At 35.6% G+C, this 232,500-nt stretch overlaps 7 protein-coding genes across 10 annotated transcripts; 2 read left to right on the top strand and 5 right to left on the bottom strand.

Annotated features, from left to right (window-relative positions):
- Window positions 1–49,651: 49,651 nt before the first annotated feature.
- On the top strand, window positions 49,652–100,761 carry LOC142345807 (uncharacterized). 3 transcript variants are annotated; one of them, XM_075398180.1, is made up of 17 exons: window positions 49,652–49,976; window positions 53,791–54,113; window positions 60,830–61,259; window positions 62,339–62,452; window positions 67,620–67,754; window positions 70,139–70,369; window positions 70,767–71,090; window positions 84,220–84,477; window positions 84,717–85,004; window positions 89,755–90,027; window positions 96,198–96,440; window positions 96,846–97,055; window positions 97,486–97,656; window positions 98,309–98,416; window positions 98,977–99,201; window positions 99,762–99,917; window positions 100,362–100,761. In XM_075398180.1, the coding sequence occupies exons 2-17, from the start codon at window positions 53,937–53,939 to the stop codon at window positions 100,637–100,639; spliced, it is 3,621 nt and encodes a 1,206-aa protein (XP_075254295.1). In that variant the 5' UTR covers window positions 49,652–49,976; window positions 53,791–53,936; the 3' UTR covers window positions 100,640–100,761. The 3 variants fall into 3 exon arrangements, with proteins under 3 accessions (XP_075254295.1, XP_075254293.1, XP_075254294.1); XM_075398178.1 differs by lacking the exon at window positions 49,652–49,976 and adding an exon at window positions 50,244–50,653; XM_075398179.1 differs by lacking the exon at window positions 49,652–49,976 and adding an exon at window positions 50,244–50,653 and having other exon boundaries at window positions 89,755–90,018.
- On the bottom strand, window positions 73,359–81,189 carry LOC142345808 (uncharacterized). The gene is made up of 4 exons (XM_075398181.1): window positions 81,065–81,189; window positions 80,314–80,494; window positions 76,772–76,951; window positions 73,359–73,810 (listed from the first exon to the last, which is right to left on the bottom strand). The coding sequence occupies exons 1-4, from the start codon at window positions 81,124–81,126 to the stop codon at window positions 73,508–73,510; spliced, it is 726 nt and encodes a 241-aa protein (XP_075254296.1). The 5' UTR covers window positions 81,127–81,189; the 3' UTR covers window positions 73,359–73,507.
- A 2,342-nt stretch (window positions 100,762–103,103) lies between the features above and the next one.
- On the bottom strand, window positions 103,104–114,471 carry LOC142345413 (cleavage stimulation factor subunit 2-like). The gene is made up of 3 exons (XM_075397461.1): window positions 113,969–114,471; window positions 103,837–104,560; window positions 103,104–103,528 (listed from the first exon to the last, which is right to left on the bottom strand). The coding sequence occupies exons 1-3, from the start codon at window positions 114,179–114,181 to the stop codon at window positions 103,218–103,220; spliced, it is 1,248 nt and encodes a 415-aa protein (XP_075253576.1). The 5' UTR covers window positions 114,182–114,471; the 3' UTR covers window positions 103,104–103,217.
- A 165-nt stretch (window positions 114,472–114,636) lies between these two features.
- LOC142345415 (uncharacterized) lies at window positions 114,637–175,467 on the top strand. The gene is made up of 4 exons (XM_075397464.1): window positions 114,637–115,272; window positions 164,076–164,489; window positions 170,949–171,046; window positions 175,124–175,467. Exons 1-4 carry the CDS (start codon window positions 115,104–115,106, stop codon window positions 175,310–175,312), a joined length of 870 nt encoding a protein of 289 aa, XP_075253579.1. The 5' UTR covers window positions 114,637–115,103; the 3' UTR covers window positions 175,313–175,467.
- Window positions 154,091–163,664, bottom strand: LOC142345414 (protein FAM50A-like). 2 transcript variants are annotated; one of them, XM_075397462.1, is made up of 9 exons: window positions 163,532–163,664; window positions 158,188–158,272; window positions 157,777–157,870; window positions 156,974–157,193; window positions 156,507–156,635; window positions 156,343–156,425; window positions 156,121–156,175; window positions 155,840–156,049; window positions 154,091–154,548 (listed from the first exon to the last, which is right to left on the bottom strand). In XM_075397462.1, the coding sequence occupies exons 1-9, from the start codon at window positions 163,640–163,642 to the stop codon at window positions 154,366–154,368; spliced, it is 1,170 nt and encodes a 389-aa protein (XP_075253577.1). In that variant the 5' UTR covers window positions 163,643–163,664; the 3' UTR covers window positions 154,091–154,365. The 2 variants fall into 2 exon arrangements, with proteins under 2 accessions (XP_075253577.1, XP_075253578.1); XM_075397463.1 differs by lacking the exon at window positions 163,532–163,664 and having other exon boundaries at window positions 158,192–158,272.
- A 7,292-nt stretch (window positions 175,468–182,759) lies between the features above and the next one.
- On the bottom strand, window positions 182,760–185,229 carry LOC142345416 (NADP-dependent malic enzyme-like). Its single transcript, XM_075397465.1, has 2 exons — window positions 184,190–185,229; window positions 182,760–183,899 (listed from the first exon to the last, which is right to left on the bottom strand). Exons 1-2 carry the CDS (start codon window positions 185,100–185,102, stop codon window positions 183,031–183,033), a joined length of 1,782 nt encoding a protein of 593 aa, XP_075253580.1. The 5' UTR covers window positions 185,103–185,229; the 3' UTR covers window positions 182,760–183,030.
- A 7,156-nt stretch (window positions 185,230–192,385) lies between these two features.
- LOC142345417 (calcium release-activated calcium channel protein 1-like) lies at window positions 192,386–197,747 on the bottom strand. The gene is made up of 2 exons (XM_075397466.1): window positions 197,405–197,747; window positions 192,386–193,342 (listed from the first exon to the last, which is right to left on the bottom strand). Exons 1-2 carry the CDS (start codon window positions 197,703–197,705, stop codon window positions 192,870–192,872), a joined length of 774 nt encoding a protein of 257 aa, XP_075253581.1. The 5' UTR covers window positions 197,706–197,747; the 3' UTR covers window positions 192,386–192,869.
- Between the last annotated feature and the right edge of the window lie 34,753 nt (window positions 197,748–232,500).

Below are 232,500 nucleotides of genomic sequence, written 5' to 3' on the forward strand. Positions count from 1 at the left end.
AATAAATGTTCATGTAGAAGACGATGCTAAATCAAGGTCGAGGTTTTGACGATATGCACTACTTGGTCAGAAATGCAGTTTTTTTCTAATATATTGACAAATATTCACTCCAAAAATGATAAGAATTTAGTGGTGAATTAAAGTTTTGAGAGAATTTACTCTGACAAATAAACCGCAAAAAATCATATGAAGTGATGAGGGGACGTACTAAAAAGTTAACCTGAAAAACCTCACCAAAATAATTTTGTATTAAGATGTAATTTGAATGCTATTACGCGAAAGTTACAATTAATAAGGACAATGACGTGATTTCTAGGAACGTGGCCAGGAAAAAATATAACAGAATGGTAGGTTGTAGTTGAGATTGTGTAGATTCTTTGTATGATATCTTGCATGATATACTCCATCAAATGTATACATTCAAATGTATACTCCATAAAATAATAAGATTAGAGAATGTGATAACAAATTTAGTCAGGGAACTCTCTGAAAATTATAACGGACGACTCTTCTGAGACAAATGCGTAGCACAAAATGATCCGACATATGTCTCAAGTTTGTGAAATTTTTTTTATTTCTAAACATCTTTGTAAAACTCAAACTGAAACAATTTTTTGAAGCAACGATGATTGCAACATTCTTTAATATGAATTTCATGAAAAATCACAACCCTCAATCCTATATGATTTTAACAGATATTAAATCACATAAATTTTCATTTGTTGAGAAACATAAAGCAGTCTTCAGAAAAATCAAGTTTAACAGGCGCAATCAGTAGCAAAGAATTTATCTCAAACAAACACAGACAGTTGTTTGCAAAATCAGAAAAGCGAACAGTTTGCACGCCAGAAGTTGTAAACAAATATTTTTTTTATCTTACCTAAATTATATCTCATTGAAAAAACGCCCCCTTGATGGAATATCTACCAAACAGGTAGACTGGAGATCCCGATGTAATTGTTTCTCAAAAACTATCAACGAACATCAAGCACTCAAAAATTAATGGTTGATAGTGTCAAGTTTTCTCTTTAAGGTAAGAACGCTTTTTGAAGTTATTTTCATTTGATTTGTCCTATTTTTAGGCAATTTAGAAATATAAAAATTTTAAATCAAACATAACAGACGTTTTTTCTCTTCAATATTTACGTAGGTAATAAAAAAATAGTAAGAATTTACAGTTTTTTGCAACTTTCCTGAAAAAAATGATGAAGTATTTTTGCCTTTTGACACTAGGTTGATTATTTATTTTGTTTATCCAATAGAAATCAAGTTATTTGGACAATTTACGTCCTAACTTGAACAAACGTGAGTTGAAAAAATGGTTGCAAAGCTGGAAAAGATAATGTTTTTCATTTTTTTTTTCACAAAGTAAATCACTTTTTACTTTTACAAATTCCCCATAAATGAACAGTTGGTCTGCTCATAGTTTTACAGAACTGTTGGAGTTTTACAGAGCTGGTTGATTTACTTTTGACAAGCATGTTGCATCAATAAAGAAAACAATGACCAATTTCCACCTAAAAACATTGCCTATTTTTAATATTTGAAGTGAAAACATAAAAAGGCCTCCTGTAAAAATATAAAGGCATCCTGTTGAGTGTTCTGTTCGCATGATTTTGAAGGTTCCTTATAGAAACAATTCTTTTAATTTTCTGTCGTAATGATGTTTAAATTAAAAGATTCTCAGAATGTGGAAAAATTACCGTGCACATAACCAATTTACGCAAAACTTTGCTAAAAACGATTCCCTTGTTTTCAAAAGTTTTTGATCTGAGATTCTTATTTTCTTTGATAGCGAAATAGAAAGTGTCAATTTCTTTACGTCTTTTTTCATTTGCATTTTTTTGTTTGAAAAATTGATCAACTGGGCGTCAAGGGAAACTAAAATTCTATAGTCACTTGAAGCATAAGGAGCAAACAACAGAGTATAGAAAAAGAAACGGAAAACAAAATTCCATTTCTTACAAAATGGTATTTTTTGTTCTAGTATCAACTATTGCATTTTGGGTCAATTCTTTAATACTTCGATCATGTCATCTGTCAAATAAAAACTGAGAGGTGGCATTGAGGTTTAGTGTAGAATATAAATATATAAACTAATTTCTGTAAAAACGAAATTCAAAAAATTTCACTTTCTTATCTGAAAAAAGTTGAAACTATGTTTCCATTCGTTTGCAAATGATTAAAACGGGCTCTGATATAGAAGTTCTAATTTTTCTGCGAAATACTTTGTTCAGGAGACCAAATAAACTACCAAAGGGGTGCAATAAAATCTTCAACATTTTGGTTTCTCTTCCTTTTTCTCTCGAAAATTTGATTTCTTTAGTTTTTCTGTACATATGGAGTATCGCGTTGGCTCCTTTGGGTAGAATTGAGTCGGCAAATCAAATAAGATAAACTAATTGGAAGCCGATAAATTTTGAAAAATTCGTTCACATTTTCAAAGGAAAAAGGAAATCTAAAAATTTTTCTCTTGAAAGTTGCATTCTGAGTGGTTTTTTTGATTGCTTTATTTATTTTATTAGAAAGTAATCTATGATTTTTGTTTAAAAGATTTTGTGCTAGGCTAAATGTTAGGAGGTGTTCTATGATACTCCTAAGATTCAGTAATGAACTGAGTGAAAAATATCGTTGTCGAAAAAAAACAAGAGATCTCTGTAGCTGGAATAGTGCGATCTGACATAAGAAAAATAATTTAAAAATTAAACGGACAATTTTTCTTTGGTCAAAAAATTAAATTTCTGTTTTCAGTTAGGCAGTTTAAGCTTTGAATAAATTAAAAAAGGAGTCGACTGCTTGAAAAAGAACTGAAAGTCATTCCTTGTTGCAAAACCGGCCACAATTTTTGTAGCACACAATTCTGCAACTCGTTGATTATTTGACCAGTCCCTTACATGAAAAATCGATTATATCATAAAGTCAGCATGCTCTATTGTCGTTGGATCAAACAGCGAAAAAATATCTTTAAACGTTTGACAGAATGATGCGATGAAAACAATGAAGGCCTGAAATGCTCTGGAAAGTACGTCTTGCTTGTTGCTTTTGTTCACACTGCTATTGTACTTTTGTCAACTATATACAGAAATGATCAGTAAAAGAATCCCCTCAAAAACCAACAAAAGGAGTACCAAAGACGATTACGCACTAAAAATTAATCAAAATGAGCCTAAAAGCAAATTAGGCGAAAACAAATTAAAAATCACTGCCGGAGAACTTAATGCTTAATTTTCCTGTTATACTCACCGCAGTCACCTGCAGAAACTGTTACGGTGCTGATGTTAAAAAAAAATTTTCTAACAAATTGCTCTCTATTAATTACCTGCTTATCGCTCCAAAAATTTCGAAGAAAATGTAGGGAATATTACTGCTGGCCGAATATTTTTTCTTCAGACAAAATCGGGAACTTTTCTGCAAATTCTAGAAAGACAAAAGTGGTACCACTATAAAACTTATTAACTGTAGAATGGTGAATTTGAATACAAAAGTAATAATAGAAAAAATAAAAAAAATAACTCTCTCTCTCTCTCTCTTTCTTTCTTTCTTTCTTTCTCTTCGCATGCACACACCACCACAAAAATGAGAACAGTTCCCTCAATTTCTTTTTAAAACAGAAAGCGTTTTTTAAGGCTTGTCTCTGTTCCTGTGTATTTTGTTGGTTTGTAGATGTGTTGAGGTACAGTCTTTGCGAGTTATTGGTGATTGATAACCTGAACTGGATAATTGAGAAATTGGATTAAGTTTCTCCAAAATTTTGGCACTGATTCTGCTTCTGAAATAATAGGCCAACTTAACGTTATTGAATCATAGAGGTGAGCAATCTAGAAAAAAATATATAAAAACCCCAACGCATCATAAAACCTCACATGAACCAACATACTAAATCTAACAAAATTAAAGTACAATGCAATTGAGAAATCGGATTTTTATGACTTTCTATGCTACGTTTCGAAGATTCATGTTTACGCATTTTTTTAATGAAAATGTTTCTTCCAATTGGGGTAAAAGATGAAAACCCCCAAGAAATTAAATTGTGATTGAACTCCGAGGAAAACTTTGTTAGTACTTTAGTGATTAAAACCTTGTTAGTTAATTTCTAGTTAAAATGTCAGTTTTTCAATTTTTGAAGCTCAAAATTGTGCGGTTTTGTTTGAATTTGTTAAATTTTTGTTCACAAAAAATGATGGTTGACATAGACATATTTTGTTCAAATTTATCTTTGTGGATTTTAGCTTGAGATCTAAGTATTGTTAATAACAGCTTGATTAAAAAGCTGTTAAATGTAACGCCGTTCGAAATTTTTTTGTTGTTTGCTAATCTTGAATTATGAATTAGCTTCCAATTGGGGTAAAAGATGAAAACCCCCAAGAAATTAAATTGTGATTGAACTCCGAGGAAAAATTTGTTAGTACTTTAGTGATTAAAACCTTGTTAGTTAATTTCTAGTTAAAATGTCAGTTTTTCAATTTTTGAAGCTCAAAATTGTGCGGTTTTGTTTGAATTTGTTAAATTTTTGTTCACAAAAAATGATGGTTGACATAGACATATTTTGTTCAAATTTATCTTTGTGGATTTTAGCTTGAGATCTAAGTATTGTTAATAACAGCTTGATTAAAAAGCTGTTAAATGTAACGCCGTTCGAAATTTTTTTGTTGTTTGCTAATCTTGAATTATGAATTAGCTTTGCAGAAGGTTAACGACAAAACTTAAGAAACAATTTTTTATTGAAAGAAATCTTGTTTTCTTTTAATCTCGGAGAACATAAACCACTGTAAGTAAATTAGTTTCTGAAAAATATGATAAAAAATAATAAGAGAAAAATTAAACAAAAAGGTCTAAAGTTTTTTCGAATTTCCGACATAGAATAAAAATTAAAGAAGATCAAAATGAAGATTAATATTTCGGTCTTGGTAGAAATGAAAGATTTCAAAATGGCAATCACGTATAATTCCGCAACCAATATTCATAAGGCCCTCAAGTTTTGTGAAAAATAAATGAAGACATACAATACAAAAAATTTTGAAAATTGAGACCGTTGGTATTGCATTAGTTAGCTTATCTTAATACCATGTAAATAAATAAATAAGTGAAGAACAAAAAAAAACAGTTGAAAAAATAGCAAAACGTCCATTTTAGGACGAGAACTTTGTTGAATTTGATCAAACTCAAAATAAAAAGTACAAAAACTTAAATGTGCGCTGAGATGCTCATTTAACGAGAGCAAGCATTATCAAGCGAAGAGAACCACTCAAACTCTGATAATTCCCAATGAAAAAGATTACAAGGCATCTGAGACCACTTTATGGAAGAAAATCACAGTTTAGTGACAAGCAAAGCAAGTGCTTGAAAAACTCTTTAAAAATTTTTCCGACTGAAGCATTGTTATTTATGCCAATCTTACAATTCCCTTCTGTTGATTTCAACTTTTGAGTTAATGGCTTCCCAGGTCTAGACCTCGACTTATGAAAAGACAATGCTCGACCAAAATGTGTTATGAAAAGACCATACTCGACTCATTTGAGCTATGAAAAGACTAGCTCGACTTTAAGGACATGCTGGACTTTAGCTCGACTCAAATTGTTCATAAAAGACTTTTGCTGGACCCAAAATTTTCCCAAAAGACTTTAGCTCGACCCAAAGTTAAGGCTGGACTTAAGCTCGACCCAATGTTGCTAAAAAGACAATTGCTGGTTTTCAGAACCACAAAAACAATCACAAAACTCAACTTCTTACACTTTAAGATATTGTTGAAGATAATTGGGAGTTTCTTCAGTTCCTAAATCCAAAAAGGAACGGCTGTTGTCATGAAAATTTTATTTTTATGTTTCTATAAGATTCTAAGTTCACATGTCTGCGCTTTTCAATTAAACAAACAAGCCCAACAAAACTTATACTTTTTACAGCAGAAATTTAGAGCAAAACACTTTTTATTGTTTTCTCAGAATAGTATTACAATTTTTGCCCCTTTTGATTGCGTTAGAAAACCACCCCCAAGAATATCTGACTCGTCATTGACTTAAAAAAAATATAAAAATATGCAGGTGTTTCTCTCTTTGCTAGTGTTATAGCAACAATTGATCCTATATGGCGTGATTACCTCTGGAAATAAGATTCTAAGTTCTCCTCTATAAGATTCTAAGTTCACATGTCTGCGCTTTTCAATTAAACAAACAAGCCCAACAAAACTTATACTTTTTACAGCAGAAATTTAGAGCAAAACACTTTTTATCGTTTTCTCAGAATAGTATTACAATTTTTGCCCCTTTTGATTGCGTTAGAAAACCACCCCCAAGAATATCTGACTCGTCATTGACTTAAAAAAATATGCAGGTGTTTCTCTCTTTGCTAGTGTTATAGCAACAATTGATCCTATATGGCGTGATTACCTCTGGAAATATTATAACACAATAATTTATTAAGAACTCTTTACTTCAGATTAGCTGAAAAGTCGGAGAGTTCCATGTTGAGATTGTTACAGATAAAGAAAATTTTCAGACAAGGGCAGAGTTTTTTCTCACTTTACCAATATTTCCCAAAATGTTCATATAAAACGACAGCTTTCAAATTCAGTTTTTAAAAGAAGAAATTACACAATAAAGTTAAGACACGGCCGTCCTATTTTTGATTAAATCATATAGTTATTGACCGGTCAACTATAAAAGTGTCAAACAACACTAGGCCAATTAGATTTGAACTGTTATATAACCAGTGTTGTTTTATTCATACTTCACAAGTTACATGAAAAACAAATAATTTTTAAAATAATTCTAAGTTCACATGTCTGCGCTTTTCAATTAAACAAACAAGCCCAAAAAAACTTATACTTTTTACAGCAGAAATTTAGAGCAAAACACTTTTTATCGTTTTCTCAGAATAGTATTACAATTTTTGCCCCTTTTGATTGCGTTAGAAAACCACCCCCAAGAATATCTGACTCGTCATTGACTTAAAAAAATATGCAGGTGTTTCTCTCTTTGCTAGTGTTATAGCAACAATTGATCCTATATGGCGTGATTACCTCTGGAAATATTATAACACAATAATTTATTAAGAACTCTTTACTTCAGATTAGCTGAAAAGTCGGAGAGTTCCATGTTGAGATTGTTATAGATAAAGAAAATTTTCAGAGAATGGCAGAGTTTTTTCTCACTTTACCAATATTTCCCAAAAAATAATTATATAAAAAGACAGTTTACAGATTTAGTTTATAAAAGAAGTAATTACACAATAAAGTTAAGACACGGCCGTTCTATTTTTGATTAAATCAAATAGTTTTTGACCGGTCAACTATAAAAGTGTCAAACAACACTAAGCCAATTAGATTTGAACTGTTATATAACCAGTATTGTTCTATTCATACTTTAAAAGTTACATGAAAAACAAATAATTTTTAAAATAATTCCTACTTCACAGTCATAAGACATTTACATTTCAAAATCATGTGTTTATGTGTTTGCAAATGAATATGCGTTTTGCTTTACTTGATTAGAGGTGTTAATTACTGACAGTATACTGTTACTAGCTTTACTAACATTAAAAACAACAAAAAAACTATTAAACATTACTTAAAAATACTAATTTTGTTGTGTACAATTTATTTGCGGTGGTTATAGTGCAACAAGACGAGGTACTAAAGAGACAGCTGAAGGTTTTTTCAGATTTTTTTGTGCAATACGACTGCCATATTGACGCGAATTTTATTGTTTCAAAATTGATGTTCTAATCTTTTTTTCAAAATGGGGAATAGATGTTCCAGGTCGGCTTTTTTTTCCAGTCAACTTCTCACTTTTTGTTTACAAAACGTTGAGGAAAAAATTAAATTATATTAAAATATTTGCTCGAAAAATTGTCTTTAAAGTATACAAACCTAAGTTTCATGCGTTCATAAAAATCATTTTAAAAACAAACCAAAGAGTAAATTTCTTAATAAATTTAGGTAAGCTTGGAAAAATTAAGCAAAAAAGAAAACAAAGTTTGTTTTACATTTTGGGTGTTCTTTTCCCTCTTCTTAGTACACAAATTAGGCTTTCCTCGTTTTGTGTATCAGGAGAATTATCAATTCAAAGAAGACAAAAACACTGCATAATACATGAGATTCGAAAAAACAGAAGACAAGATTTTATAGAAAAGGAAAAGAAAAAAATTATATTCAATTTATTATTTCTTTAGAATCTTAAAAGTCTAATTAAACAACTGGGACACATCTTATGAGCAAAAAAATAGAGTAAAAACTTTTTCTGGAGAATAAAAAAAATAAATTGAAAAATGTCATAAGGCACTTTGAATTCTTCTCTTGCTTATGTATTGTGGCAGTGGCAAGTATTGGAACATCATTTTTATATGTTTTGAAAATGAAAAGGAAAACAGATTTTTTTCATGGACATAATTAGATAAAAATCTCAGTTGGACCAACGGTAAAGACAAAACCCTACTCCCATATTTCATTTGAAAAATGGTTTGATTTAAAATTCACGGAATTAACCAAACATGGGATACTTTTAGGACAAGAAAAAACAAAAAACAACCTGTTCTGAGAAAGAAGGAAAAACCCTTCTCCTTTGCAAATCTATATTCTGTTACTGCTACCTAATGCTTCATTGAATGAATATAGTTGCTTAAGGGCTTCCGGTTGACCTCATATTTTCATCAACAATAAATACTTTTAAAAAAAAACTTGAAATGATTAAGAGCCTTTTTTAATTAAAACAAAAAATTAAAAAATGTCAGTAAAAAACATCTGGAAATCAAGTAACTATAATTTTAATGTCTTTTTTGCAACAATTGAGGCTATACCTTGCATCCTTTCTGCAATGTAAGCCAGCAACATTTAAAATCTTAAGCCAGCAACATTTAACATCCTTAATTAAGATTGAATTCAACTTTGACAGCTGTACTGATCTTATTTAAGTGTTTGCTACATATTTGCTTAACTTATGCAACATATTTACTCGTGGTTACAAATACGAACAGACTATCCCAGCCATTAGCAAGATTAACTCAAACTATAAACAAAGGAAAAAAAACTTCCCCGTGTTGCTCACAATTATGGTTTCTTAGCAATCATAAAGGTCATATATGATTCTTAATAACCATACAAAGTCATATATGATTTTCATGAAATTTTGACATTCGTACCTATATCATTTGAAAAACTAACTGATGCTTAAAAATAGAGCAAGCCAGCAAGTCCTGCCATACTTTCAGCCGGAAAGTGAACAATCAAACAAACGGCGCCTAACTTTTCATCTTAGTAATCGTACTAAGTCATATATGGTCTTATGGAATGTTGGCAACAATACTAAGATCTTTTTGATGCCTCTTAAAAAAGGAAGAAGACAAATGTGTTTGTATTTTTGAAGCAGTAAAGCAAACGAATCAAAACGTAATCTAAGCCGGATTGTAAAGAAGCCACCATTCATATTGTTATCAGAGGTGAAAAAAGACAGAAAAGCTCCTAGAGAATTATGAATTGTTGGGCAAGAATAATTTTCTTAATAGAAAAAAAACAACTCAAAGAAAAATTTTATATGCTTATTCAACATTTTACAGAAAGTTATTGTTTACGGTTTACGCTTTTAATAAACAATTAATTTGATAAAAATCATACGAAGTCATATATGAAAAATAGATACCTTTTTAAGATCATACTTAGATATAGTCTATGATTTGTACAGTATCATGCATGATCTTAGTATGATTACTTTGAAGTGGCGACTCGGTGTAACAATTTTTTGTTTACTTAATCCATTTTCGATAGAGCGCGCTAATTATACAGCGCCTTCTATCTATAGACAGGACATTTTTCAACACTTTTTGGATAATAATAGCATACATACTATATAAATTTAAGGTAAATTTACCTGAAGAAATACCTTGAATTACCAGAACTAACTGAACACTTCTGTCAGATTTATTTTCTCGGCCTTTTGTGGCATTATCACAACCATACAGATGAGATCTAATTAAAATCAACCTGCCAGGTCAAACAAACTTACAATACTAAGCAAGGCCGTACTACGGCCCTATAAGTGTCAGAAAAAACCATACTACGGCCTAATTAAGTCTTGTAGGGCGCCATACCCCTGTGGTACTATGATTTCTAAGGTGCGATACTAAGGTTGTACTAAGATTATTAAGGTACTGTACGAAGGCATTACCAAGATTTGTAAGGTATCTTAGGGAAACTAAAAGCTGCATATGTGTCGGAAATGTCTTCAGTCAAGTCAATAAACCGATGAATTTCCATCCTCCCTACTCATCAGGTCTGGCTACGGCGGAGTTACAAACAAGCAACCACAGGAGAAATTAGCAGAATCGCCATATGAAGCTAATAAACAACATGGCTAAACAGCTTTCAAAAAAGAACATTGTAAAATGTCAAAATTAAAGTTTGAGCTTGAAACAAGCGTCTTAAAGCGGTGTTCTCAAACACCAATCCTTCTACTGAAGTTTGTATAGGTCATCATCCGTACTGGAAAATTTTACAAATTTTCTGCTCACTCTGTATTAATATCCTTAAATTGATATTCGAATTTTTAGAACACTTTGACAAACTGATAAGAAGTGTCATTTTTCAAGATTAGAGTTGCAAGTGCCAATGGAAACGAGTGACACTAAGCTAATTTAGTTCAAATTGGCTTAAATTGGCTTATGTGTCAGCCATCATAATTAGAAAATGTTGAATCAGCTATCTTGATCTCAGAAATTTAGTTTCTACCCTCTTCTAATGTAAGAACACCTTATAAAATATACCAAGCTATTGGCTCGAAATAAGCACAACACAACCTATGAGAAGATAAGAAATAAGTTCTTAAGACGTCTCCGATCACTGGAGCATTTATTCAAGCCTCTCTGATTCTAATCAAAAGTGAACCTTTATCTAAGCTCAGCTAGTCTTTTGCACTTCACAAGTATAAGGTTCCGCACTAAAATTCTCTAATATTACCCCTCATGAAACAGTGACACCTTCTTAGAAGAGACGGAAATAAAAACATTCGGAAAATAGGCATAATAAATGCGCTGTTTTCCTTGTTTCCGTGATAGAATTAGTGATATACAAAGTAACACCGCTATCAAAAAAGATACTATCAATCTACAATTAGGAACTAATGAAGGCCTCGTGCAGCAATTCGCTATGTTGATATTGGTGAGTTTGCGCAAGATTTTGATGACAGCTCTAATGCCTTGATAAACACGTCAGAAGCAAGTACAAAGCAAGCAGAACAAAATATACACAATTTCAATTACCACTCTACTGAAACACATAATTTTCATCCGAGAGATAGAGTGAATTTTTTTTCAAATTCATCGTATTACTTTAAGTTTCTCGCTCAATCAAATGAAACTAGTCAAACCTAAAAGAAAGAATGGTTTATTTAGCTTATGAGGGTCGAAACAATGAACGAAAAAAAACTTCATTTAATATTTCGTCTTTTTTATTGTTTTGAAAATTTGCTAAACAGTTTTGGACCCACTTTTGTCTTTTACGATTCCAAAGTGTTTTTTTTTCAGCCAAAAATTTTTGTAACCAACGTTAGTGCAAATTTTTGAAAAGATGAATCGCTCGTGTATCTAACTATTGTTTTTGGGTAATAATTCCAAAAATCAAACCCAATTAACCGGCGCTTAAAATTATTATACCCCAAATTTTAATATAATTAATGGCTTTTATGCAACACAATTGAAAATCTCAGTGTTTCACTGGCGTTCTGCGGTATATAGCTTTGTGAATTAAATATAACTTGATATTTGTTTTTTTTTCAACTAGAGAAACCTTTTGTCTGTGTTTGTTGTACATCATTTATGCTTCGAGAAGCTCTTTTCAGGACAAGGTGCCCGTACACATGCATCTGCCAGACGGAATTGGGTCGTGGAGAGTGGTTTCCAGATGATCGAGGCCAAAAACCTGCAATTGGCCAGACTCAGCAAAGCACCTTGATCCAAACTGAACATTGCGTTAGTCCAAACAGAGTCATGGCCAGAGTGTCGGCTAAACCGACCAGATCCAAGACAAGATGATTTTGATCAGACAGAACCATAGCCAGTCACTGATGTAGACCCACCTTTTTTTCATAAAAGGCCCCGTGTACTATATCTGCTATAAGTTATAGCAGCCGCAAAACTAGTAGTTTAGCTTCCAAATGTGTAATGTGTTGTATTGTGCCCTGACTGACTTTTGTTCCGGTGGAGATACACTGTTCTCAAATCTCCTGAACTTGAATTGAAATCAATTGTTGTCGTATATTAGCGTTCGAAAAGGTTTTAGACCGGATCGTATCTTTGACAGCAGAATCTCACCCAATTTTAGAAAGCTTACTTACAAGTGGCCATTAAAAATCTTGTTTACGCTCAAATTGTTGCTGCTGCCTTGTGTTTGTTCCAGTTTTCACCATTTTTATCTAATTCATTGTAACTGACTGAAATTGGACTGACGTAAGGAAGCAACTAATCATCAACAGTTGAAGCAACTAATCATCAAGCACCAATTTCTTTATTTTAGACATCTAGTAGTTCCTGCTGTAGCTTTGCATTGAATATTTTCTGCTAAGCTCAACTTCAAATTCTAATTTGTTCCAATTCAGTTCTGCTTCAACCATTTCTCCCTCAAAGTTTTCTCTTGTTTTCCTTAATTCATGATCTTTGTGAAAACTTTGATGTCTCCTTGCAATTCGGGAATGCTTTGATTAAAGAAAGATTGATGTAGTTGATTCAACGCTGAGATTTTGTAAGAAAAACCAAAGCGTCTTTTCTGGAAACACTAAAAAAACTACCAGCAGTGGAGCGTCAATTGAAAAATTATAATCAAATTTATAATCAATTGTAATGCAAAGTTGAAAAAAGTAAAGTTCTCTTGACTATATTTTTAAAATGTAATATATAAAATGCAGAGATATATCGTTTTAAATAAGAAAAATGTTTTAAATTTAATTTAAATTAAACTTTTCAAAAGATTTATATATTTCAATTTAGAACCACCTGACTGCCAATGGTCAAACTTGTTGGACCGGCGGCGGAACAGCAGTCGTTATTGGAAATATCGTGACTAGAAGCTTGCCTAACCTGATGATTGTCACTCGAAGATAACTCAAGGTTTTGTACATTTTACCAGCTGCTGTTTTTACTCAGTAAACATTTTATCAAATGAAGGTCAGTCAAATTTTATTTGATAAATGCAATGATTTTTCATTAGTGGTGCCTAGAATACCCAAATGATAGACCTTTTTGTGAAGTTTTGCAGTTTGGAAAGGTTATTAAAAACGCTAGAAGGTGGAAAGTGTTTTCACATGGCAAATTGCACTATTTGTTTACAAATTTAACAATTGTATTAACTGTAATAGCCTGGACCATTTAAGTATAAGCTCCACGTAAGTCAAACCAACATCGAAATTTAAAGCACTTATACTTATGCATTAATATGATGCAGTATCACGGAGAAATTTTCGAAAACTGTTGTCCACTTTTCTCAATTTTTTGTTTTCTCGAGAATGATTCTATTCTTATTTGTTCTAAAAACCGAGTTAAACTAAACATCAAAGTTCTTTTAAAATTTTATTTCTGATGCGTTGAAGTTGAGGTTAACAACAGAGGGAAGTGAAATGAAAGATAGCAATTTGTATTTGTTTTAAACACTGCAGCTTCTTATAGCAATGGTCACTTTTGTACCGAGCGAGAACTTTTTGAGCGTCCTATGAAAAGTGAATTGTTCTATCAATTGTGTTCTAGGTAATATTTTTAATTGTTTTTGTCAATTATACGTTTTGGCTCCATCTATCGGGAACGATACAAAAGTCCGAAAGATCAATCATTATAATAAATTAAATATCACAAACTGGTTTCGTGTGATGATATCCAAGCACAGAAAAGAACTTAGAAAATATCTCAGAGCTTAAAAACTTAACTTATGTTAATAAAATCAGAAAGAAAACAAACTTACTAGATTTTAAAAGACAACTGCAGCTAAGATATTAGAAAATGAATGTGAATCAGTTCTGAACTCTATGTTTATCAAATATTGATATTTAACAACTAATAATGAATGGTAAAAGCAAATTTGTGAATGATCTCAAGTGAAATAAGTTATTGCTTGTAATTATGAAATGACACCCAATCACAAGCAAGATACTTTAACCTTTTGACAGATGTAAACTGTAAATATTATATTTATATTTCATATTATATATATATATATATATATATATATATATATATAAATATATATATATATATATATATATATGTATATATATATATATATATATGTATATATATATATATATATATATATATGTATATATATATATATATATATATACACGATTGATTGTTGTTAAAATATTCACTCTTCTCTTCTCTTCACTTTTGAATCTCCTAAAATTAAATTATCTCATTCTCTCTAACATGTTTTGAGGTTAAACAGTTTCAATCTCGAACTTGTCAAAACCCGTCCTGCATCATCGGATGTTCCGCTACCGTGTCCTTAATCTTGCTAATAGGTTATGGGCACAGCCATCAGACCGTTGATACGCCACTAGCATTTTTGCTTGAAATAGTGGTGTCAGTGTTGTCAGCTTTTGCTCTTCTGGATTGATGAGAGTTTTAAGATCGCGAATTTGAGATTTCCCTATTATGTAAAAACTAAATCAGAAATTTTGATAGAAAATTTGAAGTTTAATTTACATAATTGAACCAACAAAAAATAGTTCGAAGATGATGACATATACTGTGTTAGCAGAAGACTATTCAACATGGAGTACCTGGTTCCTTGTCTTTGCACAATCTAAGGACCTCTTCAAAAAGCTCACAGACACAGAGCTAACGGCCAGGCCAGCACTTGTGAGGGAGTATTTCAATGATGAGCGAATGCGAAAATACGAGGGACAGACTCAAACCAGAGCTAAAGCTGTACAAGAGAATAAAAGCCGCAAAAACCAGATTTAGTGTTATCTGGCAAAGACACTAGACGCCAGCAGCCTCAAGCTGATTCGGCATGACTGTTTGAACAGCAAGGCTCTCAATGATGGCCAAAAAGCCTGGCAGCTTCTCCAGCAACGGTTTAGAAGCGACGAGACAACCACAGTTATAAACTTAATGAAGCAGTTGGCCAAACGAAAACTTCGGCAGGAAAAAACCTTACAAAAGTACGTCATCAGAGCGCAAGAATTGGTCACCTGCTTGCATCATGCTGGCGAGGAATTTTCTGAGACGCTGTTTAATGAAAAGTTTTTGAACGGTCTTCCACATCAATAAGAGCGTTTAGCGGTGCAGGAGAGCTACAGGCCTACAACAAATTTTGCAGAACGGAGGAAAAATCTCACCAACTTCGGAGAGAGCCACAGACAGAGAGATGATGTAGAGTATTATCAGCACGTTGTCATGTCGGCAAAGAATGCTTCTCATCAAATTGATATACACTCTTCGTTCAAATCACATTCCAGGAAGAATTTATCTAAGCCTAGTAGTTCCAAAAGATTTAGATTGTGTTTTGCATGTAGCAAAACAGATATTTTAGCAGCTAGTTGTTCCGAGAAAAACAACTGTGTTTGTAGTATATGCAAGGCGAAAAGCCATCTAAAAAAACCCTCATAAAGGCTTAGCATCTAGTTAAAGCGCTGAAAACTCAATTGAAGTTTCAAAAACTGATTTAGTATTAGATTCAGGCAGCATTGAGATGGTTATAGATGAAACGTAACGCAAAAATTATCAAAAACTAGAAACCAAAGTTAACAATCCATAAAGAGGGAAACCAAAAATTGCCGGAATAGGAGATGTAGACGTGGAAACACAAGACACTAAAAGTATGCTACATAAATTGACTTTTTAAAAACTCTGCATGTACCAGAGTAAAAAATGAACTTAATTTCAGCTTCATGTTTAATTCAAAGGCAACACATTTTATTTCACATAAAAGATTAGTCAGTGTTAATTCTCAGAAGCAAAAAAAATTTAGACTGATAAGAAGTGGCAAATTGTTCTTCTTACCATACAGAGAAGAAAACAAGCACCAATTTTCAAACTTAACGGAGGCACGTCTCTAACTAAATTTTGGCAGAAAAAACATGGACATTAGAACATTAGAGATGTAGCAATTACAACAGATGAAGTTTCCAAAGCTGCAGATTTTCGAGAAATTAGCACATTAGAAAAAATTTTGAAAAAACCTGTTCCAAAAGTGAGTGATAACAAAGCAACTCAAAAGCAGAAAAAATTTTCTCTGATATTATTCGACGAGTGAGTCCATCAAGTTTAGGTTTCAACGGATGTGCAATTAGTTTCATAAATGAACTCAGTGGCTACGCATTAGCAAAGATTACGAAATACAAAACGCAAGAAATGTAAGCTTTCAAAAGGTATGTTGAACAATATGGCCGACCAAAAACATTGCGAACTAATGATAGTACAGAACAGAAAACAAAAAACGTTTAGAAAATGTTGCATAAGCAAAAAAAGCTCGTGATTTACAGTTCCCGAAATACCAGAGGATGCAAAAAACCTTCTAATAGATTCAAAATTGCCAAAACGTTTTTAGGGTTCGAGCTAAAGATACAACTTGTTATGCTAGAATTTTAGTTGACAGAGGCAAAAATACAAAATCGGTCTCCGAAAAAATTTTTGGTAGAAAGTAAAGAAGCGACCATCTAAAATTATTTGGTTGTGTAGCTTATTCAAAATATCGTGATGCCAATAAAAAATCAGAGTTTGATCCAAAAGCTACAATGTGTCTGTTCATTGGTTACTCTGATAACACAACAGCCTATTTGTTGCAAAACATAAAAACTAGTCTCATTTTTACGTCTAGAAACGTTATGTTCAATCAAAAACAATCAACCAGATTTTCAAAATGAAGCAAAAAAATTCAAAGACAGCTTTCTATATCTAGACTTGGACGAATTATTAGAAGAAAATCAGGATACAAGCAACTCAAAATAGTTAACTAACAGGATGACAAAACTGAAACAGACAGTTTTCAGGAAAGTGAAAACAATACAAGATATGAAGTTGAACAAAAAGTTAATCTGGAGAGACCAAATTCAAACGTCGAAACCAAAAACAAAAAATATTGTACAGTTTAATATAAAAGTGGCAGTAAAAAATATAGAAAGAATGCTTTCCAAAATTTCAGTATCTGTTAAAAAGGTACAACACAAAAAAAGTAAAGGCACCATCAAGACTGCAAATGATAGGTAAAATAGGTCAAATAGCAGTTCCATCAGAAGACCGAAAGTCTATACAACTTTGGTCAGAGTAAGATGAAATGAAAAGATTGGAAAAGGAAGCAGCACAGGATAGAGAACTTAAGCGAAGTAATAGGCTTAGAGCACCTCCGGAACGCTTTGGTAAAAGCTATTCTCATGCTGTTCGAAGAACAATAACAAAAAATTTCATCTAGCCTGAAAATTTCAAAAACGCTATCAATTCAGAACAAAAAGACAAATGGCTTGACGCAATGAAAGCAGAGAAAAAAAAACTTAAATGAAAGAGAATCTAAAGAACTAGTTCCAAAAAAAAGACAAAAATGTTTTTCTCGGCCAAAAGGTTGACAAAATTGAACATGATTCAAACGGAAATATTGATAAGTTTAAAGCTCGTTATGTAGCAAAAGCCATCAAACAAATTGAGGGAATTGAATATTTGGATAAAAAAATTCTACTAGCTTTATCAGCTATCGAAAACATCTTTTGAAACCAAATGGATGAAAAAGCATCTTATTTGCATCCTAGCATAGATTTAAAAGTCTATCTACAGCAACCAAAATGTTTTGAAAAGTTAGACAGCAAGGGCAGTAAGTTAGTTTTTATGCTTAAGAAATCAAAAAATGGTCTGACGCAAGCAGCCAAAAATTGGTATCAGGAGCTTTCAAATTTTCTAATTCAGCAAGGTTTTGAGAGAAGTAAACCCAATTATTGTTTTTTTCCAAAACACAAAGAAGATTGAAAATTGTTTGTTTTAACCTGGGTTAATGACTTAGTCGAAGCAGGAAATAATCAAGCAAGGATCAATAAATTGAAAAGTTCACTAGAATCAAAGTTTCAAACGGAAGTCAGAGTAAACCTTGAATGGTTGTCTGGAATGCAAATTCTGAAAACAATCAAAGAAATAAATTTAGGTCAATAAAAGTAAACTCAGAACAATTTAAAACGTGCAATGTGCAAGAATGCAAACCAAGCAAAATAAAAGCAGAAAATAACTTAAGTTTTGAATTAGCTCAAGAAGATTCAGTCAGAGTAGATTTAAATGAGTTTAGAAGACTAGTAGGTTCCTTACTTTACCTAGTTGGGCAAACTAATTTGCAAACTCAAGTTCTGGCGTAGATTACACAGTAAACTTGGTACTCCTGCACTTTATAGAAGCTGATTTTTATGTGAAGGCAGCTGTAAACACAATTAGTGAGCAGAGTCCAACCATTTTTCAGAGTTAAGAACAAATTGAACCGCTTGATGATCTATCAACTTGGAGGTACCAAGAGTGGGGAGAAGAAGTTGCTATTTGTTTGAAAAACTAGCGCTGAGTTAGATTTCAGGGGAAAATTTTTTGAGAAAATTTAAGCTCTTTCGTTAGATTTCACGGTATTTTTTCGTTCGGATATGAAACTTACACTTATTTGCTCTCAATTTCAAAGATACAGACAATGAAATGGTCGTCGGCAGCAAAAACTGTTCTTAAACTGGAATTTGAAAAATGAAAATTGATTTTCACCGCAAAATATGTTTGACGGAAGCGAGTTCTGCAACCAATTGCGCGGCAGATAAATTGCAGTATTCTTAAAACATCAAATCGCAAAAATTTAGCGGCAAAAGAATTAAAAATTCAAAATTTGTGAAGGGCTCTTACGGCCAAACGTAACTGCTTTTCACATTTATTTGATCCTATTTTTCATTTTAAGGCTTTTAATTGCTTTGTGAAAACCACTTTCACAAAATTTAAGCGCTTTCCGCATTGAACGGAAGTCGGAACCGGAAAGCGCTAGCCACTTTCTTTGTAAGTAGTTTTTTTCGATACCAGTAGACGCTCGTTATGATTAAAGCACTTTTTTGGGTCACCTCTGGCGTGCTCTCTTATCCAGTTCACAAAACCATGCATCTTCGAAGGAGTGTTGACTGAAAAGTCGGAGAATCCATTGGCGCGTCTGTAGCAACTGCTAATCATTCTTGCCAATCCTCTGTTCATGACTTTCCTGGTGCTGAAATTTCTCGATTGATGCAATTGGAACACACAAAACCTGCTAGAAATGTTATCTCCCAACGCATTCTGCGATGATGGCATACTTCGACCACCCTTACGGTCGTCAACTGACACGTGTTGTGTATAGGAGCTTCATACAGCTGGACAGCCTCTCCAAAAATCTCTATCAACGAGTTTGAAGTCAACTGTTTCACTCAGAGCACTTGTCACTTTGACATATATTGCGTAAAACTCCATAATTGTTCACCCAATCAAGTCAGCAAGCAACGCCATTGTTCGCTGAACGGTTATGCCCCATTTCCAGAACCCAACCGGAACCCAACAATTTGGTGCACTTTAGTGGCAGTATTAAACTTATGCATGTGCTTCCAAATGCTACATAATCTGTCTTCGCCGCCTCATTTCTAATAACCCTCGACCACAAATTATCGGTCAATGGATGATTCGTCAGTTTAGTTTTAAGCATTCTTATGCTAAGTGTTTCATGTTTCAATCCCTATTTTTTAAATCAAGTTGAAAACAGACGTATCGCTGACCTTAAAATTGAATTCATCCTGAATATAGTCGAGAAGCAACCCCGTATTTTTTAATTGTTATCAAACTTTATCAAGCCCGATTGGGAAGAGTTCTTGCGTCCCGGTCCAGGCAGTTATTTTCCTTCAACTGGATCAATACAATAATAGAATACAGTAGATAAGCTGTCAATTTTGTTCTCTTCTTCAAAAAATGACTTTAATTTTGTGAATTTCATACATATTTTACCCCGGGTGGAGTCAAACCACTCCTGTTATGGTTTTGACTTCGAAACATTTTGCTAATTTTTTTCTTTGTGCTCTCGCTGTCTTTCCAATAGGCCAAGTCGGGCGTGACATGAAAACTGCCTACACCAAAACAACGTAACGCTCCGCCAATTCCTAAATGTGTGGTGCAATTTTGATCTCCTGTTAAGATTAGGTTCATGTTTTTCCGCATTGTGCCACAGTGGTCCACAATTATCTGTATCCAAATCCGTAATCCTGATCACCTCTGGTTTTATATCCCCAATTCTATCGAAAAACAAATATATGGCCTTATAGAAAAAAAGAGACTGGGTGTCAGCATCCCTTAGTTTGAGAAGCAGCAACCCTTGTTCTGCGATCAATGAAAAATTACTGAGCAGGTGAGATTCCCGCTACTGTGAACAACCAAAAACCTTTGTAGTCGGTCTCAAAAAATCTCGCTCAGCCTTCTCCTACGCTACTATGGCTGGAAATATGAGGTTAAGACTAACGAATATTCTTTAGAGCATGGTGAAATTTGATCTGCTCATTGTCTGGATGGTTGTACCTCGCGAGCTCTATTTTCTTTGTTGCTTTCCCCAGTTGAAATTTTACCGAAAAAAAACATAAGAATTGATAGTTTTTGATCGGTATTTTTAGGGAAAAATTTTCAAAGCCCTTATGTTTTTTTGTTCGCTTTGAACGGTTTTGATCGCTTTTTTGTTCGCCTTGAACGGTTTTGATCGTTTTTTTGACATAGGAAGTGCTCGTTTTTGAGCGGTATAATAAGGAGAGGGCCGTTTTTGATCGTTTTTAAATAGTAGGAAATCATCGTTTCTGAGCTAATTAGTTAAAACAGAAAATGATTCATTGTCAGTAACAATGAAAAAAATGTATCGACCTCTTGTATCATATCTGAGGTTGGCCATCAAAAAAGCGTTTGTGGCAAGACCATGAGTAACAGACGTCGAGATGCACAGCTGTGGTGACGAGGAAAGTGAACAACGAAACGTAATGCTTCCGGGGCTGATATCTCCTGCCCTGATGGAGAGAGTCTCAACATATTGCTGTAACCGTACATAGTCAAACCACCAAATTATTATTATTATTAAATTGACTTGGTACCCGCGATGCGGGAATCACTTTGTCAATTAATTACAAACACAGGACCAATTAGCAGAATACTGATAGTATTTAAAGTTCACAGCCTTTAATTTCAACAGAGAGTTCAGCTGTTTCCGAAATAACACTGTTGGACATGTCCAGTCAAAAGTTGAGATGTCATTTCCCTGGGTGAGAATATTTGCATATTTGACAACTCTCAAGACAAAATACTCTTCCAATTTGACTGATCAGCCATTTTGGGTCGAATTATCTGCCCACAATCTTCTGAAAATGATAACATTTTAATAGACACTTCCATTGAGTTTTCCCTGCCACACTATTGAGTAACGTGTTCTGCAGGTAACATTTTATACATGTGAGTACCACCCCTTTCTGCAGGGGGTTATAATAAGCTAGCTTGTTCAATCGTAGTTTTAGAAATTTTGACTTCTCTATGCAAAGTTAGTGGCTATTTTATTGTTTGAGAAAAGGTTGCTCTGCTGAACTGTCCACCAGCTCATAGTGTTGTCCATTGTCATTCAGAGTGCTTGAGAAAAGCATGAATTTGTATTTCTTCTCCAAAAGTTGGCTTTTTAGCAACTCCAATTCCAATTGTGAGATAAGAGATCCTCGGGACATTCCTGTGAGGCAATTCTTCGAATTGTTTTTCTCTGACATAAATTGTTCAATTAGAGATTACGGTTTGCACGCGAATTTCAGATCTTAGCTTCAACTATCTCACTCCTCTGATAAAGCACTGTGCATGTAGAAGTTTGGCCCAGGCTTTGAACTTCTGTGCATGAATCAGAAAAAGATGAAGACGGTTCTATGTGAGTTTGGTTTTACAAACATGGGGTTACAATTTTGATGCAAGAAGATAGGCAATTGCCCAAATGTTGATGAAAATATGGGAATTCTGAGTGCGAAGTTGGGAATTTCTGCTAGGCTTGTTCCGCAAGTGCCTAAATTTAATTGACTCAATTTCGCAGGAATGTGTTTGCAGTCATCGGTCTTTCAACTTCCATGTAGTTATGCCTATCTGTTCACTTTTCACATTTTTTGCCGTTTTTTGTTTGAATCAGCCCAAATATGATTGTGCTCTTTGTCCAGGCACATGTTAAAGAGACTGAAGTCGTAGATTGTCTTTAGGTTATTGCTGCTTCTAGTTTTTGTTTTGGTATGCTACAATTCAATCAATGTGAATCTGGAAAGTAGACGCACCAAAATTTCTTTTTGTCTTTTGAAAGACCCACCTGCTAAAATGTGATCACTTCTGTGAGAGGAGGCAGCTGTCTTCAGTAACTAAGACAAAAACAAAAAAAACGGTTTCTTAGAAAGCTCTCAAGTTGGTATTCCGTGAGGCAAACACAAAAGGAAACAAATTTCAGAAAACAATGGTTTCAAATCTGTACGCACCAAAGAAATTAATGATTTTTTGGGATAGTACGTGCCAGAAGTGTTTATTTTTCGTCTTGCATACCAACGCCACTTTGATGAACAATTAGGTTGCTGAGATTTTCGAGTTGAAATCACCAATTTCAATTAGAGCTGTGTTACAAGCTATTTACGGTAAGGTAAGTGCGTTTTGCCAACCATTTTGAGGGTAGGAACGGGACATTCCTGGCTATACATATGATGAGGGCATCAAAGAGGCTTATTCGGTGACTTCATGGAAGAAGAATAACCGCTTTCAGAATAATTTCATGGAAAATGATCCAGATTGGAGATGAACGCGTTAAAGGAAATCTGGTTTCTCAACAATAAAAAAATTGGGATCTTTCATTAAACTCAAAGTGTTCTGCTGCTTAAAAGAGCATTTGACAATTGTTTATCTTTACTCGCTATGGTTTTCGACGTTTAAAAAATGTACATTTTGTCCATTTGTTTTAACGCTTTTAATACCGACAACAAACTTCAGGCAACGCTTTGATGAGGTGTCAAAATATTTTTAAGAAACTGTTAGTAATTTCTGTTAGTAATAAAATTTTAAAAATGACCTTTTTGGAGCACAGTTTTACGAAGTCGCAAGTTCTAGTATCTTACTGGTGAACTATTTATTTGGCTTAGCTGGTATTAAATGATTGGTTACATGAACAAGTGTTGAAAAATATTACTAGTTTCATAAACTGTTTTCTGGAAGCAGGTTACAAATTTTTGAATTCTCATTGTTATGATATTATTTTGTTCAATCAACCCAGGCTGAGGTCCCAGACCGAAACCAGATATGTCCAGACCGAAATGAACGCACGAAGGGGGTGTCGTGCGTTCAAAATTACACGGTCTGGAAACACGGATGAACGCACGATGGTCTGGACATGAACGCACGATGGTCTGGACATGAACGCACGATGGTCTGGTGAACGCACGATGGTCTGGACATGAACGCACGATGGTCTGGACATGAACGCACGAAAAATTTTCGTGCGTTCATTTCCAGACTTTCGTGCGTTCATGTCCAGACCATCGTGCAGTCATGTCCAGACCATCGTGCGTTCATGTCCAGACCATCGTGCGTTCATGTCCAGACTTTCGTGCGTTCACCAGACGGAAAAAAATATTACCTGCTGGGGTGCAGTGCAGATCCTTGAAGCTGAAGACAGAGAGGGTTCCAAAACTCCACAAAACCAGATATTTAAAGTCTTTTTTATTACGTGAGGTACATGAACATCTTTATACTAATAGTAGACAGTGCCTTTTTTTGCTGTGGTGAGCAAAATTATTCAAGGTGTCTATCTATCAGCATTAAGAATAAAATGAACCTCTAATAAGATAAGACTTTTTTTGACACTCATTCAAGAAAGCTGAAATCAACATAAACATATATCACACATCATAAACACAAATCATAGACTCAAACCAAAAGACCGAAGCGAGAGACGAGCGAGACAACGCGAGAGACGAGCGAAAAACGAGCGAAAAACGAGCGAGAGAACGCGAGACGAGCGAGAGACGAGCGAGAGAACGCGAGACACGAGCGAGAGACGAAAACACGGGCGAGGGAACGAGGGGAGGGGTAAGGGATAGCACCGAAAAATCTGGACGCCCGAAAGGCGTCCCACCCATTTTTAACTCTATATTTTTAATTTTTTTTTTAAAAAAACCAAGCAACACTTAAAACACATAACTTCTGCACCAACAACAGCTACATCAAATATTCTTTTTGCCTTACACTCTAGGAACACTGGGAACAATCCACATCAAGTTTGGTTTGATTTGAACAACTCTAAGACCTAATCAAAGAGACCTATTTTTAAAAATTATTTAAAATTAAATATTCGAATTAATCGGAAACTGACGTACGAAAAACGAACTTTTTTCCTACGCAAGCTATAGCAAAATTCTTTTTGTTGTAGACTCTATATACCCTGGGGATACTCCATACCAATTTTGGTTTGATTTGAACAACTTCTTGATCCGATAAAAAAGACCTATTTTTAAAATTCCTTTTTCGAGAAATTCAAAAAGTTGCGTATGAAATACTAACTTTTCTCCTAGACAATCTTTAGCAAAAATTCTTCTTTTCCTACACTCTATCTACACAGGGGATACTCCATACCAAGTTTGGTTCAATTTGGACAACTCTAAGACCTAATCAAGAAGACCTATTTTTAAAAATTATTTAAAAATAAATATTCGAATTAATCGGAAACTGACGTACGAAAAACTAACTTTTTGCCTACGCAAGCTATACCAAAAATTATTTCCGTTTCACCTTCTAACTACACATGGGATACTCCATACCGGGTTTGGTTTGATTTGAACAACTCTAAGACCAATTCAAAAAGAGCTCTTTCTAAAATTACTTCTTCAAAATTATACGGAAATATTAGGAAATTTCCGTATGAAAAGTTAACTTTTTTCCTAGCCAAACTATACCAAAAATTCTTTTTGTTTTACACTCTACATACCCTGGGGATACTCCATGCCAAGTTTGGTCTGATTTGGACAACTCCTTGACCCGATGAAATAGACCTATATTTAAAATTCCTTTTTCGAGAAATTCAAAAAGTTCCGTATGAAATACTAACTTTTTTCCTAGGCAAGCTATAGCAAAAATTCTTTTCGTTGTAGATTCTATATACACTTGGGATACTCCATACCGAGTTTCGTTCGATTTGGACAACTCCTCGACCTGACGAAATAGACCTATTTTTAAAATTCAATAATTGCAATTTAAACGAAATAAAGGCAACTTTCCGTATGAAAAACTAACTTTTTTCCTAGGCAAGGTATACCAAAAATTCTTTTTGTTTTACACTCTACCTACACAGGGGATACTCCATACCAAGTTTGGTTCAATTTGGACAACTTCTTGATCCGATAAAAAAGACCTATATTTAAAATTCCTTTTTCGAGAAATTCAAAAAGTTCCGTATGAAATACTAACTTTTTTCCTAGGCAAGCTATAGCAAAAATTCTTTTCGTTGTAGATTCTATATACACTTGGGATACTCCATACCGAGTTTCGTTCGATTTGGACAACTCCTCGACCTGACGAAATAGACCTATTTTTAAAATTCAATAATTGCAATTTAAACGAAATAAAGGCAACTTTCCGTATGAAAAACTAACTTTTTTCCTATGCAAGCTATACCAAAAATTCTTTTTGTTTTACACTCTACATACCCTGGGGATACTGCATACCGAGTTTGGTTCGATTTGAACAACTCCTTGACCCGATGAAATTTCTATATTTTTGAAAATAGAATAAGCGAAAAAGTCGAGATTTCCTATTGAGATACGAACTTTTTTTCTACGAAAGCTAAGCGGGCCATTCTTTTTGCATTACAACGTAAATGTTACTGGTAGTCTGGGATATCAATTTGGTTCACTTTGAAAAAGTCCTTGATCCGATAAAATTTCTCTATTTTTGAAAATAGAATAAGCGAAAAAGTCGAGAATTCCGATTGAGATACAAACTTTTTTTCTAGGAACGTTAGGCGGACCATTCTTTTTGCATTACAACCTAAATGTTACTGGTAGTCTGGGATATCAATTTGGTTCACTTTGAAAAAGTCCTTGATCCGATAAAATTTCTCTATTTTTGAAAATAGAATAAGCGAAAAAGTCGAGAATTCCGATTGAGATACAGACCTTTTTTCTAGGAACGTTAGGCGGACCATTCTTTTTGCATTACAACCTAAATGTTACTGGTAGTCTGGGATATCAATTTGGTTGACTTTGAAAAAGTCCTTGACCCGATAAATTTTCTCTATTTTTGAAAATAGAATAAGCGAAAAAGTCGAGATTTCCGATTGAGATAAGAACTTTTTTTCTAGGAAAGCTAAGCTGGCCATTCTTTTTGCATTACAACGTAAATGTTACTGGTAGTCTGGGATATCAATTTGGTTCGCTTTGAAAAAGTCCTTGATACGATAAAATTTCTCTATTTTTAAAATTCAATAATCTCAAGTTATTCGAAATAATTGCACATTTCCGTATGAAAAACTGACTTTTCTCCTAGGCAAGCTATAGCAAAAATTCTTTTTGTTTTAGACTCTACATACCCTGGGGATACTCTATACCAAGTTTGGTTCAATTTGAACAACTCCTTGACCCGACGAAAAATACTATATTTAAAAATTAAATAAACGAAATAATCGCAAAAATCCGTATGCAAACCCAACTTTTTTTCTAGGCAAGCTATACCAAAAATTCTTTTTGTTTTACACTCTAGGTACCCATGGTATACTCAATACCCAGTTTGGTTTGATTTGAACAACTCCTTGACCCGATGAAAAATACTATATTTAAAAATTAAATAAACGAAATAATCGCAAAATTCCGTATGAAACACTAACTTTTTTCCTAGGCAAGCTATACCAAAAATTCTTTCTGTTTTAGACTCTACATACCCTGGGGATACTCCATACCGAGTTTGGTTCAATTTGGACAACTCTAAGACCTAATCAAAAAGCCTTATTTTTAAAATTACTTATTCAAAATTATTCGGAAATAATAGCAAATTTCCGTATGAAAAACTAACTTTTTTCCTAGGCAAGCTATACCAAAAATTCTTTTTGTTTTACACTCTACATACCCTCGGGATACTGCATACCGAGTTTGGTTCGATTTGAACAACTCCTTGACCCGACGAAAAATACTGTATTTAAAAAATAAGTATTTGAAATAATCGCAAATTTCCGTATGAAAAACTAACTTTTTTCCTAGGCAAGCTAAACCAGAAATTCTTTTTGTTTTACACTCTACACACCCTGGGGATACTGCATACCGAGTTTGGTTCGATTTGGACAACTCTAAGACCGAATCAAAAAGACTTATTTTTAAAATTACTTATTCAAAATTATTCGGAAATAATAGCAAATTTCCGTATGAAAAACTAACTTTTTTCCTAGGCAAGCTAAACAAAAAATTCTTTCTGTTTTACACTCTCGATACCCTTGGGATACTCCATGCCAAGTTTGGTCTGATTTGGACAACTCCTTGACCCGATGAAATGGACCTATTTTCAAAATTCGCTATTTGCGAAATTCGCAAATTTCCGTATGAAAAACTAACTTTTTTCCTAGGCAAGCTATACCAAATATACCAAAAAAGCTATGTTTTACACTCTACATACCCTCGGGATACTCCATGCCGAGTTTGGTTTGATTTGAACAACTGCTTGACCTTATCAAAAAGACCTATTTTTAAAAATTATTTAAAATTAATTATTCGAATTAATCGGAAATTAACTTACCAAAAACTAACTTTTTTCCTACGCAAGCTATAGCAAAAATTCTTTTTGTTTTATAATCTACGTACACAGGGGATACTCCATACCAACTTTGGTTAGATTTGGACAACTCCTTGACCCGATGAAATTTCTATATTTTTGAAAATAGAATAAGCGAAAAAGTCGAGATTTCCGATTGAGATACGAACTTTTTTTCTAGGAAAGCTAAGCGGGCCATTCTTTTTGCATTACAACGTAAATGTTACTGGTAGTCTGGGATATCAATTTGGTTCACTTTGAAAAAGTCCTTGATCCGATAAAATTTCTCTATTTTTGAAAATAGAATAAGCGAAAAAGTCGAGATTTCCGATTGAAAACCGAACTTTTTCCTAGGCAAGCTATAACAAACATTCTTTCTGTTTTACACTCTAGATACACCTGGGATACTCTATACCGAGTTTGGTTCAATTTCAAGGAGTTTTTGACCATACGAAAAAGGCCTATTTTAAAAATTCGTTATTCGGAATAATCGCAAATTTCCGTATGATAAACTAACTTTTTTCCTATACAAGCTATAGCAAAATTCTTTCTGTTTTAGACTCTACATACCCTGTAGATACTGCATAGCAACTTTGATTAGATTTGGACAACTCCTTGACCCGATCAAAAAGACCTTTTTTTAAAATTCCTTTTTCGAGAAAATCAAAAAGTTCCGTATGAAAAACTAACTTTTTTTCTAGGCAAGCTATACCAAAAACTATTTCCGTTTCACCTTCTAACTACACATGGGATACTCCATACCGGTTTTGGTTTGATTTGAACAACTCTAAGACCTATTCAAAAAGAGCTTTTTCTAAAATTACTTATTCAAAATTATACGGAAATAATAGGAAATTTCCGTATGAAAAGCTAACTTTTTTCCTAGCCAAACTATACCAAAAATTCTTTTTGTTTTACACTCTACATACCCTGTGGATACTCCACGCCAATTTGGTCTGATTTGGACAACTCCTTGACCCGATGAAATAGACCTATTTTCAAAATTCGCTATTTGCGAAATTCGCAAATTTCCGTATGAAAAACTAACTTTTTTCCTAGGCAAGCTATACCAAAAATTCTTTTTGTTTTACACTCTACATACCCTGGGGATACTCCATGCCAAGTTTGGTTCACTTTGGACAACTCTATTACCTAATCAAAAACACTTATTTCTAAAATTACTTATGCAAAATTATACGGAAATAAAAAGAAATTTCCGTATGAAAAGCTAACTTTTTCCCTAGCCAAGCTATACCGAAAAAACCTTTCTGTTTAACGGTTAACATACCCTGGGGATACTCCATACCTATTTTGGTTCGATTTGAACAACTTCTTGATCCGATAAAAAAGACCTATTTTTAAAATTCCTTTTTCGAGAAATTCAAAAAGTTCCGTATGAAAAACTAACTTTTTTCCTAGGCTAGCTATACCAAAATTATTTCAGTTTCACCTTCTAACTGCACATCGGATACTCCATACCGAGTTTGGTTTGATTTGGACAACTCTATGATCTTATCAAAAAGGCCAATTAAAAATTATTTAAAATTAATTATTCGAATTAATCGGAAATTAACGTACGAAAAACTAACTTTTTTCCTTTGCAAGCTGCATCAAAAAATCTTTTCGTTTTGCACTCTGTATACAAGTGCTATAATGTACAACAACCTTTTGACCTTATTGAATTTGCCCATAATAGAAACACAGAAGTCCGAAAAACCATGCCCCGCAAAATAATCTATTGAAAAATTTGTTAGGAAAGAACAAACACGCTATAAATCGAAACTAACAAAGGACTAAAAATTTTTTGGGCTCCTTAGTTGTGCTCGAAGTGGCTGAGCATTGTAATCAGATAGGAGACTTCATTAAATTTAAAATAGAAGAGTTTATATTTAATGGCCGTCAAAACTATTTCCATTTTCTCCTCTGTATCTTCCACAACGAAACCAAAAGGAACAAAATTTTGCTCTTGCATTGTAACTAATTTCAGTTTCTTGACAACTCGGAGATTTCGGAGCACACAGCGTTCCACATCTCCACGAAAAAAGAAGAGAATTTCGCCGACAAAATACTCGTCGCCACTTAGGTCGTCGTCAATTGAGACACAAACAAACTTATCAGCAACACATCCTCGTCCGTAGGCCGCCGATGATAAGAAAAAATTTCCAATTTTACGACAAAACAGTTTCAAATTTGGATTTTCTGTGCGAAACTTTCTTGTCTCAGTGTTTTCTACAAATCCGTAACATTCATCTAGTTTTTTCTTCTCGTTAAAAGTTGTGAGCATTTCAGCCAGACAGTCGTCTTCTACAGTCATTTTCGCGATCATTTTTGCTCTCACAAATCTTCGTACTAGGAGCTGACACTGGTTTACGGTTCGTGTGAGTGGTGCAATCAAAAGTCTGTTGGCCGACTCAAACATGGCAGCAGATGCGGTGAACAATGGTCCTATATTTTTCGCCTGCCATCCTAGATGCCGGAGTAGATGAAAATTTATCGACTCCATCTTATTTGTTTTCTCCGACATGCTGATGCAGAATTCTGACAGCAGTTTATCACAAAAGTTAGCATTCTCGTTAGATTCAAAAAGTTCACGAAGAGCAAAAACCAATTTTTTGAGATCCACTGCGTCACTACTTCGTTCTTCACCATGCAAATACGGAGGGAAAATTATGGCTGACAAATAAAACAACAAAAACTTCACTTCCTTTGCTTTGAAGCTGGCTAAGGCTTCGAGACTTCTGACGTTATTTTTGAACTCTTTCGGTAAGTCAACGTACTCGAGGAACGAATTAATTTCAGCTTTATGATCTGCATCCCTTTTATTATAATGATGTTGAAGAAGATCTTTTGCTACACCAAGAAAAATTTGGTGCATTGGGTCAATTGGAGACGAAAGGGGTTGATTTGAAATTACATCAAAAGCTTTGCTTCTACCTTTCACGCCATGAGTTTTGAATTCGCAGTCCTCTTTTGGTCCCAACTCCGCTCTTAATTTATCAATGCTTCCATTCTCTAGCTCTTGTATGTTTCTCATATGCGAATCGAATGAGCGCATTTCAAAAGAGTGATCATGAGGGTATTGATGTGTGTATGCTAGATGAATTCTTCTCTGTGTGCATAAAGTGCAACCATAGTAACCATTGAACTGCTTCATTTTGAGTACTTTGGATTTTGCAATCAGATCAGTTACTAACAAGATTGGCTCAAATGTAATTGTCAATTCTTGTTCATTGAAAGTGAGCTTCTCCGAAACAGACAACTCGTTTTGTATATGCTCAAAAAAAACATCAAAATCTGGATAGCCTGAACCAACAAACAGCGCTCCTAGTACAAGATTTTTAAAAAGTTGTCGCGGCTTAGGTGGTAGATCAGCAATAGCAAAGAACAGCGGCCACGCCGAGGTTGTCGGAGTCTTGCAAACAGCAGCTCCATCTGTGTTTACAATTAACCTCACAATCACCTCCCTTTGATCATTCATGGCAAATTTTGGCATTAGAATATCGCGCGTGGTAAGTTTCTTTTCAGCGTACTCAAACATTTCGGAAAGAGAAGTCTTCACAATATCGACAAGCAACGGGCGAAAATTCATTAAAATCAGCTCCCCTTTCTCAACCAACGTCCTGTCACACTGATAAGAGCTGCAGAAGTCTTCAAATTGTTTTTTAACTGCCCACGGCGAAACAGATTGACCGTCAAAGAGTAGCTGATCACGCTTCAAGAGATCGTTCAAAAGCGCATCAGAAGCATTATGGACCGAAACAATAGCCAAAAGCGAGGCTTTCAAATTTTCCACAGAAACACCTGATACTTGATGCAAAAGCCCATTTGAATCATTACGTTCATACGACACAATTTCATCACCACTATCGTTAAAACTGTGGTTGCTGAACAGATCAAGTGCCGTGTTGCTCTGAAAATGGTCAGAAGGCAAGCTAATAACGGTGCTACTAACTCCATCTGATGAATCATTGCATTCTGGACTTCCAAATCTTGCTAAATCATCTCCGTCACAGGCGGGGCCACAGTTGAGAGGAATTGAGCTTGTCTCCGAAACAACACTGGCATTTGAATCTTCGCTATAGAACTTGATAAGGTCAGTGAGCAATGAGGAACGCACATCCCTTGCATTTACTTTTATTCTGGGAATCACTGTTCGTTTTCGTTTTGAGGGCTTCATACCTACTTCGCTCATTTTATCTTCTGACTCCTCTGCTTCTATACCGTGCTCGGATACATGTCCACAGAGACAAAACTTATTATTTTCTCCAAAAAAATCTTCATTGTAATAAGTAGTCAGTTCTTCGCCCGGCTTGATTTCACGAATCGCTCGCAGTCGTACGCACTCTCTGCCCTTGAAGCCACCACTCATGTAGTAATCGCAGTTTGGGACACACGAGTGATTTGCCCACCTTGCGACGCCAACTAACAATTTATCGCCTTCCATAAGGGACCAGTCATCAATCACACGATCTTTTGGTTTTTTTGCCAGCAAGCCTACAGCACATTTGATTTCACCTTTTTTGATTACTTTTCCACTGCGATTCACCAAACAGTACCCGCCGAAATTGTCAGCTTCGATACGAAAACCTTCAGTGAGAGCACATTTGTAAATTTCTTCCATATCCTGACTCAGCTTTTTGAAATCTCTGTCAGAATCAATCAAATTCATGTAACTTTCTTGGGACATCAATTCTGTGAGCAAATGTATTTCATTGGCCGTTTTTTGAACATAACGCTCAGCGACAAAACCTTCAATTTGGGCCAATTTTTCGCAATTATCCATTTCATCTTAAATTAAAAATTACATTGAGAAACACAATTTCTTGAGAAGCTATTGCAATATGAATATGAGACAGGGAAAAAAGTCCGACTTCAAAAATTCCTTCAGTTCTAGCACAAAAAAATCGACATAAACGGGAGTAATTTTGATAACTGCATGCTAAAGCTGCATGATAAGAGAACACATAGCCACCGATGAATTAAATCAAACCAATCGTTAAATCAGAAGGAAAATCTAAGCAAGAACTAGACAAATGACTTCATTTACAAATCAAAATCCACAAAATGAATCAATTTTGTCATAACTAACAACAATTAGAGTTACAACTAACTTCGCCGTAAAATTTAGGCAAAAACTAGACAAATGTTCTGTTTCTTTGTAACCACTGTCATGATAAGTTTAAATCAAATGTCAAGTTTAAATATAGCTAACTTAGAGGTCTAACTGAAACCTTTCCTCTTGGCTATAAAGGTTTTACAAAAAAGCTATTGTTATTTCATTCCGCCTGATTGTTCGCAGTCGTCGGCGTCTCTGATACTTCTTGCCTATGTTCAACAACCTCAGCATTTTTCAGATAGCTTTTCCTCTCCCTTCCTGATTGGTTTGCAGAATCTCTCGCCTTCCTCAGTGCCATTCGAGGTGTCAAAGGATACTTTTGCTTCACGACGTCTAAACAAGAGAAAACTCTCTGCATGAGTAATAATTTTTAAGAATAGAAGACCGATGCTAACTTATTGCAATTTTTCTAGAACTATTTTTTGAAGAGTGAGATCAACAGAAAAGTACAAAAACCTTCAAACAATTCTCGTTTTTCGAGAGGCACTTCTGTACGTGTGCCTGAGCTCTGACTGTACATCATCTGATCAACCAAGCCGTCAACTCCAAAAATTTTTCTGCCCAAACAACGGCCAAGTTGAGATGGATAGCAGTTTGCCACATGGGTCTTCATCAGATCTTCTCCCTCGAATTCAACTCTATGAACTGGGTAGGCGGCCCTCAAATCTGGATTCTCGTCAATGCTTTGAAACCCAAACTTTTGAAGAATGGAGATTTCCTGAACGTCTTCGAGCTGAAATAAAACAGCTTGGAAAAAAATGTTTTGTTTGATTGAAAAAAATTCAAACCAACCGTATCATCAAGCTCGCCCAGAATTTTGCGTCGTTTCTTGTCATGCTTTGCCTTAATTCCAACCCCCACTTGTTGTGCACGGTTCATTCTCTCGTCGTGACCTTTCAAGAAGTCTTCGAACTCTTTGCACATGGAAGTTGAGCAGCTCTAGAAATTAAAAAAAGTATTGAGAGAGCAAAGTTTTGGACACTTTATAATAAAAAAATTTATAATGTCAGCCAATGGTTTGATAACTTTTTCCAATTAAGGGATTGAACAATGAAAGCAAAAACTTAAGCCATTTTTCAACAACAAAACAACAAACCTCCGATTTGTCAGCAGCCGTTGTCGCCTTTGGCAAAAAAAGAAGTGACCGTGTCTCTTTGTTTGGTTCTGCGACTGCTTTTGTGGGGCAAACAATTTTTTCTGTTACTTTTGCTCTGGCTTTTGCGGGACCAAGACTTTTTTCTGGGCACGTTTGAGGCATCTCTTTTTGCGTAGCTTCAGTCGGTTCGGGAGACGAGAAAAGCAGATCAGGTGAGTCAACGACATGAGTAGCTGCAGGTTGAGTTGCGCTCGTTGTTCCTGGCCCCTCCCAGAGAAAGGGGGTCGCTGTCCTTTCTTATAAATTTCGGCCGCTTGCTTCTTGTATTCGCGCACTCTCTCGGCCGGACCTCTACCCAAATACAGCATTCTGCGAGGATCGCGGTTGTGTCTTATGAATTCGTACTCTCCAGGTTGTAAGGCGAGCTTCGCTTCGTCAGAATAACCTCTGGGCCAAGCAATACTATTGAGACCCGTCGATACACAAGCTTTTTCGTATATGAAAACAAACAACGTATTTCTATGCTCATGACGAATGCTGCGTTCAACTTGTGTTTCCGGGTCCGTCTCAAAGCTGGGAATTTTTACTTGCCTCTTAGGGCGATCGCTGGAATTGGCCATAGATCTGAAAGACAGATTGAAAATTATTCACATCGAAGCAAGTCAAATAGTTGAGTACAAACAAGTAGAATCAAAGAAAACAAGATTGAAAGTCATTATGTTTCTTGTGGGTTCATCATTGAAACTACACACTATCTCATAAAACAAATTTGGAAGCTTTGATTCAGTTTAAAGCATTAGAAATCTAAACTAACTCATAAATTTAACTGCTGCATCTGAGTCCTGTTGCATCTGACAGTTATAGAATTAAAAGAAGTACATACAAGTAAAGTATACTCTTAGCACCTTGAATGAGCTATGGATCTGGAACAAAGTGAGTGAACTCAATAAATCTACGTTTATGCATTTTCTTGGTTGGCTTTTTTTCCCCGATACAAATCTTTCTTCTTATTCTTAGCTTCTTCGCTGTACTTGCCTTTACCTTCTAACCTCTGCTTCGCATTTAATCCAGCTTTATTGGCCGCTTTCTTGGCTTGTTTTCTGGCATCGGGGAATGATGAGCTCGGAAACTTTCTCTCAACTAATCCTAAAATTGAGACTTGTTAAACGTTAACTTACTAAAGGGAGTTCACGGGATTTTGGGAAAACGTCAAACACCTTTCAGAAACAAGAAATTTTCTAACTCACGAAAAAATTTTAGCAGGGACTCCTTTGATGCACACTTTCTTCCATCTGTCAGGCTCTTTGTGGGTAGAATCATTTCGTACGCCAGTCCATCAACTCCGTAAATCCACTTACGAAGTGCCAGTCCGTATTCGGAGGGTTTGTGCCCACTGTAGACATGGTCTAGATTTTTCCCGTTCAGACCAAACTGCACAGGAGGTTTCTTCTCCACAAACCGAAAGACTGTGTGCTCATCAAGATCGTCGTGGTTATCCGTTTGATCCTCGTCTGGGTTATCTTCAACGTTACCAGTTTCTTCCAGAAGTTCCGCAATCTCGTCAATACTTGCAAGCGCGCTGGTGACCTTCAAGAGAACAAACTTTTTAAAATGATAATGTAAGTTAAGTTGTCAAATTAGACTAACGTAATTATTGAAGTTGCGCTTCACGGATAGCAAATCATCGACGGCCCGACTTGTTGAGCCTCGCAGAAGGTCGACCAAGTCATGCATCCGTTTCTCATTCTCTAGCAAAACTTCAGTCATTCCTTTATGTTTTGCACAACACTAAAAAGAAACAATCATTAGTGCTTTAGCCGACTAGGATTTCAATGATGCAAGTAAAAGATAATCATACCGAGACAATAGTTCCCTTCGCAATCTTTGACGAAGATTGTGGATTCAAGCAATTGCCGCTGGATACTTCCGAAGCTGCTGGGCAAATTTCCACAGTCACAGGTTCCACAGCTTTGAGAGGCTTTGTAATTCGCCTTAACTCTTCTAGCTCGCTTGAAAAATCATCAATACCTTGCAGCACAATTGAGTAACCACACAGTTTACCATCCCTGTTAAGCATTATGTTACTACCCGCTTCCAGCTTCACTTTCTCGAAATAGCTTAAACAGCCCCACATATCTGAATCTGCGTCAATAATTCGAACGTCATCCTTCTGATTACTCATAATTAACCAGTTGAGTTTAGCAGCAGACATTTTCAAGACCTGAAAAAATTTAGAAGATTGAGATCAAACAGAAAATCATTGGAACGTAAACCGCACAATTAAATCAAGATTGTCATTCTGAGGAGAAAACTGATTGATAGACACAACTATAAATGAAACTGTTAAATCTGATTCCAGTAATCAATATGTACGAACTGTTCAGCTAAATCTGATTCCAGTAATCAATATGTACGACCTGTTTAGCTAAGTTAACGAAATTACAGTTTAACCTCAGCCAAAAAACAGCCATTCTCAACTGGGCTTAAGTCTTCAGAATGCACTGAGACTGTATCAGAGCTCGAGTCACCAGTCAAGTCTATCACTTCTGCATTTGCTTTTTCAAGTTCTTTCACTCTCTTTGTGAGCTCTTCTAGTTTCTTTTTGAGTTCCTCCATCTCACGCAACAATTTATTTTCAAAACTTGTTTGGTCATGTCGAACATTACCATCTTCCCTCAACGACGGAGTCTTGCAATGAACGCCTTTCTCATTTACAACAATTTCATACTGTCTCATCTTTACAACTGAAAAAATTCCCAAGTTGATGTGTACGTTCAAAACGAAAATCAATTATACCTGGGAAACATAACCCAAACTCTAGGCATTTTAGACTCCTTAGACACAGCAGACCTCTGACAGTGACCCTTACTTGATTTTAACAACATCTCGGCCCGATGAAAATTAATTATTTAAAAAAGACCTGTTTTAAAACTCAATAATCGCAAATTATTCGAAATAATCGCAAATTTCCGTATGAAATACTAACTTTTTTCCCAGGCGAATAGTACCAAAAATACTTTCTGTTTTACACTCTAGGTACCCATGGTATACTCCTCCATACCCAGTTTGGTTGAATTTGAACAACTCCTTGACCCGATGAAAAAGACCTATTTTCAAAAAATGTTTAAAATTAACTATTCGAATTAATCGAAATTTCCGTACGATAAACTAAATTTTTTTTCCTACAAAAGCTATACCAAAAAATTCTTTCTGTTTTACAATCTATTTATACATGGGATACTCAATACCGAGTTTGGTTTGATTTGAATAACTTTTTGACATAATGAAAAAGACCTATTTTTAAAATTCCTCATTCGCGAAAATCGCAAATTTCCGTATGAAATACTAACTTTTTTCCTAGACAAGCTATAGCAAAAATTCTTTTCGTTGTAGATTCTATATACAATAGGGATACTCCATGCCGAGTTTGGTTCGATTTGAACAACTCCTTGATCCGACGAAATAGACCAATTTTTAAAATTGAATAATTGCAATTTAAACGAAATAATCGCAACTTTCCTTATGAAAAAATAACTTTTCTCCTAGGCAAGCTGTATCAAAAATTCTTTTTTTCCTACGCTCTACCTACACAGGGGATACTCCATGCCCAGTTTGGTCTGATTTGGACAACTCCTTGACCCGATGAAATAGATCTATTTTCAAAATTCGTTATTCTCGAAAATCGCAAATTTCCGTATGAAAAACTAACTTTTTTTGTAGGAACGTTAGGCTGACCATTTCTTTTGCATAACAACCCAAATAGTTCTGGTAGTCTGGGATATCAATTTGGTTGACTTTGAAAAAGTCCTTGATCCGATAAAATTTCTCTATTTTTGAATATAGAATAAGCGAAAAAGTCGAGAATTCCGATTGAGATACAAACTTTTTTTCTAGGAACGTTAGGCGGACCATTCTTTTTGCATTACAACCTAAATGTTACTGGTAGTCTGGGATATCAATTTGGTTGACTTTGAAAAAGTCCTTGATCCGATGAAATTTTATATTTTTGAAAATAGAATAAGCGAATAAGTCATTATTTCCGTATGAAAAACTAACTTTTTTCCTAGGCAAGCTATAGCAAAAACTCTTTTTGTTTCAGACTCTATATATACAGGGGATACTCCATACCAAGTTTGGTTCGATTTGGACAACTCCTTGACCCGACGAAATAGACCTATTTTTAAAATTCAATAATTGCAATTTAAACGAAATAATCGCAACTTTCCGTATGAAAAACTAACTTTTTTCCTACGCAAGCTATAGCAAAAAATCTTTTTGTTTTACACTCTACCTACACAGGGGATACTCCATACCAAGTTTGGTTCAATTTGGACAACTTCTTGATCCGATAAGAAAGTCCTATATTTAAAATTCCTTTTTCGAGAAATTCAAAAAGTTCCGTATGAAATACTAACTTTTTTCCTAGGCAAGCTATACCAAAAATTCTTTTCGTTGTAGACTTTATATACACTTGGGATACTACATGCCGAGTTTGGTTCGATTTGAACAATTCCTTGACCCGACGAAATAGACCTATTTTTAAAATTCAATAATTGCAATTTAAACGAAATAATCGCAACTTTCCGTATGAAAAACTAACTTTTTTCCTACGCAAGTTATAGCAAAAAATCTTTTTGTTTTACACTCTACCTACACTGGGCATACTCCATACCGAGTTTGGTTCGATTTGAATAACTCCTTGACCCGATAAAATTTCTCTATTTTTGAAATTAAATATTCGAAATAATCGCAAATTTCCGTATCAAAAGCTAACTTTTTTCCTAGGCCAGCTATAGCAAAAATTCTTTCTGTTTTACACTCTACATAACCTGGGGATACTCCATGCCGAGTTTGGTTCGATTTGAACAACTCCTTGACCCGACGAAATTTCTATATTTTTGAAAATAGAATAAGCGAAAAAGTCGAGATTTCCGATTGAGATACGAACTTTTTTTCTAGGACAGTTAGACCGACCATTCTTTTTGCATTACAACCTAAATAGTACTGGTAGTCTGGGATATCAATTTAGTTCACTTTGAACAACTCCTTGACCCGATAAATTTTCTCTATTTTTGAAAATAGAATAAGCGAAAAAGTCGAGATTTCCGATTGAGATAAGAACTTTTTTTCTAGGAAAGCTAAGCTGGCCATTCTTTTTGCATTACAACGTAAATGTTACTGGTAGTCTGGGATATCAATTTGGTTCGCTTTGAAAAAGTCCTTGATACGATAAAATTTCTCTATTTTTAAAATTCAATAATCTCAAGTTATTCGAAATAATTGCACATTTCCGTATGAAAAACTGACTTTTCTCCTAGGCAAGCTATAGCAAAAATTCTTTTTGTTTTAGACTCTACATACCCTGGGGATACTCTATACCAAGTTTGGTTCAATTTGAACAACTCCTTGACCCGACGAAAAATACTATATTTAAAAAATAAACATTTGAAATAATCGCAAATTTCCGTATGAAATACTAACTTTTTTCCTAGGCAAGCTATACCAAAAATTCTTTTTGTTTTACACTCTACACACCCTGGGGATACTGCATACCGAGTTTGGTTCGATTTGAACAACTCCTTGACCCGACGAAAAATACTATATTTAAAAAATAAATATTTGAAATAATCGCAAATTTCCGTATGAAATACTAACTTTTTTCCTAGGTAAGCTATACCAAAAATTCTTTTTGTTTTACACTCTACACACCCTGGGGATACTGCATACCGAGTTTGGTTCGATTTGAACTACTCCTTGACCCGACGAAAAATACTATATTTAAAAAATAAATATTTGAAATAATCGCAAATTTCCGTATGAAATACTAACTTTTTTCCTAGGCAAGCTATACCAAAAATTATTTTTGTTTTACACTCTACACACCCTGGGGATACTGCATACCGAGTTTGGTTCGATTTGAACAACTCCTTGACCCGACGAAAAATACTATATTTAAAAAATAAATACTTGAAATAATCGCAAATTTCCGTATGAAATACTAACTTTTTTCCTAGGCAAGCTATACCAAAAATTCTTTTTGTTTTACACTCTACACACTCTGGGGATACTGCATACCGAGTTTGGTTCGATTTGAACAACTCCTTGACCCGACGAAAAATACTATATTTAAAAAATAAATATTTGAAATAATCGCAAATTTCCGTATGAAATACTAACTTTTTTCCTGGGCAAGCTATACCAAAAATTCTTTTTGTTTTACACTCTACATACCCTGGCGATACTGCATACCGAGTTTGGTTTGATTTGAAAAACTCCTTGACCCGATGAAAAAGACCTATTTTTCAATTTCTAAAACTTCTAAAATGCGGAAAAATCGTAATTTTGAGCTAATAATGGAATGTTTTCAACAATTCTGTTGGTAATCTAGGGTTTCCCCTGCAGAATCCTCAAAAAGAAACCACGCAAAAGTTAATAGAAGCAGTACAAATAAATGATAAAGAAAAAAAAAAGCTCTCAGATGGACAATTCTGAATTCAGATTAGCTAAATAAGCATCAAATAAACAATTTCTCAATATGGAAGTATAAAACTACACGGCAAACACTAAAACAACATTGCTATAACAATTACTCGACTAGCACAATACCATTCGATAATAAACAATCAAAAACATCATCCGCAAATCGACTTTCGTTTATTGGGGACCATCGTTTACCCCAGCTGGAAAATTGCCTAGGCACTTCTTTTTTCGCAGGAATTCTTTTTTTCGGTAACGCTACAACCTTCTTCTTGGTATGAAAACCGAGACATCTGATCCTGCCAACTTTTTCAATGATCATTTCGCCATATTTTTCTCTCTTTTTCTCGATAAGACTCCTGGCACGTTTGCAGTCTCCACTGCCAAAAAAATTGACCCAGCCATTGTAACGCCATTGTTTTTTTTCGCCCGTTTTCTGATTTGGTCTTAATTTGCCCAACTTGATCGATTTCGCATTCTTAAATATCTCCCAGACTTTCGCTAGTACTTGCCCAGGTTCGCACTTAGCTTGAAAATTGACGAACCTTATAGAGGTTGCGAGATCTAAATCAACTTGACGTCTTGTCCTATATAATTCCTTGTCTTTTTTAAAACCTTTGAAACATTTTACTCTGATCTCCTTTCTGCGTCCTCCTGGACTCAAGAACTCATTTACATTAACTCCCTGTCCAGGTACATGGTCGTCAAAATACCTTGACTGCATCTCACTTGATCTAAAATACTCAGTTCCTGCTATTAAAATGACCTTGGGCACGCCCGACACTCTGTTCTGCGCTCTACAGCAGCGCGCGCAGCTATTCTGCGACGTGCAACACTCGTACGGTACGACACGTAGCACGGGCGGGGGTATTCTGGTGTAGCTGCCGGACTTGGGGGGGGTTGGGTGGGGGGGGGGCTCTCTGACACTTTCTCATTGCTTTCACTAACTTACTATCACCATTTGAATGTTTCCGATACATTTCATTTCATATGCACCTCTTTGCAGGTTAATTATAATGGTCTAGCCGGACAGCGCTTCATAGCACTCCTCCTGCTGTCAGATGACATGCTCAGAATGTATGCAGCTGGTCAAGTGACAATGCGGCAGCTCATTCGAATATTTCACATTGCCAACACATATAACTTACCTGTAGAGAGGCGAAATACAACTTGCGTTGAAATTACATATTTCACATGATCTCGAGGTGGGAAATATGGTGGTAGTTGTTTTAGTTGTGGTGGTAGTTGTTTTAGTTATGTGTTTTAGTTGTTATATATCCAGCCTCGCGGGGCGGAGGCCCGGGCTTATTTCAAAGGGCAATTTCTCAGAGATTACTGAACCGATTCTTGAAAATGAAGGTGTTTTGGAATCAGGAAGAAAAGGGCTATCATCTGGAACATGAAAAAGTTCGGAAAAACAGTTTTTAAATTTTGATGATTATGACCCCTTGGTCGAAAACAGCTCATTTTCGACATTCTTCAGATAAAGCAAAAAAACAACACCTTCGGTCACAAATAACATTGCAACAATATACATGACCGTAACGCAAATTAGCCAAGCTTTATTTTAAGCTATAAAACGCTCTCTAACTCTATCTATGCTCGAAGTTATTAACAAAAACAATTTTGAAAATTCGAATTTTTTCGAAATTTCGACCTCAAGTACGTTGTACTCTTTGACCAATTTCTCAAAAAATTTTACGTTTTTTTAGATTAAAATTGGTTTAGTCACAAAGCTGCGATACTAAGCTGCACGATGCGTACTTGAAATCATAGTTTCGAAGTACAAACACAATTTTAAAACTGGACTCATTGTGAAAAAAGGCATTTTTTTCACTTTTCTTCCAATTCCTTGCAATTTTTTTAACCCTTTCTTTCGAAAACGATAGTCTTTGTATACATATCTAAAAAGATGAGTTTCTAAGCAGTATAACAAGCATAAATATGCCAGATAAAAATTCTGTAATGGTAAAATACGTTGACAAATTTTAAAATTCACCCAAAAAAAATTGAAAAGTTTCAAAAACTTCTTCCAATTTTCATGCGTAAAAGATACTTTAAAGACCCTTTCTTTTCGCGCAACCTTTCTTTCACGCCTGATCTATTGAAAACCATGACAGATTTTAAGTGCGGAGTCCCTTAAAAACAATAAATTTAATGTTTTTTCTGTTAGTACAGTGAAAAAAACTATTACATTTTGAGAACCAATGCAAATTTTTTCACCGAAGAATGTTTTCAAAGCAGGCAGGCTAAATTTTTATTTTGATTTGCCTTAAACACACAATTTGAACCTTTCGTATCATATTAGCTTTAATCTGAACAACACTTTGACCCGGTCACAAAAACTGACCGCACTCGATGAGGCTTAACTTTTTCGATCACCGAAGATTGTTTTGGACACCAAATCGTCAATTTTACTCCAATTGTGCTCATTTTTGGTTGGCAGGCTCCACTTTAGTCATAATTGGTGATGAAGTTAAACAATTGGTCTGACCGAACCATTTTGGGCAAGTTTTAATCTATTTCCAAAAAAAAGTATCCGAAATTTTTTGACCACCGATCATTGTTTTGGTGACCAAATCGTCAATTTCAGTCCAGTTGTGCTCATTTTTGGTGGGCAGGCTCCACTTCAGCCATAATTGGTGATGAAATTAAACAATTGGTCTGACCGAACCATATTGAGTTAGTTTTAATTTATTTCCAAAAAGAAGTATCCGAAATTTTTTGACGACCGATCATTGTTTTGATAACCAAATCGTCAATTTCAGTCCAATTGTGCTCATTTTTGGTGGGCATGCTGCACTTTAGCCATAATTGGGGATAAAATAAAAAAATTGGACTCAGGGAACCATTTTGGTTAAGTTTTCAATTATTTCCAAAAAAGTATCCGCGCTCGATGAGGCTTAACTTTTTCGATCACCGAACATTGTTTTGAACACAGAATCGTCAATTTTACTCCAATTGTGCTCATTTTTGGTGGGTATTCTCCACCTTAGTCAAAATTAGTGATGAAATTAAACAATTGGTCTGACCGAACCATTTTGAACAAGTTTTAATCTATTTCCAAAAAAAGAATCCGAAATTTTTTGACCACCGATCATTGTTTCAGTGACCAAATCGACAATTTCAGTCCAATTGTGCTCATTTTTGGTGGGCAGGCTCCATTTTAGCCATAATTGGTGATGAATTGAAACAATTGGTCTGACCGAACCATTTTGAACTAGTTTTAATCTATTTCCAAAAAAAGTATCCGAATTTTTTTGACCACCGATCATTGTTTTGATGACCAAATCGTCAATTTCAGTCCATTTTGGCTCATTTTTGGTGGGCAGGCTCCACTTTAGCTATAATTGGGGATAAAATAAAAAAAATTGGACTCAGGGAACCATTTTGGTTAAGTTTTCAATTATTTCCAAAAAGTATCCGCGCTCGATGAGGCTTAACTTTTTCGATCACCGAACATTGTTTTGGACACAGAATTGTCAATTTTACTCCAATTGTGCTCATTTTTGGTTGGTATCCTCCACTTCAGCCGTAATTGGTGATGAAATTAAACAATTGGTCTGACCGAACCATTTTGAACTAGTTTTAATCTATTTCCAAAAAAAAGTATCCGAAACTTTTTGACCACCGATCATTGTTTTGATGACCAAATCGTCAATTTCAGTCCATTTTGGCTCATTTTTGGTGGGCAGGCTCCACTTTAGCCATAATTGGTGATGAAATTAAACAATTGGTCTGACCGAACCATATTGAGTTAGTTTTAATTTATTTCCAAAAAAAAGTATCCGAAATTTTTTGATGACCGATCATTGTTTTGATGACCAAATCGTCAATTTCAGTCCAATTGTGCTCATTTTTGGTGGGCAGGCTGCACTTTAGCCATAATTGAGGATAAAATAAAAAAATTGGACTCAGGGAACCATTTTGGTTAAGTTTTCAATTATTTCCAAAAAAGTATCCGCGCTCGATGAGGCTTAACTTTTTCGATCACCGAACATTGTTTTGGACACAGAATCGTCAATTTCAGTACAATAATACAGATTAAATGCTCAGTTGGCGTATAGCTGTCATTTGACCACGGGGGGTCAATTCTTCGCTGCATCATATAGAAAACAATGATCCAAAAATAAAATTTTTCGATAATTTCACTACTTTTGTCTCCTTTCAACACTTTCCAGTTCCACTTGCATCTAACTATTTTTTGAAGAATTGCAGGTATAATTTGAAAAAAGATTATAGTAAAATATCAAAAACCAAGGTTGGGGGGTCAATTATTCGCTGCATCATATAGAGAAAAATGATCCAAATATAAAATTTTTTCCATAATTTCACTAAATTTGTCTCCTTTCAACACATTTTTCAGTTTCAGTTGCACCCAACAAATTTTTTTGAAAAATTTCAAGCATAATTTGAAAGGGGATAACAGGAAGATTCCAAAAACCTAGTGTGGGAGGTCGGTTTTTAGACAAATGAAATGCAAATAACATTTTTTATATTATTTTTAAATCATTTTTTTCTCTATGACGGAGCGAAATTTCGACCACCAAACTAGGTTTTTGAGTTCTTGCTGTAATCTACTTTCAAATTACTCTTAAAGGTTTGCAAAAATTTCAGTTGGATGCAAGTGAAACTGGAAAGTGTTGAAGGGAGACAAAAGTAGTGCAAATATCAAAAATTTTTTCTTAAATCAATTCTTCTATATAGTACTGAGCGAAAAATCGAACATCCCAACCTAGGTTGGAGGGGTCGGTTTTTCCCTCAATCTTATAGAAAAAGTGATTGAAAATCAAGTTTTTTGATAAACCTTAAACATATGGATTTGTGGAATTTTGGAACCCTCTCTGTCTTCATCTTCAAGGAATAGCACTGCACCCCAGGATGTAATTTTTTTTCGGTCTGGTGAACGCACGAAAGTCTGGACATGAACGCACGATGGTCTGGATTTGAACGCACGATGGTCTGGACATGAACGCACGATGGTCTGGACATGAACGCACGAAAAATTTGGCGTTGAACGCACGAATTTGAGTTGGAGCGCACGATGGTCTGGACAAGAACGCACGAAAGTCTGGACATATACTGTTTCGGTCTGGGATGGTCTGGACATATTTGTCTTCGAACGCACGAAGAACGCACGAAAAATTTGGAACGCACGAAAGTCTGGACATATCCACTTTCCGTCTGGGACGGTCTGGACATAGGCACTTTGAGTCTGGGACGGTCTGGACATAGGCACTTTCCGTCTGGACCTGTCTGGACATATCTGGTTTCGGTCTGGGACCTCAGCCTGGGAAAGCAGGAAAGGCTATTTTGTTTTCTCTTTGTATCGCAAAAAGCAGGTCAGGATTATAATTCTGAAGGTGGCTGATCACAATTTTTGTGCAGCCAAACTAAAAGTTCATTTAAAAGAAGAAGAACTCATATCACAAATTCACTCTAACTGCCAAAGAAAATTAGCAAACCTAAAGTCGCCTTTCAACGTACCTGTTGAATAATTTTTGAGTCGCGACTACTGATTCCCATATAACAGCCAATGAAAATAAGCAAATCAAAACCAAAACATGATAACTGATCAACATCAAACAATTTTTTATTAAATTTGATCGTTATTTCTACTCGAAAATAACATACGCAAATTATACGCAAAATATTATTGCAATTATTTTTACTGTGAATTTTAAGCAACCTGAAGAAAAGGACAATCGTAGCGACCCTTACAGGATCATAAAATACGGAAGTAAAAAACGAAGCAATTTTGTTTGTTCCCGTATAAAACAGATAAAATGGCTCAAAATGCAATTAAAGTTAAAAAAACAATGAGGTCAATTGGGTTTTGAAACTGTTTTGATTTTTAGCGAAACCAAACTCTGACGAATAATAAAATCAATTGATTTAGCAAATTTTAATTTGGTTTTGAGATAGCGCAAAACATTAATTCACACAGCTGGCACACTGCTGGAAAAACTGCAAAATAGATTTACAAACAGCACAGCACAGATAGAAACAGAGAAAAAAATACGATGGAAAAAATATCGAAGCCGTTTTAAAACTATGTAAAAAACTTTCAGCGATAAACTAAAATGGATTTTTGAAATTTATTCATTGAATCAAAAGTCTGTTTGTTCTTACTGAAGTCTGTTTAATAGGGATGACTTCAAATTCAATAAAATCAAACTTAAAATTTAAAATGCAAAAGTCTTTTTGTTCAATGAGGAAAGTCACATATGGTCAAAATCTAATCACTTAAATGACGTAAAAGCTATTCCTAGTGAAGGATTGAGAAATGACAACTCACGTGCACTGCACAAATAGACGTCATTCAAAAAATTTCAGCATTGTTTAGTAAGCAAACGCAAAAAGAAAGAAAACAGAGCCCAGACGACGAAACAAAACAAAAATAGCCCAATAAATTCTGCCAGCAATGTGAAGCGTCAGCATAACCCAAAAGCTTAATTTCAGTAGGAAAAGCAGGTAAGATTTTGTCTAAATGCAAGTAAGCTTCGCCTCATCATAGTAAACTTTAATATTTGATAAATGATTGAAACCCTGCTCGCAAAGAAAAAAATTTATCAATGAAGCAAGCAGACAAACATTTACATAGTCAATCAAAACCATACAAAAAATTGAGCAAAGATCCGCCCCATAAAATTCATTTTTGCGAGAGATAGAGCAAACTCATTATGAAATCTTAAAAACACTACATTTTGTTTTAATAGAAACATATTCATAGACATTGAAATACAGTGAAAAAATGTCAAATTAGAAGAGAGTTGAGAAACTCAAAAACGGACCAATTTTAATTGTCCAAAAATTATAAGCAAATATGAGGCTGAAAACTTCAGAGCTCTGCCTTTAATCATGGGCCCAAAACGACACATTTACATTTCCATTGATTTGAATTTTACTTTTTTTGTCCCAGTACACCGAAAACAACAAATAATTCACTTGAAGGAGATATCTTCGCAGAAATCAAATATAACTATTAAGAATATCTAAATTGATTGGAACAAAGACAAAAAAACCGTAGAAAAACCGTCAGAGGAAGAAGTTGGCCCGAGATATTTTTCTTGAAAAATTTAGCCCCGAGAAAATTTATTGAAAGCAATATCTTTGGTTTTAGATTGAAAGATCAGACAAAATATTAATAGCATTTGAAACAAGTTCTCAGAATTTAAATTTTTAAAATGGGATCAACAGCAAACGACGGTAAAAGAAAACATAAAAAAGCTAATTTTTAAAGACAGAGCGAATATAACTATAGTTTATGGTCAAAACTCATCGGAGAAATTTGCCAGAAACCGAAAATGTTTCAAATGTTAGAATTGCAAGATTAGGAAACATTGCCAAAAAATAGTAATAAAATTGCATCTTCATAATGAAAGTATATAAAACCAAAGTGAATTAAATTCAGTAGAAAATCAAGTACATTTCATTTTTCAACAAAGATGTTTCAGTAAAACTATATATTAACATAATAAATTCTTGTGTTCATTAACAAAATTGTGAAGTTCGGAAAATCAACAAATATTGCGAAAAAAGTCGAAATTTAATAAAAATGTATAAAACATGAATTTTAATGAGAAATATGAATTTAATAATTATTATTTTTCATATGAAACAAAAATTTATTGAATTTCGAACTCTTAACATTAAATCATAATTGAATTATTAAAAACAAGAAAAACTTTTGCACACAAAACGGCAACAATTTGATTAGTAAGCGTACGATTTTATGAAACAAAAAGACTTAACATCAAAAACACAGACTTTGAAAGATTGCATTATCAAAAACTAATTTCTATATAAACTAATTAGACAATAAATTCCTGTCAGAAACTCAAAATTATGACTTGTTTCGGAAAAGGTCACAAATACACAAAAATTTGAATATGTAAAAAAGACCGCTCGAAGATAAAAAAAAATGAAATTAATGAAACGCCAAAAGTTAACTTAAAATTGAGAAATTGGCGCAAATTTTTGCACTTGAAACGCTTCATTAGGCTCTCAAACACACTATGATATCAATTTCAGATGGCTGTACATTTAAGTAGTCTCAATTAAAATATATATTTCTACAATAAACCACAATACAGGCAACAAATTTGATTGAATTGCACAAAAAACAAATGAAAACGCTTATCTATATGCTCCACTCTGTCGAAAAAAAAATCAAATTAAAAATCAAATCAACGGAGGAACAAAAAACTGATCTCGATCTGCTGAAATTAGTTCACAGGATAATTTTGCATTTGCTCGCAGATTTTATAGTTCCCACGCCACAAAGTTAGCGTACGAGCAATAAATATCTTTGCCAAAAAATTGGTATTTTCATTATTCTCTATTGCTTTCTGTAGTTTCGTAAAAATTGAGCAAAATCAGTTCAATGTGTGTGAACTATCTGAAAGGGAGTGTACCATTGCAAACTGCAGCTCAGATGTGCCCCAATTTTTTCATTAGCAAAATTGTAAATGCCTTCTTGGTGTTGTGTTCGGATGATCTGTCTAAAATTGAATCTTTTGTTCACATTTCCACATGAAAAGGTTATGAACGTATTGTAGTTATGACTAATGTGAAAGGAGTTGACAATTTTGTTTGTTTTCTAACCAACAGCACTTTATAGCAGCCATACATGGTCGTCTAAATTCTGCCTGGGTCAATGTACGTAAATGGAAGTTACCCAATCAGAAGCCTCGGGGGTGAACAATCTCTCTTTCTCTCTCTCTCCCTCTCTCTTCGTATGTATGTTTATTGTCCTCTCAATTAAACATCAAATCAGGAGTTGTTTACTCAAACTTGGAGGAAATTATTGGTCAATGCTAATTCACAATTGCTACAATGGATCTTGTAGCGACTTATAAACATCTCATAACCACTACTGGTTATTGTAAAGGACACATTCATTTGACAAACTTCCATAAATTTAGTCAACAAGTTTGCAGAAGTGAGATCTAATTGAACAAAGTCTAGCTTTTACGGAGCTATTTACGACATTTTAACATGTGATAACTGTTCTATCAAATTATCGTCAAGCTTTCAAACAATTCAAGCGATAATTTTGCCTTTGATTTTGTAAATTGGTTGAAATTTTAACTTTATTTGGGTAAAATTGATATTTTATTTTCAATCAAAACTAACAGCTTTGCGTGGTTGGCGTCGTAGGAGCGTGTGGGTCTCTGCTATCGCATTAAGAGCTTTCCACTGTTTAATCCAAAGGATATAAACAGAGTTTGAACCCAGCTTAAATTGGGCAAAATTGGGTAAGAATTAAAAGTTGATTCTTTGGCAAATCTTTCAAAATCTTTCCATTATTAGACGCGTTAACTTGGCAGGTATTGTCGCAAAATGCCAAAGTGAAGTGATTCCAGTCTTTTCTGGAAAAAATCCAGACCTTTCCATTAAGTCTGCAATTTTCCAGTTAAAACCAGCATGTGATCAAATCCCAATTGATTAGCTATAACTTACCTGTTCAAAGTTATAATCTCCCAGTGGCTAACTAGCTGGCCTCAGAGGATTTGGGTTATAAGCTACCTGGTTAGTTATCTCGTTATAACACACCTAGAAATTTTAATAACCTATCAGTCTGATCAATACTTAATGCCTTAATTTACTTACCCTGCTCCACGATACCACACCACCATACCCATACACTCCATATACTTCACATTAGCATTCGTAACCCCCAAAAGTGCACGTATCTAGATTTACTTGTTTACTTTTATACCCCTCCCCCATTTTCACCCTTCTCTCTCTAGCCACCTTCACTTGGCTTGGTCGGGCGGCTAGTAGGCGGGTGGTGGGGGGCTTTCGGGGGGACGGTGATCAGGGTTGATCCCTTTCTGTGATCAGTTAAACAAACTTACCTCTCTTTATTTCTCTCTCTAATGCCCGGCTGTCTCCGAACCCGCTTGGCAATTACCACGCCAATTTCAATTTATAGCGCCTTGTGCCCAGTTTAACACCCCAATGTACAGAAAAAACAGGGCTGCTGCCGCTCATTCCATTTATTGTTGTTGTTTTTTCCTGTTTACTTGTTTGTTATTGTTACGTAAACACCACAAAAGGCGGCTTGCGCCGAAAGCTTGTCATGAAGCAGTGCCTAGCTGATAAAGCAGTGGTGTTTAAAGCGCCCCCCGTGAAGTACCCGATTTTGTTAATTTTTATCACTTTAGAGACTTTGTTCAACCGGGGTGTAATTAGTAGCCACACAGGTGAGTTGAGATAAAGTTAATTCACCCACATACTAACTATTAAACGGTTGCCTCTTAGTTATATACTTCAAGTTAAGGCAAACTTTTTACACGGTTGATCATTGACTCTTCTTTTCTTGGGTCCTCAAAACTCCGCTCAGCACAACGTTTCTCGGCATTGTGAATGAATGCAGGCTGCTTTTAAAGTATTCTGGAGCTGACAAGATCAATTTTGAGCAAACATCATTAAAATAACGTAGTAAATGTGTAGAAAAGTAATAGTGTGATAATTTGAAAATATAGAATGCAACAATTTTTTTTAAAAAAATTGAGCCAAAATTGACAGTTCACTGAAAAATTAGTCCGATAATCCTAAACCGAAATTTGTTCTCTAATTCTAATAAACACGCTTAATAAAGACATTGCTAACGTGGAGTACACAAGCTACATAAATTCATTCGTTTTCATTTAAATATTGCTCATTAATCAGTAAAATGGCGCTATGTGGGCCGAAATGTTGTTATTGGGTCAATACTGGCTGAGACCAGAGGGCCTCGAGGTACCAAGGGCAACATTTCGTTGTTTCCACCATTCATGATTTTGCCCTTCAAGTTAACGTTTGACATTTGCGAGTCTCAAAAATCAAGAAATGTCGAGTTTCGACTAAAGTTTGACTTAAAACGGCTGAAAAACGGCTGAAAACGACCCGGAACATCTGAAATAACCTCAAATCGGCCCAATCTGGAACAATAAGAGTCCCGGGATGCTAATTTTCTGTTTAGCATGCCCCCGGCATCATTTAATAAGACCACAGAAAAATGGTAAAAATCAATCATGAAAACGTGGTACGTGATAAAAGTTTTTTCAAATCAAAATTTTCATTTGAATTTTTATTGAAAACTTTGTTTTTGACATGGGAATCAACTTGCAAGTGTTGTTCATGTCTTGGCCAAGATTTGCAAGACTTGTAAGACTTTTATTAAGACTTGTCCAGCACTGAAATAATAAATAAGGCTTGCATAGTACTGATTTAGACTTGGAGTTCGGTACGGGGCAGCTTTACACTTAACAAAGTACCGACACAATTGATAATTGAACAATTCGTTTTTTTCAAAACTTTCTATACATAGGTCTCAGTATAAAAAGGAGTTATGGCGATAAATTATCCCGATTCCATTTATAATTGGCAATTTTATCATATGATGTATAATAAATTGTTTGTGTTTTCAAAAAACTTCCTCAAAGCCAACTTAGAAAAAGCACTGTACAATTTATTATAATTGAACTGAAATTAATTCATTAATTAATGCAGTAAACCACTGAAATCATTTATTGACTGTGAAAATAGACTAAGAGTTTTCAGTTTGGAAAAAAGTTTGTTCACATCCATTTTTACAAGATTCAAAGTATGGTTTTGCTAATTTAGTAAAGCGTGATCCCTGTTTAATGATATGAATAAAAAACAACATCAACCTACTAAGTGCATAAATAATAAGAAGATCAATTCTGAAAGCCATCACTTATAAAAAAGACAAACAATTGATGATAAAAACTTTCAGAGTTATATTTGAAGACCACATGGTTGAGATCATAACACTTTTTTGTTACTTAATAGCTGCCTGTTTAAAGAGCACATCTAGATTTTAAAAAATAGATATAATTTTTGTAGCGGTTTTTTTTTTTAAAAGTCTCGGTTTTTCAATTAAACAGTTATTTTGAGTTCACCAGTTGCTCATATTGATTTTAGTTTTTTTATGCCAGGTAAAATCAGAGGAAACCAAAAATTAGCCTAATGAACAACCGGTCGCATGCATGCTACTGGTCTCTTAAAAACTTAGGCATGGAAATTGGGCGAAAATTACCTTTCTTTTTTCCTAAAATTTTAATTGAATATAATTAGCAATTGACAAGAGACTGTTTATTTTTTCCATAAAACTCACTAAGTAAAATGTTGTTTAGCAAAATCAGAATGCCTAGAATTTCTGTTCAATTGGAATGTATTGAAAAACTTCTGCCTTGTTTTCCTGGCGGAGCAGCCAATGATAGCCTCCTACATTTTGCTTTCAGAACAATACCTCTGTTCTCCGCAAATTTCTTGCTAGAAATTTTTCTTCATTCAAGTTCAAATGGTGTTCAAACGAAAAGAATATAAAAAATTAAATGCCTGTCCACAAATTTTCTTTTTTCAACGAGTCTCTTTTTAGCTCTTTTCATTTGATAACAAATAATTCTTTTCCGAAATTTCCGCTTATTCTCATTAAAGCAGTGTAAATAACTTATTAAATTAAATCTATATGAGGTAATTTAAATCTATTTGAGTTAAAATTGGAATAAAATGAAACGATCTGATTGCGTGAAAAGGGATGTGTCTTTGAAAAAAATCGAGCCCCTTCATTTTTTCAATAAATCAAAAAATTTATAGTTTCTTCTCAACAATTGATTCAGTGCTAAACACTACCCAAGAAAAAGTACTTTTCGGATAAATGTTTTTAACATTTGTAAAGATACTTACGCGACAAGGCAAGAAAAAGATTCAGTGATCTATAGGCAAGGAAGGATGAGATTTGGTATTTGCATGTTTAGAACTGATTTTTTGTATCTGTTTTAAAGTTTTTTGTTCGAATAGCTAAAACGTTTCCTAATTAAGATAGGTTATTTTAGGGTATTCAAACCTATTTGAAGTGTGAAAAGACAGAAAAAGTCAAAAATCTTGAAAATGTTTAATCTAACTTTCTCCTCAAATCAAAGATTTCAAAATCAAAATTTACACATTTCTTGCTTGGAAACGCTATCAGCCCTATAAAACCATCTTGTTTGAACATTGTTTGAATTCTCGGAAACTTTCCTTTTAGTTCTATTTATAATACAACTCTTGCAAATTTTGCCCACATATCGTCTGTTTTCTCCATTTCTTTTGAGAGTTCCGGTTTGATTTCTGACTCGTAAGGTATAGTATACACCATTAATAGACCGTCGATAGAACATTTGAAAACTATTTTCAGATTTTACAAGCACTTTTTGATCAGGGTGTTTTCCAATTTAAAATTGTGGTCTAATTAAACACCGTAAAACTGTGCTTTTAACTATTAATTTTACGGTTTCGACATCAAATAGTATAGACATTTGCAACATTAAATCCACGTATTTAATTATTTCAGGGCCTGCTTCAAAACAGCCAGTAATTTCGACTCTCGATTTGAAATCGTTCAAATTTGATTCCAACAATTATTCAATTTTCAATTTCAATATCACTTCTCTTGCCGACAGCCAATCACATCGCAGCAAAGGAATTCTATCGATAAACATGACAACTTTGTTCGACTTAATGCCGCTTATTGACAACATGATAATCGAAGCTGAAATGACAATAGAACATGGTTCAAATAGAGAACGTGATCAATTCGGTCTTCATTTATCGACTAACGAGCATTCAACTGGTTTTGGGTGTTCCCAGATGCCCTGTTCCCAAGCAGAACTTCAGGTTCGTATAATTAATAGCCGCGAAGCGATAGCGGCTTTTATTGGGGACATCGTGGTTTTCTGACAATCCGAAGAATTTGAATTGTATTGGGGCGCTGTCTTTTTTTTTAAGATCTGTTCACACATTTTCATGATTTTTGAATTAAAATTGGAGTACTGATTTTGTCCACGCCGAAACAGGAAGTGGAGCGAAAAAGCGAGTGGCTTTGCGGCGTGAAATTTTTTGCTCTAATTTTGAAGTAGAGTGAGAAATTGGTGTTTGAACAAAAATTCGCATTCTCGCTAGTGGTTTTTTTATTCACATGCGGCAATTTCACTTTGATTTTCACTGTTTTTTTCAATTTTTTGGATCGGATTTTTTTAATGGTTTTCACAATCTACTCATAGTTCATTCTAGGTCTAGTTTTTTGTTTGAACCAAATTTACAATTCTCGTTAGTGGTTTTTTTGTTCACATGCGGCACTTTGCATTGATTCTCTGTTTTTTTAATGTTTTTTATCTGATTTTTTTAGAAACGGCCGATTCACTCATAGTCCGATCTAGGTCTAGTTTTTTCGTTTAGTTAATGAAAATTCTTTGAATTGCACTTCAGGACTTGTCATGCTATGTTTTTTTACTTAAAATTTTTTTCACCCATTTTTCAATGACTTTGATCTTCCAAAATGAGACAAACAGATAAAACCCAGCTGGCATTAAGTTTCATTACTGTAGGTTTTAGTAATCCTTCAATTGCTTAGAGTGGTGCAGCTGATGGTATGGCCTTAATTTAAGGTGAAAAGGTCATTTTTAGGAGTTTTTGAGCTCAAAATGGTGCAATTTTTCATGTTTATTTTTATTTTTTGTGTGTGTTTGATTAATCTTAGGTTGAAGTTTTAAATGCTGATGGGTGTCTTTTGCGAGACAAAATTATTTGTTATGACCATTTTATGAGTTATATGTTTTGGTACTACAAAGACAAACACTCAAAATGATAATAATTCTTGCATTTTTTTCAAGTTTACTGAAAAAATTTGTCTATTTTCAGTTATTTCAGACTCAAGGGCCAGAAAATCTCCTTTGAAGTTTGATGATAGAGCACTGCATAGTTTCTAGCAACAATATAAAATAGAATGTTTTTCAACTTTATAATGTCTGGAATTTTAGCATTTTTTTGATGAAATCTTCAATTTTTTTTCAATTTTCCTAATACCTCTGTCAGTTTTTTATTTTTGCCATATCTCATGGGCCAGAAAACCTATTCAATGGATTGCTAAACAGTTACAGCTTGGTTGGTAGTGTTAATGAGATTTTTTCCGACAATTTAACAATTCGAAACTTAGAAATTTTTTGATAAAAAGTGAAATTTCAAATTTTTTGAAAACATTAGTCTTTTATTCAGTTTTTCTTGTATCAGTAGTCAGGCAAACTAACTCCTCCATGGCTTGATAGTATGATATTACATAGTTGCTAGGGGCAAGGGAATTTTTTTCAATATTTTAATAGAGTGAAGTTCTTTTTTATAGAAATTGTAATTTTTTTTTAAAAAAATTATTGTCTTTTACCTTGTTTATCGATCATTATAAGCAAATGAATTTTTTAAGCATTAGAATTGGGTTACTGAATATCCTGTAGAGACACAGAAATGTTTCTGAAGATTTTAATATCACAATTTTCTGCAAAATTTCATTAAGATTTGCAATTGATTTCAATTTTTTGAACTTTTCTGTCATTTTCTGATTTAATCGATCGTCAAAGACCAATGAATTTTTTCAGGTCTTGCAGATATAATACCGGATCAATTTCAGAGACAAAAATTGGCTTTTAGCTATTTTTTGATATAGGTAGTTTCTAAGGCGATCAAATTTTGCCTTCGGGTTAAAAGCTTCAAGAGTTTTAGCAATTAGTATATTTTTATTTAGTTTGACCGATTGTTTTAGTTTCTCAACTTTTGGAGATGATTTTGTTTGTGTTTTGGCTGGCATTGCTAAATTAATCTGTTGGTCTCGTATGGTAATTCTAATTTTTTCATTCAATTCTTTGGATTGTATTTCAGGACTTGTCCTGCTATGTTTTTTTAATTCGTCGTCTTCGATTATTCTTGCGACCATTGACTTTTTCAAATTCATTGACTTTTACTTCTTTGTAGTTAAAATTTGTGTGGGTAACGCCTTTCGTTCTGCTTTTAGGTCAATTGTGTGACATACCTCAATAAAAAATGACTTCTGAACCCACTTAATGAACTTTCACTAGTTAAAGATCAATAGTGTGCATCTAAGTGAGTGTCTCATAAAAGATGACAGTCCGAATCTAACCCAAAATGCCTACTGGTCTAATAAAGGACTGGTGATCATTCTGTCTATCTTATTTCTTTATTTCTTTAATTGTTTCAATTCTATGGAAGGCCACATGTGTCTATCGCGGCTATTTTTCGGCAATCTGCAGGCTAAGTTTATTATTAAAGGCACAACGTTTTTTTCATATGAGGAAAAAATGTTGTGCCCTTAACAATAATTTGATGTTAAAATATGCTGCTTTAAAATAAATTAAAGGCAAAAATCGGTTCCTCGTTTTTGCGGGAGCAAGTGAACAAGGACTTAAGGAAAGGAGGAGAATGACACAAATATGTTTCTTAATTGAATTTTTTTTCATCAAATTTTCCTAAAAACACTCAGGCAAATTTTTCTCTAATTTGGAATACTATCAGATAGAAAACAATTGCAAATATTATGAAAAACTTAGATTTTTTTCTTTCACCCAGAAACGCCAGAAACAGAATATTTATAATGTTTTTAAAAGTCTCACGGAAGCACCCTTAACAATTGCAAAAAACACGCTTGTTTAAATACTATTTGACGTACATGGCGGCTAAGCACACATATTTCACTATTAAGAGCCAGCATGTTTTTCCTGCTTCATCTAGCTCCGTCAGGAGTTTTGCCTCTCTGCAGGTGGTCAAACTCTACAGGCGTTTGTTGATCTTAGTAGTTTGCTTATGCCAAATTGGGGCTTCTGTGTGATGAAAAGACTGACATGGGTTTCTCTCAAAGTAAAGATACAGACGCAAAAAAATATTTGCTTATCAAATCATCAATGTTTACGTGGCCGAGCCGTTCCGGCTCGGAATATTTTTTTAAAGAGCTGCACTACTAAGTACTTCTGTTTAATGTAGGGACTGTCTTCAGGGGCAAGCCCCTCAGCCAGTCCCAATTTTGCCTTATTTTGAAAAAATCATAAGTACGCAAACTTTCAATTTTTCAATAAAAGGGCTTTTTCCTTGAAAATTTCAAACAATAGTAATTTTTGCGCTGAAAGCACGTTTTTGGCATCAAAAATCACTTTCTCGAAAGTTTGATTTTTTCGGACTCGGTCAGAGCGTTTTTGACATCAAAGAACACATTCTCCAAAGTTTGATCTTTTCTGACTCGGTTAGAGCGTTTTTGGTCAAATTTTTAAAAAAATTGGGTCAAAAATTCAAAAATGGAAATTCAAATTTTTCAAGAACTTTTAATTTTTGCAGTTTTTATCACTCGCGTGCATTACTAAATTCCTGGATGATCGACTGGACTTTGCAGAACATTAACAGCTCAATTAGGTTAGCAGTAAACTCTTTAAGAAAATGGCACTTATGCCCCCCACCCGCCAAAAAAAACGTTGATCAAAAATGACGTTTAGATTGCCCCTACGCAAAAACTACCCTTCTGTGACCCCCACTATTTTCCGACAACAGACAGCTTTTATCATTGAGGTCATAGGTCAAAAGTCAACCATTTCCATGAAAAAAGTCAAATTTCACAAGAAATGTCAAAAAACACGACTTTTTTTGAAAAACTTTGACTTCTGTGACTTCCAACTTGTCTGCGCGCTATAACACTCCTACTTGTGTTCTACAAAAAAGTTGGAAAAATTTCAAAAAATTGCAAGCGGGGATGACTGTTCTCAAAAAGTTGGTTTTCGTTCCTTAGTTAAAGGAATACTATCTGGCAGGGCCCCTACCCCGCCAATCTGGGGAAAACTTGTTATTTGATTGTGTGAACGCGACCACCAAGTTTCATGAATACAACTTACCATAGTTATACACCTTTCGCTGAGATAGGTTCAAACAAGGAGTCTCGTTAACCTGCATTCATTCATACTGTTCGGATCCTGCTTATACACTTTTCTTTGCCTGATTGTCTCCAATTCAGGAATTAATCCTTTGGAAGGCAACAACAAAAAAATTAATAACGGCCAAAATTCAAGATTTCATTTAAGCAAAAACATACAGTACCACAGTGAAAACTGCATCTGATAGTATCAAAAACTAAACACACTGACTTTTGTCTTAATAAGAAGCAGATAGAACCGACATTGATGAGACTACGCAACAAGTCGACATAAGAGAACAAAAAACACAGCTCAAAACTTAACTGAATTTTTTAACATCAAATGATTTCATACGTTATACTAATCAAAACCTTTCAAGGAATTAGAAATACTAGATAAATTAATATGTATCACGTTATCAAGCCAATTGGATCCCCCGTTAATGAGACGAGGTCATACAACTACAAAATTATAGCAAACAAAGGTGAAACTCATAAATTCAAGAACAATTTACCAAAACAAGAAGCTTACAACTGGAATCAATATATATATATATATATATATATATATATATATATATATATATATATATATATATATATATAACTTTTTGGGACTCACCTTGTCACCAATGGGGAGTTTTTTTAAAGGTACTAATTTGAATTGACATAAACAAAGAAACGTAAATTTCAACCAGTGCCTGAAATCCAAAATTTTGAGTGAAACTTGATGGTGCCAAAGTCATAAACAGTCCGTTAAAACATCAAGCAAATAAACAAATTAGTTTTTCCTCCACAAAAACTGGACGAGAGATGTCATTTAGCTGTCATTTAGCAGGCTAATTTAGCTGTTGGGTGAAAAACGGCAAGAAGGAACAAAATTCCCAAGAAGAAAGTAAGGGCGAAAATTGAAGACAAATATTTTTGAAAACAAAGAAATTCAGAGACATTACCAATCTGCAGCAGCCAATTGAAAGGTCCACTCTTGCCTCAACAGGTAGTCATTGTGAGCAGTTAGTAATGAGACGCCATACAACAACAAAAAATTATCTGGCAAAAATCAAAATCTTAATTAATATCCACAAAAAAAAACGTTTTGGAAGTTTTTTTTAAACCTAAAAACTAATCCATAAAAATATTACATATATTCCAATTATTCTCCTCGGTATACCAATGAGACCCGCATTAAAACAAAGAGGTGATGAGACACTAAACCCATAGTGCAAAAAATTTTTCTTTTGTGAAGTTTCTGCACAAAAAACTTTGATTTTAAACACAAATTCATTAAAGGTATTAATTTTGGTTTCACTGGCAAGTGGTCGAGACCTTTCATTAAAGAGACACAGCTACATGTTGACTGAAATGAGGCAAAAATGCCGCAAAGTTCAAATGCCGCCAACTGAGAACTTTAAATTGATTCATTGATAAATCCTTGGAAGACCAACTGAGACCTTGATTATTGTAAAAAAAAACATAAGGCTACAAAAACAACAAATGCAGGAAAAAATCAAGGATTTCGTAAAAACTCTGGATTTATTATACCCCATCTTAGTCTAATACATATTTAGGCAACAAAATCTCTCAAGAAACAATGCTACTTTATAAAATTGTGTCATCTTATATCAGCAAAAATCACTACAAATTTAAATCTAGAATGCTACCTTTGAAAGCGGAAGTAGAAATAACCCTCATCTAAGTTTACAAAAATTGTGTTAGCATATTTTTATAAGTTGAAAGGAGAATATTTGGCCTATTTTTGAAAAAAAATAATCAGTTTTCAATCCTTTTGCCCAAATTGTTGTCAAAAAAATTGGATCGAACAACAATAATCAAACCTCCTTTACCCTTAAAGATAAAACAAGTATAATTTTTGATAACAGTTTTTACATATTAGCAAAGTTGATAAAAATTTGAGTAAAGTTACGAAAACATGAACAAAATCAATATAAATTAAATCGGGAAAAAACAAATTTCTGAAAAACAAATTTGAGTAGATATAATATTATACGCTTGAGAAGATTTCTACTCATACCACTCACAATTCTGTGCAATTAATACATCGATCAATGAAAACAGTTGAGCATAAAATAGTTCCTCCCCCCATTAGGGTTTTCGAAATAAAATTTGCACGTGAAGTTTTATAATGGTTTTCACCTTCATCAAAAATGAATTCTAAAACTGTCATGTTGACTCGAGTTTTACTGCTAATACTTTTGTCAGCCGCAATAATCTGAAATTGTAACTTTATAAATTTTGAAATTTGAGGTCGACTCGTGCGGAACACCTCTCTGCGTGTGTTCAGAACATTCTGTAAATCGTTTTTTTAATCTTGAATAAAGATCAGTTAGCGAGAAAAAATGAAAAACTCTCATTAAGACATGATTATAAATGACCGACACAGAATATAATGCAAAATTGTAATTTACGGGCAAATTGAACAAATTTTTTAACTTCTGAGTATAACTTTTAACTCCTGAACTTGTTAAAGCTTTGTTAATTAAGTTAAGAATATTTTTAAAAGTTTTGGTAATTAGCGCTTTTGTGTGCTTCCGTACCTAACATTCAGTCGCCATCAGAACTGGTTCAGAATATCTTCAGAGAAACATCAACTTTCAGTACTGATTCAGATAGTTTTCAGAATAGTTTTTGATTTCAGATTTACAATCGCGAACTTTTCATGCATTCCAATTTCTACGACGAAACCACATATCACACATTTGCCACAAATTCCGAACAGCCGACTAGGACGAGTCGTCTCAATGACGTCATTAAAGCACAAAACAATAAACATTTCGCTTCTACCTACGACAAAAAATGCTTACGAGTGCAAATTAACCGAGACGGTATTGGGAAAACGACAGAAAGTTTTTCCAGTTCAAGGTCAAAATGTTTTCACAATGACAATTCTCGGTCAAGTCAGCAATCGGTTCAAATAAACACATCATTTAACACCCAATTTTCACACTTATGGAAGGCGGAAACAGTATTTATAGGTGTGAACAGGTTAATTGGCAGTGATTCAAGGTCAGGCGATTATTTGGATGAGCTGACAGTTACAATAACCCCTGATACAAGTAACCGACCTGGTAAGTTATTTTCATTATTTTCCTTATTCAGAGTTGAAAGAAATAAAGAACGCTTCAAGAAAGTAAATGCGCAGTGCATATTATTAAATTAGAATCCTACGTTTTAATTACTAGAATGACGTCCCTTATTGATCAGATTGGTTGAACCACTTTGGACTTATCGTCAAAATTTTGTGTTAACTCGTTTTTGAGGACGAAAGGTCAAATGGGTCAGACGAACAATCGGTCAAGCGAAAAATTGCATTAAAAAAGACCACAAGATTAATATAATTGCTACAAAGTTCGTTTGAGCGCAATTAAACATTTGAAACCAGATTTCAATTTTTACTCGTGAGAACTGTTCTTACCGTTTGTCCATTTTAACCTCGTCAATTTTGATCAAAATTACAATGGGAGGAGGTGTAGTTCACATGTGTAATTATGAACATGTACATAAGTGTGGGCTTTGTGCTGTATTTACAATCGAGTGCACAAATGCAGACTTCTGAAATTTTTCAGCTGCTATCAAGCAGCCAGCATTGGCGCTTCACGATTCGAAGTTTTAATAAAAAATACTGATAAAATATCGTAAAAATTCGACAATTCTTTTTTGCTTATTCTTCCACTGCCCTGCCTGGTGGTAACCGGATCTTAATCTCGCAAGATCTTGCAAAACAATGTTAATCTTGCAAGTATTTGGATTTATGGGTTCTTATTTGGGAAACTTTCACTTAGCTCCTTATAAAACGATACATTTTCAGCTTTTAATTCTGCGTTGATCTGACCATATAAAACTATATCATCATTTAGGGACGTTGTGCAGCAACAGTTAAGTTTTTATTTAAGAAAAAGTAAGAAACAGCGCGGGTTCTCTTCGACTAAAATATGGTATTGCCTTGAAATCACATATCTCCACATCAGAATAAAGGCACAAGGGCATATGTAGAAGGAGCTGCTTTGAGCCTCCGGACTCCAAATTTTTACTCTGATAGATCATTCAATTCAAACTTAGCACCTTCCAGTGATTTGATTTGAAGTAAGCATCACTGCAACAAAGTTTAATTTCGGGTAGAAATAAAGTAGGTCTTGTTATGTTTAAGAATTGCGTGTCCTGAACAGTCTGTACTGTTACTGGTATGCTTTGGGGGTGGACAGTTTTGAGTGTCACTGTCAACATGGATACAAATGGAATGACAGCGCAAAAATGTGCTCAGGTAAATCTTTTCACCTTTTCTCCCATGTTCTACGTTTTTCTGCTTAGTATCAAGAATATCTCTCGCAAAATCATTCCACTCAGCTAAAGTTGGGACAAATAAAGATCTTAACAAAAATTGGTCAAGATTTGTCAAGGAAAATTAGCTGAAAAAGATAAGATTTAGTTCATTCTGCGTTTCTCGAACTGTAAAGATTGATTCACTTTGCTAAGATATTTAAGCTCTTAGAGTTTCACTAAAAATAGATATTACATGTCTTGGCAAGGAGTGCCAAGTTTTGTTTTTCCTCTAACCCAGAGGAACCACAAAAAATTTGGTAGTTTTTCTAAAGGGAAAAATTGCAAACATTGGGGTCAACTAAAAAAAAATTAAAAACGAACGAAAATATCTCTTTGAAAATAACTATTTAGTTTGAAAAACACTTGTGAGCTAGGAGCATCAATTTTATTACTGTTTTGAGTAGCTACGATAGTTGCTTGTGCTGATAGTTCATTCAAGAAATTAATTTCATTATTTTTTCATGTTGCGAAAACATTATTCTGATAAACGGCAATAGAAAAATCCCCTCGGTAACGCTGAAATTCACCAAAAACATTAAAAACAACATTTGAAATAAATCAATTCAATGGCAAAAATGGTCTTTTAATCACAGTTAAGAGGCCGGCCAACTGACTTTAAGTACTTTCGATAAATTCAGATTTCTCTCGCGAATTTTCTGAGAACAATACCAAAATTAATTTTCTGAGAACAATACCAAAAAAATCAATTTTGAAAAGTACTGCCACTTTATGCTGTGTCGACATTGAGATAAATGTCACTTGAGTTGCGTGAAGTCCCACACCGAGAAGATTTTTATTGAGCAACCTGATTGTTTAATCAGTTCCCAGCAAATAAGGCTCTTAACACAATTCAACTACAGATTAATACGATGGTTAAGCTTTGTTGTTATTGTTTCGACCAATTTAGTGGGGGAGGAACTATATACTCAACTGGCGTTTTTGCGTGCAGTCAATTTTTGACGATCGGTATATTCATCGTACAGGATTGTGAGTGGTATCATTCGAAAGCTTGTAAAGCGTAGAATTTCAAATTCAAACGTTTTTTCTGAATTTTGATTTTTCCAAGGCAAGGATTTACGGAGGTTTACAAAATTGTGAACGTTAGCCTAACATCTGTTGTTTTGCTCACATTTTTCGTAACTTTTGCTTATAATTTGATCATTTTTGCTAAATTATGATAAGATTGATTTTACGTTGAAAGAGAATTAGTGAACTTTTTGAACCAACTGTTTTGGCAAAAATTTCAGCAAATTTTTATGAAAATTTAGCTTTTTTCTTTTCATGAAAAATGGCGTCAAATCTGCCCCATTTTTCCCAGTTTGACCGATGATGCAGACAAAAAAACTGCGGGAACAATATTTGTTTATATAGATTTGGTCTATTTTACTTCCGGTTCACAAAAGAGTTCAATTTTGATACTTTTAGATTTTTGGTAGCCGAAAGAATAAAAAGCGAAATTTTAGAAGAACTGGTTTTAACAGCTGCGCAATGGTAGCAATGCCAGTTTTTGCCTCATCGTTGAGTTTTGCAACCAGAAAGGGCTCAGATTCTATCTGACTCTCTTTTTGAAATATTTTTTTGTATTATTGTCAACCCAATTAAACAAAAGCTTCTTTTTCATTTGAAAGCCCAAATATTAAGAGATGCGTTTAGGTTCCAACAAGTTCCAAAGAAACAATATTGTGTTTTATGATTAAAGCTCACGGTGTTTATGACTCCGACAAATTGTTTGCTCAATTTTTCATTGATTACTTTAGATCTGCCAACCTTTGTTGTTCTTTTTATAGTGATATTATTAGGTCCAATTAATGGAAAAGTCTAATGCAGTATTTAGTGAGCTATTGGAGAAACTAAATAATGCTTACAGTTGATACTGCTTTTTTTGTTAATATAACTCGATAAGTATCCAAAAACTCATATTTCATTTTTGATATAATGAATTTCTGGTCAAACTAGCTGTTTCGGTAACATTTGGTACACTTTTGGTTTTTAGGAGAAACATCAAGAGCAAGACAGTTTTAATCTAGTTGTGGAACTTTAAGGCTCAATAATTATTTGGATTGTAAAGGGGCGCCGTATAAATAATTTTTTGTAAAGGGGCGCCGTATATAATAGAAACGTTCAACAATCATTAACCAATGAAATTGAAGTGTAAAAGAAGGCCAAGGAAACTGGATAATTTCAGTGAAAAATGGATGGTTTTTTGGCTTTAACACCGTTTGCCAAAAAGTTTCGCGAAACTTTGATTTCTGTCTGTATTCAGCGTAAATGTATAATACTTTAATCTTTTTTTTACTTATGTAGTTTATTTATGTCATTTATTTTTGGTGACCTGAGCGGTTATAAAATAAATATTTACCAGTTTTAGTTGAAAACTTACGGTTGTAAAGGCTTTAGGAATTTTTTTTAATTTTTTTTGAGATTTTCTACTTTCAATCATATTTCTGCAACCTTGTAGCGTAGTCTCGAAGACGCAACACTTAGAATCAATTATAATGTAGACCTATTTGTTTTCATATATTAGATAATGGTCCTTTGGAGTTGATACTAAGTCTTCTTTTATTTTTTATTTATTTTATTGACATTTTCCTATTTTTGAGGTTCTCTTCACTGTTTTTCTTCGATAATCTTATTAATTGCCTATTAATGACAGGTCGCATATGACACAATGGCCTTGAATTAGGGCGCAATTGATCAAGCTCAATATTTTTACTCAATAGATTTTGAACTTATAGGTTTCGACACCGTTTCCTGGCAAAATTGAATTGACTGTTTGATTTTTGTCTGTATTTTTACCTTTTGTATTCGCTTGAGTGTTTGGATAGGTTTATTTCTCACAGACTTCGCTTGATATCTCCAATGAAGCAGTTTAATGATTTCAGTTGATAACTAATTGTTTTATTGACCCTCAATTTAATTGTTTCCAAAAAGTGTAAGCCTTGCCCCTTTTCATTTTCTGTCCACTTGTTGTTTTAACAAGTGAACAATATATCAACTTTTGAAACTTCCTTGTTGTATCAAAAATCAAAAAACAATCCCAATTGATTTTCTATCAATCATTTTTTTTGCAAGTTTGCACTATTTAGCTACATCTTGAGATTCATTTCTATGTATAAGCAAAAAAATTAAAACAAAACGGAAACAACCTCGAAAAAAATAAGTAAAGTGTTGATAAACTTTTGTTTTCTTATTTTCCAGAGTCTTAACTTGCATTTTGATCTTGTGAAATATGTTCCGCGGAAACTATTTTTGATAAAGCCAAAAAACATGAAGATGTCTAGTAAATGGTGGTTACTAAAACTTCAGGATCACTTTCGACAAAAATTAATTTTTTCTGTTTCGTCATCTTCTGTTTTCCTTGACTTTTTCAACTACTTGGCAATAAATATGAAAGCAAATTAACACAAAGAATGCCGTTACGCCGAAAGAGACATTCCTTATCAACAAATATAGAAATGTCTTAAAAGAAAATGAGTTCTTTTCATGTCTAAGTATAGGGTTTTTGGCTGCTAAAAATTATGTTCAGGAAAAATAGCAAAAATTAATTTGCACTCCTGACGCCTTTTCGTAGGGTATGTTTCGTGAAATGCTCACCTGTTAATTGCTCTGAAAATTGTTTGAGAGCGTTTTGCTAATTGCATAAATCCTTTTCTTGATAACCATTTCATGTTCTTGCTCGTGTTATATCAAATCTGCTCGATTCATCAATTTTTTTGGCAAGTAGAATCTTTGAGACGCAAAAGAATAATTTAGAATGATTGCCTTTTTGTATAAAATACAAACCTTAAAAATTTTCAAGAGACTCTAAATTAACTTTAATTCTTAACAAATGAAAGCAAAACTTAACGAGTTTTGTTTTTATTTGAGTTTTCCTATACAAAACTGTGGCTTAGCCAAATTTTTTACCGAAAATGTCATTTTTTGAAAGTTTTCTATCTCTTCCTTATTTAGTGGACTATTAATTCAAAAGCGGGTTTGAGCGGTGTCGGAACTTTATGTGCAAACACACATTACCGAGCCTCCTTGTTCTATCAAAAATCAACTCACCCTCAACAATTGTGTGTTTTTCTGCGAATCACGTACATGTCTTTTGCAAGTTTGCTCTATTTAGCTACATCTTTACATTCATTTTTATGTACGAGTAAAATACTAAAAAAAATCGGAAGAAACTTTCAAAAATTTCATTACAATGTTGGTAAATCATTGTTTTTTGTAGGTTTCGGCTCGCATTTTGTTCTTGTGAATTCTGAGTTGTAAATTTTACTTCTGATAAAAGCAGAAAATCTGAAGATCTCCAATAAATATCGATTACTATATTTTCCGAAGCGTTTTAGGACAAATTTATTTTTTTTCTGTCTTTTTCTTTTTTTATTGAATCTTTCAACTACTTGTCAAAAATATAAAGCCAAATTAAACACAAAGAATGATGTTTCGCCGAAAAGACATTGCCTTATAGTCAACATAATTCAACAAATATTGAAATGTTTCAAAAGAAAAATGATTTTTTTCATGTCTAAGGATACGACCTTTGGCTGCTAGATTTGTATATTCACGAACAATTGGCAAAAAAATAATTTGCTTTTCAAAAAAATTTTGCGTGTCGGACACGACTTCGTAGGATGTTTGTTTTGGTCAATTGCTCAATTGTTATTTGCTCTAAAACTCGTCTGAAAGCGTTTTGCTATTTGCATAAATCCTTTTCATGATAAATTTTTCAAGCTATTGCTCGTTTTATAAGATTCATCAAAATTGTTCCGGCGATTAGAACTTTTGACACACGCAAAAGATTATCTTAAATTGATTACCTTGACATAAAATACAAGACATAAAACTTTTCAAGAGACTCAAGCAAAACTTAACGGCGAGGGCAATTTTGTGTAATTTTTCTATGAGTTTTCCTATACAAAACTATGGATAAGCCAAATTTTTTAGCGAAAAGTAAGGCTCATTTTGCGGATGAGAGGGGTTGAGTATTATGCGCAAACCCACATAACAAAAATTCTTGCATCAAATAAAAAAACAAAAGCTGTTAGGAAAGCTTTTTTGATGTTCGACTCTCATTTGAGAGTAATAACTGTTTGCCTATATTTTGTAATTTGTGTTTTCAGATGAGAACGAGTGTGAGTTGATGAATGCTCTTACCATGGACTGTGTCCACTTGTGTGTCAATCAGCCTGGCTCATACACCTGTGCTTGTTACCCTGGATTCACTGTAGATCCTCAAATCTCCTCAAACTGCATAGGTAAACCAACTGAACATATTTATACCATCAATGTGACATTCGTCTGAATTGTAATGAAGCTCCTTCTCAGTTTTGTAAAGCCTGTAAGGTAGACCAGAGGCTGCGCATTTCATCTTAAACTGTGCTCTTAATCAGAAATTTTTTTTTTTTTGAAAAATTATCAATCAAAACCGTGCATAGAATGTGCTGTTACATCTAAATGGGGATTAATAATAATAATAAATTGTTCGTAGTGCCGTTATCATAAAATAGTAGGAAAAATACATACATTGTACAAAAACAATCGATTAAAATTTGCGACACTACAAGGTCGCCATTAAACCTGTCTGTTTTGTTTTTAGGCGCCTCACAGAAGAGTTGGGCAAATTTAGTTGAAATAATGGCAATAAATATTGTTAAAAATGAAAAGTTAATCATTCTAGTAGAGGTTTACTATTGCAGAAACGATGTTTATAGCAATAACGAATTTTCATAAAAGAGTCTGTCTAACAAGTCCTGGTAACCAATTATATAAAGATCCAAAAAGGAACGGCAAAATCCTTTTATGTTTGCCTCTTTTATTGTCCTAACATCTTCAAAAAAAGGACTGTTATAATCCAATGCAATTTTTAGCACCACAAGAACGCTACATTTCAATGAATTACTAGCGAATCTTTGTCTGCCAGTTTGTAAATACTGTCCACGATTTCTCTTTTTCATGATCTCATTAAGGATCGAGTCCGATATCATGGTTGAAAAATTTCACTTAGTGGTTGATTTTTATTAGTTTTATTAGTAGATTAAATATTTCAAAAGCATGTAACTCAGGGGCTTTGCTTATCAAATTGTGGACTCGTAATTGCTCGACTGACTCGCATTTACGTTTCCAGAAAATTACTTTCAAAAATATTTAATTAATATGTTGATTGGCTTTTAAAAATTTTCATTGGTAGATCCGCAGATCAAAATTCCGTATTGCATTGTTGGTTTGACATAAATTTTTTCTAAGTTTAAAAGTTCTTAGAAGCTTTGTTCTCGTAAAATTAAGGCGTAATCGGTAGAAAAGGCAACAGACTTATTAAAGCTTCTCTTTGACGTAGATAATTTGATCTTTGAATTTTAACTGGTTGTCTCATATTACCCTTAGGTAACTCAAAAGATATGTTTTTGTTTTGTTTTTGTTTAGTTTTTGTTTTGTGCTGGTTTAGATTGCGTTCTTTTCCAAACACCATGTGTTTTGTTTTTGTTGTGTTAATTGTTAATTTATTTTTTTGAAAGCAGTTTGCAACTGGGGCTAGTGTGGCATTGTGTTTTTCCCCACAGTATCAGTACTAACTTAATTAGAAACAACCGTATCGTCAACAAAAAGTACAGTCTTGCTTTCTTTTGGTTTTTGATTTGGAAGGTCATTTAGGTACATAATGAAAGGCAGTGGACCAAGAATTGATCCTTGGGGGACTCCACAATTAACGCTCTTCTTTTCAGATTCAACTTTTCCTATTTTAATATATTGGAGTCGGTCTTTCAGATAGGAATCAAGCATTTTCAATACCATTCCTCGAAGCCCATAGTGTTCACATTCTTTCAGCAATAGAGCAGGGTTCACTGTATCAGAAGCTTTTTTAGATCAAAAAAATGCATTTAGTTAAATTTTTTTATTTAAACCAGTTTGCTCTGATTTCTTCAGTTAAAATGGCTAAGTCGTCAGAAGTACCTAATTTGCTTCGATAACCAAACATTTTTTTTTGAAAATGTGTTGTTTTTGTTCAAAAACGCCAAAATTCTTTTGTAGAATAGTTTTTCAAACAGTTTGCCAGTGGCCGGAAGTAGTGAGATTGGTCAGTAGTTTGTGGGTTCGCTGCGATCACCGCTTTTGATAAAAGGCACAGTTTTGGCTATTTTCAGGCACTGAAGAAATAAGCCACTCATTATATAATGTTTCAAGTAGTGGACTAACTTACCGATAAATCTTTTTGAGAAAAAAGTAGTTTATGTTATGGCAGTCTAAACTAAACTTTGATGGAAGCACTCGAATTGTTTAAAAAATTTTCTTCCCTCTTAAGAATTAACTGTGCTTTCTATGAAAATGTGCAACATATTGAGCGACCATTTTTCAAGAGCGACAATTTCGAGATAACACAAATTAAGCTTGCAAGATGTCAGCATCTCGAGCTCGAAACTGGTTCTTTGAGGGTGAATTAAAGAGGGTGAAAATCCAAGAAGCTAGCAATTAATTTAGTCCTCTCAATTTCCGCGCACACCGATCAAATTATAAAAGCAATTATTTTTTATCACAGCAGCTATATTATTAGTAACTAATTTTTATTATTCGTAAACTCTGATAACAAAAAAAAAACAATTTTCTACTTTCACACGACAGTTTTTATTTATTAGTTCTATTTCAGACATTGACGAATGCCAGCAAGACTCCAACCCCTGTCACATTGGTACATGTGTGAACACAATTGGCTCATTCTACTGCATTTGTCCCAACCTCGACCGCCAACCCCCCAAATTGTACCTACCCCCATCCTCAACGGACATTACACTATGCAATAAACCACCCTCAACCCAGTGCAACCCTCTAAATGGGCTGTTGGCCGGATGTCAGCACGGGTGTGTCACCTCCCGGAATGGTAGTCTAGTTTAACAATTCTTTTATCAAAACTTATCAAGACTTATTATCTCTTATCAATTATTAAGTTTCTCAATAATTTGAACAAACTTGAAAATGTACCATGGAAATGCATAAGAAGGGTCCACATATAGGAATTAAACTTAAGTAAAAATTGATATCTGAAAAAAACAATGAAATATATGATAATGAAAATTATAATAAAAAGAAGGGGAAACTTAAAAAATATAATAGGTTACTTCCGGATTTATTCTGTTACTGAATCTACCCTACTCCATTTGTGACTTCCAGTTGAAAATTATATAGTTGTTCGTAACTTTATAACGTGTCTTTAAAGCTCTTAAGCCCGTGCGTATGTAAGGGTGGAGAGGGCAGAACAGATTCTGGTTCTCTTGCAGGTATATCAGAGTGCGTGTGTCATCGCAACTATCGCCAAGTGCCAAACGCCCTCACTTCCCAGTACTCAGAATGTGCGCCAACCTGTAGTGTTCGAAATGCAGGCTGTTCCGATATATGCCATGATCGTCCGGGTCAATTCCCCCAATGTTCGTGCCATCCTGGATTCGAACTGAACCCTGACAACTTTAAGGAGTGTCTGGAGGTGAATGAGTGTGAACAGATTGGGAATGAGTGCACTATGGGGTGTGTGAACACACGTGGCTCCTATTTCTGCACTTGCCCCGAGGGATTGACGTGGGATGCTAATTTAACCCAATGCATAGGTCAGTAATAATGGGAAAAAAATAAAATGGTATACTGTTCCAGACCCATATTCTAATTTTAAAACGCACGTGCAAGTTTTTTTAGGCAATTGTAGAACGAGTGCACTGCTAGAAATTAGATTTGTTAGTTAAAATGCCATTTTTTGACACTTTAAGACTGGAAAACTGAGTGCTTGAAACGAAGTTAAATAAATTGCTCTGCGGAAGTCAGTTCGAGAGACTGACTTCCGCAGAGTTTGTCTGTACGCGTTTGTCTATAAACGTCAAAAAGAAGTTCCTGGTAATTTCTTTAACCAGCACAAAACCACAACACTAGCAATAGCTAGAGTATTTTTTCAATTGCTAGAGTATTTCCATATTTGTTTTGGCTATCTAGTAATCAAAGGCAGATTGTGTTGTTACCATTACGAGCGTCGCCGGCATCGAAAAAAAAATTACTTCCAAAGTAGGTGGCTGACGCTTTGAGTTGCCGCCTTCCAATGCAGAAAGCACTCAAATTTTGGGGAAATCTTTTCCACAAAGCAACGAAGAGCATAAAAATGAACAATAGGATCAATTAGGTTGTTAGGGCATATCACAAAAAGTTTTAATCCTTTTGCTCTTTTGCCGCTCAATTTTACGATTTAATGTTTTAACATTACTAAATTATTCTGCCGCACAATTTTTGCGGAACGCACTTTCGTCAAAAATATTTTGCGGTGCAAAGAAGTTTTCACTTTGCAACTTCTAGCTTAAAAGTGAAAACTACTGAATGTTTTTTTATATAAGGCGCCGCCTTTTCTTCCGCGAAATGCAAAAGTGTGTTTCGCACGCACAATGTACTAACACAGGAAAAGTGAAGTCTGGTTAAAAATATGTAAAATTACTCGCAATATTTGGTACCGGTAGACGCTCGTACTAACGCAAACTAAAAGAGTGTTTCGAGTGATAAGTAGATTAAAATTAATGAGGCTATTTTAGACACCTTAAAATGTGTGATAGTGACATTTGAGAGTGGTTGTTACGGGAATACGTAATACATTTGATAGTTTTGACTGGATAACGAAATTTGGCATTTGCAGCTTTCCCGTCCCATTAAAATGAGATCATATTTTAGGTTACAGGGGCAGATTTTCTTGATGAATTATACAATTTCCTAAAACTTCAAAAAAAATTGCACAATTTGGGGCAGACAATAAAATTGTTTTCCGAAAAATGACTGAAACAAAGAGAATCGATTCGCTATGATAATTAATCTTTATACAATCAAAAGTTCTTTAAAATCAAATAAAAAGAGATTTGGCAAACTTTTTCTCAGGAAAGTTTTAAATGCTTTAGTTATTAAACATTCGTTTTTTGAAGTAAAACAGAAGTTTCACAAAACTAAGGAAACTGTTTCAATGCTATAAACAATTGAAAGGTTAGGCAAAAAATAGCAATCATCAAGCAAAAAATTAAAGCTGATATTTTTTCATAATGCATTTGAAAATTTTCAGGCAAAGAAGAAAAAACTCGCTCAAAAATTTAACGTTCACTATGAATAAACTTGATTTCAATACAATCTTAAAATAAAATTGAGCAAGATTAAAAAGTCAATATACGAGAAATTGTTTGGCAAAAATTCTCAAGTTTTTAAATGCTAACTTTTTGACACGTATCACGTATTTGAGACAAGAGTCGTTTGATTCCAATCAAAGACAACAACAACGCTTATATTCTGGTCCAGATAGAAAATGATATTTTTTTCGCCAATAAATAATGACAGTCGAGAAAAAAGGCAAATTTTGGCTCCATTTACTTTTTCATGCGAAATATGATAAACAATATTTTGCGATAATTGATAATTGTGGTGAACGTTTATTGGAAGATTAGGCAACTGAGCAAAAAAACTAACATGAACAAAAAAAATTGTTCGAATCTTACAAAAAAACACTACTTATGCTTTTAACCCCTCACTTACAGATAATGTAGAAAATGTTTAAATTATGCGTGTGAACATATTGAATTGAACCAATTAAGGGCATTAGCAGGAAACAAATGAGGGCTACATTTTAAATGTTTTAAGATACTAAAAGGGAACAATTGCAGTAAAAGGAAGTTACTTGATTAAAAAGTATTTGATGACGGCAACGCTAGTAATGTTGGAAAAAAAATTGAATATGGGAAGAGGCCAAGAAAATGGAGTAAATTTTGTATCATATTCCACCCTCGATACTGTTATTTCCATTTTTGGAAACAACACTTTTTTACTGATTTCTCAAATGCAAACCTGTAAATTAAGAGTTGCATCTGTCTAATAATTTATTTTCTCAGTTTATTTCGTACCGCAAATAAAAATATATGCTGCATAAGCACTTTTAAGATAGTAATTATTAATTAAATGTCAAATAAATTTAGATAACTATTTTTCTCAAAGATTGATGCCTTCTAAAATTGACTCAACTTTCACGTTTTCGAGGTTTCTCGACAAATTCTTTACGACTTGCACTTCTAGCTCTATTGTAATCACTGAACCCAGAAACTGTCTCGGCTCTCGGCTTTGCCAATCGCTGGCTAGTCCCTCCCATCTTTCGCTTCTCGGGTTTTCCTATATTTTCTTCATGCAGGAGAGCGGGAAACTTTTCGACAGCTCTTTCGACATCTTTGCTTGACATAAACTGGTTATTCAAGTCGTTTGGAGGTAAATAAGGCTCTAGTTTTTCTCGTTTGAGTAAAGAAGACGAAAGTTGCAGAATGTTTATCTGAAATATAGCTTCAACAAAGTATGCTAGCATAGCTACTTAAATGTATAAATTGTATTTCAAACGTCGACATAATTGTTCAGAGGCTATAATGACGCCAAATATTACCACCACTCACACATACTTGATACATACTTAAAACTCGACTTAAGAAAGATCATGCTCGGACAAAAAGTGGTATGAAAAACCGTGTTCTAACCAAATAGCCTATGATATGACTTTAGCTCAATTTTAGCGAACTGCTGGACTTTTGCTCCATGGTTTTCAAGCACCCAAACGGTCATACTCTATTTTTGCTGCACTCAAAGTAACCACGCTGAACTTGAGCTACACTCAAATGTTCTGCTCGACTTTCGCTCAACTTAAAATAATGAATTACAAAAATTGGTTCGAGTCATTGTCAAATCATTAGTGGAGCTCCAATCATTTGCCAAAAAAGGTAACCCATTATTTCGGAAGAAAAAAGGTAACTCTTTATTTCGGGAGGAAAACAACTAAAAACGCCACATTTCATGGCTAACGGAAGAAAGAAGACCAATAAATTTAAATGCCCAGTTTCATTCAAGGAAGTGATGCTGCAATATAGTCCAGTACGAGCACGGCTTTATCTTAAGAACTGCAAAAATTCTCACTTGTTGCGGCAGTCTGCCAACAGTTTTCTTAGTTTGGGTGAACTGCGGGTGTGCATTCTTGATGAAAAGTTGCTCGACCCATAAAAAATACTATTTTCAACCGATTAGTTTTACCTGGACGGACATTTAAAATGCTCAAAGACCATGAACATATTTGACTCAAAAAGCTTTTGAAGAAATCATTTTTCACTCAAAATGTCTATGAAAAAAATTTTGCTCGACCAAAGAAAAGAACTTGCCTCGACTTAAAATTGAAACCACGACTGTGTCAATAAATGCCCACCTCAATAACATTAAATAGTACTTTTGTGAATTGAGACCAAAACCTAGGTTATGAAAAATGGTGCTTCAACATTATCAAGAATCAGAAAAACTACCAATGTCCTCGATGTTTCAATTCTTCCTCAAAAGATTTCAAGAAAATAAAAATTTCAATTTTTTCCAAATCCGGCAACAAAAAATCCAAAAAAGAAAAGTTATTCACGATGCGCACTGAACTGCTCATCAGGAAAACCGGCAATACCTGTTTTAGATACTTGAACAAAAACAAGAACTCACATTACTATTCTCACATCCTCTGAGAACACAATCGATCAACCCGTGCTAAATTTTAACCGAACCAAGTTGCATTGAAAAATAAACAAGTTTATATATTATTTTACGCTCGTTTACTTGACCTTCCTTTTTATATAAGCAATAAAAATAGGAGTTGCATCAAGTATTCTAGCTAATTAATTTTTAGAGATGCTGTACTCAGTTAAAACCATTTCTGGATCTCGTTGAGAAAAAAAAATAGTTATATTTCAATCAGTGTTATATATGTACGCTAAGGCCCTCAGAATGTGAGATGTTGAGTTAAAATTTTGAACGCATTTAATGAATTTCAATGTGGAAGAATTTGATGGACTTTGTCCTGGCCTCAAGATATAATTAAAAGCAGAAGAATACAGCCAATGTAATAAAATTTTCTATTGCGATTTGTTAAAAAATGTGTGTTTTTTACAAAAAAGAATGTTTCTTCGGCCTAAAAGTTTTTCGGGTTTTAGGCTTATGAACAAGGCGAAAAAATATCAGTGAACTGTTCATTCCCCTCGCGATCAAAGTTTTTATGTTATTACCTAGATATTTTTTGCAATTATCCCGTTTTTCAGCCTTCTCGCAGGTAAAATCAGTTAGAACCATCTATGTTAACCATTGAAAGAGGCGCAGAGATTTTGAGTCAAAGACGTTTTTGTTCTCTAAACGAAAATTTTATTTTGTAGGATTTTTCAAGTTATCTTATCAGAATTTTAATGTGTGAACCACTGACGTCTCTTACAAAAATTTACGTTGAGTACAATCTGTAAAGACAAGTGTGTTCAAGCCGGAAACTACAGGAAAACCATCTAAAATACTCATACTCCTTTAATAAGGAAAACTATCAAAAATTGAGAAATCAGTGGGATAGAACTCTTGAATGTTAACAAAATAAATTAAGATTTTCTTCCTACTGAACTTTGGGCAGAGTCTATGACACGAGTTATTATAAAATACACATTAGATCTTTGAAAAACAAATATACAACATTTTTTGTCATTCTGAGCACCAACAAGGACAAATTTTATTTAAAATAGTTTTTTTATGTCACATCGTGTAAGCAAAACATACGGAGATGCAATTTTTGCAATGACGTTTTGTTAATTCAATTGTGAAAAACATAATCGCTGAAAAACGTTGTTGATAGAATCTTTATCTTCTTCAGGCTACTTCCCTCCAAAATCGGAAAACTATCAGAGCCGGAAAATTTTAAGATTTTATCACAAGAAAGATTTTTATTGATCAAAACCATAACAAAAGTATAAAACTTCCTTCTGTAAGAAATTTTGGGTCTTTCTCATTATATTCCAACGCCCCTCCCCCGCCCCATTAATTTATATGTACTATATTGAGGTTTATAATTTCGCTATTTCTCATTTTATGCTGTGAATTATTTTTTTAGGCAGCTACAAAAATAAATTAGTTTAACAACAAAGTGTTTCCAAATTGGAGCCCGTCACTATTGTCCAAGGTTAAAAGTTTGGAAATTGCACAAAAACGTGTCAATTTTCGCCCACTAATCCGCTGTCAGTGTATGTATTTTCTTTGTTTTCATTGAATGTTGTTTGAATCAAAACATTTTCACTCTTCTTCCGCAAAATAAGTTCATTGGACCATTAATTTGAGATACCAAATTTTACCAGGAGTTGAGTTTTGGGTAGCTTATAATTATTAGCGATGCATCATTTTAATTTGCAATTAGTAAACCAATTTTGTTTTGTTTTTGATGTTTCTAGGGTCATAAGCAACTTACAGTAATGAATATGCGTTGGTGAACTCTCCTGTTTGCGTGATCATAGCACGTGGGAGTTACAACCACAATTCGTTTCATGTTTTGGATTGTTTTGCAGCTGAGTTCTTTGCTCATCCTCATTTTGGACTGGACACATACTTGTGAGTTTTGTTCTTCAAGTTTCAGTTTGCACTCTGATACCTGAAACATACGTTAATTAGATTCAGTTTTCAATTTTGACTGTTCGTCTATTATTTGCATTAAAATTAATTTTCATTGATTGTCACTGAAACCTACGATTGGTTGTACTATAAGATATGGATGTCTCCAATCGTGATGCGCTTAACAGAAAAAATGGATTCTAAATCTGAGAGGCAGGACAACAAAAACTGGCAAAACGAAAAAATCATTAAATTTTTATGAAAACAAATAGAGCCAAAAATTTCAAAAGCATTAACTTTTGACTGACGCAAAAGAACAACATCAATAATGTTTCACTGGAGGGCCAAATAGACCTGTTGTTAATGCGACGATGTGACAAGAGAAAAAAAGAACTACAATACCGGCAAAACTCAATAATGACATACTTTACAAAAAAGTCTCAAGCACTGTCAAGTTAGTTAAACCTGTTGCACACATTCTGAAACAAACAGTTACAAAGCAATAGTTTTGCTTCCTCACTGAGATGCCAACAACTATCACTACTGTTTTAATTGATAACACAAAACAAACTACCAAAAATGAAAAAAGTGACTTTTTGAAAGCAAGCAGTGTCAAAGACGCTCAATCTTCTAGACATCACTGACAACCAATCAAAATATTTCTTTCATTAGAAAACGAATCAGCATTTCTTTAATGAGCTCATTACGTAGGATAACAAATAAAACAAAAAACAAAGTAAAACTCAAAAGTCACTAAAAATAAATGCGAATTAGTGATTGAATCATAAAAAAAAAGCTATTAACTCTAACTTTTTTACTGGGTTGGCCTGTACCTCACAGGAAAAGCATCGAGTCTTGTCATCATTGAGACTAAGTAATAAAAGTGCAGAAGATTAATAAATGTGGGCAAGATTCAGGACTCATTCACGCTAAGAATCAAGCAGACAGAAAAATAGTATTCATGCATCAGAGAAAAATATCAAAAACAAAAGTTGTATTTTGGATAAAAACCTAGTTGTATTCCCGAAAAAATCTCCAATACTCGAATTCTAGAACACTCTCCTGGAAAACTGTTTCAATTGGAAGCAAATGGTGTCTTGACCAAATAATTAGCTGCAATCTGAGTCAACCTTACAATTAATTTTTTAACGGAAAGTTGATAAAAACTTTGAGCTTTGGGATTGAAAATTTTGAGTTTTGTTTTTTTTTTTTCAGTATGGATGCAATTATTATTGTTATTGTTTTAAAAACGATTGTTACTGTTTTAATTTTGTTATTGATGTTGTTCTTTTAAGTAGTATCAAAGTCATAAAATCAATTAGATCTAAACGGAGGCCAATAAAGAAAAAAGTTTTAAGTTTCGTTAGAGAACTCTTAGTTTTTTGAGACTTCGCAATAATGACATTAAATTTTATGTTAACAAAAAAGACTATAATGATTGCGCACATTTTAACAGTTTTTAAAACAAATTTTTAGGACACAAAAAATATCTATCAAATGGGAAACATGAAAATGATTAATCATTCCTTCTGAAACATTCAATGGATTGTAATCTGTGACAAGCGAACAGAAAACGCAAAACATTGGCAAAACTCAGTAAATTTTACAAAAACATAAAAAAACTATGAGATTTTATTTTGAAAACCTGTAACGAATAATTTAGGCCGCATTAGAATGCCAATGGGGAGAGCGCCATTATCCAGACTAAGTGACAGGGCAAGAGAAAACATCAAATTTATTGGCTATTTCCACAGTGCTTTTTTATCCATTTACGATTAGAACACGTTGGATCTTTTCCGTTTGTGCCCCCCCCCCAGCTTAGTGGGCGCATATTATTTGCAACCCCAGACGCACGTGCAATATTTTACATAGTGATTTTATATGTAATGGCTATTTGCACCCCCCAGACGCACGTGCAATATTTTACATAGTGATTTACTATGTAATGGCTCGTGCTCTGTAACTGGGGGGCGCATAACGTACTGGGGGGGGGCACAAACGGAAAAGATCCAACACGTTTTTGATCTTCTGAAGCGCTCGAGCAGAAAAACAAGAAAAACGTAAGTCAGATTGCCGTAAATCAACTTTCTGTTTTTTGCATTTGAGCCCCCCCCCCATGTAAATGTGTCCACAATATTTGCACCCCCAAATTAATTAACATATCCTTACATTATGATTTACCGTGTAATCGCACGTGCTCACTAACTGGGGGATGCATAACGTACTGGGCGTGGAGCACAAACAGAAAAGATCCACTCTATGTGAACGGAAAGTCAATGTAAAAACCAATTTCTCACTTTAGTTTAAAGCAGTGTGGAAGACTTTCACGCTTTAAAATTAATTGATTTCTCGAGTTCTTTACAACGTCCGCGTGAAAATTCTGCTTCGAATTGGTATCTCATTGACATAAAAAAAATCAAGAAAATTTTGAATAAATCTGTAAATTGTCATATCAGGTCAGGTTATGAAAGTTATTCCAAAGGAAAACGCGAAAATCCTTGTCCTTACCGGCTTACCGGCAGCTCAATTGCACGCTAAGAATCAAGCAGACAGAAAAATAGTATTCACGCTTCAGAGAAAATATCAAAAACAAAAGTTGTATTTTGGATAAAAACCTATTTGTATTCCCAAAAAGATCTCCAATACTCGAATTCTAGAACACTCTCCTGGAAAAGTGTTTCAAAAATGTGTAAATATAAATAATCGTGAAAAGTGTAAACAGCTTATTGTCCATTTTGCAATATTGTACATCTATAATTAATGGGTTCTTTTCTTTGGCCCCGCCCCCAGTTATAGTGCACCTGTCATTACATAGTAAATGAATTTATTTGAATATGGCATGTTTCTGACATTTGTATCGGTTTACAGTGATAAGTGTGAATTCATACACTCGCCAAAAAAGATGTTTTGTTTAGTAAAAAATGAAGTATCTCCCCCCCCCCCCCCCCCCCCCCCCCCAACAAAATTGTATTATATCCCTTTACAGTATATTTGCGGTAATTCAGGTTGATTGACTATGCGTTATAGATGGACTATACGTTATATGACCATTAAGCTGCGAAAGAGGGGCAATAATGGAAAAAGATGCACAAAAAGTCACAAATACAAATCGAGTAAAATATTTTTCTGAAAATGTACGCCCTCACTGGTTGTTTTGATTCTTAAATTAGGTCTTTCCCATTATAACCCCCCATGAAAACATAGCCCCCCCCCCCATTATGGTATATTTTCCATGATTGGGGGGAGGTTATCTGACCACTAAGCTGGAGGGCTTTATTGGGAAAGACCCCTTAAACTCTGCATCAAATCTTTGCTCAAGGTTATCGCAGTTGTGAAAGCAATCTAATATTTTGGTAGAAGTAACAAAAAATAAGCCCAATTCTGGTTTTGAAAACTACTAGCGTATTTGCATCCTTGACATTGTGCATGGGCAATTGTCTTTCTGAATGTTTCCCACTGTTTTGGCTTCAAATCCATTGTCATGATCCTGGTCCGAACAGTCTTCTTCTTCTGCTGCTGTTTCATACTCTTCTTATCCCCCGAACACTTCATTCGTTCATATTCTGGTTCCCTGGCGTCAATACTGCAAAAACAAATTAATGTTCTATTGTCGTGAACCACAAGCCGTTCGGCACCCCGAATTGCTACACGTTTTTAAAAAACCAATTTTTCCTTTCCCCACATTTTGACTCGCTTCACCGGTTTTTAGTGGCGGACACCTCGACCCGGGCGTGGGCATATATTATTCAGCCTGACTGAAAAAAACAACCAAAACGAATGGATTCCGAACAATTGATGGGTCTTTCCCATTATAGCCCCCCATGAAATTATAGCCCCCCCCCCATTATGGTATATTTACCATGATGGGGGGGCTATAGGTTATCTGACCACTAAGCTGGGGGGGGGGGGTATAATGGGAAAGACCCCAATTGATGAGTACAATTATCGTGCGACTTTTCACTTTCAGGACACCACCCCACTCAAAATTGGAGGCTATAATGCGAAAAACACTTTTAGATACACGTCTTGTCCTTTTCAATTTAATTTTCAACGTATACTGAATATACCATTTACTGGATTTATTCTGTTTCACCTAACCCCGCCCCTAGTGGACATAAAAACACGGGGGGGGGGTAGATCCCATTTTCTTTACCTGCTTGATGAGGATAATTGGGAGCTGTAAGATGACTCCGAAGAAGAGGAGGAGCTTGTCATTTTGCTTAAATAAATAAAAATGAGCACTTTCAAAATCTGTTCAAGACAGTTTTGGATCACGTGCCGATTATATTGAAAGGAATTTGTTCTGATCTTTTCAGTTTCTGCCAATCCACGCCAGCCCAGTGGATGTGCATTATTCTTAATCTCCGGGGGCACTTGGTCTATTACAATTGTTGCATCTTTTCCATTTGTGCCTCAACCCCCCCCCCCCCCGTTAAGTTCCCCCAATTACAGAGCACGTGCCATTACATAATAAATCACTATGTAAAAATATGGCACGTGCGTCTGCGGGGCAAACGGAAAAGATCTCAAATGTTGTAATATAGCTGGTGCCCTCTGGGATTATGCAGTCATTCCAGCATGGAGGTTTCAGATTTTTTTTAAAAAAAAACTCAATATATATGTCTGCAAGCTTCTTCTTCAGAACCTTTAGAGGTATCTGTATTAACTGATGACATGACTAGCACCTCTTCCTCGGTTCTACTTACCATTATTAGTGCAAAACAAAGCCATCAGTTTGTTTAAATAGTGTAAAATTTGATTCGCGTGAGGTTGTAAGTGTAAACACTATTAAAATAATTTTACTCAAGTTAAAATTTTCTATGTACACCTAAAATATTTACAAAAAAAATAAAATTTATTACCAAACAATTTCAATTATATCATGCATGCAGTTACTTTTGAGTTTCAATTTTTTTTCCAAAATTGTTCTGTCCAATCTTTTTAAAGAATCTCTCGATGATTAGAAGTCCAAAAATTAGAAGGTCGACTATTACAAACAGAAAAGGCGTGCAAAAAATTCAGTTGAATTTTTTCCCTAATATGTTGCTTTAATATCATTGAAGAAAATATTCCAGTCTGAAGTAGTCCTCTTATTTTCGCGGTATTCTATAGTTTGTTTTTCGTCTGTTCGCCATTAATTGGGAATTTTAAGTAAGTTTATTTTTAAGTAGTTTTTTGAGATTTTATATTCCTATGTTCAAACCTCAATTTCTATCGTAAAACTAACGTTCGTACTCCAACTAATGAACTCGATTGTACCCAAGCCATATATGATTCTCATGAAATGTTGATGAAAATAGAATATCACCTCCGGGATTCGGAGTTAAGATCTATTCACATGCCAATCATGTAAAATATTTTTAGCTAATCTAAATTTTCTCTGTATATTTTCGCATAGATAACCACTATAAATACAAACTAATTTTTGTATATTTTCAGTTCAAAATTTAATTTAAAATTCAACTTATTGAATTCTTTGACCCGTGTTATCGACCACGACATTACCATTACATAATAATTTTTTAAGTGATGGTACTTGATCTGTAATTGGTGGAAGCAGAACTTATCAACTGTTAAATGGTGAAGATGACCGAAAAATGTATTGAAAGAGCCAACACTACCAACCAACGGCTCCCCTGGTCACCTTACGCTCGATTTACGAGCCAAAAAATATGAGGCGAAATTAAACTAAAATATGTTTTGGTCTGTTTCCTGTAAATATGCAATTTCTTGGAACTAGAATCGATCTGGGGTATTTTTTTTTCAATTAAGCATTGCCGAGTTCTGCAACTGTCTGCCATTTGATTTTTTTTAATTAGTTGTTACTGAGATAATCACTGCTCGGAACGAGTTTCAAGTATTGATCAGTAATTCTCCAGTGAAATACACTTCTTGGGTTGGGTAATATGTACTGATCACGTTTTATTTCAAGTCTGAAGACTTGCCCGAGACTTGACAAGTCTCAAAACAATTTTAGCGACAATTTCGAAGTGACCAAAAAAGTTTCGTAACTTGCCATGATACGCACAGAATGGCATCAATTCAGCGTTATAGTAGCATTTGCAACCTGAGTTCAGGAAAAAAAAGTGTAGCCAAAGCTAATTGCTTTGTTTGTAGTTTTTTTTTGAGTTGCTATTGGCTTTTTGGACGATTTGTTGGCTTTTTTTGCGTTTTCAGGACCTATTTTGGAAGATTTGTCTGCTTTTTTGTCTTTTTCGGACCTATTCCAATTTTTTGGCTATTCTTCGCGTTTTCCGGACCTATTTTGGACGATTTGTCGGCTTTTTTCGCGTTTTCCGGACATACTTTGTACGAAATAACGGGTAATTTTTGCGCTTTCTGGACCTATTTTGGACGATTGATTTGTCGGCTATTTTTTGCGTTTTCCGGACGTTCCAAAACTTGACTCAAGACTAGTCAAGACTTGAATCAAGACTTTCCAAGTCTTCAGACTTGATTCACGACCTGCCAAGTCTAAAGTGACATGATCAGTGCTCTGATACAGTACTGATCCAAGACTTGCAAATAAAAGTCTTCAGTGCTGATTAAGATGACGTTCAGTCCGGGTACCTTTTGTCAGAAAAATAGATGCAGAGAAATACTTCGCAGCATCAAAAGCGATTGAAAGTGAAAGAGTGTAAAGTCTCTTTATAAGGCTCTTTCTAATTGTAGCTCTCGGCTAGGTGGTCAAAAAATAACATAAAACCCCATCCAAAAACCGTAAATATACCATAATAGGGGTTGTAACTTTGTGGGGGGGGGGGGGGGATAATATGGAAGAAGCTATAGTAACTTTTCTTTCTTGACAGCAATTAATTTTTTTGCGTGCCCCAATAACAAAAATCAAAACTTGTGATTACGTTATGTAAGAACACATTTAGATAATGGTCCACTATGGTCTTTTCTTACATCCACCCAAAATCTTTTTATATCCAACTTCGGTCGACCACGACATTTCATAAGTCGACCGGGGATTTTTATTGGTCTTCTCTACAAAAAATGAGTGAATTGAATGGTTCTTTGTTCATTTTCGTCGAGCCATAATCAAAGAGAAATTATTTTGGTCTACCCCTATTCAAGGACGTTCATTTTGGTGAACCAATTGTCAACCGCAATCATCTTGGGCCAACTCAGGGTACGTTCACCATAGCCAATACTTTCAACCCATGACTTACTGGGTATTTTCACGGAGTCTATATCTCAACTAGGACAGTTTAAGCTATTTTAATAGTGCTGCGAGAAGTGGAATATGATATTTCATTGGGTGTGTTGAGAGGCAATGAAAAGTAGAAAAGTCTGAAATTTTAGATGTTGACGAGTGTCAATTCCTGGGGGACATTCTGTGTGAGCATGAATGTGTGAACACTTTTGGGTCGTACCACTGCCAGTGCAGACCAGGGTTCACCACCTTCGGAGATAACTACAGACACTGCAGAGACATAGACGAGTGTGAAGAATGGGGGGACAATGGAGGGTGTGATCAAATGTGTGAGAATACGGGGGGCAGTTATGAGTGCAAGTGTGCGGAGGGATATCTTCTACATGCAAATCAGTTCAACTGTATAAGTAAGTTGACAACCAAGATAAGACCATTTGTCTACAATTGTCTACGATAAAATTTTTGGACACTGGTCTGAAATTTTCATTGACGGTTTGTGAAGGTCATTGACTGCTAATAATAAATCTCAAGTGGCAGAAGGCTTTAATCTAATGTTTCGCTCCAATAGCGTTCTTAAAAGTTTCATGACCACATTACACCAAACCTTTAAAATTTCAAACGTTTAGACATTTAAGTCTAACTTCAGGAACTACAAAATGCCCCCAATTAGCTCCTGACGCGGAGAAAATCCGAATGAGTTGCTCGACCAATCAGAATGGAGACGAAGAGTGCAACTTGACATGCACACACGAGGACTACTTCTTCCCTTTCGCAGGACACCCCAAGTCACTCACACTGCAATGTGCACAGACACAAGGAGGTTCTTACTGGGTTACTCCTCGGAGAGCTGAGGGAATGTCAAGAGATGGCAGGGGAGCGGGGGTATTTGGCGGGCAAATGTCCTACATGGGCGCACCGGACTGCTATCATCCGAGTTAGTTAAATCACTTTCTAGGAGCTTTAATTTTTTAATAGCCGCCCAGCGATAGCTGGGCCTATTATTGGCCGTCTCTTGGTTTTTTTTACAGTTCAAAGAATTTGAATTGTATTGGGGCGCTGTGTTTTTTATTAAAATTCAAAGAATTTGAATTGTATTGGTGCGCTGTTTTTTTTTACGATTCGAAGAGGAGTATTGGTTTTCTCTCGGTTTTTTTACAGGAAGTAGATTTGTTCACGCGGCATTTTGAGCTAAAAGCGAAAGTGAGAAAAGCCATCTTGGTGAACAGGTTTTCGCTAAGCGAGAGAAGTTTTTTGATCATGCGTTGCGTTTAGTGAATGACTTTTTGACTTTGAAAAGTAGTTTTTGACTGAATGGCACATATAGATAACCGTTTTTAGCCGTTTTTTTCGTCTAAGCGGCCATTTTTTTGCTTTTAATTTGGTTTCTTGTAGAAATAAGTTTTTTTCGATACTATATTGAAATGTCAACCTCGGAAATTGATGCCACAGTGTTTTGCAGAGCCTGAAAATGCGTTTCAGTTTGAAAATTGGCAAATATTTCTTGATTTTTTAATTAATTTTTGGCTTCTTTTTTACTATTAACTTCTTCGTTTTTGGATCTTTTAACCGTCTTTTTGTCAAAAATCAGTTAAAATGGCAACTTTTTTTGATAATTCATATACTCCACGCCTTTCTCCCTCAGTGTAATTTTTTTACAAAGTTGTACATATGCTAATCCGATTTTGGTTGCTTTTTTCCGATGTTCGTCAGTTTTTTGTTTGTTTTTGGTTGTAATGCTAGAAATAGTCTTTTTGTGCAACATGAGGGACTTCAATTTCGTTTCAATAAAACAATTTTAATAAAGGTTTTGAAAAACAGCTAAAACTTTTTCATAAATGCAGTCTTAAAAGTTTTTTGACCATTTTTTTCAATGTTTCGTATTTACAAATTCTGCTTTTTCCTATCTTTTGTTCTCTTCAGGAGGATAAATTTTTGTATCGGATGAATCGTTATCTTTTCTATGTCTTGAATGGTGAACAATGAAATGTATTCAGTTTTCTTAAATTTTTAAAATGGATTTTTAACTTTCAAAAATCAAGAATGTCTTTTTGTTACGGTGTTCCTTACATTGTGCCCTTATTCTTCTCATTCTAGTTAGTATCATTCTTGCTTTGTCCTGGCACCTACATTTTTTTCGGTATATTGACTTTTTCATTTGTTAAAAATGAAAGAATTCAGATTTTTCTTAGATTTTCGTCATTTCTTTGGTTTGCAATTGATTTCATTCAACATAAGGCAGTACTGAGAGTTCGATAACAAGCCTATTCCAAAATTTCCCCTTATGACTATTTACTGCAACGTTCGTCCGACCTTGGTATTAATTTAAACGATACTTTGCCTTGAATATTCCTCTGCTGCTTATGTCTTTTCTACAATCAGATTAATTTTTGAATTGGTACGAAATCATGTTGTTTAGCATATGTACAACAGGGAACAAGTGTGTGTTGTTTTTTGTCTTAATCGCAGTAATTAGAAGTGTAATTATAGGTGTTTTCTGATTTATAAAATTGAGGCTTCTTTTTTGAAAAGATTTAACTTAGTTTCTAAGATTATTATCTGCCGTTTGCTTTCGCGATCTTTTTCAGATTAGAATCATGAATCATTTGAAAGCAATTGATAACCTTGTCAGCTTTTTCAGACTATCAGTTTTTTGGCCACCTTAATTTTTTCGGATTTTTTAACGTTACCAAACATTTTCAATAATATAAATTTTTGCTGCATTTTGTTTCTCTTGGTTACAGTGGTGTAAGCCTCACCAAGTTTTAGAGCGGACCATGAGAGATAATGGTTTAATACAAAAGGTAGTGGCTTCCGCTGCAGTTATGGTTTTGTTAGTGAAGTCTTGACCCTTCGAGTTGCTTCCGGAATTCTTCCAGCTATGTTTTTTTTAAAGATCTGTTCACACATTTTCATGATTTTTGAAGTCAAATTGGAGTGGTGATTTTGGTCACGCCGAAACAGGAAATGGAGCAAAAAAGCGAGTGTTTTGCGGCGTGAATTTTTTTCGCTCTAAATTTAAAGTAGAGTGCAAAAATGGTGTTTGAACAAAAATTCGGTTTCTCGGTAGTGGTTTCACATGCGGCAATTTCACTCTGATTTAACTGTTTTTTTTTATTTTTTGAATCGAACTTTTTTCTAAATGGTTTTCCCAATCCATTCACAGCTCATTCTAGACCTAGCTTTTTGTCAGCATTTTGACATTGATTTTCTGTTTTTTTTTGTTTTTTTGAAATGGTTTTACCAATTCACTCATTGTCCGTTCTAGGTCTAGTGTTTGTTGAGTCAATGAAAATTCTTTGAATTGTACGTCAGGACTGGTCCTGCTATGTTTTTTTAAGATGTGTTCACACATTTCTCAATGACTTTGATCTTTCAAAACGGGATAAACAGGTAAAGCCCAGCGGGCATTAAGTTTCATTAGAGGCCCAAAGTGGAAGTTAAGAGTCCTTCAAGTGCTTAGAGTGTTGCAGCTGCTCGGATGGCCTCAATTCAAGGTTAAAAGGTCATTTTTAGGAGTTTTTGGGCTCAAAATGGTGCATTTTATCTTGTTTTTTTGTGATTTTATTAGGTTTTTTGATCGATTAGTCTTAGGTTGAAGTTTTTAGAAGTTGATGAAGGCCTCTTGCGAGACAAAAGAACTTGTTATGACCAATTTATGAGCTATATGTTTGGTACTACAAACACAAACACACAAAATGATATTAGTTTTTGAAAATTTTTGTCATTTTTTGAGTTTTCCCAGCTAGAGAGGCCAGTGAATCTCCTTTAAGTTTTGATAATGGGGAACTGTTTGATTTTTAGTAATTATGGAGTGATTTCCAATATTTTAATGTCTCAAATTTCAGCATTTTTTCGATAAAATCTGCAATTTTTTTGAGGTTTCCTAAAGTTTTTGTCAATTTTTGATTTTTGTTCATTCTCAAGTGCCAGGAAACCTATTCCGCGGTCTGAAAAAAATTACTTCATAGCTGTTAGTTTCAATGGATTTGTTTTCAACATTTTAACCTTCGAATTTTGAAAATTTTTCAAAACAATTGTCTTTTATTCAGTTTTCTTGCCTCAGAAGCCAGATAATCTCATACAGGGTTTGATAGTATGCTATTAAATAGTTGCTAGGGTGTAATTGGATGGTTTTCAACATTTTAATACAACGAATTTCTGCTTTTTTGAAATTTGAAATTTTTAATAAAAATTATTGCCTATCGATCTTTGGACCAATAAAATTTTCAAGGCTCGGAATTGGTTTACTGGATAGCCTCTAGAGACACTAGAATTATTTCTTAGGAAATGATTCTTAACCAATTAAAATCACGAATTTCAGCAACATTTCATTAAAATTTCAATTGATATCATTTTTTTTAAAATTTTTGAATATTTTCGATTTAATCGATCTTCAAGGGCCAATGAACTTTTTCAGGCCTTGCTGATATAACACTGCACCAATTTCAGAAACAAATTTTGATTTTGAGCATATTTCTGAAATATGTATATTTAAAGAGATTAAATTTTGCCTTAGGGTTAAAAGCTTCAAAGTTTTATCAATGATTATATATTTGTTTAGTTTGTTTGAATGTTTGTTTCCGAATTTTTTGAGATGATTTTGTTTGTGTTTTGGCTGGCATCGTTGAATTGATCTGCTGGCCCGGTAGCGTAATTCTAAGTTTTTCATTCAATTCTTTGAATTGTATAATTGTATTTCAGGACTTGTCCGGCTATCTTTTTTTTTATTTCGTCGTCATGATTTTTGTTACGACCATATGACGTCACAGCCACTTTTTGTTCATTTGTTCATGCAATTTTAACTGAATTGCATGCGTGACGTCATTTTTCGCTCATAGTGGAGCGAGTTTTTTTGTCAATTCGCGTGATTAAATTTTTGGTCACACTTGACTTACCTCACTCTCAAAAATGACTTCATCACTTTGAAATTGACTTTTATTTACTTTAATTCAAAGAGATAAGGTCAAATGGGTGTTTGTCACTCTAAATGAAGGTTAATTGAGATCAGCTAATAGAGGCAGCAATAAATTATACAGATTTTTAATCAAAATATAACAGATCAGCCTTCAATGAAAACACGAATTTTTTTGGTCTGTCTTTTTTACTGTTTTTTTAGACTGCCGATCTACGAATCTATTGCGGCTATTTTCTGGCAATCTGCCAGCTATGTTTTTTTTTTCATTTTTGACTCATTTTAAAATCTTGCGAGATTCTCGAAAGTTTTGAATTATATTGCAAAAATTGAATCCTTTCATCACACGCCCGGGGTCATCGTCCTTTTAATTTTAACTATCAAAACAACTACGCAAAATATACCAACTATTAATATGCCATAACCAACAGCTAGTTTTAAACCGCACGGAACTGCCAAGTTACTAGGGTTGAGTTAAACGTTAAATGTACGCTAGACAGCTGTTGTGTTGGTAATCGGTTCGAGCCCTCTTAGCCCTGTTTTACCGAAATTGATAGCAGGAGGGTTGACAAAACAAGTAAAAAAAATTGACCTAGAATATTACTATTAGTTATCCGAACTTCAACAGGGATTTCAAAAAGTTTGCAACATTAATGCAATATCTACTAATTACCATAAATATTATCATTTTAGTGCCAATCTTTAGCATAAAAGCTTCTCGATTCAATTAAAACAAAACGTTTTGAACTATCTCACTACTTCATTATTTCAGGTCGCATCTACTCAACGTTTGAAGTTCCTCTTCTGATGAACGGGACCTACTGCAACGCAACAGTCCAATACATTCAGTCACACCTCAACTCTTTCAGAAAGAAACTCAGATCTGAGTTGAACTTTGATGACCTTGACGTCTGCAAAGGACATGTTAACTGTGACGTAGGCAAGATCCAAGCTTCATGTGTGCCAAGTGACACGAAACCAAAGCTGCCTGACAAATATTTCTTCAACATTCCTATCAAAGTTTCTGCAAACTTCAGTAAGTTGGGTTCGTTCTCTCCATTTTCTTTCCTTACTAACCACAAATACCAACTGACTAACTTTAAATTTCCCCGGGGTGGGTTGTTTAACTAACTTTACTGTATTTGAACCACCAAAGTTAGTTTGTTAGCACAAGTCATGGAACTTCCCGAAAAAGGGAAAATAGCCCCAATTTGAGTACAGCTATGTCAAAATGACCTTAAAGATATTATAACTCGGACAGTAAATTACATGAAAGGATAAAAGCATTTTACGCAAAAAAGATGGATGCCATATATCCAACAAACAGTCGGAATTAATTTCTACAGTTCCGGCGTTTGATTTTAGCCTCTCGCTGTTGATCTAAGTTATCCAGGATTGTTGAATGGCTACTCAGGTCCTCTTCATAAATAATTCTCAGAAATCATACCAGGTCATTTATGATTTTCAAAAATTCTTGCTATCCCAGTCGAATTCGAATGGTTATCTTGCAAGATTCCTGCAAAATCTTGCAAGATAACCATTCCTCTTGGAAGAATCTTGTGAACCATTCCTCTTGCAAGAATCTTGCAAGATAACCATTTGGATTGTACGAATCTTGCAAGATAACTATTCGTCTTGGAAAATCTTGCAAGATAGCCATTTGGATTGCAAGAATCTTGCAAAATAACTGTTTTTGAAGCAAAAAATCCTACAACCTATATTCCTAATCTTTTGGCAAGATAACCATTTTTTGCAAGATTCTTGCAAGATCATGCAAGATAACCAACCGGTCTCGACTGGGGTAGTGATAAAAGGATCATGCAAAATCTTTTAAATGACACAAGAGACTCGAAAAGTAAAAAGAGGGACACAAGAGCAGCAAATGAAGCTATAATCGGTGTAAACCAACGTATCAGAGCAAAAAATTAAAATCTCTTTAATCATACTAGAATATTAATGATTTCAATGTTTTCTTAGTCATATGAAGATAAAAAAAATCAAACCACAATAGAAAGTGCTTAATCAGCTTTTTACAGGACTTCATTTAAAAGAATAATATGGATAGAAGCGCCGTTTCGGCAAATTTTTTGCGCAAAATTTTCTTTAAAGAAATAGGTTCAAGGTCTCCGATTTTCATTATATGCGACCCTGTGTAGGTTAGACGGTTCACATTGTTTGTTTCAGTTAACACTATTTGGAACAACAAAATTCATAGCACAGTTCCGGTCCACATAAAGATTAAAACAAGTTGTACAAAAGTTGATCTATAAATGCTGAAATCAATTTAAATGCGAATTATTTGCCAAGAAAAAATTTTGTCCTAACTTGAACCACCCTTATTGTTCTGTTTGATTCCCGGCGTCATTTGGACGTCCTTCTCTTTGTATCTTTGTTGATTTTGGGTCCTGGTTTTACTTGTACCCCCTCTCATGTTTTAAAGTCTCGACTTCCGTAGAATCCCTCTCCTTTATTGTGTTTGGGTTTCCTCTTCACTGGAACCCGCCCCTTTCTTTGGAAATACACGTCATCCGTGATTTCTGTGCCCCGATAGACAACAGCTGCTATCTTTTCATCGAAAGCATTTATTCAGTGCGTCTCGAGTGTCGGCTTCAAATCCCCCTTTTTACGAGAACCGTTTTGATTGCTTACCTGGGTTGCTCATCATACAAAATTCTTAGTAGTCATACTAGGTCATATATTATTCTTAGTAATCATACTAGGTCATATATGATTTGTATGAACACTTGGTAGTCATACAAGGATCATATATGACTTCCTAGAAATCATACAGGGATCATACAAAAAATTTCAGCCTAAAAACTTTATAATTTTCAATTTCTCAGAAATCTACTTTGTATGATTTCGCGAAAATTTCTTGGAAATCATACTATGTCATATATGACACATAAAACATTGAGTGGTGCCACAATTTCTCGTATAATGTAGTCAGAGGACCTATTAAATTATTTTATCGCATTTTCAATCCACATTTGATTCTTCTTGTGTGCGCTAAAAGACCAACTTTGCGATTAGAACATACGATTTTGAAGTTATATGCCAGAAATTCTTTTGAATGTTTTTTTATAAAAGAGCATTTATAGGTATTAACTGGCTTGAAAGAATATCAAAACTTTAGTTGTCTATCTAGACTTACTCTTTTATTTAGTGCCCAACTTCTCAAATGAAATTGTAAGTTAGAGTCATTTCGCGGATCACAAAGTGATGCCGGGGAATCACATATGTGATGCCTTATCGAATAAAATTTAAAAAACATATATAGTAACAAGATTTGTGAATATAAATGTTTGATTCCTGGTAATAATACTAGTTTCATATATGATTTCTTGTTAATCATATAGGGATCATGTATGATTTCTTAGTAGTCATACAAGGATCGTACTAGGAAATACGTTATGATTTGTATGACATCATATATGATCCTTGTATGACTACTAAGAATTGGTGATCCGGGTAGTAGACATACAAGTGTATGAAGTCAATTCTGATCCCTGTATATCGATTTAAAATATTAAACGTATATTGATATCAAATATTGATTTCATACAAATCAATATTTCAAATAATGACAATAATCCTTGCCTTATTAAACCTTCTCATATTTTTTTCTCCGATAAACTCTCTCAACGACCAATTATGATTTCATATAGGAACCATGCAAGATTTCTTTGAAAGCATACAATGATTTTACAAGTGTATAGTGTATGGTTTGCATGAAATCATATACGATCTTTATATGAGTACTAAAAAAGAGACCCGCATACGTCTGGATAACAAACAAGGCGGCTCGTTAATGTGCGTTTGCACATGATGTTCCGACCCGAGCTCGTCTACATTTTTGACTTAATTGTCAACCAAATGAAGAGATAACAAAAAGAGATGTTTGAATTTAAAACAAAAAGTGCTCCATGTTAAGTTAATTAAACACACTAAATTCTGCCTTGATGAAATAGCAATCATAGGTTTCATTCATGTGACATCAATAACTCATCACAATAAGCCGTATGGCAAAGAAAAATACAACAAAACCACAAAATTTTTGAGAAAACCAATAGTATCAAAGTCAAAAAATTCTACAGCTTTCAACGGAAGGCATTTAATACGCTAAACTATGCCTAAATGATGTGACGACTAGGATGTTTCTCATTCAAAATTTATCAATAAGACATTACAACAAGTCATTGACTATGAAAACAACAACAAAAACTGGCAAAATCCAAAAGTTCGGTAGAAAATTGAGAAAGAAAGTGTCGAAGCTATTCAAACCATAAGCTTTTTTCTCTGAAAATTTTTTCAACGATCCATTGAACGTCTTCACTAAGCCAATGGGAGCTATCAATATAAGGATAAAGTAATACGATTTCAAAAGGAACCAAAATTACTAAAAAAAAAATCAAAAAATTTTAAAAATTATGAAAACTCGTGCACCGAAGTCAAAAAAACCAATAGTTAGAAGACAAAACCACTAACTAGATAAATTGTTGCTGATGTAGAAAAAAAGCGGCTCTGTCATTACCGAGACTGACTTACAATCCACGAAAATAAGCTTAAGATTGATTTATGTTAAAAAAAATAAAAAAATATTTTAAAAGTCGTAACAGCCATTAAACTCAAAAGTTTTCATAGGAATTCACTGAATACGCTCAGCTATGCCAGGATATGTGAATACAAGGATGTTTATGATGCCTAGGTAATCAATAAGACATCACAATATGTCTTATGACTATGAAAAAAAAACAACAAATACAGGCAAAAACCAAAATTTCTTTAGAAAAATGGAAGAAAGTGTTGAAGCCATTTAAACCATATTTTTTTTCTGAGAAAGTTTTATCTATGATCCTTTGGACGTCTTCTCTAAAGGAAGATGTAGCCATCAATATTAGGATGACGTGATAAGATTTCAATATGAACCAATAAAACGAAATGTCCAAAAATTTTTTAAAAATTTGAGATCTTGTGGCATTGAAGACGTATAGCCAATAGTTATTTGATAAAGCCGCCAATGAGATTAACTTATGTTGCAGTGGTCTGTAGGAGTTCAATCCTGTTTTTAGTGAGACGAACTTACAGTTCACAAAAATAAGTTTATGATTTACTAATTTTAAAAACTTTCGAAAATTTATGTTCAAAGTCTTAACAACGATTAGCTGTCCACTCACAGCACTAGATAGGTTCACTTAATGCTCACTAGCAAATATATTGCACCTTTAGTCAACAAGTTTATGCCATAGGATTATAAAACTATAGTAAAACCTCAAAAAATAAATCAAAATTTCCTTTGAAATTACGAAATTTGAGATACGAGTCCAAAAAAAAAACATGAGCGATCCCTTCGAAACAAATTTTTTGTTCATTGGGCCTCATTTGACCGTAAAAGAGGTTTGTCATTAACGGAACTTTGATATTAAAAATGTCTAGTAGTCTCTAGGTGACTTGAAAAAACAAAAAAAATTGCAAAATTTTCTAAAAAAAGAGCTCCCAAACCTAATTCGAATTTTTTTTATATATTAAACTTCCCTCTAAGACTAGAACTAGTCTTTATTATCTCCATTCGTCTATTGAAAACCTAAAATTGATTTACTTTTTGGCGTGAAATCTAGTTCTGAATTAAATTTTTCGTAGAAAAAACGTTAATTCGAACGAAAATTACGGTAAAAATGAACAAAAGTGAACCAAATATCCAGTGTTCACATGAAACTTTAAACCTCGATAACGCCTCGAAAAAAACGAAATTCAAAAAAATCTTTTTAATTTCGAATTCTACGCTGGACGAGCTTTTTAATGATACCACGCACATTTCTCTACGATGAATATATCGGTCGGCCAAAATTCACGGGACAAAAAAAACCCATTTGAGTATATAGTTCCTCCCCCCACAAGTGGGGTCGGAACAATAACTGAAGTAGCTATTGATAGGCCTTAAACATTCAATTTTCAAAAAATATGTAAAATTCAATAGGGGATTGCAAAGATCCAATCAGTGGGTTCAAAATGTTAGAGCTCGCACTATCAGTTTACATCGATCAATTCTTTTTAGCGGAAGGTAACAAAACAACATGAAATATTTTTTTAATTCAGATACTGCTATATTTAGGATTTCGCTTCCATTGACTTAGTTGAAGACGAAGAAATTAAAGTTAGTTGAGCAATTATTCAAGAAAATCAATTTTCAGGCATTTTTGGAGCACATCATTGGATGTTAAAACATAAACTGATTAATTTAGATGCACGTTAAAAAATTGATCAGTTATCTTAGCAGTAAAACTCAACAATTGTTTTTGACAGGTTTGAAAAAAATCAAACAAATTTCTATTCTAAAAATAGTTGGTGGTCGAAAATGAGGATAAAAAATGAGGTTGGTTTCCAAAATGAGGATAATTAAGACCAGAACTTTTAAAAAATCTAGGAGCACATTTTAAGTCGTCTTTGATGAAACGGTGCGCGCGTTTAATGGCTTTCTCGCAGCCACGGCAGAGCGAGCTCTAGTTTACATCCTCTGCAAACAAAAGACAAAGGCAACGGAGAACAGTCAACAGGGGCTCAAAGCCAAGCAATGCGTGAAAATGCCATTTTTTATGGCTTTTTTCTGGTGCACATGAGAACGTTGTGCTTAGCCTATGCAACGACCTGTCTTAGTTTTAACAGTTAACAAAGCAAAATTTGTGAAAGTTTACTGTTCTATGATACGTAACATTTATGTTGATTTTATGTCGCGCAAATGGCAATAAGTCAAAAAGGTTGAAATGTATCAAATAAATTTACCAAGTATATTTTATTCTTTTACCTTTCATTTCAGTATTTGTCATTTTGGTAATCAGAAAGCAAAGTGATAGACAAAAGCAGAAAATTAAATGTGATTTTTTAAATTTTCTTATCGAAATTTATTTTCTAAAAAGTTTGAAAATTATCTATAGCTTTTGCATTTCAAGCAATCGTACGCGCGCCTAGTTTTTGACAACCATTGTTATATCGACAGTAGGTTATAACACGGTGAAGTCTTAAAACCTTTGTTAGTTTAACAAGATCAAGATTAAAAAAAGTTTGCTGCGAACTTTGGCTATTCTGTCTTTTATAAAGATTTTAAAATGCAACACTATAGCCCTTCGAAATGCTTCTGATGTTTGATGGCGTGATACGATCGATTGTCGTAGTGACATTTTTTACATAAACTAATTAATCCTTTTGCTCTTTATTCAGAAACACAAGATATCCCGGAATACACAATGGCACAGATTAAGTCAGCAATCAACGCTTCTCGATTATCGGTGGACAACATCCAGCGCATCTTCTCTACTGGAATCCTGAAAAGTGCCAAAGTTCACTCGTTGAAATATGCAAAGATTGTTGGCAACTTCTTCAATGTGCGACTCACTCACAGAATGAAAAGCAGCGAATGTCCCAACGACCAGACATTCCTTGATGCTACTTCTACACAGTGCTGTGAGTTCTTGCAACTAGAACTTGTCCCCCCCCCCCCCCCCCCCCTAGTATATGACCATCTGTAATTTAAGTAATTGTTATTTATACACCTCTATAATAGCATAAATTGTGATGGCCCAGCTCTTTTTAAGCTAAGCAAACCATTTTCAATGCAAAAGTTTGTTCGCACAGACACATATGAAAACAAAAGTTTTTATTACTGGGGAAGAAAACAGTTCAGAAAAGTGTTATCGTAAAATAAATCTAATAAGTTGTTAAAGATGCATTAAAACGAACTGAATTTCATCTTTTGATTCTTTCGTAACAACGTTTGATAATATATCTCGCCACATTATTGTAGGATAATTGTACACCAGTTGCGTATTTTGAAAAGATACAATTTAAAAGGTCACGATTAATTTTCAGTGCGCTGCCCCCGAAGCAACTCAATAGCAGCCATCGCCCAAACCCACTTTGATCAAGGAGAGGGGCACAATAGCAACAAACAACAACAACAACACACTCATACCTTCTGTGAGGAGTGTGCGATTGGGTCTGAGCCCAATGAAGAAAAAACTAGTTGTGACAGATGTGATGCAAGGGGGGTTTTCACTCCCAGACAGAAAAAATGCGGAGGTGGGCCACATTTCTATCTTTTATCGGTGAATTTACCAACGATTTACAAAAAATGGGCTCATATTAAAAACCAACGGTTGTTTAACGTCGTAGTCCGCAGTTGTTTTTATGGCACGTAATAATTTTGGCGCAAATCTTGAATTTTTGCCAGAAAAATAAAGCACAAAGTATTCAGAATAGGGAATCAATCTAAACATTCGCCAATACTAGACGAAAATAATTAGGGAATCTGCCTTTTTTAATCACCTGGACAATTTACCTCCGTTTGAATAATAAATTCGAATTCTATCAGCTATCTACCACATTCTACACGCTCAACGTGTACACCGATTAATCTAAGCAACCAGAAAATGATTCGAGCCAGGATCGGGTCCCCGATTAATCACCCCTAAATTCTCAAGAGACGTTTAGATATTAATGAACTTTGTAGGCTTGTGTACCCCTGGACATTACGGACCCTACAACAGTGGCCAGAAGCAGAACAGCTGTCGCAAATGTCCGAAGGGTCACTACCAGCCACGCTCTGGCAAGACTACCTGTCTCAAATGCAATCACGGACAGGTGACACGCAACGGCACACGTTGTATCCTCAACAATCCAGGTAATTGGTCAAATTTTTTCGGCCCGAAACTTGCTGATAAGAAGGCTCGCGGGATAGTCTCAAGTTTTCAAATTTTTGCAGCTGTTTGCAGTGTTTACAAACGTTCTAAGTTAGGGTACAAAAATGAGTTCGTGTCAGTTTTTTTTTTGGCTGAAATCTCAGCTCATAGAGCTTTAAAAAATATCACACACGCTGGTATGGGATGCCTTCCAAAAAGATAAAGTGCCTGAACAAAAAGGTGAGCTGGTGTAAAATTTCCCAATTTTTATAAATGGAATTGGAATTCTTTATGCCCTCTTAATATTTATTGATATCTTCCTCAGGCGCGAATGTGCTTTCGTTTATTTGTAAATTCATTACTAACACATTGCTCGTTGTTCAGTTAGTTCGAGTTCGGTAAGCTTGTTGTGAACCAAAAAATGATGGGAAGTAAAGGATTTTAATCAGTAGAAACGATGAACACTATTATTTTTAGTAGTCTTCATTTATTACGGATCGAACAAGTGAAAATCAATACAAAAGAGCATTGTGCAAGCAGTCCCGCTCTATTAAATAATGATCTCGTTAAAACATAAAATTATAGCGTAAACTATTTTTGAGAGGTCAAGTCCGGTATGAAAATAGTGGCGTCAAAATTTTGTTGCTGTTGCAGTGCTGAAGTGCCCCCACAACTATTTCCCAGACAGAGGGCGCTGTAAGAAATGCCCGGCTGACATGTACCCAGATACAATCAGCAACTCACAACTCGACTATTGTAAAGGTAAATCTTGGCTTCAAAACTTATCACTTTCATATTGGCTCAATAATTTCTAAATTTCCAAGGCTAACACAAATTTGAGCTTTTCGGTGATTTTAATGTGAGGTACACTGACCGATTGTCCTTCAAAATCGTTCATCATTTACTGTGGATTTTTGTAATACTCAAAAGAAACGAAAACCGGATTAGTACTGATAAAGTTCTTCGAAATGAGCACTTTGGAACCTAATTTTTCAATTTGAACTTTTACTTTTTATTCACGTATGTATATCAAGGACTCATTTACAGATCATTTCTTTTCTGTTGTCTTCTTAGAACGACAAAGCATTCAAAATTAGGCAGCTTAATAGTTGCATAAGAACAAATCAGCTCGAACTGACAGGTTTGAGACCAATACTTCACAGGTGACGAATTTTCAATAACACAAGTCGCTTTATCAACTTCACTCGCGAAAACACACGCATCAGTCGTGCAAAAATATCGAATGAAAATCGGATCTAAAACAGTCGATGATACAAAGTTTATAGTGGAGAATAACTAAAATAATATTATTTTTGTTATAGAATCTAAATGTACCCAACTTTCTCTCGGAGCAAACAGTGGCCTGTTCACTACACCCAACTGGCCCTTCAACTACCCCGCCCACGCACAGTGCCGTTCAATTCTTTTGACCTCAAACGACCAGCAATCGTCTAAGAGTGGAGGTCAAACTGTGCTCTTGATTATTCCATACATCGATTTAGGCAACAATCACAAACTTGACAGCGAATTTAGCATCATCGGCAACAGTTAGTTCTCTTTTTCAATCTTGAGCATTTTTTGATACCAAAATTTTAGTGCTACTATAATTCTTAACAGCTCAATTAAGTGACTAAAAGTAGATGATGCAGGCTGTTTTATTGCAGCTAGAATATAATTGAGACTAACAAAAATATCATTCATAAACAACTAGAACTTTCAATACGTTACGAAATTGGGAAAATTATTTAATCAGCTATCGTTCCGATAACAGTTCAGCATAATAGCTGCAAAAAAACGGCCGTTGAATAGTAAACTCTTTTTTCGGCTTAAAGTAATTTTCTCCGCAACATTTGCTATTTGAAAAAAGTGGCAGAAAGATAAGTATAATCAACTACACAGAGGTATAGGTTGTGCATGAACAAACGGCCTCAGTTGTTATTCAACAACTCTGCTTCGCGATAATAACTTTAATAACTTCTCGATGGCCATAACAACTGTGTGATAATACATTACTCAACTCTCGTTGCAAAAACCTAAAACCAATGATTAAATGTAGTTTGTACAGAAAGCATTAATCTGCCAATTATGAAGACTTATTTTGTTTTAGACTCTGGTCGAGTTTACTTTCTGCATTACAATCAGGCCATCTTCAGACCCGTAGTCCAATTCATCACAATAGACCCCAAAGACTCCCTCACTATTCTGTTCAACTCTTCACAGGAGGAAGCAAGAGGCCTCATCCTCTTCTACATTGCCATTCCAGGTACAAATTACAAATTCAAACATAAACCCACCAACTTCCGACAAATTGCTCTCGATCGACAGGCGAGGCAATTTAATTCAGAGGGCGCTGTAGCTTAGATATTTTTTAATGGGTGCAGAAATTTCCGTCCAATGTGGGTTCGAACCTCCGACCTCTGCCGTAATGTACTGCAGTATTAACCACTTTCCCAATACGAGCAGTTTAGGTTACCCAAAAAATCAAGTCAAGCGTTAAAAGGCACTCGAGGAGTGACATCGAAAAAATGTTCTAGAACAAAACTGTCAAGCGAAAATTTTGCATTAAAAAGACACCTGCATATAATAATCGCTTCAAACTCCATTCGAGAGCAAATAATCACTAATTTTCAAGAGTCCATTCACTCCAAAACAATCTTGGAGGGTTTATTTTCAAATGAATGGTATTCCCAACAGCTTTTTTGTTCAGATGACATAACAGCCTTCACCAACCATTACTCCCAGGATCAATTCCATCAGTCAATTATGACGTCACAAGTGATGAAAGACATCCTGACACAACCGAGTAGAACAGTCCAACTAGTCAACTTGTTCCAAACTATCATCGACGCATGTCTTCATCGATCCAGCAGTCAAAATCCACAACAAGCCGCCAAACTCCTCCCTTTATCGACTTTTACCTACTTTGTAAACGATAACGTGATTTCTCCAGCCAGAGAGATTTGTATCCACTTTCAAGACACTTGATGAAGTTACTGTTGATTTTCCCACTCAGATACAATTGACGAAATAGTCTGCCAAAGACTGATAAATTGCTTTATTTGTAGATGATACAACTGAATATTAAATTTATTCTAGATTTTCTCAAACCTCGCCACTAATTGCTACACGTCGGATTGTGCCAGGCATACACGAGTATTAACCTAACTGACTCACGAGCCCCCGAGACAAGGCAATTGCCCGCGAGGCACGACCTAATGAACTATTCTTGCATCGTAAACAAGTAAATATACTTTGTTACGCTATGGTACCAAAAAGCTGTGTACAGTTGAAGATTTTTTTAAAAGTAACAAACAACAAATGAAACATTTTGAGTTCAAATATGTTCGACACCACGTCAATGCTTTTTTCGTCTAGCACACAGTTTCTCTAGTTTTCACCGAGTTTCTAACGGTATCTGCATCAATTTTGTTCCAAATTTCTGACACTTCTAAATTTTCCATAAAACTACCGTTTTTGTATTCGTTACTTCAAAATCGCCCATATATTTACAATTTGATACAGATCTGGACTACATGTTGGCCATTCTAGCACTTTCTAGTCCTTTTCTTGAAAAAATTACCGATAATCTTCAATTTATACAGAGGAGCATTGTCCTTTTGAATAATAAAGTCCTGAAAACGCATTTTTTACAGCATTTCTTAAAATATATATTTTTAAATTCCTCCAACTGTACCTCTGCAAATTCTATCGTAGCGAAAGAAAGCATTATGGGTCAATCTGATGCGCTCCAGTGAGGTTTTGAGACCTTTAACATCGTTGATAAAATTTTTCTCAAACAAGTGGGTTTTCGCTCAATTATTTGGCCTCGAATTATTTTTCAGGGAATGTTTTTAAAGGACTGGTTTTGTGGAGTTGCTTTCGTATTTTTTTCGTGAAAATCCAACATCACGTAGCGTAACAACTTGGCAAACAGTGAAATAATAGAGTAGTTTGACAATCTTATCTGTTTAGGCGGAGAAAATGAGAATTAAAATTCTCTTAAAATTTCGAAATTTCACACCTTTGTCACGCCTTGGCGCAAATCATGTTTATGGAGCACGAATAAAGTTTTAAAAGCAGAAATTTTACCGTACGCAGTTTATTGGTACCCTAGTGTATAATTAATCCCACATTGTCATCATAATGTTGAATAGTTTTCCTTAAAATTTCAACAATTGCAAACAAAATTGACATCCTTGCTTGATAAAGCAGGCAAAAATATTGTTGAGTACTCAAAGTCATCTGTGCACATTGTTCACAGAGGTTAAAAAACTGTCCAGTGGGAGCTTTAGATTACATCATGCAAAAAAAATTTGCTATAAATGGAATGCGTGGCTCAAAATACCAGCATCAATATTTATAAGAGTATAGATAAAAAGCTTTAAAAAACATTTTGGCACCGTTTATGATGACGCACCCCCAAAAAAGGGGACTCTAAGATTATGCAACATGGTCAAAAGCTATAGAAGTTAGACATACTTCTTGGTTAATTTGTCTTCTCAATATGTTCTTTGAGGAAAAAAACTGCGAGACCAAATGAATTTAAATTAGAGTTCATCTTCAAATTTAGTCATTTTTGCGTGACGTAAGATTCCTAAAGCCAGCTAATTACAAAGTTAGAAAGCAAAGAGAAATAAACCAAACCATCGGATATCAGAGTGAAAAGTGGTTAATAATTCAAGTTGTACTTTTGAAAATCGACTCAAAATTGAAGTTGTACAAGCAGAAGAAAACGAGAAAAGTTGAATACATCTTCCAAAAAATTATATTTCAATTTAGTGCTTTGCTGATAAAAACTTAAGCCCTCTCTATTGCTTAATGCGCTAAATTAACATTATTCAAATTTTTAGCACTCCAGCGAGCGAAAGAACTTTCTAGAACACAAAATCAAATGTTTTGCATAAAAACACAAGACTTAAAAAAATTGCAAAAAAAGGTAAAATAGTTGAAAACCTTAATTAGCGCATAGCTCCATTTTAGTACTAAAAAACTGCAATGCGCTATCAAAACAGCCATAATATTGTCAATATTGCCTACAAAATGCGTGTTTTAGACAACATAAAAAAACTTGAAGAAAACGGCACAGAAAAGCCGCACGTGAACAAATTTTGCTCGCTTGGCAAAAATTTGCTCACTGAACTTTCGGTTTCTTTGTTCGCTCACTTAACAAAAAAAACAGGCAGCTATAACGTCTCTTCAAGTCGTGAAAAGGAGCGCTATAATAGCCGGCTGAGATGAGGGCGGCTTCTAATAATTGCTGTGTGAGAGCAATTAATCAAGAAATCGTACCTTAAAGCTCCTTTTAAACTATTGCCACTTTGGTCTGCCAAAAATATGGCATTGAAAAAGCCAGTAAGACTCGTAATTAATGCAAACATCTTTAACGGCAGTCAGTAACAGTTTCGTTTAGCCATTGACTTTCTCGCAACTGTATGAATCGTCAAAAATCTTTGCTATTTGCAAACTTCAATTATCTTGAAAAATAGACAATGAAATAAAACAGAACTAGTTCAAGTTTAATAATCAGTCAGCTTCTACTCAATAAGATAACAATTAAGTCAACTCATCGCTTCTGCTGCGATTTCATAATCTGCTCTCTTAGAGCAATGATACTCTGTCTCTGTTCAGGCGGCAACTGGTTAATTTGCGCATCTGTCAACTTCATAACTTGGCTAATCACCTTTGCCTTTTCGGCATCGGTGCTTCCAGACGCGGCAGAGGAATCGGCTGGACCAGCACTGGATGTTGAGGGTTGTGACCCTCCGGGTGCAGGTCCACCCATTCCTGGCATCGGACCACTAGGTCCGGGAACTGGTTGAGGTCCTCCTGGAACCCTGCCTCTGGGATCCATAGGCTGCACTGGTGGCTGCATTCCTTTATTTAAAAAAAAATAAAATGATTGAACATTTCACCAGTTCTTCCTTTCATCAAAACCTTTTCAAGGAATACTTCATCTTTAAAATGAAAAGAAAAAGATGTATTTAAACAGCTTACATGAGTCATGGACAACCAAACTATCATCAACGGTCATAATTATTTGAATACAAAGTGTTAGAGTAACCAAATGAGTCTGACGGTCATTTCAGAACTCAGAACCGAAAGGTGAAAACTACATTAAAATCACATAAATATAATAGTGGCTGAAAATCATTTTTTCCATAAAAACCTTAGTCATGAATTACCTTGAGGGGGTCCCATTTGACCTGGAATTTGCATCGGCATGGGTGGTCCACCAACAGAGGGTCCGCCCAACATGCCACCAGGACCACTCTGGAAATCCATGGGCATTGGCCTTCCTCTTGGGTCCTGGGGTGCATTTTGGCGCCAAGGCTCCGGGCCCGATCCGGATATTGACGGATTGGTTGCTTGCATCGGCTGAATTTGTGGCATCAAGTTAGGTTGGAATCCACTACCTGAGCTCATCTGAGGAGCAATATTCTGCATCGGTCTGATCGCATCAACTTTGGTGGAAACCCGATGCAACAGCTCCACCGCAGCCTTCGGATCCACAATCTTCATTACAACCTGGGCCTGCAGTAACGCATACGCTAGCTGCGGGTTCTGTAACAACATAGTTCTAGCTTCAACTGGATTGTTCTTGATACATGCTTTCATTTGTCGCATAAGTTCAAACATTTGTTCAGGCGGTAAACTTGCCACAGCTTTCGATATTTCCTCCGGAGCTTCTGCAGGCTCCACGGGTTCACCATACGGACTCTCCTCTCCTTTCCCAGTAACTGCTTGGGCTAAAAGTCGAAGTTCTTCTTTGCTCTTTTCACTGCTAGCATGATCTACACGCAAGATTCGCCCACTCAGGTCATAATTGTTCAAGTTACGCATTGCTGATTGGGCTGTCTCTTGGTCAGGATATTCTGCAAATCCATAACCCTTTGCTTTGCCGCTTTCCTAAACAATAATTCGCAATAATACTTGGTGGTTCTAAACAAAAGTCAACAACAATTACTCCTTTTCAACACTATTTCTACCAATAATTTTAAGAACATTGTTATTACAGCATAGCGGGCAGATTGCCGAAAAAACCGCCCTTGACCACACTGAGCCACCAGTAAAAAAGAAGAAACAATTGACGACAGCCTAACTTTTATCTAAGTGTCAAAAAGTGTTCTATGTCGGACAACAGTTTCGTTAGATACGATAAGCATGGTGGATTCAGCCTCTAAATTGAACACAAGGCTTAATACTAATACCAATTAGCACTATAATTTCAGAAACTTCGATAAAATAATGCAATACGTCTTCACCCATTAAGTCTCAGTGTCCGAACTTTATTGGTTTATCCCGTTTCTTTTGATTTCACTTTTTGACCTTGAAAGTAAATGTTTTGAGTGAAATCTAAACTACATTCAGTTGAAACAGTGAGTGAGTAAATCAAACGTGAAAGTGGTGACATATGTAGAAGTATAAAACGAATTAAAAACACGGTAGTTCGAAGAATTCCAGACTACTTTTAAATAAGTCACTGTCAAGAAAACAACGTCTTCAATGAATCAATTGGTATCGAAAAAACACTAATCAACTGGTATCTAAAAATTGTACAAAAGGTATATTTCAAATCCCAATGAGTGGAATAAAACAAAGTAAGGGACAAGAAATGGTTAACTTAGCTTAAAAACAGGCCAAGCTTGAAAAAACGTCCAAATGAACATATAACTCACAATAGCTACCAATACACTTCAAAAGACTATCAAAACAAACAGGCGAATATTATTATAGCCAATTCAAATTTCTAAAATTAGGAAAAATTACAAAAAACATATATTTTACTTAGTTTACTGCTGAGATGGTTCTAATTTGAATAAACAGTCTAGTAATTGAGTTTATCGTCCCCCTCCTGTTCTTTAATTTCACAAATTGCTTTCTTTTTTTCGTTTACTCAAGCAGTTTATTCAACTCCTCTCTCATTGGGCAAGTCGAGAAGAATCAATTAATATATAACGTCTCCTCCCATTGGGAGACAATATTTCAGCTTCCAAATTGAAGCAATCATTCTGCGATATCACTCGATTTATTCGGCTTCTATATATCTCCCCACTTTTTGGGCGAGCTATTATTAGTGTTGGGCGGTAAAAGATCAAGGTAGCTTCTGGTGAAATTAGTGGTCATTCTTCAAGAACGCGCCATCTTTGAACTGGAATGAACGCCTTTGGCATCTCGTACCTCTTATACAAAGGTTTGATACTCTCAGGATGTCAAAACAAAGTCGTTTTGACCCAGCCCAAAATTGCGGCATAAGGTTTTTCCTATTTTGACGACAATCTATCTGCTAGTCTTTTCAAGAAGATCGTGCTTTCTCGGGCCATCATGCCGTCAACGCTGAACTGATCTGAAAGCCGCGCGTGAACAAAAAATTGGCTCGTTTACAGAAATTTCTTCATATCTCAATTTCTCGCTCTCTCAAAAACAGTGATACGAACAAAAAACGACCGTATATTTGCTCCACTCTGATTTCGTTCATCATCCAGACCACGTTTTTCATTCTGCTTCTTCAAAATTCCTTCCAATAAAATTGAGTAGAAAGACACTTCTTCAATACTTCTTTCGAATCGTAAAAAAGGAGAGCGCCTAAATAAAAGCCTTTGAGAGACTGACGGCGGCTATTAACTAGATGCTCTTCAACATTTTCAGACCCCGATCAGTGCACTCCAATACAGACGTATAGGATTCTTCAAAAAGAATAGCCAATCATGCTTTGACAGTGCAAGAACACAATTTTTGAAGGTACTCCAGATCGGAGCATTACACAAAATCTTTTGAATTGTTCGAGTGCAAACATTCTGAACGATTTGACTGATAAAAATTATCTACCCCAAACTAAATTGACTTCAAGGGCAGTTGACAACTTCGGAAAAGGAAAAAGCAATGTAAAATTATGCTCAGCGTGAATGAAAATTATTTGAGCAAGATAACCACAAAAATAAAAGCGCTCGCAGATCAACTGCTTCAATATTTCTTTCCGGGCAACCAATAACAGCATGAACTCGACAAGTTTCAACTGCAAGCTGATAAACACAAAAAATCCAGAACATGGCGATTTCTCAAGAGGAAATGCTTGACTGCGAAAATCATTAATATAAACCGGCTAACGTCGCACGAATTGCTCTCGAACGAATAGCGAGGCAAACAGTTTTGAGGGGCCGCAGACTGGAGTCTGTGCCACTCACCACTGCGCTACAGGGGCTACCGTCATCGCGCACAATCAATTTTTTAGCATCAGACTCAATTTCTGAATGCGCGCAAACCAAATAACTCAAACAAATCAAGAAGTCAGGCGTGAAAAAGTCACTCGAGACATGAAATCGAAACAATGTTCTAGAAAACGATCAAGCAAATTTTTTTCATAAAAGACACGTTTACAATAATTGCTTCATTCAAGATCAATTTATAAGATATGTATACAAGAATTTATTTAACATATAAATCTGTTCATCAGAAACTAACCGGTATAAACAGAAGTTGAGAAATAAAACAAACCCAAATACAAAACTAATTTTTGGCTCACTGATTTGGCTTTTCGAAGCAAAACAGTTTGCTAAAAGAAATCAATACACTGGAAACGTTAAAAAAACACTATATGCACCAATAAAAAACTCAGATTTTTGAGAACATCAATGAGCCCAACTCAGTTGAGAAAAGCACCACTGAGAATCTTCTCCAGGATAGCCCACATAATTTTGCAAAATTTTTCGAACAAAATGGGTTAAAAAGACTGCAGAAGCATATACTTCAGGTTAAAACTTAGAAACAGAAAAATCCGAGGTCCATTGAACATTTGGCCAACCAAGCAACCTTTATAAACACTCATCAGGAATCAGAGAAAATAAATGAACTAGAAATAAAAGATTTTTAAAAGGTTATGTCATAATTTTTTCTGATTACATGACCCTTCATATAAAACTGTTTAAATGAGAGAAAGAAATGATCAAAATCTGTTCCTTAAAAGTTGCGATTGGGTTACAGAAAAACTATATATTTAAACTTTTAGTCGGGTTGAGAAAAGCGCCATTAGAAAATGAAAACTATTATTTAACTATTGATTGAACAAAACAAAATAATCAAACATAACCGACTAACGTTGGGCAAACTGCTCTCAAACGACCGGCGAGCATTTGGCTTCGTCGGTAGCTAGCCACGGTTTAGTGAGGCTAGCTTCAGCTTCATTCGACTCTGCAACTTTCAGTTTTCTAGCCTTGTTAGTAAATAAATTTAAAAACTGATAATTTAAAAATCTGCAAATTATTGCCAACTTTAAAAGAAAAAACTTCCAGATTTGGCAGTTAAAATGTTTAAAACTATTTTTAGTCTCTGGATTTATGTGAAGTAACCCATCTGCATAAATTGAAAAGCTTCGTTGGCCAGTAAAGATCGTTAAACTGAAAAGGACAAAAATATTTTAAAATTTTGAAAACAATCGCAAATTTTAACAAAATCTCGCTAAAACTCAAGAACATTACCGGCAGATTGCCGGAAAATAGCCGCCGTTGATTCCAATAAGCATGATTGGGATTGAAATAACAGAAGATATTGAAAAAAAGATTTTTGTACAAAAACTTTTTTTAAGTCTGATTTATTTTGATGGCATTTCGTAGTTGAACATAACGTACTTCTGTTTCTTAGAGAGAGGCTACAGGGGCTACTATCAATACCAATAAGCATTAGAGATGGAGCTAAGACTTATAGGAACGACGTTCAAATAGCGGGCATCTAAAATTGGGCTTTATGGGTTTATCCCGTTTCTACTTCTGACTTCAATTTTTTATACTGACTCTGTTCATTTTGAATTGCTTTGCTGAGCAACTGATGTTCAAAATCACTTTTAGCAGAGTGAGAGAAGAGAGAAACTAGCCTAGAGAAGTCAAAAAGATATCACGCAAAATGTTGAAAAAGCGGCAAAATGAGGTAAAGCGAAACAATTTTTTATTCGACGAAGTAAAAAAAAAATAGGAGCGCTATAATAGCCGGCTGAGAAGATGAGGGCGGCTATTAATAATAAAATCTTCAAAATCATTTCATTGTCTCAAGACACTATCCAGTATCCCTATTGCAAGCCTGAAATAGTTTAACTGGCTCACAAAGATCCATAAACTTGGAACATAATACTAAAATTCCAAAAACTTGAAAAAAAAAAATTTTATCTAAAATTGTTAAAGCTGGAGTCATTAAAAAATTGATAACAATTCCGTTAAATCTAAAAACTATGCATCATCTTATGATCAAACATTGGAGGAGATCCCTAGGACCTTGGTGCCGGAAAGTATAAAAAATCAAAAAGATTAAAAAAAACTCCAAAGAATTGCAAAAATTTTAAATTACTGATATTAAAATCTTGAAAAACATTCCATTACATCTAGAAAAACATTCCATTACTATGCAATAACCTATAATCAAACCCAAGCGTCGGTTATGTGTCTCTTGAGGCAGGAGAAACCTAAAAAATGACAAAAGTTCAAAAAATTTGAACAAAAATTGCAAGTTGCATAAAAAACTGCTAAAATTTGTGATAAAACAAGTTGAAAACTAATCCATGGTCAAAAAACATTTTCCAGTAACTCATTATCAAACGCCAACGGAGATTTTCTGTTAGGCTGATAAACCTGAATGACAAAATTAAAAAAAAATTGAAAGAAAAGTAAAAAAAAAATTGTAAAAAGTTTTGTAAAAAAAACGTTAATATTCGTGGTGTTGAAATCTTGAAAAACATTCCAGTACATTTAAAAACTGTACAGTAACCTATTGTCAAACCCTAGAGGAAGTTCCTCGGCTCTTGAGGCTGAAGAAACCTAAAATGCAACAAAAATTTCGAAAAACTTTTCAAATGCAAAAAACTTAGAAAAAGTTTTATCAAAAAAATTGCTAAAAACTTGTCACATAAAAATGAAAGCTGTTCTATAGCAAAAGAATTATTTTAGTAACTTATTATCAAACCGAAAGGATAATGCGTCTGGAAAGGATAATAAAAAATAAATGTCAAAAATTGAAAAAATTTGCACGTGTTGTAAAAAAAAACACTAAAATTCGTGATGCTAAAATGTTGAAACCGATCCACTACCACTTGAAACTATGCAGTAACACATTATAAAACGCTAGAGGATGTTACTTGACACCTAGGGCTGAAAGAACTCGAAAAAAGACAAAAATTTTCAAAAAGCAGGAAAAAATTGAAAACTGGTATAAAATTGCGTGTTTATAGCGATCGGTTGTTCGTCAGTAGCCACAGGGACTTGGGGCACCGGGGGGGGGGGGGGGCTGATGGGGTGGTTAAAATAGTGAGGGTCAACGTTGAAGGTGTCTTCACCCTCTAAGAACCGCCCTTCACACCATAAGTATAAGTCTCCAAAACAGTTTGAGCTGAAAGGTTCTAAGAGCACTTATTAACCGCCTGTTGTTGGCCGCTACCTGTTTATCCCGAGGACGAAAAGGCAAAAGCGTCAGACAAAAGCGTCAGATCAGTCAAGCGAAAAAATGCATAAAAAAGACCGACAGGACTAATATAATTGCTACAAACTTCGTTTGAGAGCAATTAAACATAACCGACTAACCACGTGCGAATTGCTCGCAAATATCCGCTGAGCAGTTTGCGTCGGCAGTAGCCAGCAGTGACTAAGGGATACTAGCATAAGGGGGAGCGAAGTGTGGGTTCAAGTTATGGGGACAAAAAGGGGTTCAAGAGGGCTGGGGTTCAAAGCGTCAGATGAAGGACGGTGGGCGGTGTGTGTGTGTGTGTGCGTGTGGGGGGGGGGGGGGGGGGGGGATTAGTGAGAGGAGGTGAATCAGGAGTGTGACTGTGGGAGAAAAAACCTTTAAGATTAAGAACCGCCCTTTACACCATGACATTATCTCCTCGACACAGTTTCGGTGATTCGTATAATAAGAGACTAGTAGAGCGTAAGAGCGCTGTTCAGCCACTTAATGCCGTTCAGGCTTTACTTGTTATCCCGTTTTTGAGGACGAAAAGTTGAAAGTGTCAGATGGGAAATCGGTTAAGCGAAAAATCGATTGCATCAAAAGATCACGGGCAATCGATTAAGCGAAAAATCGCATAAAAAGATTACAGGGCTAATATGATTGCCAAACTTCGTTTGACAATTAAACCAAATATGGTCAAACCAAACTCACAACTCTGATCGGCTATCTCCGAAATCTCTGAGTATATTGAATTATTCGACTACCCATTCATACATCGTAGACTCCGCGCTTTTCTCCGCCGATAAAAATCTGATTGATTATATTTGGGAAACTTTTACTCATTACAAAAAATAGAACGAACACCTGAATCCGAAGACTAAAAGAATCAGCGAAAAGAAAACAAACCGACTATCATCGGACGAATTTGCTCTGTGTTGATATAAGCCCGCGCACTGTTGCGGGGGGGGGGGGGGGTGGCCCACGAGGGAGGCAAACTTTGATACTTCTTCTGGGCTGTCCTTTCAGAACGTTTGCATTTTGGGAACTTCCGAACGTCTCAATTCTTTGGTTCTTCCATTTGGGGCAATGAAGAAGGAAATGTTCTGCTGATTCCTCTTCTTGTTGCGTACAACTTTCGCAAAGTGTATTTTCTGCCTGGCCGAATCTGTGCATCGTCTGCTTCAAGAATGGCAACCGATTTGGTCTTAGTTGGTATAGGATAACTTCTTCACGTTTGGTTCTCTGTGGACACGGTTTTAACGGTTGTCAATTCCTTGAAGTTCTGTTATACCCGCTGTTTGCTTGCGTGTAGAGTTGGTGTCTTCTCAATCGATCTTTTTTCTTTATGCTGAAAAAAAGTCGCGGACAGCCTACTTGGTACTTTTTTGGCGTATTCCACTTTAACAGAGCGCCAATCTCGTCTTTTCGCCTGGCCTCGCGATTTTAGTCGTTTTTTTGAGTTGGTGTATCGCGTCTCTAGCGAGCAATGCTCCAGCAGCTTTCTCCAGCTTCAGGTTTGTACGCTCTGAGTCTGTCAGGGATACTTCCACTGGCGTGCCTCTTGAGAGGCCGGGGATGATCCTTGCTGCTCGTGTGTTCGCGGTCTCAATTTGGCTCCACACACTTACCAACAGGAACCGCCCCAAAACTTCCCAGGTGTAGGCTCCACCGGGGTGGACGTATGAGGACTTAGAGCCTCCTGATGTCGACCGCTGACAAGCCCCACTCCTTTCCTCCCAGTGGTTTCAGCATGTATCTGCGACTCAGCTTTGCCTTTGATGTTTTCATGTGGTCGGTGAATCTAAGCTGCGAGACGATTGTGGTTCCCAGGATTGTTGAACTTTTGTATTTCAGAGGTTCTATGTTACGAATTTGCTCTCGAAAGGCAGACGAGGCGAATTAAAAAGTTGTTAGCCATACTAAGAAAACGACGGGCTAATAGTTTAAAAAAATGAATACAAAAGACCAGCAGGACTAAGATAATAGCTACAAACTAAAAAATAAGCTCCAGTTGAAACGATTAAACATTATAACCCTTGCGTATTTTGGGTTGCAATTCAATTCAGATTTAGCAGTCAAATTTGATTTTACAGGTTTAAATCTATAATAAAAATTTGAATTAACAATTAACTTGGTTACCATGACTAGGTTTATAAAACAGCAGATCACCAGTTTAATAAATCAATTTTCAATAGTTCATTTCGATTTTCCAGATATGAAATATATGTTTCTATTCTCCCCACTTTGGTCAGGTAAAAATAAAAACTCTTAATTAATTATACTTAATCAATCGTAATTTCATTTGGAATAGTAAAACCCACACAGTCAGGTTTTCAACTAGGATAGTGGAACCCACACTATTTGGTTTGCAATTGGGATACTGAAACCTGCACAATCGAAAGTCAAGAGACATTAAGGCGGCTTCTTTTGCTTTCAGCTGGCTCACAGTTCTGCGCTTCTTGCATTCAAAATAATAGCGTTTCCTCGCGTTAGTGTGGCTGAAACCGATTGCGCAAGCCTGCTGAAAGCAACTGACAAACCAGCTGAGTACAAACTTCTGTTGTCAGTGAGCAGAGCTATTCGCTTCAATGTCTTTCTGACCAATTCAGAGAGTCCTCCAAATGATTCAAAAGCCATGGGAATAAATTGAACACCTCTGTTGGCACATTTTTGGGAACATAGCTCAAACTTCCTGTCTTACGCAGCTCTCAGGGCAAAACCAGACTTCCTCGCCGCATTTGAAATAATACTGGGTTGCAGTGGGGAGGTAATGGTTATATCCAGAGCTGCCAGTTGCCCAGCAGACCAACAAGGTAAAGACACATCTCCAGGTCGAAAATTTGTTTCTGGTATCAGGTTTTTCTGCTCGCAAACTGGTGATAGGTTGGCAGAGCTGCAAGCGGAAAAAATTTAGTCCCATAGGCAGTCGTGTCCGAAATCATATCGCCCCGCCCATGACATGCAACAGCATGATTACCGAGTATATCCAAAGATCCTGTTTTACAATAGGGACACTTCCATTCTTTTTCATATATGGGAGCGCCAAGTCTGTACTTCACAGCTGCACGAAACTCGCTTGGCAAGATATGGAGGCCGAGAGCCGGTATGGGAGCTGCCGATAACCATGCTCCTGATTGAGGCAGAGAGAGTGACAATAAACGAGCTTTTTCTCTTTCGGATGTTTGATTTTCAATTAATTTATTGAGAGGAACTTCGACGAGGACTTCCTGTATTTCGCTTTAAGTAAGCTGCGATATTGACAAACCACTTATTTCATCTATCATTTTGGTAAAAGTGTGATCTGCTGTCGAATTTTGGCCAGTTACAAGCTCTACTAATGTAGCTGACTGCGATATCGAACCAATATAGGCTGCTTTTATCTGATCATTAAAATCTGGCTGCATTGGCTCGTCGGATTCCAATTCCAGTCTTATTGATAGGCAAACAGGCTTGATGCCATGATTCATTGGACAAGACTGTTCCCAGTATATTCTCAAAGGTTGTCCTATTGGTCAACAAACCTTTTGGTCAACAAATTAAATCTCTTGGTCAACAAATATTTAACAAACACATGAAAGGTAACCGACTAACGGTTAGCCACAGCGAAATTATGCTGCATTGAACTCTGAATGAGAAAAATGGCCAGACTCATCAGAAAGATCAACAAGACAAAAACAATTGCTTAAAACTTTTTGAGAGTAATTAATCATATATTCCAGTGTAACTTTTATTTCCTCAGAGGGCCTTTCTAATTTAGGTTTGAATTTTAAGCATGAGAATACGCCTAACGCACAACTCAACGACCGCACAATACTCTGTTGAGATTTTGGTCATGCCAATAATTTAGGGCCTCCATCTACTTCTCCCGTTTAGCCTTAATGACCAACTCACCTTATCGTAGACAATTCTGAAACTGAGCACAGGTCCCACTTGACTGAATATCTCCTTCAGTTGATCTTCAGTGACGTCATTCGGGATATTTCCTACAAATACAGATCGCAAACTCTTCTCAGTAGCTGGGTCCAGCAACTTTCCCTGCGTTGCAACTTGAATAGCTTGGATCTGTTCTGTGGTCAACACACCTCGTGGGTCTGAGAAGGCCATGTCTATGTGATGCGTCACGTGATGATAAAATATACCAACTCAGTTTCGATACTGAGTTATCGATGTCTCAATTTTTCAAAAGAAGGCAAAATCTTGATTAACAGTTTCTAGTATCGTATTATTCCTTCAGCAAACTTCTCCAGGCAAAATTTTATCAATGTTTCTCAATAAACTGACTTTCGAATTCCCTTGCTTTCTTTCCGCCGTTACAAACAGCAAATTACTGCGTCGCACAGCTTCTAACTATGCGTTTGTAAGAGCAAAGAATATTGCACCAATCTGACCTGAAAAATAAGCCAATCGCAAACATACGCTACCATTTATATTGACACAATCACCCACGGGAAAATAAACGCGAAAAAGTAAGCTGAATTAAAACCTCAGGTGCAAATGTTTGTACCTCTAAATGATTAAATCTGTAACGGCGGTCATATGTCTAATCAATTCCAGCCGGAAAAGAGCTTTCTTGAAAGCACTTTCAGAGAGAAAGAGGTGGGGAGATAAGACAAGAGAGGTCACATAAGACAGTAGGGATAATACGTAATAACTATAGTGCAAGATGTGGGTAAGGGGCAGCGAAGTACGTGTTAACTCAGCAAGAGGAAAAAGGCTTCCAGACGTCATATATTTGTACAGCACTTGCGGAGAAAATATGTCAACAAACAGTCGAATTACAACGGTCACTTTTTAACGCACGGTACATTCCGATCGTAGCAGCAATACTGATTTTTTTCTTCTTTCACAATGCTGAAAGACTCCTGAAAATTATATTTCCGGTTTTATCTTAAACACCGCTAGAAATTCATCAATGAATGCACATTACATTATTACAGTTCTAACATTCTGCTATGAATCTCTCAATGAAAATGTTATCAAGCTCTGAATTGAGCACCAAGTAATTGTAATTGTTATTGGAATCGATATGAATTTATACTCAAAAACTTTATTATTTCATGTTAACGGGAGAGGAAGATTGGTGCAATTAAAACATTACAGAAGAGGCATTATTACTGACGCAAGCGGCAGGACTACTGTGACTCTGCTCAAAAACACAGTTCGAGTATGGACAAGTCAGTTGGCTTTCTTTGGAGGTGAGTACATATTGTCACATGACTCTGGCCCCACTTTACTCATTGCCCACTCACACTTGCACTAGAGCAACTTAAATGGGCGATTTTATTTCTAGCGATATTTGATTTGAGCTTTAAAACGATACTATAAAACTTTCAAATTCGAATCCGGGAACGCACCAAAGACTTCTCCATCAATGACTAATTCAAATTTGGCTTTCGTTAAAAAAAACAGCTTGCGAGTAGTTGCGTGGCACAGCTGTCCTAGCATATTCTTTAGCCTGTGAGAAATTACCTTTTTCTGTGCTAATTGTTCATTCCTGATGAAAAAGATTGTGGCTTTCCATGGAGAATTGAAGTATTTGGATATCCCTATTTAAGATTACGCAAGAAAAAGATTCTCAGCAACAGAATAAGAAAAGATTTTTGATCAAACTTAGGGCTTACCACGCCAAATTCCACTTTAAAAATCAGCAACATTAACATTTGCACGAGTTAAGAATATAGCTGGCAGATTGCCAGAAAACAGCCCCGATAATTAGATCTTCAGTCTCAAAAAGATGACAAAAACAGACCTAAAAGAGAATTTTTCTTTTTAATTGATGTTATAATTCGATTAGGAGTCTGTATAAATTAGTGCCGCTTCTATTAACTGCCCGGGTTGACCACCATAGACCCTTCTTAGATACCATATCCAAGACATATATGGGTGTATGGCTTCTTGGATACCATATCCAAGACCATGAAAAAAATTGAAAGTACACTGAATCTACGTCTTTTGGGTCGTAGTACGAGGCTCTTGACGCATAATTTCATTTGGAGAAGCAATAAAAATTTATTTATATGGTTTCTCAGAGACCATATCTAAGACCATAGACTTGTATGGCCCATATAAGACCATAAAAGCAAAAAAAAATGTGCACACACTTTTTGTGGTTGGAATCACTTTGTTTTCGCTGAAAAGAGGCTTGGCGGAGTATAAAACGTATCGAGGGCACCTTGCTAAAGTTTAAGATTTCTATGGTTTCTTAGATACCATATCTAAGGCCATAGACTTATATGGCCCATATAAGACCATAAACACAAAAAATCGCACAGTTTTGCGTCTGTGGAATTAGCTTGCTTTCGCAAAAACAAATGACTAAGTTGAGATTTCTAAGTAAAAAACAATCAAGTAATCGGTACAATGGTGGAAAAAATGATGCGAAATAAAACTTTCTTTAAGGGAAAAGAAATGGCACCGTAGAAACTGTTTTAATGCAGTTTTGTTGTGGTTCCGAACTTTTTTAATGACCTCCAATAGCAATAGTTTTTTAGGAGGAACAACTATGCATTACCATGTCTTAGATTTTGATTCTCGAGAGTCTATTTTGAAAAAATCTGTAATTTTTTTTGGAAATCATTTAGATTTGAAAAAATCGAACAGCACCTCTATTATTTCTGCGACAGTTAACAAAGGAAATTAAACATTTGTACTCTGAACCTGCTTATCTTCCCAGTTTTGCAGAAAAGCAAGCAAGAACTGGATTCTGCTCCGACATACAGCCTAGGTGTGCTGGTGGATTACATAGCAGAGAACTGCGTGGTCGAGAACAAACTTAAACAGCGTTTATTGTTGATAAGTGAAAATTGTTATGCTCCCCGTGAGATTAGAAATTCACTCTCGCTTCTCGTTTCGGATTTGCAGGAACTAAGAACTGAAGAGGACTAACTCTTGACGAAAAATCGTGGTTCCTTATTTTTGTTCAATTAAGATAATTGAATTGATTTTGCACTTTGATTCTTCATTGTGCTATAGAAATAATTCAATGAAAACTGAATTTTGACCAAATTTTTTCTCTATGCACCGTTTTTGAGGAATTATGAAGCCGGTTAAAGAACATTTCTTAAGACTTCTGTTACTTTCTTCTATTTATATGATTTTTTCTGGTTTTATTCGTTTTTTGGAGCTTTAGTTGTCAGCGTTTATCCCAAAAAACTAACTTAATCTTCACCACTCTAAAAGGTTGCGGAATTGAATGTTTTAATTGCTCACGCACGCAAAACTGGTCATTATATCCAGTGCCATATTTGAACTTCTGTAAACAATATCTAAGACCATATATGGCTTCCTGGATACCATACCAATATCATATATGGTTTCTTGGCAACCATATCAAAGGCCATATATATAGACTATTGAATACCATAGCAAGATCATTTATGGTTTCTAAGAAAACATGTCAAAGACCACATATGGTACCTTGAAAACTGTAACAAGATTATATATGGTTTCTTAAAAACCATATCAATGACCATACATGGTTTCTTAGAAACCATATCAAAGACCATACATCGTTTCTTAGAAACTATATCAAAGACCATATATGGTTTCTTGAAAACCATATCAAAAACCATATATGGTTTTTTTTGGATACCATATCAAAGATCATACATGATTTGTTCAAACCATATCAACGATGATGATCAAATCAACGCTGAGGAGTCGGGCGTCAATGGTTTCTTAGAAACCATGTCCAAGACCATTTATGGTTTCTTGGATACCATTGCAAGATCATACACGAAATCAATGCTCTTCGTCTATGGAACCCTATATGGTCTTGGATATGGTTTCTAAGAAGAGCCAACCCGGGTGCTCTCGAATAGCCTTCAGATGAAGTGACATATACTCAGTTGAACGTATCAGCTTGAACTAAAGTAAAGAAATGTCATTTTGATTGAAAGACATTTTAGTCAGGTTAATTCACGAGTGACAAACAATTTAATCACGCGAACGAAAAAAAATGGCAAGACAAAGATTGAAAAATGAAGCGCAATTCAATCGTAATTGCAGGAGTATACGAAGAGCAGATTTATCGTTTTATCAAAAAATCTTGAAATAAAAAACAGAAAAGAACGATCCTGATGTACAAAAATATTTTCTTCGACTAAACAAATAAATAAGACCTAAAAACTACTACGAACGGGCTCAAAATCTATTCAGAAAAAAACCTATCAAAAAACTAAAAAAAAACGAAAGCCAAGTAGCCGCATGTGGCAAAAAAACACTTATCAAAGTTAACGGTCATAACTTATTAATGGTCATAACAAAACCTTTATTGATAAAAATCAACCATCTGGAAAAACAAACCACCTACAATCTAATCAAAGACACATTGACAATCATCGTAGGAAGTTTAAAAATGAAGCACATTCCTTAAGTTCTCTTATCAAACTTGATCAATTTGATCATTCAGATCACTTGCTCAATTGTACGTCTGTAAGGAAGATAATTATGGTCTATACCCAGAATTTACCAGACACCTGAACCGAATACTATTAATAATTTATACGATATATGTTCCTCGCAACTTGAACTTTCTTAGTCATATAGCACGTCTGCCAACTTTGATCGACAATTTTTCCGCATCAATTACCAAATAATTTTAAATTTAAACAATGCCTCTAATTGAAATTGTAACCAAGCAAGAGCATAGAACAGTCAAATTAAACATTGATTTGGAATTCCTGGAAAGCAACGGTCAAGCCTGTAAAATTATAATCCTGTATTTGGATGTGGACCAAGTCGGAAAAGGTCTTAAACGGTAACATCCGGAGAAATCCGGGAAAAATTGGCAGCAATCCCAATTGGCTCCAACTTCAAACTCCACGATAAACTTTTGGATAAGGAACACCGAAAAGCGGACGACACCCTGAGCTGTATCAACTGTGGCTACAAAAATAATCAACCGTGAGAAACATTTGTCATATTAAAAAACACGTCATCACTCACAACAAAATTGTCTTCCCAATCTCATTTTCCAACTGCCCCTTAAACGCTCCGGAAAATGACAACTCGCTCCCCACCTTACAGAAGAACACTATGTTCCGCGCTCTGAAGCTTTGAAAATTGCCAACAACGCACTTGCAAACAAGCCTGCACCTCTGTTTGTCAACTACGCCCACAACTTGAAAAAAGGACGACGCCCTAAGAATAAAATTAATTCTTCCAACCAAAACATTGTCAACGACCTTGAAGAAAAAAACTCTCCCCAAAAATTCAGATGGAGAAAACCAAGCCTACTGACTAACAAATCCTATCAACCATTGCATTCCAATAAGTATAGACAAATTTTTACCCGACTAAAGGATTGCACTAAAGTAGATTACTGATTGGGTGACTCATATACGTACACTAACTCCATTATTACACAATACCAATTACACATATAGCTTTCTTTTGTCTGTCCTACACTATGTATTTTACTTGTTTCTCCATTATTTCTCTTATGATACATTGACTAGTAGAAATAGGAACCGTGTGATACTAGAGTACATTTTTGTACCAAAAAATTCATTTTATCTTTGTCTTTTTGCTACATAAAATTGTGGAAAAAAGTCATTTGTCTTAATTTTGCATTTGCCAGAGGGGGAGTCTTAATTTCAAACATCCTCGACTTATCCCATTTTAATCATAATCTCGATAACATTATCTCAATTCAATTCTTTCATTTCTTGTCCCTTTGAGCCTATAATTCAACAAACTACATTCGCGCTTCATTTCCACATTCTTTATTGCACCATGGCCATAGTCAGAGAATAATCCAATATGATTAAAGTCTTGCTGACCATAACTTCAATTATACTCTATTTTCGTCTAGCTTCATTTATAACGTTTCCAGCTTCATTTATAACTAATATAATTCCTATACTCTAATAACGTATTTTTAGGGTTATTCCGAATTTGCCCTAACCATAAGTATCCCTCTTGTGGAGGTTTTGCAAATTTCGTTTTGTCATGCACAAAATGTTTTTTGCCCTATGCATTCACATTTAGTCAAAATTATGATTTGAACTAATATTTTAGCGTGAGTTCCCTCCCCCTATATTCGTCGCGTGTGTTTAGGGGTCAAAAAAGTGCATGATTACCTAAAAGCCAATGATTTGCTGGCGGTACCATTTGACAAAGGTTGCGGTTTCTGTGTGATGAAGAAGTCAACGTACAGGGAAAAACTTGATGAGGTACTGAACTCAGATCAATTTCAAAAAATCGAAGTAGCTAAAGATGAAATTGTGATCAAAAATGAAAAACAGATCAATAACAGCCTGCAAAATTTAATGAAGTTCACAACCAGCGAGGCTTTATGGCCTGGCAAAGGTACATAAACCTACCGAGGAAAAGGAGTGGAATGTGAGTCATGCAAAAACTGGTTTCATGCAAGATACCAAAAAATATCGAATGAGGAATACGCCAACATGCAGGATGTGGTTTGGATTTGTACTTATTGCAGCAACCAACAGACAGTGGGACACGATAAGGAGATGAAATTGTTTAAAAGGTATGTGGATGATATTATCTGCACGGTTCGTGGTGACCCGGATGAGTATTTAAAATTTGCAAATTCATTACACAACAACCTGCAATTTACCTTAGAAAAAGTGAACATGGATGGGGGTTTGGCTTTTCTTGACATTAACGTAAATGTGAGCAGCAAAAATAATATCACCTGTCATTGGTATCAAAAACCAACTGACACTGGAATAATACTGAATTTTCGCAGCTGTGCACCGCTTCAACATAAGAAAAATGTGATTCAAGGGACGGTTCACAGGGTTTTTAATGCAACCTCTAATTGGTTGGCCTTCGATCAGGCTCTTGAAAAGAACAAATCTTGCTGGACCAAAAATCAATATCCAGAGGAATGGTCTTCAAAAATTGTGAATCAGACTCTAGAAAAAATAATAAGTGGCGGTAAAGACCAATTAAGAACAACACCAAAAGAGCATCAAAAAAGCAAGACTAAATCTAATGATAAGCCAACTATTTTTCTACAATACAGAGGCAACCTCACTCAAAACTTCGCAAGCAAATTGAAGAAACTATGCGAATTGCAAGTAGTTTTTACAACGCGAAAATTAAGATCGTGCCTCCCCACCCTGAAATCATCCTTTGATAGAGATCTGAAATCCCACGTGGTATATGAAATTAAATGTAATGGATGCGGATCCATCTATGTTGGGCAAACAAGCCGGCATGTTACCACAAGGATAACAGAACATCAAAAGAAGGATTCACAGGTGGGTCAACATCTAGTTGAATGTCGTGGCGCCACGAATGACATTGAATGGAGAATTCTGGACGCCTGTCGGTCAGTAGAAAAACTAATGATCATCGAAGCTATATATATCAGCAAGCTGAAGCCGGCACTAAACACACGCGACGAATATAGGGGGAGGGAACTCACGCTAAAATATTAGTTCAAATCATAATTTTGACTAAATGTGAATGCATAGGGCAAAAAACATTTTGTGCATGACAAAACGAAATTTGCAAAACCTCCACAAGAGGGATACTTATGGTTAGGGCAAATTCGGAATAACCCTAAAAATACAAGAACATGGACAAAATCGAAAAATCCGGAATAGGAATGTTTTTAAGTAAATTGATAACAGATGTAAATATGTGTTGTAAATAGGCTAAATATTGTACATAAGGAAAAATTTTCGATTGAATTTTTTAGAATGTTTCCTAGAATTGTTTTAATTGTCATCTCAGACAAATGTAAATACATATTCATTTTATCTTTTAACAATTTGTAAAACAGTTTTAACCTGACGATGAACGTAAAGTTCGAAAACGTTTGTTTTATTTATTGGAAGTAATTTTAATTTGACAAATTGGTTTCTTTTACTCTAATAACGGATCATCAATTGGCGCACTCAGCCACAAAACAACAATCAATGTTAGGCTTTGAGCCTTTTCGAGAAAACCAATCCATTGAGAAGCTAGCTATCTTAAGTAGTGGGCAAAACAGGGGTTCCAGCCACCAGCCCAATTTGTCTCATTCCCCTCATGCTAGCCACATTCGGGGAAATGAGCCAAATTGTACTGTTAACTGTAACCCCCGTTTTATCCACTACTATACTCGCAATCAAAAAAAAATAAAATTGGTCCGTTCCCCCTCTCGAATTCGGGAAATGGGCCAATTAACCCAAAAATAAGCCCCAACCCGCATGATTGCGCACGCCCACTAATTTTATCTTTATGTTCTATTTTATAATGAAAAGCTAAAGTAAAAGGATGAGCAAAATCGAAAAATCCGAATAGGAATGTTTTTAAATAAATTGACAACAGATGTAAATATGAGTTGTAAATAGGCCAAAAATTGTATATAAGGGAAAATTCTCGATTGAATTTTTTAGAAGTTCATAGAATTGTTTTAAGTGTGGTCTCAGACAAATGTAAATACTTATTCATTTTATCTTTTTACAATTTGTAAAACAGTTTTAACCTGACGATGAACGTAAAGTTCGAAAACGTTTGTCATTCTAATTTGACAAATCGGTTTCTTTTACATAGAGTAAAAGGAGTTCCACATTTATAATTACACTCTTAACATTCTATAACTGTAGTGGAAAACAGGCTTTGTCTTAAAGCTTTAACTCAACGTTGGTTCTGAAAGATACACGATATCAAACACATAAACAAATGCAGGAATAACAACAAGGAATGGTAGATTATTTATAACGACTATCACAACATTCTCCCCCGCTAATGTTGCTCCTCGTACTTCCAAATGATCTCGTCTTCGTCGAAAGTCTCAGGGATGACGCTGCTGTCTACAGTTGAGCGTAGGCGTTCTGGCAGACGCCTTACTCTTCCACTGCGACGAGTGCTCTGGCCTGCCGGCTCCCTTGGCTGGGAAATGACGGGCGGTGACTCCTCACCAGTACGTGGCATGCAAACATCTTGCTGCGATCCTGGAGCCAGCGTTTCCAGGGTTTGCGCATTGTTGTCCATAATCGACGTATCCGCTATTACATCGCTTCTCTCCTGCGGCTTTTCCGGGACATTCACGGTATGAGGCAGGGTGGATCTTCGTCGAGGGTTTGGCACCACACTGCCGCGAGATAACATGGACGATGAAACTGTGTCGACTGCTCCATTACGCCGCCTAATTCTCGTAAATTGATTGTTTATTGGCTCCACAACTTCTGCAGGCTGAACTATAGGGTCGCCTTTGTTGCGAACAAAACTCTTGACATACACGGGGTGACCCGGTGCCAGCCATGAAGGGAGATTCCATTTGGCAGGCGCCCTGCGTTTGAAACCAAAAAACCGCTCGTGAGGTGTTTCTTGTGTAGATGTACAAATGAGTGCTCGGATTGACGCCAGCACATCAGGCAGTATATCTTCCCACCGATCGAGTTGCAGACCGCGAGAATGGAGTGTACAGACGACGCCCTTCCAAACCGTTCCATTAAGGCGCTCACATTGGCCGTTGCCTTTGGGGTTATACGGTGTGGTTCGGGAGTGTGAGATACCCGTATCGGCGCAGAATTTATCGAAGTCGGCTGACATAAACTGTGTCCCCCTATCTGAGTGAATGAAGCCCGGTGTTCCACAAAGTGAGAAGATTGACTTGAGAGACCTTATGACTGACTGTGCACAAATATCTTTTAAAGGTATTGCGAACGGAAAACGACTGTACTCATGAATTACAGTGAGAAGATAGCGATTTCCAGCTGGGGACATTGATTTTGGTCCTACCAAGTCAATGCTAATACGTTCGAACGGCCGAGTAGCCTTTATAATATGAGCTTTCTCGGGACGGTAGAACTTAGGTTTACATTCGAGGCAGGTGGGACACTCAGAGCAAGACTGTCGTACTTCGTTCAAAGTAAATGGTAATTTGTGTCGACTGACGTATTCCCACATTCTTGTAATTCCAGGATGGCACAAGCGTCTGTGAAGGTTGTCCACTGTGCCGGAATTATCAATTGACGCAATGCGTGAGAGTGCGTCCGCTGCGATGTTCTCTGACCCCTTCTTATACTCGATTCCATATGACAGTGTGGAGAGTTCTAATCGCCACCGCATCAGCTTGTCATTCTTAACCTTGGACTTTTTGCGAGAGAAGATAAAAGCAACAGCCTCTTGGTCCGTTTGAATCAAGGTATGTTAAGCTCTCATGTATGGCATCCACTTACGGCTACACTCTACAATGGCCAATGCTTCACGTTCAGCTGCTGACTGTTTACGTTCCCCAGAACTGAGAGAGCGCGAAAAGAAAGCAATGGGCTGCGAGTCTTGCGTGAGCGTTCCTCCTATCGCCGTTCCTGAAGCGTCTGTCGTCATAATGAGCGGCGAACCAGGTTTAGGAACAGCCAAAACCGACTTCGCTATAGCATCTTTCAGTTTCCCTATAGCCTTGAGCGCAGACTCTGGAAGAGGCAGAAGGCCTGCACTGAAAGCGTCCAGGAGCGGTCGGACTTTGTCCGAGTAATGCGCAATCCACTTCGCGTTGTAGGCAAAGAATCCAATGAGCCTGTGGAGTTCCTGCTTAGTGGCCGGTAACGGAAAGTCCATAAGTGTCTTGAGTCTCTCAGGGTCAGGCCGCTTTGTACCCTTTTCCAGAATATGGCCAAGCAACGAAATTCATTGTACGTTGAACAGACACTTGTCTTTGTTGAGAGTGATTCCGTATTTCTTCACTGTTGATATAAACCTCTCCAGATTACGGTCATGCTCCTTTTGAGTTGCCCCCGAAATAATAACATCATCCAGATAGGCTCGTGTCTTTTCTAGCTTCTCCTTGCGAATGATAGAATCGATCACTCGTTGAAAAACAGGAACTGCGTTAGTTAGCCCAAAAGCAAGTCGAGTGAACTGATACAACGCTCCATTTGCTTCGAAGGCTGTGAATGGACGATCTGATTCCTGAATAGGTACTTGATGATAGGCAGATTTCAGGTCCACGCGAGAGAAATATTTGTCCTGTGGAGCTCCGTCGAGTATTGTCTCCACTTCCGGGAACGGGTATCCATCGGGTTCCGTATAACGATTTATCGTTTCTGAATAGTCTATAACCATACGCGGCTTTGATCCACGTCTAACCACAAATGCTTGGGCCCGCCATGGCGACGACGAAGGCTCTATGATGCCAGCTTCTAGTAGGCGATCGATCTCTTGAGAAAGATATTCTTGGTTCTCTTTACTCGCATAGCGAGATTTAGTTGTGATTGGTTTGGCCCTTTGCTTGGTTATGGTTGAGAAGAGAATCGGTGGTTCAATGTCCAATGCTGGGAACATAGCTGCAGCGTGTGTGCCCTGAGCTGCTTTCGAGAATGAGACGGGGCCACGATCCCCCTTTGTTTCCAGCTGTACCACTGAGTGTTGCCCGAGAAGATCCATGCCGATTATGATATCTGCAAGAAGACTCTTGGCAATTTTAAGACGAGTGGAGTAGGTTTCCTCGTTCACTTGCATCGTCAGATCGATATGGCCAAGTATTGGTAATTTGGTCTTGTCTGCAAGTTGAGTAGCGGATGCTGTCATAGTTATTTTACCGTCACACTGACGTGCAGCTTCGTAGGAAATGAATGACTCCGATGCTCCAGAGTCAACAAGTCCGAGAAATTCTTCTTCCCAACCTTCATCAAAGCGTAGAAGGCATCGGAGCTTCCTCCGGCCGCGAGAAGTACCAACGACAGTGCCGAAACGGATGACTCTTCTGGCTGAGCTTGTTGTGTTACTGCCAGCTGGCTCCGACAAGCAGTCGCCCAATGTCCTTTCTTTTGGCATTTATGACAACTGTCGTTCCGAGCTGGGCAGTTTCGTCGCCGATGGCCACGAAGTCCACAAAACTGGCATTTATTTCGAACTTGTCCTCCTTCATTCACAGTACTAGTTGGCGGTCGACCTGTGGCGCACAACTCTGATGCCGCCTCCGAAGATGGCACATACGAGTCCAGTCCTTCAGTTCCACGAAAACTTCGGTTGTAGTCTGATGACAGTTCAACAGCGCTTGCAAGTGGAATGCAATTCTCCAGAGTTGCATCTTCGTCCGTTTGCTCCTGAAGTCGCATGCGAATGATATCCAATTTCACGCCCGCAACGAGGGCGTCCCGAATCAGGAGCTGTTGATGTTCCTGAATATTGACGGAACTTCAAATGGTACTAAGTTGTTAAAGGGATCCTGTGTTAAATTTTAGAAAAAATAAGTCAATGACTGTCAGTGATGCATCAATAGAATCTGAGGGCTTGAAGGATTTCTTTAAAAGTGTTGGTAAAGCTACTGTTAGCTTTGGAAAGAAAGTTGCTAATAATCCAAAATGAGCATTAGAAGTAGCAAGCAAAATAGAAAGTGCAGGTGCAAGTAGAAACCCAAGAGCTTCTTTATCAGCCACACCTGATTTAATTAAATTTGCAACTACTGGTGAAGGTATAAAAGTAGTACAGAAAGGTAGAGGGTTATATTTAGATACAAAGAAAAGATAATTAATTAAATTAGAGTTTAAATATTAGGGTTTAATTATAATATATTAGAGTTTAAATATAACTATGAATATTATTATAGCTATGGGTATAAATTAGACTAGATATATCTAATGATAAATATTAATACTAATATTATTATTAATAAACATACTATTATACCTAAACACCATTAATTTTAGTTTAAAAAATACTCCGCTTGTTTTTCTTATCACCGGAGTTGCGGCTGCACCAAATTCTTTTATATTCTCCATATACCTTAACTAATTCATCATACTAATCATTATCTACTTTATTATCATTAATTGATTTAATATATAGTTTTTAAACTTGTCACTAAACTATTTACTTAAAATATACATTTGTGAATATTTTTTAATTTTGTTTCATATTTTGGTTTTAAATGTTTTTGATAATGAACCACAAACAATTGCTGTAGCAAAAGTTGTAGTTATAGAATAAGTCAAACCAATACCCGTTAAAGCAACTGTTGTTGATGTTGCAGTTGTTGCTATTGATGATAATATTATTGCTGTTATCTCAGCTGCGTTAATAAAAATTTTGTATCCACTTAATTTCTTCTTATAGTTATTAGTTTCAGTTTCATAAATATTTCTAATATCATTTATAATGGAAATATAATTATTTAATTTATTATAAGCTAGGATTTTATCATTGATGTTCTCAGAAGGAGGTGATCCGCGAAGCGGCTTCGCGGATATTGGAATAAAGTAAGGGTGCACTGGCTTTAGTTTCCTCCATTTTGATTAATTAAAATAACTCTCAATCTCTTTCATTATGTCTTCATGACTAAAATCAAAATGCATCTCTAGTCTCTCTTGTTCTTTGTTGTCTAATAGGTTAGTGTCTAATAATATATCTATTATATATTGTACTATTGTCTTTTTTATTATTTATACGGGCTTCATCAATAGCAGAATTAGTCTTTTTATTTAATTCATTAAATTCGTTTAGAACAGTAGTGAACATATCATCTAGGTGAGTGTTAGTAATATTCTGATTAAACTTATTATTATCAATCTCTAGTTTTAATTGATTATACAGTTGGCATCAGATGGGTATAGAGATGGTATCACTGGCCAATTTATTGCAAAAGTTAACAGTATTTGCAACCTCAATTGCCGATTTAATAAACTCATTAATTAGTTCTTCATTAACTTGTATTTGGTTCAGTTGTAAGCTTTTAGTTGTAACTTTATCAAAGTCACCCTTTCTTAGCTCAGTTAAATTTTTACTTAAAATATCAATTTTATTAGAAGAGGATATTAAATTATTGTCATAATACTCTTTATTAACGACATCTTCTTCATCTATGGGTGGATGTACATTTGTAATTTTATAGGTATCTTTCATGTCAATACTATCGTTATCTTCTGAGATTAATTGACGGAATTTATTTTTTTAGATTATTGATTATTGTTGATCCGAGAAGTGAGTTCTCCGATTGTTGTTTAGCCTGATTGAATCAATTTCTTGTCATCTTTGTATTTGTTTACAGAAAAAACTATATTTAATGATTCCAAAACCCTATTATTAGATTCAAAATCAAACTCGGATTTTAATAGTTCCTCTTCATAGTATTTACATCCTATTATCTCTCCACTCATATCTTCTATATTATATGTTGGCGGTTGTGTTTTTAAAACATCATTAACTTTAAACATTTCTCTATTCCAATTAGAAGTGTATCCTTTAGAGAAAATATTACGTTTATCAGCATTCCTGACATAATCAACGCTTTAAGTTTTGGTTTAATCCTAGTAGAAGTAGATATAGAATATCTAATTTTATCAGGATTATAAGAAGCATCAACAGGTGTCAAATTAATTGTTGAATGAACGTTATTATTATATGTTACAAAAGCATCATTTAATATATTTACCCAATTACCATCAACATTGATGAACATTGGTTTATAAATTATGTGTAAAAATGTTCTATTAAATCTTTCTATGAATAAGGCCTTTAAATCACTATAAGTAGTATAAAATTCGGTTTCATATTCTTTAAGTAAAGATTTAAATGCTTTATTGTAAAACTCACTACCTCTATCTATCCATAATTTTTCTGGTTTTCCATGTTCACATAATACGATTTTAAAACCATTGGTTATAGATAAACCAGATTTATTATTCAATGGAATAGCCCATGCATATTTTGTGATTATATCTATAACTGTTGGTATAAACTTATAATTATTATTGTATTTACTTAGAGATGACCTATCAATTAAATCAGCTGGCCATGTTTCATCTTTATATTACGGTATTATTCTTTCGCCTCTAAGCTTTGTTATTTTAGGACTGAATACTTCTTTAGCTAGTAGTTTTTGATTTTCCACCATTATTTAATTACCATAATTAAAAACAAAGTTGTCTCGTTGCTCTTGATTAATAATATTCATAGATAATAGTTGTTTAGATGTATTTAACATTTCATCATATAATCCATCATGCCCAGCTTTTGTTTCTAGTATAAGTAATTCTAATCTTTCTATTAATTTGTTGGGTTCGGCTTTGGGGAACCAGGGCCGGAGGCCCTTGCTAAGACTACTAGCTTCTATTTGTTTATCAGTCTCGTAATCAGTTTCTTCCTCTTCTTCTTCTTCTTCTCCTACTGCCTCTTGTTCATAATCACTAGTATCGCGTTGATGTTTTTCATCTTCACTGACAATTGGTACCGATATAACCTGAGAAGTGGGCTCACCGATACTATTAAACATTCTTCTTATAAGTTTTGATCTATTACTTTTAGTATCTCCTCTTTGTTTATAGCGAATATCTTTTAGAAGTTGTTTTTTTTGTTTTCATCACCTTTTATATCTCTTTTGGTTACATCTTTATTAGTTATAAACTTAAAGAAGCCCTTAGAAAAATCATAGACTTTATTTTTCATTTTTATACCATCAGGTACTAGAGATACTTCTATACCATTTATTTTATATTTGTTCGAATTTGGATCAATAGATATTAATTCGAATTATTTATATGTTTGTTTATCCATTATTAGCAAAATATCAATCATATCATTGTTTATAAAAAATGTTTTGCCTCTATCATCTTTTAATGTTGCAGTTGGATCGGGTGTGGGTGTTAAGAGAGCAGCTGGCTCAACAAGAAAACTGTTTTGTTAGTGATGCTCTAGACTCTTTAAAATATTAGTGTTACCGTCTAATGCTGCTAACGTTTTGTTTTGAAGAGCTTGCGTTGTTTCACTTTTTGTATTTAAGGGTTTAGTTAGTAGATCAAATAACTGTTCTATTTCACCTTAATTTTTTTGTTGTCTTTATTTATATTCTAATCTATTCTTTCTTTTTTCTTTTTCTAGATTGATTAATTTTATAAGTTTATCTAGCGTAGTCATTTTTATAGCTCATTATGTAGTTTCATTTCAGCATTACTTAACTCTCTATCATCATTATTGTTAAGTTCTAGAATTTTATTAACCAATTGGTTTTATCTAAATCTAATGGTGCTCGGTAGATTTTATTTACTAGATATAGATTCTCATCATGAGGATAGCTTTTAATATTATTTACGTAAAATTTTTATCATCAAATGTTTTTAGACTGATATTACTTGTTTTTGTTGTTGTCATTTTATCACCAACTTTCTGTATTCTACATTCATCTACAGTTCTCTCTGTGTTATACATTAATGCGTTATAATGCTCTTCATGTTTAGAATTGTTACAATTCTTTATTCCTTTCTCTTTAGTATTCTTAGGATAATCTTTGAATTTATATATATCTTTGGTGACAGGGCTATAAACTCTTCTAATATTCTGCTTCCCAATTCATGTTTGAACTTGCCGGGGACTTTATTATTAATTTCGATTGGTGCTTCTAGATTGGACAGATCCATGTGTTCGTCCGGTACATTACCCTCACTAAAGTTTAAAACAAAACTATCAATATCCATATAATGATCCATATAATGTAGCTGTAGATCTTTGGGAGATGGTTGAAGAACATAATAGAATACATCATACATGTTGAATTTACTTAATATATTAACACCTACATGTACTGGAGAATCATATTCTATTTTTTTCATATATTTAATTTGGCTACAATTCTTATATCTAGTTATTTTCTTAAATGTTGGTTAACTTATACTTTTCATTATCCTTCCGTCATCGTGTAAGAAATTACTTTGAAAGAAGTGTAGAGGATTCGTGTAGCACATTCTTCCATATAGTGAATTGTTCATTAATTTCCTTACATCCTTTTCTGCTTCAGTTTTAGCTGTTGCTCTTTTATTAGTATGGTTTTGAATATAGTCCCTACATATATAATCTGGTTGAATTTTAATTACTCTCATTCCCATCTTAAAGTTGAATTTTAACATCCTATAATGAACCATAAATTCTGTTTTGTTGTTTTGATCTAAGATTAATTTCTCTGTTCTCGCCTTACCTGTTTCTTCTTCTCTGTAGCCTAATTCATTATCATTAATCTTTTTTATTAGAACAGAGAAACTAATGCTAGAGCAACTAATATAACAGAGCAACTAAGGCCAGTTGCTCTGTTCTATCTTTACTGCTTTTGGTATAATTAATATCACAAACTATATAGGAACAATGATCACTATCATCTTGAGTATTTAATTTTTCAACTGCAGGTTTAGTAATGTACTCAAAGCCCTTATGAGGTAGCTTTTGCATCATTGCATAGCCGTATAGGTTGTTTGCATCTTTATACCAGATAGACCTCCCGTCATGCTCTGCCATCTGCGAAGCGGGTTCCCTGACGGACCTATTACTATGATTAATATATCTATCACCCATTATACCACATATACCACCTCTCTTTGCTTCAACCAAATCATCTAGCATTTGTTTATATCCTTTAGAATTGGTTTAATTCGTTTTCCTCACCTTATATATCTCTCTTTTGGTTACATCTTTATTAGTAATAAACATAAGGAAGCCCTTAGAAAAATCATAGACTTTGCTTTTCATTTTTATACCATCAGGTACTAGAGATACTTCTATACCATTGGCTTTAAATTTGTTCGAATTTGGATCAATTGATATTAATTCGAATTGCTTGTTTGATTGTTTACCAATTATTAGCAAATTATCAATCATATCATTTTCTACAGTAAATGTTTTGCCTCTATCTTCTTTTAATGTTACAGGTGGATCGGGTGTGCGTGTTAAGAGAGCAACTCGCTCGACAAGAAAACTGTTTTGTTAAAGATGCTCTAGACCCTTTAAAACATTAGTATTAATGTCTAATGCTGCTAACGTTTTGTTTTGAAGAGCTTCCATTGTTTCAATGTTTGCATTTAAAGTTTTAGTTACTGGATCAAATAACTGTTCTATTTCACCATAATATTCTTGTTCTCTTAATTTATCTTCTAATCTATTCTTTCTGTTTTCTTCTTCTAGATTGTTTATTTTATAATTTTATCTAGCGTAGTCATTTTTTATAGCTCATTATGTAGTTTCATTGCAGCATTAATTAACTCTCTATCATCATTGATGTTTAGTTCCAGAATTTTATTAACCAATTGGTTTTATCTAAATCTAATGGCGCTCGGTAGATTTTATTTACTAGATCCTTTTTGAATAGATATAGATTCTCGTCATGAGGATAGCTTTAAATATTTTTTACATAAATTCTTTTATCATCAAATGTGTTTAGACTAATCTTACTTGTTTTTGTTGTTGTCATGTTATCAGCAATTTTCTGTATTCTACATTCATCTACAGTTCTCTGTGTTTTATACTTTAATGCATTATAATACTCTTCATGTTTAGCATTTCTTTGCAATTCTTTGTTCCTTTCTCTTTATTATTCTTAGGATAATCTTTGAAGCTATATGTCTTTGGTGACAGGGCTATAAACTCTTCTATTATTCTGTTTCCCAATTCATATTTGAATCTGCCGGAGACTTTACTATTGGTTTCGATTGGTGCTTCTAGATTGGACAGATCCATGTGTTCGTCGGGTACATTACCCTCACTAAAGTTTAAAACAAAACTATCAGTATCCATATAATGATCCATATAATGTAGCTGTAGATCTTTGGGAGATGGTTGAAGAACATAATAGAATACATCGTACCTGTTGAATTTACTTATTTCCAATATATTAAAACCTACATGTACTGGAGAATCATATTCTATTTTTTTCATAAATTTAATTTGGCTACAATTCTTATATCTAGTTATTTTCTTAAATGTTGGTTAACTTATACTTTTCATTATCCTTCCATCATCGTGTAAGAAATTACTTTGAAAGAAGTGTAGAGGATTCATGCACATTCACCCATATAGTGAGTTGTTCATTAATTTCCTTACATCCTTTACTGCTTCAGTTTCAGTTGTTGCTTTTTTTAGTATTGTTTTGAATATAGTCTCCACATATGTAATCTTGTCTAAATTTATTTACTCTATAAATTTTAATACTTTTACTCCCATCTTAACATAGAACTTTAACATCCTATAATGAACCAAATATTCTGTTTAGTTGTTTGGATCTAAGATTAATTTCTCTGTTCTCGCCTTACCTGTTTCTCTTTCTCTGTAGCCTAATTCATTATCATTTATATTTTTTTATTAGGCATTAATGCTAGTTGCTCCGTTCTATCATTACAACTTTTAGTATAATTAATATCACGAACTATATAGTAACCATGATCACTATCATCTGGAGTATTTAATTTTTCATCTAGAGGTGTATTGTACTCAAGGCCCTTATAAGGTAGCTTTTGCATCATTGCATAGCCGTATAGGTTGTTTGCATCTATATACCAGGTAGACCTCCGGTCATTTTCTGCCATCTGCGAAGCGGGTCCCTGATTGACCTATTACTATGATTAATATATCTATCAACCATTATACAACATATACCACCTCTTATCTCTAACGAAATCATCTAGCATTTTTTTATCTTGTAATGTATCTAATGTAACACCACTTGACAATAACCAACAATCAAAACTATAACCCGAGGGTCTTACATAGTGTAGAGGGTTGCGACTGAATTCTTTCATACTTAATTTAACATATTCATTCATGCAGTAGCCTAATTTTTCCAAATCATTCTGTAAATACTCTATAGTTAGATCTTTACCAGTTTTATGACTGTTGTCTTTATTGAAGATATCGACTCCTTCATGTTTTGGTAATTTATTAGATAGTGAGGTTCTGATGTTTTCTATATTCAGATTACCTTTAAAATGGTCGTAGTCATCTAAACCAAAGTGTTCATATGGATATAATGTTTTAGTTTTACAATGATATACCTTTGCCATTTGATCAAGAGGCATAGCTAAGAAGTTAAAACTATTTAGGAGCTGAGGACAAACAATGCTAAGCATCTTAGACTTACCAGCAGCTAGTGGTACTTTATCCACTTTTCTTTTATCATTATTCTGTTTAAACTGTTCACTATATAGTAGATTGAAATCACAGCCGGAGCCATTATGGAATTTTACAGGAATGAAATTTTGTTGTTTATACCTCAGATTACACATTTTACATGCCGGTCCTCTATATTTACCAGTTTCATGACAGTGATCTCTTGTTTTATTAATGCATGTTTTGCTGCATATGTGGCAAGTATTTTTGGTTTCATGATATACTTTACCTTCTTTATTAAATATAATCTTTTCATTACGCTTGAAGTTATTCTCTGTTTCTATTTCTAATAGATCACTAGCAAATCTTTCGATACAGTCGAAACCAAAGTAGTGTTTGAAGTTATCTTGCCAGATTTAACCCATACTTATTGGTGTGTGTTCAGCTATTATATACTTGCAGTCATCAGATGAGACGTTAACAATGCAACATTCTATATCAGCAGTTATATTATTTTTTGTATTCTGACCTTTATGTTCATTTAAAAAAGTAATATGCTTTTTCTTAGGACAAACAATCTCTGGTTTGAAAGAGTGACTACATACGTGTTCGTCATATTTATTTGAGAATTAAACCAATATGTACATTTATCACTGTAATAAAATTTATGATTCATTTTATTTGGTCGATCTAACAAGTTTTCTATGTTTTTAATTAGAGCGAAGTGGTTCCCCCAAACTAATAATCTGACATCTTTTATATCTTTATCAAAATCATCCACTGGTTTAAACACTTCTACTCTGCCCTAACCATAAGGTGTGTATACCCAAATATTAATATTGTACAATTTCTGTATTCTTATTATATAAGCAAAGTCATCTTCAGGTTGTTGTCTTGGTTCAATTAGATTATTTACATATTTCCTTTCGTGTGTTGCGTGGTCTATGGCGGGATTTAGCCAAGCGTTAATAGTTAGTTGTAAGCAGTTGTATTTGGAATTGCGTATATTTAACATTGATTGAGAGTTTTTGAGATCGCGAGATAAATCTATATAATTACCAATGAATGCTTTGTTAGGTTCAATATTTATCTGAATACTTCCTAATCCAAAAAACTTAAAGGCATAGACATAACCCTGGTATCTGTTTTTTCCAAGTTTAGCCATTGTGTGAAATCTCCATTTTCATATATTGCGTTATTAAAAATATAGTCAGTGTTGAAGAATGTTTTAGTAGTTTTAAATTCTTCTTTGGTACTCTTCTTGTACTCACACTCGGCTGTGACCTTACATTTTAAACTCCTAACTTTACGAAACTGGTAACAATTTTTAATTTTAGTTTTCTGTTGCTCTTTTATTAGTATTGTTTTGAATATATACGTAATGTAATCTTGTTTAAATTTAATTACTCTACGAGTTTTAGTTACTTTAACACCCATCTTAACATAGAACTTTAACAACCTGTAATGAACCATATATTCTGTTTTGTTGTTTTGATCTAAGATTAGTTTCTCTGTTCTCGTCTTACCTGTTTCTCTTTCTCTGTAGCCTAATTCATTATCATTTATCTTTCTTTTATTAGGCATTAATGCTAGTTGCTCTGTTCTATCTTCACAACTAATTAATATCACAAACAAGATAGTTACCATGATCACTATCATCTGAAATATTTAATTTTTCTTCTAGAAGTGTAGTATTGTACTCAAAGCCCTTATAAGGTAGCTTTTGCATCATTGCATAGCCGTATAGGTTGTTTTCAACTATATACCAGATAGACCTCCGGTAATGCTCTGCCATCTGCGAAGCGGGTTCCCTGATTGACCTATTACTATGATTAATATATCTATCAACCATTATACAACATATACCACCTCTTTGCTCCAACGAAATCATCTGGCATTTTTTTATCTTGTTATGTATCTAATGTAACACCACTTGACAATAACCAACAATCAAAACTGTAACCCGAGGGGACTTACATAGTGTAGATGGTTGAGACAGACATCTTTCATACTTAATTTAACATAGTCATTCATGCAGTAGTCTAATATTTCACATCAATCTTCAAGTAATCTATAGATAGATCTTTACCAGTTTTATGACTGTTTTCTTTATTAAAGATATCGACTTCTTCTTGTGTTGGTAATATATTAGATAATGACTATTTGAAGTCTTGAATATTTCGATTACCTATAAAACTGTCGTAGTCATCTAAGACAAAGTGTTCATATGGATATAATGTTTTAGTTTTACAATGATATATCTTTGCCATTTGATCTAGAGGCATAGCTAAGAAGTTAAATCTATTAAAGAATTTAAGACAACCAATGCAAAACATCTTAGATTAAACAGCAGCTAGTGGTATGTTATCTACTTTTCTTTTATCATTATTCTGTTTAAAGAGTTCACTATATAATAGATTGAAATCATAGCCGGAGCCATTATGGAATTTTACAGGAATGAAGTTTTGTTGTTTATACCTCAGATTACACATTTTACATTCTGGTCCTATATATTTATCAGTTTCATGACAGTGATCTCTTATTTTATTAAAGCATGTTTTGCTGCATATGTGGCAAGTATTATTGATTTCATGATATGGTTTACCTTCTTTATTTAATATAATCTTTTCAATACGCTTGAAGTTATTCTCTGTTTCTATTTCTAATAGATCACTAGCAAATCTTTCAATATAGTTGAAACCAAAGAAGTGTTTGAAATTACCTTGCCAGATGAGACCCATATTTATTGGTGTGTGTTCAGCTATTACATACTCGCAGTCATTAGATGAGACTTTAACAATGCAACATTCTATATCAGCAGCTATTATATTTTTTGTATTCTGACGTTTATGTTCATATACAAAACTAATATTTTTTTCCTAGGCCAAACAATCTCTGGTTCGAAAAAGTGACTACATACGTGTTCGTCATATTTATTTGAGAATTAAACAAATATGTACATTTATCACTGTAATAAAATTTGTGATTCAATTTATTTGGTCGATATAACAATTTTTCTATGATTTTAATTAGAGCGCAGTGGTTCCCCCAAACTAATATTCTGATATCTTTTCTATCTTTATCAAAATCATCCACCGTTTTGAACAATTCTACTTTGCCCTCACCCCAAGGTCTGTATACCCAAAGAATAATATTGTACAATTTCTGTATTTTTATTATATAAGCAAAGTCATCTTCATGTTGTTGTCTGGGTTCAATTAGATTATTTGTTTTTTTGCTTTCGCGTGTTGCGTGGTCCATAGCGAGATGTAGCCGAGCAGTAATAGTTAGTTGTAAGCAGTTGTCTTTGGAATTGCGCATAATTAATATTGATTTAGAGTTTTCGAGATCGGGAGGTAAATCTATATAATTACCAATGAATGCTTTGTTCGGTTCAATTTTTATCTGAATACTTCTTAATCCAAGAAACTCAACGTCATAACCATAACCCTCGTATATTTCTTTTTCAAAGTTTAGCCATTTTGTGAAGTCTCCATTTTCATATATTGCGTTATTAATAATATAGTCAGTGTTGAAAAATATTTTAGTAGTTTTAACTTCTTCTTTGCTTCTTTTCTTGAACTCGCACTTGGCTGTGATTATATATATTTTAAACTCTTAACTTTACAAAACTGGTAACAGTTTTTAGTTTCTTCTAAAGAGTTATTATTAGCTTCATATATATCTTTATCGGGTAATTTCCGGCTTTATCAGTAATATAAAATTCTTTCATGTTCTGGCTAAAGTTTTTATCAAAGTATTCTGTGTCTTCTAGATATTTACGATTATAACTATATGAGTGAGTGGTTAGGGCTATTTTATTTTTAAATTCTTCATGACATTCTTTACATTCTTACTTAATTCCAGAGTAGATACTATGGCGCAGCATGGCCTCCGGCCCATCTTCGGTTTTAGTTTTAGGTTCAGTGATATGTTTAGTTTTAGTAATATCTTTAGTGTTATCTTTAGGTTGGGGGACCAAGGGCGAAGCCCGTTTAGTTTTAGGTCTGAGGAAGTACTCTTCTTTTTCTGAGTCATACACCCTCTCCATAGTTTCATCTTCCATTTCCTTTCTCGCACTGTTTAGGTGTTTATCTTTATTTTTTAAGGACACAAAATCATTTTTGAAATTTTACAAATTAAAAGTGTCTAAATCAGTAAAATTTTTTAGTTTCGATTACTTATAAAACTGTTGTAGTCATCTAAGACAAAGTGTTCATATGGATATAATGTTTTAGTTTTACAATGATATATCTTTGCCATTTGATCTAGAGGCATAGCTAAGAAGTTAAAACTATTTAAGAATTTAAGACAACCAATGCTAAACATATTAGACTTAACAGCAGCTAGTGGTATGTTATCTACTTTTTTATCATTATTCTGTTTAAAGAGTTTACTATAGAGTAGATTGAAATCATAGCCGGAGCCATTATGGAGTATTACAGTAATGAAGTTTTGTTGTTTATACCTCAAATTACACATTTTACATGCTGGTCCTCTATATTTACCAGTTTCATGACAGTGATCTCTTACTTTAATAATGCATGTTTTGCTGCATATGTGGCAAGTATTATTGGTTCCATGATATACTTTATCTTCTTTATTAAATATAATCTTTTCATTACGCTTGAAGTTATTCTCTGTTTCTATTTCTAATAGATCACTAGCAAATCTTTCGATACAGTCGAAACCAAAGTATTGTTTGAAATTACCCTGCCAGATGTAACCTATACTTATTGGTGTGTGTTCAGCTTTTACATACTTGCAGTCTTTAGATGAGACGTTAACAATGCAACATTCTATATCAATAGTTATAATATTTTTTGTATTCTGACGTTTATGTTCATTTACAAAAGTAATATGTTTTTTCCTAGGACAAACAAACTCTGGTTCGAAAAAATGACTACATACGTGTTCGTCATATTTATTTGAGAATTAAACCAATATGTACATTTATCACTGTAATAAAATTTATGATTCATTTTATTTGGTCGATCTAACAAGTTTTCTATGTTTTTAATTAGAGCGAAGTGGTTCCCCCAAACTAATAATCTGACATCTTTTATATCTTTATCAAAATCATCCACTGGTTTAAACACTTCTACTCTGCCCTAACCATAAGGTGTGTATACCCAAATATTAATATTGTACAATTTCTGTATTCTTATTATATAAGCAAAGTCATCTTCAGGTTGTTGTCTTGGTTCAATTAGATTATTTACATATTTCCTTTCGTGTGTTGCGTGGTCTATGGCGGGATTTAGCCAAGCATTAATAGTTAGTTGTAAGCAGTTGTATTTGGAATTGCGTATATTTAACATTGATTGAGAGTTTTTGAGATCGGGAGGTAAATCTATATAACTACCAATAGATGCTTTGTTCGGTTCAATATTTATCTGAATACTTCTTAATCCAAGAAACTCAACGACATAGCCATAACCCTCGTATATTTCTTTTTCAAAGTTTAGCCATTGTGTGAAGTCTCCATTTTCATATTTTGCGTTATTAATAATATAGTCAGTGTTGAAAAATATTTTAGTAGCTTTATCTTCTTCTTTGCTTCTTTTATTGAACTTGCACTCGGCTGAGATCATATATATTTTAAACTCTTAACTCTACAAAACTGGTAACAGTTTTTAGTTTCTTCTAAAGAGTTATTATTAGCTTCATATATATCTTTATCGGGTATTTTCTGGCTTTATCAGTAATAAAAAATTCTTTCATGTTCTGGCTAAAGTTTTTATCAAAGTATTCTGTGTCGTCTAGATATTTACGATTATGACTATATGAGTGAGTGGTTAGGGCTATTTTATTTTTAAATTCTTCATGACATTCTTTACATTCTTACTTAATTCCAGAGTAGATACTATGGCGCAGCATGGCCTCCGGCCCATCTTCGGTTTTAGTTTTAGGTTCAGTGATATGTTTAGTTTTAGTAATATCTTTAGTGTTATCTTTAGGTTGGGGGACCAAGGGCGAAGCCCGTTTAGTTTTAGGTCTGAGGAAGTACTCTTCTTTTTCTGAGTCATACACCCTCTCCATAGTTTCATCTTCCATTTCCTTTCTCGCACTGTTTAGGTGTTTATCTTTATTTTTTAAGGACACAAAATCATTTTTGAAATTTTACAAATTAAAAGTGTCTAAATCAGTAAAAATTTTTAGTTTCGATTACTTATAAAACTGTTGTAGTCATCTAAGACAAAGTGTTCATATGGATATAATGTTTTAGTTTTACAATGATATATCTTTGCCATTTGATCTAGAGGCATAGCTAAGAAGTTAAAACTATTTAAGAATTTAAGACAACCAATGCTAAACATCTTAGACTTAACAGCAGCTAGTGGTATGTTATCTACTTTTCTAAAATCATTATTCTGTTTAAAGAGTTCACTATATAGTAGATTGAAATCATAGCTGGAGCCATTATGGAGTTTTACAGGAATGAAGTTTTGTTGTTTATACCTCAGATTACACATTTTACATTCTGGTCCTATATATTTACCAGTTTCATGACAGTGATCTCTTATTTTATTAAAGCATGTTTTGCTGCATATGTGGCAAGTATTATTGGTTTCATGATATAGTTTATCTTCTTTATTAAATATAATCTTTTCAATACGCTTGAAGTTATTCTCTGTTTCTATTTCTAATAGATCACTAGCAAATCTTTTCTATCTTTATCAAAATCATCCACCGTTTTAAACAATTCTACTTTGCCCTCACCCCAAGGTCTGTATACCCAAATAATAATATTGTACAATTTCTGAATTTTTATTATATAAGCAAAGTCATCTTCATGTTGTTTTCTTGGTTCAGTTAGATTATTTATTTGTTTGCTTTCGCGTGTTGCGTGGTCCATAGCGAGATGTAGCCGAGCAGTAATAGTTAGTTGTAAGCAGTTGTCTTTGGAATTGCACATATTTCATATTGATTTAGAGTTTTTGAGATCGGGAGGTAAATCTATATAACTACCAATAGATGCCTTGGTCTGTTAAATATTTATCTGAATACTTCTTAATCCAAGAAACTCAACGTCATAGCCATAACATTCGTATATTTCTTTTTCAAAGTTTAGCCATTGTGTGAAGTCTCCATTTTCATATATTGCGTTATTAATAATATAGTCAGTGTTGAAAAATATTTTAGTAGTTTTAACTTCTTCTTTGGTTCTTTTCTTGAACACACACTCGGCTGTGATCATATATATTTTTAATCTTTTAACTTTACAAAAAACTGGTAACCGTTTTTAGTTTCTTCTAAAGAGTTATTGATAGCTTCATATACATCTTTATCGGGTAAATTCCGGCTTTATCAGTAATATAAAACTCTTTCATGTTCTGGCTAAAGTTTTTATCAAAGTATTATGTGTCTTCCGGATACTTAGGATTATGGCTATGTGAGTGAGCGGTTAGGGCTTTTGTTTTTCAAATTCTGCATGACATTCTTTATATTCATACTTAATTCCAGAGTAGATACTATGGCACAGCATGGCCTCCGGCCCATCTTTGGTTTTAGTTTTAAGTTCAGTGATGGGTTTAGTTTTAGTAATATCTTTAGTGTTATTTTTAGGTTGGGGGACCAAGGGCGAAGCCCCTTTAGTTTTAGGTCTGAGGAAGTATTCTTCTTCTTCTGAGTCATACACCCTCTCCATAGTTTCATCTTCCATTTCCTTTCTCGCACTGTTTAGGTGTTCATCACTTAAATTGTGTTTGATAAATTGTTTCTTTGGTTCAAAGGCCAAATCACAAATAGAACAAAAGTTTACGCTCTCTACTTTAGACATCTTTATTTTTTAAGGACACAAATTCATTTTTGAAATTTTACAAATTAAAAATGTCTAAATCAGTAAAATTTTTTAGTTTCGATTACTTATAAAACTGTTGTAGTCATCTAAGACAAAGTGTTCATATGGATATAATGTTTTAGTTTTACAATGATATATCTTTGCCATTTGATCTAGAGGCATAGCTAAGAAGTTAAAACTATTTAAGAATTTAAGACAACCAATGCTAAACATCTTAGACTTAACAGCAGCTAGTGATATGTTATCTACTTTTCTAAAATCATTATTCTGTTTAAAGAGTTCACTATATAGTAGAGTGAAATCATAGCTGGAGCCATTATGGAATTTTACAGGAATGAAGTTTTGTTATTTATACCTCAGATTACACATTTTACATTCTGGTCCTATATATTTACCAGTTTCATCTGAGCTCTTTTTTTATTAAAGCATGTTTTGCTGCATATGTGGCAAGTATTATTGGTTTCATGATATAGTTTATCTTCTTTATTAAATATAATCTTTTCAATACGCTTGAAGTTATTCTCTGTTCCTATTTCTAATAGATCACTAGCAAATCTTTCAATATAGTCGAAACCAAAGAAGTGTTTGAAATTACCTTGCCAGATGTAACCCATGCTTATTGGTGTGTACAGCTATTACATACTTGCAGTCATTAGATGAGACGATAAAACTGCAACATTCTATATCAGCAGATATAATATTTTTTGTATACTGACGTTTATGTTCATTTACAAAAGTAATATGTTTTTTCCTATGACAAACAATCTCAAGTGACTACATACGTGTTTGTCAAATTTATTTGAGAACTAAACCAATATGTACATTTATCACTGTAATAAAATTTATGATTCATTTTTTTTGGTCGATCTAACAATTTTTCTATGATTTCAATTAAAGCGCAGTGGTTCCCCCAAACTAATATTCTGATATCTTTTCTATCTTTATCAAAATCATCCATCGTTTTAAACAATTCTACTTTGCCCTCACCCCAAGGTCTGTATACCCAAAAAATAATATTGTACATTTTCTGTATTTTTATTATATAAGCAAAGTCATCTTCATGTTGTTGTCTTGGTTCAATTAGATTATTTATCTTTTTGCTTTCACGTGTTGCGTGTTCCATAGCGGGATGTAGCCGAGCAGTAATAGTTAGTTGTAAGCAGTTGTCTTTGGAATTGCGCATAATTAATATTGATTTAGTGTTTTTGAGATCGGGAGGTAAATCTATATAACTACCAATAGATGCTTTGTTCGGTTCAATTTTTATCTGAATACTTCTTAATCCAAGAAACTCAACGTCATAACCATAACCCTCGTATATTTCTTTTTCAAAGTTTAGCCATTGTGTGAAATCTCCATTTTCATATATTGCGTTATTAATAATATAGTCAGTGTTGAAAAATATTTTAGTAGTTTTAACTTCTTCTTTGCTTCTTTTCTTGAACTCGCACTCGGCTTTGATCATATATATTTTAAACTCTTAACTTTACAAAACTGGTAACAGTTTTTAGTTTCTTCTAAAGAGTTATTATTAGCTTCATATATATCTTTATCGGGTATTTTCTGGCTTTATCAGTAATAAAAAATTCTTTCATGTTCTGGCTAAAGTTTTTATCAAAGTATTCTGTGTCTTCTAGATATTTACGATTATGAGTATATGAGTGAGCGGTTAGGGCTATTTTATTTTTAAATTCTTCATGACATTCTTTACATTCATACTTAATTCCAGAGTAGATACTATGGCGCAGCATGGCCTCCGGCCCATCTTTGGTTTTAGTTTTAGGTTCAGTGATGGGTTTAGTTTTAATAGTATCTTTAGTGTTATCTTTAGGTTGGGGGACCAAGGGCGAAGCCCCTTTAGTTTTAGGTCTGAGGAAGTATTCTTCTTCTTCTGAGTCATACACCTTCTCCAAAATTTCATCTTCCATTTCCTTCCTCGCACTGTTTAGGTGTTCATCACTTAAATTGTGTTTGATAAATTGTTTCTTTGGTTCAAAGGCCAAATCACAAATAGAACAAAAGTTTACGCTCTCTACTTTAGACATCTTTATTTTTTAAGGACACAAATTTATCATTCTTTTTTTGCATACTTAATTCCAGAGTAGATACTATGGCGCAGCATGGCCTCCGGCCCATCTTCGGTTTTAGTTTTAGGTTTAGTGATGGGTTTAGTTTTAATAATATCTTTAGTGTTATCTTTAGGTTGGGGGACCAAGAGGGAAGCCCCGACCAATAAATTTGTACATGTTTTTTTGACTCTGTTGTATTATCTCTGATATAATCCAAACAGTCTCTTTTTTTGTTTGCGAGGTTCCGAATTCTTGCTGTGATCCATTGTTTAGTCGATCATGATTTACTTTGATTAAAGGTTGGTAGAGGTGGTAATTTGCAGAAGTGATTGTGTGTTGTAGCCACTCAATTTTTTTATTAATTCGAAGAGACTCTATCATTAAACACTGTTCGTTTCTTTTTAAGGAGGACTAGACAGTTTATTTCCTTGCAAAAATTCTCCTCTTTGGGTTGCCTTATTTTTGAATTTATGAATTCAGGGGGCGCGGTTTTAACCAGGTTTGCAGAACAAGTTGCTAAAAGTCAGTTTTAATATCGGAAAGCGCTGTTTTGTCCGCATTGAACACATCTTCAAAATTAGAAAAAAATAATTTCAATTATTTTTTTGGGTTCTTCTATATGTCGTTTCTGTGGTAGCCGTTCTGTTGTTTTGTCAGCTGAAATCAAAAATAAAAGAGTTTTTCTATCGGTTTGCTTACTTTGAGCTCCTCGAAAAGTACGCTACTTTTAAAGTCAAAGCAAATTACATGAGTCGTTGCTTCTTTTCATTTAGGTTTCGTCAAGTGATGCCTAACAGAGCTAATATTTCGTCTATGAGTTAATTTGTAAACTTCAAACTTCCCGTTACTATTAGCACGTCAGGACCATTTTGAAGAATACTACTGATTATTTGCACATTTTGAACAGTATTTTGAACAATTTTTCCTAGTTTAGTACAAGAGGAATAGAAAATGCCGACCGTCTAATCAGTATTTTTATGTTGCTTGTTAACATGGTAGACAGTGTCGCACTTTTCTAAATTACCGTCGGCTTCGCCACGTGCATACACACTTTTAGTTTGTAGTAGGATTTTGCTTTGCAAAATGCTTATCAAATTTTACATTTCATTTTACCGAGCGGAATCAAAGAGATTGGAGCAAATTATTTTGAATTAAGGAATAACTGAATAAAATTGAAGTGGTTGTTAAAAAATGAAATCAATTGAACAGACATGTGTCATCACGAAGAGGGAAAAATAAACTGACTCAGAGCAACTTAAAGCGGAAACGTGAAATACTGACAGGAGGTGAAATAACGATGAAGGGTAAATGAGTTAAATTATGACATCCTATCAAATTTTACTGCATTTAATAAAATAGACAATTAAAAAAGAATGGATATATATCACATATCTCCTTGAGTGAACGCAAAACTTACAATAAGGTCAATTTTTTAATTATTACAAAATTTTTTTTTACAAAACTAGTACTTGGTTCCCGATTAAATATGTGTTAACAATATGTTTGCTTGTTATCATAGCTAGTAATTTGTACTAAAACATAATGCGAGTTTCAATGAGTTGGAATTTAATCAAAATTTTCTCGATTCGCGGTCTCGAAAACTGTCATTGACATGATGTCTTTTTCCAGGGTCGGGGTCCCGTAGTCTGCTAGAGCGCGCACTTCCGGGTCAGGGGGCAAAATTGATCCAATGGCCGGAGAGATGCTTTGTGCCTCCGAAATTTGCTCAGTCGTTTACTTAACTGTTTCCATCACCGAAACTTTTGGCTGTTGAAAACTTCCACATCCCCTGCTCTATGGGATCTCTTTGATGGTGCCAAATTTGCCGAGTCCAGTGAGGACTCCTAGAAGCCATAGTAAGATGGGTTTCAACAGTTTTGGCCGTATGAATGTGTGTTTTGAGTAGAGTGAGAATTGAATGGCGGAACCTGCAGCAGTGCCGAGGTCAGGGCATTTGGTGGAGGAATGATGAATTCGCTTGGCGAATCAAGTTCCGATAGTTCTGCTTGTTTTCGGAGTGCCGAAAAGTTGGGGAGTTTGGTGATGCGACCACGCATCGCGCGTGCAACGTTAGATCTCGAGGAGGATAAGCTGGTGCCTGGGTCCCGTCGCTTCTGCTTAATTTTCTTATCCCCCGTTCATTTATCGTGTCTACTACTTAAAATGGCTTCGAATTCGTTCATCTACTAGATTTTCACTAGTGCGCGGTCCTCAAAATTCGGCGTACAGTTTTAGGCGAGTCCGAAGTTCTTGTTTTCCCGAATTTTGAAATGTTACTATTGCATACAGTGCCTATTGCCTTCCCCGGTTCTCTCATTGTTGATGTTTTTGGGCTGACTGACCTTAAGGGTATTGGAGCCAGGTGTGAGTACTTCGTATAGTCCCTCAAGATTCTATTTAGTTCTGCGGTTCCTGCGCACTTTACGTGCGTGTTTGACTTGCACCGTGCGTTAAAATAATGGTATGAGTCTGCAATGAGGCGCGGAGTAATCCAGACTCTCCGTCAGTGCAATTTCTCGCCGTATCGTTGGCATTTTTGGTCGCTTGTGTCATACCCGTCTCCAACTTGATATCGCTTCTTTAGCCATTTTCCAATTTTTTTCAAAAAAGATGGCTCCGTAAGTAACTGTGTCTCCATGTAAATAAAAAAATTATATAATCCTCGTTGGAGAGATTAGATAAATTAGGTGTAGTACAGATTTACGCTCAGCGGAGTATTACGCTTTCTACAAAAGTGTGCTTCGAAGGGCGAAATCTTTGTTGTTTTCTGTTTACATATTCGCAGTTGGTGAATAATGATCTTTCGTGCATGCTTAATGTAGAACGAATTAGTAACTAATTTTTCTTCTCTGATACAAACAAGTCTGTTGTTAATTGTCTGTATTACTCTTTGTACCAGACCAATAGCTAAATGATCCTTGAATAAATTAATCCTTTTATTCTTATTACAGAGAAAATTTGCTTGATGTCCCACAAAACATTTTGCTTGATCCAAACGAATGCAACGTGGTATTCCACAATTTTCAATAGACATATCCAAAATTTCTAATATACTAGGGCCATTAGTTTTATCAAAAATACATGCTGTAGGAAATTTAAAAAAGCGATCTATTGCGGCAAGAAAGTAAGTCTCATTCTCTTTTTAATCGTAAATTGGTCTACTAAAATAAATGTGTTTCCTGGCTCTGTTCAGCACACAGTATATGAGAGCAAAATTGTTTAGCGGGAATTACCATTTTAAGATTCTTACGAATTGCTGTGCTGGGTTTACATTCAGTTCATTTGATGATCAGTTCCCTATTCATGAATGGCAACGTGCAATATGTAGCCATACATATCATGCCCCAGGTACCCGGTTGGCTTGAGGGCTTGCGTGTAGATAATCAATGAGCACTTCCCGTAAAAAATTGGGTATTGCTATCTTTTTCTCTCTGCAGACGCAACCGGAACGCACATGAGGACCCCGCCAATAAAAGTGGATGTAGTTCTTTCAGTCCTGCTTCATTGTTAGTAAGGATGAAATCAAGCACCTGTTTGAGCACAACGTCTGTGCTCGTCAGGAACGCTATCAGAGATTTATTTTATTTTATCATTGATTAATATTTTGATGATAGTTGAAATGAAATTTGAGACAAATTTGGTAGACTAATTTTAAGAGTGAGATTGGGCAAAAAGCACCAATTTTTTTCTTGTTGATTGACTTTTGTAATTATACTTGGAATGTTTCTGAACTAGAGGGAAGTTAGGCTTATAAAATAGCGTCTCTAGCCCCGCAGATTACATTAAATTCTGAATTTGGAAAGAGTGCTCAGATTGAGGTGGAATTCGCTTAGCGACTGTGATGATAATTGGTATTTGCGACTCGGGGTATACATATTTGGAATTATCCGCAGTGTAACTGGTATTTACTAATAGATTTCGTTTTGCTCGTGACGAGTGAAATGCAAGCGCGTCTAATTGATTGTCAAGTTTGCTAATTGTAATTTTTGAATTCATGTTAGATTCAGTATTAGTAGTGATTCGCGGTGCGGGATTGTATGTTTTAACAAATTGTGTAAATACGGTACATGTTGATTAGAAGTTAATTTAAATGTGTTTGCGGAAACGGAATTTAAACCAAGTTTCGCAAAAACATATTTCTCATCAAATGCTGAAACTCTTTTACCTTTCTGATAAGCGTGGCGAGATATGTAGTCCACCAGGCCCATTTTAGCGCTTGGCATGTGTTCAATTTCAAATTGGTAAATTGAAAATTTGTCTACCCAACGAGTGAGGCGGCTATTGTATGATTTATTTGAACAATTTTCTTTTAATATCGAAAGAAATGCTCTGTGATCCGTGAGAAGCTTAAATTGTTTACCCTACGAATAGATTTTAAAATATTCAATAGACCAAAATACACCTAGTAGTTCTTATTCATTGACACTGTATCTCTTTTCGGAAAATTTTAGGAATCTAGAAGTAAATGCGATGGGTTTCCACCCGTCCACTGTTAATTTTTCAAGATTAGCACCTAGCCCGGAACGTAATGCATCACATTTGACCCGCGATCCGAGTTGTGGGTTGTAGGGTGAATTTTCTGTTGCATTTGCGATGTCATTCTTTATTTCAATAAAAAAGTTTTCATGTGTTTCGGTCAAAATGACTTTAGTCAATTTTTTCATTAGAGGTTGCAACGGATGGCTAATTTGCGCAAGATTTTGGATGAATTTACTTATGTAATGTACTGATTCAAAAAAAGAACGAAGTTTCTTTAGTTTTTTGGTGCTTCGAGAGTTAAAATTGCAGATGTTTTTACTTTCGGTCGGCGATACACGCGAGTTTTAAATCTGTCCACCAAGCCAGTCAATTTCTAATTAAGCAATATGACATTTCAGAAGATTACTTCTAAGATTTTCTTCATCAAGTATTTTGAGACAGTTGACTGCATATTGTTTATGATATTCTACTGATCCTTTGCTAACAATTAGGATATAATCGAGAACGGAATATGATTTTTTTAGTTTATTTAAGATGTAAGCCAGGGCCTTTTGAAAATCCAACGGCATTTCTGTGAGACCATAAAATGCTGTTCGAAATCTGTATGTGCCTGTCATATCGCCGCTTATCAAAATAATATTACAATGTTTTGCTGTATCAGGGTCGAAATTTATTTGAATCTATGCGTATTTAAGATCCAATGTTGAAAAGTATGTGGTCCTTTGCAACGCCGGATCACTGTCATGTTGCGGAATAGATTCGATAAGCGTATCATTAATTGGCAATTGACATTTGTTTTTGCGAATTGTTTCATTGGTTTTTTTTAATGAAGTGCCAGTTTATAGACTGGCCCATTTTAATCGTGACTACAATTGGCGAAATAAAATATTTGTCAGGACAATTTGTTAGTTTTGTTATATTTCTTTAATCAAGTACTTTTTTAATTTCAGTGTTTACTTTATCTTACAAATTAATGGGTATCCGTCTCCTTTTCTGATGTGGGGGTTGAAAAATTTTTTGAAGTTTTGATTTTGATACATGGCTTTTTTATCGTCCAGTCCCAGTTATTAAGCCAAGGAACTGTAAAACTATCTTTTCTCTAAATGCGCAATGTGATGAAATTTTGTTTATTTGATTACCTTGTTGTGAAGAGGATTGTGTGACGGCAAGTCCTAGTTGATCGAAGAGATCAAGAACGACGAGTGTTTGGAGGCCCTCGGCAACAACTGAGAAAATGGCGGCTGAGGTATGCTAGCCTGTTGCTAGTTATTAGTGTTTGGATCTGACCCTCAATTTGTATTGGTTCGTTTGAGAGTGTCCGCAATTGTGGTTCATTGATTTCGGGTACCCAGATTGCTGATGGATAACTGTTGACCACTTGCGTCGCGAGTTACTCATTCTAAATGCTACAAGCACTTCCGGAGTTAAGGAGTAGTGTCGTGGAAAAATTACCAATTTTGATAGGCATATCAGGGGGTTAATTTTTTTCAAGATTGTTGTGAATTGTAGCCACCATGTTATCGTCTCCGGTACTATATTCGGATTCGTAAAGTTTTGACGAAGATTTCAAGAACCTTACGGAGTCATCGGGATGAGGTTCTTCGTCAACCGTGTTGACCGACTTTTTCTTTGGTTTCTGAGGTTTCTTATTCGTTTGCTTGCGACAAAATTTTGCGAAGTGATTTAACAAACCATAATTACTGCAAGTTTTACCTTTTGCAATGCATTTTTCCCTGAAAATAGGAAGCCAATTTCCCCGCAACATTTGATCAACATAGAGGTAGTGAACGGTTGCCTTGCTTTAGGAAATTGTTCGAAAATGACCAGTTCGAGGAGCTAGTACTAATTGGATACTAAGTAGCATTTACGCTGACAGGAAAGGGAATCTTGTTAAGTGCTTGAATTTGGTGATGAATTCGCATCGCAAGTTTCATATTTGCTGCTAGTTCCGGTGCATTCCTCGGTTCTACTGTCTGATTTAAGAGTTCTTTTGTATTTCAGGGTCGATTAATTTAGTGATGAAAATGTCGCGGATCAAAGTTTCTTCCTTGTTCTCGAAATCGCAATTTGCAGCAAACTCCGTCAGCTTTTCATAGAAGTGTTCTACAGTTTCTCCTCGGAATTTTTTTTAATGAGTCAAACGTGTCGGTTAAAAGTTATGTTTCTAGGCCTGATGAATGCCTCTTCGACAATTTTCCAGAAATGGGTTTTGCGTAAATCGTCTCGAGAGGAAAATCTACCATTATGGGTTTCGGGCAGAGAACTGTGTCCAGAATGATGTTTTCCGTGGCAGGCAAGGCTAGTTTGTACTGTAACCGCCATTTCTCCCATGGAAGAGTTGGATCCGGTGTAGACTTGTCCCAAAAGGCGTCCCCTCCTAGTGGGGTTCGTTGGTGTTGCTGGCTGCGCATTGTTTTTTTTCAATCACCGTCCGCTTGCCCACGCGAAGACACACTTAATTTGTAATTGGATTTCGCTCGGCGAAATGCTTATCAAATTCTATTCTTGATTTGGCGGAGCGGAATCAAAGAGATTAGAGCAACATATTTTGAATTTAGAATTATGTTGAATAAAAGTGAAGCGGTTGTCAAAAAATGAAATCAGGTGAACAGACGTCTGATCACGAAAAGGTAAAAAATGAACCTAATAAGAGCAAGTGAAAGCGGTAAAAGTGAAATACTGGCTGGAGGTGAAATAACAATGAAGGGTAAAATGAAGTAAAAACTTAATTATGACAACGTATCAAATTTTACTGCTTTAAATAAAATGGACAATTAATAATGAATGCATATGTATCACAGACAAATTCGAGAGTCTATTTCCCCCAAATTGTTTTTGTCCAAAAATCTGGTTTCCGTGAGGACTAACGCTAACGGTTCATCTGATAATTGATTCAGGTGTACTTCAAGTTAGTAATTCTATTTAGGAACCTATTATTTTGGAGATATTTCGAGCGCTCCATTGCGTATCCTGTCATTTTTTGTGTGCGCTGATGTTCTAATTTGGTTGTGTTTGAAAACTTGTCTGCCTTTTGTCCGAGTTAAACAGTTAGGAAAGCTTCTAAAAAGCGGTGCAGGGTATGAAAAATGTCCTCTCAGAAGTCGCAAAAAGAAAACGGTTACTTCCTCTAAACTGGCAGCAAACACATTTTTTCAAATGAATTACATTTCGCCAATTTACGGCTTTTGAAAGATTTTGAAAAAAATTAAATAATGTGGAAAATTTAAATAATTCGCACTTGTACTTGTTGTTTCTCTTATCAATGATGCACAACTATCATCTCAGCATGACCCCCTAAACTACACAGGTCGGGCTCGCAAATAAATCTCGATTTTCCAATAGATGGACGATTGAAAGATTTCAAAGTCTTAGCTGTTTTTTTTTACTTTCAAAATTGCGTAAAACGTTAAGCGTGGCGTCGCACTCCACCTAAGCAGATACTTTTGATTAAGCCAGTGAGATGAAATTTCCATTTTCCAAATATTCGGTATAATTACATGTAAATTCAAAAGGTAACAATAATTACTTCTTTTAAGCGCCCTAAAATTAGTTGCACATCGACATTAACAAAATTTTCCTGATACTTTTTTTCGCGTTCTACACTTCTTAGTGATATTGTTTTTGGTTGAATGATGACTTTTCATTTACGAAAAGATCGAAGAATCAAAATTTATTTTCTTTACCGTTTTAAAAACAAAATGTGCATTGTTTACTTTAATTATGATTCATAACGTTAAAGGTGGCATGGATCTCTCGCTGCTGCAGATAATTGCCATTTAAATGTAGAGATCAAAACTTTTTTTTTCGTAAGTTCGTAATAATTACGTGCCATCCAAAAATGATTTACTTAGAAATTCTCCTAATCACCTCAAAGGCATTTCAGTTGAGCATAGCACTACCTTCCGGTTATTTTTCTGCATTTTTTACCTCCCAATGACATTTTGCCGATCTTATAAAAGTCTTACGTGTCTGATAGAATTCAAATGTTTTCCAGTAAATGAGAAAAAGGTCGAAAATGAGAAACTAGTATGTTAATAAGGAACAAAAATAAAATGTAAAAATTTTGGGAAAAAAAATTTTGCGAATAAAAATTTGTCTCAATTTTTCCCCAAAATGATCTATTCAAAAGTTTGTCAAGGAAGGTTTCAGTTTGAGAATGTATTTTTAAAAAATCATTTTTTAAAACCCTGTTATGCCCAAAAACAATTAGCAGAAACAGCTTAGATTTAAAAAATTGCTATCTCAAAAAATTGTCGTAGATAATACAAAGTGACTGCAGGTCTCAACAAAGCTATTTCATACGGTTTAACATGTCAATTTTTACACCCGTAGACAGAAAAATCCTGACAACTGTAAAAGATTGAAAAAAAAATGTTCGAGCAGAAAATAAATTAATCGATTTCCCACTATGATACTTTTTGCAAAAAATTACAGAGAACTGTTTTTTTCTGTACTAATTTCTTTTGTTCAGATAAAGACAGAAAAAAAGTTACCCAACGTATTCTGTACTGGGGATCTACTGATTACCATAGCAAGAATATCAATGTGATAAACATACCCTAATAACGTCGGGCGAGTTGCTCTCAATTGACCCGCAAGCGGTTGGCTTCGTCAGTAGCTAAGCACGGTTTAGTGAGGCTAGTTTTAGCTTAAGCGAAGAGGAGTAAGTGAGCGCAAAATGCGTTAAGCGAAAAATCGCACAAAAAGACCAAAAGTAATGATATAATTGCTACAAACTTCGTTTGAGAGCAATTAAAAAGGTATCAATTAGTTTTTTTTATAGACAAAAATCTTCAAACGGCCAAAATTTTGCTCAACTTTATTTCGAGATAATAAATTTTTGGAAGCACTTCTTTAACAACGAGTTCAATTTTGCAAGGGCTGCTCAATGATACTACTTTCGAATCTCTCCGCGTAAAATATCGATCAGCAAAAGTTGGTTGAATAAAAACAGTAGAGCGGTTGTAACGTTCATAACACCCATTTCAATAAACCGTTGGAACAAAAGGTACCGTGCGTTGAATTCCACTTTTTAAGTGGATTCTGCTTTCTAAACTTGGAACTTAATTTTTTTGGAAAATGAATATTTCGAAAAATGTTGAGAATGGTTTCCAGAGCAGCAGAAAAGCATGCTCTGATTCTTTGTGCAATACGCGGGACAGGTTGTTAATTGCATATGGATTATTCTCAACGTCTCCATGCTAACAGAGAACGGCTTCCGCTGAAGCTCTTGCTATATGCAGTAACTTTCTGCTCGAAACAACGTACTCAATAATCTATTAGCGAAAATTTTCAACCAGTTTTATGACAAGAACATGATGAAAAAATAGACAACGACGGTGACCCCTTTTGGATCACGAGGATTTCGGACCAACTTGAACATTAAGCAATTTTAACTTGCTTAATTTATTAAAGATTTCCAACTACTCTCGGGTGAATTCCTCACAAATTTCTGGCGGGGGCTTCATTCCACTGTAGACTGCTTCAGTCGCGGGGTTTGATAATCGACTCTGGGGGTTTTAATGCTCTTTGACATTAATTGACATTAATTTGACAGAATTTGAAGTCATTGTGTAGATCACACGCAAAACTTGAAAATTCAATGACGTTTAAGTCATTAGAAAAGGCTAACTGTCACGCAAAAAAGACAGTAATGCAAAAATGGCTGCAAGCTTCATTCAAGAGCAATTAATAGAGGCACTTGTTCTATTCTGAATAAACAGGTATAATTTTTAGAATAATTCACATTACAAGTTTGTCTGAAATTTAAGTATCCGTTTGCTTCTCTTTCAAATATACGGTTGCTGTTTTAGGCTGGCCTAATAATTCTGAATGCGTGCTGGAAAAAGCTCTTGTCACAAAATTCTAACAAATTATTTTGTGCTTCTAAAACAAGGCTCGCAATAAAAGTCAAACTAAATCATACAAATTCTTCAGCCAAGTAGCATATTCGATCTTTCAGACTTTTCATTAACTGTTATCCGATAGTGATCATCGTGCTTACAATACAACGTGTTTATTGCTTAAATCAGTATATTAAATAGGTGAAGGTATGACTGTCCTCTCAATCTAACAAAACTTATTTTCGAAAACTCTAAAGTCAGGTATAAAGATACAATACATAGGCCAACAAAGTAAAGAACGCGACTCCTTCATTCTATCAAAGCTGTTTTTTAAGTTTTTGAGTCTACTGATGTGGTAGTCGAGCTACTTATTGTACTACTGGTGTTGGTAGAAGCTGAGGGGTTAGGAGGTGAGATCTGACTCATCTTCTCTGGGTCAAATGCATCCCATCTGCTGGCAGGGTAGATGTGCTTGTTCTTATCGTACCAGTGTCTCAACGCCACTTTTGCATTCTATTAAGTAAAAGAAAATTTTTTCAAACCACAGAGGCTTAATTTTAACATGAGCTTTCTATATTAAGCTACTGGTGATGCTAGTTAAATTTTTATAATTTGAGCATAAAAATTTTGATTACTCCCTTATTTCAGTAACTTGGGTCATATGAATTAACATAGCCGGCAGCTTGTCGGAATAGCTGCGAAAGAATAGACCTGCGTGCCATATAATAGAGATAGAAACAGATACAATCTAAATTGAAAAAAAAATCGACGCCGCTCAAAAAACTAGGTAAAAAAACATTCAGCGATAAATTAATCAAGCTTGTTAACATTCATTCCACAGAAGCCTCTTATTGGGGACCTTTACGCACAAATGAGTTCATTTGACCTTAAACAAATTCAAACTAAACTTAAGTTTTAAAGTGCAGAAGTCATTTTATTGAGTGAGGTAAGTCACGTATGATCAAAATCTAATCACGCAAATAACCTAAAAACTTTTGCTAAAGCGAGTGAGAAATGAAGTCACGCGCGCAAATGCCGTTAGTGAGAGGAAGAAGTCATTCAGAAATTTTGACTTTTTCAGCTTTGCTGTGTGAACAAATGTAAAACGAAAAAAGAGCGTCAGACGACGAAACAAAAAAAACATAGCAGGACAAGTCCTGACGTACAATTCAAAGAATTTTCATTGACTAAACAGAAAAGACCTATAACGGACTATGAATGGATTGGGAAAACCATTTAGAAACAAATCCGATCCAAAAAATCGAATAACCGGTAAAAATCAAAGTGAAATTGCCGCATGTGAACAAAAAACCAACAGCGAGAAAGCAAATTTTTGTTCAAGCAGCGTTTTCTTACTCTTCTTTAAAGTTAGAGCGAAAAAATTTCACGCCGCAAAACCACTCGCTTTTTTGCTCCACTTCCTGTTTCGGCGTGACCAAAATCACTATTCCAATTTGACTTCAGAAATCATGAAAATGTGTGAACAGATCTTAAAAAAACAGCGCCCAAATACAATTCAAATTCTTTGACTTGTAAAAATTCTTTTAATTGTAAAAAACCAAGAGCACCGCAATATAGCTTCGCTCAGCTTACAGCTTCGCAGCTATAAAAAGACATTTCAGATGGAACAGAGATAAATTCGATAAAATTGTATTTAAGAAATGGAATTTTACAAAGACAGAAGACCTCCAATGGCGACAATTATAATTTGAAAGCGCTTTGTTAATTTCGCATATTGATTGCAGATATTTTGAAAAGGCGGTTATGAATTGTGTTTACATAAATGATTGATACTCGTACTCACATCAACTTTTTCGGCTGTACTTTTAACCCCCAATGGCTTTGCCGTCTGGCTAGAAGAGGTTGTTTGTTCACTTTCTCTTTCCACTTGACCCTCACTACTTCTGGACGAGGCCAGAGATTGCGCCTTCCCACTCGTTTCTGGGAAGTTGAAAATGAGGTTTCCATTCTTTCCTTGCGCCTTCATCATTATCAAGTCGTAGAAACTCGAGTGCTAAAAATCGTCAAACTTCACAAGCTCACACAGGGTATAATAATTTTTTAAGATATTGGGATTAATCATACATGTGGTAGAATCATGTCATCTTTCACAAACATCAGCTGGTCCACACTAATTGATCTGAAACACACACAAAAAAAGGTGACGTTATTGAATCCATTCAGCATTATTTGAAATTCAGTCAGAAAATTTTGGCAAGCACGATATATAACTTTCTAAATTTGAGCAGAAAGAGAGAGCCGAACCAGTCAAAGGAAACTAAGACGCCAAAAATAGATCCAACTAACCTTAGTTCTGGGAACTGTCCTTCGGCCCTCAATTGTTCTAAACATTTGTAAAGGAATTGGTGAATTGTCACTCCCTTCTTCACCTGGAAAATAGAACTTTCCGCAACTACAGTTTGTTTCAATGTCCGAGTGTGTATATGTGAAAATCAATGTGTATGTTATACCAGCATTTCCCTCTTGTGTCCTGATCCGTCCCAGTAGGAGAACTCTATCTTGAGTACCTGGTCTTTCATCCTCTGCTGTCTCTCCACCCACTCTTTCATCAGTCTCTCCCTCAACATTCCCTCTTCTTCCTTCACACCTCAACACACACACCTATACACTTACACAAATTATCGCTGAACATTATACAAATTGAGTTGTTTGGTAGGAAGGCTGATCCTTGTGTAAAAATGTCAATAAAATAACCGATAAATTTTTGGTTTCAGAATGTTCCTCAAAAGCACATTTTCCAATTTTAGCATATTCAAACCCAGAGCCTCAAGATTCATTGACATGCTTTTAGAACAACTTTGATTGTTCAGATCATCCTTGTCGATTTACAAATAAACAAGATAAAAAATTGGTAATAATATCAGACGCATAACCATTTCTATTACGCTCTTTGAAACCACCATCGGTATTTACTCACATCTCTTCTGGTGTCTGGTAGAAAACTAGTGTCAACATTAGGGTTCTTCTTGAACTTCTTAAACACACTAATATCCACGCTGAGTTCTTTCGTGGAACTCTTAATTTCACTGTCACTATCTTCGTCATCATTTTCATCTTCTTCCTCATCATCGAAATTGAAAGATAGGGATCCAGTGGGTGCGGCTGTGTACAGACCAGGCTCAGGACATTTGAAAGTGCTAAAACAAAAATAATTAACAGCCCAAACAAAAACCATCGACGCTTCAATTCTTCTAAATTTCAAATTTCTATTTCAAACGGGTTCAGGTATTTTTATGACGCATTTGGAAGTTCAACCAAGGCGCATGGCAGCTAATTTCCCCGCCGATAAAATATGATTTTGCTGTCAAATTATGTAAGTCTCTGGGGTCATTCTAAAGGTCTAACGAAAGCAATATCCCTTAATATAGTCAATCCGCTGAAAGAACAAATATGAACAAATTTTTTTCCCTTAGATTACTAAGGCGTACTAGGGGCCGAAAGTGACATATTTCATTGTTTGAAAATAATAATTTTGTAATCAAGTGTAATAAAGAAGGATCATAACATTAAGAGGACAAACATGAGATCAGTGTATATCTGCTTTTCAATTTGCCCTTCGATATTACTCAGTTTCAAAATTAAATTTATCAGCCTTGTATAATTTTACAAACCTACATATTCCGTCAACGGTCTTACGAGAGCTGACCTCTGGAATCTTTATCTTAACTCAACAGATTTTAAATGGTTGTGGAGATTTTTGTTGACAGAGTTTGCCTGTACCTGGTGTCTGTAGTGACGCGTGATATCATTTCAGTCTCTTTGTTCTTTATTATCTGCGTCTGCTTTGCTTTCATCTCATCCAACGAAATTAAACCTGAACAAGAATTTTGCCTCATTTCTGATTAAGGTAAATTCAATCAACATAAATATATCACACATAAGAAGCGGTTTCTCCGAAGAAATGATTATCGAACAAACTTTGTTGACGTCGAACTGACTTCCGTCATAAATATTCAAGACTAGCAGAAAATGAATAATTTCAAAGAATTAACGCTACTCTCGTGGACAAATTTTCCAATTAATTTCGATCGACAACAAAAAGGCTAATTGTTTTGATTGACAAAATTTCGGAAAAGAATATCAAAAGTGGCAATTTGATCACTAGATGATGTTTGTAGAGTGGTGTCATACCTACTGTGCTGTCTTTCAACTGTTCCTCAAACACATCGTAGTAGGAAGCAAACTTATTCTTGATATCAGAAGCAGCTGCCGCTTCCTGAAACAAAATAAACACATTTATCATTGATCGAGAAAATTATTGAGAATTGGACCCAACTGCTCTCTGAACAAGAGCACAAGATTTGTGGCGATGATGCAGACGAAGGGACTCTACAAATCACTACTGGGGACAGAGGAGCAACCCAATGAGCCTGCGCCACTGGCCAATGGGGCAACCAATGATGAGAAGAAGAACCACAAGGTGCTGAAGGATGCATATGAGAAGGAAGTTGCAGACATCAAGGAGAAACGGAACAATGTGTGGTGCCATCTGGCACTGACTCTAGATGCAACAACCCTCACGCTGATGAGACATGACTGTGTGGGAGATGATGGCATTGGAGATGGAGCAAAGGCTTGGAAGCTTTTGCAAGAGAGATTTCAGAGTGTGGAGACACCGACAGTGGTGACTTTTGTGGCACAGCTTGCTCGACTGCAGCTCGAGGATTCTGAGGATTTGGACAGCTTCTTCATCAGAGGACAGGAGTTGCTCAGAAGGCTACAAGAAGCAGGGGAAGCAGTCTCAGAGACCCTCTTCAACGCCTTGGTCCTCAATGGTCTGCCAATGAGGTATGAAAGTTTTGTTATACAGGAAAGCTTCAACCCGGCAACGAACTTCACAGAGTTGAGGAAAAGGCTGCAGAACTTTCATGAGAGCACGGTGCAGAGACACAAGGGACAAAGTGGTTCAGTGGCACTGGCAGTGAAGCGTGACTTCAAGAAGGGACCCAAGAAAGGAAACTGCTTTGTGTGTGGGATCCCTGGACACTTTGCCAAGGACTGCAGGAAGAAGGAGACAGCACAATGCAGCAAGTGTGGTGAGAAGGGTCACCTAGACAGGGCATGCAAGAGACAAAGAGATGGAGGCAAACATGAGTCAGTGGCAATGGGTCCAACATTGGCTACACCAGACGAGGAATGCTGGGCAGCTCTTACCCAGTGGAAGACAGCAGGCATGCTAGTGGACAGTGGTTGTACAGATCACATAGTGACGAACATCGATGCGTTCCTGGACTTTGTGCCCATTCAATCAGTGGTCAGAAATCCCAACGGAGAGGCTTCCAGAGTGGTGGGCAGAGGCTGTGTGAGGATCAGCATGCCCTCAAACAAAGGGGAATTCCAATGCGAACTCAAAAATGTTCTGTATGTGCCGGACTATTCTTCAAACCTCCTATCAGTCTCAAGATGCACGGAGTGGGGACATAGCTTCACTTTCGAGAGAGGAAACAGCTGCATGAAACTCCAGAAGGGAACTCGGGTAAAACTAACACAAAACAATTTGTTTTACTTACCCTGCAGCGTTCTAGAATTCAAGATGAGTTCCAACAGCGTGAAACTTGACAGTGCAAGGAAGTGGCACAGACGATTGGGTCATTTGAATCAAGCGGATGTGGTCAGGAATGCACCAGAGACAGTGGAGGAACTCGATGATGTATGCAATGTGTGTGCATTGGCCAAGATCACAAAGACTACAGTACCAAGAGTGGCAGAGACCCAAGCAGAAGAGAAGCTGGAGAGGGTGTTCACAGACGTGATGGGACCTTTCAGATTAGAGTCACTGTCAGGGTTCTACATAGTGTTTGCAGACCAGTACACGACGTTTGTGTTTGTGGACTTGCTTAAGGCAAAGAGTGAAGCACTGGCCAGCCTGAAGAAATTTGTTCTCAGTGTGGGGACGCCCAAGAAGCTGAGGCAAGACAATGCGAAGGAGTTTCTCTCAGAGCAGTTCAAGACGTACTGCTTAGATGCAGGTATTCTACAGGAAAAGACCATACCAGAGACGCCACAACAGAATGGGTTAGCTGAGAGGTGCAACAGGACACTGCTGGAGATGGCAAGATGTTTGCTCATTGACTCAGGACTTCCCAAGATGATGTGGGCAGCAGCAATTCTTCACGCAGCAAGGATCAGAAACTTGGTTGTGAGACGAGAAGAAAAATGCCCAGCAGAGCTGATGAGAGGTATAAAACCTAAGCTTCCAATTAGTAAATTATCTATTTTTGGTTGCAGAGTCTTCATGAGGAAGAGGGACAGAGAAGTCAGCAAACTTGAACCCAAGGCACGGGAAGGAAAGTTTGTGGGTTACACTGAAGGAGAAAACGGATACCTGGTGTACATACCCAACACACGCAAGGTGATGGCAGTTCGAGATGTGATCATCAAGGAGTCTGAAGTGGGCTCAATCCCTGACAACAAAGAAACGGCTGACCTACTAGATGATGGGTCGGAACTGGGAATCTGGCACTCAGATGACGGTCATCAAGATGATGACAACAGAGAACGACAGGACACATCTACTGCAATAAAGGAGGAGTGGCATGACGCAGGGAGCGTGAATACTCAAGAAACAACACTGAGACCAGAGGCCTCAGATGTTGGAGAAACAGCACTAGATGAAGGATCTACTGCAACAAGAGGGAGTTACAGAGACTCAGAGTCACTGGAAGACAGTGACACAGAAGACTTCTCACAGTTAGAGACAGTTGGCTTCAATGAAGATGCACTGGAACACGCGGACAGAGCAGAGCCCAGACGAGGGACACGAGCAAGGAATGTTCCGCAATTTTTTGGAGAAGTCAGGACCCATCTTGCTGTGACTGAGGGCGACTATGTGGAACCCAAAACAGTCTACGAAGCCAAGCAAAGTGACGATTGGGACCAGTGGCACCGGGCAATGAAGGACGAGGTCAAGGCACTCCAAGACAACGAGACTTGGAACCTAGTGAGACCACCCACAGACAGGGACGTCATACCGGGCAAATGGGTCTACAAAGTAAAATTGGGACCCAGTGATCAAGTGGACAAATACAAAGCGCGCTATGTGGCGAAAGGCTTCAAACAAGTGGAAGGACTGGACTACTTTGAGACTTTTGCGCCTACCTGTAAGCCAGAGACATTCAGGATTCTACTTCAGCTATCAGCGAAGCAGGGCCATGTGATGCACCAATTTGATGTCAAGACTGCTTTCCTGCACTCACCAATCGAGGAAGAAGTGTATCTGGAACAGCCACAGGAGTTTGTAAAACGCGAATCAGATGGGGAGAAGTTAGTATGTCGACTAAATAAATCAATTTATGGTTTGAAACAGGCTGCTAACAACTGGTACAAAGAGCTGGCAAACTTCCTACTGAGACAGGGGTTCACCAGAAGCAGGAACGATCACTGCTTGTTTGCAAGATCAGAGGCAGAGGATCACACCTTCATCTTGGTCTGGGTTGACGACATCATAGTAGCATCAAGAAGTATGACAGTGGTCTCTGATGTCAAGAAGGCACTAGAAGCAACCTTTCACATGGAAGACAGAGGGAGACTACACTGGTTTCTGGGTCTAAGAATCAGACGAGAAGAGGGCAAAGTCACAGTCGACCAAGAACGCTACATAGAAACAATGCTTGAGCGGTTTCAAATGGATCAATGCAAACCCTCAAGAACTCCAGCTGATTTGAATTTGAAACTTCAGACAGCACAGAACGGAGACGAAGAAGTGGACCAGAGGATCTACAGAAGCTTGGTTGGATCACTTCTGTATCTGGCCAAACAGACGAGGCCAGACATCATGTTCACAGTCAATATTCTGTCCAGACACATGAATGCACCTACCAGTCAACACTGGATGTGCGGAAAACGACTTCTGCGATATCTTCAAAGATCAAAAGGTTTAAAACTTACTTACACAAAAGAGGCTAGTTATGATTTAGTGGGGGAAAGTGATGCAGACTGGTCTGGAGACGTGAACGACAGAAAATCAACAACGGGCTATTACTTCAAGCTCAACGGACGTGGCGCAGCACTCAGCTGTGGTGTCAAGAAGCAGGCCACAGTTGCTCTTTCTTCATCAGAAGAAGAATATCAGGGCATGGCAGCAGCAGTTCAGGAAGCACTCTACCTGAAACAACTTCTAGAGGATTTTGGCATCCAACAGAAACGTCCAATAGCAATTGGAGAAGACAACCAAAGTTGTATCAGACTTTGCCAAAACCCAGTCATGCACAAAAGGAGCAAGCACATCGAAACAAAGTTTCACTTCATCCGGGACAAGACGGAGGATGGGACTATTTCAATTCATTACGTTCCTACAGACAAAATGACAGCGGACATCTTCACAAAGTCCTTACCCGTTTCGAAAGTCGAAACATTCAGAGCAGTTTTAATGGGAACAGACTCTACGCAATCAGCTCAAGTCTGAGTGGGGGTGTTAGAATATCGATCGAACTATAGTCTTAAACTTAGTGAGAATTAGAAAGAAAGTTTGACTTACCAGATTAGAAAGACAAGCAATATGACTTCGATCAAAGAAATTATATAAATGAATCGTCAAGAAATGGTGCTGAGAATCAATATTCGGTTCAAATTGGTGAATCTAGATAACTATTATTAGAGTTAGATTAAGTGATGTAAAATCTTCCCAGCATGTATTAAATGATGATGATATCTCCGGAAGTGTGAATGAATTCTTAGAAAAGTGCAAATGCATTCCATTTATGGTTCCCTTTGCGACTGATTTGCAGAAGCAAACCATATTGGGTAACCCTTTCGACCCCCACTATAAATCACGGTGCTAAGATCAGTTTTGTATCTTGACTTTTTCACACTGATAATGGGTATATATACAGCTGATTTTTGATTCCTTTTTCATCCCCAAATTCAAATCACCATCTTGATCTAATTATCAGATCTCTCCTGTAAATCTCTATAAATTCTTCTGTAAAATATCATTTTGTTATTCTCTCATTTTTTTGAGAAATTAATTCTTTTTAGTTAAAAACGCTTTTTACTCCGCTTGCGAAAGTCCATAACCCAACAGTACACAAAGATGCATTAGTCCGGGGGGACTAAATCTTTAACAATTTTTTCTAATAAATCAGCTTTGATGTGGCCTATTTGGTGAAGACCTAAAGAACTATAAGCCTCCACACTTCACTTATTTCGACTCAGCATATCCAAATGAATGCATTATTTAGTTTCATTGTCAATATAGTCCAGTTACATACATCCTATGGTTTTCAATGATTGCATTGTCGATAGAACGAAAGATTTCCTATCCTTATTTGGAAGTACATAAAAAAAACGAATACAGATAACGAGATCACCCAAACCTTCTATCTCAATCTGCCCAGAAATTCAAGTAACCAGTATTTAAAAAAATACTTTCTGTTTAGTTTATCTCAATCGAAGCAGACGCTCATCTGTTCATTTAAAATAAATACCAGATCACTACTAATAGAAGAGTAAGTGAGAGAAGAGAAGAGTGACTAACATCTGTTATCTTTTGTTTCTTCAGTTGCATCTCCTCTTTCTCCTTTTCCCTCTTTCTCATCAACACCATCGCCCTCTTGGCCTCACTCGCTGCACCTCTGTAGTCTGCCATTGATAACTATTATAAGCAAAACTACTCTGAAATAATTTACTAAGCTACCAAATGGTACACTGAAAAGGTATACAAAAAAGTATTAAAGTTAATACTTAAATTAATAATTAAATTAAAACATAACCTCTAAGAACCGCTCTTCACATCGTAAGTATGTCTCCAAAACAGTTTCTGTGAATCGCATACTGGGAGACTACTAAGCTGAAAGGCTCTAAGAGAACTTTATTCCAGGTGGGCACTACTTGTTTATCCCGTTTTTGATGACGAAAAGTCAAATGGGTCAGACGAAAAATCGCATTAAAAAGACGGACAGGACTAAAATAATTGCTACAAACTTCGTTCGTTTGAGAGCAATTAATAACGCTACCCTCCATAAAAATGAACAATATGAATGACTCAAAATTTGTTATGAAAAATGTTGGCTTCATTTCAGTGTGTCTCTGCAGCGGAGAAATGATCCAACAGAAAATCCAACACAGACGGCAACAAAATTCCCACAAAAACATCACGGCAAAAACATTAACAGGGAAATCTGTTACAACTAATAGCACCTTTCAAAGTCAAGAAGGAAGCCTTAACAAATCACAGCCAACTGGTATAGAGAGCATACAAGCCTACTTCAGCTCAAAACTGGACAAATTTGTAGATCTGAGCTACATAGACTGGCGGTTAGTTCGCAACGTCACAATAGCCGGAATGTGTGGTAATGGTGCGGTGTGTTGTCTGTGGTACAACCACATTTTTGACAGACTGGTCAAACCAGGATTCACTTGGAAGATTCTTGCGAAGAGAGTGGCAGTGGACAACTGCATAGCTGGAGGATCATGTCTAGTCGTTTTCTACGCATGTGAGTAACTTTCAAGATGGTCAGTCATAGTCAGCAAAAACAATGATTTGCTAGTGCGTTTGTGATAATAAGTGTTATGCTCGCACCTCAAAACAAAAAATGTTATGCAAACAAAATAGAGACTCACGTCAAGAAAACATCTTTCATTATGTAACTACGTCACCAAATGATGATTTGGACACTTTTTCAATCTCAAAACTGCATTCTTTGCGATTAGTACGCTTAGTAGAACAACATGTTTTCATTATCTTCTTGAATTTAATTTGGCTCCTTTCTCAAATAATCAGCCGAATTGTTCCAATGTCGACCTGCACTGTTCATAAAAACAGTCTCTGATAGTTGCTCACCGACGTTTGAATACGAAACAGTTTACGTCGCCATTACATTATTAATTGTTCCGACCCCTCTTGAGGGGGGAGGAACTACATACTCAAATGGAATTTTTTTTGTTCAGACAATTTTGGCCGATCGATATATTCATCGTAGAGTTGAGACTGGTATAATTAGAAAGCTTGTCCAGCGTAGAATATGGAATTAAAAAGATTTTTTAGATTTTCATTTTTTACAGGGAGTTATCGAGGTTTATACTTTTGAGAAAATAGAGTGAATTCCGTTCAATTTAATCACATTTTTCAGAATTTTTGACTAAAATTTCGCCAATTTTGCTAAAATTTTTAAAATATTTTTCAAGAAAGTGTTGTTGATTTTATTTTTAAAGAAGAAAATTTTTTTCGGCTAGACTTATTTAAATTTTTTGTGAAAAATTCTGGCTAAATATTTCACAAAATTCAGACTTTTTCATCAAAAACAGTACGAAATAAGTTCCTTTAGTTTACTTTGATTAAATTTACAGGAAGTGCACACCCAAACACCACTCGCACAATCTTTTTAGAATCAAAAGCGGGCTATTTCTATATCAACTTCCGTTGCGAGTGCTCTGTAATTTAAATTTTGCCGTTTTTTGCTAACTTTATTCGTTGATTATCAAAAACGCAGAATTTATTTTTGATTTTTTAACTAAAAAATACCTATATTCATGACATCTGAAAAATTAACTTCTCTTAACAGACAAACAGCATTAGCAGGGATTGATTTGGACCAATCTTGGACTGTTACAATCCAAAAACAATTTGGATTGTAATCAGTCGGTCTTTTTTATTTAAAAAATTCAATCTTTTTTATATTAATTAAATAACAGAACATTTCAAATCCAAGCTCACTGGTGATGGGCCCAAGCGGCTTCTAATTAGCTCCAAATTAAATTATCTATTTTATTGAAAACTTATGGTCGTTTTGACTTTTAAAAATATTTGACTTTTAAATAAAAAATGGCTTATTGAGCTTCGCCTCCATTTTTCTCTTAATTTGGTCAACTTGTAGCTAAGTGTCAGCAAAGAAAGAATGCTTCTTCTTTCTACTGAATTTAAATTCAATCGTTATTGCGGTTTTATGCCTTAAGTTATGGTTTTCAGGCTTTGATGCTACTAGATTTCACATTTTTTATTTTTATGTTTTTGCCTATTTTCTTGTTTTCTAGATTTGTCACATTATCACGTAATTGACAGTTCATGCAACACATTATTGGCAATCAAAAAAAACTAAATTGATAATATTCAAATTCTTAAAGATCCATTATTAAAATTCATATAGATTACGGGTTTTTTACGTCTTCGACACAACTTTCTCGCAGAATTTAATTGAATTTTTTTATTTTGTCTTTAACTATCGTATTTACTTTGTCTTTTTAGTCTTGTGAAATTTCCTGAACTACAACCCGGTTTCATTGGCTTTTCGTGGAAGAATAGATGAGACGATATTCCGATATTAGAAGATTGCCGATGGCTTTCATGACTTTGAAAACAATTGTTTTCCAAAAAAAAAAACATTTTAATTTCGCATTTTTGTTGCTTTTATTGTCTGTTTGTTACCTAGTCTTGTTAATTACAGGCCAAATATGACAAAATTGTTGTCAAGGAATGTGTCAAAAGGGATTGGTGTCACAAAATCTAAAATTTTCAAAGAATTCGTTATGAATTTACTGGCTTCGACACGGGTTCTTAACAAAAGTAAATTAATTTTCGATTTTTGTCATATTTGACGTTCTTTTGTTAGACGTAAGACATATTCTGGATTATTGCAGGTCTCAAGGGCTTCCTTTGGAAGAATAAACAAACATATTTAATTATTTCACTTGGTAAATAATGGCTTTCATGTCTTTGGAAATAATTTTTTTTCGAAAAAAAGCATTACTTAATATTGCCTTTTTTCTTTTTTGTCTACATGTTACCTAGTTTCATTAATGAGAAGACTCAAGCATAATACATTATCGGTGCTCGAAGAAGTTGCTTTAAAAAAACATATTTTGAGGGCCAAACTATGGCTTTACGGCTTCGAAAGTGTTTTCTGGCAAGTTTTAATTGATTTTTTGCTGGTTGTCTATTTGTTGTTCTTTTTTAACCGCATAAAAATTGAATACGCAGTTCTTAATTCTAGTAATTGAAAAATTGTGAATTGTAAAAAAGGCATTTTTTTAGTTGATTTATAATGTTATTCATTACTTTGTATTTAATTGTTTTTTTTTAAAAATAAGCGAATTTTTTTAACTTTCCTGTTTTTGTTCTTTATTGTCTTATTGTTACTAAGCCTTATTATGGACTCGCTCCATATCTTTTCTGATGAATTATAAGTTATTTTGTTTAACTTCAGTTTTATCCGCCGCTATTTTGACTTTGTTATTAAGTTTTGTTTTTTAAAACTGAAATAAATTTTTTGATGTAATTAATGTTTGTTGTTGTTGTTTGATTTTGCTGTTCGTCTTGACCCGCTTTCTTAATATTGGCCTATCTCATAAATATAATGCATCATTTTTTACTCCATTGAGTTATTTGCTTTGGATGCTATTTTTTCGTTCATACACCAATTTTTTTTAAAATACTTGAATTTTTGGGTTTTTCTACCTGTTCCTCATTTGGTAGACAATTATGCCAAAATTGTGGATGATCGGGGTCGGAACCTTATGTGCGATCGCACATTACCGAGCCTCCTTGTTGATGTTGCGTTCAGCTGAAAAAATCCGTCACAAACAAGTCCACAGCCGACTTTAAATTGAAAACGTTCTTTTATTGGCATCCATGCAGATCTTAAATAAAGTTTTGTTGTTCTTTCTGAACAATGTTTTCCTAAAATAAAACGTACAGCAGCATTTCAAATTCGATTCAGACCAGCCAAAGAGCATTTCAAACGAACAAATATAGATCGCTGCACTTGAACAAGTTAATGCTGGCATGAAAAAGCTTCCGAAGATAATAAAAGCAGTTTTTTCTAACAGTACTGATTTGATTTTCAAAATATAGATTGAAATCTGTCCAGCAAATCTGTACTTTTACCGCTCTTTTTCTGGGCAATAGGACCGCCAGAAAACCGTGAATGCCGATAGGATATTGCTGTCGGGGAAGTTCAATCAAAATATTATCTCAGTTTCTTCTTTGTTTGACTAGAGTTTTAAAGAATTAAAACAACCTTGCTGCAATATTTCTTCACAACAGATACTAATTTACCATGAAAATCTGTAAATCATCCGCATAAAATTGATGCAAAAACGATTAAAAACTCCATATAACGTATTTTAATGCAGCTTTAGTTTGAAAAATGGCCTACGCTGACTGACACTTCAATAAAAAACCATTGGAACCATGAAAAACAAAATTTGATGTGCATAATTCCTTTTGATTAACACTGAAGCGGTTCAATTAGTTTCACATTGAAAGCAGATTTTAACGGTCGCGATTCGAAGCGGAACAAGCCTTTAATGGAGAGATATTTATAGATAAGAAATCATTCCGAATCTGCCAATTTTCCTAACAGTGGAGAAAAAACTTTTCTGGTCCTGTAAGCAGCAAAATGACAGCCAACAAAGTACCTCACTTTTCTTAACTCCTTGCCAAATCGCTTAGGGTCTGATTTTCACATTTTCTCAAAACAACCGTCCGGGACCACATAACTTTTCTCATTGAGAATTAATTCAAAATTACATCCGAAAAACAAACTAAGGGTTCACTGTTTCAAAAATTCATAAATAATACACTCAGTGTTTGATTCTTCACAAGATATCATACAAAATCATTGCTTACGGGTATCACAGCTTAAAAAATGAAATCGCTATCCAAGAAATAATCGCAATTTTGAGGTTCATAAGGAACAAAAATAATGCACACTGTCCCGGTGATTTCTGCGTAAAGAAAATATCCATTATGTTCACTTATCAGAAAATTTTGTTCACAAAATTGCATTTTTCAAAAGTAATGAATTGTCATAAAAATTTGTCATGTTTTTTCGAGCTACATCAAATAAAAAGAACTATTTTATAATGTTGTCTGCATAGCAGTGACTATTAATATTTTCACTTGTCAAAAATATGGTTATCTTTTCCGAACAAAAAAAAATGTGGAACACAGAATTTCTGAACTTTTGATTAAAGCTTCAATCTTCACCGAAAAACTTTTATCCGCACCATCTAATGGGTATGCGAGATAGTGATAGCACAATAGTTAGCAAACATCCCTTCTTTATTTCAATTTTTGTGATAAAACGCTTTTAAATAAAAAACAGTGAAGAATTTATTTCCTCGAGGAGCCAATCACAAAAATTATAACAAAGTAAATATATGTGAAACAAATCAGAATTTTTGTTAATGAGAAGACTTGAAGGGGACAGGCAACAAGACGCATTGGTCTGCTTTACAGCCTGCTCGGTGGCATTTACACTTATTATTATTCAAAAAAAAATCAGTGAAAGAAAGGATTATTTTTTAAATTTCTCAATTTATCACAAAATTTGATATTTTTTGCAATAACCAGGTCGTGCAGAGTCCTGGATGACCCATACTATCACCACAAAGGTCAGACTAATGACAAAATTCAAAAAAAGAAAAGGAAAAGAGAAAATCTTTTTTTAATTTTTGTCATTAGTCTGACCTTAGAAAAAAAGGAAAAGAGAAAATCTAAGTTCGAAATTTTTTCAGACAATTAAAAATCGTTGATATCGTTGATAACTACGGGGTTTGAGAGGCTGATATTTTAACACATGGAAGACAACCTCAAAAGGGGTGTGTGTTCGCATCCATTGAAGCATTCTTCCATTGCGATATTTCCTAATTTTTATATATAATTGACTATTTGGTGATTATTGAGTACATAACTTTTTTGAACTTTTCAAGAAATACTTTTAATTTACTTTTAGCTAACTTTTCCACATAAGCGGGAACAACATCTGCTTTTCTATGAGAACTGTACAAAATGCAGGCACGAAAAGCAATAAAGCTTTGAGAATTGTTTTTTTTGCAATTCGGAGGGTTAAGAAGAGACATGTGAGATTGTTTCGTTATTCTCACTGTCTTTTGACAGTCAAAAGTTTATTTAGAAAGCATTCGAAGTGCATATTGATCGAGTACAGCACAAACCTAAGCAGCTCATATATATGTAGCTCAAAAACAGTTACCAAGCAGTTTGCAAAAGGATGACTTGAGATGAGCTGCTTCGTTTACGGAAATAAATGAGCTTCAAAATTTTCTTTTGCAAATTGTACATAGGTTTAAGACTCGAGTAGCTACAGCAACCGTATACAAGAACACCATATTGCCAGATTTGTTGCACGTTACTTATATAGTATTTTACTAGTCGTTTTCGTGGCACTAAATGCCCTAATTTAGAAACAATCCCACATTTTGCTCCCAACAGATTCAATATGATTACTAAAGAACAATTTACTATCAATGAAAAGCGTATGAAAATTGCAAAGCGTATAAAACCTTCAGCGACACCGTCTGGGTTCATTCAACTAGTTAGGTTTTCAAATACTTGACTTGACGCCAATAGATACATTTCTACAAAATCTTTCGATTGTGTACCCTTCGAAACACAATTAATCGGTTTTATTACACAACACAGAATATTTCCTGCCTTTCCTTTAAAAAAAATGAAAATGTTTATACTGAAACGCCACCATATTTTCTGTAGATAAAAGACAAAAAGAACCTTTGAGCAAAAGCATCAGTGACTTAACAGTTAAGATATAACAGCTCTGTAGAAATTATAAAAATTGAGACCAAGAATAGAACAGAGAACTCACAATCTTTTCTAATGGAAAAATAAGCAAATTTAAGCTCTCTAAACTTTAATCAAGCAATTATCTGATTCGGCCAAAAAAGCTTTAAAGATGAGGTATTTTAAATGGTTTAAGACGCCAATTCGAAATTGAACAGGGTACTTATTGTGGATGTCACACGCAGATCATTCACAGGCACACTCAACTATAAACGGTAATTAGCAAACTAACCACGCATATTATGAAACAATAATCTTGCAAAGCGAAAATAAACCTTCATCACAGACGAATTGAAAACCAGTAAGTACGAATTGGATCAAAACATTGAAACTAAATTAATATTCCTGAAATTTGCAGGTCTGGCACTGCTCGAGAAAACTGATGTGAGGCAGAAAGTGATGGACAATTTTGGCATGTCTTATATGGCTTCATGGTCATTCTGGGTCCCTGTACAGGTTAAATATACCCTAGTATTAGTTCCTCATATTCAACACATATTCTGAAAACTCTTATCGAATTAGCCAGAAAAAAATCTAGATATCTTTGGTTTGCTTAAATATGATTTTCCTTCATTTAAAAAATGGTCAAACGCGCAAGCCAATAGCACTAATTAAAAACAGCAACAGGAAATTCGGCAGTGCAATTAGCTTGGCACTATTTCAATAACGCTGGAGTAGATTGGGCTTATCTGCCGGCTATTCCAATTCTCGTTTCCTTTTTAAGCTCTAAAATTTAAATCCCAAGAGGAGATAAGATTGTATAAAGGGTAAAAGAAAAAACTGTATAGGTTGAATTACTCTCCTTGCAGAATTAAATGACGATACCCAGTCGCCATACTGGCAAGAAGTTAATCACGCGAATGAACAAAAACACACAACTAAGATTGAAAAATGACGTCACGCACGCAATTCAGTTGAAATTGCATGAAAGAATGAACAAAACGCGGATTCGAGGTGAATACGACGTCATATGGTCGTAAAATCCCGTTGACTGTGTGTGAAATAAAAAAATCCTGTTGACGAAATAAAACACAGCCGGAAGACTCCGATACCGACTCAAAATCTGTCAAAATATACAAAAATTTTTAGAAATTACGTCACAACTTGCGACCTCTAAACAATTATTGGTAAGAAAACTTGCAATTAAGATTCTTGTCATTCGATTAACGGCCAGCAAATGAAAAACTATGAAAAGGTGCACACGGAGAAAACCGAGAAAAAGAAAATACAAAATTTATGGTTTACAAAACTCTATAAAAACGCTAAACTCTGCTTCACAACAATTATGATGAGAACCCTGCTCAATTGGTGACCCAAACAAGGCCTGTCTATTGTTTGTTGGGTCATCAATTGAGCACCTCAATTGTTTGGAGACCCACCAATCAACAACTAAAGACGCAAACAACAAAAAACGTGGAAAACACAAAATCTGCACTATATAACCTTGACCTGTCATCTCTAATTAACAGCTCCTACTAAACAGTTCTAAATTAACAAGGGAATAAAAAACAACTGCAAAAAGCTCAAAATCAGAAGAAATAGGCAACATTTCTCAAAAAGCAGACGAAAATGAAAGAACTTTTATTAAAATTTCTCGATTCTTTTTTAACAAACAATAACAGCAAAAATCAAAATTAATTAAATCAACAGATCACCAAATACACTAAAACAACTAACCTCAAGAAATGAAAGACCCCAATTGCTAATAAAAATGAATAAGAACCGAAAAATGCTAAAAGGTGTTCAACAGGGCAGAACGGCAGAAATAGCTCAAAATATCATCTAAAAATCAAATATTAAGCAAAGATGGTATAAAATGCTTCTACACATTACTTCTGCTAGCAGACATGATTGAAAAAAAAACAATTTTGGCAGAAAAAGTTGAAACCATAATAGGGCTTTGAAAAAAACGCACCTGATCAAAAAATCTAGCTCGAATACTAAAAATTTTTTTCACTTACTTTTCTCGCTTTCTCTTGGAATACTGCATGAAAAACCACTCAGCCCTTCGCTGAAATATTGACTTTTAATCAGCAGTTTGACCTAAAAACAGTTTTCGGATGTGGCATTTGACTTTGCACCCTGTGAGAAGGCCAATAATAGCCTCAGCTATCGCTTTGCAGCTATAGATAATCAAATACAAAAGAGTTCAAGAAAGCGCCCGAAACTCCCAAAAAAATATACATTAGAGAGGATTTTTAGATAAATCCTCTCAGAATCTTTCTGCATTCTTCGGCCATTAACAGCTTGATAAGATCTTGTACAAATATCTCAAAAACCTAAAAACTTCGAATCAAGATACACGAGAGTCTCACAGTGATGTCATAGATTGATCTCAAACAGTTTACTATTAATACTATATGAAACAGTATTTTTTAAAATCAAAATGAGTTTCCTCCATTTTCTGTTATCAGACAAGACAATTAATTTCAAATTTTTTCTGCAGTATCTCAATTAATATTTTTTTTCAGTTCAAAGCATAGTAAAAGCATAGAGCACGCAATTCAATGAAGAATTGAATGAAAGAATGAATAAAAGCACAGCTGATTTAAATGACGATGACATTAGAGTTCGTAAGAAAAAATAAAGAAAACAAAAAACCTAGAAAACACATAATAGCTCAACTCAGATAACGCAGTAACTAAAAAAGAAGTCAGCACGGTAGTACCTTGTGGAACAGCGTGTTCTAATTTCAACCAAATTGGAACCCAGAAGGCAAAAATCAATTCTTTATGCGCCTTATAAGAAAATGAACATCAGACAAATTGCTCTCGAAGGTAAGGTGGGGCAATTTAATTCAGGGGGAGCTGTAGACTAGATGAATTGTTGTGTATAAGAAATCCCGATGGGAGGTAAAATATAACGTAACCGCCTGCGTTTTAGACAATCATTAAACATTCGGCTATCAGGGGCCTCGTAACAATCCACCTTACAATCCTCTCTGTATTATCAACATGCTTAAATTCTGAATAGGAGGAATTTAGATCACACAATAATCAAGAAGTCAAGAGTGAAAACGTCACTCGAGCAGTTAAATCGAAAGAAGGTTTAAATAGAATCGAAGAGTAATTGCTTCAGACTTCGTTCGGGAGCAATGTAAAATTATTAACGAGGGTTGAAATTATGTTGAGAAATGAACATCTTGAAAAAGATAGCCATAAGAACGAATACCCTGAAACTAAGGAGTTAATTAGATCCAAATTAAATTCTTGAACAAAACCATAACCGATTATACTGATATTTTCATGATCTACGGCAGCTATTTCTATAAATTAATTATCGAAAAAGAACACTATAAGCCAATGAGATCAATCTGAGTCAGAGTGCTTGGGTTAAAAGACGAAATCGTGAAAATAGAAACTATCTCAACACACATAGACATATAAAGATTACTGATAATTAGCTAACAGAATGCGCATACATTTGTAACTAGGACAACATTATATACAGTAATAAAATATCAATTGCAGAACGACACATTTAAAATGGAGTAAAACAGCGGCCATGACGAAACAAAAATTAGTAACTGGAGAAATTATGAAGAACCAAAAATATGTACAATCCAGCGCAAAACATTTTTCGCATAATTGAGTTCAACATTTCCGAGCCAAAGAACACTACACTCCGTCTCCAGCCCTATATTGGCTTTTAGACAATTTGGTGTTAACGGTCACATAGACAAAATTTGGTGTTAACTGGTCATTATAACAGTGGGTATTTTGGAAAGGTATTTTTTACTCGCATGTGCCATAACCGTTAAAACAATAAGGAAATTGTTTCCTCATATCTTTACCATTCAACGATAGTCCGATTACAATTGGGAACTTTTTAAAACTGAAATTAAATTAAATTCCCTAATTTCACATCTCTTTGTGGATTTTTAGTTAACCGCAAAATTCTCATCATTTCAAATCAAGAACAGATCAAGTTGTCATTTGGACTCATCTTGGAATTGTAACCCATACAATCGGGTTTTGTCCTCATGACCACCCTGATCTTGAAGTTTGTAGTTAAATCAAGTCTCCCCGCTCATAGGGTGAGACTACAGGGTAATGAAATTATTGATTCCATTTTATTGCATTGTTGATTAGTTTTGCTTCCGAAACTCCCCTCTTTGTGTGAGTTTCCATCAACACAATTAGAGATGTCATAGGGCTCTAGCAAGTATCATGAATGCAGTTCCTCCGATAGCGAATACGGCAAATGACTGGGCTAATTTGTTATTGGCAACTGACAGGCCCTCTGAAATAAAGCTTCTATAGTCAACAATAACAGCTATTCTCTTCAGCGTCTTCTTGAAGGTCTGTGTATTTGCCCTAGCACCGTTATCAAAACAGCAAAAGAGATTTCGCGTTCTAATTCTATTAAATTGAGATGTCAATTATAGCAGGCATTTAATATAGAACTGGATGGTGACGGCCCTCAGAAAATTCTATTTCGGTTAAATTTGTTGAATTCTAAAAAACGAAATGAGGTTTCAGTATTCTTCGTGATATAAAAACAGCTTCTGATGTTATTTCTTGGTTATTTTAGTACATCAATTTCCGATGGTTTCCACCTCAATGGCGAGTGGCTTTTGTGGCTACGAGTACATTCATTTGGAGTGTGCTACTATGCATTGTGAAAAACCCACAATTCCACATTCCTCTCATTCGACCAGCTAATCCTCAACTATCTACAGCATCAACACCAGAGAGTGAAATGAAGAACAGAGAGAAATAAAGAGCTTGTTTATTAAGTATAAAATTTATAAAGCATTGCAAATTATTTCACTGAAATCATTGCATCGTGTCATAATATATCAGTATAGGTCACGTCTATAATACAAATTAATCTGCTGCATGTTGAAATAAAGATTTTAAATTTTAGGAAAACGCTTTTCTGAGAAACTGATTTTACTGCACTAGCTGATGTAGAAACAAAAGGAAGGATCACCGGAAAATAAAGGATCGAAAAGGCCCTCCTTCCATGGATGCGATCAAATTGGATACTAACCCTTGAAGGCAGCATAAAGTTGTTCTGTGCTTGCTTTTCTCAAATTTATTTCAGGCCATTTCAGTTTTCCTTCTCTTCAAATTTGTATGGATGATGTGTATACTACGGCAGTCAAGTTCAATTACACCATTATTTCAGTGAAATAGCTAAATTTTAGTATAGCGAGGAAACTTAAAATCAAAAAAGTGAGCAACAAAATTTTTGTGGAGGACATTAGAATCGAAATCTATCTAATAGTCCTAATAACTACGATACTAAATGAGCACCAATAAAGGTTAAGAGTAAATATACAAATATCAGTGAAACTCCACAGATATGCCAAGAGATCCTGAAATTACTAAGAAATCATGCTTAAACAAAAGTCTTTTAGATAACAATTCTTTCACGATAATTAGCACCCCAAAGAACTGATTCCGTCAAAAAAAACCGTAGTTCCGAAAACAGTGATGGCTTTTATATCAACCCGCTCAACAGATCAACGTTATACCCTTTACTTTACTATAACGTTAGCAATGTATAGTCCAGCCATTAATGCGTTTAGTCTTAATTAAGACTAGACTGATACTTGTGTAATAGATTGTTGTACATTTATGGCACACAAGATCCTTGTGACCATAATGAGACTTCACATGAGTCAAAAACACGTTGTTTCCACAAGCACAATAAATGAAGCGCCTTATGAAACAATGATTTTCAGTTAGCGTACTCAAATTGTATACAGAGCGCTGAGAGCTACAAACCTACACCAATCTAATTAACAATTGCTGCAAATGACAGGATTTTAAAACACCTCTGGCCGCGAGTCAGACATTCGTTAGGTGATTGAAGCAATGTTTTTTGCAAAGTTCATAGTTTCCACTTATTTAATTAATCAACCCTGACGAGGAATTAGAAACGGAAATAACAAACCATAAAAAGCAGAAATGAAGGAACCAACTTTAGTTTTTCTGTGATCAATAAAATTTACTGGAATGACTTTATTCTTCGTTCTTTTTTCAAATTAAGATTTCAGCAGTTCGAATTCTTGCGTCACTCAATTTTCGTGAAACAGGTTGATTTATTTAAGATTGTTCAATGTAGTCCAAAAATGTTGATTGGTTTATTTCAAGTCAATGTGACCATTTTGCTGTTATAGGAGTAGTTGAAAAGCCTGATACAAAGCTGAATGTTCAGTCCGATCTCTCTGAAAAAAGCTGAAATTAGCGTGGAAGAGTCTGTGGAAAGATAACAAAAATTTGTTAAATGCCTCCATATTTTGACTACGGTAGTTTTGCTGCCTTTCGTCTAATGTATACAAACACAATTGAAATCATCGGAGGTTATACGACCAGTACCACTTGGAAATTTTACGCCCGATTGCAGACAGAATAAATGATTGATCGGTTATGGCATCCCAACAGGCGAAAGAAACTTGGCTCCTTGTCAACTCAATCCGTTTTATCAACCCCGGTTGCAACACAAAAATTGGACGTTAATGATTTTCTTGACCAATCGATAACTCCACAACTGTTTGATTCTCAATTCAAAGTATCTATACCAGCCGTTTCCACACAGAAACGTGTCGTTTAATTGTGCAGAGTTGTTTTGAATCAGATACGGGGATAACTGGCTGGCAATGTATGATGCCGAAAAGATAAGTTTTAGCAATCGCGCCAACAAAAATTGCAGGAACGGAGGGGCGCAGAATTAAAATCAATTGAAGCCCTCCCAAATGCCGCCCGAAAATTGCATATGGGAAGCTCCATTAGGATTAAAATGAAACTTGTATTTTGAACTAAAAATCTCTTGATAATCTCTAAGAAGTTTTACTTTTCAATTAAATAACCTCATTTTTTAGCTCCTTCTTTCTGCACAATTATCTTTGTATTGAATGATTTTGTGCTTGAGTTTCAAAACACTTTCGTATTTTTGTTTCGTGTTTTTTAAAATTCGAGATCCCTAATATCTCTGGAATGATGCTCCATTGATTTTTTAAAGTTTTTCTGTGCTCAATACAATTTACTTGAATGATTTTATTCTTCCTTCCTTTTTTCAAATTAAAATTTCAGCAGTTCGAATTCTTGCGTAACTCAATATTCGTGAACCAGGTTGATTTATTTTAAGATTGTTCAATATAGTCCAAAAAACTAATTGGTTTGTTTAAAGTCAATGTGACAATTTTGCTGATATAGGAGTACTTGAAAAGCCTGATAAAAAGCTGAATGTTTAGTCCGTTATCTATCTGAAAAAAGTTAATTCAAAATTATCGAGCAGGAGGCTGTGGCAAGATACGAAAACTTGTTAGACGCATGAGAATCTCTCCAAATTTTGCGATTGACTATGGTAGTTTTGGTGTCTTTCGTCTAATGTATACAAGCACATCCCAGTTGAAATAACCGTAGATTATACGACCAGTAGCGCCTTGTTTTTGTACGCCCAATTGAAGACAGAAAACTGACTGATCGGTTATGGCATCCCAACAGACGAAAGAAACTTGTCTCCTCGGCCCAATCCGTTTTATTAACCCCGATTGCAATCCCAGTTGCAAGTATAACTTCTCTAGTTCACCAGGTGTTGTCCAATTACGGGTTAAGAGGAATATTAGAACAAAAGCGCAAAATTCTTAAGTACGGTTCCCAGGTTTTTGACAACCATTCCTGCCTGTTCAACAAGCGAACAAGACAATGCTGACCGCAGATTGTTTTGAAACATTAGTGGGTGGATTGTTCATGGAAGTTGCAAAGGAGTATATTGTTGAGCCACCAAGGCCTGGGCGTGAAATTGTTGCGTATGATCAAAATTCATTCAATGATGAAGAGATTTCCCAGAAGTTGAACGAAAACATATTTATCCAAAGTACATAATGAAGTAATTGACCCTACAGCCTATCCGCAGATTCGAAAAAAAATCAATAGCAATCCCAACTGTATAACTGGATTGCCAAGTATAACTTCTCTGGCTCAGCAGGTGTTGTCCAATTACGGGTGAAAAGGAATATCACCACAAAAGAGGAAATTCCTGTAAAGTACGGTTCACTGTTTTTTGACAACCATTCCTGCTTGTTCAGAACTGCTTGTTTAACGTGGGAACAAGAGAATCCTCGCCGCAGATTGTTTTGAAACGTTGGTGGATGGGTTGGTCATGGAATTTGCGAAGGAGTATATTGTTGAGCCACCAAGGCCTGGGCGTGAAATTGTTGCTTATGATCAAAATTCATTCAATGATGAAGCGATTTTCCCATAAGTTGAAAGGAAGGCATTAGCAATTACGCAAATGACGCAAACATATTTATCCAAAGTACATAATCAAATAATTGACCCTACAGCCTATCCGCAAATTCAAAAAAAATCCAGCTCAATGCCCAAGTTTTGACACTAAAAACTTTTAACCATATTCAATTTTGCCATAAAAAACTATCACTATCATGCTTGGGGTCAGGTCAGACGCTTAAAAAACTGCTTCTGATGCCTTTACTCTAAATACGATGCTCGTACGCTTCTTTTTGTGTTCACGTGTTCTCTTTGATTTTTTTTTATCGGACTACCATTACCGCAGTTCAAAGCAGGGATTTCTCACCGATCAGAAAGGATATTAAAATTTCAAAGTTAATAATTTTCTTACCTAATCGATAATTCCATGTTTTCAATTTCAAGATCCTTAGTATCTCCGGAATGATGGAATGATGTAAATAATGTTGCATTAATTTCTTTGAGTTTTTTCGTGCTTAATACAATTTACTTGAAGTATTTTTTTTCTTCTTTTCTTTTTCCAAACCAAGATTTCTGCAGTTCAAATTTTTGCGTCACTCAGTTTTCGTGAACCAGGTTGATTTATTTTAAGATTGTTAAAAGTAGTCCAAAAAAGTTAATGATAAAAAGCTGAATATTTAGTCCGATCTCTTTCTCTCTCTCAAAATTTTTAATTCAAATTAGTGTTCCACAGTCTGTGGCAAAATACAAAAATTTGTGACATGCCTATGAATCGCTTCAAATTTTGCGATTCACAACAACAGTTGCAGTCACCTTCGTGTAATGTACATCCCTGTTGAAATCCTCGGAGCTTATACTTGGTTTTTGTACGTCCGATTGCACACAGAAAACTTGGCCCCTTGTCGGCCCATCCCGTTTTATTATCTCCGATTGCAATTCCAATTGCGAGTATAACTTCTCCGGTTCAGCAGGTATTGTCCAATTACGGGTGAAGAGGAATATCACCACAAAAGCGAAAATTCCTGTAAAGTACGGTTCACAGTTTTTTGACAACCATTCCTGCTTGTTCAGACCTGCTTGTTCAACGTGCGAACAAGAGAATCCTGGCCCCGGATTGTTTTGAAACGTTAGTGGGTGCGTTGGTCATGGAATTTGCGAAGGAGTATATTGTTGAGCCACCAAGGCCTGGGCGTGAAATTGTTGCTTATGATCAAAATTCATTCAATGATGAAGCGATTTTCCCATAAGTTGAACGGAAAGCATTAGCAATTACGCAAATGACGCAAACATATTTATCCAAAGTACATAATCAAATAATTGACCCTACAGCCTATCCGCAAATTCGAAAAAAATCCAGCTCAATGCCCAAGTTTTGACACTAAAAACTTTTAACCATATTCAATTTTGTCATAAAAAACTATCACTATCATGCTTGGGGTCAGGTCAGACGCTTAAAAAATTGCTTCTGATGCCTTTACTCTAAATACGATGCTCGTACGTTTCTTTTTGTGTTCACGTGTTCTCTTTGATTTTTTTCGATCGGACTACCATTACCGCAGTTCAAAGCAGGGATTTCTCACCGATCAGAAAGGACATTAAAATTTCAAAGTTAATGATTTTCTTACCTAATCAATAATTCCATGACTGTTTGCTACTGTATTCAAACTATCTATACCAGTTGTTTTCACAAGCAAAAGTGTTGTTTTATTGTGTAGAGTTGTTTTGAATCAAATATGGGGATTATGGCCGGCAAGGTATGATGCCGAAAAAATAAGCTTTAGCAATCGCACCAACAAAAACGCTGGAACGGAGGAAAGCTGGATTAGAATCAATTGAAACTCTCCTTGTTGCCCGAAACCTGCATATGGAACAGCTTGATTAGCATTTAGATGAAACTTGTATTTAAGCAAAAAAGCTCTTGATAATCTGTAAGAATTTTTACATTTCATTACAATTACCTCATTTTTAGCTGCTGCCTTCTGCACAACTATTTTTGCATTGAATTACTTTGTGCTTTAGTTTCAAAACACTTTCGTATTTTTTGTTCCAATGTGTTTTCAATTTCGAGATCCTTAGTATCTCTGGAATGATGTAAACCATGTTGCATTGATTTCTTTGAGTTTTTTCGTGCTTAACACAATTTACTTGAAGTATTTTTTTCTTCTTTTCTTTTTCCAAACCAAGATTTCTACAGTTCAAATTTTTGCGTCACTCAGTTTTCGTGAACCAGGTTCATTTATTTTAAGATTGTTAAAAGTAGTCCAAAAAAGTTAATGATAAAAAGCTGAGTATTTAGTCCGATCTCTCTCTCTCTCAAAATTTTTAATTCAAATTAGTGTCCCACAGTCTGTGGCAAACTACAAAAATGTGTGAGATGCCTATGAATCGCTCCAAATTTTGCGACTCACTACAACAGTTGCGGCCACCTTCGTGTAATGTACATCCCTGTTGAAATCCTCGGAGCTTATACGGGACCGCTTGGTTTTTGTACGTCCGATTGCACACAGAATAACTGATTGATCAATCGATTATGGCATCCCAACAGACGAAGGAAACTTGGCTCCTTGTCGGCCCATCCCGTTTTATTATCTCCGATTGCAATCCCAATTGCGAGTATAACTTCTCTAGCTTAGCAGGTATTGTCCAATTACGGGTGAAGATGAACATTACCAAAAATTGCAAATTGTTATTAAGTACGGTTCCGAGTTTATTGCCAAACATTCTTCAATGTTCGAACCTGCTTGTTCAACGTGCGAGCATGAGAACCCTGACCGCAGATTGTTTTGAAACGTTTGTGGCTGGGTTGTTCATGGGGGTTGCAAAGGAGTATAATATTGAGCCACCAAGGCCTGGGCGTGAAATTGTTGCTTATGATCAAAATTCATTCGCAATGATGAAATGATAATCCCGAAATTGAACGGAAAGCATTAGCGATTACACAAATGATGCATCAAAATTTAACCACAGCACGATCAGAGTAATTATCCCAGAACCTACTCGCCAATTCGCTATCCTCTTCAAAAACTCAGCTTATTGCCAAAGTTATGACCCCAAAAACCTTAAACCATTGTCGATTTGTTCAAAAAACTAACACTATCATGTTTGCAATCAGACACGAAAGAAGTCGCTTCTAATGCCTTTATTTTAAAATGTTTTTTGCATGATTTTTCGTTGCGTTCGTATGCTTTTTGTTGTGTTCGCGTTCTTGGATTTTCTTTGTTCGGACCACCAAAACTTGAAATAATAGTTAATTTGTCATAAAAAACTATCATTATCATCTTTGGGGTCAAGAACGAAAACAAATCACTTCTGATGCCTCCACTTTGAGTTGAAATACGATGCTTAAATATTTTTTGGTGTGTTCTGGTTTTGTCGGTGTATTTGTACTTTCTGTGGCCTGTGGCCAATTCAGTGTAATCGTAGCGTTTTCATCCTGAGTTCCAGATGAAAATTTTAAACCAAGCTGAAGGCCTTGTTTGTAGCGTTCTTAAACCCCTATTACCTTTTTTTGACGTTTTTCGGCTATTTATGACATTTCTCCGGCTATTTTTGACTATTTTCGACGTTTGACGTTTTCATGGCTATTTTTGACTTGACGTTTCTTTCAGCTACTGTTTACGTTTTTTCGGCTATTTTTGACCTTTCCCGGCTATTTTTGACGTGTTTTATGCTATTTTTAACCTCTTTTTTGGCTACTTTTGGCAATTTCTCGGTAAAAAAATAGGAATTTGTGCCAGTCTAGCAAGTAAAACATCAGATTTGGCGCAAGTCTGGCCATTGTAAAATCAGAATTGGCGCAAGTCTGGCAAGTAAAAAGTCAGAATTTGCCCCAGTCTGACCATGAAAAAGCAGGATGAAGGTCTGAAAAGTCAAAAAAGTGGCATGAATCAGTCCATGATTCAGTATTGACGATAAAGTGCATTTATACTGGCCGAGTACTGAAACGCTATTGGAGTTAGGTACGGGTGAGAAAATTACCAGATAGATTTTAACCAAGAAAAAGTGACCTCATTCTAAGTAATATTTTGAAACCAAAATCTTTTTAACTACAATGAAATTTTAACCAAAATCACAGCAGAACTGATTTAACTCAAGAAGTTAACACAAGATATTACTACTCCCCATATATACTTTATAGACCAAAATACAAACACCTAAAAATTCAGGATATCGCAGACTCTTCTAACCAACTCCCACTTAGCGATGTCTGAATTAGTACCATTAGGAAACAGCTTTGAGATACAAAATATGTACTTTTTACTTTCCATTCAGCTCGTTAAGAGGAAAGGGGTAAACTTTGGGCATGAAGTTTCTATACTCATAGTCATAAACATGGCGCCTTATGAACTCATCCTTGTCCATTGGTTCAGGATAGTAAGTTGCTATTCCACTTCTGTAGCTGTACTCTGCCAGTCTGGCCGCCAATTTGATACTGTCTTCTCGAATGTCTTTCAGAGGTGGGTACACCAGCCCACGGTCTAAGTCAGCTTCTGTCACCATTTCGGCTAAGTATTGAGCGCATTTCAGAAACATATGCTCGGTTATATGTTTAACTCTACAAGTCATGGCTGTCAAGGCCATAGCTGGAAACACAAATGCGTTATTGCCTTGACCAGTGTAATACATTTTCCCCTCATACTCAACAGGTTCGAAAGGACTTCCAGAAGCGAAGAGAACTTTTCCTTTTGATATCTTGTAAACCTCTTCAGCAGTACATTCGGCACATGATGTCGGGTTGCTTAGGGCAAATATGACAGGTCGCTCATTCCAGTCAGACATTTTCTGAATTATTTCATGCGAAATCAAACCAGGTGCACCAGTAGCTCCCAGTAAGGCAGTAGGTTTGACTAGATCGATAACTTCTTTATAATCGGGCATCAATGGCAAATCTTTACAGAACGGTTTCTGATACTTTGAAATGGCAGCGTCAGTTCGTGACTGAACTAGTAGACCGTCTTTGTCAACTAAGTATATGGCATTGTAGGCTTCCTGGCTTGTAAGTCCACTGTCGACCATGGCTCGGTGAAGCAACATTGCAATTCCAGTGCTGGCGCCTCCCGCTCCAAGGAAAAGGAATTTGTTCTCTCTTAATGGAACTTTCGTGACTCGAAGTGCCGAAAGGAGTCCTAAACAGGAGAACATGCCATTTCAATCCTTAGTTCACAAGCATATAATTTCCCTAAAATGCTTAAAATGATATAAATAGCGCTTATTACAGACAACTACTACGAAATAGAGTGAAAAAATTAACTAACTTTGGCGCACTTTTGATTTCACTATTAATAGTAAAATTCCTCCAAGTCACTCGAAAATTCAAATCCGTATCACCAAAAAACGATCGAACAAAAAACTGCATTGAAAAATAACAACAGACCCAAATAACAACTACAAAAATATAAAAATATCAATTCCTTACCTGACACGGCAACCGCAGCCGTTCCTTGAATGTCATCGTTAAACGTACAATACTGATTTCTGTACCTATGCAGGAATTTAAACGCATTCTGATTTGCAAAATCTTCGAACTGAATTAACGTAAACTGTCCGTACTTTCGCTTAACAGCTTCCATGAACTCTTCGATCAACTGATCATATCGTTCATCTGTGACCCGTTTGTGCCTCAACCCAGTGTAGAATTTATCATTCAATAGCTTCTCGTTATTAGTTCCAACATCGATGCACACAGGTAATGATTGATGAGGTTGTACACCTGATAAAGCAGTGTACAGGGCTAATTTGCCCACACTTATACCCATAGCATACGCACCTAAATCGCCCAAACCCAGCACCCTCTCACCGTCCGTGACCACAATAGCTTCTATGTTCTGTTCAGGCCAGTTACATAACACGTCGTAAACATGACCTAGATCGTTTATCGTTATGTAAAGACCTCTAGGTTGATGATAAATTAGTCCGTACTTCAGACAAACTTCGCCCACTGTTGGCGTGTATACAATTGGCATCATTTGCTCAATATTCTCTATCAAAATACGGTAAAATAGCTTTTTATTCCTCATCTGCAGGTCCGTCAAGTAAACGTACTTGTTCAAATTTGTCGCCAAGGAGTTGAAATTTAGCAAAACTCGTTCCTGCTGAATATCTTGGTTAACAACAGTTGGCGGTAACAGACCGTGGATTCTCAAAGTTTGGCGTTCCTCCATAGTAAACGCAAGACCTTTGTTTAGAGCTGGTTCTCGCAATAGTTGGACACCCTGAATAGCCAAACTTTGAGGCGACTTTTCATTGGAAGAACTAGAGCGTAGGAATTGGATCGTGGAAGAAACATGACGAACCGCAGGAAGAGTGGCTTTTGATTTAGAAACATACATCACCTTTAAAACATTAGTTGTTACTTACTTTCATATCAGCATGTAAAAGCCACAAGGTGTGGCATAATTTAAGGTCAAATATCTCCTCCTTATCCACCATTTAGGACACAGCAAGTCAATAAAGAGTAAATGAGTTGGTTTCGCACTGAACAGACTAGGAGATACCAATATTTAAATACCATGACAGAACAGTATGCCTTCGATTAAAGATTTAATTACAGCAATTTAATTACAGCCTTCAATTGCAGCAATTTAATTAAGCAATGATACACACAGCTGCAAAATTTTCCTGCATGTAGAGCCAATCCGACAGAACTTCCCTAAAACGCCGTATTTAGGAGAAAAATCAATTCAATTTCAAAGAAAAAGGAAATTTCAAGAGCTCTCCTCGGATATCTTTAAATAAAAGCGATCAAAATATGGTGCTCAAAACACTCCAAATTGATAAAACAAAAGCTTGGGATAAAAATAATAGAGTCACGCTTATCTCGTGTAAAACAACTGTCAAGTTTGTTACCCTTGACTAATCAAAAAATCTTCCAACTTTGTTCACAAATGATCATCAAATTTTAGAGCTGTTTCATTTGGGTTAAATAATCATTTCCACATAATTAGGCGACTATTACAATTTTAATTGGCAGCGAAATGAGCATGTTAAAATTATTTGATATTACCGTCAAATAACTTTAACATAACTTCAGAGTAAATGAAACAAGGCACATTCGTCCTCAACCTTTTTATTGAGCTTTAGACATACGCTGACTGGTGTGATCATTTCACTTAATCCCACATTCATTTAACCAGTTTGTAAGAATAGTACCAAGGTCTTTGACAAACGACGTATGGCTAAGATTGATACAGTATACCTGTCAAGCAAACGTAATAATTAATTTAATTCTTCTCTGCATAAGACCAGCGATATTCAAGAGATTTGGGTAAAAAACAACACAGATATCTATTCGAATATCTTATTGTCTAGAACAGATACTCCATCAGAGCACTCATTTTTTTTACCAGAAAAATATTCCAGAGCATCAAATATAGTGAAAATTCAGAATCACGAAAATCATGTTTCCAAAATTCGAATTTCCAGCAAAATAGGATCAAGAAGATGCAAAAAACGATTAGGCGAAAAACTGTAGGACAGATACTCTTGACGACAATTGATAGTCTCTCACATAGTGTAATCGAAAGAAAATTAAATCGAAACATTAGAAATCATGGTAGAAGCTGAGAAGTTTCAATTTGGGTTAGTAAGAATAAAACAGACAACAATTCTAATACTGTCTAAATTTCATAAAAACAGCTAAGAAAAAATCTTATTTACATTACATTACATTTACTCTAAATAAAACAAGGAACTCTCCCTCTCTCGAAGTCACAAGAAAAAAACTTCATATCATTTTGCTAAATATTTATTCTAGATGAAAAACGCGGCATACTGATAACCATTCTCCATAAATAAGAATGAACAGCCGTTATAACAACTTTTCCTTATATATGAACCTAACTCTAGATATGAAAAATTTGCAAAACCAACAAGAACATAAACAAAAATTGTAAAGTATTTTTTTGGAGAGCTCTTTGTTTGCAACAATTTTAAACAATCTGACAGAAAAAATACCCAGCCAAATGTTCCTTCCATATTTATGAAATTAACTTTTGCGATGAGTAAAAAAATTAGTTCGCATTATCAATTTTAAAAACAACAATATAAAATAATAATTCTATACAAAAACATTGAAATAAATAAGCGGACAATTTACCCTATAACACAGATCAAGGATAACACCTGTCGTGTTCTCAAGCAGGGGTAAAAAAATTAATTAGCCGAACTTTAATTTTAAATTGGTTCTGAGAGTATACAAAAATTAGACTGTAATTATAATACTTATCTACTCGAATATAGAAAATTTAGACAAGCTAAAAATATCTTATTTGATTGGTGTGAAATGGATTTTGGTTCCGATTCCCCGACGCGATTTTCTATTTTCGTTACTCTTCATGCAATCGAGTTCATCAATTTGAGGTCAGTTGATGCTAGAATCAAGTTTCTATGGGTGGAAGAATTTAGCTTCTGACATCCGATTGATAGGTGAATAAAATACCGATAGCGCCGATACAAAATAGAATGAGAATAAAGTTTATTTTGTGGCCGTTATTTATCGAAACAACAAGCACGATAGGGTTGATTTAATGATAAGAATTATGACTTTTTATGGCCTAGGCTTCTGTGATAAAACTCAAAACAAAACAGTTCAAAACTGCGTTTAACACTCGATATGAGCTAATTTAAAAAAAGAACAACGAACTATAATTTAATAGCAAAAGATCATCAAAGCAATAGCCGCTTGTGCGAGTTCCTTTTTCAGTAAGGATGGTGTAATCAGTTAAGCTTCCGTGGTCTTCGATAAGCATGATAAAAGCATTGACATGAAATGGAAACGCAGAGCTAGCAAAAAATTGTTGAAAATTTTCAAAAAAATCTTTAAAAACACAAATGAATGAAAATTCATAATATCGAAATTCATAATAGCAAATGAATGAAAACACAAATGATTGAAAACACAAATGAATGAAAATTCATAATAGCATAATAGCTTAAAAGGCGATATGTTGAAAGACGTAGAAAACAAAAAAATGACACACATCTTCAACAAAAACAACATAGAACAATAGAATATGATCTATCCATTTTTTCATGGCAAACCACTTCAAATGCAATTTTAACTCGCTGGAACCTGCAAGGTCCAAACACTATTAACAAACAACTTCAAAACTTCAGATATCCTAAGAACCACAGTGATATTTACAAATCTGTCAAAATTAAAGTGGGCTATAGAAAGTCTCCATTTTGTCATATCTGGGGTTTCTCTATTCGAAAATTATCAGTCAGCAGATAACTTGAGCTACATAAAATCAACTGAGAAACTTTTGACCATCTGAAAAGTCATGAGAAGCAACAAATTTTCCATAGAATACGGTGAAGCGCTTGTTTTTCTCTCCTGTCTGTCTGCTTGAGCACTAGCTACTTGTCATCTGTTGGATATCACAGCACGTTAGAAGCGCCATTTCAGGTACGTACATTATTATTCACCGATTGCAGCTTTACAGGAGTCAAATCACAAATTTATTGGACCAAAAGACAAAATTTTCTCAAACTTCCGAGAACCAAAAGACATCAATTCATATTTGACTTGTTTTGCTCATCAGTTAAGGCAATGGGTAACTTCTCACCGAGGGAAAAAGTTAACGAATGGAAAACAGTTGAACCCAAAAGACTAACCTTCCAGAAAAAGACGACCCCCTTATTCTAATCGTAAGTATTTACCTTGGGTTTTATTCTATTGCTTTATCATTTTGAGAGGTAGTTTGAAAGGTCCTTACTATATATATATCCCTAGGGTGTCAGGACAATTTACCCAATGCCATTTTACCCAATCTGCCATTTTACCCAATTTACTCTATTGCTAAATTTACCAAAACGACCATCTAGCCGACTAAATAATTAAATGGCCCGTGGGACTTGATATGAAACTATCACAACCGAACATGGGACTATATTGTCCACATAAATATTTTAATCATCCTTGTAATAGCGACTGCTAATTTACAATCGGATAATTGAGCAATAAAATCAAAGAGCATTGGGTAAGTTGGTATTGGGTAAAATGGAATTAGGTAAATTGCCATGTAGCCATCCTCTAGAAAACAAATGAAATTTGTAAATATTGTAAATATTTGTAAATTTGTAAAAACTAGCAACACTCACTGTGAGCCCCCCCCCCCCTCCCACACCAACAGCGTTTTTAAGTTCTCTTTCAACCTTTCTTTAACCAACAACTCGAAAAAATTTTTCGAGAAAGACGAGATTCTTTGAGCTCCAAAACAATTATTTCAGCCATATTTCCCCCTTTGAAAAAAAACATTAATTTTTGAATACAAAATGTTTGGTAATATAAAATTTGTACACATTAAAGACCTATGATTCACATCATTTTTACATTGCGCAAACAATTAGACTAACCTTTTGCATCGGCCGCTCAATTCTATTGTTGCAAATATATTAATTATTTAAAATGCAGTGTGTATATTATATTACATAAGTCTATTAAATCACGGGAAGTATTTTCAGACGCAGAAAATCACAAAAACGTATGGAACGTTTTATTCTGCATTCAACCGTCTTTACTCACCATTTAGCGTGTTTTACAAGGCTTATTCAGTATTGCGGAAAATTTAATTAACCACATGAGAAGTACACGCAACACTAAAAATAGGTTAAAATGTGAAACTTCCCATTTTAAAAATTGCAGAACTAAGTAACTTTGAACAGCAATTATTTTAATTAACAGACTGTATAAAAACCCCAATTTACTCTGATCAAAAAGTGCATTTTCAGCCCATTTTCAACTCTATAACGCCGTAGGTTATTTTTCTCAAAATTTTTGAAAACAGCCCCACGTTATTCTGTTCAGACAATTTTTGACTTTCGGACTATTTTGCGTGGCTAACTTAAAGCTCTTCTCTGAGTCTAAAACTTCTCTACCAGGAAAAATTTTCAGTATTTTACCTACACTTGGAGGTTGTGAAATTCAAAAAAATTGCAAAAGCTATGAAGATAACTCACATTAAACTTAACAAACTTTGCAAAATTAAATTTTAGATAGAGCTCTGTCAACACACGAAATGCACTGAGCATAAAGCAGTAAGAGTTTGTTCTTAATTGCATATATCCTTTCCAAGATTTGCATTAAAAAATTCAATAAAAAATTTGACATTCACAATTTGATTTTAAAAAATACTATCATTGAACTACTATTTTATTTTTTAACAGGCCGCCATATGTCTTTAATCGACTGAGTTGCCTAATAATGCACTTTTTTTAGAGGCTAAAAAAATTAATTTTAATATTAATAATTTTAATATTTTTAATATTAACTAATTATAATATTAATACCAAATTTTAATATGACAAAAGTCACACAACCAAATAGTTTTTGCCGTCAATTGTAAACCATTTTTTTTATTGTAACCACAACAAAGCAGAACCAAGACCAAAAATGAGCAGCATGAATTCCTATAGTTCCTTTAAACTTCTTTTCCTTTAAACTCTTTTTCTAAATTTTTTTCGTTTCACTATCCGACTTTCTGATTAAAAAATATTTTAAAAGAATGAGTCTAAGAGTATTTAATCGTAATTGTGCATATCACTAAAGGAACAACCAATGTTTAGAAGAACTGATGTCATCTGTTCTGGAAAAAAACAATGGAGAATTAGTTGGTTTCGCCCTCATTTTTAGCGCCATCTTAGAGCATAATTAGTAAGAGTTCTTACCTACTTCAAATATAGGCACGATGTAATCAGTTTACCGGTTTCACTTACCGCACAAAATAAGTACTTCAAGACAATTCTTTGTTTTTTAAAAGTTTTTCAATTTTGCTCAGAATTGATCATTTTATTTCGATCAATTTATTCCGTCTCCGTTGCTGGCCGATAAAGTGATCTATGCAAACAGCCGAATAAAGAAACAGTTAAGACAACAATGTTTTTACCTTCAACTAACTTTTTAGCATCAATGAATGGCTTTCAAAATTATTGATACCTTTCTCTTTCAATAGGTAAATTTTAAACTTTTCGTAATAATAGAAAGCCTTTGAAGTTCCTGAAATTCCATATTTTTATGGATTAATTTTTATGAATTTTTTCAGTTCTGTTTTCTAATTTTTACCTGATTGTTATCTAGTCCATATAAGATATCAGAAAAAAATTCGAATGCTTCCTAACGGAAAAAATTTTCTATTCAATGCCTTCAACATGCCGATGGATTTAGTGTTTTCAATGTCACTTATTCTCGGAAACATTATTAACTTGTTAATTTTACTTTGTAGTTACGCTTCTTTACTTGTTTCAACAGCATGCCCGGTTTGCAATTTGAGAAGACCTTGCTTCATCAGTTTCATATTTAGATTTCTGATTACTATGACACCACTAGTTCAGAAACAGAGTGATTTCTGATAAAGGACTTTTGAATATTTTTCTAAGTTGTCCCATGTCGTTTACTTCGTTAAATTTTAGAAACTCCTCCGATAGTCAAACTAAGCAGATCTACGGTTTAATTTTCTTTCGATTGAACTCAGGACTTTTCTTTCGGCGTTTTGAAGTGATGAATTATATAAAGTCAGTACCAAAAACGCAAGTACCGCGTTCCTTCAAAATTATTTAACAAATGAATTTTACAGACATTTTTGATTTCTCTGAAAATTGTCAAACGAAAATCTTTACTCATTAAAATTGTCAATCAATTGGAAAAATAAACCATCTATAATCTAATGAAAGACATTCATAATCAACGAAGGAAGTTAAAGTAAGCACATTCCTCGAGTCACCTTATGGAACATCGATTAAAAGAACTTTGAACTGAGTTTAAGAAACATAGCCGTCAGATCGCCGGAATAGCTAGTCATTTTATTGAGCGAAATAAATTGAGTTTTTGTCATTCAGAATTAATCACTCAAAATGACAAAACAATTGCAAAAGAGAGTGCGAAATGACGTCATGCGCGCAAATGTTGTTAGAGGAAGAAGTCATTCACAAAAATTTCACTTTTTCAGCTTTGCTGTGTGAACAAATGTAAAACGAAAAAAAACGAATTGACTTACAATTCAAAGAAAGAATTTTCGTTGATTAAAACATAAAATTAGACCACGAATGGATTGGGAAAATCATTTAGAAAAAAAATAATCATCAAAATAAAATTCAAAGTCAAACTGTTGCATGTGAACAAAAAACCATAAGCGAGAAAGCAAAATTTTGTTCAAGCGAATTTTTAATCAAGCGAATCTTTGTTCAAACAACTTTTTCTCTTTCCGCAAAATTTTACGACGCAAATTCACGCGCTTTCGTTCCGCTTCCTGTTGTGGCGTGACCAAAATCACTTCTCCAATTTGACTATAAAAATCATAAAAATGTGTGAACAGAAAAAATCGGCGCCCCCACTAAAATTCTAATTCTTATTATAAAATACAAACAACGCAATATAGCGACGCTCAGCTCAGCTATAAAATACTCAATCCAAGAAGTTCAATTCGAATAAGTTTGCAGATAGGAACTTAAAAGACGCACATGCAGACTTCAAATACTGAAAGTCAGTAGTGGCAGTTTTTAAAGTGTCTATGGAGGAAATTCTGGCCTACATGTACAACCCGCACGCAGTTTTTGGATAGTTTTTGGATAGTGCTTTCACTTCGCCAAAGTCACGTAACATGTCACTAAAAATATACAGAACTTGAATATTTTAATTCCCAAGTAATCCAACAACTGAATATAAAGATGCTAAAGAAAATTAAGACCAAATTAAATTTTAAATCTAGAATAAAGCCCGATTTATCAAATATATATAGATTGATCGATTTATTACCAGTCATAAAGGGATATCTCGCCATCTGATGCGTTTCTTGAATATAGTTGCGTTGCAGCCCCTTTTACAATCGATATTTCTGTTGAAAATATTGTGCAATCGAAACCCGCTGAATAGCGATTATTATTAATGCAATAAAACAACCATATTTGCCAATTATATGACTCCGCTCAAACCTATTCGACTACACTAAACAAATAGTGTCAAAATGCTCTACTAAATTGAGCAAATTAAGTAAATAATCTTCGACACAGTAGAGACGCATCAGACTCAAGGAGATGTCCATTGAGAGAATGAAATCTACACCACCTATCAAAACCCTCTCGGAGGCCAAAGGTCTTGAGTTTCAAGCAGTCATAACCATAGCAGCTGCAGCATCAATCGTGACAACATTCGAACTGACGCTGCTTGTCTTTGGTAAAGTTCTAGCCACTGAGTCTAACTGATACAAATCACGTTGCATGTTCTCTGTGTGCATAACTGCTAATTGCCAATAGAATTTGACCCCAAAACAAATGAATATGAACATAAGAGGGACAACTATGACTGTTGCTGTTATTGCAGCGTAGACATTGAAGGGCCAAAACTTAATCCAGCAAACAAGAGCTATTTCGACCAGAAATAACATGATTCCGACACCCGTTGAAAGGATCCAGGCCATATCAACGTAATAAGTGATATGGTTGTCGTGTACACGGTAAGATCTGTCTTCCAGTTCAACTTCCAGATTTGGTAGAATGCACGTTGATATTAGAAGAGCTAATAGATGGACTGCAATGAGGATAGTTGTACATACTGAGAACATTACGAGAAGAGATCCTGAAACAAAAATTAGTTCAGCGCGTTAAAGGCGTGACCTTACATAGGATATTACATATCCGAGGCATCTTTTTCGCATCATACTCCAAAGTTTTTTTTGCGCATTCTAGGAAGACATGAGCGGAGAATATCGCAGCTTATCGAGGGGTGACAATTCAAATTTTGAAAATTCAAACAACATAGCTGGCAGCTGGAGGTATTATAGCCGCCGTTGACCCCCAAACAACGATGGGATCAAATCATTGAGAAAAATAAAAGAAAAAATGTGACAGCAAAAATCTAATTTCTCAAGAAGCTATTGTTTGCCATTGTCAGTTATGTGTTAAATAGTTTTTAGGACCGCATGATTTTACAAAAAAACTTCCAAATACCCTTGCGGTTTTTCTCGAGTATACAAACTGAAAGCCAAAAACTCTTTTCATTTGGAAAATCAACGCTTGATATTGTCACTACAGAAAATTTGTGGCCCTTAGATTTGGTATTACTTGTTTTCACTAATTGATAGCTTAAGGCAAAAAGTGCTTCCTGGACCTGAAAAATGCGTAACGTTTCTCGACTAAACAAGAGAAAGCATTCAGGTCGCCAAAACGGTTTTAACTCAATTTCGTGTTACTTCAAAATAGAGAACAACTACAGGAGAACAACAAGAGTAAATAGAAACGGAAAGAGCAAATAAGAAAAAATCATGACGAAAGAAAAAAATAAGAAACAAAAAGCAAAAGAACGGAGAATGATCAAAAAGAAGCAAGGATCAAATAAAGCCGCAATACCGAGCGTTGAAGCACATAAACAGGAAATTTATTTTTCAATTTTTCCATAAGTTTGCGCTCCTTGCAGTTTTTCTCGATATTTCAATTTGTGTCCAGCTTCTCGTCAATTTTCCAATGAAAATACTACTTAATAGTTGTTACTACCTACATCTGTACAGACTCAAACTCATCAATAATGACATGATGACCCGTGCAAGTCTGTGCATAGCACAGTATGTTCCAACATACCTCTCAAGGTTACAAAAACAACCAATATTTTTTTGTCAAGAAAAGCGTCGAGAGTATCCAAAAGCAACCTATATGCATTGGAGAAAATTACTTGTACTGTTTGAACCGAAAACATACAGTCTTTTCAAGACTTTTGAAGAACAAATTGTTGACTATTGCAAGCAAAATTTTTTAAACTTTCTCTCCTTTGAACTTTGTCTTTAACTCTTCCTGTTTAATGAGGATAATCAGAAACAATAAACTATTTAGTTCTTTACTTTACCGAAACGCCTACAGACTGGAAAAGATTAGTTCGAAGAGCAATTTCAAAAATACAAGTGAAACTCAATTTTCCAACTCTCACAAAAAATTATGTGTTTTAAGACTTCCAACCAAGCGGTGCATAAACCTTCGACCTCTCAAATTCTTTTATTTTGCTTTTAACAGGAGGAGGTTCGTTCGAACGATCTGCTCTGACAACATAAGAATACAAATGAAGTAAAGAAAAGATTTTATCGTTTTCAAAAAACTTTTTTTGCAGATTCCTTTTAGGCAACTAATATTCAGTCATGGTTCGTGACAGTTCATTAAACGCTGGTTTGTTTCTTCAGGAAAACTAGGTATGAACCCCTTATGGCAATTGTATCAATGATTGTAAAATTCACACCAAAATTTGAAAGACTTTTTTCTAAAATTTTTTTCCAAAAATTTTGTCATTTCGGATGTTTCATGAGCATAATGAGCCAATTCGTTTTTCAAAATACAGATCTGTATTTTGAAAAACGAATTGGCTCATTATGCTCATGAAACATTTCTTGTTTCTTATATGCGGACTTTCAAAACCAAGAAATTATTTTGTTTTGAAATATACAGAAACGCTATAGAATGGAAATGTTTAGTTCGAAGAGCAATTTCAAAATAAAATGTAAAAATCTTTTTTCAAATTTCCAAAATAATATGAACATTTGTATTAAGTTTTTTTAGCCTGGCGATCGAAAAATCTTTCTAAATCTCAAATTCTGAAATCTGGTCCGACAACATAAGGAATACAAAAAAAAAGATAAAAGATTTTCATCTTCATTTTTTAGAAATTAATTTGTTTGATTTGATGTTCATTCCATGCATTTTTTTTTACGTCTCCGCGCTCTTGATAATGCTGAAATGGTTCGTTCTGATCAAATAAAAACGGTATGCAAAAATGCCTCCCAAATTTAATGGCATTTTCTGCTTTTAGTTTTACGTTTTCAAGTTGATTTTTTCCATTTTCATAGCTCTAAATTGCCTGAAGTCTTGTACTTTCCAAAAAATGTGTTCGATTCTTTAGTTCTTAAAGAGAAACATTGGTTATTACAGTAGTTCTAGTCAGAAGAAAACAGAGAGACGGATAAAAAAACTAACGAAATTTGTAAATTTTTAGGTTTGAAGCTGCTAAGAATTACTCAGGAGAATCAAAACTCCTTATTACCTAACTAAAATTACACCAATGTTCTCAGTTTGTTTTAATCTTAAATTTCAACGCAATCTGTCACCCACTCACCGAGAGATGGTTTTCCTTTTTCGATTTCTTACTTCGAAATTTTAAAGTGTTCCCCATTTTCACATTTCGGATTATTTTAAATCTAAATTAGATCCTGAGGGCTACAAAATGGTGTATTTCCTTTTTCTCTCCGATGCGTAAACAAAAAGTGAAAACTTTACTGAAGAAAATAAAGCGAGCCTCGCATGTATATTCCCTCACTTTGAATTATGGAACAATAAAGACTTTCTATCTAAATCCCAGAGGTCCTGCTATTGAATAATTCTCCGCTTTATAGTTCCAAAGAAGGTAGATTTTTTTTACGTTGCAATTTGTATATCAGCAGTCAATTCTGCAGCTTCGTGAGATTGACTCTACGTAATTTCGCTTGAAGAGAGAAACTTCAAAAACAATCTTTTTAAACTTTTCGTTTTGAAAATTGTAGCCAATGTCACTAAATAACAAAGAAAAAAGCTTGTATTAGAATTCGTGTGTTCCTGTTTCAAAACTATTTTCAACTTGCGTTTAAGTTTTTTGACCCTCAAACATTCAGCTATTTCTAGCAAAGACCTTAGGAAAAATCAAACAAAACTCTGAGGAACTCACGCTAAATTTATATTATAACGCCGGGACTTTTGACGCAATTCGTCTCTTTCGATCGAGTTTGAAATCAAATCAATCGAACATATTTACAATGAATACAGGATCCGAATAATGACGACAAACTTTGCTTAAGAGCAAGTACAACCCAAGAGGCTGAGAAAATAGACCAATTCATTTCTGCAATAACAGATTTTCAGTAGATGTCCGATTTAATGATCAACTCAAACTCCCAATTTCGAATCAGATACAGTCATTCGAAATCTATTGAACTCCGCTCACAGGACGTGAATGAGTATCCGGAATTGTTTTTTAAAATATCTGTTCTTGGAGCTGATCATGGCCCTACTATGCGACTACCAGCGATCGGTTTAACGTTGAGATGTTACAACAGTCAATCGACTTCCAATTCAAAAATGGAATTATGGATAACAGAGAGAGCGAAAAGAATTAATTAGATTTTGAAGCAATTCGTTATGCAAAAAGCTTGTATTAGAATCCGAAAACTTGATGTTTAGAAACTTTTAAAAATTCCGTTCAATTTGCGTTTAAGTTTTCTGATCATCAAACATATTGAGCTGTGAAATATAATTTCTAAAATGTACAGCACGATTAAAAAGCATTTTCTACATTTTGCGAATTTGAGTCTTTTCGGAATTTAGAAGTTGATAGGAACTTGGTTTTTGCAGTTCTAAGACGACAGGACTTAAATAATTGCTACAAACCTCGTTTGATAGCAATTAGTTAAGCTTTATAAATCAACTGTGGTGGACATTTTTATGTTTTTAGGCAGATCGCGATTCAAATTTATTAAGCTTGAATACGCCTTCTGAAGCTTTACTGATAGACATTTACTCCATTTCAAATTTTTCTGAATGGCTACAGCAAGATCAAGCGCTGCTGAATCACAAAGGCAAAGATTGAAGCAATCTATACCGGGATAATTGATCTGATAACGGGATCACTTACCGGGAACGTCATTAGCTTGGGATGATCCGGACTGAATTTGCGTTTCTACAAGAGCAATGATTGCGAATCCTGACAGCAACGCAGATGTTCCGGATGAAGCTTTTAACTTCGATCTACTCAAAATCAATCGTCGCCACCGGAGTAATTGATTATGCGATGAATTGTAAGAGGCCGCCAGGCCCATGTTGGACTCCATATTTAGGGAAGTTGGATTTGGCGTTGCTGGTGGAGAAGAATGTGGGGTATGTGTGATTACAATTGACGGGTATAAGGGCGGAGGGGCTAACTTATTCCCCTTCATACTTCTGAAATAATTGAATATGACACATACATGGCCTGAATCTTGCATTTTACATGCAAAGGTCCATGAAAACATGAGTGTCAATAAAATACTGCCAATGCTCTTGTCAACAAACTAATTGAAAATGATTTACTTCTGAACAGTATACCAACTTGAATTACCACTGGATTATCCCAAAGGTTCAGAACCCTGGAAGTGGGATACATGACAGCAATTAGGTTGGAAAACGAAAAGCAAAACAAGTATTGCATGAAAAGTTAATTTAAAGCAATCACTCAACAGCTCAATTGCCAATTAACTGGCAATTATTGTTGTTGTTGAGGATTTGCTGAACGCAGGGACATGATCCCAGTAATCAGATTTTAAAAAATGTCCTACTGTTTTTACACACTGTACAATCGCAACCCAATTGCCAAGTGCGAACATTGTTTACTGAGAAACATTTGTTGCAAAAAAAACCCTATCAGTTGTACAAATTTTCATCTTAACCCTCTGCATTTGCAGAAATCGATATATTCATCGACTTTGCTGAAAATACTACAAATTTTTCATCACAAATTCAGTTCGCGCCTTCTCTGCTTTTGTTTATTAAAGTTTGAAAATTTCATGCGTCCGTTATTTCCATTTTTTTCTTACTGGCAGCTCAATCAATTCACTTCTCTGTCATCAGTTTTGAATCAAAGAGGTCATTTAACTGGATAAACATTAACATTGGTAAAAAAATCCTAATTGTTTGCTGTAGTCTGCATGATACTTTCCAGTTATCCATCTTACTGCCTTTCTTTGAAATGTCTCTATCAAAACTATCTTGGATCGATTGACTGCTCTAAAATTGGAGCCGTACAGCAACACAGACAGTACCATATATATAGATTCTTGTTGAGCCCATCCTTGCGGGTGAGGATTGCAGTTGTCTCGTCTGTTGTAGGGGAAGTTCTGGCTTGGAATCGTTAGCAATATCAGTTGAAGAATATGCAGTTTACCGGAGTTAGTGATGAAGGTCACGAGTTGCTGACAGTCCTGATACGACAGGAAATCTAGTAGCTGTGGTTGCGAGGGCCGCGCATGATCGTGGTTCTTGTAAACGAAGAAAAAGTGGTAGGCATTTTCCTCTGAACTTTTACATTCACAATTGGGAGAAGCTAGTTGGCTTAATTTCCATTTCATCTTGTATTCCAATGAGTTTTTAAACAAAAGTCCAGCAGTCTTGATTGCTTTGTATGGATTTCCGCGGAGCAGTGGGCTTGTTGTTCCTATCTCTGGGACAAATGTCAGGAAATTCTTTAAAAATACCAATGAGTAGGGACTCTACCATCTATTGGTCCATTCGCTGTTGACAAAATCTGTTATTGATATCGCTGAGTATTGTAGTGGATCCTTGTTTGGGGCCATTTGCTCTTGATATCTTTCTAGATCGCTCTGGAGGATATGACTTGTGCTCCTTTGTAAATGGAGAGCTTCATCGTGGGCAGTAGAGATCAGGTCTGGGTCATTCTGTCTGGTTTTGATGAGGAACGTGACATTCAAGCTTTTGCAAAAGATTTCCACCGGTGGTATACCGAGGAGACACTCGGCTGCTGGAATTGATGGTGAGAGGCAGTTTTGTAGTATGGATCGAAGGACCTTGTTTTGAAAACTTTGGAGATCTTTCGTGTTTTTTTTGCCCCATACCGGGAAAGCATACAGCGCTTGCGGTTGGATTACTGCTCTGTTGGCTTGGGTTTGTAATGGTAGTCCCCACCTCCGGGAACATTTGCTTCTGAAGTGGTTCCAGGTCCCCATTGCTTTAGTGATGACTGACCGGGCATGCTCTCTGTATTCAAATCTGTCGTCTATATTATAGTCAGACCAAGCGATTTGGTCTGTTGTGTATCTGCACAGCTGTCACAATTCACAGTTGGTATATCTATGGCATTTGGTGAGCAGTTCATTGACATCAGCTGTCTTTGAGTAGTTCACGGCCATTCTCCATTTGGAACACCAGTTCTCAATGTCACGCCAGGCATTGTTGAGCTGCGCGTTCAAATTTCTAGTCGTCTCTGTTTCTATTAGTACCGAACTGTCATCCGCAAATTTGAAGTGTGATTTCCAGTCTTTCAAGAAGTCGTCAATGTAAAGGACGAATAGCACAGGTGAGAGTACGCTGCCTTGTGGCAATCCCGTTTCGATCTTGAATTCAGAAGTGTCATCTTTATCAATCTGTATGTAAGCAATGTTTTTCAGAAAAGCGTGCAAGATGGCAAGTAGTTTTCCAACCACTCCCTTCTCTTTCAATTTGTGCATCATTCCATTTATCCAGACGCTATCGAACGCTTTTTCCATGTCGATGTTTAGCAGGGCTGCCGGTTTCCGAATCGTTTTTTCTATCAAAAGATTGAGACGGTAAAGTGACCTTACTGTACTTTTCTTGGGTTGGAATCCTTCTGGGGCAGGGCTTATGCAATTGTTTGCTTCTAGCCACTTCCTCAGCCGTCGTTCAATTATTCTCTCAAAAAGTTTACCAAAATGACTGCCGATAGACAGTGGTCTGAAGCTAGAGCAGAGTAGATAAGTTTTGTTCGATTTTCTGATGAACGATATCCTTGTTTTCATCCAGGGCCAATTAGATTTCTGCCAACATTCGTTATAAAGCTGCAGAAGTAAGCCCTTAAATTTGGGGCCGACATGCTTGAACATTCTTGGATAGAATTCACCATTGCCCAATGAGGAGCATTTAGTGCCATTACGAAGAGCTGTATCAATTTCGTTTTCTAAGATATCATCTTCAAGTAAGGCGTGTTGTGAGCATTCTGGAAGTTTTTGTACGTCATGATTAATCATATTGAAATGGTTGTCGTCAAAAACTTGGTTCTGCAGATGCCTTGTCTCAAAAAACGTCCGTCTGAACTCCATAGCTATGTCCTCCGTTGCAGTGAGTACTTGTTCGTTTAGGTTGTGAACTGGTCCATCCCCCGCTCGTTGATTGCCAAAGATTTTCTTGAAGGAATCCCAGAAACTTTTACCTTTTTGGTGACCTAGATCCGCTAGATGTTCGCTCATCCAGTCTGCTGCACTGTCTCGTGACAGATTCTTGAAAGTTTCGTTAGCTTTTTCCAGAGCGATACCATTCCAAGAAGAGTTGTATTTGTAATTAAATACTTTACGTAGGTTCCGTAATTGCTTACTGGCTTCTGTGAGTAGCTTATTCCAGAACGGTTTATTTGTGTGCAAACCTTCTTTGTCGGTATTTGTTCTCTTGTTAAAGTCTGGATAGCCTCCTTGATTGTATCCGAGGTATGGAGAACGTCCCTTTTGAATTGCACTGTTTCTGTCAAAGCCTTGAGTGCCTGTGACCAATTTTCCCATTCGCCTTTTTCAAACCATGTTTTTCTAATTGTTTGGATTCGCTTGATGTTTCTGTGTAATGTAACAATTACTGGGACATGTCCCTTCAAGGGAGCACCAGTGAATAGTTCCGTTTCGTCATCGGTGGTCAGGGATATGTTATTGGAGTTGCTGATTTTGACATGAAGAATGCATAGGCCGATCACACTGCTCCCATTTTTGGAGAGAAAGGTGGGTTATCCATCGTTGAGTATTGCAACTAAATGGTTGAGGTTACCATTAACATTTGCCCGCGTGAATTGTACTTCAAGTCTCCCCAGAACCAATGTCGAGCATTGCAATCCCCTAGGAAGATAATGCCTTCAAGTTTGTTCTTGATTGCATAGTCGAATGCTTTTTTCCTTTGTTCAATCCACATCTGCATGTGGTCTTTGGACGAATGTAGGCAGTCAACACTAGTAGCTTGGTGTTATCCAATAGGATAGTTATCCACAGACAACCAAAGTGTTTGATCTCTAGCTCCGTTATGCGGGCAGGTAAAACTGACTTTTAGATGAGCATCGCAACCCCAAGGTCGTGACAAGAAGATTCAGTGGATTAATTTTCAAAGCGGTTGTTGTCTAAGGCTTCTCTGGTCTCGTTCAATGCAACGGTTTTATATGATTTTCTCTGCAGTTCTTTCGGAGGATCTACACCTCGAGATTGATACACAGTCAATGACTATTTGATAAAAATCGGGCAATCTTCCGGGTTTGAAGGATGCTCTTCGTGACAGTTTGAGGATTTGGGAGGTTTTGATTTATTCGGGCAGTCTTTAAAAACGTGTTCTTCACAGCAGTAACCACTGGATTGTTTGGATTTGCAGTTCACTTTGACGTGCCCAAAATTTTGGCATTTGAAGAATCGTTTAATTTTGATGCCTTGTTGTTCGAATCGTATGGGTCGATAGAAGATAGAGTCAAGGAAGACACCAGCAGTCAGTGCCTCCTCCGTTTGAGCAATAGTAGGGACAATTAGCTTGATAGTGGGGAGGGCACTGCCCCCTTTTTCACAAATCTGATCGCTTTCATTCCTGCGTAGTTTGATGACAGCATTTGTTCAATGTCTGTTTCTTCGATATCAGTTGGCGCCCCGTGTATCAATACTGCTTTGTTGGGTGCTTCGATTGAACTAACCCTTCAGGCTTGGCTAGCTTGTCCTAAGCACTTTGGATTTCAGTTCAGATAGACTTTTTCGGCTTCCTCGGCTGTTAGAAATTCTAAGTGGATGTTTCTTCTTGCAGTATTGAATGCGTAGACAAGTTTTTTAGTGGAAAACGTTTTTCAAATTCTTTTTTGATCTAGATGCTGTTCGTGTAATTTGCAGTGCGTGTAACAATTACTATTTAATGTGGACCGCGAAGCGGTTTCGTGACTTTACTGGTGATCGGCTCCTTTTCTGCCACCGATTGTATGAGACCCAGTGCTTCTGTGTATGAAGTTTTCGGTGTTTGGCTACATCCTGCTTTAATTCGGCGATGTCATCCTGCATCTTGTGTAATTTTTCCGGTAAATCGGTCTGGAGTTGCGTCGCAATTTTGTTGATCATTGAGTTAACGTGTTGTAGTATCTTGTCTTGACCGCGTTGTTGCTGTTTCATATCGCATGAGTCGCAGAACCAATGGACTGTTCTGTATTTTGCTAAGACTTTGATGTCTGCAGTGTCTATCTCTGCGCAACCACTGTGCTACCAGAGGTTGCATCCACTGCATCCGATGACATTTGTTTATGGGCCGAACTTTTGCAGACATTTAGGACATTTGTCAGCCTTCTCTGACTGACATCCCAGTCAGGTTCTTCCCATCAAGGCAAAGGGTGAGATAAGCAGCTCGGATGGCTAGTAGAAATCACAGATAGATAGACCTGGACAACAAATTCCAGTTCTACCACTACTACCCTACTACCACTACTACTGCAAGCACTCACTTATTCGAATTCCTTTTCAATGTGTCTTTTTGTTTCCTGTTGCTTTTGTGACAATTTCTGTATTCTCTCTTCTTATCAAGAATCGCGGACAGATCACAGTTGTTGTTTATGACAATTTCTGAAGAGTGAAGCTCGAAGAAATCCGGTTGATGTAGGTGCCGATAAGTGGCAACTAATTCACGGTTTTGTTGTTTCTTTCTGGAGATAAGATCCTTTGTAACCTCCACCACTGGAATACTCAGCTGGTTGGGATCGAATAAAATGTTTGCTGCTCCTTGTCTGTTACAGTAGACAATTCCAGTAATTTTTTGTAGTGCACGTATTTCAGAAGTTCAACGGGACTCAGGGGTGTTCGGGGATCGTGGGGATGTTTTGTTATTGTATTTTTAATCACGTCGTGCCAGATAATGGCCCTGTCTAGTGCACCAACTTTATCTTGCAGGATACGTTGAACTGTTTTAGCTTGATTTTTGGCTTGAGAGTTAAATTTAAGCCAGTATCGCTAATGACGTAAGTTTTCAGTCTGTCTGACAGTTGAACTCTTTCTTCGTTACTTCTCGACTGTAGGGCGTGATGAAGAGAGCTGGCTCCAATAATGAATATCATGAAGTCATACAAAATCTCGTTTTCCAAATCCCCCCAAGGAGGGTCTTCCACACGAGATTGTCATTTCTCATCCTTTAAAAAGTTTATCACAACAATTAGGCTTGTTGCACAACCAAAGACTATAAAGAGATAGCTTGACAAAACCTTTCAATTTAGAACACACGTTTCTCCTCAAAAGATACAAAGCTTAGTGGCTTCTTCAGTCTCTTCTATGTGATACTTCCAATTTAGGTATGCTGATACAAAAATGCCTAGACTGTTGACTATTTTCACAGATTCCAACTTCTGTTCTAGCAAACTGGAGTTCTTTTCAGCCCCTCTGAATGTCTTTTCGCATACTTGTCTATGGCTAGCTGCATTTTCTTTTCACTTACCAAATTCAATACAATCTTCCGTTCATTTTAAATTTCCCAGAAGTTTCTGTTAATAGTTAAAAGCTTTAAACAATCGGGAAAATGAAAGCGTCAACAAAAGCAAAAACATCACTAAAATAATTCATAGTGATGCAAATTAAAATAGGAACCAGTACAGAGCCTTGCGGTGAACTATATTGACACAGCGAACAAACCGTCTTCCGTTGTTTAAAAATCCATTATAAATTCAAGCATGCAGCCACCTACCTCTATGAATTCAAGCTTCCTTGCTAGTTCAAAGTGAAGTACGTTGTCAGAAGCACTAGAGAACTAAGTTTAAAAAGTTACTATGCCGTCGTTAGCATCTTTGTCTAAGGTTTCTTAGATTCCATTTTAAGAAGGATAGCATCTTAGTTTGGACTGATCTCTTTTCAAAAAACTATGCTGACACCCTTGAAGATAGCTGCTGAAAAATTTGTAGAGGGCAGTAAACACATTCTCGAAGACTTTGTTTTCGATGTTAAAGTAGTAACCACTTTCCTTTATCTTTAACGATTTGTCGACTGCCCTTTTTATGTATGGGCGTTACCGCGGCAACGTTCCAAGGGTCTGGTATTTTCCACAGGTATAATTCTTCCAAATCAAAAAGATGAAATATGGGAAATTGTTGAACTCCCACAGCCATCTGTATGACTTACGGTGAGGAAATTGAGGAGATGCTTACTTTCAACGAACGCAGTATCTGGTGCTGTAAAAAAATAAGAGGAATTGTTTTACCGCTGACAACAGCAATGCGGCACTTATCCAGAGCAGCCTATACAACATATACAGAAAAAAAAGTAGTCAAAAATAGATGCAAAAAGAGGTCGTCCTAACTGAAAAAGGCATTGAAAACCCTCATGATCACAAAAATTTTACTACAGGACAATCTTGTTAACAAAACCGACATCTGAAAACATGGTTACGCTTTTACTGCATTTATAACCCACCAAAAAACTCTAATACGCAATCATGCAATTAATAACTCAATGAAACAGTCGAATCCTTAATATGTTTAAAAAAATCTGGGCTGTTCAAGCACGATTTTGAATGGAGAGCTCAATTTGAACAAAAATAAGCTTTTCCATGGTGGCATTGGCAGACAAAAACCTAGGTCAACCACTTTTTGTTTTAAGTCCAGCATTGAGTTCCGTGGAAAAATGTTTAATTACCTTATTCTCATAAAAAATCCCAATATTGTGCTTCAGTACTACGCTGCTGAGAAACTGGATTAAGTCAATATAATAATTTTCAGACCGCATATCATATCCAACAACATTGCACAATGAGAGACCAAACAACCACAAAAACGATTCAAAACAACGCATTCAAAAAAACAGACAATAAAAAGATGGAAAACCAGAGACTATTTCCGTTCCAAACCTACTGTGCTAGGGTATCGTAACGTTATGGTTGTACCAATCGGTAAGGATTTCAGCAAGACATTTTGCAAGCACTTGAGTCCACAAAAAAATCCCCTCACAGGGTTTCAAGCGGAACGTGGCACCCAATAAAAGCAAAAAAAATCAATTCTAAAAAGCAGAATCCAACACAAACCTAAGAATTGAGCTCACAGTTGCTAGCAAGGATAAGGCGATTCAACAGATCACGCCAGCTGTTCAACGAATCTTCGAGGAAGAAATGTTTTTTATCAAGTGGTTCAGTCATATACTGAAATAATGCCGAGCACTTATTCGGAACCTTTTAATTTTGGAAAACCTTGAAAACCAACCTTTTCAATAATAAACAGATATATTTGGTAGTACCTAATAAGAGCGCACATCCGTGAATTTACTTTAGAACGTCAAAAAAAGAAGCGCAATTTTGCAATCCAGCGAGCGTATTCTTTGATAGCTTATTCATCGAAATTAGACCACATGTAGCAAATAAGAAGCAAATAAGAATCAAATATAAGAAGCAAATACTAAGACCACATGTAGCAATTATTTTAAAATATTTTTTCCAATAGATAGGAAATTTTAGCGAGGCAGTCCTCATTATCACTAAAACTTAAACACTCAACAAGCCAGATGGGCTGTGAAATGTTCCGATGATAGAATGGATTCTCTAAGCGAAGATCTGCCAACCTCCAAATATGGAGCTATCTTGACAAAAATTATGAACATTACGTTCAGAAATCAGTCAAAGAGCTCGCCACATTGCACACATATATCTAAAAAAAAACTTGACCAAGCACTTCACGCACTATCTATCATTTTCAAAATCTATTAATTGAAAGACTGTTGTTGGTGTAGTAAACCATAGAACTTAATGTATGACATGCTCATAAAATACATAGTGAACACACAATTCGAAATTTTCACAATAAATGGGAGAACAAAAAGAGATGGTTACTAAGAGTAAACCGGATTTTAACAATATAAAGAAAGCATCATAAATAATGATGGGAATCGTCACGAAATGTCATCTTGACGGGAGACGTCAAGGAATGTTTGTTCTTGACGGGATTCGTCAGGCAGGTACACTTGTTATCTGTTAATTTAACTAACAGGGACCAGTGCGGAAGAAAATAACTTCGAGAAAATCCCAAAGAGATTAAAGAAAATGCGTAAAAATAACCTAAGAATAATGAACCATTGATAGGACTGAAACAAAAGACCATATTCAAAACTAAACTTCATATAATTGAGCTGCCTTTCTCTTATTTGCTTTACACTTTGTAATCTTTTGAAACTTATTGTATTTTCGACCAATAGCTCTAACTCTAAATTGAACAGCTTTAATATTTAGAGCTTCATAACTAATTAAAGTCTTGGACTTAGAAGATTTTGATCAGTAACCCCGAGGTTTTAAAGTGTTTTAGAAAAATCCCCAACCCAACCCGTAACCGTTCACAGTGCACGGATATTACACTGGCGACAGAGATATTGAAAAAAATTTAAAATTATGAAGACTTTAATAAAATTGTCGGTAGGAAGACGCAAATAAAAAGCAAATTAACCCCGAGAACCCGAGAATCCAATTATTCTCGAGAAAACACAAGATTTGGGATAATAAATCACCAGTTCCACCTATTTTCACCAAAGTTTGTGGGAGTCGGTTCCAGAATTCACAACGGAATCAGTCGCAAGTGAGAATTTACTCGAGTGGGGCTAACTATTACTCGTTGGTGAATAGAGAAAATTGTTTGTGTGGAAAAACTGCATCATACCAAGTGAGTACAAATGAAGAGTTTTCTCTAGTTGCCGTCGTTGGTAATCGAAACTGATCGCGACTGTGTTAGTCTTATTAGTCTAGGAATTTTTTTTTCTCATTCGATCTTAATTGCGAAATTGACTTTTAGATAACGAGCGGCATAGCAATCGAAAAAAATCTGCAGGATGTTTGCGTTGTAAAAACCAATTAAAGCAGTTGCGTTGTTTTGTATTCTGAAAGTTATATATTGACTTTTCTTGAACCTACCATTAATTGAAAAAAAAACAAAAAGCAAAAAAAAGTTGATCAGGTAACATTAAGCAGGAGAAAGTAAAAGAGAATTAAAGCACCTAATATCATCCTTGTCGTAATTAGAATATATATATATATATATATATATATAATAAACATCAATAAAACAGGAAAAATCGGAATTCAGCTAGTATCATATTAAAATAATAAAGAGAATTTAGGTGGGACAGTCATCTATAAGACTGTAAAATAAAATTTTGTTAAAAATTAAGAAAAAAAAATAAAAAGGAAATACCATATTGAAATAAGCGTTAGGTTTTATAAACAAAAGTTTTTAAACATTAAAAGAAAGAGAGTGTTATAGAAATTCAAAGATAAAATTAGAAAACACCTACCAGTGACGATCTACTTGGTAATTATTTTATAGAGACTATTATTTTCATCAACTAAACAAAGTTTTAAAAGGGCACGATACAAGTAGGGGAACAGTAAAATGGCAACGGGCTCAACCTCTAGAATGCTATTACCGGAAGCGTGTACTGGTTCAAACGACTTGGAAAGCTACGTGACGCATTTTGAGCTATCAGCGGAACTACAAAAGTGGAAAAGAACTGAAGGAGATCCGGCTCGCGAAGTTGATGAACGGCCGCATTTCTTTGCACTTAGGCTACAAAAATCTGCCATAGAGTTCTATCGCACTCTACCGCAAGCTACAAGAAAAAATTATGATGAATGCGTTAAAGCTTATCGAGAACACTATAGCGAAAAACTGGTCGTTTTCCGGGGACGGCTAGCTCGCCGCGTACAGCAACCAGGAGAAAACTGACAGATTTTTTGGGAGCTTTAAAGCAGTTGGCTTTGAAAGCTTACCCAACGGAGTCGCAAGACATTAGATACCATCTCGTTGTGAGAGGATTTCTAGAAGGAATCAACCATAGTCAGGTGAGGTTAGATCTCAGAAAGCAAATCGGCGACAAGGGTATAAAAATTGAAACTGTTGGCGCCACTTCAAATCAGCTAGAAAAGCCGTCAGACAGCAAGAAATAACTTTTGAAACTGAAAAAACTTAGAATTTGTCAAAACTGGAAAATGGTCAAAAATGAAAAATTTTACAAGTTGGGACCGAAAATCTTTACACCCCCCCGATTTTCGGAAGGCAAAACCCGAGCAACCCGAGGTTATGGCAGACGGTTAGGGTTACCTCTAAGCTATTCATGGACCCAACGAACGTTATTCCATCAGACCCACAAATGTGGCTATTAGCACTTAAATGGTGCAAAATTGTTTTTTTTTGATATTTTGTCATTTATTGTTAAATTTCTTAAGTTGTTTATTTATGATTCTTTAGATGATCATTAAAGGTGAAATACCGTACATTCGAGGCATTTAGAGCTACGTAATAACCATCCGTGCTTATGTCAACAAGAGTAAATATTGCAGTAATTTGACATTTACTATGTAAACAATGACCTAAATCATTTTCTTGCTTAACCAATCAGAAACAAGTAGCGATGATGTTATAAATGATAAATATTTGTTTATTTACTTCAACCCAATTGTTTGATTAGTCAAACCGTATTGTATTTAGAACCATTAGAAACTGTTACCAAGACCAGTTGGCTCTCAGATAGACTAAAATTTGATTCTTTAACAACTTTAGTCTTTTTGCTAAATTTTGCTAGATCTTAAGATCTTTCGAGTTCTAAAATGGTTAAGCTTACTTAACGAGAAGTTTGCAACAATACTAGCTACTGGCTGAAGCCTTACAAACTTCAGCACGAGATTGAACATAGACTATCCTTAAGGATTTTCTTAACTTCAATCAACAAAATAAAAGTTACAGTCCTTTAATACGTCCGAGCGACTAATTATTTCTGCGAGATCGTTAGTCAATCGAACTCAGTGAAGAACCAGGCCGGCGTAAAACTCGAGAACCAGGCTGTGATATATCGGTTCCGCTGAGATTCTTGAGCAGCCGCAACACTTGGTCCGCCGACCCGGACAACAACAGCAGTAACACGAACAACAACGAATCTTCGATTCAACCTGGTGGACCAAAACACAACCAGCAACGATGGCCAGCAAAAGTACCAACAGATACTGGAAGACAGCTGATTGGAAGGCGAGTGGTCAACTCAAGACGTTAGAGAAAGAGCAAGCTGATCTACTCAAGTCCTTCTCCAGACACCTCAACGAGCTAGAAGGCTACCTGACACAAAATAAAACAATGACGGCCGAAGGTGCTTATCGATGTTTCTTCGAGACGTTTGTCAACTTGGAAGACAACCGACAACAGCAGAGGTTACTATTAGAACCAAAGTAATCTGAAAGCTTTGACAATGACACCAAGCGTATGTTAGAAAAAAAGAGGAAGGTTTTGCGACGGGTAGTTGACAAAATACCAGATCTCTGATTCTTTGAAAATTGTCGCGCAGTAGTCGTCGACTACCGGAAAGACACATTGCGAGTGTACAAATTATTGGGAGATTATGTTTTAATTGAAAATGAATTGTTAGAACTTGAAAAGAAATTGAAAGTAGAAGATTTAAGCGAACCCGAAAAACAGATACTGTGTGATCAGGTGGAACGGTTAATAGAAAAACTAGATGAAGTTTTCGCAGAAGTTCTTCAAATAATGAAGACAGAAGCTTGTCCCCATGAGTTTGCGGGTTTCATTAATGCTAGGAGTCATTATCAAGACCTGATCAAACAGTACATGCTCAGCAAGGATTGTGGAAACCAAACATCGTCAGTGTCAACTACATCGGCTGGTGACAAAGACCCAAACGACGAAACTGTAATTGATACAGGTAATGGAGCAATAGAAAACGCTGAGGAGAACAATGAGGTCTCTTCCAAGCATTCAGCTACACATGGAAGCAGAAAACAGCCCAGTATCGCCAACTCGCGATCATCAGAATGGCGATAGATCGAAGAAATGGAGCTCAAAATCCTAAGAGCAAAGAAAGAAACAGAGCAACGATTGCAAGAGCGCCAGTTGGGGTTAGAGCAGGAGCGTGGAGAAATAGAACTTCGTCGCCAGCAAGAAGAGTTACGTTTACAACAGCAACAACAAGAACAAGAGTTACGTCTAAAGATGCAACAACAAGAAGATGAACTGCGTCTTCGACAGCATGAGCGAGCACCTGAAAACGAAAGAAAGAAAGCAGAGGAAGAAGAAGAAGAAAGACGTATGAAACTTGAGCTGACCAAAGGAAGCTCAAGAGCATCTGGATCGGTGGCAGATGAGATAGGAAGTGTCGGATCAAAACGAAATCACGAAAGAACAGCAGGGTGGGCAGAATCAGTGGCTCAACAATCTGTCCATAAACGGCCACTATCTCCAAATGTTGTTATCGACCCACCAACGAATGTCACACAGGAGAGAGTTGACAAATGTTTCAGCACTTACCCGAAAACTACCCCGCTGTTCCAACCGGGTGAAGGACTTTTCTCAACGCAACTGACAGAACCAAGCATTCTCAAGAGACCAGAAGTCCTTAAACCAATTAGAGTAACGGACCCACCAACACCGCCGTTGACAAGGACGACGTTTCAGCAGCAGCGAACGTCAGCAGTTCAAGATAGAAACAGGAGTCAGAGTCCCATTAACAGCCTTCGAAACAGGTCTGCCGAGAGCAGAAACAGGAGGACAATGAATTACACCACTCCCCAAGTCATCTATCAACAATTACCAAGCAGTGGTGCCAGTGGCTTGCCAAAAACTAAAACTGACTGAGTTTTCAGGGGACCCACTTGAGTGGCCAGAGTGGTCAGGTCTTTTTGATGTTGTTGTGCATCAAAAGCCAATAAGCGATACGGAAAAGATGCAATACCTGAAGACTAGCCTCACGGGTCAAGCAAAAGCAGCAATATCGGGAATGGGATTCAGCTCACAATCATACTATCATGCTTGGGATATACTCTGTGAGAAGTATGGCAGATCAGATTTCATAGTCAACGCTCAATTCAAGAAAATACATACTCATCCTCCAGTTCGGCATGACAATTCTACGAGCATCGTCAAAATCGAAAAATGTGGTAACAAATGTAGTAAACACTTTGACTCAACTTGGATATACATCCGACCTAGAATCAGAAGGAGGGCTAAGTTCAATAACTAGAAAACTTTCTCCGCAACTGAGAGAACAGTGGTTGCAGTACATGCAAGATCGTCGACTACTGAGAGGCAACCTGATTATTTTCAAAGAGTGGCTTGCCTCCAAAGCTGCAATTCATGAGAACTTGTTAGCACAGACAAGCTCGTTTTTTGAGAGAAACAAATTTCAAAGTCGTGATAAACCGAAGACGAGTACCTTTGCTTCAAACGCTGAAGAGTCAAGCAAACCCAAGAATTTCGAATGTCCCTTCAAAGACGGACAACACCCCATTTGGACATGTGAAAAATTCAAATCAATGAAAGTAAATGAACGACGAGATCATGTCCAGAAGTTTCGACTGTGTTTCAATTGTTTGAAACCAGGTCACATGTCGAAGGACTGCAGAAGCAGGACATGCAGCGTACCCAGCTGTGGAAGGCGGCACAACAGGCTGTTGCACATCAAACTACCAAAGAAGGAGACTGCAAAGAATGTCTCAGATGCTACAACTGCAGTAGCAACTAACATCACCCAAGGAGGACTTCCAGTGGTACTAATCAAGCTGACAAACAGAGGCTTAAGCCTAAATGTACTAGCGATGTGTGATTCGGGATCCTCAATCTCATTTGTGGACAAATCAGTGGTGTCAACACTCCAACTCCAAGGCCGAAAAGCAGCTCTATCAGTAGCAGGGATCCATGGATCACAGGATGTAAAGACTGAAATAGTGCCGATAGCTGTTTCAGCGCATGAGAAGTCTCGACCATTGACAACAGTACAGTTCTTCGTACACGAAAAACTGAAATTGGGTGACCAGATTGTGGAGCTGCAAGAGTTGAAAGACCGTTACCCACATCTGAGGAACTTGACAGATCAGAGCTACAATCTAAACGATGTTCAAGTGATTCTTGGACAAGATTGCTACGACATTCATCACCCTTTTGAATTCATGAAGTCAGAAGACAAAGCTGCACCATGGGCAGTGAAATCAAATATTGGTTGGGCTTTAAGTGGACCCCTACCAGCGAAGCAAGCAGCAACTCTTGCGACCACAGCAACATCAATTGCAGACGACAAATTGGCCAACCAGTTGAGTAAGTGGTGGGATATCGAGTCCTACGCTTCAAACTGCGATGTCACCGGACATTCAAAGGAAGAACAACGAGCAATCAAGACGTTGGAACGAACGACCCGATTCAACGGTGAAAGATACGAAGTTGAACTTCTGTGGCGAGAGGACGAAGTGGAGTTACCAAACAACTTCTACTCTGCAATGGGGCAAATCAAATTCTTAGAACGACGCCTACAGAAAGACGAGGCGCTAAAGAAGCGCTACCAAGAAACCATCGACACAGATGTCAACGCTGGATACGTTCGGAAAGTATATCAAGCTGAACTGAATGAAACCGAAGACAAACTGCAATGGTATTTACCACATCATCCCGTCATAAACCCGCACAAACCCGAAAAAGTCAGAAGAGTGTGCAACGCAGCAGCAAAGTATCAAGGTGTAGCTCTAAACGACAAACTTTTACTGGGCCAGACCTAATGCAGAGTTTGATCGGAATCATATTTCACTTCTTAGAACACCAAATAGCCTTATCAGCCGATATAGAAGCAATGTTTCTTCAAGTAGCTGTCCCAAAGGATGACAGCCGATGTTTACGATTCCTCTGGAGAGAAGATCCAGAGCGGAGAATAAAAATCTACGAGTACACACAACACGTTTTTGGGGCGAAAAGCTCGCCGACTTGTGCAAATTACGCCTTCCACCAAGTGGCGAAAGATAATGCAGTCAACGACGAAAATCTTGTCAAAGCTGTCCAGCGAAACTTCTACATGGACGACTTCCTCAAGTCATTCAGAACACCTCAAGAAGCGATTGAAATTTATCAGAAAGTCAGAGACATCCTCATCAAAGGTGGCTTCAAGTTGACGAAATCGATAACAAGTGACGAAGAAGTCAAGTCACACATTCCAGGGACAGACAGATCAACGAAAGTTGTGAAAACTTTCGAAGCAGAACCACAATCATCCTCAATCCTAGGACTCAACTGGAATGTGGACACAGACAGTCTCATAGTCTGTCGTGGAACTGAGCAAGAAGTCCCAGCAAAAATAACTCAGAGAATTGTCCTATCCTTTGTCTCAGCAGTGTTCGACCCACTTGGGATATGTTCACCATTCACCATACGAAAGCGGTTTCTACTCAAAAGCATTTGGGCAGCGATGGGACAAGCATAGGACAAAGAGTTGTCAGCAGAACACTCAAAGCTATTCAGTGATTGGTGCTCTGAGTTGAGAGAAATAAGGACAATGTCAATAAATCGACTTTATTTTGAAAACGGATGCACAAGCTTGAGACTAAAACATCTTTACAGATGCATCAGAGGAAGCAATGTGCATTGTTGCATATCTGCAAGATGAATCAACGCTGAAACTTACATGTGAAATAAGGAAATGTCGTGTGGCACCCATCAGACATATGACGGTACCGAAATTAGAACTTCAAGCCGCAGTCTACGGAGTTCGTCTCAGAAAGCAGATACTCAATGAACATGATGTCAAAATTGACAAAATCTATCATTGGACCGACTCATCAACAGTGCTACAGTGGCTACAGGCAGCGCACAAGAAACAACAAGTATTCGTTGCGAACAGAGCAGCGGAAATATTGGAAAACTCATCGATGGATCAATGGAGACACGTCAAAGGTGTCGAAAACCCTGCCGACATCGGAACAAGAGGAATATCCATCGAAGGCCTCAAGGAGTCCATATGGCTAAACGGGCCGGCATGGCTCCAAGCAGATGAAGAAAAGTGGCCAAAGACGTGGTGCCAAGTGAATGAACTCGAACCTGAGCAGGTTATGAGTACCGTAGCAACAGAAACAAAACTAGACCAAATATTTGACCGGAGACGATACAGTTCCTTTAACCGAATTAGAAACTTCATTGCCTTCTGCATGAGGTTCATGACTAAGCAGAAGGGTCCCCTCAAAGCAGACGAAATTCATCAAGCAGAGCAAATACTGTTTCGATTTGTTCAAAACGAAAGCTTCCCGAATGTTTCGAAGACTATAGCAAACAGCAAAGAAATCTCCAAAACTTTAAACATTGCCAAATTGTCACCCTTCATAGAGGAAGATGGAACAATTAGAGTGAAAGGCAGACTGAAGCATTCAAACCTTGACTACAATGCAAAACACACAATATTGTTAACAGCAAAACATCCAGTTGTACAACTTCTGTTGGAGAAAGCACATCAAGACAACCTACATGAGGACACAGAATATGTCAGAAACATGCTCCAACAAGAATACTGGATTGTTGGGCTGAGAAATGCATTATGGAAAATCAAGTCAAGATGCATCAAATGCAGACACAGGAACACCAACCCAATTCACCCACCGATGGCAGATCTACCCTGAGAACGACTTGATGAACATGTGTTCCCATTCACCCATACCGGAGTTGACTACTTCGGACCCTTCGAAGTCAAGTTCATACGACGTACCTTGAAGAGATGGTGCTGCATCTTCACTTGCCTGACAACGAGAGCAGTACACATTGACGTTGCTCAGTCATTGGACACCGAGTCATATCTAGCTGCAGTGACAAGATTCATTGCAAGACGTGGCTACCCAATTACCATCATTAGTGACAACGGAACAAATTTTGTTGGAGCAGCCAATGAGCTGAAAGCATTCATGAACGAGTGGGACAAAGCTAAGATTGAGAGTGACTTAGCACAGAAAAAGATTGTTTGGAAATTCAACCCTCCCGGAGCTCCTCACTTTGGTGGAATCTGGGAAAGACTGGTTCAAAGTTGCAAGAAGGTCATGATTGCAATCTTGGACAACAGAAGCCTCACCGACGAGGTACTCAGTACAACAATGTGTCTTGTAGAGCAGACTCTCAACGCAAGACCCCTGACGGCAGTAAGTGACGACCCTGAAGATTTGACAGCACTCACACCTAATCATTTCTTGCTAGGACGAGAGAACGCGAGTGCACCATTCATGCCATCCAGTGAACGCTACCATGACCTGAGAAAATCATTCAAAGCGGCTCAAGCATATGCCGAGATGATCTGGAAAAGATGGACTCGCGAATATCTTCCACAATGGAACCAGAGATCGAAGTGGTCAAAAGAACATGTGCGAAACCTGAAAGAAGGCGAGTTAGTGTGGCTAGTAGATGACTCTGTGAACCACTGTGAATACAAGCTTGGGCGAATCATTGAGATCTTCACTGGCAACGACGGAGTTCTGAGATCAGCGAGAGTCAAAATGGCACATGGAGAGCTAAACCGGCCAGTCGTGAAGTTAGCGCCAGTATTCTACGATGGTGTTTCCGAGATCGAAAACAGGGCCGGCGATGTTGGCGCCACTTCAAATCAGCTAGAAAAGCCGTCAGACAGCAAGAAATAACTTTTGAAACTAAAAAAACTTAGAATTTGTCAAAACTGAAAAATGGTCAAAAATGAAAAACTTTACAAGTTGGGACCGAAAATCTTTACACCCCCCCGATTTTCGGAAGGCAAAACCCGAGCAACCCGAGGTTATGGCAGACGGTTAGGGTTACCTCTAAGCTATTCATGGACCCAACGAACGTTATTCCATCAGACCCACAAATGTGGCTATTAGCACTTAAATGGTGCAAAATTAGCATTTTCGATATTTTGTTATTTATTGTTAAATTTCTTAAGTTGTTTATTTATGATCCTTTAGATGATCATTAAAGGTGAAATGTCGTACATTTGAGGCATTTAGAGCTACGTAATAACCATCCGTGCTTATGTCAACAAAAGTAAATATTGCAGTAATTTGACATTTACTATGTAAACAATGACCTAAATCATTTTCTTGATTAACCAATCAGAAACAAGTAGCGATGATGTTATGAATGATAAATATTTGATTATTTACTTTAACCAAATTGTTTGATTAGTCAAACCGTATTGTATTTAGAACCATTAGAAACTGTTACCAAGAGCAGTTGGCTCTCAGATAGACTAAAATTTGATTCTTTTACAACTTTAGTCTTTTTGCTAAGTTTTGCTAGATCTTAAGATCTTGCGAGTTCTAAGTTAGTTGAGATTACTTAACAAGAAGTTTGCAACAATACTAGCTACTGGCTGAAGCCTTACAAACTTCAGCACGAGATTGAACATAGACTATCACTAAGGATTTTCTTAACTTCAATCAACAAAATTAAAGTTATAGTCCTTTAATGCGTCCGAGCGACTAATTATTTCTGCGAGATGGTTAGTCAATCGAACCCAGTGAAGAACCAGGCCGGCGTAAAACTTGAGAACCAGGCTGTGACATATCGGTTCCGCTGAGGTTCTTGAGCAGCCGCAACAGAAACAGTTTTGAAACGAGCATTGCATCTAGATGCTGTAACAAGTTGCGGTAATTAGACGGGATGAAACGAAAGATCTGGTGGAGGCCGTTACCAGGCTTGTGAAACAATTGCCAGTAAACGACAAACAGCGAGAGAGCCGTCGAAATCAATCTAGGGAGCGAAGCAGTGCCCGGGGACGACGACAGACGTGATAGAGGACAGCAACAAGATCGTGGGTTGGACGATCGGCGGCGATTGCCAGCGCCAGGACCTAGTCACCGAGACAGATCTTTCGGAAGAGATGAACCGTCTAGGAGGAACGACAGGCAGGGTTTCAAGTGCAGAGCCTGTGGACAAGAAGGGCACCTTTCGAGGAATTGTCGAAATTGTTTCCTATGTGGAAGTTCCCAACACTTGAAAAGAAACTGCCCTTTTCAAAAGAAAACAACCGAGAACTGTATGGTCATTACAGTTTGTTCGACAAACACAATTAAATGTCTAAACGCAGAAATCATACTTCATGGAAACAGATGCGTTGGATTAATAGACAGTGGAAGTAGTATATCGCTTTTGAGCTAGTTCACATACGAAAAATTGGGCAAACGGGGAATTGTGCAAACCTACACAAAACGAGTGTTAACAGCCAATAACTCAGCTGTCAAAATAATAGGAAGAGTAAAGCTGTTGGTACAGTTGCAACCAAGACTACCGGAGGTTGAACAAGAATTTGTGATAACGGCAGACGAAGGTATAGAATGTCTGCTGGGAATTGATTTCCTGAAAACCAACAAACTTGTATTGAACTTACACGAAGAGAAACTATATAGTAGTCACTCTAAAATTTCAATACCGCTTACCACAGAGAAAACGCAAGGTGTTCTGGTTTTTGCAGTTGCGGGACAAAACACTTATATACAGAGTAAAAACGAAAGTCTAATGAGAATTAGATTATTTGATGAAAACGGAGGAGAAATTCCGGGAGTGGAAGGATTAGTTGAAGCTATGGAAGATTTTGAACTAAAGACTGGTTTGCTTTTAGCCGCCTGTATGATATCAATGAAAGATGGTTCTAGTTTGATAAAAGTCTTAAATCTAACGGACGCACCAGTGACCGCGTATATAAAAGCACTAAAGTAGGAACTTATTTTGAAAACAAACAGAACTTAGTTGTGAATGGAATTTTCACAAATTAAAATTAGCCAAAAACATTGGAAACTTTTCAAATGGGAAAACACGCAAATTGGGAAGGTTATCTAGATAACCAGCAGAAAGAGAAGGTACAGAAATTGTTCATGAGACATAAACAAGTTTTCTCCCGAAACTCGAATGACTTAGGATATTGTGACAAAATTAAACACCAAATAAACTCAACAAAGATGCACAGCCGTTCAGAAGAAGCTATTGCAGTATGAGTTTTGATAAAAGAGAAGCAATGAAAAAAAATTGTCGAAGATCTAGAGGATGCAAAATTAATTGAACCAACCCATTCATATTGGGCAGCGCCATCAATATTGGTGAATAAGAAAGATGGCAGCTACAGACTAGTTGTAGATTACAGAGGTTTGAACAAACAAATCGAGAAAACCATTTGGCCGCTACCAAGAATAAATGACGTTATTGACTCTCTAGACGGAAATTGTTACTTTTCCAATATCGATTTGACATCGGGATATTTCCAAATGGCGCTGGATGAAGAGTCGCGGAACGTGACAGCTTTTGTAACTCCAATGGACTCTACAAGTGGAAGAGACTACCCATGGGTTTGGCGTCAGCACCAGGAGCTTTCCAAAAGTTATTGGAATTGATCATGGCGAGACTCTCTTATGAAGTGGCTTTAGTATACCTGGATGACATTGGGAAATCTGTTGAACAACTAATTGAACATCAAAAAAATGCAGCAGACCTCATTATACTAAGAAACTGGATTGAGATCGGGAGACGCCCTCAAAGAAAAAACATGGCAGGAGCCTCTAGAGCCCTGTGGAAACTTTGGACTGATATCAGAAACTTACAAATTGATAATGATCTAATCAAGAGACAGAAACGTATTGACGAATTTAACAACTTAACACAAATAGTCATTCAGAGATCACTTATAAAAGAAATTCTACCTTTCCTTCATTAACATTTCGGGCATTTTGGTATGGCAAAGACATTTGATCGGGTGGGACACAATATGCTTAAGGATTGGTGTGGATGTCAACATAGAGGACTGCCGTCGTGTTGGAAGATAAACGCAAGACAAAAATCGTTCTCTTCTTGTTATTTCTGCCAATGTATGGGCTTACAGAAAGTGTAGAAGCAAAGCAATTGAAAATCGCCTCCATCAAGATAAAGGTGTTCTGGTAGTGCCTGAATTATCTTACGAAGATAGACAACAAGAAAAAAAGGTCCTGAAAAAGCGTTACGAGCTGTTGCAAAACAATGTAGATAGGTCTAAAATTAAAATTCGGAAACTCAAGCTCTTTGTCGACAGGAATGAAGTTCTCTGTGATTGACTACAATTATTATTGCTTACTCTCAATTGCCGGTCTCTTCTGTTTTTTAACAAACGAATCCAGTTAATTAACTTGATATCACTTCACAATCCTGATATAGTGTGTTTATGTGAAACTTGGTTCGACGATAATTCCGTCGGCAATGTTTCTTTGAATCCTGGCTATGTAACAGCAATTCGAGCTGATCGCAAAATTGGGGAACACGGAAGTGTTTTCATTCTCTGCAAACACACTGTTAAATTTGAAGCACAAAAAATGTCTTGTGGTTTTGCCTGTGCCGTGAAACTTCACTCAAACAAGTCATTACTTATTATTATATGTGTTTATAGTCTTCCGAGAGGCAGTCAATACAAAGTTTATTGGACTACTATTCACGCTACCATCTATCAACTCATTCCTTCACACGATTTCAAAATTACAATCACGGGTGACTTCAACAAACCTAAAGTGGGTTGGAATTCCTTTAGCACAACTAATGCTGACTTTGAAGTTCTCTTAGATTTTATGATTCAATACTCAATGCATCAGCTCATTTTCCCCTACTCATTCTTCGGGCAATATACTTGATGTTGTAACTAATAATTAGGTTGACGTATTTTTGCCTCGGAATAGTTACATACCCTTGGCCTTCTCCGACCATATTGCTGTAGTTTCCTGTGTTGAATTATCATCGGTTAGGTACAGTACTACTGCGACTCTTAGTGCACCCGCGAGTATCCTTTTCAGCAGTTTCGATAGCTCAAATTTTATGTTGTGTTCTAACCTCTTCTCAGTTTATATCAAATTTGATGAACATTATGTCGAAAATTTGTTCTGCTGTTTTGACGAATTACTTCATCAATTTCTAGTGTGGGTATAACCACTCGCACACTGTGCATCTACATAACAAAGTTAACACATCCTCTAAATTTTGTCGTTTACATTCTCTTCAATCTCTCCCTGATGATTTGTGCATCTCCATAGAACTTGATACCGACCGTTTTTTCACTGAATTTGCTGAGAAGCATAAAGGTTTATCCGCGTGTTACAAGCTGGTCAAAAAAATCCAGCCTACTCCCATTCCAACTGAATTGACTTACAATGATGACATACTTTGCGGTCCTCAAGTTATTGCCGATGCCTTTAATAAATTCTTCATTAGCGTATACAATCCACCAATCAATACTCTGGTTGACTTCTGTGACCGTATGTTAAATTACGTGAATTTCGACTTAGCAGATGTCTTCTCGGCCCCGAGTGCAGCGTCGCTGGGAACTGGAATTGATCATATTCCTGGACATCTTTTAAAATATTCAGCCAAACCTCTGTCCTTTCATCTATTGAAGCTCTTTGAAGCTATAACGTCCCCGGCCATATTCCCTCAGCGGTTGAAAAACAGAGTTATTACCCCTGTCTACAAAAAAGAATGAAACGCTGTATAACCTCGTATCGCACGATTAGCATTCTTCGAAAATTATCACTGTTTTTTGAGAAACTGCCTTTTAGAGCTCTTTATCCAATCATCAAGGGAAACGTCAGTGACAGGCAATTCGGGTTTATGAGAGAGAGGTCTACGGTTACTTAATTACTCTTCTATCTAGATGAACTTTATAACAATCTGGATTGCTCAGAATTTTTGTACAGTCTTGACCTTGACTTCAGTAGGGCATTTGATAAGTTGTCCCATTCAACCCTAGTTACAAACTAATTAATTTATTTGGTATTGGTGGTAATCTGTTACGGCTCCTGGACTCCTACCACCTCTTTGATTGATATCAATATTTAAAAGTCGAAGACAGTTACTCTACTTGGCAGCTGATAACCAGTGGTGTGCCTCAGGGATCTATTTTGGGCCTGCTTTTGTTAACTGTTTTTATTAATGATTGCCCGTTATGTCTTTCCTTCTCAACGTTTCTGTTTGCCGAGGACAGCAAAACTCTTAATTTTGATCCTTGCATTCTACAATCTGACATTGATGCTTGTCTTCTCTGGGCAGAAGAGATTTCAATGGAGTTTAATGCATCAAAAACTGAACTGCTTATAATCAGTGGTATTTCTAACAGTACAACAAACTTGAATTCAATGATATTGCTCTCTCTCTCTCCTGTTCCTCTTGTTAAAGATCTGGGTTTGACCGTTAGCCATAATCTCAAATAAGATAAGCACATCTCATAAGCAGTTTTTTAATGTTACCGTTTATTCATAACGCTTGGTCGAAATCTCCTCTCTAGATTACCTTCATCTACTAAATTGTGTTGATACAAGTCATATATATTATCATCGCTTGTTTATGCTTCGGAAGGCTGGTTTCGCTCTACTAGTGGTTTGCGAAAGCTGGAATTACTTCAGAAAAGGTGCTGTAAATGGATTTGCTCCGGAACTGATTAAAGGGATCGACTACTTAAGTGCAAGCTCCTACCTATATCGTATTTCCTACAGGATCTGGTCAAGCTCAATCGTTTTTTGTTTGGATTCTATGACATGCCACTTGGTGAACATTTTTATCTTGAGTACAATAATTGATTGTTATGAAGATCCAACAGGCCGACATTTATTGTAAAAAAGACCATTAAGCAATCTACGAGGAGAAATGTCTTCATTCAAAGTGCCCTGTATGAAAACGAACTGCACAAAATTGCGTCTTTTGATGTGTTTGAGCACCCTTCTTCGTTCTATTCTAATTTAAAGTCCTTGGAGTTCAAAATTGTTCAAAATAAGTTTGGTGACTATCATTTTCTGAGTTTGTGCAAAATTTAATGCCTCAAAAGCAATAAAGTCTTATACTACAACTACTACTAATACAATATTTTTAAAGTATTTTTTCCAATAGATAGGAAATTTTAGCGAGGCAGTCCTCATTATCACTATAACCTGAAAACAAGTCAGAAGGATTGTGAAATGTTGCAATGATAGAATGGAACCTCAAAGCAAAGATATGCCAACCTCCAAATATGGATATATCCTGACAAAATTTTAGAACACTACGTTCAGAAATCAGTAACAGAGCTCGCCATATTGAAAACATATATCTAAAAAGGACTTGACAAAGCAGTTCACGAATTATTTATCACTTGCAAAACCTATTAATTGAAAGGCTTTTGTTGGTAAGCTACTTGATCTTTTGTTACCGTATCTTACGAAGAAATGGCGATTTTTATAAATAAATATCCGTCAATCCAATACAATATCCCTTACTAGTGGAGTTCCTCAGGGTTAAATCTTGAGGTCACTTCTCGTCCGCGGAATCACAAACGGTTCTTTCTAAAAACTTAACTACACAAAGTTCTATTCTTTCGGCAAGTACTCCATGATCACCCTCAAAGACAAGCCACCAATTAAAACAAAAGTCATGTTTTTTTCAGAGTGCCGTAGCGAAGCGAAAAGGGTACGGGCGGAACTATTCAATGAAAAAATTAAAATGAAAACAACAGAGAACCATCACAAGAAACGAAGAGCCAAAAAAACACGGGAACTTGGAAACGGTGTTATCTCAAACTGTCGACAGGCAAAATTGAAGACAGGTGGAGAAAAAAACATTTCACAATTTAAGATTCTTTGGCCTAAAACAAAACGCGATAAATTATACAAGCGTTCATTATAACAATCTGGCATACTTTGGATAAATATGCAGAAAAGTAACTGTCAATTAAAACTTAAAATGATAAAAAACGAACGTTTTTGAACATTGCGTTCATCGTCAGGTTTAAAAATTAAATGAAATTTACAAAGTATATAAACTTGACTTTGACGCTTTTTCTAAGAAATGAGTTAAAATAACATCGAATTTTTGAAATTATTTCCTGTTAAAATCACATTTACCACATTTCATTTACACTTATTTCACTAATAGCAATTCAATTTTATTCCCGGTGTTTTTGAAAACCCCGGGTATAATGTTCTCTATTCCTGAAAAAAATTTCTACTTTCATTCCTAGCTGTTGTTGTTTGTTAGTTGTTGTGGTTGTCAAAATTTTGATTTAACATGCACCAGAATAATCTTTGAATTTCAAAGTCAAATTTTTTGTATTTGATTTTATACTTCAATGTCAATTCCCGCCTGTATTTAATTGTGGTTTCAGCTTTTTGATGTAGATCGTATCTGTCGTCATAAGTTATTTATCCTTGAGATATACATTAAGAGTCTCCCATTCAAAAATTATGCGCTGTACCACAACATTCAACGAGTTGTTGTCCCACCGGGAAGGCTTTTTTTGATGCTCCCAAACTCTAGTGGTAACATGTCGGCTGGTTTTGCCAACATAGATGGAAATGCAAACATTACATGTAACTCTGTATACCACATGGGATTTCATATTCTTATCAAAAGATGATTTTAGGGTGGGCAAGCAAGTTCTTAGTTTTATTGTTGTGAAAATCATTTAAATATCACATAATTTTTTCAGTCTACTTGTGAGTGATAAGCTCTGAGTGACATTTCCTCGGTATTGAACAAAAAACCTCGGTTTAGGCTCCTTATTGTTAAGACTTTTAACTTCTTTTAATGTGTTGTTCATTTTGGGGGCTTTGGCTGTGACCTTTTCCTTCGCGATTATTTTATCCAACGTCTCAAATAACAATACTGGAGGAGCCCCCAGTTGGATATTGATATGCACTCCAGATCTCTTGATTTTTCTTATGAGCTATATCAAAGGATTGCCAGTCACTGGTTGCATTAAAAATCCTATGAAAAGTCCCTTGTATCACATTTTTCTTATGTTGTAACGGTGCACAGCTACGGAAATTTAAGTTTATGCCGGTATCGGTTGACGTTTGATACACTGACACCAAAATTTTCCATCTTTGTTTACGTTTATGTTTGGATCTAGGAATTCCAGGTCTTCACTGACGTTTGGTGTCCAAAGAGTGAATTGTGAGTTCTTGGGAAGAGAATTTGCATACTCAAGGTAATCTAGAGTCTTCCCATTTACGGTGCACACTATGTCAACCACATACCTCTTGATTAATTTCAATTCCGGTATGTCCTCTTTTGTGCCTTTTTCCGCACAATAGGAGGAGATTCAGACATGTTTCGGCATGATCTTATAGTCTGTGTCTGGGATATTTTGCCATTTTTTCATGAAACCTATCTTTGCATGATTCGCACTCGACCCCTTTTCCTCGGAATGTAACGCGTCGGTTACAGTCAATGCATAGAACCTTTGTGTCAGTAATTTTGTTCTTTCTTCCCTCATTTGGTTTCTGCAAGGATTTTTGTATCACATTTTTCTTATGTTGTAACGGTGCACAGTATCACATTTTTCTTATGTTGTAACGGTGCACAGCTACGGAAATTTAAGTTTATGCCGGTATCGGTTGACGTTTGATACACTGACACCAAAATTTTCTATCTTTGTTTACGTTTATGTTTAGATCTAGGAATTCCAGGTCTCCACTGACGTTTGGTGTCCAAAGAGTGAAATGTGAGTTCTTGGGAAGAGAATTTGCATACTCAAGGTAATCTAGAGTCTTCCCATTTACGGTGCACACTATGTCAAACACATACCTCTTGATTAATTTCATTTCCTGTATGTCCTCTTTTGTGCCTTTTTCCGCACAATAGGAGGAGATTCAGACAACTTTCTGCATGATCTTATAGTCTGTGTCTGGGGTATTTTGCCATTTTTTCATGAAACCTGTCTTTGCATGATTCGCACTCGACCCCTTTTCCTCGGAATGTAACGCGTCGGTTACAGTCAATGCATAGAACCTTTGTGTCAGTAATTTTGTTCTTTCTTCCCTCATTTGGTTTCTGCAAGGATTTTTCAAAAAAAAAAATTCATCCACAAATTGTCAAAACAACAACCAGCCAAGCACCCATTGCTGAAGCGTCCGATTGAGTGTACCACGTTTTATTACACTTAAAGTGATCAATAGTTACGATAAGTCTCAAAAGGCTCTTCATAGCTGACCTCGGAATCTCAGGTACCACGTCACTGGAGTTCAATTCTTAAATCGCAGTTTCAATTGCCTTCTCAACCGGTACATTTGTGCATAGATTTTCAACAACGAGAGATACAACTAGCTCATCTTCATCCAATTTTTTGGCTTCCAGAGCGGCATCTTTCGAATTCGTCTCAATTTTTGGAACTGGTAACCTCTCGAAAAAGGGGGAGAGAAGTTTATTGTAGTTCTCGTAACTGCTACCGTGTATTGACAGAAGAGGCCGAAGTGGCGTACCTCTTTTATCTATTTTAGCAAGTCCTTAAAGTCTGGCCGGTTGTCCTGAGCCTGTGATAAATCTTTTCACTTATCTTTCACTGTTTCATTAATTGATGCTAACTGCTATTTCTCAGCTTCTTCGTTTTTTGTTATATCATCACTTTCTCTAATACGAGGCTCAAACTGACTGAAACTGAGGATTTAATTTTGTATATCCCAGTATGTTGTCTGTTTCATAACACAAAACCGCAACCTTTATCAAATGGTACAGCTAGTAGTCTTTGATCGTTCAAAATTTCATTAGCTTTTTTAACCCTTCTATCCATTACTGTCTCACGTACATTATTGGCGTACCATTTGGCATACGATTCTATTTCACATAGCTTCATAGCATTTCAACATCAGTTTTGTTTTCCCTTAACTCACAAACTAATCTGTCTACATCCGTAAAGAAATGCACTTCTTTAATTTTGTCCCTGACTGGATGCTTTGGACCTCATGATAAGACATTGGCAGTTAATCACTGTCCAACGTAACAACATTATTATGAGATCCATTCCTCAAAGGCTTATCCTGTCTCTCGGAGAGCTTCGCTAACTTGTCATTAAGTCTTTTAATATCAATTCAGAATGATTTCTCATTTCTTTCCAATGCTGTACACAATTCAAATTAAAAGTTCTTTTCTCACTTACTTTCTGAGAACGCCCCTATCCTCCCCTAGTTCTCTTCGAACAATCTACGGCCTTGTCCCTCACAACTTATTTTTTCTTTAAGAGTTTAAGATGAAAGCTGTGCACCGCTTGTTCTGAAAAAAACTTCGTTTTTGGGAATTCGGAACTTCAAAAAATACCGAGTGATATCCCTATTATTACAGTTTTTCACAAAAACTAATCCATATTTACAAATTAATAGTTTATTGAAGATTTTACATAGCTGAGAAATTGCTTTAAGCAGTTGTTGTACCTGAGAATATATTTGAGCTATGGTTGTGGTAGAATTTTTGCACAACACGAAAACGCGCTCAAAGACAGGGCTTTTTGATTTTTCTCGCCTTTTCTGGGCCTGTTAAAATTCAAACTGACGATGATTAAAGATGCTGAGAAGATCGGAATCATATGAAAATATTTGCTCATATGACTAAGTCAATAAAAAATAATTAATTAAAATAAAAGGTTTTGTTATAACTGGATAAATAATTTTTAAATAGAGATACAGAATAGATCCAAGAAAAAACAAGTCAGAAACTTTAATAGTGGATTAAAAAAGTTCCCTGCTAAATAAAAGGCAAATAGAAATCATATGAAAATATTTGCTAAAAGGACTAAATCAATAACGAATAATTAATTAAAATAAAATTTATCGCTATAACTAGCATCATCAGTTTGGGAATTTTTAACTTACATTTGGAGTATTTCCACCTAAAAATGTTTATAATTATCGTGAGAGCTTGTCACAATTTGATATGTACAAAATTTGAATGTTAAAATAAACGAAATTTTTCTCATTTTGTTTCCAGTTTCGCGTTTTTTGCTGTTTTTCATTCTTTTACCTATTTTATTCCATCTCTTTGAATGGCACTCTCTTTTTTAAAATTTTGCGAGTACCTTGAACTCAATTTCATAGACATGTAAATTTCAAAGAACACCACAGGTGTGCATGAAGATTAATATTTGAGTGTTAGCTCTCTGCTCCGGTATTCATCCCGCTTGTTAAGTGCCGGTTTTTGCTGTGCAATGCGAATGGCTTCCATAGTAGCTGCACGTGCGCAATACTCTTTGACTTTGGCTAATTGAGCGTTACACTTGCTTAAAATGCATATTCGGAATTTATATTATAAGGTAGATCAATGTAAAGAAATGTTGGTTTAAATAAATTAAATTTTAATTGAGTGGTTAGCTCTGATGGTAAATTTGGTGTTCAATGAATGAATTTTATACTCGATTTGGTCGTTACCCATTATTAGTTCTAACAATCGTGGTAACCAGGTCAACCAAGATATGTCAGTTTCGTTGATTTGACTGGAAACCCGAGTTTTGTCTAATCAAAGCTCTATTTTATTTTCCGACACCTATCAACCTTGCGTCAGCCATAAAACAGGTAAAAAATCAAGTTTTAAACCAATTCTTTAAACTTGAAACTCAAAGCTTCTTAGCACATGTTTTTTATATACGTGTAACACTCACACTGCCCCTCTTAACAAAAATAGAGTACACCACTCACTCAAAATAAAACAATATTTTCATTCACAGATCTTTGTATGTAAACGTTTTACTATTCGAAACGTTTGTGGTTTCATATGGAGAATTTAATTATCAGTTTTAGTTGTTCATAACTTTTTCTGTCTCGTCAAAATCAAATACGTTATACGCTTCTCGCGCCACATCATTTGTCAGAATTTGATATGCCCCGTTGTCCTTTAGAATTGAAAAGTGCCGACCAAGTAAATAGTTTTTAAAATGTTGCGTAATGTGAACAATTGCAAATAATTCCCGCTTAGTTGGTGAATATTTTAGCTGATTTTTATTCAGAGTTTTGCTAGCATATGCAATAACTCTATCCTCCGTTCCTTGTTTGTAAGGATTGCTCCAATTCCTGTCAAACAAGCATCCGTATTTATTGTATATGGATCTCTATCGTTTGGATATTCTAAAAATTGGGCTGTAAGGATTGCTCCAGTTCCTGTCAAACAAGCAGCCGTATTTATTGTATATGGATCTCTATCGTTTGGATATCCTAAAAATTGGGCTTCCAAAATCTTCTTTAACTCGGTTACCGCAATTTTGCACTCCATTTAAATTTATTTGACTTATTCATTAAACTGTTAAGAGGTTCCAATGTTTTTCCGAAACCCGGAGGAAACTTTCGATAAGAGCTTACAAGGCCTAGAAACGCCCTGAAACGCCCTGACGTCTTTAAAGGCGGATTGTTCTTTCGTTCTTTCTACCGTTCTTACTTTCTCTGGGTCGAATTCGACTCCACTATCGGATATACTGTGCACCAAGAAGCTGACACGCTTTTGGCAAAAATTACATTTTGATCCCTTAATCTTTAATCCATTCTCCAATAAACGTTGGAAAACCAGTTCTAATAGTTTCAGATGTTCATCAAAATTTCTTTTGAAAACGATAGCGTCATCTAGATACACTAGAGCCATTTCGTAATAGAGGCCGTCAAAAAACTCCATTAGATTTTGAAATGCTCCTGGTGCAGACGCTAGTCCCATAGGAAGTCTTTTTCACTTACATAGTCCCCGAGTTATAAAAGCTGTTAAATTTTTACTCTCTTCCTCGAGCGCCATCTGAAAGTATCCCGACAAGAGATCTATGTTCAAGAAGTACATGTTTTTCTCCAGTGAATCAATAACCTCATTAATTCGCGGTGAAAGCCAGCATGTTTTTTTAATTTGTTTGTTCAGGCCACGATAGTCTAAAACCAAGCGATAAGTTCCATCCTTTTTTGGTACAAATTCTGATGGTGCTGCCAAATGCTAATGTGTAGGTTCGACTAAGTTGTCTCTTTCCACGTGTCCAAAAGTTTTTATGGCTTTTCTTTTCTCAAAGATCATGCTGCCGTATGTACGTCTGAATGGCACAGCATCCTTTTTTAATTTCATTTTTGATAAAATCGGTCGCAAAATGCCATATCATTTGAAATTTGCGAAAAAATTACTTCATATTTTATGCAAATTGACCTCAATTTTGTCCTTTCCTCACAGGACAAACTCATGGAAATTGGGGTCACATGCTTCGAAAATCAAATTCATCTCTATGTTTTGTATTATTGTCAGGGTTATTTTGTTGTATCTTTGAAATTTTTTCAATGCTTTCCGCAAGTGCGATTCTCGCATTTTTGTATATTTTCTTTTTTCTAAAGTAACGTTCAGAACTCGAACCCATACAACATCATCAACCAAGTCACTCAGTAATCTTGCTATTAATAAATGTGATATGTCTTCAATTCTTTCATGGGCTCGACTATAATTTCTGTTTGTTGGGTTTTGTTACCGTCTTCATCGACAATATTGCACTTAAGGAAACCTTCGCACCGACGAGGTAAATTGTGAACCTCTGCAGCAATTAAAAACAGATTGTTATTACTTCGTTGTGATGGGGAAAATTGTAATGCTTCACCAATTTTGCCGCAAAAGAGTTCGTTTTTCCTGGGGTCAAAATATAGTTCAAATTATATAAGAATTCTATGCCCAAAAAGAAAGGCGTTATTTCAATTTTGATCACTAGAAACTCAACTTTTTTCTCAGATATAAATGTTTGAAGTTGGACGTCATTAGCTGTTGACCCCTTTACAGGCATTTTTCCATTGTTGGCAGCTATCATTTTTTATTGCAAACTCTGATCTGGCTCGGTTCTCCCAGTTACTATTGGAGTGTGTCGCTTAAAAGATTGAAACTGTTTCCACTATCCATTAAGGCCATTATCAGTTTGTCTTGTATCATTTTGATCGCAAACAAGGCCTCCACTGGGCTGTTTCCGCAACAAAAAATTTTCACGTAGCTAGCTGAAAATGAAGCCCTGCCTAGTTTTCGTTTAAATACGGGCAGTTTGAAATGATTCGGAGTACCACATTTTGAAAAAAATCTTACCTTCCTTAGATGCATGTAAGACGCTGACCGCAACGGCGGCATTTTTCCTCTCAAAACTAACCGCTGTTTATGACCGCTTGGCACGCCTCTCGTGCGAGCGACCTCTGCTTCTGTTCTCGGCTCCTGGTGTTGGCAGTTGCGCTCTACTGTCGTAATTGGTTCGTCTATTATCAGCGCTGCTTCTGTTATAGCTATCATAGTTTCTATTTCTACCTCCAGTTTCTCTTGACTTTTGCTCACTTCCGCGCAGAAACTCTTTTAGCCTCGCCCCTTTCGGTGAAAACTTTTGATTATTTTGCCTGTCAGCCTGAACTGTTCGCACTAAATCTTTAATTGAATTAAATAGTTGAGTGCTTTCATTCATCTGGATGGCAGAAACCCGCAGCTCATTATCTTTCTCCTCTTTTCTCGTGACTGCTTCAATATGTGTGGCTTTCTAAAGCTTTGTCTAAAGTCATATCTGCGTCACCCAAGTTCTTTCTTAGGTTGAGTCGCAGCTGACTATTTTCTATGTCTTCGAGGAATCCCCTCAAAATGAGATGTTCTCTTATCTCATTAGAATCGTGAGGGTACGCTTTCAAGGGTAAAGTTTTCAAATAACCGATAAAAAATGTGTTAATTTTTCATCCGGCTGCTAGACTCTCCTAGCTAGCCATACCCGAAAAAATACAAGTTTCTTATTATAATATTGTCTCAAAGCTTTCATAGTCTCATCATAGCTCTTTCTAGTGTCCTCCGAAAGTGTACGATAGAAATCAAGAGCGAACTTTTGTAGACTTAACGCAAAATAATGCAGCCGTTCATCAGTTTCGGTTTCGGCGCCTTTAATTGTTTCTTCCCTTTGCCATTTCCGAAGTTGTGACAAGAGCTCAAAGTGTGTAACATAGTTTTTTAGATCATTTTCACCCGTAAAAAGCTCCGTTAAAACCGTTTTTGAGGATTGCCACGCCATTCGTGTTTTAGTTAAAAGCTGCTGTTATTCAAAAAATTTCAATAGTTATGTTCAAAACCCAAACTAATTTTCGCCAATCTAACTCAGCACTCTAACACTCTAAATCTTATTTACACTATTTTGTTGAAACAAAATCATAAAACGCGAGATTCAATGGTGTATTTTAAGTCAAAATATGTCGAATTCAAATACGTTTGATTTTGAACGCTATTTTATAATAAAAAAAACGAAAAAATGTGCGAACTGGTTTACACTAGTCTAAATTTTAAGGAGTACTCACTTGAAAGATTGAAGGTGGCAGTGTTCCTCGTCGAATCCCGACAACAGTTCAAAATTCCTCTTTCGGGTTGTGTGTTAAGACGTCAGACTTGTGTCGAAAGTTATTTTCAAAACAAGAAAATTAGGTTTCCTATAGAAATCAGTACAACGCTCAATATGTTTAGTTGTTGGTTTTCTGTTTACTTTTAATCTCTGTCGCCACTATAGTAGCCTTCCGTGCACAATACTCTATGTCTTTGGCTAATTGAGCGTGGTACTTGCTTCAAAGGCAAATTCTGAAGTTAATTTATTAAGTAGTTCAATGTGAAGAAATGTTGTTTTAAATAAATTAAATTTTAATCGAGTGGTTAGCTCAGATGATGTTTGTTGTTCTGAACGAATCTAATCCTAGTTTTGGTCGGTTCCCAATATCAGTTCTATCATCGTAAAGTAACCATGTCAACAAAGATCAGTCAGTTTTGTTGGTTTGACTCGAAGTCCGAGCTTTGTCTAATCATTGTCTATTTTTTTTCTGACACCTATCAACCATGCGTCGGCCATAAATTAGGCAAAAGACCAAATTTAAAACAAAAACTTTAACCCTGAGACTCAAAGCTTTTTGATACATATTTTTATATACGTGTGACACCCACATATCTGTTGTTATTAGTTTTTGCGAGTCGTTGTAGTGATCAGTGACACGCCACTCAAAAGCTCGCGAAGAGCCAAAACAATCACTCGCATGTTGTCCAAATCGGGAATCTGTTTTCCGATGCTTCGAAATCCTTGTGGCAAAATGCCTGCAGGTGTGCCCGACATTGGTGGAGTTATATCCACTACAAACTATCTGGTAAACCACATGAGACTTCAGATGCTTCCCAAATCCCGATTTCAATTTGGGTAAGCATATCTTTTGCGGGTTGTGAAGATCACAATTATTTCTGCTGCAGTAAATTTTTTCCTTAAATCTTAGGCTAAGGTTACTTCTGTAGTGCAATCAACTCAATGGATCTGTCGAATCCTTAATATGTCAAAAAATCAGGACTGTTCAAGCACGACTTTGAATGGAGATCTCAATTGCAACAAAAGTAAGTTTTTCTATCTTGGCATTGTAAGCCAAAAACCTAGGTCAACCACTTTTTGTTTTAAGTCCAGCAATGAGTTCCGTAGAAAAATTTCTAATTACTTTATTCTCCGAAAAAATCCC

This window comes from Convolutriloba macropyga, chromosome 9, assembly GCF_964194025.1.
Source record: "Convolutriloba macropyga chromosome 9, txConMacr16.3, whole genome shotgun sequence".
NCBI classification, from domain to species: Eukaryota; Metazoa; Xenacoelomorpha; order Acoela; family Convolutidae; genus Convolutriloba; species Convolutriloba macropyga.

Coding starts and splice junctions, on each gene's coding strand:
- LOC142345808 (XM_075398181.1), bottom strand. CDS start 81,126: ATGACAAGCTCCTCCTCTTCTTCGGAGTCATCTTACAGCTCCCAATTA. Junction 76,952..80,313: donor AATGTCAAGGATGCAAATAC/GCTAGTAGTTTT, acceptor CGTATGTTTCAG/GTATCAGAGTGCAAACTGAA. Junction 73,811..76,771: donor ACCAACGCATATTCATTACT/GTAAGTTGCTTA, acceptor GCTATATTTCAG/ATAAACATTCTGCAACTTTC.
- LOC142345416 (XM_075397465.1), bottom strand. CDS start 185,102: ATGTATGTTTCTAAATCAAAAGCCACTCTTCCTGCGGTTCGTCATGTT. Junction 183,900..184,189: donor GGCTGCGGTTGCCGTGTCAG/GTAAGGAATTGA, acceptor TCTCCTGTTTAG/GACTCCTTTCGGCACTTCGA.
- LOC142345417 (XM_075397466.1), bottom strand. CDS start 197,705: ATGAAGGGGAATAAGTTAGCCCCTCCGCCCTTATACCCGTCAATTGTA. Junction 193,343..197,404: donor CCAAGCTAATGACGTTCCCG/GTAAGTGATCCC, acceptor TTTTTGTTTCAG/GATCTCTTCTCGTAATGTTC.
- LOC142345807 (XM_075398178.1), top strand. CDS start 50,530: ATGAAGCAGTGCCTAGCTGATAAAGCAGTGGTGTTTAAAGCGCCCCCC. Junction 54,114..60,829: donor GTTCCCAAGCAGAACTTCAG/GTTCGTATAATT, acceptor TTTTGATTTCAG/ATTTACAATCGCGAACTTTT. Junction 85,005..89,754: donor ACCGGACTGCTATCATCCGA/GTTAGTTAAATC, acceptor TCATTATTTCAG/GTCGCATCTACTCAACGTTT.
- LOC142345415 (XM_075397464.1), top strand. CDS start 115,104: ATGAATTTATACTCAAAAACTTTATTATTTCATGTTAACGGGAGAGGA. Junction 115,273..164,075: donor TCAGTTGGCTTTCTTTGGAG/GTGAGTACATAT, acceptor GCTTCATTTCAG/TGTGTCTCTGCAGCGGAGAA. Junction 164,490..170,948: donor TCTAGTCGTTTTCTACGCAT/GTGAGTAACTTT, acceptor TGAAATTTGCAG/GTCTGGCACTGCTCGAGAAA.
- LOC142345413 (XM_075397461.1), bottom strand. CDS start 114,181: ATGGCCTTCTCAGACCCACGAGGTGTGTTGACCACAGAACAGATCCAA. Junction 104,561..113,968: donor TCAGAATTGTCTACGATAAG/GTGAGTTGGTCA, acceptor ATTATTGTTTAG/GAAAGCGGCAAAGCAAAGGG. Junction 103,529..103,836: donor TCAAATGGGACCCCCTCAAG/GTAATTCATGAC, acceptor TTTTAAATAAAG/GAATGCAGCCACCAGTGCAG.
- LOC142345414 (XM_075397462.1), bottom strand. CDS start 163,642: ATGGCAGACTACAGAGGTGCAGCGAGTGAGGCCAAGAGGGCGATGGTG. Junction 157,871..158,187: donor GTTGAAAGACAGCACAGTAG/GTATGACACCAC, acceptor ATTCTTGTTCAG/GTTTAATTTCGTTGGATGAG. Junction 157,194..157,776: donor CGCGTCACTACAGACACCAG/GTACAGGCAAAC, acceptor TTTTTGTTTTAG/CACTTTCAAATGTCCTGAGC.